This window comes from Myotis nattereri, assembly GCF_964212035.1.
Source record: "Myotis nattereri genome assembly, chromosome: 16".
Taxonomy (NCBI): Eukaryota; Metazoa; Chordata; class Mammalia; order Chiroptera; family Vespertilionidae; genus Myotis; species Myotis nattereri.
In genome coordinates this window covers 45,510,607-45,796,821 of record NC_138091.1, presented here as the reverse complement: position 1 = coordinate 45,796,821, position 286,215 = coordinate 45,510,607, and the positions used below count along the sequence as shown (strand labels likewise).

At 49.9% G+C, this 286,215-nt stretch overlaps 6 protein-coding genes across 11 annotated transcripts in view; 2 read left to right on the top strand and 4 right to left on the bottom strand.

Moving 5' to 3' along the window:
- Positions 1-3,337, bottom strand: part of PHB1 (prohibitin 1) — an 11,445-nt gene extending 8,108 nt beyond the window's left edge. Inside the window, exons 1-3 of one of the 4 annotated variants that reach the window (XM_081109720.1) lie at positions 3,254-3,299; positions 1,254-1,330; positions 1,057-1,171 (exon numbers count right to left, since the gene is read on the bottom strand). In XM_081109720.1, coding sequence (XP_080965846.1) covers positions 1,057-1,144 — 88 coding nt within the window. In that variant the 5' untranslated portion in view covers positions 1,145-1,171; positions 1,254-1,330; positions 3,254-3,299. Of the gene's footprint in view, positions 1-1,056; positions 1,172-1,253; positions 1,331-1,820; positions 1,962-3,086 lie in introns of all 4 variants that reach the window. The other 3 variants (XM_081109718.1, XM_081109717.1, XM_081109719.1) reach the window with 3 other exon arrangements.
- A 62,008-nt stretch (positions 3,338-65,345) lies between these two features.
- Positions 65,346-82,044, top strand: NGFR (nerve growth factor receptor; the record flags this gene model as incomplete). The annotated part of the gene is made up of 6 exons (XM_081109705.1): positions 65,346-65,408; positions 72,200-72,341; positions 75,899-76,258; positions 79,566-79,818; positions 81,035-81,195; positions 81,738-82,044. The coding sequence occupies 6 exons, from the start codon at positions 65,346-65,348 to the stop codon at positions 82,037-82,039; spliced, it is 1,281 nt and encodes a 426-aa protein (XP_080965831.1). The 3' UTR covers positions 82,040-82,044.
- A 32,798-nt stretch (positions 82,045-114,842) lies between these two features.
- NXPH3 (neurexophilin 3) lies at positions 114,843-119,084 on the top strand. Its single transcript, XM_081109721.1, has 2 exons — positions 114,843-115,013; positions 117,335-119,084. The coding sequence occupies exons 1-2, from the start codon at positions 114,960-114,962 to the stop codon at positions 118,037-118,039; spliced, it is 759 nt and encodes a 252-aa protein (XP_080965847.1). The 5' UTR covers positions 114,843-114,959; the 3' UTR covers positions 118,040-119,084.
- A 19,242-nt stretch (positions 119,085-138,326) lies between these two features.
- Positions 138,327-210,102, bottom strand: SPOP (speckle type BTB/POZ protein). 2 transcript variants are annotated; one of them, XM_081109713.1, is made up of 11 exons: positions 209,910-210,102; positions 170,431-170,482; positions 159,020-159,161; positions 158,060-158,181; positions 156,098-156,249; positions 155,848-155,975; positions 148,813-148,990; positions 145,984-146,039; positions 145,382-145,504; positions 141,211-141,353; positions 138,327-139,561 (listed from the first exon to the last, which is right to left on the bottom strand). In XM_081109713.1, exons 3-11 carry the CDS (start codon positions 159,095-159,097, stop codon positions 139,417-139,419), a joined length of 1,125 nt encoding a protein of 374 aa, XP_080965839.1. In that variant the 5' UTR covers positions 159,098-159,161; positions 170,431-170,482; positions 209,910-210,102; the 3' UTR covers positions 138,327-139,416. The 2 variants fall into 2 exon arrangements, with proteins under 2 accessions (XP_080965839.1, XP_080965840.1); XM_081109714.1 differs by lacking the exon at positions 170,431-170,482 and having other exon boundaries at positions 209,910-210,018.
- Positions 210,103-228,962: 18,860 nt separating this feature from the next.
- Positions 228,963-235,160, bottom strand: SLC35B1 (solute carrier family 35 member B1). 2 transcript variants are annotated; one of them, XM_081109716.1, is made up of 9 exons: positions 235,074-235,160; positions 234,151-234,254; positions 233,208-233,338; positions 232,908-232,938; positions 232,184-232,341; positions 231,543-231,669; positions 230,678-230,784; positions 230,365-230,518; positions 228,963-229,193 (listed from the first exon to the last, which is right to left on the bottom strand). In XM_081109716.1, exons 3-9 carry the CDS (start codon positions 233,253-233,255, stop codon positions 229,141-229,143), a joined length of 678 nt encoding a protein of 225 aa, XP_080965842.1. In that variant the 5' UTR covers positions 233,256-233,338; positions 234,151-234,254; positions 235,074-235,160; the 3' UTR covers positions 228,963-229,140. The 2 variants fall into 2 exon arrangements, with proteins under 2 accessions (XP_080965842.1, XP_080965841.1); XM_081109715.1 differs by lacking the exon at positions 235,074-235,160 and adding an exon at positions 234,745-234,964.
- A 2,352-nt stretch (positions 235,161-237,512) lies between these two features.
- Positions 237,513-278,363, bottom strand: FAM117A (family with sequence similarity 117 member A; the record flags this gene model as incomplete). The annotated part of the gene is made up of 8 exons (XM_081109704.1): positions 237,513-238,743; positions 241,326-241,476; positions 242,736-242,937; positions 244,050-244,184; positions 244,645-244,755; positions 246,196-246,291; positions 254,167-254,327; positions 278,168-278,363. The coding sequence occupies 8 exons, from the start codon at positions 278,361-278,363 to the stop codon at positions 238,443-238,445; spliced, it is 1,353 nt and encodes a 450-aa protein (XP_080965830.1). The 3' UTR covers positions 237,513-238,442.
- Between the last annotated feature and the right edge of the window lie 7,852 nt (positions 278,364-286,215).

Sequence of the window (286,215 nt, the reverse complement as noted above, 5' to 3'; positions counted from 1 at the left end):
TTGGTGATGGTGATTACTGTATAATTATGCAGGGATGCATGGCCACAAAGATCAGAGTGGCCCTAGCTGGTGGCTCAGTGGTTAGAGCATCAGGCCACGGACTGAATGGTTGTGGGTCCAATTCTGGTCAAGGGCACCTACCTCAGTTGCAGGATCAACCCCCAGTGCCCCCGGGGCACATGCAGGAGGCAACCAATCGATGTGTCTCTCTGTCTGTCTGCCTCCCTTCCACTCGCTCTAAAGATCAATGGAGAAAATATCCTCAGGGGAGGATTAATAAAACACGGACACTGCCCAAACAACACACCAAAAAGGTCAGAGTGTAAAGCTATGCCATGTAAGCCAAGCAGGCTTTTCTGATCTGCTGCTTTACGGACATTATCGTTGGTCCAAACAGCTCCACTCTGAAATGAATCCTCCTGTCGGACATCACCTATGTCACACACGAGGCGAGTCCATCTACTGCTGCTTGCCAACAGTGGAAGCTAGAGAATGTCACAGCTGGAGGGGGGCTTAGAGATAACTAGTTCAATCCCACCGCTGGACCAGGTCTCCCAGCAAAGTGGAAGAACAGCCAGCTCAACCCCCTGCCACCCTGTTCAAAGCCGGGCAGTGCACCTCAAAGGTATTTTCTCTGCAGTGACCCAGCTGCAGCAGAGCAAAGCCCCTGCTCAGCACAAGGTCACCGCGGGCCTACAGCTCCTGCTGAGTCTCCCCACGGGCAGAAGAGAACAAATGAGCTCTCCATTTCAGCGCGACAGCGATATCCTGGCCGCCCGCTGCAGCCTCCGGGGGTGCGGCGTCCCTTCAAATGAACCGGCGCAGCTGGAAACACCCAACCAGCAGCCAGACTGGGAGGCTCCCTGTGAAGAACGGCTCCGCTCCGAGAGAACCTCTGGCTAAAAGGACAGGGCTCTGGCGACAATGTCACCGTATGGTGTGGCACGGCAGCGAGCCGTCTCGGTCACAAACACATTCACCTTCGGCGGCGCTGCCGCCTGGGGCGTCCCATGGGCTGTGCCGACGAAGAGAAGCCCTCCAGCAAAGGAGCCTCACCGTTATACAAGGCCGAGTTCACCACGCCTCCCGCAACGGCTAAGGCCAGGCCAAACTTGCCGATGGATTCAAACACTTTGGCAGCCATGTCTCCTTCTGCGGGACCCACTCACACCTAAGAGGGTAAAAACAGAACAGATAAAACAACTTGCTCCCCAAATCCTCCGAGAGCGCGCTCTCTGCCACACAATATTCACTTCTCCAGCTGGCTGTTTCCTCCCCATTCCTGGAAAACTGCCGCTTCAACTCCTCGGCCTCTTTCTTTTTCCACCGCCTAAGAAGAGGGGTCGGGAGCACTTGGTTAACACACGGGACTGGGGCATGTGCTCGATACCCACAGGGAACTTAGCACCACAATAAACCACCCTCCCATCTTCTGGACAGACAGACCCCGAGAGAGGCTGTGAGGCTGGCTCTGTGCAATTTTGGTTTAGAAAATAACTCAAAGTGAGCCAGGCCAGTAAGCCAGGACAACTGAAATAGGGAAACTGAGGTAGGTAGCTAAACAAACTGACAGAGCAATTTGCAAGATATAGAAGGCCACCGTTCTAGAAATAACATCTAGGCCTCAGCTGTAGTTCGGCTCCAGACCCGGAAAAGCAGCAAAACCAGGTGGGTGATACCAAGACCAGCCGCACTGATTAAGGACCCCCTGCCTGGACACTGACCAATCAGTGAACACCACGACCCTGACGGAGCGCACCTAGAAAACTGGTGAATATTCCGTTAAAACCCTCCCCTGATACTTCCCCGAAGATACTTGCCTGCAAGAGAGAAATAAAAGCCTCAAGACGAAGGACCCAGCGCATGCTCTCCTTCTGGGGAGCAGCCCCACCATTCCCTATCTGCTCTTCTTCCCCCACAGGCACGCATCTTCTAAACCAGTGGTTCTCAACCTTCTGGCCCTTGAAATACAGTTCCTCATGCTGTGACCCAACCATAAAGTTATTTTCGTTGCTACTTCATAACTGTAATGTTGCTGCTGTTATGAATCGTCATGTAAATATCTGACATGCAGGATGGTCTTAGGCGACCCCTGTGAAAGGGTCGTTCAACCGCCAAAGGGGTCGCGACCCACAGGTTGAGAACCGCTGTAATCTAAACCCTAGAGGACCACAGGAGGCTTGCAACCAGGGGAGCAATGGGCAGCAGCCCCTCATCCCAGGATAAACCCTGAACCTGCTCCCCAGACCCCCTTTTCCCTGCCTTCCCAGAGAGCTAGGGCAGCCCAGCCTTGGCTCTCCTTTTGCTGCTTCTAAGCTCAGCCCTTTCTCGTTCTACTGTCCCCAGCTTTACTAAATGTTCCCTCACAGTCACCTGGACTCATGCTGGGGAATTTTTTCTGCACCAAGTCAAACCCACACAGTAGGGGCTGGTCCTAGGCAGACTGGCCCAGGGTCAGGTCCTCTTTCTGGTAACAAAAGTGTGTGCTCCACAGTGATTCCCACAGCAAAAACAGCGAATCGCTAACCTTTCTATCAGGTCTTCTAACGGCAATTTATTGAACCCTCACACCAGCCCCTATGCCGTAGATTACTACAGGTGAAGAAACCGAGGCACACCGTGAGGTTACATGAGCAGCCCAGGATCACACAGCTATTAGGTGGCAGAACCAGGATGAAGACCTACAGGTCGAATTCTAGGAGGCACAGCTTAGCTCCTCATCATACGGCTTCTCAACAGCAGGTATTAAGAATGACCTGGTATGGGAGCGACAGCTGGATGACATTCTGGAACCACATAACGAAGAGTACGTGGGCAGGCGGGCTGCGCGGGGTGGGCGGAGCGCGCCCGACCGAACAGAAGCCACTCCAGCACGTAACTTCTCACCGCTCCGCACCGTGGTCGCCATCCGCTTCAGCCTCAACGCCTCCCTCGTTCCCTCCGGGCCAGAGCTCCTGAGCCTACCCCGATCGCTCCTCGGGCATTGAAACATCCCTTTCCCAATGCCAGGACGCCCAGCCCTGACCACTGAGCCTTTCCACTGCTCACTGCTTCTGGATCATTCCTCACCCTGCCCCCATACACACCTCCCTTACTCTACGCAACTCCTGGCTCGTCCTGGGCTCGCCCCGTACCCGCTTCCCGCGAGGCGGACCCGCGCATACACGCCGCTCTCCCCAAGTGCAGATGGGAGTGCAGAGAGGGACTGCAGAGTTGCCCAAAGCGGACCACAGCCGTACCCCTCCATTCTCACCTGCTTCTACTCTGACCTCCACAAGGCTTCCCCAGCCACACGTACTGCGCAGGCGCCAGGCGGCTCCTCCTCTTCCCCGCCCTCTTTCCAAGATCCGCGCCTCCGATTGGTCGGGAATAGCGCTGTGCATTCTGGGAAGGGTGGCTTTCCGCCTTGTCCTGGTTTCAGGGCTCTTGGCAGATGAACTACAATTCCCAAAAAGCCATGCAACGGCTGACCCGCGCTGAAAAGCTTTTTCTCTTTCGTGTTTAACGCCATGAGGCTGCCGCTAAGCCTTTTGGGGGCTGTAGTTTCTTAGGGGATAAATGCACGTGCCTATTGATGCTAGAACCTCCTGGAAGATGAGCCTTGTAAAAAGTAGCTAGGTCTGCAGCTAGTGGCAGAGCTGGGCTGGGAAAATAGAAAGCTGATGGAAGCATGGGTGGGCACCTTGGAGAAACTTGTGGTGAAATAACTGTTGGGGTAAGAAACCCTGAAGGAAAACAAGAGGTGATCTTCATTCCACAGCCCTGCCTGGAAACGTCCTGAGAGTCCTGGAACATTGATTACCAGAACCATAAAGAACCTTAGGCCCTGACGGGTGTGGCTCAGTTGGTTGAGCATCATCTGGTGCACGAAAAGGTCCCCAGCTGGATTCCTAGTCAGGGCACATACCCAGGCTGCAGGCTCCATCCCCGGTCAGGGCACGTACAGGAGGCAACTGATAGATGTTTCTCTCTCTCTCTCTCTCTCTCTCTCTCTCTCTCTCTCTCTCTCTCTCCTGCTCCCCCTTCCTCTCTCTCTGAAGTCAATAAAAACATATTTAAAAGGCGCTCAGGAAGCATCTGGACTAGAAAAGGAGGCCCAGAGAGAGAGGAAGGGATATATTCAAGGTCAACCATGGATTTAGCAAAGGGGCTTGGCTTAGAGTCCAGATCTTCTCATGGACAGAATGTTTTTAAAACTCATTTGGAAAAGTTGCAAGAATAGTACAAAGAACTCATGTATCCTTTACTCAAAATCATCAACTGCTAAAAATCTGCTCCATTTGCTTTATCATCTGCTCCTTCCCTCCCTCCTCATCCTCTCTGTCTCTCTCTCATCTACCTTCTGCATTCTATTTTTGTCCATTGACCCAATAATGAACATGATAGTAACCCTCCCACACACAGGATACAATCTAAGATTAGGTACTGCATTCATTTCTCATGTCTCTTTAGTCTCCTTTAATGCAAAAAATTTCCTCAGTCTTCCTGTCTTTTATTACATTAAAAAGAAGAAGAAGAAGGATCTTGTTCATTTGGGGTTTGTCTGATGGTTCCTCATGATTAGACTCAGGTTTGGCATTCTTAGCTGGGATACTAACTGAGTGGTGTATGGATATTAAATTTTTATGAAACCTGGTCCATTTCTGGATTCTAGTAGGATTGGATTCTTTCAGCTTCTTTTTCCTGTATTTCTCTCCTCTTCTCTTTGTCCCCATTTGGCACAATCAAATAATCAGAGATATCAAAGGCAGCATTCTTCAGGTGATATGGGTTTGCCCTAACCACGTTTTTTCCTCTCACTACTAGAATGCAAACTGAGAGCTGGAAGTTTATTCTATTCTCAGAACATAGACTACTGCTCGACACACAGTGTCAAGTTTTGGGGTTTTGGTTAATTTAGTGTCTCAACAAGGCCATCAATGATGCAGAGTCTTTCCATCTTTAACTCTGCCATCTTCAGGTATTGACTTTTGTCCTCATAATTGTCCCCTAAAGGTCACAGGATGACTGCAGAAGGTCCAGGCTTCATGTTCTCACACCACATTAACCAAAGGCCAGAAGGCAGGAAAAGGGCACGTTACATTTTGGGTCCCCTTTTAAGAGCTATGTAAAGTTTCCCAGAAACACCCACCAGACATCCCCTTATGTGCTGTTGAGCAGGGTTTTATCATCTGCCCTCTTCTGACCACTGGCAAAAGAATGACGTTGCCTTGTTGGGACTTAACAAATCAAGAGTCAACCTTTGGGATTGGGGAAGGCTTAGCTTCTCCTAAACCACATGACTGCCCAAACCATAACAAATCAAAATGGTGTTTTGTTAGCAAGGGACAGGATGGAAAGAAGGGATGCTGGAATTGCAACCAACGACGTCTGCCACCAGGGCTCTATTTGGGACCAGCTGGTCAATGAGGCCTCTATGAGGAGATGATGTTTAAGGTAAGATCTAAAGAAGTGAGACATGGAAAAGTTTGGGTGGGGTGGGAGGAGAGCATTCAAGAGGGAACAGCACATGCATTTCTTTCTTTTTTTTGTCAAGTCAATCTTTTATTATCCCCCCCCCCCCCCCCACACACACACAGCTCACGAAGGCAGAGCCAGTAAAGGAGACTGAGATCTCGTCTTTGGGGCCAGGCTGACCACTGGGTGCTTCTCTTCCACAGCCGGTCTCACGTGAAGAAAGAGCAGATGCCCAAGCCGATAAATTAGGAGAGGGCTTGGTTTTTACGGGGAGACTTAAGGCAGCGCCACTCCCGCGAGGGGTGGGATTTGTGCAGGAGCACCCAGAAACCTCTCCGCCAGTCCCGGGGGCCGTTTGAAAAGCAGGAGGCAGGCAGAGACCAGATTTCCCTGGAGGCTGCTTTTCTTTCCCGGACGAGGAGAATGTTCTCCCAGGAGAATAGGCCGGAGAGAGAGGTCCGGGGCAGCTCGGGAGCCCAGGAGGGAGGAGAAGGCCCTCCGTGCCTGCCAGCCGGGCAGGGCTTTGGCACAGGAACACAGGTTCGGAAGTCTCTCCTGAGGTCACCCCTGGTGCAATGGTTACTACATTTTTTGATCTTAGGACTCCTTTATATTCTTAAAAGCTATTAAGTACCCCCAAAGAGCTTTTAAAACATGGAATATATATATATATATATACAGGTAAAGTGAGAAAGTTAAAATATTTAAAATATTTACTTACTCATTTAAAAATAACAATAAGAAACTCATTATGTGTTGATATAGTTTTATGAAAAAGAACTATGGCTTCCTCAACATAAATATTTAGTGAGAAGAGTGGCTTCGTTTCATGCCTTTGCAAATCTCGGGTTCGTCATTATCCTGTCACAGGGCTTGCAGCCTGTGGAGAACCCTACTGCACACTCAGGAGAGAATGAGAGTGAAAAACGAAAGTAACGGTTTAGTAGTACCATCAAAATAATTTCTTAAAATATATTTTTATTGATTTCATAGATGAAAGGGGAGGGAGAGGGAGAGAGAAACATCAGCGAATCATTGATTGGCTGCCTCCTGCACGCCCCACACTGGGGATCGAGCCCATAATTCGGGCATGTGCCCTAACCGGGAATCAGACTGTGACCTCCTGGTTCATAGGTCAATGCTCAACCACTGAGCCACACTGGCTGGGCCCATCAAAATAATGTTGACTTTCAATGGGGGGTGGGGGGGGGCGGGGAAAGGAGACATATGTACTACTGTCTGTAATGCTTTAAACAATAAAAAAATAATAATAATAATGTTGACTTTAAGTACCCCCTGGAAGGGTCTCAAGGACCCCCAGGGTTACCTGGACCACATGTGGAGAGCCATTACCTTAGAGTCAAAGCCACCCCAGGACAAGAACTCATGCACTCGCAAACTCAGAGCGCCCGGCCAGCTTCTCGGGGCTTGTATTGCTTGGGATGCTAATTAGAGCAAAGTTAAGCTGCGGTACCAAGATCCCAAGATACAGACAGAAATGACACGGGTCATTTATAGACCACTTTCCTTCCGTTTCATTGGCTTCCATCCCTTAAAAGATGGTCTTCGTCTACCCAGGGCCATCTGGGTTCCAGCTTGCAGGAAGGGAAAACGAAGGAAATCCAGGGCAGCGATTTTGTTTTAAGCAAACAAGGCAGAAGCAGCACATAAATTCCACTCGATTTTATTGGTTAAAACTTGGTTACATGACCTCATCTAATCACAGCAGAGGCTGGAGCATGTGTTCTTTAGCTGGGCAGCCACGTAGGCAGGAACAGAGGGCTTGGGGCTAAGCAGCCTGCAGCGATCACTCTCCATAAGGACAGCCAGCGGAGGGACAGGAGTCTGTGGTGTGCAACGGAACACTGTTCGGCAATGAGAAGAAATTGCTGCCACAAGTCGCACTATGAAGGCATCTCAAAACCATTCTTCTGAATGAAAGGAGCCAGACACAAAGAGGAAAAATTATATGGGTATATGATTATTTGATTTTATTTAAATGAAACCCAAGAAAAGACAAATTTAACCCATAGAGTCAGAAGGCAGATTGGTGGGTGCTTGGGACCAGCATAAGGTGGTGACTGATGGCAAAGGGGCTCAAAAAGGGTTTTTTTTTGAGGGGGTAAGAATTTTCTATACCTTGGCTATTGTGATTACACGGGTATAATGATTTATTAAGCTTTATCTAAATACACACCTAAGTAGGTTCATTTTACTGCATGTGAACTATACCTAAGTAACATGTAAAAAAAAACAAAACAAAACACGAAGTAGAGGAATAGCGCCTAAGAGCAGAGGTTATTGTCTTTATTCACTGCTATATCCCTATCACCTAGAACAGTGTGTGGCATACAGTAGAGTCTGCATAAATATCTGCTGAATGAATTGTTGAAAACATAAAAAAAAACACTCTTGGAGATTAAAATTGAGATAAACTTTAAAATAAAAATGCAACAGAGGGACTGGGAGATAAAGTTGCTCCCAGAAAAATAAAACAAAAGGGGAAAGAGATGGGGATCCCAGGAGAGAAAAGATTAGAGAATCAATTCAGTTCTGACATCCTGTGAATAGGAGTTGCAGAAAATAAGAACAGAAGAGGAAGATATGATCACATAGATAGCAAGGAACTGAAGGACCTGGCTTTCAAATGAAAAGATGGCCCCAAGTGGGACATAATGAATGAACAAGACTGACACCAAGAACCATCATCACGAACCTTCAGGACAGCGAGGACAAAAAGAAGATTCTAAACTCTCTAGAGAGAAAAGAACTGGGATCAGATGGCCTGGACATCTCACCAGCCCCACCTGCCACGTAGAATACAATGCGCCATCCTTGCAAATTCTTGGAGAAGCTGGTTTGCTACCTAGTATTCTGTACCCAGCCAATTGATCAAGTGAGATGCTAGAATAAAGACATTTAGCTACTTAAGGATAAGCTGCAGAAAAAAAAAAGGGGGGGGAAATTAAAGAGAAGACATAGTATTCAGGAAATAGAAGGTCCGACTGTGAGAGGCAAAAGGGATCTCTAGAATGATGGTCGAGGGAGCTTGTAGGAGCGCAGAAGGCACTCAGACCAGATGGGAGCAGGAGAAAGCAAGGACTCAGGAAGGATGTTGTAAAGGAAAAAAAAAAAAATTATGGTTCGAAAAGACTGAGAGAAGATTTTAATTTCTGTCAGAGATATGTGGAATTAATTAGCAATAAGTAGATAGAAGACTAAGCAAACTTTGAAAAGAGAGAGAGAGACAAGTTTAATTCCAGGGGAAATGATGTTATTCAAGATAGGAAATAGTATCATAGTGTACAATGTGGCTCAGCTGTGAACAATGGGTCCATAGGCATAATAATATAAGCGCTTAATGAGCTCATAAATATGTTCGCAGCTCTATTGGGCAGATGAGGGAAGAGAGCGATGATGTGTTTGTGTCTGAGCTAAATCTCCATCTTCCATAACAGGAAGAAAATAAATAATATTTACAGCTATTCGGTGTGAATAGTTGTAGAAGCATATGATTTAGAAACCTGATGGGAGATGCTGAAATAAATAGATAGAAGAACTGAAAGTGTTGGTCTCTGGGGCCAGGGATTGGAGTGAGGAGAGGTGGGGCAGGGACTTCAGTTTGTCTTTAAAGGCCTTCTGGAACTCTTCAAGGTCTTTATGTACATATATATTTTAGACAAAAATAAAAATTAACGGTGGAGAAAGGAGGGTACAAAGGAGAAGGCATACACAAGACTATTCGACAAAAGCTGTCTCCCCTCAGCCCACCACCCAACACACATGGAGTGGGGGAGGCACTGTTCTGAGCATCTCAGGGCCTCACGCCTGTGGTTAAGTCCCCAGGGGCCCTTGGCAGTGGCCTAGGTCGACTCATGTGTTGGCTCCCTTCCTTCAACACGGCTACTGCCGAGTTGCTCTGTGCCCAGCACGGTGCTGGTGAAATGCTCAGAGAGACGTGACAAAGGCATGGTTCTTGCTTCCAGGGTCTCCTGGACTTCAGGGTCGAATGGGTGACACATAGAGGGCAGGATCTGTTGGGAGGGAGGGGGGGAGGGAGGATGGATGTTGTGTCTGAGTCAGTCCCATGAATCCATTCTCTCAAGGTCACCAAGCCTGAGTCCTATCCAAACCTGTCTCTGAAATGTCACAGATGGTGTACAGGGGGCACCTCTGTGGTAGGGAAAACCCCCAAACCTGAGAGTCAGGAGGCCTGGGTGCAGCCCCAACGTTGTCATTCTTGCCAATTCTGTGACCTTGAGCGACGCCTTTATTTCAGTTTTCTCCGCTGCTCAGTGGGGGTGTGGGAACACACCTCTCCTGCTCAGGGTGATACACAAAAGCCCCTCCAGGCTCAGGCAAGCTTGGGTTGCTGTTATAAGACACCAGCCCCGCCCTGGCCCCAGGCAGGGTGCCTTCCTCACTCAGGAGCCTTGTCATCTTGCTTCCTCAGAAGTGCAGTACCAGCCAGGAGTGAGGGAGATATTTCAGCCTAATTGGATGCCACACACAACTAACTCTTCACACGGAAAAGAAAGGAAAGGGAGGAAAAGGCATGACCACCGCACCACCTCCCCCGCCCCAGGATTGATGAATAAGCAAAAATCTTCAGCTTCTAAAAGGCCACGTGGAAGAAGAAACAGATGGTGTCTGGGATGTGCTGAGGGAGCCCCGAGGAGGGCTCTGACTCACCTCTGCCCTCCAAGAAGGGGTGGAGGGGCAGAGAAGGGATGGGGAGGAGGCTGGGGGCAGGGGGGATGGGGGCTAGGTGGAGACCCCAATGGAAATCTGGTTCTGGGAGGTGCTTCTCCATCCCACCAGAAGCCTGGAAGCACCTGGCACTGGCCACACAGACTTCCTGATGAGCTGAAAGTGAGAGGTCCAAGGAGAATAGACTCCCTGTCCTGTGAGCGTGGGGGAGGGGGAGGGGATCATTAAGCTCCCAGGATGGCAGCGTGGTGATGGGCAGACATTTGTTGAGAACCCGGTACACACACGCCAGGCGCTGTACCAGACCCCGAGGAAACCAAGGTAAAGTTAGCATGGCTCCGGCCCTCAAGGAGCTCTCTGCTTGACAACCGAGCATTTGGAGGTAACGGGGTGGGATGTGGATCCCACCTCATCATAAGCCATGGAAACACATCAGTCGTGGCCCAGGAGTTGGGCCTGGAGAAGAGGGCGTCTTGCTGGGGTCAGGCTTCAGCGATGGTGAGAGCATGTACCTCCTACAGGTGGAGTTTCTGTCTGGGAGGCTCTCGGACTCACAGCTGACCTGGCAGCAAGAGTAATGCTCCTTCCGGCCGCTAGGAGGAGCTAGTGTCCTCGAGTGGACTGCAGGGTGGTGCTCTCTAGGGAGAGGCAGGGAGCATTCAGTAGGTGGGAAGGGTAAGTGTCAGAGGGCATCCGGGTCTCCTCCCCCGCCCCCCAACTACTCCCCTTTGACTCTGGCCTGTTCCTTTGTCACACACATGGTGGTGGTGGGGAGTGGGTTACAGGTTCCACGGAAATAGGCAGATGGTGCAGAAAACAAATGTATACTCACCTGCCCAGCCCAGAGCATGAGCAATGGAGGCAGGCAGTTGTGCCAGGTCATTCTACTCAGCTGCCCCTCCGTTTCCCCATCTGTACGATGATTTCCGAGGCCCTCTGCTACGGTTAAAGCAAGGATTCCACGACCATGAGGACCCTGCGATCCCCTGGTTCCCAGCACCGCCCTTTCCCCTCTGCCCTGGCTTTTCCTGCGGGTGCACTGCAGCCCCTACCCCCAATTCAGAAACATTCCTCTGGGATGGGGGAGGTTGTAAGAGGCAGATTCTCTGGGAGACCCAGGCCTCTCTCTCATTCCACAATTCATTCCCCAGCACAGACTGCGTGCGTTCCCAGCTCTCAACCAGACCTCTCCACCTGCACATCTCTAAGGCACCGCACCTCACCCCCCCCCCCCCGCCCCGCAACCCCCGACTCCAGGCTGCTCTTCTTCTTGGACTGCCCATCTGAGGGATGGCCCCACCACCCAAGCCTGAATCTAGGCATCAACATCAACCCCTCTCTTCTCACATGTCCCTTTTTCAAAAAGTCCAGACAGGCATACCTCTCCCTCTCCCTCCACCGCTGCCCTGGTTCAGGCCTGCGTTATTTCTTTCCGGAACCGGTTGGTCTCTCTGACTCCAGTCTGTCCTCTCTCTAATCTATCATCTATCTGTGCTGCTGCCAAAGAGCTCTTTCTAAAACACAAATCCGATTATGCACATCTCTGCTTTAAAATCTTGGCCGTAGCCTTGTGGCCTAAAGATAAATCCAAAGTCCTAATGAGGCTTCCAAGTCCATTCATGATCCAACCCTTGCTTCCTAGCCCAAGCTCATTTCCCAGCATGCTCCTTGATCCATCCATACCACACTTCTCCCGAACCCCTGATAAGCCCAGGTGCTTTGGGGGTTATTGCCTTTGCAAACATGGTCCCCTCAGCCAAGAATTTCCACCCTGACTTTTGGTTGGTGAACTTGGACTCTTCCTTGAGCTCAAAGCAGTGAAGCCTGTCCCAAGAGCCCCAGGCAGGGTTCCCATCCCACTTATGTTTCTGTTATCTGTCTGCCTCCCTCACTAGGCTGTAAGCCCCTCCATATCTCATCAATGCTTAATGTGTGCACGAATTCAGTACACAAATTTGAATGAATGAATGAATGAATGAATGAATATATGAATGGCCTGGGAAATTGCATGCTGCTTCCCTCTTTCTCTGCTGGAGCCCATTGAGCAAAGGAAAGACAAGCAAGAGTGGTAGGAGATCGGGCGGGGGAGGGCAGGTGGGGGAGGCCAGACCAGCCAGGGTCTTGAGGACCAAAATAAGAAATCTGGATTTTAATTTTCTTTTCCTGGATCTCATGTACAGCAGTTTAATCAATTAGCTCATACTCCTCAGAGAGTGATGCAGTATCATCATCCTTGTTGTCATCATCTGATTTGTTTTTGTGTCTTGGTTTTTTTTGTGTGTGTGTGTGTGTGTGTTTTTTTTTTTTTTTTTTGTCTCTCTCTTCACACGCAATGAGAACCCACAGATATTTATCTCATGTGAATCTTCTGCCCTCTCTGCTTTTACTTACAGAGAAGAACTTGAGTTTCCTTCTGAAAGCAACGAGACGTCTTCAGAGGCTTTTAAGCCGGGGAGTGACATGACGTGATTTTCATTTTATGAAGATTGCTGTGTCTTCTCAGTGGAGAATGCACTGTAGGGGACGAAGTCGAGTGGGGCGACCAGACAGAGGCTGCTGAAGTGGCACAAATGAGAGATGGCATCAGCTGGAGGGGTGGCCGTGGAGACAGAGAAAGTGGACAGGTGGGCCTCGTTTCGGAGGGAGAGCGGACCAGATTGGCTGGTGTCTACGAGGTGAGGAGCGAGAGAGAAAGAGACCTCAGTGTAAGGTTCGCGGCGCAGGAGACAAGGCCAGAGAGCCAGGCAAGTCAACAAGGAGGAGCTTTAATCTGCACTCCCGGGCGAGGTTCACGGGTCCAAGGGGGGGCCAGTGAAGTCACCCCGAAAGGGAGTGGAGGCACTTTTTTTATACAGCTGGTCAGTGAGGGCGGGGGGCAGGAGCTGTGGGAGTCTGTGACGGGCTCCAGGAAGGAACCAGTATCTGCGTCACCGTCTGCCTCCTGGACCTCCCTCCCACCTAACACTGATCAGCAGTGGCAGTTCCAGAATTTCTATGGAGAAGGGTTTGGGGGCGGTCATTTGATGGAAGTGGGGCCAGCGAACTTGCCTAAAAGCTGTGTGCATAGCAAGCACACTGTTATTTAGACTGTATTCCTCTTTTTGTTTTTTTAATGTTTTTTAAATTGATTTTTAGAGAAAGAGGAAGGGAGAGGAAGAGAGAGAGAGAAACATCAACAATGAGACACAATCATTGATCAGCTGCCTCCTGCAACCCCCCGCTGGGGATCGAGCCCACAACCCAGGCATGTGCCCTTGACCGGAATCAAACCCAGGGCCCTTCAGTCCCCAGGCCAACGCTCTATCCACTGAGCCAAACCGGCCAGGGCTCTGCCATACTCTTGCTTTCTTTGTGGCACTTATCAAAGCGTTGGCGAGGTTCTCTATGGGCTTTGGGTGCACTTCCCAGCTCTTCCCCAGCTCTCCTGCTTCCGGGGCCCTGGCAGGTTTTGAGGGAGAGAGAGGGTCTAAGAACTGCCCAGGGGCCCAGGCCTTTGTGAGAGGCTGGTGCCGGGGCTGCACCCCCGGGAGGAGGAGGGAAAAACGAATGCCCTGGACTTCCAGCTGGAAGAAGTCTCAGCCCCGAAGGTGGTCACTGTCCCCCAGCCCCCCTCTGACCCCTCCCCCAGCCCCGCCAGCTGCCGGAGAGGGAAGCCGGGAGGAGGAAGGCCGGGTGATTAAGAGCTGCGCTTGTCAGGGCCGGGGCCAAGGGGCGCGCCCCCTGGGTGACATTTTCTCGCATTGTGTCTTCAGAACAAAAACGAGTCTTATTTGAGGAGTTGGAGGGGGTGGGGGCTGGGGGCCGAGGCAGCCGCATGGAATCGTGGCTCCAGGGAACAGCGATTACTCATCAAAGGCCAGGGCAGCCCGCGTCTTTGTGTGCCCTCCACGGCCCGCCCGTGCCTGGCCACAGGCCCCGGCCCTAGAGCAGGGCTCCGACAGGGGAAGGGCAGGGGATCGTGTGTGGGCAGAGAGCGGCTGCAGGACCCTGCGGGGAGGGGTGACCAGGGCAGGCTTCCTGGAGGAAGGGAACGTGGAGAGGAGCTGGACAGAGGGGAGGCTGGAGGAGGAGAATGGCTTCGGGCTAAGCAAGGGGAGGGAAAATGGAGTGGGTCTCGGGAGACCAGGGGGTGAATGGGAGTGAGTGGGGGGAAGGGGAGAAGGGGAGGGGACAGAACCTAAGGTGTCAATTCAGCCCCAGGACGGAGAGCCCTGGAGGGGCTGGGGGAGGGGGCCGCTTCCTGCTACGAAGGCTATTTTGGGGCCAGAATCAAATCAAATCCGCTGCAGCCCCCAGAGCCCCCAGCAGCTGCGCAGAACAGCTGTCTGGGCCTGTGGGCCCAGGACGCTGAGTGCTGGAACCTCGCTTCCTGCCCCCTCACCCCCCACTAATCTCTCGGGGGCGCCCCGGGGAGTGGGCTGTAAGGGAAAGGGGAAGGGGATGTGAAAAGGCTTTGGGCCAGAGAGTCGGAAACTTGGGCTTCAACCTGTGCCTTCCCTCCTGCTGTGCTGTGCTCCTGGGAGCTGAGGCTGGCCTCTCTGTGCCAGTCTTTGGGGTGCTCCTGGTACCGGGAAGGGATCACCCCAGAAGCTCTTCCTTGCCTCCTCACCCTCCTTTGAGCCCCTACCAGGTATCTCAACAGGCCCAGACAGTCCCTGCTTGAGTTCCCTGCCCAGCTCCACGACCACCCCCACCCCCCGCCACACACACCTCTTCCAGGAAGCCCTCCGTGTCTTCTCTTGATGGGATGGGCCCTTTCCTCATGTGCCCTTCCTGCTCTCAAAGGCTCTTCATCCACACTTATCTCCTTAGGTTGCCTTTGTCAGTTCTGGGTGTGTGTGTGTGTGTGTGTGTGTGTGCGCATGCAAACTCCCCCATCAGACTGACCCTTGGCTCAGTGAGGGGTGGGGGGCTCTGAGAGCAGGAGGGGACTCAGCAGAGAGTGGGGGTGGGGGCTGAGTCTCTCATGAGATTAGCTGCCTGGCTGGGGTCACAACTCCTTTCTCTGGACTAGGGCTCCCTAAGGGCAGGGCAGCCTCTCTCCCACCAGGACTGGATTTGCGTCTTCCCTCTACTTGGTGCTGACTCACAGCACTTGTGTATTGGCCCTCGGAGACAGGTGCAGGCTCCTAATGGCACCGATGGGAGCCCCATGCATGCCCACCAGGACCCCAGACAGGGGTGTATCGGGGAGGTTGGAGGAGCACCGAGCCCTCCTCCAGGGAGCCTTCCCAAGACAGGCCAGAAGGAGGGCCTGTCCTCTTTGGTCTACCCTGGCTCAAGGCCAGATAATGTCCACCAGTGTGACCAAGGCTGGGATGCTCTCACCCCCCTCCCCCCCCCCCCCCGGCAGCCCTGTCCCTCAGGTCACAAGTCCATGACAGGGTCCCTCATGCCCATCGTGTGCAGAAAGGGCCCCATTGTCTGGGGGGCATAGCTGAGGGGTGAGTTCAGAGCCCAGAGATGTCGACCACTGGGCTGGACACCAGCTTTCTGACCACAGCAGCGGGGCCTCGGGGAAAATCGCCCGGCTGCTTGTGGGAGAACGGGGCTGGTGCACATAACAACACACAGAGCCACAGCCCAGACACAGCCACCCTCCTGGGGCCAGCCCTCCCAGTGCTCCCCAACACACCCCGCCTCAGGGCTGAGCACAGCCCCCTCCTCCTTCCGCATTCCTGCCGGCAGATGCTTCATTCTTTCCTTCCTGGAGCCCCTGAGGCAGAATCTCCCCACCTTCCTTCCGGGGGCTCCGGACATAGCGACAGCCAGCCAGGGAAGCGGGGATGTGGCACCTGTCCCCGGGCAGGGCCAGCCCCTGGAGCCCCGCCCACCCTGGGAAGAGAGCCCAGGGTGCTTTGATCTGAGCAGCCTGTGCTATGGCGGGGCTGCCAAGAGGGACGGAGATGTGCAAACCAGGTGTTTGGCCAGGTCTGCATTCCTAAGCTAGTTTCCAGACCTGGGCCCTCATCTTCCTCCAGCGCCCTCCCCCCTAATGAAATCCTCTCCCCCTCACTGAGCGCTTAGCCTGATGGCAATTCTCTTCTCACCGAATTCTCTTTCCTCCCCTCTTCCTCCCCTCTCCCACCCGCTCTCTGGGAGAACAGCATCCTTTCCTTCTCATCTCTTTGGGCCCAGAGGGTGTGCCCTACAACACAGACCCCCATAATGCTTGCTGAGACAGGTGGTATGGTCTCCCCACGCCCAGCTCCCAAGCACACATACATGCACACGGGCGTGCCCACGCACACACAGAGCACCCACCGCCACCTCAGGAGCCCAGCCTGGGAAGGCTCATCTGAGCAGACCAGGTGGGCAGGTTTGGTCACCAGCCATTTCAGCAGGTTGGCCGACAGCTCTTGGCCACAGCGTCTGCCAGGCTGCAGGCAGGCCACGGACTGGAGAGAAGGGAGGGAAGCAGATGGCCAGGAGGGGGTCTCGTAACCAAACTCTGGGTTGAACTTGGTTTGGGCCCCGAATCTGTATGATGTGGGGACAGCCTCCTTGCAGGACCAGTCGCACAAACCACTACTCCCAGGCCACCCCCCCCCCAAGCTGTGTAAAGTGAGAGGCCCAGTCCCCACCCCCACTCTCTCCCACCAGGGACAGCTCCCCCTGGAGTGGCCTGGCCTCGGTTGGCAGGAAGTCATTGTATCTGTCCCACCTCAATTCTTCCTGCGGGTGGTGGTGGCCCCACCTTCAGTGAAGCAGGGACTGTGATTGGCAGGGGGGTGGGGGGTGGTGCTCAGGGAGGGAGGGAGAGACCCTCAGACACAGAGACAGAGCAAGAAAGCCCAAGAGGTGGGCGATGGAGAGAGAGGGGGTGAGAGGGAGGGGGAAAGAAAGAAAAAGAGCAAATGAGCAAAGGGAGGGGGAGCGGGAGGGAGATAGAGGAGACAGAGAGTGAAGAACTGCTGAGCCAAGAGATGGGAGGAAGGAAGCTATCAGCCCCCTTCCCCGCCCTCCCTCCTTCAGCCGGGCCAGCCAGGCAAAGCTCCAGACACAAATGCATCCCATTGGGTGGAGGCTCCCAGGTCCTCTGGGCTCACCTGGCCAAGGGGGGCGAAGCACTCATCACCGGCCGCCCTGACACCACCTGGAAACCAGCCGGGAGCCCCTCTCTGAAGGTGATCCTGGGAATCAAAGAGAAGAAGGCAAACCTGCCCAAGTCCCCCTAGGACAGTGGTTCTCAACCTGCCTAATGCCGCGACCCTTTAATACAGCTCCTCCTGTTGTGGTGACCCCCAACCATAAAATTATTCTCGTTGCTACTTCATCACTGTAATTTTGCTGCTGTGATGAATCGTCATGTAAATATCTGATATGCAGGATGTATTTTTGTTGTTACAAATTGAACATAATTAAAGCATAGTGATTAATTACAAAAACAATATGTAATTATATATGTGTTTTCCCATGGTCTTAGGCTGGAGAGAGACCGGAACAGGGAGAATCCTTAGGAGGCTGCTGCTTTGGTGTTGGAGGTAGAGAGAGAGGAAGGGGTGGGGGGTGAATTGTTTTAGAAGAATCCACAGGATTTGTTGACTGATTAGGAGCCATCCATGGGGACCATGTGCTAAGGATGGAGTCCCTGTGAAAGGGTCGTTCGACCCCCAAAGGGGTCACGACCCACAGGTTGAGAACTGCTGCCCTAGGAGGTCAGCCCCTCCATTGCTGCCAAGCCGTTCCCCCTAACAGGACTGCGCTAACCATTAGGAGGCCAGGCCTCCCTCCCCCCCTTAGCCCCCACCTTCTACTTTGCCTAGCAAGTGACTATTTGCTGACTGTCTCTTTCATGTCGCTAATCGCCCAGCCCCATCTAATTGGTAATTAGCCCTGAGAGCCCAGCCTGTGCCTGGCTAATTGCTGTTTGTCTCACTCTCATCTCCGGCAGAGGAGCGGTGCCAACTCCGCCGCCTGGGCTCTATCCGGGCGCTGGCATCCATGCCAGGCTCTGTGGAGGTTTCTGGAGCCCCACCCTGCTTGTTTCCGGGGGCTGTGGGGCAGAGCCACTTTCGGCAGCAATCTCTGCCCCCCGGGTGGTCCTCAACCGTCTGAGGAGTGTGGCCCCGGCTTTCAACCCTGTTCCCACCAGTTATAGAAGGAGACAGCCACAAGCACGCCATGGTCCCTGATGGGGAATAGAGTCTGGGAGGGCTCCAGGGAGGAGATGTCTGAGCTGGACCTTGAAGCATGTCTAGGATTTAACATCAGAGAAGGGAGAAAGGATGTTCTAGGAAGAGGGAAAGGCAGGGCTGCTTGGAAAGAGAAGGCTCTGGGTCAGGGCTGTCTGTACAAAGCTGTCCAGGGACCTGGAGGGTTTGACACGTGCGTGATGGGAGAGGAGGCTGGAAAAGCAGGCGGGGGCTGGACTGTGGAGGACTGGCTATGGGTGCTGGGCTAAGGAGCTGGGCTTTGTTCTCTAGGCAGTGGGAGCCATGGAAGGTTATGGAGCTGGGAAGAGATATCATCTGATCTACTGTAGGGGCTGTGGGAGGATGAGGTTTGGTAAGCAGAGAGACTGGAACAGGGAGAATCTTTAGGAGGCTGCTGCTTTGGTGTTGGAGGTAGAGAGAGAGGAAGGGGTGAGGGGTGAATTGTTTTAGAAGAATCCATAGGATTTGTTGACTGATTAGGAGCCATCCATGGGGACCATGTGCTAAGGATGGAGTCCACACAGGCTCATCCCCTTTCTCAGGAGCCCTGTTGGGGGGCAGGGCAAGGAGCTTGTCACATGTTTCCCATGACTCACAGTAATTTGGGGACCCCTTTTGGAGAACGAATCCTTCTAGTCCCTTTAGGTGTCTCCTAAGAAGATGGTACTGTTGTCACAAGAACAGACAATAGTGGCTGGGCCCTTTCCATGGGCCAATCACGGAGTGCCTGCTCCTCAGAACTTAACTTGTTTCATGCTCGAATAATCTTAGGAAGAAGCCACTATTATTACCTTCATTTTTTCGATGACAAAGCAGAGGTTGGGGGAGATGCGGTCTCTTGCCCACGGTCACACAGCTAGTGAGTGACGGAGGCTGGATGCAAACTCAGGTCTAACTTCTCAGCCAGAGCTTTCAACGTAACTGTGGAGCACCTCCTACCTTCCTGTGACAATTATTCTAGGCTGGGGCTTGTTTTATTTTATTTATTTATATTACTTTTATTAATTTTTTTGTTTTATTTTAATCAAAACAGCACCAATGAGCTTGTCCCCTCTACTCGAAATCCCCTTCTTATTTAACTATTCAAATCCTATTCATTTTTAAAAATATATATATTTCTTTATTGATTTCAGAGAAGAAGGGAGAGGGAGAGAGATAGAAACATCAATGATAAGAGAGATTCATTGATTGGCTGCTTCCTGCACATCCCCGACTTCTACTGGGGATCGAGCCGCAACCCAGGCATGTGCCCTTGGCTGGAATCAAACCTGGGACCCTTCAGTCCACAGGCCAACGCTCTATCCACTGAGCCAAACCGGCTAGGGCCCTACTCACCTTTTTAAGCCCGGGCAAAGCGTGCCTGCTCCAGGAAGCCATCCTGTATTCTGTAAGGCCCTCCCCACTCCCTGGAGGTCATCTCTGGGGTGAACTTGATTTTGAACCTCATGGTTGTTCTTCTACTCTTCCTGTCCTAGAGCCCCCTAAACAGAGAAGGCCTGCCCTGCGGGAGGGCCCACATGTGTAGTCCACATGGCCCTGGACTCCTCAGGGATGGGTTTTTCCCTCCCCACCCATTGACGAGTGTCCTGGACCCCTTGTTCATCTTTGGGCCACCCCCACTGCCACCCAGCCTGGTACTGCACCCGGATAAATGCTTGCTCCACGGCTGTGTGCTGAGCGATGCTCGCCTGCCCAAAGGGAGGAGGCATCTCTCGCTCCCCACACACTCAGGTAGCTCCTGGCTGTCCCCTAAATGCAGGTTTGCCCCTCGCAGCAGGAGGCTTTGGCTTGGTCCAGGAGGGCTGAAGGCCTGAGCTGCTGGGTCTAAGGCAGGCCCATGGTAGGAGTTTCCCAAAATGTGTGTGTTGGGGGGGGGGGGGGGCGGCTCTTGGGAAGATCGCTTTGAAAAGGGCCACACATGGTTCCATGAGCAAGTCCTGGTGCTTTTATCAAAACCATCAGTGACATCTTGTGCTTTCTTTCAGGGCCTTTGTTTCCTCCGGCAGAGCTGGCTTCATGCCCCGGGGGAAGAATGCACCAGCACTTTGCACCCAGCTTGGAGGAGCCTTTGGGGGGAGCCAGCGGATGGGTGGGCAGATGACCCCATTGTCCTGTGACCCCAGTGGATCCCAGGCCAAAGCAATCGAAGCCATGGGTTGGAGACCCCACCGAGGGCAGGATCCCGGGAGCAGGTTTAAAACCGTGCTTTCAGCTGTGATGGGAAGACCTGTGGGGTCCTGGGAGGTGCTCTGGGTACCATGGGCGTCATCCACCTTCCCCTGTAAGTGTTCCTCCGACCCCGGTCCCCACAGCCATTGCAGACATGAGCTGGCTCTGCCCCTTCCTGCCTGTGCCACCTTGGGCAGGCCACCGAGCGTTTCTGCGCCTCACTGCCTCCGCCGTGGCGTAGGGACGATGCTAGCGATCACATCTACTTCAAGGTGGTGTGACGCTGGTAAAACCCACAGCACAATGGCTGCCCCTTGGTAAGGCTTTACAAAATTCACTTGTAGTATTTTATCCACCTGCTTGTTTAAAAAAGATATTTTTTATTGATTTCAGAGAGGAAGGGAGAGGGAGAGGGAGAGATAGAAACATCAGTGATGAGAGAGAATCATTGATCGGCTGCCTCCTGCATGCCCCCCCTACTGGGGTTCAAGCCTGCAACCTGGGCATGTGCCCTTGACCAGAAATGAACTCGGGACCCTCAGTCCGCAGGCCGACGCTCTATCCACTGAGCCACACCAGCTGGGGCTGTTTGCTGATTTTTATTCCTCTCTAGCCTATCTGCCGGGCGAAGGGAACAGTTCAGCACAAGGCGGGCAAATGCGGAAGGTGCCCTGATGACTGTCCCACTTCCTGGGCCTTGGGCAGGGAGGTAGAGGAGAGCCAGGTGTCCCCTGGCCTGGTCCTTCCGGCAGCCCCTCAGCCTCCCCACCTCTGAGAACATTAGGCCTTTGAGACATGCCCCCAGCCTGCCCCGACCCCCCACCCCCAGCCTGACAATGGGGGCTTCAGAGGGGATGGGTGGCAGGACACAGCCCCCTCTGTGAACAGAAGCCGATCACCAAGCTGGTGAGCCTCAGAGGACACATTCCTCATGGGGCAGGGAAGGACGAAGGGAGGGGGCTGTGCTCTGGCCCCTCGGCCTTGCCCTGACCCGAGGAGGTTGTCACTGGGGGCCTGGACAAAGGTCCCCTCTTCCCGCTCTCTGTCTTCTTGTCTCTCCCCCCAACCCCCCGCCCGGGGAATGGTGCCAACAAGGCTCTGTCCCAGGGCCAAGGAGGAAGGCATGAGGCTGAGATGTAGGGGTCTCCTCCAGGTTTTCATAGAGCACCCGTTGCATTGTGGGGGGTAGGTAGGGATCGGGGCAGGCAGCCATCCAGGGGAGAGTCTGCCGGAGCTTGTGAGGGTCCCACAGCCCCGGGGACCCTTGCTTCCTTCCTCAGCCCTCTGGACCATCTCTTGGGCACCATCTCCATGTTCTCCAAGTTCTCCTCTCCCCCTCAGGGGGTCTTCTCGGAGTAATCTGGGAGAGGGGAATCAGCTTGAGTGAAAGAATTCCACACTTTGTCACAACTCTCCCCTCCTCAAGGCCAGTGACCCAACAGTCATGGCTCTTGCTCTGGCAGGATGAAGAGAGGTCTGAATCAGGAGTCCACCTTCCCCTAATAACTCTCTCCCCTTGAGCTTGAGCTCACTAGCTAACGTGACCTGGGCTGTTACTGGGGGCCAGGTCTTTACACACAGACACCCCCCCCCCCCATTAAACCCTCCAACAGCCCTGGGCAGCAGGCACCATTCCCAGCCCCAATGTATAAACCCAAGGTGTAGAGAGATTAAACAACCGGCTTAAGACTCCCAGAGGTGAATGACATGGCCAAGGTGACACAGGCAGGAAGTGGCAGAGCCCGGATTGGACCCAGCATTTGACCCCAACATTCATTCAACTGAAGCAGAAGCCTGGGAATGGTGGCCTCATGCCTCTGTCAGGCCAACTGCGCCAGGACAATAGTCACTGGACTCCTGCAAAGGAGGCTGCGGATGAAGGTAACAAGGAGGATGGGAAGGTGAGGCTGACACCGAGGAAGAAGAAGGTGTTGATGAAGAGGTAGGCGATTCTAGGCAACTCCCACTGAGGACTCATTACGTCGTTCAGTCATTAATCCCACCATCCACCTAAGGGCTCTACCAAGGGCGGTGGTAAAGACCACGAGCTCTGGAGCCTGACAGAGTCCAAATCCCATCTGCCATGGTTCACTGAGAGGCCTTGAGCAAGTTGCTTCACCTCTCTGCGCCTGAGATTCCGCATCAATAAAATGGGGATGGCAAAAGTATCTGTCTCGTAGGGTTGTTGTGAATAATACACAGAAAGCGGTTTGTATGGTGCGTAACATGGAACGAACACTCAATAAATGTTAGCTATTGTTCTTCTACTCCTTGCCAGGGGCCGGGCTAAGGTGCCAGCGTGACAGACATGCATGGGACTGCCTCTCCCCTTGAGGGGACTAGTGGGGAAGATAGACATGGACAGGCAATGCAATAGGTGTTGGGAGAGGGGCCTGTATAAACAGCCACAGGAACACTTGCTCTGCCTGGAGGGTTAAGGAGGGCTTCCTGGAGGAGGTGATCTGATCTGGGACTTGAAGGATAAATAGGAGCCTGCCAGGGAGATGGGCAAAGAAGGGATGAAAGCCATTCCAGTTCGGGAACAGCATACGCAAAGTGCTGTACTGCAAAGGGAGAAATCCAGGGAGCAGTGTGCTCCCTGCGGCCAGCAGGAGCGGGGTGTGGCTCTAGTGTTGGGTGTGGAGTGGGGGACAGTGGCAAGAGGTGAGGCTCTGTACAGGTGAGGCCAAGGTTTTTGAGGTCCTGCAGGGCCCTGATGCTCCTCTAAGGACTTTATATTTTGTCTTATAGCCGAGGGGTGGGGGTGGGCAGTGAGGGGTTTTAAGTAAAGGCAAGACATGAATTACATATAAGACACTCAGTGAAATGGATTCTGAGAATTTGGGTTGGATGTGAGACAGAATTTTTGATGACTGGGGACCCTGGGGATTTCTTAGAGGGGAAAATGGGGAGCCTTTTGTTGATGTTGAAGGAGCAAGTGGACAGTTCTTTAGTGGATATGAGCGCTGAGCACGAAAAGTTGGGAGTTTAGTCATAGGACTCAAGACACATTCTTGAACCCCCCTTAGCATGGCCTGTGGGTAATGGAGAGCCTGCCTGCCTTGGGGTATGGGATGTGTGTGTACATGTGTGAGTGTGAAGACACATGGAGGAGAGAAGGAAGAACCTGTATACCACAGTGAGGCCATTGTGTGGACCTGGGAGTGGTGGACCCTCTCAAAAATCCTCTCCTAAGAAGAAAGCAGACAGGGAGGGTGAGCCTCTTGCTGCTCTAACCTGGCTGAAACCCTTTGCTACCCAGACAATTTGGAAGCACAGATCTGGAGTCTTAGCCAGTTCGGTGGAAGGTTCTAGAATAGTGACTCTCAAAGTTCAGCCTGATTTGGAACCCCCTGGGGATCTTGTTAAAAAAGCAGATTCTGACCAGCAGGCTGGGGCGGGGCCCAATACTTGGTATTTCTAACGGACCTTTCTTCCTCCTCCAAGGGGCTGGTGTAGGAACCACACTTTGAGTGACAAGGATCTAGAACAGTGGTTTGCCATCCTGGCTGCACATTACAGTCGCCTTGGGGAGGTTTTTAAAAGGAAATAAAGGATGCCAGGGGCTCACCCCAGACCAATGAAATCAGGGTGTTAGGATAGGGCCTGGGCATCCATGGTTTTAAAGCTCCCTAGATGATTCCGATGCATGAAAGAAAAACTGGTCCAGAATGTCCCCATTCAGGCTGGGGCAGGGGGCTCAGAACTCACTTCCCAGAGGATAACTTAGAAATAGACTTCCAGTCCCCCAGAGTCCTAGCCTATGGCCCTGTGAACAGTATTCCTGGTAACCCCAAAAGGGCAACTGAGGGGTATCCATATCAGGAAGAGGAAGGGGCAGGAAGGGCAGCCGCTTCTCAACTCCGTCCCCACCAGCTCCTTGCAAAGTGGCTTTGTCCAGTGTTTGAGGCACGAGGCTAAATATAGCCGGGGCTGGGGGCTGAATTCAGGCTATTGAGGGGCCAGGCTCTTGGCTGCTCTGCCCTAGGCCCCGGCCACAGGGAGGAGGAGGAGGAGGAGAGGAGGCTCAGAAAGAAGGCACTAGGGTAGGGATCAGGTGTGTGGGCCCTCGCTGGGTTGGGGAAGGCACAACCAAAAACCTGTATCCATAACCCATGGACACAGACAGTAGGGTGGTGAAGGCCTGGGGTGATGGGAGGGGGTGGGCCAGAGGAGGTCAATGGGGAGGGAAGGGGCCATATGTAATACTTTCAACAATAAAGATTTTTTTTAAAAAAGTGGGGGTGCAGCGTGGGGAAAAGGGAGAGATCATCCTTACTCTGTGCTATGGATTGAATTGCATCCCCTTGGAAATTCATATGTTGAAGCCCTAACCCCCGATGTGACTGTCTTTGGAGATACGTATATCGGCGTATAAAAAGGTCATCAAGGTGAAGTGAGGTCATCAGGGTGGGGTCCTTACCCTATAGGATTAGTGTCTTTATTTTAAAAAGGCACGAGACAGTGCATCCCCTCTCTGCCCCCCTGCACACACGCACCAAAGGAAAGGCCACCTGCAAGCCAGGAAGAGAGGTCTTGCCAGAAACCAAAATGGTTGTTGGAAACCTAATTTGGACGCCTGGTCCCCAGAACTGTGAGAAATAAATTTCTGCTGTTTAAGCCACCCAGTCTGTGCTGCCTTGTTATATCGGCAGCCCGAGCTGACTAAGGCATCTTGAAAGCATAACCCCACTGCTCATCCCCTCACTGTGCTTTCATCTACGTCTCCCAGAATTAACTTCTCTTCCAGCAATTTTCAAAGGATCGTCCTTCCCTTCCCTAAAGGACGCTCCCTCTGGTCTTCCATTCAATGCACATGAGGAAGTGCTTGCAATTTAGCCACCATCCCTAGAGCTGCAGCTAGAGACGTGGGGAAGCAGAGTGGTGCTCAGACCTCCAGCCCACAAAAACACAATTCTTCTCCTCTCATACAAAGCCACTCAGGCAGCCAGGCATCCCTGTAGCACACCCTGCATCGCCGGTGCTCAGCCTGCCGCGGTACCAAACCCCACCCCGAGGAGTGTGGGCTCTGTGGCTCGTCCCCACCGGCTTGGAGTGTTTAAGCGGTGAGTTTGCACAGCAGTGAGGCCAGAGACACATTAAGGATTAACTTCCTGGCTGCAGCCAGCCTGGCTCAGCCTTCCTGTTAGAAGATTCTGTGGGCAGCCTCTGCCCAGAGACACGGCTCTGCAAAACCACAGCCCCCTCCCCGGCCTGGCTGCCCCCGCCCTCGCCCCCCGAAGCCCCCTCTGGCGCCCAGGCAGGAGCTGTTCCTGCACCTCTTGCCAAGGCCCTTCCAGATGTCTTCAAACAGCTGGCCAGAGCCTAGAGGGGTCTCAGCTTGCGGGGAGGTCTCAGCTCTTAGCGCTGAGCTTAGCAAAGTCTATTGGCCTGATTATCTTCCAGAGAACACACCCCACCCTATGCAGTTTGCAGTCTGGATTTGGGGGTTTGGGGAGACAGCTCAGGATTTCCAGAGCCCCCAAGTCTAAAGAAGACTATCCCTACCACTCTGGGGCCCTAGGCTGATGGCGGAGACACAGCCCCCGCATTCAGGCCTCCCAATCTGACGAGGGAGTGTAGACACCCCAGAGATGGGTGAAGTGAAGGCAGACCTGAAGGCGGGTCGCCAGGGTTGGGAGAGACAGGCAGGGGGTTGCTCGGCTGGGCCGGGACAGGTGCTGTGGGGGTGCTGAGCGATCCCAGCGGAGGAGCGGGTGTGATGACAGGGTCACCGCTGTCTTTTAAGCCACCAGGAGAGCCCCGAGGCAGGAGCTGTGCTGTCCCCCTGGTCAAGGGCAGGGCCCTCTGCCTTCTGTGTGCCCGCCAGGGCCGCTCCTGTCCTCGCTACCCCCAACTGGCAGAGGGGCACCCAGGCCATCTTGGGGTCCAGCCTGCCTCCAAGTGGTGACCCCTCCGACTGGGCCCTGGCGGGTGCCTGTATCGCCTCACTCTGCTCTTCAGAAGCATCTGCCTCGCGGCCCCAAGTCCGCAAGAAAAGCAGCCCCGGGTGGGGTGGGGGTGGGCAGTCAGTGCGGGGCGGGGGGAGGGAGCCATTAGGGAGCTGAGTTGCTGCAGGACTAGAGGATTCTAATCGATGGGCTCATGTTATATTTATCAGCCACAGTACTTAGGCGCTGCCCTGAGCAGGACTAATGGCCTCCCCATTGGAGACGCCATTACAGGAAGTGGAGGGGGAGGGCCGGGTGCTGAGAGGAGATGGGGACCTGGCAAGATCTACCTCTCCTGGTGACTGCCTCCCCCAGTCCCTTCCACAGGCCCCTGTCCTGCAGGCTGCAGTCATGGAATGTGCTCCAGACTCCTGTCTTCCTCACTGAATGGGGGGATCACCCAGAATCCTCATCCAGATGTCACCCAGTCACCCCTCTGCCTCCCCTCCTCAGCAGTCCGCTCTTCTTGACTGCCACACCCTTCCCACCTTCTGCTGCCTGAATGACAGCCATGTGAGCCAACCAAGTGGCTCAGCCTTTCCAGAGCCAGCAGTGGTTGCCATGGTGATCTTTCAGGGTGGTGGGTGGAGGGGGGTCCGGATACATCCTGTAACAGCCTTAATTGCTCATTTATTTAGGGCAATTAGTCCCTGGTGACCCTCCATTCCTTGACCCCACCAATGACTATTCTCAGCTCACACAGCATTCCACCAAGATGGGGTTGGGGCTGGTCCAGAATTCATGGGGTTGGGGGAGGCAGGCTGCTCCCAAAGTCTGAGAAGCTCCCAAAGTCGGGGGATCCATATTTAGAGGTCGAGGATCCATTTTTAGAGTTTGGGTGTCCTGTCGCTGGCCCCTGCTCCCAGCATGCTCTGGGTGCTCTCTGGCTGTCCATTCATCCCTGCGGGTGAACACACCCCTCCTCTCTCCCAACGTTGGTGGCCTCTGGATAGCTGCACTCCACCAATGGCACCACTGTCCTCATCAGCCCGCATCATGGCTGGCTCCTGCATAGCTTTGCCCCCCCGCCCCCTCCCCACAGGCAGCTGCTCCCAGAGCTGAAGGTCTCAGGGGGGCCTTCCTGTCCTGCCATGTCCCACCCTGTCTCATCAGGGGACCACAAGGCCCCCTCACCCTGTGCCTCAGATCGTCCTCCTGCACCCTGCTGCCCAGGACTGCTCAGTCCAGACAACGGGAAGACTCTCATTGCACAGATGGAGGAAGCTGAGGCCCAGGGAGAGGAAAACAAGCCAGGGTTCCCAGGGGGGTAAGAGGCAGAGCCCCCAAGTCTAGAGAAGACTATCCCTAGCACCCTCATTCCAGCCCAGTGCTCAGTGACATCTCCTCCAAACTCCACAGAGACCACCCGCCCTGGCCTGCCCCTCCGGTCCCTCTTACCCACCTCAGTCCACTCTGCCTGCAGCGCCTCCTGAAGGCCTCCCGTCTCAGCTCCTCGGAAACTCTGGTTCAGACTCGGCTCTGTTGCTCTTCCAGGCCATGGCCACTGTCCCAGCTTTCCCTTTGTGCTCCAGATTCCCCTCTGAGGCGGGGGTGCTGCTGGGACCAGGTGAGTCCCTATGACTGTACCTGTGGGGACTTTCAGTTCACCCCTCTTTCCCAAAGGCTTCTTTAAAAAAAAAAAAAATATATATATATATATATATATATATATATATATATATATTATTGATTTCAAAGAGGTGCGGAGAGGGAGAGAAAGATAGAAACATCAATGATGAGAGAGAATCATTGATTGACTGCCTCCTGCACACCTCCCATTGGGGATGGAGCCTGCAACCCGGGCCTGTGCCCTTGACCGGGAATCGAACCATGACCTCCTGGTTCACAGGTCGATGCTCAACCACTGAGCCACACCAGTCGGGCTCTCGAAGGCTTCTTGGTTGAAAGTGGAGGCAAGCTTCTGGGGCCTCTAGGCTCAGACCCCTTAGTTTTTTTGGGGGGTTTGGAACCGTCTCCGTAGGCCGAGCCGCATAGAGCCTGGAGGTCCTTAGGAGGAAGGGTTGCCCTCTGAGCTGGGAACTTTTCTTCGGCCCCTTCCCCTGAGCGTACCCATCTGGAACCTTCCTCACCTCCATAAGTGCAGCTGCACCAGCCTCCATCCTGTCAGCACTCCTTCCTGGGGAAGTCTTTCATGGGGGAGGGGGTGTCCAGGGGTTTGTGGACAGGGGGTGGGGGGAGGGTGCCTAGGCTCAGCCTTGGTGTCTCCCTGGCTCTGGGACAAAGAGGGCCATGTTGGGGGTGACCTCACCCTTTGGGCATTCTCCTGCTGGACAAAGGTCCTAATTGTTTCCCAGCTTGGAAGCAGGAGGTGGGAGGATGACACTCCGATTCTGGGACCCTCTTTAGAGACCCTACGCTTGTGGCCGATGCAGCCTCGGTGTGAGGGTGGGTGAGGCAGGCCCCGCCGAGGGAGGCTGACCCAAGCCAGATGGCAAGGCAAAAGCTCGGAAAGTGCGTTAAGTCCTTCCTAGGGTCTGACCGCAGCCTGGGGGTGCGGAAGCCCACTGCTCTGCAGTGAAGGAGCAGGCGCTCTCTGCTTCTCCTGTTTCGAGGGCGGGCGGGCAAGGGGAGTACTGTCTTCTCGGCCTTAGGAAAGCGTGATTTTCAAATTTTGTTCCCAACAGTCAGGGAGCTTTCAAGTGAAATCGTCCTAGAAGTCCGATCAGTAAAGGTGGAAGCGGACTCGGTTGAGGTGGTAGGAATGGTGGGCTGGCAGGCAGAGACTTCCTCAAGCCCCTTTCCCCATCCCTCATCCCCACCCCGTGGCAGCATCGTTTGAAAACCACTGCTTTATGCTGTCCTCCAAGCATCCAGGGACCAGTCCCCTGTAGGTGCTTAAAATCTAGTTGGTGAATGAATGAATGAATGAATGAATGAATGTCTCCACCCCTCACTTCTGTGCTATGAGGTTCTCTCAAGGGCCTGGGCTGGGCCTTCTCCTACTCCCCCTCTAGACACAGTCAGGGTCCTGGGATGTCCATGCCCAGTTCAGGGGCTCCCTCTCAGTTATGCCAGAGCGACCCAATGTCCCCTGGTGGGAAGGGCCACAGCAAAGGACATCAGCGATGTGTGCTGACGTAGCAAGCAGAGTGGGGTCGTGCGTGCGGGGGGGGGGGGGGGCGGGGGCTGGACATTGGTTGTTTCATGTAATCTCCCAACAGCCCAGAAGGCATCGATTGAGTCCCCAAGGCAGAGCCTGGAGCAGTGCAGAGCAGTGAGGGCTCTCCACCCACCCCCACTTTCTCCTACGGGAGTCAGGGACCCCGGATTCTAGCCGTGGCTCTACCAGCGTGTGCTGCCCCTGGACCCGGGGGCAGGTCACTTCCCTTCTCTGGGCCTTTGCTTCCTCCCCTGTAACCCGATGGAGTGGGACTCATGAGGCATCCAGGCTCCCACGTTCTGTGCTGTGCTCCCTGGGTGGGCAGGGGCTGAAGGGGGAGCTACAGAGAAAGGAAGAGACAAAATCCCTGCCCAGGAAAAGGTTCATCAGGAAGTTATGGAAGAGAAGGATGGTGAGACGGAGCCTGGCCCATCCTGCCGTGTCCCCTCTCGTGTCCTTGGCTGCATAGTTGGGCTCTTGGTTTAGATTTTCTCCCGGGGCTAGGCAAAGCTTCAGTCCTCTCCGGCTCCCTGCTTCATGGTCCTGCATTACCCTGCCCATCAATGTTCCACACTCCTGCTTCTCCCTGAAACACACTCATTCTTTTCTCATCCATCACTCCCCGTGCTTTCAGAACCCCCTCCTCCTCCAGGAAGCCCTCCCTGATCTCCACTTCACGCCACTACCCCCTGGCCTGGGTGTGTAGCCCCCTGAGCTGACTTCAGTCAAGGTCCCCCTCAAGTGTGGTCATCATCCTCTCGCTTAGAAGCTCCTTGAAGATAGGGACACTGCCCTTGCACCCCAGAATGGCCACCACCTGGCTCATAGCAGGGTCTATGGAAGGGAGGATGCTGGCGACTCAGAGGGAAGCACTCCGTTTGGGACTGGGTGAGGCTGACCTTGTGTGCACTTGGCCAAGCAAACACTCCAGGCCGTCAGATTCCTCCCCAGGCACATGTGCATCTAGACAGCCGGGTGCAGACACATACACACACACACACACCACACGCCCGCCAGCCAGCACCCTCTCTCCCACTGCAAGCCCCTAAAGGGGTGGGATGGAATGTGGGGGAGGCGGTGGAGGCGACTGCCCTCCAGATGTTGTTGGAAATCCAACACGTCCCCTCCACCCCTCCCTCTCCCACTTCCTGCTCCATTTCCCCTAAATATTTACTGATTTTTATTTACATTCTTTGCCCGAGGTGCCCAGCCCCTGTCAGGTCCCATTTACTTGCCCCTGTTCCCTCCTGCCAGCTCCCCTCCTCCTCTCTCAAATCTGGAGCCAGGAGTTGTGTGTGGTTGGCAGCAACCTCCTCCAGGCCCATGGGGCGTTGGGGGCAGTGAAGCCAGTGGGCTGGTAGCTCTGGGCAGGGCTGCGGTGGGGGGGCTCGGGGACAGGGCAGCTTGCCCACACACTCCCGCCTGCCCCCAATCTGGGAACACTTTACCACCCCCCTCCTTGTTTCACAGGGACTTCTGGAAGGGACTGATGGATGCCAGATGCCAGGAGCACCATCACCCAGAGAGGACTCAAGAGGGAAGAAGGAGGGAGAGCTGGGACAGACTTGACAACAAGTGGGACACTTCTGTTCCTGGCTGCTGGGTTGCTACTCATGAGCTGGACGCCCCCACCTCCTCATCCACTTTACCCCCAGGTGCCAAGGAGCCTGGAAAAATGATTTTTCCACTCCATTCTCAGCCCCACTTACGCCCTCTACTGCTCTTAGTTGTTCAACCAGTGTTTATTGAGCACCTTCTATGTGCCAGACACTGTCCCTGGTGCTGCTGACATATCAGTAAACCAACAGACAAATTATTCTTGCCCTGTGGAGCTTGCGTTCTCATGAGAGAGAATAAGTACGTTTTGGAGTATATTAGAAATTTTTAAGAGCTATGGGGGGGGGGCGGGGTGGAGCAAGGTAGAGAATGGGGAGTGCCAAGGGTGGGGCTGAGGAAGGAGTGTGATTTTATTATTATTTGTTTAAATATTTTTATTGATTTCAGAGAGGAAGGGAGAGGGAGAGAGAGATAGAAACATCAGCTATGAGAGAGAATCATTGATTGGCTGCCTCCAGTACACCCCCCCATTGGGGATCGAGCCCACAACTGGGCATGTGCTCTGACTGGGAATCGAACCGTGACCTCCTGGTTCATAGGTTGATGCTCAACCGCTGAGCCACGCTGGCCAGGCATGAGATTTTAAATGACATCATCAGGGCAGGTTTCATTGACAAAGCGGCACTTGAGTGAAGCCGTGCAGAGGTGTGGGGTGAGCCGTGGGACCGTGTAAGGAAACGGTTCCAGGAGGGACCAGCCTCAGGAATGCATGTTCGAGGACCGGGGAGGAGGCAAGGGTGGCTGAACAGCGGGAGTCAGGGTGAGTGGAGATGGGAGAGGAGGGCAGGTCTCTGGATTTTCTCTGAGTGAGATGAGGAGCCTCTGGAAGGTTCTGAGTAGAGAGTGATGTGCAAACACGTTAATGCCCCAGGGTGAGTCCTGCCTCCCTCGCACTCTCCCTTCGCCTGGTCACACCACCTTTCTTTGCCTGCTGCCTCCTACTTCCCAGCTACCCTCCCGGCTGCTTGTGGCTTCTATGAAGCTCCTCTCCTCCAGGAAGCCCTCCAGGATTGCACAGAGGAGCCTGCCTGGCTCTGTCCGGACAGTAGACGTCCTTTGTTTTTTTTCTTCCCTTCCCCTGGGAGAGATGCTATAAAGGGGGCGACTGTATGCTTCCTGGGTCACCCCAAGGACCAGAGCGGGCGAATCACGTTTAGAGGGTGTCTCCCCAAACGGCCAGCATTCTGCCTACCACAGGCCTTTCTCCTGCCTCCCTGAGTGTTCCCTGGATGCTTGGTCTTCCCTTTCCTTCCTCTGCATCCTTCCCCTTCCTCCCAGGTCTCTCCGCTTGCAGGAATGACCGAAGCCTCCCGCGTCTCTGTTTGGGGATGGGGCTAGCGTGGTCCCTTTGAAAGGCAGAGATAGATATGCAGGCACTGGGCTCCCCCGGCCAAGAACTAGGCCGCTGAGAGGGAGCGGCAGAGGTGGGGGCTGTGCCGGGATTCAGCGCTCTAACTGGCATCCTCCCCGGCACCCGGTCCCTGGAGGGCCGCTTGTTATGCAGCTGACTCTGTTGTCAAGTAGCGAGTAATTGCTGGCCAAGGGGAGCGATGGAGGTGTCCTCACGCAGTAGGGCGTGGGATGGTGGTTCTCCCAACTGCCCTTGGGGGTTAACCCTAGGGCGCTAAGGCCCGGGTCCCGGCGTGGTTAAGGCCTCACGGGGTGACTTTCCCTCAGGGGCAGCGCTCCTTTGGGTCTCATTCATTCAAGCAGAGAGTGTTTATTGAGAGTGTACTATGTGCCAGGCACTGTGCTGGCCCTGGGCTACAGAGAGGGCAGAGCCGACGTGGCCCTGCCCGCAGGGAGCCTGCCGTCTGGTGGGGAGTAAACATCAGTTTAAGGTCCGCGGTCAGTGCAGAGAAAAGGTAGAACACGCTGCTCTGAGAGTCTACACGCAGCACCTCACCAGCCAGGGAAGCCGGGTGGCTTCCTTAGGAGGTGAGGCTCGAGCTGAAACCTGAGGAGGTGGAAGAACGTAACATGTGCAAAGGCCCCGCGGGAGCGTGTGCGAGGGGCTCCGAGGAGGCAGGTGTGGCTGGAGGGCAAAGAGCAAGGGGAACGAGTCGCGTGAGAGGTGGGCAGCGACTGGCCATAGGGGGTCCTCTAGGTCATTTTTATTTTTATTTATTTTTAATTATACTTTGATTGATCTCAGAGAGGAAGGGAGAGGGAGAGAGAGGGGGAGAGAGAAACATCAATGATGAGAGAGAATCGTTGATCGGCTGCCTCCTGCGCGCCCCCTACTGGGGATCGAGCCCACAACCCGGGCATGTGCCCTGACCAGGAATCGAACCTTAACCTCCTGGTGCACAGGTCAACGTTCAACCGCTGGGCCCCTCTGGCTGGGCTGGGTCATTTTAAAAACCCTGATGGAGGGGCAGAGGCAGAGTTAAGCGTTTTTGGGTTGTGCCGGGGTGGCGGTGACGTAATCATCTGAGGTTGGCTGCGGACCAGGGGTGACGAGAGGGGCGGTGGGAAACCTGTGGGGAGGTGATGGCAGGGGTCCAGGTGAAAGTGGATGCGGCCTTGAACTAGGACTTGGCAGGGGATTCGTAAGGGGAGGAGGATGGTGTCAAGGACGACGCCTGGATTCCTGCCTGCAGGGTTTCCCACCTGTAAAGAAGGAACAAGCAGCTCTCCTTTCCCTGGCAATAAGCTCCTGGAGACAGACATCCCCCTCCGGGGAGGGACTGGGGTGAACTGCGAGGAGAACGTAGAGCACTCCCGGCCGCATAGCTGCACCTCGGCCCTACCCCAAATCCTCGAGGCTGTCCGAACCCGCAAAGTAAGAATAGGCACCTGAAGCTGTGGTGCGCTCGCCGCCAACGGGGCTAGAGGGGTAACGGTAAGAAGCGGGGCCGGGGATGAAAGGGGAGACGGGGTCCAGGTGGAGGGCCATGTGCCACGAGCCGGGGAGAGAGGCCGTAAACACTGCGGAACAGCCAGGATCTGGCGGAGCCGAGGGGTGGTCTCTGGAGCTGGTGCTGGCCCGGAGGCAGGACAGCCCAGGTGGAGGGGGCTTCAAAGGAGATTCTGTGCTCCATACCTGCAGAGGGGATGCTTTCCAGAAACCTCCACCGTCTCCTGGGCATCGGCCCGTCTCCTGGAGCCCCTGTGTGTGAAGGAGATGGAGCATGCCCGGGACACGAAGACAGGGTGCAGGTACAGGAGCTGGGCAGACACCCAGGGAGCGTGCTGCTGGGTGCAGATGATCTGAGAAGTGTTTCTGGAGGAGGGGGGGTGGGGGGGGCAGAGGGAGGGGGAGGGGCGCCGGAGAAGAAGGAGGGGCAGGGGAGCATTCAGAAGGCGTTTGGGAACGGCGGGGTTTGTCGGTCCTCTTGCCGGCCCAGCTGGGATGTGCTCATTGAAGCTGACAGCCAGCTGGGTGTTGGGTGACATTTCCCACCCCCACCGCCCCGGGCAGCACCTCCCTCCAGCGGCCCATCTTGCCGTGAGTGTCTAGGCCCCCAGTCAATGATGGTGGGCTCAGCACTCTGCCCCTCACCACTCGTTCCTCTCCTCCCACTCCAGTTGCCAGCCCACTGGCTTCAGAAGATCTGCACGCTGGGCTCCTGCTCCTCCCCACCCCAGGGTGACCCCACCGTGAGCACCTACCAGGCCGGTGGTGCAGGGACTGCGGTGCCTTTGGCTCACTCGCTGGCCTTTGGGGAAGAACCAGATCACCCTGGCCTTCCCTGAGCATTGCTCCACCCAGAGGAGGCTCCCGGGAGGGACCACCCTTGGTTCATAAGGCGCGGAAGTTCAAGGGCAGGAAGGATTTCCCGGGCTGCAGAGGGGAACAGCCAAGAGGCTGGAATTCGAGGAGTCAGTTCACATGCACCCTGTCCCGTGGAACGTCCATGGACGAGAGCCTGGTGCGGGGAGGGTCCCAGCCTCAGAGAGGAGGAGGGACCACAGTGACATACAGGCAAACAAAGGCTGCCAGCGCCGCGCAGCCAGACGGACCTCTGCACCGCACCGCACCGCACCGCACCGCACCGCACCGCACCGCACCGCACCGCACCGCACCGCACCGCACCGCACCGCGAGAGCAGCCGCTGGCCCAGCACCGCACCGCACCGCACCGCACCGCACCGCACCGCACGGCGAGAGCAGCCGCTGGCCCAGGGCAGCCGTCCGTGAATTCCTGTGGAGAGGAGAGAGACTGTGGTTTCCAGCTCAGTTTTCCAATTGGTTTTCCTGAACGTCTAGTTCCCTGTCTACAAAATGGAGTCGTAACCTCTGTACTTCCTATCTTGTCAGACTGTCACAGGGAGCAAAGGGAAGGATGATGGCAAAAGTGCTCCGTAAACACAATACACAGGGCCTGAGCCCAGTACAGCGCCTGGCCCGCAGTGGTGGCTCAGAATTGAATAAATGAAGGAAGGAGTCAGTCCCGCCAGACTGTGCGCTCCATGCAGGCAGAGACCTGCTTGTGTTTTTTTGTGGGTTTTTTTCTTTTTGCGCCACTGTCTCCCCATTGCCGGCACACTGTAGGTGCCTGATAAATGTTTGAATTGAATGAAATGAATGAATGGAGAGACTTAACCATGCCATTGGAAACTTCTAGAACTTTGGAGGTGATGAAACTTAAACGTCAGGGCAACGGACCCACCTGGCTTGGGGGGCCATCAAGATCTCGGTTTGAATCCCAACTCCACGAACGAGCCTGAAAGCAGCTGCTCTTCTCCCACTTTACGGAGAGACTGAGTGACTTACCCGGGGCCTCACGGCTCCTAGTGAGGGAAGGGATCAGGACGGGGACCCAGGATCCACCTCCAAGGCTGGTGCTTTCCTACCCGAATAGGCTCCTGCTGTCCCCGATCCAAGGGAAAAGGCCCAGGCCTTTCTACTTGACAAGCTGGAATCTTGTGATCATTGCAGAGCATGTCAGTGACTCCCTACTTGGGAGCTGTTGCGTCCAATGAGAGGCCAAGATTCATTCAAGATGTGTGAGGTCCAGAAACATACACACTTGCCCAGGACATCCATGTTCAAGGGGAGAGCTGTTGCTGGAATCTCCCGACCCACAGTCTCACTCCCCTTTGGCACCCTCAGATCTCAGGCAGGGACTTGTTGTAGCTGTCCCTCTCCCCAAATGGACTTCAGGCTTTCCAGTTCAGTTCGCTTCTTTCCAAAGTATGTTCCATGGGGCTGTTTTGGGCTGTTTACTATATACATTTCTTGCTAAAACGCTTGTTATGTGATGGGATAAGTTTAGGAAAGCTGTGTCAAACATGCTAACCTGGCTGCACGCTAACCTTGCAGGACTTCTCAGAGCCTTCATTTTGCTCAAGTGGAATGTGAATCTCCAGGGGGTGGAAAGCTTCATTAAAAGAACATTTTTTCAAACGTATTTGGCCCCCAAATCATTTCTTCAGGAGCATCCCCTGGGGCTGATGTGCCCCAGGGCACACTTTGGGAATTATTGTGTAGCTATGGAGAGTCCCTGAAGGCATTTAAGCAGAGTCAGGGGATCTACTTGGTGTTTGGGAAGACTGTTGGGCGGACTGGAGGAGTCAAGACAGAGGCAGAGAAAGCACTGAATCGACTGTTGCAAAAGAGGAGCAGGTCCCCGTGCCAGCCAGGCCCCGTGCCAACCACCATCTCTGCCCTCAGTGAGCTTGCAGTCAGGAGGGAGGGCCCCCCGGGAACTCTCCTCCAAGGCTCATGATGCTAAGTGATGCAAACGGAACCGCATCTCAGATCCAAGAAGACTCGTGGTGACTTACTCAACTGGCAGCCCCTGGCTTTGGTTGGCTTCCTCTCCTTTCTCTTTTCAAGAATCAATAAATAATTTGAGGTTAAGTCAAGTGGTGCTTCATTGCTGTTTCACCCTTATGACCGTTCACCCCCAAAAGTAACATGGGGTCAGCCTGCCACCTCACTGGGGCATTGAAACTCCAGTCGGGAGACACGGTTCTGAGTGGCCATGCCTAGTGGAATTTTAATCTATTGTGCTGTCACCGGCCCAGGCCCTTGGCACTGAGGACAGCTTAGATTTGCCTAGCGTTGGGGGCAGGAAGCAGGAATATGGGCACCCCCCCCCGCCCCCCCCCCGCCTCTGCCCTGTCCCACGCCCGCTCTGTCGCTCTAGTTGGTGTCTTTGCCTTCCTCTCCTGGGGCAGGACAGAGGGCCTGAGGGTTCTGTGCCCCCACACGGCCCTGCGTCCTTGTCAGGTGCCTAAAAGAGGGCACTGCTTCTCACGCAAAGATATTTCAGGGGAAAGTTTGCCATTTTAATAGGAAGGTGCAGTATTTTCCCGTAGAACAACATGGGTGTGCTGCAGCGTAGAATACAAAACTGGCTACAGATTTAGAGACAAACCCGGAGAATCCATCGTGGGGCAGCCACTGAAGGGAGAGCTGGAGGAAGCAAAGCAGAGGCCTCTACTGGGGACCTGGAAGGGCCACGCTGAGGAGCTGAGAGAGAAAGCAGGTGTGTGCTGGGGGCAGCCAGGAGTGGGGGGACGTGCGGAGATTCAGGACGAAGCTGTATCGAATGAGGCCTGCGGGAGGTGGGGGCGAGGAAGATGCATCTCCTGCTCCTTCCGTCCGCTGCCCCCACCTCAGCCCTTCAGAGCGAGATCTGAAGCAGGAGAGGCAGATGTTTCCAGATGAGGCCAGGTGCTGAGCTCCGGGGAGGGGGCTGGCCCCTCAGGGCTTGGAGGGGTAGGGGGATAAAGGAAGGACAGGAAATGAGGGAGGAAGGAGTGTGATCTCTCGCCAGGGCCTCTACCGACAGGGTCTTGGCTGATTCTCACAGCCACTGGGGAGGCAGGCATCGGGCCCATTTTTACAGATGCGTCAACTGAGCCTCAGCACTGTCCTCTCGGCTTCGGAGACTGCCCACCTTCCTGCCTCACCTCCTTACCATCTCTTCCACATTCCCAGGCCTCCCCTGTAGGCTCCTCTTCCCTTTCCAGGTCGCTCCATAGACTTGTCCTCATTTTCCTTGGCCTTGCTCCTCTGGCCTCGCCTTGCCTCCTCCTCCAGGAAGCCCACCCAAGGCTCACTCAGCTCTCTCTTGCTGGACTGTCTGTCTCTTCAATCTGTCAGCGGAGGTGTGTGTTCCACCTGCCCCCCGTCAAACTGGGAGCCCCCTATGAGCTCAGACAGCTACTCCCCTGAGAGCACCTAACTACTGCTCACTTACAGATCCGCGGAGGAGGGCCGGGCTGGTCCCCAAGACAGGCGCCTGGCATGGGACAAAGTACAAAGGCAGCCGCCCAGGGCCCAGATGAGGTGTGAGTCTTGGCTGCCTCCCCAGCCCTATAAAGAAAGATGTTAACAACCTCTCAGGGAGCTGGTGAGGGGCGATCAAAGGGGTGGGCTGGGGGCTCACTGCCCAGGGAATGGCTCTTTCCAGGTTCAGGTTCAACACTAGCACCTCCTTTCTGCCCCACCAAATGGAGTACCGTTTCGTCCTGGAGGCTGCTGATTAAAGGAGAGTGGTTTACTGCGGCTCCCGGCTCCTCCTTCCTGCCCTCTCCCCAGCAGGGGTCTCCCCTACCCCCCCCCCCCCCCCCCGTCAGGATCCCCTTGGTCTCTGCCATCACCACCAGGGTCCTCCTCTCCCCCCTCCCCCAGGACACCCAGTGGCTGCTCTTTTTTTTTCTTCCGTTGGAGTGAGAGAGGATTGGGGTCCTATCGGCTGGGAAACGAGGAGGGGGAGAGGGTGGGAGGTCCAGATTACCCTACAACAACCTGTGCTCCCTCAGCCTAATGGCAAAAATCAAAATCAGTCGGCTCGGCCAGCTGGCTGGGTCAAAACCAGGATCTCGGAGAGGCTGGAGGGCCAGCCTGGAAGTGGGAAGTAGGGGAGCAGAGGGGGCTTTGAAGAGAAGCTGAGAAAAGCCAGCCTGACGTGGGCAGAACATGGGGCCTGCAGGAGATGCCTGGGTGGGTCAGAGGGTAAACATGTGGGGGTGGGCGCTGAGGCTGGCAGGACCCTGGGTGGGACCAGGTACTGGGCCAGGCCCATGGCCCTCAGAGATGGTCAAGAACAGCCATTATTTTATTTTATTTTTATTTATTTATTTATTTATTTATTTTATTGCTTAAAGTATTACAAAGGGTATTACATATGTGTCCTTCCTCCCCACCCCCCGCCCTTGACAGTCCCCTAGCCTCCCCTACCCCCCAGTGTCTTATGTCCATTGGTTATGCTTATATGCATGCATACAAGTCCTTAGGTTGATCTCTTACCCCCCTCCCTCCTGCCCCCCAATCCTCCCCGGCCTTCCCGCTGTAGTTTGACAATCAAGAACAGCCATTATTTTATAGACGGGGAAACAGCGGCTCAGAGACAAACAGGAATTTGCTCAAGGTCACACAACCACAAGTCAGTGGCAGAGCCAGGATTAGAACCCAGGTCTAGATTCAGGGTGGGAGGGGAGGCAGTGCAACAATGAGGTGCTCTTTAATTTGCATATGATGATTATTCTGTTGCACTCCAAATTCTCCCTATTTCTGCCCTCCCCCTCTCTACTACCCCCCACCCCACCCCTCCCCCAATTCTGATCGCAGGCTGCTCCCCTTGCCCTGCTCCTTCCCTGAGCTCTGGCCCTCCTGGACCCTGTTCTGTCCATAGAACCCCTGGACTAGCCCTGGAAGAGGTTGCAGAAAGGATACCAAGCCCCATCCCACTCATTCCTTGGGAGTCTCCACCCCCAGGCTTTCCCCTGGCTCCTGTCTCTGGCCAGACCATTGATTTTCACAATTAACTGAATTGCCAGAGCTAGAGCCATCAGTGTGTGCCCGCCCTGGTCCCGCATGCTCCCAGGAGCCACCTCCCAGACAGCTGCTTGTCTGCCCTGAGCAGCCCACCCCCCAAGATATAACTCTTGCTTTTCATTCACATAAAATGCCAACTGTCCAGGGCCCTCGACAAGCCTTGGAATCATAACTCAATGGATGCACACATCGGAGCTGGAAGGGACTTTAAAAGTGTCATCTGTCCTCTACTCACACCCCGGCTTAACAGGAGGACAGACACTGAGGCCACAGAAGGAAGTGACTTGTTCAAGGCCTCACACTTCCATTCAGAACCTGAAGTCCCTGACCCCAGTCTGTGCTTTCTGGTCCATGGGGCTCTGCAGATCCATGAGGTTGTGCAGAGCAGGTGCTTGCCTCTCCTCACCAGGTACAGAGACCAGGGCCCGCTCCCAGGATTGCCTCCCAGCACGACTCCTTTAATTGGATGGTTTCAACTTGGGAGGGCAGCCAGGAGAAAGGAAGCTGGAGAATAGAGAAAGAGGAGAGAGAGGGGGCAGGCTACCCATCTATCAAACCTTTATTGAACAGCTCTGACGTGCCAGACCCTGTCAGGGAAGCTGAATTGAGTAAGCCGTGACCCCGGCCTCTCAGGCAAGGGGGGCGGGCAGTCACCCACTCACTGCACTGCTGGGTGTGGAATTGCTAGGCCAGCAGTTTGAGCAAAGTGCTGTGGGAGCACAGAGGAGGGGCAATTCCTCCTTCCTGGGCAGGGCCGGGGACGTTTCATGGAGGAGGTGACATTGAACTGATCTTAGAAGGAGGAGCACCAGTTGACCAGGCAGAGATGGGAAAGGGGACATTGCTGGCCGAGGCACAGCAGGCTTGAAGGCTAAGAGGCAGGCACACCTTGGTACCTGCTGGGCCAGGTGAGCAATCCCAGGCGGCCAGTCGCTGGCTGGGTGTTCAGAGGGAAGTGGACAGAGGTGGCTTTAGAAAGGCATGCTGGGACCGCTGGCGGAGGCCTTTTGATGCTTTATCTTGAACGTGATGGGGGGCCGAGGGGAAGTGAAGGATTAGATTGTATTTGAGGAAGCACACTCCGGCGGCAACATGGAAGAAGGAGTTGGGGGGAGGGGGTCTTGGAGGACCACTGGGAGAGTCCTGGAGCCATCCAGGTGAAGAGTCCCCGGCCTGGGCCACACCACTGCTATGAAGCTGGGGAGTAGGGGTCCAACGAGGGGCCCATGTCACAGACAGGCTGGACCCGACTCCACACCCGCGTGTCTGGTGTGTGTGGAGGAAGAGAGAGAGCTGGCTCGGGCAGCCAGTGGCTAACGGTACCTTTTGCAGGAAAGAGGAGTGGGCTGGGCTGGAAGGGATGATGAGTTTAGACTTCAACACGTTGAGTCAGAGGCCCCTGTAGGACAAATAGGCAGCTGGACAAACGGGGCTAAGTTCGGGACAGAAGCAGAGTCATGGGCTCAGAGAGAAGCTGCTCAAGCGCTGAAGTCAGCCAGACCTGGGTTCAAATTTGATTCCCATGTTCTTGTTCCCGGACCTTGGACAAGGTGGTCCCTGACCCTCTCCAAACTGAACTAGTAACCTCACCTGTAAAGCGGAGAAAGTGACGGTGAGGGTCAACTGTTGCAGGAGACGGCTTTACCCCAGTCACCACTCACCACTGACGAGGCCACTGGCCAGCACTGGAGCTGTCCAGGTGAGAGAGGCCCAGGGCCACGCCACCGGCCAGCAGTTGTCACATGGCACACAGCGCTGGCTGCTCTGTGTCTCCCTCCACCTTCTCCCACTCCCTCGCTGCTGTCTCTGCTTCCCTTCCTCCCCTGCCATGGCTCCACAGGGACTCAGTCCTAACCACTGACCGGTCATGGGTCCAGCTTTGGGGCTTTCACCTGCCACAGATGACACCAACGCAGAGGCCCTCAAGGGCTCAGGGAGGTGGCTCTGGGCACTGGCTGGGCTGACAGGTGAGGTGGCTCACTACCTGGCTGAGCTGGGTCTTTGACAAGCCCCTGTGGGCTGCATCTTCCTCCTGTTGGAGGGGGGCTGGGTTTGGGAGGTAGGGGCTGACTTGGGTTGTCCCTGCAGCCGGGCTCAGGGCTCATCTTTCATACCCCTGCGAACCCAGGTCTAGCCCTCTGTCCCTGGAGGATGGAGGAAAGGGTGAGGCTACAGGTCACCTACCAGGTGCTTTCTCAGGTTAAACCAGGACCGCAGGGTAGGGTGGGGAGGCCTGCGGGGGGGGGGGGGGGGCTTCCAATGCCCTCACTCCATGCAAATGTATGCAAATAACTTGACTGTCATCCTGTCCACCCCAGCTGCCAAGGTGGGAGGGTCTTCTTAGCAGGTCTGAGGGTGAGGGGAAGAGGAGGCTGTCCGGAGGGAGGAAGGGAGGAAGGACCCCGGCCTTGCCCCCATCCCTGGCCAGGACCCCCCTTTGGGTGGGGGGAGCTGCGAGCCGGCCCGACTAATGGGCTCATGATTCATCGCTGGGCTCTTGTCTGCGCTAATTGGCTCTGCCGGCCGCTTGATTCATGGCAGGGAGCCGGGCTCTGGGGGACCCCCGTGTCCCTCCCCCGCCTCCCACCCAGGATGGCTCGGTGAGGCTTTTAGATCTAGGATCCGTTCCAAGGGACTGCTGCCCGGCATCCATCACTGCTGACAGACTGGGGCTCCGGGAGGGGCGGGGACGCTGCTCCGAGCTGCCATCTGAGGCTTCCGACCTTCCCTCCCCCCCACCCCCCACCCCCCCAGCCACGGAGGGGCATCCGAAGGCAGTGGGAGCCTTAGGTCTTAGGGAGCAACACCGGGGGCATCTAGGTAGGTGTGAGTGGTGAGGGGTGGTTTTCTAGAGAAAATGGACAGAGCAGTGGGGACCCGAGGAAAGGCGGGACCAAAGCTTGGAAGCAAATGAGGGCCTGGCTCCGGCTGGTGAGGGACAGAGCAGAGCGCTGCAGCAGGGCCCTCGGCAGTTCTGTCTCCAGCGTCACAGGACAAGACACAAGGACTGAGAACTGGCTGTGTGACCGTTGGGAAGTCACCTAACCAGTCTGAGCGTCCACATCGCAGGACCTTCGACAGAAGACAGTCACCCCCAGGTGGACACCCTTGGGGACCTTCCTCGGCTAGTGTCTTGTCCAGGCGTCCGAGACTCCCATGAGCCTGCCATTCATGACACTCCACGAGGTCAGAGCGTCTGCGTTGGCTGCACTCCCAGGCGCAGGGATTGGTGGGGGCTCCACTCGCTGGGCAGGGACAGTCCCTGCTCCTTCCGCCTCTAGAGCATCGCACCACCCAGAGAGATGGCCAAGCTCTCCACAGCCCCTGAAGTCTGCGCACCACACAGAGAGATGGCCAAGCTCTCCACAGCCCCTGAAGTCTGCGCACCACCCAGAAAGATGGCCAAACTCTCCACAGCCCCTGAAGTCTGCGCACCACACCTGGGCTGAAGCAGTGTATGAGGTCACCCCCCCCCCCCCTGGATGGAGGACAGCTGTCCACCCCGACTGTTGGAAACGGGGCAGAGACTTTTCAGGGCAGGACTGGAAGCTGGAAGGGGCCTGGTTGGAGCTCTAGAAATACCTCCTGTGGGAATCCATGAATGAACAACTGCCCGTGGCCTCTGCAGAGGGAAGCCTGGGCTTGTGGCAGGAGATGAATGGAGAAGAGTCCGCAACGGAGCACCACCAGCCTCTCCCAGCTGCTCGGTCATCTCCACTCCTCCCTCCGAGCCTCAGCCACATGCAGTTGTCGGCAGGGCCTGCTGGCTCTCATTCTAAACCAAACCTGCATCAGGCTCTCCTCTCCGCTCCGCTCCGTCTCCACTGCTGCCAGGGGCTGTCGGTCGGAAACGGCGCGAGCTTCCCTTCCCCGCCTGCACTCTGGCACCTATAATCCACTCTCCAGACAGCAGCCAGATCTTTAAAAACATAAATCCGACCTTGGCACGCCCCTATCTAAACCTTCTCGGGCTTTTCCCTCACATTCGGCAGAAAATTCAGCCTCCTTGCCTGACCTTACAAGGCCTCTCACTATCTCTCTGATCCCACCTCCAGCCACTCTCGTCCCCACTCTTCTCACTCTGGCTCAAACTCTTCCAAGCCTCAGGGCCTTTGCACCAGCTGTTCCTTGGTCTAGAATGCTTCCCCCTCCCCCCACCCCCCAGTTCTACACACAGCTGGCTCCTTCTTGGCCTTCAGGTGTCAGCTCAAGTGTCACCTCCTCCGAGAGGCCCTCCCTGACCACTCCATCTGTTGCAGCCCCAGGCACTCTCTATGACACCAATCTATTTTATTGTCTTCAAACCACCTGATAAATTCTCATTTATTTTAAAATTGTCCCCCCGCCCCCCCCCCCCCCCCCCCCGCCCTCATAGTCCTGTCCCCTGAGGCTTCCCTGCACTGGCTATTGTTTTTCAGGGGTGTCTGGTTCTGTCCCAGAATTCTGAGGGTTGAATCAAGGGCTCAAAAGGCCAGCTTTCATGGAGCACTTTTCTTCTTTTTGCTTGACATGTTTGTTTCTCCATGCCCTTTCCCCGCAGTTGGACACTGATCCTCTCCCATGGCCAGTCCAGCCTCTTCAGCTACCTTCTCTGGCCCTATTACCTCCTCCCCTAAGCAGGAAACAGGGCCAGAGCTGTGGTGGGGGGGATGGGGGAGTCATCAGAGGGTGGTTCCCCCACCTCCCTGCCTCAAAGTGGCTTTGTACTGAAACAGGTGGCTTGTGGGCGCCTGAAGCTGGTGGGGAGGGGCGTCCCAGCAGGGTCCAGGAATCTAGCACCTTCCATTCCACCTTCTCCTGTACCCAGGGAGGAGGAGCAAAAGCAGGCTGTGTCAGGAGAGAGGAGCTCCCTCCCGGCTGGGGGTGGCCACACCCTGCAGGGACACTGCCCACCAGGCCGGAAGTCCTTCTGACCTAGTATCCAGCCACACTGCTGCAATATGAGCTCTCAAGTGACCCCAGTGACCTCAGTCCTCCCAGAGGGTGTATTTTCCTTCCCCCACTCCACTACAGAGGAAACTGTGCATCGGGGCAGGAGAGAGGAGGCCAAGTTCATGTCCTCAGTGCTTAGAGGCCAGGGCTGACAGGGAAAGGCTCTGAACTACAATTAATCATCAGCCAGACTGGAGAAACAAATCCCCATTTTCCAGATGGAAAAAGCGAGGACTGCAGGTTTGGTTCTGCCTGTCTAAAGCCAGGTTACCCCTGCTGTTCCTTTCTGTCTCCTCCCCCTGGGGACTCTACACAACCGCTTCTCCCGCCGCCCCCCCCCCGTCCTCCCCGCCCGCCCCCCCCTCCCCCCGCACCCACACACATACCAAGAGGATTCCATAAAATTTCTGAGCATCCTCTGCTGCTTCTTCTTCTCCTTCTTCCCTTAGGAGGGCTGGGCTTCCTGAAGGCATGTGATGACCTTTGACCCTGATGGTGGCCACTGCCAGGTCTGCCCAGTGCCCACACCTGAGGGAGGCTGCTTGCCTTCTGTAGCCTATTCAGTGGGCACTTTGTTCCTTCTCCGAACCTCAGTTTCCCCATCTGCACAGTGAGCCCAGGGGTCTCTCCAGCTCTGCAGCTCTTTGTGCTGTGCAGTTCATCTCGCTGAGGAGCTGGGGGAGGGGGCCAGCACACAGATGGCAGGAGCCCGAGGACCGTTCGGAGACCTGTCACCTTGGCGTCTCTCTCAGCGCCCTCACTGTATTTCTTTGCTAACTCCCTTCTCCCCTGGGCCAAGGCTGCTAACCAGGAACAAGAAAACTGGGGAGAAGGCAATGGAGGAAAACAGCAGGGGGAGCGGGAGGACCCCCCTCATGGGACCTCTCCATCCCGCCTTAGCCACCTCTCCACCCACTGTCAGCGGAGGAACGAGATGCTGTCCACTGGGGGGCTGCCACTTCCTGGGAGACACGGGCCCTTAGGGTTAGAGTCTGAGCGGGGAGGCACACCCCCTGCACGCAGGCCCTTTTGAAACCCGAGGTCTCCCTGGGCTAAGGCAGCTCTTCCCCAAAATCTGTGACATCAAGATAGGAAGACTGATGTTGCTCCAAAACCAGGAGAGACTTGGCAGCCGCCCCAGCTCCTGGGGGCTCAGAGAGGGTGAGACAGGGGTCTGAGACCACCCTGGGAGCGAGCCACCAAGGCGGTGGGAGGTAGGATGAGCCCGTTTTTGGGGGCACTGAGAAAGGGGCAAGATCCCCAACAGGTTGGATTTCCGAAAAACACACCCAGATCAAGCATATTTTCCCAGCCACCCTGAGTGTGGTTTTAAATGGAAAACACCGCCCATGAGGCCAGAAGCATGTTTAGATGAAGAGAGCCCCTCCCTCCCACACTGCCCCTGGAAGCTTTCTTTCTGCTGAGCAAACATGTGATTATATTTACTTCTCAGGCCTGGGAGGCCCGATTGTCACCCCGCCCCTCCGCCCAGCTGGGGGCACACAGACCTAGGTTTCACCACCAGTGGGTTCATCTCCCAAAAGCTTGGTGTGTGTGTGTGTGTGTGTGTGTGTGTATGTCTGTGTGTGGCAAGTTGCTGGGCTCAGAGTGGGCAAATCAGGGGTCAAGCCTCTGCTTTGAGGGACTGGAGTAACACTGGGTGAGCCTCAGTTTCTCCATCCATGAAATGGAGGCCGCCAGTCTCCAATGGGGTGTCCATGGACCTCGTTTTCATGTTCTGTGTCCCCTCCCACTTGAACAGGGTCAAAGTCGTGTAACCAGCAGACTATTGTAGAAGTGACAGGGTGTGACTTTCAAGGTCAGGCCATGAAAAGGCAAGGCTTCCTCCTGTTCTCTCCTAGATGGCTTGCTTGAGGGGAAGCCAGCCGCCATGTTGTAAGGACGCTCAAGCAGCCCTCCGGAGAGGCCCAGGTGCTAAGGCCTCCAGCCAACAGCTGGCACAGCACCAGGTCAGGGTGCCATCTTGGCAGCGGCTCCTGCCGCTCTAGGAAAGCCTTCAGTGACTGCAGCTCCAAGTGACAGCTGACTGACCTCTCAAGAGACCTTCAGACAGAACTACTCAGCTAAGCTGCTCCCGAATTCCTAACCCACAGAAACTACATGAGATAATACATGGTTGAAATTGTCCTAGACCTCTAAGTTTTAGGGCACTCTGTATGCAATCATCTACACTAATAAAAGAGAAGCATGCAAATTGGTGTCACTCTGCTATGCCCACCAGCCAATCAGGATGAGTATGCAAATTAACCCAACGAAGATGGAGGATGAAGCCCAGAAATCAGAATTTTAAAAAGATTCCCAGGTGATTCTAATGTGCAGCCAAGGTTGAGAACCACTGCCCTAGAAGATCGAAGTCACCCCGGCGAGTCTTATGACCCAGCAAAATCTTGAAAACTCTAACCCAGGGGTCCTCAAACTACGGCCCGCGGGCCACATGCAAATACAAATATTATATTTGTTCCCGTTTTGTTTTTTTACTTCAAAATAAGATATGTGCAGTGTGCATAGGAATTTGTTCATAGTTTTTAAAAAACTATAGTCTGGCCCTCCAATGGTCTGAGGGACAGTGAACTGGCCCCCTGTTTAAAAAGTTTGAGGACCCCTGGTCTAACCCATGTGGAAGCTTCTTATTCAGCTCCTAGCACATGGTAGTCATTCAATACATGTTCATTCTTTCAGAAGTTCTGTTCCTGCCATTATCTTCTCAGGGGACACCCCACACATGCCCATAGCAGGTTCTGGGCTAAGCATTAGCCTATTTGATTCTCACGCCTCTGAGGTGGTCGGTGCTGGAAGCTGTGAAGATGGGATTTGAACCCAACTCCTTCCCACTCTGAAGCCCACGTTAAAGCCCGTGCTTCCCCCCTTCCCCACACTGTCCCCCACGTAAAGCCACCAGGACCCACTGTGTCCGGGCCCTCAGGACGGCCTTCCGACCGTCGCTCACTGTCATTCCAGCTCCTCCCACGTGGTTGCAGTTCAGGCCAGCACTCAGTTCTGCTTCGTCCCTTGGCCCGGTGAGCTCTCCCTGACTCCCAACCCCTGCCTTCACCAAACTTCACACCAGCTTCCCCTCCTTCGTATCCCAACCAAATTCTATAGCTCCCTCTGCCAGGAAGCCTGCCTGAGCTGCTCCCCTCACTCTCCCCCCCCCCACCCCGTTTCTCCATTCCTGGGTCTAAACTGGGGCTCGGGGTGCATCTATCTGGACACCCCCCTCACCTCCACCTTCCCCAGTCTAGAGGCCCCACAAGGGCCGGAGACTGCACAGGGCTTCCTCTGTTCAGGGCAGTTTGGGTCAATCCCTTGATTTCTCTGAGCTCCGGGTTCCTCATTCCTACGCTGGGCATCTAAAACCTGCCTCCCAGGGGTTGTGATGAAGGTTAGATAAGACTGTGACTTTGAAAAGCGCCTGACAATTGTAAGGTGCCATGTAGATGCGCAGGGTTAGTAGATATGAGCTTTTCCCAACACTGCCCCTGCCCACCCACCACATCCAGGCTCTCACACGCTTGCTGCAGTCCAGGGGTTTCATTCATTCTCCCTCAGTACCCCCAGACCTTGTCAGTGCTGCCACTACCTGGCAGGCTCCTCCCCTTCCTCCCTGCCTGCCTGGCTGGCTTCTGTTCACCCTTCTCAGCTCAGCTCCAGCATCACTGCCTCCATGAAGCCCTTTCAAGGTAGATATACTGCCTTCCACCCCCTCCACGGGTGCCTTTCTCATCCTTCTCACTGTACTTACGTCTGCTTACATAGCTGCCTCCCCCCGTGGGCCATCTTTTCACCTCTTTATGTATTATATGCATGTAGCAGGCACTCAACATATGCATAGTAGCTTTACATTCCAGTCCTACTTAACAGCAGTTTGCTGATCTTCCTTGCTATCCACAAACTTTCTCTCCCAAATAAGTCTTTTTTTTTTTTTTTTAATTCTCACCTGAGGAGTGAGGCTATTTTTTCCATTGATTTTTAGAGAGAGTGGAAGGGAGGGGGAGAGAGAGGGAGAGAGGAGAGAGAGAGAAAACATAGATGTTGTAACATTGATTGGTTGTCTCCCTTTCACACTATCCTGAAAGGGGGATGGGGACCAATTGGACCTGCAACCCAGGTACCTGCCCTGGACCCTGAATCAAACTGTGACCCTCCCATGAGCAGGCCGAGGTTCTAACCACTGAGCTAACCGGCCATGGCTCCCAAATAAGTCTTTAGGACTCACTCCCTGCCTCCCTAAAAAAAAAAAAAAAAAATTCTCCATTAATTACCTGCCCTCTGCAAAAAGAACCAAAATGAGGCGTGACTGTGGTCTGGCGCCCAGCCTCTCTCCTAGGGCCTGAGACAGACACAAAGGCATGGGGAGGGGTGCAGGCGGGTAGGAGGCCCTAGCACCCCACCCCCCACCAAGGGGAATTGGCTTTGGCTCCGCTGCTGTGGGAATGGGGTGTCGGGGGGGTCAGTGTTTGGTTTTCTGGCATTTCATTTATGCCTTGGAAGCTGGCGTGGACTGTCAGGGGATCAGGGGAGGGGAGCCAGGCTGGTGGCAGGGGGTGTCTCCGTGAGCAGTCGCTGCCATCCCATTGGCTTCCTCCCTGCGTTGAAGCCAAGATCAAACATCAAATACGGCCTGGCTGGTGCCTGGGCTAATGGAGCTGGGCAAGCATCTTCCAGATGTGTGCAGCTGTTTGCTCCCACTCCCCCTCCAGAGTCTTGAGCTGGGAGACTCATGTCAGCTGCTCTGGGGGTTTCAGGTCCCCAGGTTTCAGGGCTGAGGAGGCTGGTTTCCCCGGCTCCGGCCGTGACCACAGTTCTCCACTGATGGAGACTCGCCTTCCTTCCATCCTCTCCTTCTATGTAAGGATTATTTTCATGTACTACCAACTGGGAAGTCCTTCTTGCTGTACAGCCTGCATCCTCCCTACTGTAAGAGAATGTCTCCGGGAGCCCGAGGATGGCAGAGGAGGAGAAACTCAGGCAGAGAGGCAGGAAAGAGAAGAGCTGGGACGCTCCGACAGGGGGAAATGTGGGGAGCTAATGAAATACGTGAAGCTCAAGCTAATTTGAAAATGGGAGTGCTCCACTTCCAGGCACTCAGCCATCAGAGGGGATATCAGCCTCTTAGCCGCCCAAGTCCCTCTTCCCAAATGCTATCAGCTTCTAATAAGGAAGCGACACAATTGAATTTATCACAAACTTAATTGTTTACAGAAATTTAACCAGCTGCCTACATGGACTGGGAGGAATGGCCTAGTGGGTGTATGGGAAAGCTGGAGAAAGAGATGAGAAGGGAAAGAAATGGGGAACCAACGAGAGACGGGGAGAAGAGGAGAGAAAAGGGTAAGAGGGAAAGGAGGGGGAAGGTGTGTGGAGAAGGAGGGAGTCAGTCACGTGAGAGAGTGCTGTGTGGAGAATGAATGGATCCGCCCAGCCGCTGGAGATCCGTGGCTGAGTGTCAACCCATGAACCAGGAGGTCACGGTTCGATTTCCAGCCAGGCATATGTGCAGGTTGTGGGCTCAATCCCCAGTAGGGGGCGTGCAGGAGGCAGCCAGTCAATGATTCTCTCTCATCATTGATGTTTCTATTCTATCCCTCTCTCCCCTCCTTTCTTCTCTGAAATTATATATATATTTAAAGAATGAATGGATCCATTAGCCCCTGGAAGCACCCAGGCTTGAGCGGGAGGGGCTAAGATGACACCTTACTCAGCTCCAGGTAGAGGCAGGTGGAACAGTGGGCGGGGCTTGGGGAAGGCAGAATTTCCAGGCCTGGGCGGGGAGAGCGAAGCTTTCGGTGCCCATGTGTGGAAGGCTTCTGTCGGTGGCTTGTTGGGCTGATCGGAGCAGTGGGCTGGCTCCTGTGGCAGAGCCCCCGCTAGACCCAGAGGCCTGCAGGCCCCTCTGCTCTACGTCACGTCGTCCTTCTCCTTGGCTGTTCGCTGCCTCGCCCCAGCACACATGAACACACAGATATGCACTCACTCACAGCCATTCAACAAACATGAGCAAGTAGCAGGTGTCGGGCCCTGGGGAGTCACCGACATGGCACCCATCGTCAAAGACTGGCAGTCTAGGAGGCAGAGACAGGACCGATACAGACACAGTCTGGGACAATAGGAGGAACTGCAGAGCCGGGCGTGCTGTAGGCAGCGAATGACTATTTGTTGAAAGAATAATGTGAACAGACTGCCGGGGAGCAGAGCGGAGAACAGAGCTCACTGTCTGGGAGCTGGCCAGTGGCACGGAGGGGCAGCATTTGGACAAAGCTCAGGCAACTCAGCTCCTCGAAGGCAGGGGCTGTCTGTGCCTTAGTCATCCTTGGATTCCGCCACCCAGCTCCTGGCACAGAGCAGGGGCGCTGTAAGTGTGTGGTAAGTGGAATGATGCATTTGTCAGGGGCATTTAGGTTGTCAGTCCAGAAAACCATCTCAACTGGCTTAAGCAAAAAAAGAGAATTTATGGTTCCATATAACTGACGTTTCTTGGAGTAGGATTAGGGTCAAGGTCCAGGCAAAGCTAGACACAAGCGCTAAATATTGCCACTGAGCACCTCTCTTTTTTAAAAAAAAAAAATTTAAATTTATTTCAGAGAGGAAAGGAGAGAGAGGGAGAGAGAGTGGGAAAAAAACATCAATGATGAGAGAGAATCATTGATTGGCTGCCTCCTGCACCCCCCACAGTAGGGGTCGGGCATGTGGCCTGACCGGGAATCGAACTGTGACCTCCTGGTTCATAAGTCAATGCTTAACCACTGAGCCACACTAGCTAGGCACCACTGGTTCTGCCTTTCTTGATTCTGCCTTTCTTCTTGTGTTGGCTTTATTCTCAGCCAGGCTCTCCCCAAGGGATGGTAAGAGGGCTTACAATAGTCCAGCTTGGCACCCCAACATGAAGAAAGTGCTTCCCTCCTTATAGTGTCAAAGGAAGCCCAGCCCTAGCTCTCATTGGGCGGATTTAGCGATATGCCCATCCTGAGCCAATCACATGGCTTAGGGTACTGTATACACTAATTCACTCGGCTTTGGTCACATCATGACCATTCCTGGAGTGAAAGTAAGCTTCTCCCCACAAAAGAGTTGGGAAGAGGAAGTTTCACATGAGCTAAAAAGGGCAAAGTGATGCTGGGCAACAGATATTTATGACAAGTGAATACATGGACGATTGGACAAATGAATTGGGCCGTGAAGGGTGACTAGGAGTTCACCAGGTACAGGAAAAGAGAGTCACCTTATAGGTACGTGTACACACACAGAGTCTGATTTCACACTCTGTTTTATATGTGTTCCTGGCTGCCCATCCATGCCTGTCCCCATCTCTATGTCTGGATCATCCTGGAAACCCCAGAGGGCAGGGACAATGTCTGCCACACTCCGTCTGGGCACTGCCCAGGCCTGTCCATTTAGATATTCAATCAAGGCTGTTTAGGCCCTACAGCCGCCTTCCCCTGCAAGCAGGGTGCTCTCTCCTCCTCTGGCAGATCCGGGCGAGGCCAGGCCACTGTCCAGGCCTGGAGGAGGGGGTGGAGCAGTGAGGAGCCAGGGAAGGAGATGATGGGAACCCCCTGCCCACATTCTCTCTGTTCACGTGGGGATTCCTCCCTGCCCTTTGTAAGGCATCAGAAAGTCCTTAAAAAGCCATTTGTGAATTGTAAACATCATAACCCAACATTAAAGGAGGGTTTTAAAAAAAAACAACAACGTGCAATTGCTCCCTTCTGGTCCTTGAGCACATGGCATATTGAATTTAGATAGACTTGCAATTCCACTTTTTTCTACTTATTACTCTCCCCATGCTGCCCCTTGCTTCCTAATTATAGCTTTTAATGGCTACATAAAGTTCACAGAGGGGCACGCCTGCTTTGACGTCCCTAATCCTCTACAGGTGGAGTTTAGGCTGCTGTTGGTTCATTGCTCCTTCATTCATTCACTTCTTTATCCATGCACTCATCCCCCTCTCCCCCCAGGCCTGCAGGAGAAAGGAGGACCCCAGAGAGATAACAGACACAATCACTCCCCTCCCCAAGGGGCTGAGCACCCAGACAGAGAGCGAAGGCAATCACTGACCAAGCCACAGTGTCCTGTGACAGGGGGTAGCCGTGTGCCTGAGGTTCAAGGGGTCAACATGGAGGGCTTCCTGGAGGAGGTGATGATTCCTGTGCCAAGTTGTGACTGGCGAGTAGGAGGGAGTGAGGCAGTTCCAAGAGGAAACACAGTGGGTGATGAGGCTGGAGAAATAGGCTGGGGGGATGAGCATCCCCGGCTTCGGTTTTTCTCTTTGGCTGAGTTCTTGTCCCTCCCTGCTACCATGTCTTGTTTGTTTGTTTGAGCATTCATGCAGCACATTCATCCCTGCCTGCCTCCCTCAGTGCAGGCACAAAGCTGGGTGCCCGGGAGCCTGACAGGGCGGTCGACAGCCCTCTCTCCCAGACTCTGGTGGTATATGCTGCCAGTGGGGGAGGGGAGGTATAAGGAGCCCAGGGAGAAGGAGTGAGAGGGGAGATGCTTTTTATTTAGGAAGAAAGGTACCATCCTGCTCCCTGAGATCCAGAGTTGGGCTGAGATTGAGGGTCATGTCATAAGTCCCCCCCCCCATAAAGTTGGGCTCTACACCCCTGTTGCTGGCCCACAGGAGGAGGGGCCTTCAAGGAGGACTGGGATGGGAGAGGGACCTCAAAAGGCAGAGGAAGGAGAGAAAAGCCGCGGGGAAATTACACGTTTCCGAAGCCGAAGCCGCCTGGGCCCTGGTAATGAGAACCAGAGAAGGGGCTAATGGAGATCAGATTGCCTGGGGGCTGGCTCCCAGCAGCCCCCTCCCCAGCTCCCTGGAAAGGGAGGCCCAGGGACAGGATGTCAGTGGGAAAAGGCCACTCTCCCCACCTGGTCCATCCCTTCATCTCGGCTGGAGGAGGAGGACCAGGTGGACAGGTGGACGGTAACCAGAGGCCGGAGCCTCCCGAGGTGGTGAGAGAATGAGTCTGGCCCCGAGGCCATGAGTTCCAACAACCTGCCCCCTGCTGGGCCCCTCCGCCCACGAAAGGCCAGGGTGGGTGCTCAGAGGGAAGAGGACCTGGGCTGCCCCCGCCTCAGGGAGCTCCCAGCCTGATGGCAGAGACGGCTCAGGAAGCTCCCGGGATGGGGCGGAGGCCACAGCCCGGCTCTGGGGGACCCCAGTCTGGCTCTCACAAAGGGGTTAGGTGCGGAAGATGACACTAGCATTGCCACTAGGACTAGGACTCCTGCTAGTCCTGCTAGCAGTAGCGCCATCTCGAACGGAGCACTCCTTCCGTGCCAGACCCTGGTTAAGATTTCTGTATGCGTTTAACCCTGTTTAATCTTCACGATCACCTCCGGGGGATGAAAGGGCTGACGTCACAACCATTGTGCAGATGGGCAAGCGTTCGGAGGGCAGAAATCACCTGCCCAAGTTCACGGCACTCGAGGGAGCCCACCCAGCCCTGGCCTCCCAGGCCTCAACTCCAGCTGGCCCTGTGACCGGGACCCACTGAGTCAGAGCCACCTCTCTCGGCTCCCCTCCTGTCCATCTCTATGTTTGTCTCTACGTCTCTGCTTTTCTCTCCCTTTCTCCTCCTTCCTCTCTAGCTCAGCCCCTCTTTCTCCGTCTCTCTGTGCCTCTGCTTCCATCTCCTTTCTCCCTTTCTGTCTCTCCCTTCTCTCCTCTCTTCTCACTCAATCTCTGTCCCCTCCTCCCCTGTCCTCCACCCACGTCAAGCCGGGCACTTGGTCCAGAAAGACAATGAGCAGATCCCATGGGAGGCCTGCTCCCTCTTGGCCCGGGTCCCTTCCCCCAAGGGCAGGGAGCCAGGAGCCAGGGCCTGCCTGCTGGGGGCTGCTGGGCACTTGGGTGGGGCACACAGGCCACATGATTTCTCGAAGGATGTCAACAGCTCTGGGAGAGGAGACACGGGAGGATCTTGACTCGAGGCAGGTGGGCACAAGGCAGGATGGCGCTAGAGCAGCCGCTGGGTCTCTGGCAGGGGTCATGGTACAAGGTGGGGATGGACATGCCCCTCCCACCCCTTTTCCTCCCTGTCACTCTTTTCCCTTGCCACCCTTTTCCTTTCTCATCTGTCTCCCTCCTTCCTCCTCCCTCATTTTTCTCCTCTCCCCTTCTCTTTCTTTCTCCTCTCCCCTTCCCATTCTCTCCCCCTCCCTGCACTTATCTAGGGCTGGCATTTTCTCTTTCTCCCTCTCTTCCCCCTTCCCATCCCTCCTCCTCCTCCTCCTCCTCTATCGATCAGTCTCCCCAGCTCTAGCCAACATAGAGGCCTTGGATGGTGCTCACGGTCTTGCTTTAAATTTATTGCCCAGTAAAGGAGGAGGCAGATGGAAGTCTCCATCACCCCACCCCCCACCCTCCATGTCTCCTCATTACAAGAAAAGCCAATCGCCCATCAAATGCACCAATGTGGGGTTATTTATAGGCTACCTCCTTCCAAGAAAGCTGAGTGGTTTCTCTCTCTCTCTCTCTCTCTCCTCTTTGTGCATTCCCAGCTCATGAGCGAGGGGGACAGTCAAGTTCAATATTTGAAAAAGCTGCACAATGAGGTTCCCATCCCTCCGATTCTAGGGTAGGGGGGCGCAGAGGTGTCTTGATTGAAAATGAATTAATTAGAAGTGAGGCTCTTCAAGTCTCCGCGTTGGGTTATTTATAGAGTTCGGTTAATTTTGATAATTAACAGTGGGGAGGAAAAGAGAGTTCCGGGCAAGGCAGTGCCCGCCAACAGAGACACGCTACCGGCCCTGTCAGCTACCCTCCCCGTGCTGCTCCATTTGGATGATCAAAATAGGCTACTTACTCCCAGCCACGGAGTCCCTGGTTTTTCTAAAAGTAGAACGAAGGACGGAAGGCCAAAGGCACGGGGGCTGCTTGGGTGAGTAGCTGTTTCAGAGAAGTGGGGCTGTGGGAACCCAGGTGCCAGGTCTCCCATCCACCTAGAGTGAGGCCAGCACCCCTCTCCTCTCCTGGCAAATTTTCTTCCTGGACAAGCAGGTGCCAGGATGCTCGTCTAGGTGGGACGTGCAGTGCAGCCCATGAACTGGGGGAGTGGGAGAGGCGACACCCAAGGTCCAGGCAGACAGGCCCATCCCACGACAGCAGCCAGGGAGAGAGGCCAGCGGACCAGGCTGATGGGCGCCAGAGACAGCCAGACCGGGTCACTAAATTTGGAAGGAGAGAGGGTGGACCGGAGCCATTCTTGGAGAAGTAGGAGGTTTTGACTTGGAGCCTGCTGCCTGTGCCTGGGCAGGATGGGCATTTCAACTAGAGAGAGAGAGATCCATCACCAACAAGAAAAAAGAGGCCTTCGAGGTACCCCAAGATGCATAGCCAGCCCCATCTCCACCCATTTGCTTCCCGCATCCCTAATGCTGCCCCCAAACGGACCGCTCAGCATTTCCTTGCTTCCTTCCAGCCCGTGTGCTCAGATGTCCCTCCCCGCCCTGTCCCGGTGAGGTCCTCTCCTCTGGTCAAGGCCCAGCCCATGTGACCTCTCCCGAGAGCCGTGCTGAGTGGGTGGCTCCCCCTCCTCCTGTTCCCCTAACATTGTCCGGTGGAGCTCACAGTGGTGGTAGGAGAACGGGTGGTAAAGATGGGGCTGGAAAGACACGGGGCGGGCTTGGGGTGCTCTGAAGGGTCCCGGATGCCTCTCTGCCAGCCCCTTTCCCAAAGCTGATCGGAGCTGCTTGCTTCCTGGCCTGGGAGCTGGGTGGTGGGGTGGGCTCTGGGCTGCCCCCCAACACCAGGATGACTGACTCACTAGGAAGGGTGAATCTTCTTCCTGGGGTTCGGGGCCAACTCTGCTCCTGGGGGAAGGCAGACGGGACCACGCAGCACAGGTACAGGCAGTGGAAGGAGACCTTTCCCTCCGGCCCAGTCTGTTCTCCGCAGGGCACAGAGGTGGTGTGGACGGGGAATGTCAAATGCAACCGCCCTCTCTTACACTCTGCTCCAGGGCTTGCCCAGGGCTGGGGCCAGACCGGAAATGGGACCGGTGAGCAAGGGCTGTGGGTTCCTGTGGTTCCTGCAGCCTGTGCCAGCTCCCCCGCCGGCCCTCCCTCCCTCCTCCCCCTGCGGATGTTCTCAGGTGTCTCAACCAAATCCCTTCCCCTGCCACTCACTCCTCCTCTCGAATCCTGAGCTTTGGCAGAAGGAGGGGAGGAGAGAGGGTAGAGTCCTCCTGCTGGCTTCTTCCTCCTCCCCATCATCTTTCTGTTTATTCTCCAATAGATTTTTATTGATTTCAGAGAGGAAGGGAGAGGGAGAGAGAGAGAGAGATAGAAACATAATGATGAGAGAGAATCATGGACCGGCTGCCTCCTGCACGCCCCACTCTGGGGATCGAGCCCACAACCTGGGCATGTACCTTGACCGGGAATGGAACCTTGACCTCCTGGTTCATAAGTCGACCCTCAACCACCGAGCCACGCTGGCCAGGCCCATCTCCTCATCTTTGTAACAAGACGTACTGTCCCTGTCTCACCCCTTCCCATACCCTTCCCACCGCTGCCCTGCACGCAGCCTCCCAGCCACTGTCCGGCTCTGTGGTCCTCCTGCTGAAAGCCTGTGAGGCCACTGCTGGCTGCCCCTCTCACCACCTCGTTGCTCATGGCACCCTGGGCCACTCCAGTGTTTGCTTCCAGGTAGTTTGGGAGTCACGTGACCATTTCTCACTTACCCCAGCCCTTCTTGAGGACACTGACCTGTTCCCACTCCAGACCGGGGGCTCCCCAGCAGTGAGGGTCTATGAAGTGGAACTCCTTCTGCTCCCCACTCCACTCCCACCCCAGATCCAGGGTGCAGACCTGCTCACCCGCCCCCTGCCCCTGTTTTTGCTCTGTCTCCGGTGCCCAGAGGCCGTGGGGCTCCTGCTGCCCCCTGTGGACAGGGCCTGTGGGCACACGGGCACAGGACAGCTCCAGGCAGGCCCCCGACCCCAGGCCACCCAGGGCCAGCCCTCCGACATCTCGGAGTGTCCCCCCCCCCCCCCCCACACACACACGTTTCAGCCCAGGGGCCTTCGGGAGCTACGGTTCCGTCTCCAGCTTCCTCTGAACGAAGAGCACATTTTTAATTAAAGTAGAAAAAGAGCTAAAATCTGTTCGCATTTAATCATCTTGACGACCTTTTTGCTTAAGAGTTTCCAGCTGAGGGGGGTGTGGAGTGGGGGGAGGCAAAGGCATTTCTCGAGCCCGGGCCTGGGTCAGCGGCGGAGGGAGAGCCTCTTACAGGGATGAATAATGGAACAGGAGCGGAGGTGGCTGGGGCTCCGAGTGCCGACTCAGCGCTTTCCTCTCCCCACTGGCTTCTGCAGGAGGTGACCCCGGCAGCCTGCACCTGCCCCCCTCCCCGGGCCACCCGTGTCTGGGCCAGGCTGGGCTGGACTAGAACCTGGCCGGCCTCAAGCCTCCCCGGGAACAGGGGCAGGGGCAGTCTTGAAGGACAGGTTCACTGTGTCACAGGTGGAAACCGTCCTGAGAGGCCCAGCGAGTGGTGCCAGATCACGCAGGGAGCTGGGGCGATGCTGAAGAGAGAACCCCCCTCCCCAGCCTCCCCCCTCCCCAGGGCCTTCTTCAGGGCACCCTGCGGAAACTGATCCGAAATTCTCTTCTTTGCAGCAGACCCACCTAGTGGCTTAGAGCCAGTCAGGTACTTCTCTGGGCCTCCGTGTCCCCGACTGTGGTGGCTTCCGCTGCTGAAATCTGAGTCCTGGCCTTCCTGCCAGGGGTGTGAACCTCTCCTGTTTGACTGGGGAACCCCTTGGACTAGGAGACCCCCAAGGTCATGGCCTGTCTTCCACTCTCACTCCTTGAGCGTGTGGGAAGGGACAGTGGCTCTGAGGTTCCTCTCCGGGTCCCAGGCGCATCCCTGTGCTCCCCTGGGAGAGGCGCCGGCAGCCTGGAGACTGCGCCTCCCTCTTTAGAGTAGGGGGACTTCCAGGCAAGAGCTGTCTCCCCCGCAGACTGGGGTTTCCCCCAGGCCAGGGCTGTGTCTTCTCTCAGACAGGGGCATCCATCAGCAAGGGGAGTGGATGTGGCTGAGCCGCTGCAGGAGGAGTGGACCACCCAGGCCACTGTTCTTCAATGTCCAGCCCCGCCTCAGGGTTCCCCGCCCAACGGGTCCCCTTGGGATAGTGGGACTGGGAAGGGACCCTCCTCTTCTAGCTCCTCCCCCATCTGAGCCCTCTTGGGGGTCTTCTCTCGACTGGAAGACTTAACAGGCTGTACACCCATGCCCTTTACCCTCCCCTGCTGGAAACCAACCCAGACAATTGCACTTGACCCCACTTCCCAGACCAGCCAGAGTGAAGATAAGCTCGGCCTGGGATGTCTCCTCCCTCAGCGATTCCCGTGGGAATTGTGCTGAGCCCGAGAACTGTCACAGCTCTGGCTCTTATCTGCCGCAGGACGGCCCGAAGCCCGGGTCTCCAGTGCTGAATGTCATCTCACCCCCCATCCGGTCCCCAGCCTGCAGGCCACCACCACCACCAGCAGCAGCAGCAGCAGCACAGGCAACAGAATGAGAGTAACTGACAACTTTCCAGCTCCCTTGACTTACAAAGCACATTCATTCAATACCTTCCTGACTCCTTGAACTAAATGAGACTGGCATCTTATGCCCATTTTATTTATTTTTTATTGATTTCAGAGAGGAAGGGAGAGGGAGAGGGGGTGGGGAGAGAGAGAGAGAGAAACAGCAATGATGAGAGAGAGTCATTGATTGGATGCTTCCTGCACACTGGGGATGGAGCCCAAAACCCAGCATGTGCCCTGACTGGGAATCGAACGGTGACCTCCTGGTTCATAGGCCAACGCTCAACCACTGAACCGTGCCTGCGTAATGCCCATTTTACAAAGAAGGAAACTGAGGTAGGGGAAGGGATTGGCTTGAGGGCACATAGCAAATAAATGGTAGCCTGCCCCCGCCCTCCGCCCCCCCCCTCCCCCCGCCCCCGGCCCGCCCGGGTCTTCTGATGGCGCACCCTCTTATCTTCCCACCTGCTGACTTTATAGGGCTCTGGCCTTGGGGTAGCCCTCCTCAGTTTCTCTTTAGTATGGTCTTGAGTATCCTTGGCTGCAGGGTAGAAAGTGAGAGAGAAGACGGAATCCCTCAGAGCTGCCGGCAGCTCTGCAATCCTGCAGGGCTGGGAAGGATCAAAGTTGAGCGTCAGGAGGGATTTCCTAAAGGAAAGCTACTTGAGGGGATGTGTGCCACGGAGATGAGGGCAGAGGCTGGCTCAGAGGGCTGGGAGGGGTGGCCCCTTGGGTCAACAAGGAAGATGGCTGCCCTGAAGTAGGTGGTACCCTTACTCTCTCTCCATGTGCCCTTACCACAGGCCTGGTACGCACTCCCCATTCAAGCTCTTGGCTATAGCATTGCCGTCTCTGGACAGGCCTTCTCCAAGACACAACTTCTGGGGAAACTAAGCCCCTTCGGTCTACACGAATGAATGGATTGGATCCTGTGGCTCCTCGGCAAGAGATATGGGTACATAATGGGGCACAGGTAGGAGGGAGGTTGGCCTTTGAAGGAAAAGGCTGCACATGAGATGCTGGGAGACTGGCCTATTCTACTGTTAAGTCAAAGGAAGACTCAGGGGAGTGTAACCCACAGAAGGGCTTGGGGGTGGGAAGGCTGGCGAATGTGGGTCAGACAGGCCCCTTGCAGGACAGGGTGGAGGTAGGAAGGGAGCCCTGGCCTTAGGCGGGAGCAGACGGTGGGGGAGGGCACAGTGCAACTGGCCCACTTTGATGCTCCAGTTAATCTAACTGGGCTCCAAAACTGACTAATTCCTCCCACCCCTCTCACTACTCCTGCAGCTCCAGAATCAAACCACACTGACCCCAAACCAGTCCCTGGGCCCCACCCTGCCCCCCTCACTGGTCAAGACCCCCGCCCGCCCCCTGCGGCCCAGAAGGAGTCAGCTCCGATGTAATCACTGCATCACGCTTCAAAGCCACCGAGCCAGCTCCTAATGGGGGGCAGCAGGTTTCACTTACCTTGCCTGGCTGCCTGCCCAGGGCAGATGGGATGCAGCTGGGGAGGCCCAGCCCCTCCCCTCCCCTTCCTCCCCTTCGGAAATCGTTGTCTCCTTGTTCATCTCCCTTCACCCTTTCTCTGGTTGGACATTGAAACTGGGGGTAGGGGAAGTGATTCTCCCAAAGCAGGAAAAGTGAGCACTCGCTAACAGAGCTGAGAAATCACACCTTTGATCAAAAGGCAGAGGTCACCCCTGGCTTGCCTCTGCCCATCTGTGCTAGGCCCCCCAAGAACAGACTCTGCAGTGCATGTCTGGAGGGGCACCTGGGGGGTGCCATTGAAGGGCAGAGTGCTGCCCCTCTGACATGCAGGTTCTATCTCCCCAACTCATTGGGGTGAAGGTTAGGGGTGGGGGTGGCTGGGATGGAGAGGAGCAGTGAACAGACATGGGGGGTTAACACTGAAAAAATGTGGCTGTGGAGGGGCTCGTGCGATATAGTGGCCAGTTATGGTACCACTGCTTCCTTCTGGGGGTTCTTCAAGCCTCAGTCTTTCCATCTGTAAAATGGTGATCCCGGCACCTCCTTCCTGGAAGTGGGGATTAAAGGAGCTGATTGGGTGACTCTCCCAGCCCCTAGGACGTCTCAATAAATGTGTTTTCCTTTCTGCTGTCCCATTTCTGCTGGGAAGTGGGTTGGGCTGCAGGCTGGTTCCCTAGGGATGGGCAAGGGAGGTGTGAGCCATGCTCTGCAGAAGGCCGGCAGTGAGGGGTCCCAATGAGATGGGAGATCAGGGAGTGTGTGTTAGGAGCTTGTCTTCCTGGAAGTGTGTGACAGAGGGGTGGGGAGATGAACAGGGGAGTGGCAAAGCCATTTCAACTCCTGACAATGCAATGCGACTCACCACTCCCATTCCCAGCTCCATGTAGAACTGCAATGATTTCCTCCACCCTTTCCCTTTCGGGTTACTATCAGGTTCAGGAAACCTTGGCGTATGTGTTGGGGGTGCGGGTGGGGGGTCGGGGCCCTCTATATGTGCAACTCTGTCATGGGAGATGGTTCTGGGGGGCCCTCCCATGAAAGCAGCTGCCTCCTTGACGCTGCCTGTCTGATCCCACTTGCTGGTCAGCTCCCAAGCCCACTCCCATGCCCATCCTACAGTGACGGCTGCAAGTGCTCAGGATTAGGGGGCAAGGGGGCTGGGTCAGGGAGAAATTTATTTAAAAAAAATTTTTGTTAAAAAAACATATTTTTAATTGATTTCAGAGAGAGGATGGGTGAGGGAGATCAATGATGAGAATCATTGATCGGCTGCCTCCTGCACGCCCCCTCCTGGGGATAGAGCCTGCAACGCAGGCATGTGCCCTGACTGGAATGGAACCATGACCTCCCAGTTCATGGGTTGATGCTCAACTACTGAGCCACACTGGCCAGGCTGGGGAGAAATGTTTGAAGGACACTCATGTTTGAGGCCCGGAGTCATGACTCTTAGGGAATTAAGATCAGGCAGGCAGTGGCTCCATAGGGCCTCTGATATTGCTCCAAGGAAAAGGGACGGATCCATTAGGAGCAGGAATCCCTCTGCTTGTGATGGTGCAGATGAAGGAAGGCAGGTGGTGGTGGCCATGACCCTGGCAGCTGTGATGATGATGGGGATGGTGGTGCCGATGGTGTGGCAGTCATGGTAGCGATGGGGAAGATGGTGGGAGCGGAAGTGATGGCAGCGTAGCTGCGGTGTTACTGGTATTGATGCTGGTGTCATGATGATGGTGGTCATGGTGGTGCTGGTTTTGGTATAGGTGGCTGTGATGGTGGTGGTGGTCACGGTGGTGGTCCCAGCAAAGGAACATCCTGATCGCAGCTGTGCTATCTACAGAATGGTCAAGCCGAGGTGTCACATCCTAAAATAATGCGTCACATCACATACCTACACACACTAGAACCTCAGCTCCTTGAGAGCAGCTGCTATTGTTCTCTGCTGAGTTCCCAGTGCCTAGAACAGTGTGCGCCCTGTATTGCGTGCTCCATAAATATGCGTTGAGTGAGTAACAGGGGATGGAGCCTCTCTCTGTGATGAACACAGTTACCTCATTTGTTAGGATGTTCCTTTGCTGGGACCACCACCATGCCCATTCATGATAGGCTCTTTTTTAAAATTCCCATTTTATAGATGAGGAAACGGAGGCAGAAAGAGATGGCTTAACCTGCCTACAACCACCCAGGAGTAAGCCATGCGGGGTGGGGTGAGCTGTGTAGGCTTTTATAGCCAGGTTGGTCTGACTCTCAGTTTAGTGCTCCTTCCTCCATGTACTCTGCAGAGCCATTCTCCCCACCAGCACTCAGCATTTCATCGTGGTCGTGCGTGTGGGCTTACTCATAGGAACACTGCTAATAATAGTAACAATTGCTCCTTGTAATTGTTCGAGTAAGGCTTAAATGATCATGCCATGGAAATTATTAATAACCCCGGCTCAGCCATGGTTCTGTGGGTCATATTAAATTGTGTCGAGATGGATAACCTTGGCAATAATAATAACTGGGATCATAAATTAATAACAGGAGGATTTAAATTAATGCCACACCATGTATACCCTTGGTAGTAAGCAGCGCACTGCTGCTGTTAGTACTAATGTTGCCCCTTCCTGCCTTCCATGAATTCAGCTGAAAGGAAAGGATGGGCCGTAAAAGCCGAGGGAAAAGGAAACAGCTCAGAGGTAGGTCCCTGTCCCAGAGGAGGGACTCCTCAGGGATTTCTGAAGATGGGCTGGCTTCCTGGCCTCTTCTGCCAGCCAGCCAGGTGGTGGCTTGTCCACATTCGTGCACAATGATGCCTACCTGTCCTTCCTGGGTCTGCCCCCGGACTTAGTTGGTTGCCCAGGAAAGAAATTCACGGGGCAAAAATTTCCCTGCATGAATGAATGAATGAATGACCTCCAGCTGATCTAGGAAATCACCGACCAACTGCCAGCATGTCCTCTTCACAAGGGCACTGATCTCTCCTTCCGGTAACTTGGGAGATTAGCACTATTTTTTTTTTCAAAGTCAAAACTGAGGTACACACACACACACACACACACACACACACACACACTTACACCCATACACAAACACACATGTTCAAGATCAGGGGGCTGGGATGGACTTTGTAGACATGCCCCCCACATGTGCTACTGGGCCTTCATATCTGGGAACCAGGAAAGGGTGGGGCCAAGCCATGGCGAGCATCACGGTGGTGGTGGGAAGACGGCTGGCACATTCCCTGACTAGGACCTGTCAAGGCTTCTGGGACATGGTGAGTGTGGGATGATAGCACAGCACACGGATGTGTACTTGGATGTGAGTCCATCCAACCGCTTTCCCATTTGTTCTCTTCTACAGACCTTTACTGAGCACTTACTCGTCCTGTGCACCAGGCATTCCAATAAGAAATCATAGTCATACGCTAATGGAAACATCTGGCCTAGTAAAGGTATGCTGCTGAGGATACATCTGTGTGTTTGTGTGTGTGTGCACATGAATGTGTGTGCACTTGTACAAGCGACTATGCACATGGGGCTTGTGTGGTGACTGCATGCACACAGGCCTGTGTGAATGTGTAGGTGAGCATGCGTGTTTGTTATGACCACATGTGCAATGAGTGTGCGTGTGTGCTTGAGTGTGGAGGTGCACACACATATGTAGGACGTGCAGGTCTACATGAGTGCATGAGGATGGTGTGGGCATATGTGGTACATAAGTATGTGAGCTTGAGACTGTGTGTCTTCCTGTGTTATGTGTGCACACTTGTGATCCCTTCAAACTCATCATTTGAGAATGATGTAGGGATGGACTCCCCCTTGAGTGCCACCCGCCTCATTCAAATAGCCACCCGCTACTCTTCCCTTCCCCTCCTCCTAGGCCTTTGCACTGGGAAGGGGCAGAGGTAGGGTCTGGACCAGAGGAGGAAGGGCAGGGCAGGCAGTGGACATCTTGCCGATAAAGGCTGGGTAGAGAGCAGCACACCAGGAAGAAGCTGAGGCCAGACGCTGGGGATGGAGGGCAGAGGAAGATGGGTAAGAGCGTGAGTCCCGCGGGTGGGCGCAGCCGGAGGGGAATGGGAGCCGCCCTGGTCCAGGGCCCACAGTATCCGGGACAGACGTGCCCTGGGGCGGGCCTGGCACTCGGTACCGGGGCGAGGTGAGGGAGAGGCTCTGAGGGCTAGGGCGATGAGAAACGGCAGCGGGGCGCGCGGCCGCAGCTCGCCGCACACCCTCTCTTCCCTTCTCTCCCCTCCCGGAGGCAGCGGAGCAGGCGGGCAAGGTTCCGGGGGTGGGCGGGCTGGGCGGGGAGGAGGCGGGGCCGCCGCACTGGCTTCTCCCGGCCCCTCCCGCCCGCAGCCAGAGGGAGTGGAGCCTCCGCCAGCTCCGGGGGGCGGGTGCCGGAGCAGCGCAGCCCGATCGGTCCGCAGCGCGACTAACTGGAAGTCGGCGTGGCCGCGGGAGGCGGACGATGGGGGCAGGTGCCGCCGGCTGCGCCATGGACCCGCCGCGCCTGCTGCTGCTGCTGCTGGGGGTGAGTGCTAGCCGGAGGGGCGCCCGTTCTCTTTCCCTGGACCGGAACCCTAGGGGTCCAGGTTTCCCCGAGGGAAAACAGAACCAAGCGCTGGGCTCCCAGATGCTGGGGATGGATGGCGGGAGAGGAACTCCGATGCCAGGGTCCACGGAGGAGCGTCTAGGGTTCTCAGGGCGCAGAGGAGACCCTGAGATCCAGGGTAGAGATGCGGACCAGAGGTGCGCACGGATGCGGGCACTCCGGAACCTGGGTGTGTGGGTGTGGAGGTGCTGGGAGGGTCTCAGAGGAGGGGGTCCTGCGGTTCTTGGAACCTGGGTTCCTTGGAAGAGGGCGCTTGAATGCCAGGACCTCAAGGCGACCCCCCCCCCCCCAGCATCTTGATTTCTGGGGGGTCGTGGGACAGAACCCAGGCTAGAGAAGGATGAGGAATGCGACGGGGACTAGGGATGTGAGGGGCAAGTGGGGCTGGAGATGCGGGGCTGGAACAATGGGGAGGAGGTAGGAACGACCGAGGGGACCGGGCAGCGGACAATGGGGACTGGCCAGACAATGGGGGGAGGGGCGTGGGAGGCAGAGCCTCGGGGAGTGGGGGTCGTCGGGTGAAGAGAGAAAAGTGGGTTGGGTAGGGCAAAAGAGGAACGGCGGCGAGAGAGGTAGAGAGATGGAAGCAAATGAAGGAGGACGGAGAAGGAAGAGCGGCCCCTAAGGTGGTGGGGCCCCGCGGGTGTGCCGAGGGGCAGTGCGGGGCGAAGCGGAGCAGAGGAAGGGCCGTTTTCCGCTTTTCCGCTCCCGTCGTGCGCTCTTTCTGGCGGCCTCGCCCAGTCGGGGAATTGCGCGGGGGACGGGAGGCTGGGAAGGGAGCGCCCACTTCGCCGGGGCGAACCCTGTCCCCAACCCACGGGCTGCTCCGAAGCGCTTAGTCTCGCGTTTTGAAGAAGCGCGGCGGACAGGAGGGGAAGGAGTGGGCGTCGTCCGACCGGGTCTGGCGGCCGCCGGGTCTCGGGTGCAGAGCGCCCGGGACGCGCCGGGAGGGGAAAGTCCCGGCAGCGCGCAGCCCAGGGTCGCGGAGGCGGAGGCGGCCCCCAGGGGGCGCTGCGGTACGAGGGTTGCGCCCTCCGCAGCTGCGGGCGCCACTGGGGCTGCGCACCCGCCCCCCATTAAGTTAAGTGACCTGAGCGCCGCGCCCGCCGTTCCCTCGGTGGGGATTCCGCCCCTGCCCGGCCCAACTTTCGGATGCAGACGCTGAGCCCTGAATGAGACAGAGGTGCCCCGGACGCCCCGGTTCTGTCTGGGCGAAGGACTGCGGTCCTCTGAAGCATCTAAGTCCGCCCTGTAGTTCTGACAAGATATTCAGGATGGGTGACCTTGTGTGTGGCCACGAGCGGAGTGCCCCGGGGGTTTGGCATTGGAGGGGGTGTCCTCACTCTCCCTGACATCTTCACCCCTTATCGGAGCATCGCGCCCCCAGGCCCCCCTCTGACTGATACGGAGGCTGAGGCTCTGAGAGTTTAAACAACTTGGCTAGGATCCCACCGCCAGTTGTGCCAGAGTCCGGGCTGCACTGCCCCGCACCCGATTCCCAGCCCGGCACTGCCCATACCTTCGGAAGGGGCAGCCCGGCGTCCCAGCTCGGCGGCGGGGCGGGCTGGACACCATCCCGCGTCAGGCCAGCGGTGGGGTATGAAGGCTGGGGGGGACCGAGACCTTCTTCGAGCGCGGGCCCCCCTTTCCGCGGCTTAGCGGTGGATACCTGTGGCTTCGTCCGAGGGTTTGGGAGTGACGGCGGGCACCTCTGCTGGCAAACGCCGCGGGCGAGAGGCGCTTCTCCACCGGGAAGGGGCCGGGAGGTGGGACTGGGGTGGACAGTAGTCGTGTGGATCCCGGAGGGGCGGGCGGGTGTCCCCCGAGTGGAGGAGAGGCGAGGAAGGAGGAGAGCTGGGCGTGGAGGGCCTGGGGGAAGCGGACCCGCGCAGTCTGCCGCCTGCAGCCCCTGCGGCTCTCGCCTCCGCCTCGCGGCTCCCGGGCCGGCTGTGCGCACCGCGCGCTCCGAGTTCTGCCAGGGCCGGAGCGGAGCGAGCGCGCTGAAACCAGAGCGCGTCCCGGCGGGTCCGCGGGCGGGCGCGCCGGTAATGGAGGCACTTTGTCATTCAGACGTCTGTAACCGGAGCCGCCGGGCTGGCTAATGCGCCTAATAGGGATGCAGCGAGGGCAGCAAATAGGACGCGAGCGGCCGGGCGGGGAGGAGAGAAGGGGTTCCCAGCCGTCTGTACCATCCCGGTCCCACTCCCGTGCATAGATTCTTACCCGGGGGGGAGGGGGCGGGCGCGGGAATAAAATTGGCTGAGTGCCTACTATGTGCGGCTCATTGCCTGGGTAATTTCTCTTGCATTAGTGAACCCTCCTAAGGTGCCATCAGCGTAAATCTAGTTATTCCCGTTCTACAGTTGATGGAGCCGAACCTCCCAAACTTTCAGGCCCGAAACCAGGCTCCCGCAGTTAGGAAGCGGTGGAGGCTTTGGAACCGAGGAGGCGTGGCTTGGAGCTTACTCTGTCCGCCCTACGCCAGCCCCGCCCCTTTCTCGATCACGGAGGGCGTGACGGGCCCTGGAGGTTGCATCGGTGTCCTATGCCCACACATTTGGAACTGAGTCCCTTGGCCCCACGCAGCACAGCCCTCTCAGAGTCCCCATGCAGCATCCTCCTCCGTCATGAGCTCTTGTCCCCTACCCAGACTCAACCCCTGTCTGAAGGGGTGGGGAGCATGTGCCAGCGCCCCCCCCGCCCCCCCCCTCCCCCGCCCCGCGGGTTTGCAGCGACCTCAAAAGACCCTGCCCATATGTGAAAACTCTTCAACCCCATGGCGTGGCTGATGGCTCCATTCACCTAAAGAACCCTTTGCTGAAGCTGTTGTGAACAGTTAGGATTCAACACACTGAAGCATTCATATTCAATTCTTTCAACTATTTTTTGGTGTGTTTTCTATTTTGTCTAATTAAAAAAGCATTTTTTAGATTTTTAAATCAGTTTATCTAAGAGTACTTCCACCTTAGTTTCTTGAATGCCTTGAAATGGCAAAATAAATAAATAAAAAGATTGCATACATTTTCAAAACATGGGATGAAATCATTCAAACGGGAAATGAATAAATGTAATCATGTAAATCTCAGGCAATGCATCTATCATTTTGGTAAATTGGTCATTTTGGAACAATTAGCCTGGATCCTAGTCATCCCTCCCGGCTTCCCAGGATTGCCCTGGCGTGAACCAATAGAAGGTGTGGCCGGGGCCAAGCATCAGCCACGCAGCAGAGGGACCTCTGTGGTCCTCAGTTTCCCCATCCGTCAGAGAGGGGATGAAGGCAATCCCTCAAGTGTTTCCCCCTCAGCATCTTGGCTTCTAGAATGGCTGTTTGGGTGACATTTCCTTTCCCCCACGGGACTGTGGTTCCCCACAGAAATCAGGGACCATGTCGCATTGGAAACTCTTATTCCAATGCTCAGTAAATAGTTGTTGAATTACTTAACTTCAAGAAGAGCAACTACCCATCCTCCTTTGGGAAGCACTGAGGCTCAGAGAGATTGAGAATTTACCCCAAATAACGTACTATGAAGAAGCAGATCTAGGGTGTTTTGAAATAGGGAACATAAAACAAGCACAGGAAATACATGGTCAGTAATTACATGGACTCGATTCCAAATGCAAGAGTTGGGAGAGGAGAAAGGACACCAGCTGCAGCAGGAAGAGTAGGCCTGAAAGAAGATGGAGGAAGAGGAGCTTGTACAAGGCTGCCACCTCGATGACTATTATGCAATATACAGATTGCGTATCATAGAAATGTACACTTAAAACCTATATGATCTTACCCAGCTGGTATGGCTCAGTGATTGAGTGTCGACCTATGAATCAAGAGATCACAGTTCCAATCCTGGTACTGGCTCGATCCCCAGTCAGGGGTGTGCAGGGGGCAGCCAATCAATGATTCTCTTTAATCATTGATGTTTCTATCTCTCTCTCTCCTTCTCCCTTCCTCTCTGAAATCAATAAAAAAATTTTTTAAAGAAACCTATATGATCTTATTAACCAATGTCGCCCCAATAAATGTAATTAAAAAATAAATAAAATCACTTGCCAATTAGGAAATAGAGAAAATAAAGAAAGACCTCGGAAAAGAGAAAAGAGATTTCCCAAGCGTATGAACACCTTACTCATTCATGTAATGCTTACAGCAACCTTATGAGGCAGGTCCGGTCTTAATGACCTAATGCAGAAGATACTGAGGCACAGAGAAATTCAAGACTGGCCCCAGATCGCCTAGTGCAAAGCGATGAGCCAGGATACGGAGCCACAGAGGCCGCTGAGGACGAGAGCAGTGTAGCTAGCTCACACTTTCTACTCCAAGAATTGCCCTCCTGGTTCAAAGCCTCCTTGCACTCATTTCATACACCTTCCTACCGAGGCTAGTGCCATAGTTCCCAAAGATCCCCTGAGACCTAGAAGGTTAGAATGGTGCGAGAGGGGCCCTGCAGGTCACACTTTGGTAGCAGCAAGAGCTGCCCACTGATATCTCAGCAAGAAGGGAGGAGACAGAAAAAGTATTTTATTTTTTAAAATATATTTTATTGATTTTTTTTACAGAGAGGAAGGGAGAGGGATAGAGAGTTAGAAACATCAATGAGGGAGAAACATCGATCAGCTGCCTCCTGCACACCCCCTCCTGGGGATGTGCCTGCAACCAAGGTACGTGCCCTTGACCAGAATGGAACCTGGGACCCTTCAGTCCGCAGGCCGATGCTCTACCCACTGAGCCAAACCGGTCAGGGCAGAAGAAGCTGAAAGGAGAACTGAAGGAGACGATCGTGTGGTAGTAATTTGGGATAAAGAACATAAGGGCTTCACCGCACAGCAGCCCGGAGTAATCACGGGTGTGAATACTGAGTCCCTGAGTCACGGGGAAACCATGAAGCTATGTTCCAGTCGGGGAAAGGTGCAGCCACTCTGGTGAAAATGGAAAACAGGAGGTGACTAGAGCAGCAGCGCCTTAGCTCTCGGGAAGCTCGGCCATCCAGAAGTCATTCCGCCGAGTTCTAGTTAAGTGAGCTACCTGTTTAGTGCCAGGTACCCTGCCAGGCTCTGGGACAACAGCCTGGCCCTCAGGGAGTTGACAGTCCAGTGGGGGATCCTGTGAAGTGTCAGAGCAGACACGAATAGTCCACAGGGAGAACGCGTAACCGGGGCAGCCCGCCTGATCTGGGGTGGGGGTGGGGGTGGGGGGTGGGGAAGACATTGGCCCACTTCCTTGAGGAAGTGATACTTAAACGGAGCCCTAAAGGATGAAAAGAAATCCAAACAGACTCTTCTATAATCTCACGCGCCTCCTGGGGAAAGCCTGTATCTGGGACTCCGCCTACCCCCGAGACTTCTGGTCTGCAGATGTTCCCAGCACCATGTTCCTGCCACCTGGGAGGAGATGGTGGCAACGCCGAGGTCCCCCCTCCTGTGCTGCCTGCACCCTCCCTGCTGGTCTCTTGAGGACCAAAGGCTGCCTCGTAGACCCATCCAATCTGTCCACCCCCCTGCCTCCACCTAACCCTGGTGAGATCTCAGGATAGCTTAAAGGTCTGGAGCGAGGGGAGTGTTCTTGGCCATGACCTGGTCAGCGAGGAAGCGGAGGGATGTCCAAAAGGACCTTTAAGGCTCCCTCTGCTCCCACGACCTGAGAGCCCACACTTCCTGTCGATATCAAGTGGGAGCTGCGTGGTCTGGGGCCAGGGAAACGGGCTTGGGAGTTTTATTAGACATGAAGTATTTTTTTTTTTTTTTTAAGGAGCAGAAATATAAAGCAAGCTGCCAGCAGCCCCTTCCTCTAGGGAATCTGGTGCTAAATTGTTCCATCCATGAGCAAAGATGCCTCGGCGGCAGGAATCTGACTCCCCTTTCCCCTGGTTCCAGAGCTGTTCCCACTGGCTGCATGGGGGGCAGGGAGTGGGGAGGGCTGGTGACTGGAAATCAAACCCTCGTGGAGCTGGATGCCAGGTGATGACAGCCGCCACTTTCTCATCATCGATAACAGGCGACCCTTTCGCACATCTTGGCGCCACACTCTTGCCGATTGGCTGGTCTTTGCCCTGGCCCTGAGCTGCAGCCACCTCTATCTAGCTGGAGAGATGGAGGCAGAGAGGGAGAGCAGGGCAGGCCAGAGCTCCCAATGCAGAATCCGGATTTGAACCCCAGACGCCACCCCTCGGCCTCCTGCTCTAGGCTACAGTACCTCCTGCTGGATATATAATATGCGGAATGGTTTTCGAATGGAGGACCTGGAGTAGGGAGGGCCCTGCTGGCCTTTGTTAGAAAAAGGCTCCCCTCCGGGCAGATGCAGCCCTGCAGGTGTGAAGCTTAGGCAGTGGCATTTGGACTAAATTTCAGCTGCCAGTTGCCCCCTTGGCTGGAAGCCCTGTGCGAGCTGCAACCTGAAGGGCCTCCGCTGGGCCTCAAGCCTTCTTCTCCATGTGGTGTCTCCTTGAGGTTCCAAGAGCTGCTGTGACCCCGAAATGAGCTGTGCAGAGGGTCAGCCTGGGAGGCTCTGACCTCACACCCCCAGCAGCCTGCAGGGGTGCACTGCCCCCCACTGCCTTTCTTCTGGCCAGCTTTGATGTGCCTGATACCTCCCGGGTGAGCTCATCCGGGCCCAGGTGGTTCCAATAGGAGGCTTTGGGGAGGGGTGTTTGATTCCTCGGAAGATACCCCCTCCCCTCTCTCCTGCCAGTCTGACCTTCTGATCTCCCCCGACCCAGGTGTCCTTCGGAAGTGCCCAGGAGGCGTGCCTCACGGGCCTGTACACCCACAGCGGCGAGTGCTGCAAAGCCTGCTACCTTGGAGAGGGTGTGGCCCAGCCTTGTGGCGCCAACCAGACCGTGTGTGAGCCCTGCCTGGACAGTGAGTAAAGGGTGGCAGGTGGGGGAGAGGGGAGAGGAATGGAAGGGAGGGGCCGGGGCTGGGGAAGAGAGGCCTTACAAGTCCTCTGCCTCCTGGCAGGGTCTCCTGCCCACAGCTGCATGGGCACCGGACATGGGTCTGATGCAGGATAGGAGGCAGAAAGGGGAAGCTGAGAATGGATGAGAGAGGTATGCAGAGGAAGGAGGGGGCCTGATGGGGGACCCCAAGGGGGAGCCCCTTTCCAGCCCCCAAGCAGAGAAGCCGGCTAGAAGAGTGGCCAGGTGGGAGGAGTAGCTGACACTAAGATGAGCTAAAAATACCATCCGCACTGCAAAATCAATGGTGTTTTGGGGGGAGGGGAGGAGGATCAAATACTGGCTGCCCTGGAGACTGACCTTGGGGGATCCTGGGAGGGTGTGGCTACCCCTCCTCCCAGGCCAGCTGTTCTCCAGCTCTGACTAAGGACAAGAGCTTTCCCCAGGCAGCAGGGGTGGGGGTGGAGCACTATAGGGATGGCCTTCTAGTGGGGAGAGGGGCACTGTGGCCATTCCTACCTGAGATTTCCTTGGGGAGAGGAGAGAATCCTGTCTTCCTACTGGGTGAGGGAGGCTGCGAGGTGGTGCATCTGGAGTCTGTGTGCTGTGGAGTCAGGGGTCTCAGCTCTGCTGGCTGCCCCCAGCCTCAGTCGCTGTCTTCGGGCTATGGCAGGGGTGGGCAAACTTTTTGACTCGAGGGCCACAATGGGTTCTTAAACTGGACCGGAGGGCCGGAACAAAAGCATGGATGGAGTGTTTGTGTGAACTAATATAAATTCAAAGTAAACATCATTACATAAAAGGGTACGGTCTTTTTTTTTTTTTTAGTTTTATTCATTTCAAACGGGCCGGATCCGGCCCGCGGGCCATAGTTTGCCCAGGACTGGGCTATGGGCTCAGTTGCTCTGTTGCCTACCCTTCCCAGAAAGCTTTCCTCACCGTCAGATCAGATCTGCCTTCTCCCAGCCACTCACGGCCCATCCAAGGGCCTGTGGTAACCATATCCAGCTATTCTATAATCAGGCTGGGAACCCGGTACAGCAACTGGGGACTGAACCCACCTGCCAGCCTACTCTTACCTCTGGATGCCTCCCTACCACCTCTACCAACACCTGCGTGCCCAGCCGGCCTGGCTCAGTGGGTGAGCGTAGATCTATGAACCAGGAGGTTACTGTTTGATTCCCGGACAGGGCACATGCTTGGGTTGTGGGCTCGATCCCCAGTGTGGGGCGTGCAGGAGGCAGCCAGTCAATGATCCTTATCATTGATGTTGCTATTTCTCCCTCTCCCTTCCTTTCTGAAATCAATAAGAATATATTTAAAAACAAAACAGGAAAAACCCTGCACACCTCTCCATCCTTCAGACAAACACAACTCCTTGGTGTTTCCCAACATACTCTTTTCCTCTCTCTGTGCTTATGATTCCTACAACTCCACCCCCCAGCAGAGGGATGCTGGGACTGGGTGGGGAGGCTGGACATCCTGTAATGTTTCTGTCATCTGGCCACCTGCCCTGGCCCTAGCCTAACAGGGTTTCCATCCCAGGGACGGGTTGGCCAACTATTGCCTACCCCGGAAGCTCCCACGACTGCCTCTCTCACTTCCTAGACTCCATCCCAGGGCCTCTCCTCCCTGGACCCGAAGTCTCCCCGATGGGCCCCCACTCATCTTCCGTGAAAGCAAAGGGTGGGATAGAGGAGCCTGGGGGAGGGAGGTTCTGGGACCGGGAGGGGAGCAAGCTCAGAGGTGGTGGCAGGAATCCTCCTTCCCATTTCCTCCTGCCCCCCTCCTCTTCCCTCCTCCCCTCACTCCCCAGCAGCTGCGTTAACAGGCTGCCTTTACAAGCCCACTTTATGGAATAGAGACCCCAGTGGACTTTCTATCCTCAAACGTTTCCACAAGGAAACCCATTAAGCTCCTGCCTTCATTCTCTGCCAAAAAAGACCACATTTTCCCCACCCCTTAAAACCCTTTCCCAGGAGTTTTCTGCAAATTTTCTGTATTTTCCCATGAGCAAGGCCCTCCCTTCCCCTTCAGGGTGACTCTACCCCGCCCCCCTCGGCCCCCCACCACATGCCAACCAGATAGGAGCCTCTTGTTTATCTAAACTGGAAGTAAGTCCTGCCTCGGCTGATTGTGTGGGAAGTCCTTTCTGCTGTCTGACTGAAGTCCACCATACTTATCACTGCCCACCCCAGGGGCCCGACCTTTATAGATCCCTGTGTGTCAAGCGCTTTGCAGTGGAATTCCACTTATTCCTCACCACAACCCTGTGAGTGGAGATATTTTATTCCCTATTTTACAGAGAAAGAAAAAAGCTCAGAGAGGTTACGTAAAACACCCAGAGTCACACAGCCAATAAGTGACGGAAGCAGTTTTGAATCCAGATCTGCCTGATTCCTAGGAAGAAAAATACAGGGCTCCCTCTGCCAGAACGGACTCTGTTCTCTTCTCCCCCCAATTTATTCCCCTTTCACCTCTGTCTGGCTTTCTTCTTTGCTTCTTTACCCTCCATCCCCACCCCCCACCCCCCACCCACCCAGTGCTCCATGTTGTCTCTTGGGGCCTTTAGAGAGGGCTGTGATCAGACCCCACAACAGGCCTTGATTTCCCTAAAGTGGCGTCTGATACTTTCTCCACTTCTGCTTCCACATTCTGAGCAGACCTTCCCTGGTTCTCAGGTCGCTAAACCCCTGCTCTTCCTCCCCTGGGAGCAAGGATGCATCCTCCTGGATTCAGATTGGCACAAGTTCTCCAGCCTGGGCCTCCTCTTCTCTGGCACCCCTGGCACCCCTCCCCCCATTATTAAGAGAGCTGCCTTAGGAGTGAGCTTGGAAATCTCCCCTCTATGGCCTTTGAAAGGGCAGAGGACGATATATGCAAGTCCTTCTTTCTTTCTAGCTCCAGTCCCTCCTGCTGTACCTGAACTTGCTTGCCAGGATTCCCATCCTACCCTCCAGCCTTTCAGCAGCGTGGGGGAGCGCCATGGGTGGGAACTTAAGCTGTCCAACCCTAGTTACTCCCATTGGGGCCACACCTGAGCTTCCCCCCCCCCCCCACCACTACCTGTGGAAGGGCAGCTGGGGCAGGAGGCGCCATGCCTGGGCCGGGCTCACAATCCAGCTCTGGCCTGCGGGGAGGGCTGGGTGGGAACCACCTGTAGATTATTCCTTAATCTTGCTGGGAACTCTCTAAGAGAATTTGCCAAGTAATTTACCTGCCCCAGCCTCAGGGCCACGGCTTCCCCGCCTGGAGCAGGGGCTCCTGTCCCCTGCCTCCTTCCCAGTGGGTTGCCACCAGCTTTCCCAGACTTGGGAGCAGGGCCCCGAGGGGAGAGAGAGGGTGGGAATCCATGAGGGGGCCAGGCTGAACCAGGGAGTCAGCGCCCTGGCAGAGGCCCTGGCAGAGGTGGGCGAGGGAGGGAGGGCAGGAGAGCCTGCAGCCCTGGCGTTCCAGCTGCCCAACAGGCAGGCGACTGAAATCTGGGCCCACGAGCGCTCCCCCACATCCCTTCGCCCGCAGGCGTGACGTTCTCCGACGTGGTGAGCGCCACGGAGCCCTGCAAGCCGTGCACCGAGTGCGTGGGGCTGCAGAGCATGTCGGCGCCCTGCGTGGAGGCCGACGACGCCGTGTGCCGCTGCGCCTACGGCTACTACCAGAACGAGACCACGGGCCGCTGCGAGGCGTGCCGCGTGTGCGAGGCGGGCTCGGGCCTCGTGTACTCCTGCCAGGACAAGCAGAACACCGTGTGCGAGGAGTGCCCCGACGGCACGTACTCCGACGAGGCCAACCACGTGGACCCGTGCCTGCCGTGCACCGTGTGCGAGGACACCGAGCGCGAGCTGCGCGAGTGCACGCGCTGGGCCGACGCCGAGTGCGAGGGTGAGCGCGCCGCGGGCGCCCCCTGGGGGCCGGGGGGGGCCAGGCCTGGCTTGAGCGGGGGCCACCTTCCCTGAGGCCTGATGGAGGGGTGGCTCCCGATCCTTAAAGGCCCCCTCTCCCTCTTCCCTCCTTTGAGCTAAGCGTGTGGAAGGCCATCCTCCTCCTCCTCCCAGGCCCAGCTGCCACATCTGGCTGACCGCTGGCACTGGGCAGGTGGCAGATAAGCAGCTGGGCAGTGGCCACTGTGACCACAGCTCAGGGCGGCTTCCTGAACCGGAGAAGGGGCTCGAGGACCAGGAGCTGGGCCCCTTCGCAGGGAGGCCTGGTCTAGGTCCATGGCGGTCAGTGGCTCTGGGACCTAAGGCGGAATCCACCCTGTCACTTGCTCCCTGAGGGAGAGTCGTTGGAGGGGTCACTCCCATCGGGGACCCCAGTTTCCTCACTGGGCAGTGCTGTGGGTTAGAGAAGGCGGCCTGCCTGCTTCAACCTGTGGTATCTGGGAGGGGGTGTGTCTACAGTCATTTTCTGTTTAGCCGGGGATGAAGTTGGGCCCAGGGACACTAAGGAAGTGTGGGCGTGGGACTTTGGGGTGGAGGGGGAGTGGCAGGAGCCCCAGGATGAGAGGCGGGGTGCAGTGAGGCCTCAGCCCCCCCTCCAGCCCCCAGAGGAGGGTGGGAGGGAGTTGTGTGTGCCCCCCTGAGCCAGCCCCAGGCCCGAAGGAGGTGGGGTGGATCCTGGGATGGGAGGAGAGCACGTGGCAGTGAGAACAGACGGTGTGGGTCTCTGGTTGGTGCCCTGTCTCGGGGAGATGGGCGGGCTTTTCCGCTGCAGGGAGAGGCCGGCTATGCTTCACCCTGTGGCGGGGCCTCGTAGCTACTCCCCTAACCCTCAGGATACCCAGCAGGCAGTACAGCACCTCCTTGCATCACCCCAAGTGTGATGGGAGAGAGACAGCCTCGCCTTGGTCTGATGAGGGCGTCAAGGCCCCAGCACCCATTCCCAGGAGAGCCCTCATTCTGGTGGCGGCAGCACAGCCTCTGCCTTTAGTCGGTCCCCAGTCAGATGGGGGGGTCTCCCTTGTGGGGAGCCTGCAGTCTGACACTGGCTCCCACACAACCTTCCTCCATGATCTCTGGCTCAGGCCGAGGGGCTGTTCAGTTGGGCTGAGCCAGGTGTGTGCGTGACGCTTCCTTGTATTGGGCTGGGGGGTGGGAAGAGGATGGGGGTACAGAACATGATGGTTCCGGTGGTTCCGGTTGCCCTGGGCCAGGAGACAGGCAAGTGGCGCCAGGCACAGGGCAGGGAGGGAGTCTCAGCTGCTGGCAACAGGCAGGCACCAGCACAGCTCCCTGGGCAGGTCCAGACCGGCTGGTGGGGGGACTTAGTCAGCGGCGCGGTTAAAGCAAAGAAAGGTGGTGGCTGGGGGAGGGGTGGGCTCTGCCTCTTAGGGGCACTCATAGACCCCTCCCAGATCGCACCCCACTTTCCCAGCCACCCTGGAGGGGGAGGGTCCCCCTGAGAGCTGTGTTTACCCTCTGCCCCTCTACGCGAGCCTCTGAAGGGTTAAGTGTGGGCTGGGGGCAGAGGGACCCTTCAGGAAATGGAATTTGATTCACTCCCTGGGTTGCCCCTTCCCCTGCAGTGCATTGTACTTTCTCGCATATACATTTCAGGTGTCAACATGGTGACTCACTCACCCTTGGGGCAGGACCCCCCGCCCCCCAATTGCCTAACCTGGTCCCTCTTCCCACCCCCAGTCTGGCAGCTCCCATTCCGGAAACGGCTGTCAGGACCTGCCAAGGGCTTAGGGGCTGGAATGCTAGTGGACATGGCCACATCTGGATCTCATCCCCAGCCCCCACCGGGGGGATTGGAGCAATGTGGGGAAATGCCCGGGACAGCTCTGTCTTCAGCCCGGCCTGTCCCTTGCCACCCGCTCGCAGCCCTTCCCCACTGCGATGGTCCGGTTCACCGCCACACCTTCAGCTGATGAGTGGGGTCATCTGAGGGCTCAGGCTGCCCTCCCCAGTTCCCCAGCAGGACAAGAGGAGCCCCACCCCCCTCCTGGGTCAAATGCCCTCTTTGGGGCTATGAAAGACAGGGCTACGTCTCCTCCCTTTTCTGCCCCGCCCCCTCCCAGCACTGAGTTGGGGGAATGGGGCAGCAGATGGCAGTCCCCTTCCCAGTGCCAGCCAAATGGATTCCAGATTCACATCTGGGGGCCTCACCCCTCAGAAGGTGCTGAAAACAAGGCTCTTTGAAGCATCCTAGTCTGGAGCCAGGAGGCCCAGAGACCATTGGGCAGTTCTGACTCCAACTTGGGTGGGCAAACTGGGAGCTGGGTGAGGCTGAGCTGAAGGGCAGAGCGCCTTCCCCATCACCCCATCGGTATGTCCCGTCCGCTTTCCCCCCCTGCCCTAGGAGTGGGAAGTGAAGACGGATCCGGTAAGCAGCGTTGCCCAGACAGGCACCCCCAGGCAGACCAGAGCCCACACCCCAGGGAACTGCCCCCAGCTGGGTGACAGAGTGGAAAATCCCGCCCACTGGTGCCAGGAGATCCCTGGGTCCCCTGCCAGAGAGGCTGGCAATACCCAGCTGGCATGAGAAGGCCTAGGTGGGTGGCAAGGCACGGTCTCCATCCCCCGAGGTGCTGGGCAGTACCTGCTTCACCCGCCCTCTCTCCACCAACAGCCTGCCTCCGGCCCAGGGAGGGTTCCGGCTACTTGATACTCTTCCCTGGGTGGCACGATCAGAGGGTGCAAGGGCCACGCGGGGCAGGAAACGGCTAGCCGCTGTCCAAGGACTGGCTGGCTGGAAGCAAGCTCAAATGGCATCCCCGCCCTGCCCAAGCCTAGAGCTAAGACAACAGAGACTGGAAAGGAGGCTGAGTGCCAGCTCTGGGAGGGGATTGGGGGAGGGGAGTACCCGAGTACCCTCATCCTTCCTTAGGACAGGGGCGACTGAGGCCATTGGGGCAACCTAGGGCCAGAGAGGTCACAACATTTCCCAGAGTGACTCCAGCTAGAGGCTTCCCGGGGCTGACGCCCTCTTCTTTGTGTGCCAGGTTCTGGGCCCCCAATTTCTAGGACCACAGCTACCTCCGGGGTGGAAAGGAGCTTAGAGACCATCTCACTTAATATCCCCATTCTATGGGCGGGGAATGGAGGGGACCTAGGTCTCCTGCGTCCCAGGCTCTTGCTCTCCACGATATGGGTAACACCTGGAGTGGGCTGGGGACTCGGGACTCAGATCACCAAGGGAAGGGCTGAGGGGAATGGGCGCTCAATCCTGTCACCGTCCCTCCCAGAGCTCCCTGGCCGCTGGGCCACACGGGCCACACCCCCAGAGGGCTCGGACAGCACCGTCCCCAGCACCCAGGAGCCCGAGGTACCTCCAGACCCAGACCTCGTGGCCAGCACAGTGGCAGACGTGGTGACGACAGTGATGGGCAGCTCCCAGCCCGTGGTGACCCGAGGCTCCAACGACAACCTCATCCCCGTCTACTGCTCCATCCTGGCCGCGGTGGTTGTGGGCCTCGTGGCCTACATCGCCTTCAAGAGGTGAGGGGCGGGGCAGAGGAGGAGACCTTTGCTCTCAAGGTGGGCTTTACTGTGACCTTGACCTGAAAATGCAGACAGACACTCTTAACCCCAAAGCAAGCTCATCCTCACTCACCATCAGCTGCTCCACTCCCAGGCGTGGCAGTCAGCAGGCAGGGAGGGGGACTGCCCCTGTCCCTCCAGGTGTCAGCACCGCCCACTCTCTCCCGCCCTCCCCCACGCCCCCCACTGCTCTCCCCGCTATGACTCAGCCGAGAGCTGAGCTGCACACAGTAGGCTTGCTCTACCAACTGCCTCTGTCCTCATTCCCTGAACCCCATTGACCCACACAGGTACCTACACGTGCACGCGTCTTTTCCTTTCCAAGTCACACTTGGGGGGCTGTGGCATCCACATCCAGAAAACCAGGACTGCCAGAAAGCATTTTAAAGTGTTTAAGTGCATTTTTCATTCTTAAAAAGAAACAAAACATCAAAGTAATATAGGCTTGTTTGGGAAAATGCACACAAGAGTAATGTCTTGTGAAGCCAAAAGCAAAAGCTCCCTTTTATCTCCTCAAATCCTACCCCTCTCATCATCGGAATCTGTTTGAGTCCCTTCCAACCATGTTCTGTGCATTTATAAACACATGCACATAAAACTTTCTAGTTGCATGTAAACGCGCAGGTTTAGCACCACTGGGATCACACTTACATATTCTACAACTTACTTTTCACCAACCCCCCTCAGGCGAGCTTTCCTTGAGACATACAGATCATCCGGTCATTTCTAACCACTCACGCAATAATATGGGTGGGTCATAACGTATTTAACCAGTTCCCTGTGGATGGACATTTGGCTTGTTGGCCGCTTTTTCTTAGTGCTTGTAATAGCAGAGGAAGTCCTTGTACTCCATGTGTCCTGCCCACATGTGCGAGCATTTTACAAGAGTAGATTGGGCAAGTGGAATTCTGGGAAGTCATTTATTCATGCGTCATTCATCCCAGGAGCATGTATTGAACCCTTGCAGTGTGCACCGAGCACTGGGCGCCCCTCTGCCCTCACGATGCTTTCCGTGTAGGCCCGGGCCACTATGCAGAGAAAGGGGAACCTTAGGCACCGTGGCAGGGGTGATAGTTGGGTGCCCACTGAGCCCCTGGCTCACACATCAGATGCCTTAGCCAGTGCGCCCCCCACCCCCATCCCCCCTGAGGCTGGGCCTGTCCTCTGGCTCCAGGTGGAACAGCTGCAAGCAGAACAAGCAAGGAGCCAACAGCCGGCCGGTGAACCAGACACCCCCGCCCGAGGGAGAAAAACTCCACAGCGACAGCGGCATCTCTGTGGACAGCCAGAGCCTGCACGACCAGCAGCCCCACACGCAGACGGCCGCGGGCCAGGGTGAGCCGGGGACTGAAGCAGGGCCATTAGGGGTGATGGGTGGAAGGATGGGAGAGTCGGGGTGAGGGAAGTCCTTTTCCCAGAGCGACTTGAGAAATGGAGGCTTTGACAAACTGGAGCATCCAGACTCATCAAGCTAATTGTCCCCCCTAGGGCTAATTACTCCCCCAAGTGGCTGCAATTAGCCTCCTGCCCTGGACTTCTGGGGAACAAGTAGTTAATTATGTCCCCTAATTAGCGGCCCAGCTCCAGGACACTTGCTACAGCTGAGTCTGGGACTGAGCAGTCTTGTCTCCTCCTCTGTCTTGGTTAATTGCTGGGGGACGACGGAAGGGGTCAGGGGGTGGAGATAGTGCTGGACTCTGGGTGGGGAGGCTCATGAGTCAGCATCCCCCCAGACCTCCTCCACAGCTTGCACCCCCCACTCCCCCACCGATCCAGGATCCCATCTTGGCCATCCCTCTGCCTGTAGGCCCCGGGGAAGGGCAGAGGGGCGCCCAGGGCTTGGCGGGTAGTGTCTGACTCCCCCTGGTTCTTGGCAGCCCTCAAGGGGGATGGAGGCCTCTACAGCAGCCTGCCACCGGCCAAGCGGGAGGAGGTGGAGAAGCTGCTCAATGGCTCTGCGGGGGACACCTGGCGGCACCTGGCAGACGAGCTGGGCTACCAGCCTGAGCACATAGACTCCTTCACCCACGAGGCCTGCCCTGTCCGCGCCCTGCTCGCCAGCTGGGCCGCCCAGGACAGCGCCACGCTCGACGCCCTCCTGGCTGCCCTGCGCCGCATCCAGCGAGCCGACATCGTGGAGAGCCTGTGCAGCGAGTCTACCGCCACGTCCCCTGTGTGAGCTGACCCGGGAGCCCTGCCCTGCCCCACATTCCGATGACTGATGCTCCAGCCAACCCCCGGGGGTCAGCATCAGAGCTGAGCTCCTGTGGGCAGGGCTGTGGAGCCCGGGCCCCTAAACCACAGCCCTGCCATTGACCCCTTGTGGCCCCATCGCTTCGACCACACTCCCTCTGCAGCGCCAGAAGTGCCCCTGCCCACCCTGCCCCTGCCCCTCACCATCTCCAGCCTTCCGCTCCTTCTCCCCACACTCCTAGGCGGGCCAGCTCCTCCCACCATAGCAGGTGTCAGAGCTGGGGGGCTGACACCAGGGATGGTGTTGGGGTGATGACAAGGCCCCAGAGACTCAGAGAGAGACTGAGGAACCAGAGCCGTGGACTCTACACTGTGAACCTGGGGAAAGAGGGAGCATCATGTGGCCTAAACCCTCCCTCAGCCCCTCACCCCCACTCCCCACCCCCCCTCTGGCCAAAGATGAAGAGGCTCGAAGGCTTGTCGGAGCGGGAAGGGGGCACTGAAATCTAGTCCACCCGCTTTTTTACCTACAGGACAGCAAGGCCCAGAGAGAGGCAGTGACTGGCCCAAAGCCACCCAGCAACAGGGTGGCCAAGTGTGGGCTGGCCACCTCCTCTCTGAACGAGGGGTGCAAGCCTCAGCTTTGCTTAAAGGCTGGGAGAGAGGGGCCAGGCGACCCCCTGGGGAGTGTTGTACAGCCAGATCCAGTCCACCCTCCACCATCTCCAGGCCTGTTCAACCCTGGGGGACACAGGATGCTTTACCCAAGGCTTGGTCCATGGATCCATCATAACCTGAGTCAGCTTGGGGTTTGTGGGAAGGGGTGCCACTTCCCCCTTCCTGCCCCCCTCAGGCATGTCAGTGTGGCATCTTGGGTGTGGCCCAGTCTGTAGGTGCCTTCCATCCTGGCACAGACCCAGAGTCAACACAGGCAGTACTCGGGGTTAGGGGCTAAGGACCCCCCCCACATACAACACACACACACATACTCACACACAGCAGATGAGAAATCTTTTCTCCACGAGTTCTTTCTCTTGGGCTGGGACCGGATCCTGCCCCGGGGCAGCTGCCAGAGAAGCATCACAGGGAATTGAACTCTGCTCGGCCGTCTTCCCTCGCCCCCGGGTTTGGCGGGCCAAGGACGGCTGAGGCTCGAGCTGGCGCCTGCCTTCCAAGGGCCTGCACATGGAGGAATGCGGCCCCCGCCTCCCCTCCCCTGAAGCCACGGGTTTGGCGGGGCCCCGAAGGTTGCGATGAAGAAACTTGGACCAGTCTGGGAATGCAGCAAGAAGGAATGGAGTTAAACTGCGGGCCCTGGACGGTCTGTCCAAAGTCTCAAGGGCCCCACAAAGGACAGCTTTTTCCCTAGCTTGGTGCCAGGAAGGGGCCTGGAGGTCCCTCCTGGCCTGTTCTGTTTTGCTTGATGTTGGAATGAATGGCTCCCCCCTCTATTTAGCATGAAGGAGCCCAGAGCAGGGGGTGAGCGGACAGCCACCCCCTCCCCCGCCCAGGGTTCTCCCAACCCCCTGCCAGGGACCGGGAACATTGTATGTAGATGGCGTTCCTTGGACCTCAATCTGTGATGGGAGGGGGAAACTCACCCGCTGGCTCCTCGCCTGTGCGCCCGGGAGCGGGACAGAGTCTGAGTGTATTTATTTTCCGCCCCAGCGGTTGGGAGCGGTTGGAGGGAGGCAGGTATGTTTTAGCATGTGTTTGGGTCTGGGGCCCCTCCTACCTCCCTTTGGGCGGAGATGGAACCCTTTGGGCCCCCCAGCTGGGGGGCTGTGAGCTCCAGACTCCCGACACCTTCCCCTCGCACCCTGTGTAACCATTTCTTGGGCCTTCCTGAAACTTACACATAAAACATAAATGATGAACATTAAATAGCAAAGAAAGAAAATGGGTGCGGTGACTTTCCGGAAACGCATGTGTTTTGAGTTGGCGGAGGTTGGCTGTGTCATAAGGACCCAGGTGTCATTTCCAACTCTGGTCCCGTCCCGTTTCTCTGCCCCGTCTCCCTCCTGTACGCACACCACATGGAGAAGTTTTAACAGACATCCAGCAAATGCACTCGTATAGTAGCCACGGAGTTAACTTCCGTGGGGTAGGGAGGGAGTGGGAGCGCTTTGTTCCCTGATCTGGGAGAGGGAAAGTGAACATGGCCCTGCAGAAAGCCGGCCAGCTGCAAACTTGACCAGATGTCAGAAGTGAAAGTGACCACAGGGGAGCCAGGGGCTTGCTGGAACGGCCAGATCACAGCCCCGCGGCTCCCAGCCACCCACACGGCCTGGGAGACACTCCCCCCGCCTCCTCAAACACGCGCACAGGCTCTGGCTCCAGATGGCCGCGAGGAAGCCTGGCTGACCCGACCTGGAGTTAGGCAAGCCCTCCCTGTGGCTCTCCCAACGCTGGCTCCTGCCAGCCTGGCTTGGAGCCCTGCTTGGCCCGGGCCTGGGAGCTCCCTGAGCTGCGGGTTTCCGGGCCCCAGGCCTGTTCCCCTCTCCAAGGCCGGCCAGGCAGCTGGTCAGAGCCGCTCAGCCCCTGCTGGTCCCTCGGCCAGGTCCTCCGACCTCTGGCGGGGCTGGCTCACGGTTGTTGGGAAAAGCACGGGAGGCTTGGTCTTCCCAGAAAGAAAAACAAACAGCCTTCCCGACCTCAGATTCCCGGGAGGGGTCAGCGGGGCCCCAGCCAAGAGTGAGGCTGTCTTCCATCTTCCACCCCCAGATGGAGTTGTGAGGAAGGTGTGTTGGGGATGCGATAGGTGGGAGAAGTGACCCTGGTACTTGGGTAGCACCCAGGGTGCAGTGTGATGGGGAGATGGTCTCTGTCCTGAGTGAACCTCCCATCTGATGGGGAGGAGCCAGTCCCAGGCTTGAGGATACTTCTAATCTGACGAGGGAGGCACCATTCCTGTCCCAAGGGAGCCTCCGTTCTGACGGGGGAGACATGGCACCTGGGGAAGGAGAGCCCGACGCTGCCTGCGTGGATAAGGGAGACACCAGTCCCTGCCTGCAGCGACCTTGCAGTCTCAAGGGGGACACAGCAGCAGGCCCCATACGGTGCCCAGCGCCACGCGAGGGGTGCATGGGAGGTCCCAGCCCAGACCCACCCCTGCCAGGGACTAGGGAAGGTCTGTTAGAAAAGGGCCATTGAAGCTGAGTCCTTAGGGCTGAGTGGAATCAATGAGCTGGGGGAGGACAGTGTCCCTGGCAGAGGAGCCAGCTCAGCAAAGGCCCTAAGAGACAGAAGAGAGCCAGGGGCTGTAGCATGTGCTGTCCTTTCTGCCTGGGACACTCTCCCTTCTTTTCCAAGTTACCCCCCAGCTCGGTGCTTCGCTGGGGAAGCTCTCACCACACCCTGGGCCCAACGCAGGCTTCTTGATCCCAGGTTCAGAGAAGACCACGCTCCACTCTTTCTCTCTCGAGCACTTGTCTCTCTGCAATTAGGCACCCGTCTGAGTGATTATTTGATTACTGTAAACTCCAGGAAACCAGAGACAGGGTCTGGTTTTGCTCACTTTCTAATCCCCAGCACCTTGCCTGGCATAGAGCTAGCACCCAATAAAACCTTGTCGACCGAATGAGTGGCGTGCTCTGAAGCAGCCCCGGCTGATAGAAATAGGATGCAAGTGGCATATGTGATTCTCAATTTTTTAGTAGCCACCTTACAAAAGTAAAAAGCAGCAGAGGAGATTTACTTACCGTATTTTATTTAGCCCAATATGTCCAAAGCATCATTCAACATGTAATCGGTATTTTAAAATGACCAATGAAGTGTTTGTTACTTTTTTTCCCCTACTAAGCTTTCAAAATTCAGGATGTATTCTGCTCTTACAGTACATCTCAGTTGGTCTAGGCAGTGGTCGGCAAACCGTGGCTCGCGGCTCTTTGGCCCCTTGAGTGTGGCTCTTCCACAAAATACCGACTTCTGCGCATGGGCCACGAAGTTTCAACCGCACTGTACGTGCACGCCCGCACGTGGTATTTTGTGGAAGAGCCACGCTCAAGGGGCCAAAGAGCCACATGTGGCTCGCGAGCCGCGGTTTGCCGAGCCGCAGTTTGCCGACCACTGGGCTAGCCCGTTGCCAGTGCTCAGTAGCTCTACGTGGCTGTCACTCGGGCAGCTCCAGAGCTTCATCCTCCCAGAGGAGGACTCATTCTGGGTCCAGCCAGCTGTGAACTTGACCAGATGTGGGCTCAGAGGACAGATAGGTGCTCCCTTGCTTCTTCCTGTGTCAGTCTCCTTGGGTCTGAGGCCTATAGTTCTCCTTCCCACCTGACCGGCCACCCCCACCCGCTACCCCCACCCGCCACCCCCAAGGCCTCTCTCCTCTCGCCCAGGTTGGGGGAACATCTCTTTGTCTCTTTCGTCCTCTAGGCTAGAGGGTGAGACCTTTCACCTTGGCTGGCCCATTAGAGCCCCTTCTCTTCCCCTAGGGCCTCCCCCGCCTCTTTCATGCAGATCAGTGAGGCCCAGACGAGACTTGGAACGATGTGAAAAGCCTCTTCATCCACTGGGGCGGGGTGTGGTGGGGCCACTGAGCTCAGAGCCCCAGGCTCTAGGGCAGCGGTTCTCAACCTGTGGGTTGCGACCCCTTTGGCGGTGGAACCACCCTTTCACAGGGGTCGCCTAAGGCCATCCTGCACATCAGATATTTACATGACGATTCATAACAGTGGCAACATTACAGTTATGAAGTAGCAACGAAAATAACTTTATGGTTGGGTCACAACATGAGGAACTGTATTAAAGGGCCAGAAGGTTGAGAACCACTGCTCTAGGGGAAGAAGGGGCTGGGCCAGAGCTGGGGTCAGGAGAAGACATTTCCCATGATGCTCCTGGCTGGGGGGGTCTGCTGACCATATGCCGGGGGGGACGCGGCTCCTCTGATAATGCAAAGCAGATTCCTCCCTCACTCTGTGGCAGCTGGTGGGCAGAAGGCCAGGGGGGAAGACCAAGCTCTCAGGAATCTGGGTGTAGAAGAGCGGAAGCAAGGAGGGCTCCTTCAGCCTCATGCCCCCTTATCTCTGACTCCCCCAACACCCTTGCCTCATGCTGACCCCTCCCGGCTACACCAGGCTCCTCTTCAGCAAGCTGCCTGCCCTGAGCCCTGCCTCAGACCCCAGATCACTCTCCAGATTCATAAAAGACTCCCCAGTTCTCAGCACAAATCCTTGGGGGGCCTCTGATGCAGCACCTTCATTCAGACGGGCACCCAGTCGTCTTCCCAAGGCAGACCCTGAGCAGCCCTTCCATCCCCACATCTATGGTGATTCCTCCCAGGTTCAACGGGAAGTTAGGGCTCCCCACTTCCACACCTCAATCTACCTGTCCCAGCCCCCCACCATGTCAGAGGAGAGGCCGGGAGCATTTCCCTAAGGCTCCATCATGAAGGAACATTCAGGAACATTCTGCTCTCAACCCCCATCCCTCCCAGGGCACTCAGTCCTGCCCTCTTCCCACAGCATCCGGGCACGTCCCAGTCCCTGTGCTCCCTTCCCGGTAACCCCTGCTCCAGCTGTTTCCAGCTATATTCCCCAAGGGCTCCTGGGAAAGGTGGGATTGAGCCTCCTCCCATCCCCCTCCCATATTCTAATGACTCATAGCGTCTGGGGATCTTTTGTTTCAGGCAGCAGGAGCCTGATGCCCCCTCAACACTCTCCATCCTGAGCCTGGGCTCAGCATCCACATTCCGGAGACCCAGCCCTGCCTCGGGGCCTAAGGCTTCACTCCATGGTCCAGATGGTTCTCATCTACTCCTACGGACCTTGGGGTGCCAGCGGGTCAGGGCACAGGGCAGCCAGGGCACAGGGCAGCCAGGCTTCCATGGCTCAACCTTGGAACCAAGGGAGGTCACACCATGACCTCCTGGAAGATGCTGCTGAGATTCCCTCTTCTCACCCTGTGCACCAGCTCAGCGTCTTTGTAATGCAAGGAGGAGGAAACCAAACCCAGGGTGGGTCAAGGGAATGTACTCTCAGAAGTGATTGGGGGATGGGGGGTGGGTAGGGCTGACTCTAGGCACAGCTTGATTCAGAGGCTCAAACAACATCCCAGGACCCAGTGTCTCCCTCTCCATCGCTTGCCTCCATTTCCTCCCATAGACAAGTCCCTTGTGCTGATAAAAGGCTGCACAGCTTCAGGTTCAAGCTCCTGGGAAAGACAGCCTCAAGTCCTAGAACTCCTGCAGAAAGTCTCCAGGCGTCCTTGGTTCTGATTGGCCCATCCCCAGGAATGTCAATCACTGATGGCTAAGATGGAGGTCCCTTTCCAGGGCTCCATTTCCTGGGCAGGGGTTATGCCCTGCCTGCAGCATGGGGACTGAGAGTGGGAGAAGTTGAGGTACAATTATGAAAAGGGGGCCCCCCAAAAACAACAAATGTAGCTCCTTCCTCCTCACCAGGCAGTCTGAGTGACATCCCACCCCTAGACCCAGGTGTGTCTTTCTCGTAAGAATCATGAAACAGCACGGACATAGGGCACAGAGCACCCAGGAGGCACTGGGGATCTGAGGAGGAACTCCTCAAGGCTGCAGGGACCTAGGGAGGGTCTGGGAGGGGGAGGCCTTGATCTGAGTTTTGAGGTTCTGAAGGATGGACAGGATTTGGGTTGTGGGGATGGAAAATGGGTGGGGAGAATATCTCCAGCAAAGGAAACAGCTGGAGCAAAGGCACAAGAACGGGGAACGAGGACGGGTTAGCTTTGACCATACGTTATCATGGGAACAAGGTGACAATCAGGCAGATCTGGCAGGGACCAGAATGCCCGGCGGAGGAATTTGGACTGAACGGGCTGGTGCTGAGGTTGGTTGAGCAGCAAAGCATTGTGTAGGGAGGAAGGAACCAGAGGCAGGAGACCAGCCGGGAGGTTGGTGCTTCAGGCACAGAAACGAGCAGTGGGGAGGAAAAAGAGGGAAGCAATTCAGGAAACATTAAGAAGGAAGAATGAACTCCGCTTGGCACGAGATCAGATGGGAAGCAGGAAGGCGGAGGGGAGTCTCCGGGACTCCCAGCCTCCAGCGTTGGCAGCTGCGGGGAGACAGAGGCCTGGAGGAGAGGCGGGCTTTGGTGGAGGATCCAGAATTCCCTGCTGAGTTTGGGAAGTCGGTGGGACCTCCATGGAAAAAGGCAGGAGACACTTATACAAGTCAGGGGCTCCAGAAAATTCCAGGGCCACAGGAAATCCCAGGGAGTGCTTTGTGATCGTCTGCCAGGCACAGAGTGAGGACCCCTGGGACAGAGGGAGAGAGAGCCCTGCGGCTAGGCCTGCTGAGGTGACCCAGGAGGATGAGGAGGCAGAGATGGTCAAGAAGGGCCGGTCAGTGATCTGGGGCACCTGATCTTGCAGCATCAAGGAGGCCTAAGGAAGGAGCCAGTCTCCAGGAGGGAGCAGCAGGTGACCCCAGTGCAGGTGCTGCAGGGAGGTCTGGGAGGGAGAAGGCTGGGATGAGCCCCTGGATTGGACCGTGGGAGGTACAGAAACCAGTGAATGGTGGGAGGGGAGGTGGCAGGTGAGACAGTGGAGATACCGCTGTATAGAAACGTTTCTCCTTAAAGCTTTGCTGAGAGGGGGAGGAAATGGGGCATGTCCTAGGATGAGGAGGGACTTCTTTGTGGGGAAGAGGAGGAGGGTGTGACCTCCATGGTCAGGAGGCTTAAAGGTTTCAAGCTGGGTGGCTTGAGCCATCCCTCTCAACTTGGGCTCCCCAGCGTAGGTCCACCAGCCAGCCCCTCTGGGTGAGGGTCCAAGCCAGCTTAAAGGGGTCAGCTTTGGTCCTCAGGGTCCTACTCTCTGGTTGTCCCAACCATCTTGCTCTGTACCCCCCTCACATCCATCTCAGTGCCACTGGGGCAGGATTAATGAGCAAGAACCAGTGCCTTGGTCTCAAGGAGCTCAGTTAGAATGAAGAGGGAAATTGTCTGAAAATCTAAGTGGGATTGGATTCTGCCAGAAGAACCACAACCTAGAACCCCTGTCAAAATGCCACCTCACTGAGGCTCTACTCAGCAGCCACTAGGCCAGCTGTGGGCAAACTACGGCCTGCGGGCCAGATCCGGCCCATTTGAAATGAATAAAACTATTGGAAAAAAAAGACCATGCCCTTTTGTGTAATGATGTTTACTTTGAATTTATATTAGTTCACACAAACACTCCATCCATGCTTTTGTTCCGGCCCTCCGGTCCAGTTTAAGAACCCATTGTGGCCCTCGAGTCAAAAAGTTTGCCCACCCCTGCACTAGGCTCTGGGAGTGAGAGCCTCACTCCATCCCTTCCAGGGGAAAGGCTGAAGGCCGGGCAGGACCGAAGAAGCTGCCAGAGTCACAATAGGTTCATGCAGAAGCCACCTCGGCAGCTCTGCACGTCCAGCCCCGCCCCTTCCTGGGGTAACACATGGGCTGGGCACGTGCCCAGAGTGCCCCATGCCTGTCAGGCTGGAGCCTGTCTCATGCCTCTCCGGGGAGGCTGCCGGAAAAGCCCCAGAACAGTGACTCAGGTGAGGAGGGGGTGCTGGGAGGGAGGGCTGCAGGCCAGGCCAGCTTGTGTCACCCACCCCTCTCCCACCCGGTGTCTGGCTAGTCAAGGGACAGGGGAGGGAGCATGGGTGCCAGGAGCAGGGGCTTGGCTCCCCCATCTGGGAGCATGGCAATGCCTCTCTTGGCAAGAAAGAGGTCTGCTTGGCAGACTGGCATAGAGGCTGTCTTGGGCTGACCCAAACTCAGATTTGATGCCCAAATGCCAGGCAGCCCTCCATCAAGGAAGAATCTCCATTAAGGACACAGGGGCAGCCACAGTCCAGGCCTGGGAGGGTGTGCCCCTGAGCCCTGTTAAGGGTCAGGGTAGGAGTGTCAGTGGGAGCCATAGCCTGGGTCCTTAGACTCTGGCTCCTGGTTTGGCCTCAAAGTGAGGGAGAGGACCTGGAGACCTAGGGGACCCTGAGGGACCGAGGCTAACCACACCCACTGAAGTGGGTGAACCAGGCAGCACAGCAGCTGTAACCGGGCGTCTGGCGACACAGCTTAATGATGACAGAATACACTTTAACTTTATGAAGCCCTTTCACGGCTGTGGTTTCACACAGCTGTCTCCTTAGCCCTGTCAGAGAGCCACTATTGGACCCACTTTATAGATGAGACAACTGACACCCAAAGGCTTGCCCCAGGGCCCCTGCCAGTAAGTGGCAGAGCCAAGCCGGGAGCCATAGCTGCCCCCCTGGCACCCCATCTCCTGTTCTTCCCCCAAGGCAGGCCGAGTCTGCCACCATTGGGCTGAGGGTGAGGTGGGCATGAAGGGCGGGACAAGGGGCTGGTGTGGGGAGACTGGGAACCTGGGGTGGGGACTGGAAATACCCCGTTTGGGTATTTCCAAAGGTTCATTTCCCTTCCAGAATCCCCTGCCCCCTCCTGCAAAGAGTGGCAGGGACAGCTGGCACCCACAAGGGGAAGAAGAAAGGGGATCCCGATTCTGAGCCTGGTGTCTTAACCTTGGTGCCGCCACCAGCACCCCCACCCCTGCCCTGCGCCCAGCCCCCACCCAGGCTGCAGGAGGCTGGCGCCACTGGGAGCCTGGCACAGAGCCACACAGGCCCGGCCTGGTGGAGGGGGCAGGAGGCCAGCACGGCCACAGTGCAGCTCCGAGTCCCACCCCGGGGGGCCTGGCCGGATCCCTCTGCCTATTCCCAAATGCCCCCCATGCTGCCTGTCCACAGAGACTCCTCAGGGCTGAGCCCTCAGTCTGGGATTCAGACAAGCCTGCTTTCTCAAGACACCGCACCCCCGCCCTACTCTGGGCTCTGCTGGGCCCTGCCTGGGTCCCTGAAACAGAGGTGCGAGGCCCACCTGGGAGAAGACCCTTCCCACTTTGGCTGCTGGTTATTTTGGCCTCATCACCCAAGGACTCAGGTGGGAAGGATGTGAGCCTAAGAGTCACACAGTTCTGGGTGCAAACTGTGGCCTGGGGTCGAGGGGAAGGTAGTCCCATATGGTCATTTAGCCTTTGTTTCTCAGATGTACAATGGGAGGCTACAGCAGCTCCCTTGGAAATTGGCAGTAAAACTTAACGCTTTAAGGCTAGACCTAGCACAACTGTGGGCCACAGTGGATATCTGAGTCACTGTCATCCCATCCTGGCATTAGAGGCCCCCATGAGAGCCCCACCCTGCCCTTCCGGCCTATCTCCCAGTGGCAGTCTGACTGGGTGGCTTGTGTTCCCCAAATACAGCTCACGCTTCCCATTGGGGCCTTTATTGCTGCGCTGGCTGCCTGCAGAGCCCTCTCCCCAGCCCTACCTGTAGCCATGTCCCTTTCCCAGCTCCTCCCGGAAGCCCTCCGGGATCTCACTCTTACTTCCTCCAGAAGCTCCTCGGCACTTTGCATAGAAAGGGCTCGATTCTATACCGAGTCCTTGCCTGATATCTTTTATTAAATTATAAGCCGATTCATCTCTGCCACTGTCTCTATCCACACTGAACCCTTCCCCCAGGCCCTTGTGCATTGCAGCCTCCTTGCCCACAGAGCCCTCCCACCAGGCAGCCAGGACTGAGCCTGCTAATCAAGGCGAACTTGGAACCCAACTGTGCGCAGAGGGAAGGACGGAGAGTGGGAGAGTGCAGGGAGAGAAGTGTGTTAATGGGGGACCAGCCCTGGGACTTAATCCAGCTTGACACGGTTTGGCAAAGCCATTCACATCGTCCCTCTGACTCCAGCCAGACCAGCAGCTCGCGCCTTCCCCCACTCTTGGCCCACGAAGCAGAGAAGGAAAAGCCACCCACAGACACTAACTGTGAGACAGACATAACCGAGGCCTCCAGGCAGGAGCTGGAAGAAGGCTGGGGGCAGGGGGAGTAAGTCGAGGGACGATGGCTGAGCGTGGCTGCAGCTGACATGGAGCTGGAGACTAATGCATCAGACACCTGTCCGCCTTCTGGGCTGTGCTCCTCGTACACACCATCTCCACTCCAACCCCCTTTAGATTTCCACTCACGTCTCTTCTTCATTTCACCGGAACTGGAAGCTCCTTGAGAACTGGGGACTGGCTCTTACTAATGAATCCCCCACACCCCGTGCTGGGCTGAGGAACAATACTGTACTCATCCCATTGTACAGATGAGGAAACTGAGGCTCAGAGGGGTATATGGCTCTCCCAAGTTCACGCCATGGATGCACAGCGCACATGGGAACCCATTTGAGGCCTTGGACCCCAAATACCTGGACCCTTCTCACAATGCCCTGGAGATGGCGGATCTCAAGGGCAAGATAGTACTATCTGCAAATTCCCAAAACGCAGCAAATTCCAGAGGATTCAGGAGCATAAAGCAGGCTCCTTGCTCCCCACCCATGAACTCCCAGGTCTCTCCCAAAATGACCTCCTAGCTCCGAAGGCCCTGAGCAAGGTCATTGGCCACTGACCAAAGGAGCTTCTCTCCAGTTTTGCAAAAACAACAACACACAAACCCTACCACGACCCCCAGCCCCGGTTCCACCAGGGAGGACCCCAGGCCCCGGTTCCACCAGGGAGGACCCCGGGCCCCGGTTCCACCGGGGAGGACCCCGGGCCCTGGTGCAGCGAGGCAGCCAGTGATGCGTGTGGTCAGCAGCTCACGGGTGTGACTCCGGGTTCCAGCTTCCTGCAGCTCCGTGTACAAATAGCAAAGCTCTGCCCTCTCCCTCCCACCGCCCTAGGTCTGACCTCAGTGCCTTCTGCTCCTTAGCGCAGATAAAGGTTGCCTGGAGCAACCCTTCAGAAGCCCCAGACCAACGGAAACACATGGTTCTCTTGTCTCTTGTCAGCTCCCAATCGGATGGTGGGAACAGGTCACACTGGGAGGACAGCAGCCAGCCGAGGGGCAGTGGGCACCAGTGCAGGACATGTGGGGGAGGGCAGAGGGGAAGCGATGTTCCTGGCAGGGCAGGAGGGGGAGAAAGGCTGGGTTGGGGGAGAGCTCTTGGCCAGAGGAGAGGCCTTGGGGAGAAGGGGAAACTTGTGTGGGTGGCAGTGGAGGCCGCCTGCCAGGACTTGTAGAGGGAACCGAGGTGGCTGAACGGATGGGGTCGGGGGCAGGACCCCAGGAGGCCCCAGATCCTGGACTGGGCTCCAGCAGAGAAACCTAAGCCCGCGGCCCCTCCCCCTTCCCAATCCTCTGGTGCTAAAAAGCCCACGACATTTACGACTTCAGGAGGGTAAAGAGCCTGAGAAACAATCGTGGACCATATGGATTTGTTTCCTGGGTTTAAAAAAAAAAATCCCTCTAATTAGGCAGGGAAAAGCCATTGGCCTGTGTCTCAAGGCCCCTGGATTCAATTACCACCCAGCCCCCCATCAGCGCTGTGGCCCTTCCACCCCCTTCACGTGGGGTTCAGGGTGGTACCCTGCTAAGGGGTGGCCCGGGGAAGACAGCCGTTGGAGAGGGGACCTGGACCAGGAGCTGGTGAGGGAGGTGTGGGGGTGGGAGGTGGGGAGGGGGGCCAGGGCTCAATGTTTTTACTCAAATCTGATAGATTCGATGTGAAAGCCCCTGGCGGCTGTGTGAGTCCTCAGTGCCCAGCCCCTTTCTCATCCCTGGGGAGGATGAGGTCCTGGGACAGCACCTCCTGGAGTCCCTGCCTCTCTCTGCCAGGAAAAACTCGACATCGTTGAGTAAGGTGAGAGGTGGAATTATGAGTGTTTCCCCCCGCCCCCCCAAAAAATTTTTATTGGTGTAATAGTTTTTCTACAATAAATGGAAACAATCCATGACAAAGTCCCTACTCCTCCACCTGTGCTCTGGGTCCCCTCTGAGGGCTGTCCCCTCAGTCTATAAACAGTCTCCCACTTCCCTCATCCTATAAACACCTTCTCTGAACCCCCGACACCCTCAAACCCCCATCCTCTCACTTCCCTGCCAAACTACAGATTCAGGGAAAGAGAGGCTCACCCCTCCTCCCTTCCAGCCTCAACCAACAGCACCCAGCCGTCCTCCAGTCCCCCACCCGTCTCCTGCCCAAGCTGGCCTCCCTCCGGGTGGCACCCAACTCTGCACTCCCAGGCCTCACCCTCTCAGCCTTCTGAGATCAGAGGGAAAAACCTTCTGGGAACGGACACCCACCTTCCCAGAAACAGAACCCCTCTCTTCGCTGCGCTGCCCCTGCCCCTGCCCCGCTGCCCAGACACGGAACTGCCTCTCCACCAGCACCTCCGCTCACTGCAGCCACCCCAGAGCGTGTGGGTCCCCTTCTATGCCGTGTACCCTCTCCAGGCCGGGCTGCCTTCCTGTGTCACATGACCCACTGCCCGTGTGGGCCCCATCCCCACTCTAAATGGCCCGCGTGTGTTACCTCCACACCATCTCTCTCCAAACCCCATCTCCTGGTTGCCTGTCAGATGCTGCCTTTTGCATGTTCTCCCAACACCTCAATGTCAACGTGCTCAGCATGCAACAAGAATTCGCTTATCTTCACCACTCCTCCAAAACCAAATCAATAACAGAAGCTGCTCCTTCCTTGCTCTGTTCTTTTAAAAAAAATTAATAGACTTTATTGTGCAGAGCAACTTTAGGGTCCCAGCAAACGGAGCGGAAAGTACCGAGTTTCCCTAGGTCCCCTGTCTCTGTCCCGCAGCACAGCCCTCCCCACTGTCTCCATCCTACACTCCAGCGGTGCACGTGGGACACTGATGAAGCTACATGAAAACATTATCGTCACCTAAAGCCCGTATTTACATGAGCTCACTTTTAGGGTAGTACAGTCTATGGGTTTGGACAAACAAATAATGACATGTATCCACCGTGCTAGTATCATACAGAATAATTTCACTGCCCTAAAACTCGCTGTGCTCCCCCTTCCACTCCCCACCCCCTGGCCACCACGGGGGAGGGGGAGGGGGAAGGGTGTCGGGCACCTGTGCACTCAGCATGCTGCCAGGTGGACACTATAGGGTCTGCCTCGGGGGAGGAACAGGAGATGGGGTGCCAGGGGCACAGCTATGGCTCCTGGCTTGGCTCTGCCTCTTACTATCAGGGGCCCTGGGGCAAACCTTTGGGTGTCAGTCGTCTCATCTATAAAGTGGGTCCAATAATGGCTCTCTGCTAGGGCCAACGAGACAGCCGTGTGAAACCACAGCTGTGAAAGGGCTTCGTAAAGTCCTGATTCAGGCTTGCGGGCGAGGGGGACTGAGCACTGGCAGATGCACAGGGAGGGAGCCTAGCCGAGGCGAGCAGGCAGAGGTGAGCTGGGGCAGGGGCTGTCGGCACTCCTCTGAAGTCCCTGCGCCCTGGACTCCCTCCCATCCCAGATCTTATCTTTGGGTGCCTGTCCCTGGATGGAGCTTTGCCTGGGGCACCCCAGCACCCCCAGGGTGGGAGGAGGGGGCAGATCAAAGGGCAAGCTCCCCGACAAGGGAACCTGAGATGCCTTCTTTGTGTCCTGGAGAGGCCCAGCCTGAGACAGGATGGATGGGAGCCCTGGGCCAGTGGCTGGGCTGGGGGGAGGGTAGGGGGGTGGCGGGAGGAGTGTCAGTGGAGAAACCAAATCCTGCCGTATTCACTGTGGACAAAAGGAAGGACTTGAGAGGGGGTCCGGCTCCTCTCACCAGCTGCTCTGGCTGGAGGATTCTGGCAGGGTCTTGGGACATCCGAGTCAGGTTCTCTTCACGCGCAGGAAAGACTCCAAGCAGGTGGAGGCTTGTCCCCCTATTGGTTGGGGACCTGGGTCCATTCATCAAGCTCCCCCAGTTACCCACATCCAGGAAGGGGCCTAGCAGCAGAGCTGGGGGGAGGGGGAAGTAGGAATTAGCCCCTCCCCTGATTCTCCAATCCCAGACACCCCCCCCCCCTCGACATTCCCGTCCCTCCCGGGAAAGGAAACGGACCACTTGGGTGTAACCCTACCTCCAGGCTCCGGGCTCCCCCACATCTGGAGCCCCAGCTGCCAGCCTGCCATGGAGGCTGTGAACTCTTCCCCTGCAGCCCGCCTGGTCCCAACAGCAGGAGCGGAGCCCAGGGGAGCAGCAGCTGTCTGCGTGGGGCTGTCTGGGCCACAAGCAGGCGCCTGGGCTCTGGACGGGGGTGTTGCGGGGGGGGAGGATCCATGTTACACCTGCCTCTATGGTAATTTGGGGCCTTACAGTTGGTGTTAGGATGGGGGGGGGGGTGTTTGTGATACAGTTTCATCCCAAATTTGGTCTGAATTCAAAGACACTCAGAGACTAGAACCCCCAAACCAAGTCCCCCACGGAGACGAGTTGGATTCCACATAGACTCACAGGCAGGCCCAGGGTAGGAGAGGAGTGGGGGCGGGAGGAGGTAAACCCCGGCGGTGCGCATGTGAAGGCCCGAATTCCGCCTCCTGTTCCCAGGGTTCTCTCTCTCACACCCCATGACCCTCCCCTCAGTATTGCTCCTTATGGCTGGTTGTCTTGAGCCCGTCCATGCGGGTTAATTGCCCAGTAACAAATTAACACTAATTTAGTAACTTAAAATAGCACAATTTTTTTTAAAAAAACCTCAGTTTCCATGGGTCAGAGTCTGGGTCCGGCTTACCTGGCCCTGCTGCCGGGGTCTCACCAGGTGTAAGCCAGGCTGCACTGTCCCTGAGTTCAAGGTCCTCTCCAGCTCACACTGTTGTTGGCAGCGTTCCGTTCCTGCAGCCTCAGGACTGAGGTTCTGGTTTCCTTGCTGCCAGCCAGGGGCGCTCTCAGCTCCTAGAGCAGTGGCTCTCAACCTTCCTCATGCTGCGACCCTTTCATACAGTTCCTCATGTTGTGGTGACCCCCAACCATAAAATTATTTTCGTTGCTACTTCATCACTGTAATGTTGCTACTGTGATGAATCGGAATGTAAATATCTGATATGCAGGATGTATTTTCATTGTCACAAATTGAACATAATTAAAGCATAGTGATTAATCACAAAAACAGTATGTGATTATATATGTGTTTTCCGATGGCCTCAGGCGACCCCCAAAGGGGTCGCGACCCACAGGTTGAGAACCGCTGTCCTAGAGGCTGCCCACCGTCCTGGCCTCACAACCCTCTCCTAAGCCCCCTCCCTACAGGTTACTCCTCAAGCCCAGCAAGAGGATCTCATGCCCCTTTTAAGGGATTTCACCTGGTTCACCAGGCCCAACAGAATCATCTTCCGTTTGCTAACTCAGAATCAACTGATGTGGAATCTTAATGGCATCTGTCAGAGTCTATGCGCTAGGTGCCTCGGCCACACCAGACACTGAGGGTCTTGGTGCGGTCACTACGCCGCCTCCCACAGCCGTCTGCGGTCCCGACCCGTGAGGCAGTGAGCCCGCTGAGAGTCCGTGGGGGTGGCCGGGTGTGGGCCCTTTCTTTGTCAATTTCCACTCAACAAAGGGCTGTTGAGCCCAGCTGGCGTGGCTCAGTGGTTGAGCATCGACCTATGAACCAAGAGGTCAGTTTTATTCCCCGTCAGGTCACATGCCCTGGTTGTGGGCTCAATCCGCAGTAGGGGGCGTGCAGGAGGCAGTTGATCAATGATTCTCTCTCATCATTGATGTTTCTATCTCTCACTCCCTCTCCCTTCCTCTCTTAAATCAATACAAATATATATATTTTTAAAACCTCCCCCCCCCACACACACACAAAGGGCTGTTGAATGTGTGCAAGGCATGCTGGGAATATGCAGGTTGATGAGGCCATGACCTCGGCTGATCACTGGGACATCCATCCTCAAGAGAGAGGCCAACCCCACCTAAAGAAGCCAGTTCAGAGCTTCAGGGGAGACCAGGAAAGTGCGTCAGGGGAGGGATACTCTGAGCTGGTCCTGCTGGGATTTTGAAGACAACCAAAGTGGGGGGGCGGGCAGAAGAAAGGGCTGTTCCGGCTAAAGGAGAGCTTAAGGGAAGTGAATTTGGGGAACAATGTGGCTGTTGACTGCAGGCCTTTCAATTAGAAAGCCGATGAGGGAGGCCCAGGGAGCCGTGAATGTGAACTTGTGTGAGCAGGGGAAGGATATGATGATATCTTGTCATGGACACCTCTTGAGAGCCCGTCTCCCCGTCTATACTGAGCTCCCACTACAAGCCAGACACCGAGGCTGACGCTGGGAACGCAATATTAAATCAGCAGAGAGGGGACCTCAGGGATCTTAGAGAAGAGTCAGGGACAGACATTAACCAAATCATCAATTACATCTGGAATATGAGCTGGAAAGGAAGAACAGGGTATTGTAAGAGCAATGATCAGGGGCCCTGACCTAGTCTGGCGAGTCCACAGAGGCCTGGGGTGGGGTGGGGGTGGGCCATGGTGGTGGCTGGTATATCACAGCCCGCCTGCTCTCACACACCCTTCTTCAGTCTGAAAGCAGCCTCCCTCCCTGTCCTCCCTAATCCCCATCCTCTCTCATAGCAAGGACCACAAACACGCACTCCCTGTGCCTTCACACTCTGTGAAGGAAAAGAACCTTGACTTTGCTGCACAGACACAGAGACCCTCAGTCAGCCAGGGGCACAACCGCGTGTCCCCACACGAGGAGGACTCCCTTGGACCTTTGCCCCTCTGTGCTACCATGGCAGGCCCAGGGGACCCTACCCCACTGCCTGGCCGTTCGGCACACTCAGCCCCAGATGTTCTCACGCCCCATTGCCCCAGACACTGCCCCAGACAGCTGCACAGCTGGCCATCGGCTTGTGGGACAACGGGCCTGCCAATAGCCCTGGGAAGGAGGGCAAACAGGGGACACCTCAGACAAACAGCAGACTCCCCGAGCCAAAGCATACACTGGTCAGAGGCCCGAGCGGCAGGCTGTTGGTGGTAGTAAAGGGGCGGGGTGGGGGGGATGCTTAACTGCTTCTCTCCCAGCACAGCTCCCAGGAGTCCCCCCTGTACTCATCACTCCTATTCCCTTGCCCTCTAGCCCGATGTCCCACCTCTCAACCATCCCAGCAAACTCTTCTAGCTGAACAAGGGGACTCTCTCCTTGTTCCCAGGGGAAGTTTCATTCATTCATTCACTCATTCACTGTTACAGAAATAAGACACAGGTCTCGTCCCCAAGAAGACAGGGTTTGGAAGTTCTCCCGTTGGCCGACCTTGCTCCCACTCTCTGACTGGGTCACTGCTGTCCATCTGCTGTGGCAGCCGCTGACTGCCCCTCTCTGACCTCCACTGCCAAGCAGAGAAACGAGAAATGGGCCGTGGAATGGCAGGAGCAGGAGGAATGGCGGGGGCAGGGTCTGAAGGAGGCTCCAGCACCTTCCTGTCCCAAGGGTGTTGCTTTCCTGTGGAGGCAGCACCGTGCAGAGGGGGAAGCCTGGGTTCCCATCTCAACTCCTCACCCACTAACCTCGCATCCCTGGGCGAGTGACTGAGGTCTCTGCGAACCTGTCCCTAAGATGTCAGTGAGTGTCGGAGCTGCCTGAGCCGGGCTCAGGGGGTGAAAGGAGGTGACACGTGCAAAGGCCCAAGGCTGGTGCCGGCACACACACAACTGCTCAGCCAGTGCTACCTGGACAGGCTCGGTGCCGAGCAGCTCCAGGTGGGGACGGTGCCGGAGCCATCTTGAACTCACACTCTAGCGCAGCGGTCGCTAACCGGTGGTCCATGGACCACGGGTGGCCTGTGAGGTCCGAAAGGTTGGTGACCACTGCTCTAATGGCCCAGGCAGACACTGAGCAGGTGAACAACCAGCAAGTAACCTCATCCCAGGCTGTGACAGGTGACAGGAAAGAACTCAGGGCGGGTGGGCAGGAGTCTGGACAGATGGGTAGGAAGCAGTGTGGGAAGGGCGGGCTGTGTAGAGAGTGGCTGTTTGCCCGTCTCTCCAGACTGTGTCCTGGCGGGCAGATGGAGAGTCACAGGTGAGCAGCAGCCAGGCCCTGCCCGCAAGACCTTGCAGCCTGGCAAATGCTCAGGGGCACAGGGTGCCAGGAGCCCGGAGCAGGCATCCTCCATCCCTGGGCAGGCAGCGGGAGAAGCCAGCCGCGGGGCTATTGGAGAGGACGTTGGAGGCTGGGATGAGAGAGGGAAGCCCTGTGAGACCACGTGTGAAAGGAACGGGGATAGAGAGGTGGGACATTCTCCTGGGGCACTGGGCAGCCATGGAAGGTTTGAGGTCCAGAAGTGACTGTTCAGATGTGGGTTTGGGGAAGATCACTCTGGCTGCGGTGAGGAAGAGATTGGAAGGGCTGGCCCAGGGGAGGCAGGGAGCCCAGGCAGGGGCCAAGTCTGTGTTTAGGAGGAACATCAGGAGCTGCTGGGAGTGACTGAACCTGCGGAGGTGGCACTGGGTTCTCCGTGGGAGCTGGCCTGTGATGCGGCCTGTGCCATGCAATTCAACACATCAATGGCATCTGCTGGGCCAGGTGAGGCGTCTTAGGGAGATGCCAGCCAGTGGGCAAAACAGACATTAGACAAACTTCATTGGGAGGATGGCTTATGAATGACTAAGGGAAAGTGGGACAGACTGCCTGCGTTAGACCTGGACAGGTCAGTGTTTCCTCCATGAGGCTGGAGGCTCCCTAAGAGAGGCCCATTTTCCGTCCATCCACCGGGGTGGTGTCTGCCCCAGTCTGTCTAATGGGGCAGACACAGCCCCTGCCTTCCAGAAGCTCCCGGCAGAGGGACAGGCGCTGACCCGGGGGAATTCTAATCTCAGGGAGACACACAGCTCTTGTCTTCAGGGGCCCCGTTGGAACAGAGGAGCCACAGCCCTGCCTCAGGGAAAGGACAGTCACATGGAGAAATGACCCAGGAGTCAGGCAAACCCTAACCCTCCCCCCCCCCCCGCCCCCGCTCTGGAGGCAGCGCGCGCCCCCCCCCCCCCATGTGAATCTGAAACTGGACCAGGGAGGCAGAGATGGCCGCATGCCCCGCAGTATGTTGGAGAGCTCATGGGGGTGAGGAAACCACGCTCCCCCGCCCCCCCTCCGCCCCTGCCTGTCGTAGGCATGTGCACGGGTGTAAGGAAGAGGGGTGAGTCAGAGCCCAGCTGGAGGCTGTGTGCACATCTGTGGGCAGATGTCCTGTACCTGCGCTCGGGCTGGGGGATGGGTGTGCCCAGGTGCTAGCGAGCACGCTCCACGCAGAGTCTGTCAGCATGTGAGGTGCAGGTGTGTGTACTGCGCGTGCAGCACATGTGCATAAGTCAGGATGCCAACCTCTGGCAAAGTGGGAGGCCTGGGCCTGGTCTCTGTCTGGGTCTTGGCCCCACGAAGCCATGCTGGGTGATCTGCAAGCCCTCCCTGGGCCGCGGGTACCTTGCACACAGGGAGGGGCGAGGGCTATTGAGGTGTCCCCAGCTCCATCTCATCGGTCTGTGTTCTGAGCTCCAGGGAAACCCCAGGGGCCCTGCACACCCACCTCCAGGCCTTCTGTCTGCCCTTAATCCCTTGCCTTGGCGCCCAACAACTGTGCCTGACCAGTGCATGCAGCCTAGGCCAGCTGTCACTGTGACATCCATTCTCCATGGTGGGTCTGGGAGCTCCCACCCAGCTCCCCCAGCTCTCTCACCCTTCTCCCTCCCCATGGCACCCACAGCAGGGAACTAGGCAGGTGGCACCTGGAAGCTTCTGTGGCCATGGCCTTTCTCACGGGGTTTAGAGCCTTAGTCTACAAACTGGAAAGGACCAAAGTAGAAAGGAGCTCTGCTCCCAGCACCCCCAGAGTCCTACTTTCCACTTCCCCTGGCCCCAGGGCTTCAGGAGGACTCCCTGGGCCCCAGCACTGGCCAGGAAGAAGTGTGCTCGTTTGCATATGATTTACACATGATTTGCATGTGCCTCCTGGTTGGCCATTTCTAAGCAACCCTAGAATTCTGATCTCACGGGATGCTGAGCCTTTTCCCAGGTGTGTGCTCTTGACCAGGAATCCAACCCCTGACTCTTCAGTCCGAGGGCCGACACTCTCACCACTGAGCAAGACTGGCCAGGGCAAGGATTTGGCAGACTCTTAACCATATGTCAGGATGTGACAGTTCTAGGCAAACTGGTCAAATGGCAGGCCCAGGACTGCCTGATACCGCTGGTTTACACATGGCCACACCCCTCACCGTGTCCCTATAGCCCATAGGCCTGCGCTCCATCTGGTCTCAGAAACTGAAGACAGCATGGGCCACCCTGAAAAGGACTGCCCGTTGGCCTGACTCCCAAGGCCAACTGCGGTTCATCAGTACAACCCTGAGAACAGGATTCCACGTGGAGAGGAGGAATCAGGGTGAGGGCCTGGAGTTTGGGGTCTTTGTCCCCACTGGCCCAGGGTGCTGGTCAGCCGGACCCTGCCCACATGCCCATTCAGCACCCAGCCCAGAGCAGCCGGCTGGAGACACTCTCCACCTCTCACACAGTGGACCCGGGACCCTCCTCCTGGGAAGCTTGCCCTGGGGCGTGTTCCCTGCAGCCACACTGGCCAGGCCTCACTCACACCCACCCACTGCATACCCTGGGCCAACAGCCTACATGGGGCCCTCTGTCCAGCTGGGGACCCCTGGGGGCAGCGGAGGGACACGGAGGTAGGGGCACAAGGGTTTGCCCCGCAGCAGCTGGGCAGCAGCCAGGCCAGAGAGCGACTCCTTCCCATCATACAGCAAGTCTGGGCCTGCCCAGCTTCCGGAACCATGGGGGGGGGGGGGGGCCCTTTCCCTGGCCCTGCTGGCAGCTTGGCCAACAGGTAGCCAGAGTCCTCAAGGTCCTGCTGGGGGCCTGGGCCCGCTGTGTGCCCAGTCAGCTTCAGGGAGGGTGGCCAAATGGCCAGAACCCCAGGGGGCAAAAACTAGACCAGCTTCCTCTGATCCTGGGACAAGACACGCCCAAGAGCCTGCCAGGCCGGAGAGGGCAGAGTGAGGGGCATAAAACAGGGAAGGAGGAACTTTCCTGGGAGGAGATGAGGCGACACGCGGGAGTGAGGGGCGCGCAGCTCACAGCGGAGACTGCTCACCCATGTCCCGGGAGGGGCCCAGCAGGGGGAGGGCTGCAGGGAGGGAGGAGGGGCCCAGCAGGAGAGGGGGGCGGGGGGGGGGGCGCGCTGCAGGGCGGGAGCCGGGTGGTGGAGATTAGAGGCAGGGGCATGGAAGGAATGACTTCTTGAGCTTCTTCAAGTTCCAGACCCAGGGAAGCGGGCGCTCGAGTCCCGCGGACACTGGCGCGATGAGAGCTGTAGACAGAAGGATCCGGTGGGCAGGGAGGCACCCAGGACCGCAGCGGCAGCGAACCGCGCTGGAAGGCGCGCAGCCTGGCCCGATGAGCGCTACCGCAGCGCCCTCTATTGGCCGGAGGCGGGGGCCGCCCGCTCAAAGCTTCATGGTCGCGGGTGGGATGGGGCTGCCTGCCGGCGGGCCCAAAGCAAGTTCCCGCACCGGGAGTCAGCCCCGACGGAGCTGGGAGGACCTTGGAGACTTCTCGCCAACCCCTACGTTATTGCCGGGAACACTGAAGCCAAGGGGGGGAGATGGGTTAGGTCCCAGCAGCGATGCCATAGGATGTTGGGGGGTGGGGGGGATTCCATAGTCACCCCACCAGCCATGCTCCCCGCCAACCATCCCAAATCAACTCGTATCCAGCCAACTCCAGAGGTCTCCCAGCCCAGCCTTTATTTCCCACCCCTTCCACTCAGCCCCTCCTATAACAATTCCAGAACCTCCTGTCTCCCCACCACCCCCCTCCTCTGCCACCATCCCCTCAATCCTCTCCAGCCCAGCCCAATCTCCCAGCCTGCGCTCCCCAAAACACCAAACAATTTCCCACATCAAGCCTTGTGTTTTTTTTTCCTTATTCCCCCCACCCCCACCCCCTCAGGAAATGAAAACTTTAATTTCTTTCTTTTCTTTTTTAAATTAACTTTATTGGATTTCCCTTTTCATTACAAACCGTAGCACTACATGTTCTCTGTACAGCTTAAACTAGAGGTGTCTAAAGAAAAAATCGATCTTCTCCTCTCTCCCCTTCCAGCCCCACAACTCTGAGGTCACTAACGTGGCTAAGGAGTGTTGTCTTTCCCTATATTTCTCTAAGGAGGTTCGCTCAACAAGTAAGAAGTTGTGAGACCTACTATGCATCGGGCCCTGTACTAAGCCTGAGCTACTGGGGCAAATACGCAGCAGCTGTGGTGCCCGCTACCCCCATGGAGCTTACATTCTAGGGGTGAAGGGAGGTAATAGACAGAGAATTAGAATATTTCAAATAGCAATGAATTGGGGGCGGGGGGGGGGGGAAGCAACGGTACGGTGACCCGTGGGAGTGATGGGGCCTGGGGCAGGGACCAGGCTGCTGTCAATGGAATTGTCAGGGAAGGGCTCTCTGAAGTGGGGCATTTCAGTTGAGCTCCAATAGAGGGCTCTGTGAGGGGCAGTGGGGGGGGGGGGAAGGGAGGTTTGCGGGGGGCAGGTGGAAAGCCTCTGAGAACAGGGGGAGGTTGCACACGGACCCCCTGGGGTGTCCACTGGGTGCAGAATGGATTGAAGTGGGCCAGTGTGGCTGCCGGGAGACAAATGGGAATGATAGATCGATAGTCCTTCATTTTATATAAAAATGGGCTCAGACAAACACACCTGGCTCTGTCTCTGCTCCTTCTCCTTCAGCGTTTCCAGGGCTAACATGCAGCTCTGACTGCAGAGGCAGCAGCTCGCTGGGTGGCCAGCACCTGCTGCCTCGGCCCTGGTTGTTAATCTTTTCATTTTTCCAACCTGAAGGGTAAAAAAAAAAAAAAAATACATCACAACCAAACAAATAAAGTAGTATTGGATTATAACCTAAAGCAAAAAATAAATACTCATGAGCCCACGCTGATTTAAATATGTAAATGACCGAACACATTCATACATGGGGGAGAGAAGGGACAAATCTCCCTCACAAAAGAATTTCAGATAAATAATGTGGACACTTCACCCCAAAAGAGGGGGCACATACCCCTACTGCTGAGTCAGTCGTGGGCTGCACATCAGACCTTCCTTCTAAAGAGTGCAGTATAGAAAGAGTCGGCTGGGAGGGGAGGGGATCATTTCACAGTGAAGAAACCTGACAGACACTACGTCAGCCAGGTGATCAAGGTCAACTTCAATATCATAAACCACGTTGATGGGACGTAGCCTTGAGATGATGTGATAAAAGTGGAATCCCATCTCTGCGGTCACCTTCCCGGAAACCCATAGCCTGGGCACACCCAGACAGATTCCAGCAGAGGGGCATTTTACAAAGTACGTCACCAGTGCTCAACTTAGGAACGTCACCCAAAACAAGGCTCGTCTGAGAAAAAGTCACGGCCAAATGGAGCCTACAGAGTCACATGTCGTGATGGGGCCCGGCACAGAAAAAGGACATGGGGTAAAAACCGAGGACATCTGAATACACTGTGCACTTTAGCTAATAACATGCCCATCCTGGCTCTTTAACGGTAACAAAAGTACCATTTGTAAGTTGTTAATAGTTGGGGAGCAGACCGTGGGAACTCTCTGTACATTCTGCTCTGTTTTTCTGTTCGTCTAAAACCGTTCTGAAAACATAAAGTCTACTGATTAAAAAAATACACATCTCATTGTTCTTTTTATTTGTATTTCCCCGACTCCTGCGGAGGCCGTCTCTTTTCATGTATGTCCTGCCAACTGCTTTTTATTCTTCTGCACATTCTTTATTTTTATCTTTTTCTTACTGGTTTATAAAAAAGAAAAAAAAAGTGTTTCCCAGTAAGGATATTAATTAACTCTTTGTTATACATGTTGCAAATCTTTCCCCCCTAGTCTGTTGTTGTTTTCATTTTGTTTATGGAAACTTACATCAGTCAAAAACACTATTTTCCCCCATAACCAAATCTTTCCTTTTCTCTTTTTTAAAAATATTTTTTAATTAATTTCAGAAAGGAAGGGAGAGGGAGGGAGGGAGGGAGAGAGAGAGAGAAACATCAATGATGCGAGAGAATCATTGAGCAGCCGTTTCCTGCACGCCCCCTACTGGGGATCCAGCCCTCAACCAGGGCATGTGCCCTTGACCAGAATTGAACCTGGGACTCTTCAGTCTGCAGGCCAACCCTCTGCCCTGAGCCAAACCAGCTAGGGCTCTTTTTCTCTTTTTATGGCTTCTGGGTTTCCTATTCCTAACCCGTGACCCTTCTGTGTGTGGGCCAATGCTCTAACCATTGAGCAACCAGCCAGGGCTGCCTCTCCAAATCTCCCGCTGGGCTCTGGGCCTTTGTGGTTGCAGGTGCCTCCTCCTGGGCTCTGCCAGGACTGAGGACCCCTTCAGGCTATGACCATTCCCAGGCTCATGTCTCCCCATGCACTGCCCTACATTGCCCCCCATTGAAATCTTGGGGGGTGAGGGCTGGGGCTCCAAAGTCTAACAGTAATGACCCCAAATGGAGTGGAGGGAGAAAATTAGGGGGATGTTCCTCCTGAACTCCCTGGTCTGTCATCTGGCTACACCCCAACCGTGCCCCTTCCTCAGTGGGCCTTGACGACCACCCCCCCCCCCTCTCTGATCTGATTTGGATGTGACATCTCAGGTTCCATCTCCCCAGCAGAAGCCCAGGTCAGGGCTGCTCTGGGAATCCCTTCCACCCCCGGGGGCCCCCTGACCGTGCCTGCTCCCCTCTCCACCCCCGCGACACCCCTCCCCTCCCCCAGCCTGGCCTAGCTGTACGGGCGGTGAAGAGCTTCTGGGTAGGGGGCTCCTCGTGGGGTGGAGGTCGCGCTCGTGCTTCCCTCCGCCGCCAGGCGTCGCCAGCGGCCTGCGAATGGAAGGCCCCGGCGTCTGGACGCCCGCGGGGCATCCCCAGAGGGAAAGAAGCGCCCAGGCAGCCCCGTGCGGGCGGGAGGGGACACTCCGGGAGGGAAGCCTTGGCTGCCACTTGGTGCTCCAGCCCGCATGCCCCCCGGCTTCCAGAGGGGCGAGAGCCCCTGAACTCAGGCTGATGCGGCCGGGTTTCACGAGGTAAACCCGAGGGTCAGCGGTGCGGGCGCGCTTGGGGACCCTGGGGTGGCCGGCCTCTACCCCGTCCTGCGCCCCTCCAGTGCAGAGGAAGCGGGACTTCTCGCTGCAGAGGTTATATTGACCCACTTTGCAAATAAGGGACCAGAGGCTCCGTTTCCGAGCCGGTTCGCAGGAACCTCTCCCCCTCCCCGTGGAGGCGATTTGCACTACAGAGCTGCCTCCCCGCGAGCTGCCGGCATTTGAGAATCCGGTTGGACGGGTAACTGAACGCCAATGCAACAGTGGCCAGAGTTTACTGAGCACTTACTATGTGCAGGAGGCTGTTCTGACCGCCTTGCGTGGGGACCCTGTTATCATCCCCAAGAGGAAACGGAGGCACAGAGAGGGGAAGCCATCTGCCCAAGACACTGGCAAATCCGGGATTACGACCCGGGCGATCCGGCCCCAGAGCCATTCGCTGTGAGGAATCTTTACGAAGCGTCTCAGCGCGGAGAGCGCGGAGGACCTGAGCCCCAGCGGGCTCTTGGGGGCCGCGGGCTCTGGCGGTTCCGCCTCCTTCCTTGCTCCGCACAGCGCCCACAGGAGGCGCCCCAAGTGCTCACCAGGTGGCGCAGGAACCCCACCGGCCTCCGACGCGCCGCGCCCGCGCGCCTCTCCATCGCCCCCTGCGGGAGCTGGAGGTGACCGCAGCGACCTGGGTCCGGCCGACAGGTGGCGGACAGGGGCCCCGGCGCCAGGTGTCGGCTCCAGGCCAGGCGTCAGCGCCCCGCCAGGTCCCCTGCAGACTAGCGGCCCAGCTCAGGCCCTGTTTGGAGAAGCAACCCGAGATGTAGCAGGAAGGGGGATGACCAGAGTCCTTTCGTTCAAGGCGGCACTGTTTTCAAAACGCTTTCCCCAGCACAATCCAGACAGAAGGCCAGGGGGTACTGTGTGCCCAGCCAGATGCTCACACTCAGCGCGTCCTCACCCAATGAGGGGGACAGGCGGACCCCCCTTTACAGACAGGGAGGCTGAGGCGCCAAAGAAGATGAGAGACTCACCCAAGATCACCCAGGAAGCAGACGGCAGAGCCAGACTCCCAATCCAGGGCTGCTGGACGCCATGTCCGTGCCCTCCCCGCTCTACACCAGCACAGGTGGCAGCCTTTCCAGGCAGCAGGTCCCTCCAGGCCCTTGAGGCCTGTGAGAGGCAGGAGCACAGAGAAAATGACCTCTCAACGCCTGAGGCGGGCGGTTTGGGATTTAATGGGCAGCTTCCCTCTGGGTTTTCAGACCAGGGGTCTCTCACCTGCTTCCTCGGCTCCCTTGCCCCTCCCCCACCCTGGTGCCCCCTCTCTCCCCTCACTCCTACATGACTGGCCCTAGCAGCCCCATTTTGCACCTCGAAAGATGGGTCTTTCGCAAGCTCTTCACGCTTTCACCTGATGATTCTCGAGGCGCATACACACACCTGCAGTAGGAACTCCACTCTGCACCCAGCTATTCAGCTACACACCTGAGCTCCCTGGACCACTCCACGCCACCTGCCCAGGTCAGGGTGCTGCATCGCCCCCTGCAAACCTGCTCTGTGTCCTGTGTCCCCAGGCAGGAGGTCACTGGTGATTCCTCAAGACTGTATCCTGGAGTCTAACTCCTCTCATTCCACCCCTTAAACTTCCTTCAAGGTCATTGCCTCCTCCCATCCCAATGGTTCTGCCCTAATTCAGGCCACCATCACCTCCCAGCTTCCAGCTTCCCCCAGCCTCTCAAATCCACCCTCCACACTTGGTCAGTGATCTTTCTAGGGATTATTCTAAAGTGCAAACCTGACCCCTGTCTAAAACTTGAAATAAACAACAACAACAACACACCTTAATCACAGGATGAAACCCCAAACCTTGACTAGGTCCATAAAGCCCTAGACCCATTCCCCACCCACCCCTCTGGCTCCCCCTCCACTCCCACCCCCACCTCCTTTGCTACTCAATTCCTTCAGCTCCTCCGAAGCACTGAAGTCTCTTGTCTCCCGGGCTCAGCATGCACTGTTCCCTCTGCCTGCAGCCCCTCCCCAGCTCTGCGGCTGGCCAAGGCCTCCTCATCCTTAGATCTCAGGTGTCACATCTCTCAGACCCACCCCCCACCCCCCCCCCCCCCCCCGCGACTCCTTCCAGGGACCCTGCCTCCGTTTCTCTGGCTCAGAACTTGCAGTTCTTCCTCATGCCACTTGCCAGCCCCTCCGAGCTTGTGTTTTCTTGTGCTTAGCTGCTTAATCTGTCTCCCCCAAAGCCCGCATTCTCCATGGGAATAAGTACTGCAGCCTCTCTGTTCACAGGTGTACCCCACACCCAGCCCAGGACCGACATAAAAGTAGCCACTCTGATAACTATTTGTAGAACAAATGATTCTTTCATCTCGTCCTCATCAGAACTTCATTCCCGGGCTTGCTTTCATCGCTGGCTTTTGCATGAGTTGCTTCCTCTGCCTGGAAGGTTCTTTCCTTCCCCTCCCACCACGGCTGATCCATATATAACAAGATAATTTCTCCAGGATTCGTCCTTGGCCCCCTCATTTAGATGAGGGTTTCCCTCTGGGCGCCGGCACCCCCCTCTCCATAGCACTCTACGGTAACCCTTTAAAACTGCAGATTGTCAGGTAAACACAAATGATTATTAATGATAATGACCTACTCCCACCTCTCCCCCTGGACCTCTCTGCTCCAGCTGGCTCAAGGGCATCCACTCTCCACCTTTCAAACCATCAGGAACCCTCTTTTCCATTCATTCAATAAGCACTGATTAGGCCCCCACTGTGTTTTCTTTCCCGCAGCACCGGAGAGGCAGGGAGGGGAGGGAAGTAGGATTCTTCCAAGGCTGAGACTGAAGCAGGTGAAGGTATTGATGTGCTAAGCAAACAAATGCTCAGCCAACCCACAGCCAGGGTGCAAGTGGGCACTGAGGAGGCTGGGTGTGGGCTGAGGGGCACTGAGTCCTGTTCCTTGGGCATCGGCTGTCTGCAGGGCGGGGAGGGGAGGGGCGGGGAGCTGGGGGACACACAGCGGTGAGCCTGATGGCAGACCTGCCTGGGTCCCCTCCAGCACAGCTGTGCGCTGTTCTCCTACCCTGTGGGGACTGAGATTGGATGCAGTTGCCGGAGGAATCCCAGCCAAACGCGGTTTCCTCTGTTCTGTCTCTACCTGTGCAGCCACTCTGCTCTTTTGAGCTGCTTCTCATTCCCTCTTTCCCGTTGCTCCCCCCACACACCAGAGTTTATCGAAGTAAGACGCCCAGAGGCCACCTCCATCGCCATCAGCGGGGGTGGGACAAGGGCTTGAAAATACATGGTCCTGGGCTCCCACCTGGGATGGGCCCTGGAATCTGCGTGCAGAGACTCCCGCTCTGCTTGGTGCCCTCAAGTGGGAGAGCCCCATCAGCCCACCTTCCCTCCTTCCCCTGGCTGCCTGTTCCTGCCCTGGGCTGGTGGGAGCTGTTCTTCCTCAGCCCACCCCTTAAATGCCAGTGTCCATCCAAGCTTCTTGCTCCTCTTGTATTAGTATATCTTGGATATCCACATCCTCAGTACCCAAGGTTAGGCTTTCTTCTGCCCTGGAATGGCCAACAGCACCCAGACTTGACAGACCCGTGGCGGACGCTGCCACCCTCTCTCCCCAGAACCCATCTTCCTTCCCTCCCCTGTGTGCCCATCTCAGTAAGCATCCTGCCTGTTGCCCAGGCTAGAAACTTTGGCGGTGAAGGATTAAAGAAGACAGACAAGAGAATAAAGCTGGGGCTAGGTGAGATGCTGCCCTCTGGTTAAAGAAACAGTGCCACGGCCTGCAAGCTGAGTCTTTTATAGCCAGATTCCACGAGGCAGAGTAAGGGCGTGGTCAAGATGTTTACCACGTTCTCCTGGGTTTCGAATCCACTCAATTACAGGCACCTGGTCAAGCTTTGTTTCCTTGCTGCACCTCCCGCAGCCCATATCACTCAGCCACGTGGGGCCACAGGTTCGGACCATAAGGTCAAGCTTACTAGGTACAACCATAGCCTTTGGCTATAATTGCGCTGGGACTTGCACGTGGCTTTGCCACGAGAGGACCGTGCCCTCTCATTAGTCCGAGGCTTGAACCTGTCCAAACGCTGTAGCCGCTCTCCACAGGGTATCATACCTGACTCCCTTTCTCCCTTCCTCCCTCATCTCAGCAACAACCAGATCCCGATTATTTTACCTCCCAAATATGCTTTCGGCCTCGCCCTCTCTCTCACCCCAGACCATTGCATTTATCTCCGAACTGGTTGCCCCCTCTAGTTCCTCCTCTACTCTTTCCCGTGAATTCTCCACAAGCTTTCCAAAATGCAAATCTGACTATAATCACCTGCTCCTTATTAAAATCCTTTAAAGGATCCTCACAAACAAAAGTTCTAACCCCTTGACCTGACACATAAGACCCTGCATCAGCAGGTCCCCGCCCTCTGCTCCAGCGTCCTCTTATCCCCGCTGTGTGCCAGTAACAGCAAATGGCTTCCACTTCTGGCCTCCAGACCTTTGACCAGTCAGTGCCCCCTGCCAGGAATAGCCCTCGCCTGGCTTGTTCCTCCTCACAACTGCAGCATCACCTCTTCCAGGAAGCCATCCCTGACTCACCCTGCTCCCGTCTTTGCTGTCACTGGTGCATCCATAATGCCTGGTACAGTGATCTGTGATTCCACGCACCACACTGAGTTATAGTCATTGATTTCCATGTCTCAGCTCAGCACTAGCCAGTGAGATCCTTGAAGGCAGGGCTGGTGCCCCATTCATCTCTGTATCCCAGCCCTTGGCCTGGTGCCTGGCATGGAGGACAGGCTTGGTGAGTGGTTGATGGATGGATGCTGAGGGGAAACGTGAAGGAAGTGTGAGCCAGGAATGGCCAAGAGGGCAGTGAGGGCAAGCCTGTCAGGGGAAGCAGCCAGAGCAAATGTGTGGGAAGTAGAAAAGCGAGAACTTCCCTTTCTTGCACTCCCACGACTGCCTGCCAGCCATTGTGCCTGAGCGTTGCTGGTACATGTCGTCTCATTTAGTTCTCGCAACAACAGATCAGGAAACTGGCATCAGAGAACCAACGCCACCTGCCCAAGGTCACACAGCCGGGCCTGGAGTGGAATCCAGAGCTGCCTGGCCTGCAAAGCCGTACTCTTTCTTCTGGCCCACAGGGCTCTCCTGGGGGCAGGGCCTTCTGGAGACGTGCAAGGAGTGGGCCCGGCTATGCCTCTGCCTAGCTGAGCGCTGGAAACAGCTGCCCACGCTCAGGCCGACCGCTTCTTCCTCCCAGCCGGACCAGAGGCCAACAGGATTTAGCTGTCCCTTCCTCCCCTGGCCTTTGGGGTCTTTAACTAGACATGCACACTCCCACCACCTCCACCACCACCATCAGGGAAGGGCTGCTGCACCTGGCACCGCCCAGGGTGCCTGGGGAACGCAGGGGGCTCTGTGATGCTGTCTGGGTTCTGCAGAAGCTGTCTCCCTCATCGCGCTTGGCCCAGGCTGGTGTTAAGATTCATCTGCATTCCCAGCGCACTGCCTGGCAGATGGTGGGGGAGGAGGCTGGGTGCCTGCGGGGGGGCGGGGGGTGGATGCAGCCGGAGACCTGCTAGGACCACTGAGCAGAGTGCCCACCCAAATGCTGGGGTACGTCCTCACCCTCACAGCCTTCACAGGGTGCTAGACCTGGCCTTTGCTTTTTCTAAGGACTAAAGGGGCCCTACCTTCCAGGAAAGAGATGTGAAGATTAGTGGGGGGGTCCCACCTTTGAGTATCTCATATCGGGGTCCTGTTCTTCCTCCTTGCCCTGGAAGTTTACAGAAACGAGATAACCAGGGGCCTGGCATCTCTAGGAGCCCCACATCCCAGCCTAGTGACTGCCTGGGTCACAGGGTCCATCCATGCGAGTGAAGAACAGGAACAGCCCCCACGGAGCCCTTGCCCACTTCACTGCCCAGCTTCTCAGGAGGCTCACCCCTGACCAGCCCCAAACCCCGCTTAACCCCTAGCGGCCTTTTCAGCACAGGGCTTTAGCCGAGCGTGTGTGTGTTGGGGGCGGGGGCGGGAAGGAGAACAGTTACACCAAATAACTGTGTAAAGTAGGAAAGGAAAGGGACTGACATGATACCAACAGGAGTACAGGCTAGACACCCAGAAGAACTTCCCTCCGCACAGAAGCGCGTCTTGCAGAAGGAAAGTGGACTTTCGGCTGTGGGGAGCGGTGGCAATAAGGAAGTTGTTGTTGTTTTTCCAGATCCCAGGGCTTCTGGGGTTGAGGTTAGGGCAGCAGATGCGAAGCCCTGCTAGAGGGGTGGAGAAGGTAGGGTCCCCACCCCGGGTCACCACCCTCTCACTGTATTTCCAAGAATTTCTCCGCCCCCCGAGTCTTGCTCCCTTTGTCCTGGGTCCCCGAGCTGCGGGCCAGGCCGGCAGGGTAGGAGTTAACTCCGGAGGTACGAGGCGGGGAGGGCGGGGAGGGGGGGGGAGCTCACGGTACCTGCCGCCGCAGCCGCAGCCGCCGCCGCTTGTAGGAGGGACGAGGAAGCGGGAGTCGCTGGGCGCCCGGAGCGCTCCAGTCTGGCGGGTGCTGCGCCGCGAGCGGCGGCCGGGTTCGGCGCGGCCAGGGGCGTCCGCCAGGGGGCGCGCCACGACGGGGCGGGCGGGGCCGTCTGGTCTGGGGAATTGGCACTAGGGACGGGCGCGCGCGCGGGTCCCCAGCACATCTGGGCGAGAGCGGCGCCGCTGGAACCCAAGGGGCCGCCGAGCGCAGATCTGGAGCGGCAGAGCCGCCGTGCACCTGGGACCCCTCGAGGCGCACCGCTGGGACCCCCGGAGGGGGCCGCGCGGCGCTCGGCCGGACCGGGGGAAGGGGGCGGCGGCTGCACAGCTGGACCGAAGGGGGCGGGGTCGGTCCCAGGCGACGGGCAGGAGCCAGGGCCGCGAGTCGCCGGCGGCCGGAGCATGGGACGGCGCGCCTGAAACGCGCCGGGGTGCGGCAGGGCCCTGGGACCCCGAGAGGAAAAGAGGAGAGAAAGGGGCGCGAGAGCCAAGGAGGAGGATGCAACTGACTCGCTGCTGCTTCGTGTTCCTAGTGCAGGGCAGCCTCTATCTGGTGAGCGGTCCGCGGGGAGCTGTGCGGCGGGCTGGGGCTCGGAGGACGGGGGGAGAGCGCGGGAAGCTCCCGAGCCCGGAAACTTTCTCCCTTCCCCCCCACATCCCCTGGATGGAGGGAACGCCTGGAGGCTGGGGGAGAGGGCGGGTCCGAGGCCGAAGGAGGGACAGAACGGGTTAATAGGGGCGGGGAGCCGAGGCTTGGCTGGCCCACCCATTCGGCCGCTGGTGGCGGGAGGTGCGACCTGCAGCAGCGAAAAGGCCGGCCGCTAGGTCGCCGAGGGTCACCCGACCCCTTCCAGGAGCCCGGGCCGCTTGGAGGGGGAGAGGGGGTGAGTTGTGAGCTGGTGACCCGCCAGGTCCAGGGGCTGGGGCTTTTTCCTGATCTCGGGGCCCCGGAGGGCCCCGGGCGGTGGGTCCCCCAGCGCTCGGAGCCGGTCCCGGCGTGGTTGGCCCCCGCGTCCCTCGCTCCCGCGCCTCCCGCTCCCGCCCTCCCCGCCTGTTGTTTTCCTCTCTCCTCCCGGCTGCGCGCAGCCCGAGCCCCACAGGACCTGGGCAGGCGGCTCCCGCCCCGGGCGCTCGCGGCAGCGGAGCCGGGCGCCCAGAGCTGCTCCCCGTGCTGCCGCCCATGGCTGCCCGGGGACCCGGACACCGGGGAACCCCACCCCAGGCCCCAGCGTAGGGCTTAACTCCCGCCGACCCAGCGCCCGCCGTCCGCGCCCCACCCCCCATCCTGTCGTGGAGAAGCCTCAGCCCCACAGCTGGACCTGCCCCTTTCCTCAGAGCAATAATCCCCGTTGCCTCTCACTGTGTGCGGGAACCCTTCCCGCTCACACCCGACCTGCGGCCCTTCTCCCCATCCTCCACCCGTTCCGCTGTGACCCCTGGGGCCAAGCGCACAGCACACAGATCTGCAGCCTTTAGTCCAGCCCCCGGAGCCTCCCCTCCTGCGGCCCCACCCACCCCTGGGGCCTGGCGGCAGGGCCACGGCACACCTCCCCGGGCATGACCAGAGCCAGAACAGGGGGCATGAAGACCCCAAACCCCTTCGGAGCCCCCCAGACCCGAGCCCTCAGGCATCCCCCATCGTCACCCCAGGGACGCCAGCAAATCCAGATGCCACCCAGCTGTGCCCGGTGCCCCTGGTGCTGGTGACATAGGCACTTCGGGTGAGTGCTCTGGTCAAAAGCTGAGCAGACACGCCAGGCGGCTGCCCTCAGGAAACCTGGCCTCCTGGATGCCCTCCAGAGCTGTCCCGAGCAGCTCGGTCAGGCTGCCCTGCCGGCCCCCCCTTCTCTCCTCCCCCCCCCCCCCCCCCCCACCTCCCAGCTCCTCCAGGAAGCCACCCCGGTGTCCCCGGCTGCCAGAGCTGGTCCAGCAGAGCCTTGGCAGTTTTACAGGAGATTCGGGGTGGGGATGGGGCTCGGATCAAACCCCTATGGAAGGACACGTCTGGTCTGTGAGGCCGGGAGTGTGTGGTGAAGTGGGAGGGCTGAGCCCATGTGACTTCGCCTCCTGGTGATGTAACCTTTGAGTGCTGATGTCCTCATCTGTGGAATGGGAGTGATAACGCCTACCCCATCGTGCAAGCAAGGCCTGGCCTGTCCTCTTCAGGGTCCCCGTGGGAGGGTTGGGCTTTCCACGCCCTGGGCCATCCTCAGGGTGAAAGCCACTCCAGGTCTCCAGTCCTCCTGTATTTATACTTGAGAGAGAATGTCCCTGGGCTCCGTTTCCTGCTCCACTGTCTGCTGGTTCCCATGGCCTCTGGGGGTAGTAACCGTCCTAGGACAGGATGGTGTCCCATCTTCCCAGCAGACTAGGAAGTCCCAGGAGGCAAGGGCCGTACCTCTCTGTCCACCTGGGGGCTCCCCCAGCATAGGATGGAGCTCTTCCATCTGAGGTGGGGCTCTCTGAGGGCGGTGCCTCCCCCATCAGCCTGGGGTTTCACTCCACCGCTCCTACGCCCGGGGCCCTGTGAGCGCAGGAATGTGCTGCTGCCTCACACAGCACCTCTCCCAAGCGCAGGAGCTGGGGGACCCCGTATCCCTGGAGCCGTGGTCCACGGAGAGAATGCTCCTCCATCCTTTTAGACTTTAAATAATGGTCAGAGGCAAGAAAGTGGGGAGAGGAGTTGGCGGGGAGGAGATGGGACCGTGACACCGGTCAGAGGATACACCCAGCCCCCCGCACGAGTGGGCAGTGCAGGGGCCCCTCTGCCAGGTCAGTGGGAGAGACAGGGCGAGAGATGATCCTGGCAGTGGGAGCAATGGACCAGAACTCCTGGGGACAGAGCTCTCACACTCATCACAACTCCTCCCCCAGGTCATCTGTGGCCAGGATGAAGGTCCCCCCGGCTCCGAGGACCCTGAGCATGATGAACCCGAGAGCCAGCCGCGGCCCCGGATGCCTCGGAAGCGGGGCCACATCCCACCGAAGTCCCGCCCCATGACCAGCTCTACTCTCCTGGGGCTGCTGGCTCCACCTGGGGAAGCCTGGGGGTTCCTTGGGCAGCCCCCCAACCACCCGAAACATAGCCCCCCGCCGTCAGCCAAGGTGAAGAAAATCTTCGGCTGGGGCGACTTCTACTCCAACATCAAGACGGTCGCCCTGAACCTGCTCGTCACAGGGAAGATCGTGGACCACGGGAACGGGACCTTCAGCGTCCACTTCCGACACAACGCCACGGGCCAAGGCAACATCTCCATCAGCCTCGTGCCCCCCAGCAAAGCCGTGGAGTTCCACCAGGAGCAGCAGATCTACATCGAAGCCAAGGCCTCCAAAATCTTCAACTGCCGAATGGAGTGGGAGAAGGTGGAACGGGGTCGCCGGACCTCGCTCTGCACCCACGACCCAGCCAAGACCTGCTCCCGAGACCACGCTCAGAGCTCAGCCACCTGGAGCTGCTCGCAGCCCTTCAAAGTCGTCTGCGTCTACATCGCCTTCTACAGCACGGACTACAGGCTGGTCCAGAAGGTGTGCCCAGATTACAACTACCACAGCGATGCTCCCTACTACCCCTCGGGCTGACTCTGGGCGGCCACAGAGGCCAGGCCGGGGCTGGAAGGACAGGCCTGCCCACAGGCCAGGCCATCTGTCTGGACACTGGGCAGGGAAGGGGAGGAGCCTCAGGCAGGGAGTGGGTGGAGAGAAGGAGATGCCGGGTGGGGCCAGGGCCAAGTCTCACGTGGTGTTCGGGAAGGGGTCCCAAGTGCTGGCCTCTATCCTGAGGTCGTGGAGCGAGTCCCTAGGACGCAGGCGCACTGGAGGCTGAGCGGGTCTCCGAGCAGCCTCCCGGGTGTCCCCACTGAGCGACAGGCGGATGCTGTGTCCAGGAGGCCCCTGGGGCTGGCAGACCAGTGAGGCCCCAATCAAGTCATGGAGACGAGCCTAAAACCGTGGCTCCCTCCCTGCCATCCGGAGACCGGACAGCAACAAGGAGAGGGGATTTCGTCAGTGTGGACACCGAGGAGGTAGTGAAGCAGGGCGGACGTGGGGCCTCCTGGGAGCCAGTCCTGGGGGGCGGAGGCAGGAGGAACTCCCCGGGCCTCTCAGTGGGCAGCCCTGAGCCCCTTGTCCTGGACTGTGGACTGAGCTCGGCTTGAGGCTGAGGTGGTGACTTTGGAGTCTTTGATGTCGTGAAAAATAGATCCTCTGCCTCCAGCCAGGCCACCCCTTTCCAAAACCCCCTCTCCTGCCATCGCTCTTCCACCCCCCTCGCGCCCTTCCTGCAGCTGAGACAGAGGGTGACCCTGGCTCTCCCAGCACCAAGGCCATAGGCGGCAGCCCGCCTGTGCGCTGTGGCCCTCCTCCGCCCCACCCCCTGCTGGCTCCTCTGCGAGCATCTTGTCCGGTGAGCCACCCTTCAGTAGTCTTGCCTGGCGCACTGGGGCTGATGGAGATGTTGCCTCGCCCTTGGCTGTGGGGCTGGGGGAGGCCAGGCTATGGAGGGTGTGCTGGCCCTGTTCCGTGGTGTCTGTCTGTAGGGGGTGGGGGGCGGGGGTCTTGTGAAATCACCTGATTGTCAGCTTCTGTGTGCAGAGTCTTGTTCTTGGAGCAGGGAATAAAGCTTTCCCGGGCATTGGATCCTTGTCGGGAAAGGGCCCCGGGGTCCGGCCAGCATTTCTCAGATGGTGGCAGGCCATGTGCTGGGGCCCAGAGCTGCAGGGCTCGGACAGCTGTGGGAGCCGATGGGGTGGCATCTGCAAAAGCAGCTGAGGGGGAGCTGGTAGGTGGGATGGGCCATAGAAGGGTGTTCCTGGTGACCTCCCTGGATTGCCGTCTGGGTGGGCCCAGTTGGGGGTCCCAGATCCAGCAGTGTTTTGCCCTGTGGCCTTGGGCAAGTCCACTCTCATTTCTTTTCTATAAAATGAGGAGCTGGGCCAGCCCAGAGGGTCTCGAATATAGTAGATGGGCCTCTGAACCACCAAGACGGTTTGTTAAAACAGATTTCTGGGTTTCAATCCCACGGAGGTTTGGGTGGGGCCCAAGAATGTCCCCATCTAACCTGTGCCCAGGTGGAGGCCAGTGCTCCAGGCTCAGGGGTCACACTTGGAGGACCGCTCGGATGACCTCGAAGGTCCTTTCTGGCTCGGCTCCCTGGATGCGGCGACGCCTCTATGCCCTCTCCCGGCTGCGCCTTGCACCTGCTGCTTCTGGGAAGGGTCCTTTCAGAGAATGGGGGGGGGGGGGCGGGGGATGGGGGGGTTGGATTTTCAGTCTCATGACCGGCTGGTGAAGGAACAGGCCAGGATGGATCGGGGCACACGGGGCTTAAAAGCAGCCATGCCCCTGCCGCAGTCCACAGGAGACCCTCAGAATGACGGCTTCCCAGGGCACCTCACCTGGGAGGTGGCTGGGCTCTTCGGGGCTCAGGGAGGGGAAGGCTGGGCCCTCACTACCAAGATCACGTGTCCTCTCCGGAGGGCGTTCTAGCTCTGCCCTTTTGGGACATGGCACCCTGGGTCCCTTTTGGCCATGCAGCCCCGGTTAGGAGAGTCCTGGCGTGCGGGGCAGATGGTCTCGCCACCCCCAGCCTGTCTTCCCTGCCCAGCAGCGCTCAGCATGGACCAGTGCCCCTTACAGTGCAGAGCAGAGCTGGACGGGGCCTTAGAAGCTGCCTCATATGGCGTGACCCAGAAAGGGCACGTGATGAGCTCACACTCCTATCCCAGCCTCTTGGCCCTGCACCGGGTTTCCTGGGCCATCGCTCCTGGGCAGAGCCTGAGACACCCCCACTGCCCCACACCACTCTCTCCTTCCCGCCCTGGGGACGGGGACTTCGTGTTCAGAGAGGCCCAGGGCCCCGGGCCTGCCGCAGGGGACTTGGGGTCGTCTCACCTGCAGGTGCCCACCCACCGACGCCAGCCAGGACCCCCTCCCACGGCGCAGTGGGTGCTGGAGGACAAGAGCGGGGCAGCAGCAAGTGGTGGTCCTGGGCCCTCCTCCGAGGGGCCTGGCTGACCTACAGCAGGACCGGGGGCGCTCTGACCCCCAGCCCCTGGCTGCTTCCTCCCGTGGAGAGCCAGATGCTGCGGACAGCTGGAGGGCCGGCCTGCCTGGCACACAGTTCTGGCCGCGCAGGAGGTGGGTTCATTTTAATAACTTCATCTCACCGGCGCGCACACTCCGCCGTCTCGGCCTCCTTTCCTGCCTTCCGCGTCCCCGGGCGCTCTGCTCAGCTAGGTCTTGCTGACAGAATTCCTCCAAAATCGGAATTCTTTTGGAATCAGCCGCTGGGCCCCACTCCTCTTGCCATCATGATGCTTCTGCAGCCCGTCGGTCCTCACAGGGTGGTGAGCAGCGTCTACGGTGTCCCCCCGGGAGACGGTCCCCAGTCGCTGAGACGGACCCCTCTTACCAGTCAAGCTCGCACAGGGAGCAGGCCCCTCAGGAGGGAGCTCGGCTCCTCTCCCAGGAGAAGCTCTGGGCCCTGCCCTCACCCCCATCCTGCGTCCTCCCCCACCACGGCCCTGCAGTGACCAGGCTGCTGGCCCTGGCGCTGCCCCTACTGCTCAGACTAGCGGGGCCGCCCCAGGGCAGGTCCTCGCCTCCTCCATCCCAGGACAGGCCTCCCGGACGGGGCTCTTTGAGGTCATGGCTTGGTATCTCTGCATCAGACCGGGGGCCAGGGTCTGTGCTGTCCTCCTCAGAATGGAGTGTCTCTGAGGGCAGGAGCTGCAACGTGACAGTTCCTGTTCTTTTCCGGGCATCGGACACCTGGAGAGCGTCTCTGCCCTTGGGACTTGGCAAGGGCGCTGCTCGGGCCTCAGCGCTCCGATCCCTAACCGGGTGACTCTCCCCGGCAGTCTGTGAAGCCAATGGGAGGGAGTACACATCAGGTCACCGGCAGCAAGCTGAGTCTTCCTCCTGAGTCCCTCCTCCCTCCTGCCTCCTCCCTCCCCCTCTTTCTCCTTTCCTGGGATGAGCAAGCGGGAACTGAGTCACCCCCCACCCCACCCCTCCTTGGCAGGAATGCCGGTGACCTTGCATGTGGCACTCCTTTGTCAAGGCCCATTGCTCAGAGATGCACGAGGCAGTGGGTGGGTAGGGAAGCTCAGAGAAGGGTGTGTGTATGGGGGGGAGGGGGGGCGGGGTAGAGGCAGCCGAAGGTTGTGGGTAATCAGGGGCCTGGATTATCGAGTGATGTGTGTAAGGGGCTGTAGGGGACACAGAATCAGTTGCTCTGTGTTGGAAAGTGACCCAATGTCATGGCTGGGAGTGGGAGAGAGACGAGTCGTCTATGGTACTGTGGGGAGAACCGGGGGCTGGGGACGGGCGAGGGGAGGCACCACCAGCCCACAGGGCAGAGGCAAGATCAGGTGGGGGCGGCACCTGCCAGAGTCCTAGATCAAGCATGTCAAACTCAAAGGCTAACAGGCCAAATAAACGAGGCATGCGGCCCGCGGGACGCGAGTTTGACATGCTTGTGAAGCTGCCGCCCTGTCACTGAGGCGTGTGCCGCGCTCAGCACTGTCAGGGGTGAACCTTAGGGAGGGGGGCAGTGAAGGATTAAAGAGGACAGACAAGAGAATAAAACCGGGGCTGGGTGGGACGCTGCTCTCTGATGGAGAGACAGTACCACAGCCTGCAAGCCGAGTCTTTGTTTTATAGCAGATTCCAGGAGGCAAAGTAAGGGCGTGTTTACAATGTTCTCGCGGGTTTCGAATCTACTCAATTCCATGCACCTGAACTCTATCAAGCTTTGTTTGGGCAGCACTTGCTGCACCTCCCGCAGCCCACACCACTCAGCCACCTGGGCCCACAGGTTGGGACCATAAGGTCAAGCTTACAACCGTAGCCTTTGGCACCAACTACAGCACCGGTTCTCAACCTGGGGGTCGCGACCCCTTTGGGGGTCGAATGACCCTTTCACAGGGGTCGCCTAAGACCATTGGAAAACACATATATAATTACATATTGTTTTGTGATGAATCACTATGCTTTAATTATGTTCAATTTGTAACAATGAAAATACATCCTGCATATCAGATATTTACGTGACGATTCATAACAGTAGCAACATTACAGTGATGAAGTAGCAACGAAAATAATTTTATGGTTGGGGGTCGCCACAACATGAGGAACTGTATGAAAGGGTCTCGGCCTTAGGCAGGTTGAGAACCACTGAACTATAGGCTTTGCCACGAGAGGACCGTGCCCTCTCATTAGCCCGAGGCTTGAACCTGTCCAAACGCTGGAGCCGCTCTCCACAGAGGCACAAGTGCCAGAGGAGACCTCAGCAGTGGGGGGCTGGCTTCTGGTCCCACAGGGACCCTGGTTCCTGCTGGCCTGCCAAGGTCAAAGGCTGACCTGATAACAACCCAAGCGAAGGACGCCTGGCCGAGTCTCCCAGCTCATCGTCTCAGGGCCACCCCGCTGGACGGTCCCCAGGGACAAGCTGGCAGTTCCCGTGAGCTGGCCACCTGCGTGCTGTGGGAAGATATATCTGGGTCCCGCCCCTGGGTCTGTAGTTTGTAGCTGGGGGCGGGCGGGGGGGGGGGAGGGGGGCGCCTGGACAAATGATATAACCTCCCAGACCCGCCCTGTGTGAAAAACTGGCACCGCCCTCCCTTGCAGCATTGTTGGGAAAATTACCCGAGCTGCTGAACAAACGCTGCTTCCTCCTATTTGTTTTTGGAGATGAGTTGGTGCTAACTTCAGCCCCGCTCCCGGCGGGTGGGTGAAAGGGCTCGGGCCATCAGGCATGTGGCAGAGACAGCTCATTGTTCCCTAATATCCATTCCCCCCTTTTCCATGGTAACGACATCCTCAGTTTTTAGCTGGGCACGTGGCTGCCTGAAATAAACACATCTCTCTGCCTCCCTTGCACCAAGATGTGGCCATGGGACTAAGACATGAGCAGTAACATAGCAAAGGGGGCATTTGGCAACTTCCAGAAACCTTAATGCGGCCCTTCTTTGTTCCATCTTCCATCCGGCTGCCTGGAACATGGATGTGATCGCTGGAGCTCCAGCTGCCGCCTTGGGCCACGAGGACAAAAAGCATAGCCTAGAAATGACGGGCAACGTCTTGTTCCCTGAAAACTTGATGGGAGAGAACTATCACACCAGCCCGAGGCTGCCTGCTTCCAGACTGTTCCACTAGAGAAAACGCAAATTTCTATCTTCTTCCTACCAAGTTGCTATCTGATTGGCTCTCCATTTCTAGCAGTTAAGTCTCGTTCCACCTGATTGGGTGGGTGGGTCTGAGCGCCTCACTCCTGTGGACGCCCGTTTCCTCGCCTGTAGAATTGAGATCGTGCTCACATCTCTTGCCACACCTCAGAGGTTTTATAGACTCACAGGCAAGAACAAACAGGGGAAAGCGCTGGTCTTCGCCCTCTCTCCGCCATCAAGACGCGCGGCCTCCATTCCGGGAGGTGGAACAACTGGCTGCTGCCTGGCAGGGAGCCGCCAGGGGCTCAGAGGGATTCTTCACCCCCCCATCTGAAAGGCTTCCAGTCCCCCCATTCAGCCCCCACACGTCTGGGTCCCCATCCACATTCTGATGTTGCTGACACACAATCCTCGTTAAGGGCCTGACTGATCCCAGCCAGATGGGATCCTAATTTAATTAAAACCCTTTAATTAACTGCGACAACACAGCCTTGGAAGTCCGATGCAGGAGGGGGCCTGTGGTGGAGAGGAACGGTTGAGAGGGCAGAGTGCTGGCTGCCCTCCCATTGGCGGGGGGACCCGGGTCTGGTGGGCACAGACTGCCCGGGGCAGCCAGCGTGGCCCATGGGCGGCCTTGGTCCACAGCCAAGCGGAGGAGTGGGGCAAACTGGGCCTTTGGGAGCAGAGTACCAGGCTCTCGAGCCTGAAGCTGCCAATGTGGGTTTTGTGTTTACACGGAGACCAGCACCGGCTGTTTAAACGCGGAACTGAGCTCTCCCGAGACCCTGGCCGGGGTAGGACCCTGCATAGGAGCAGGCGTGGTTCTGATTCCTCCCCAATTGTCGTGGCTTAAGAAACGGGGGTGGAGGGGGGACCTCTGCACCCACGAAAGGAAAGCCAGGCCCCTGCACACAGGGACTGTCCTCAAGGTGTCATCCACCGGAGAGTGGGGACGAAAGGGAATGACTAGGTGGGCTTTTGAGGGGCCATGTAGTTTCTTGGGGGTTAGGAAGGACACCCCCTCTTTGCTCTGGGTTTCGACGGCTCCTCCTCCCTCAGAGGGCAGAAGGAAGGAGCCAGGCCAGCTCAGAGGCTGCCAATCTTAGCCGGGGCAGCTTCGGAAACCCAGGCTCTCGGGGCTGGGCTATTTTTAAGCCTGTGGCCATCACACATTAATCCCCTTCTGTCCTCTTACTGCTTTTCATTCAACAGCGACTGTTTCCTAAAGCCTCTGAGTTCCAGCTGGTCTCCCGGTGCCGGAGCCCCCGGGGGAGGGGCTGCGGTTCACATGTGAGCCGGTGCCTAAAAGGACATGTTCTGCTGGGGCCCGGGTGACGGCAGAGGCCGGAGTGGAAGGAGGAAGCCCCAACAGGAAGGAGAAACTCAGGGGGGAGGGGAGGAGTCCCGAGGCCCCGTCACTCCCAACGCAAAGGTTCTCCTCTGAAAGCTGAACCCCGGGGGGCTCCGCGGTTCGCTCTGTTGAACACGCCCGCCCCCCCCCCCGAGTCCCCAGCCGGTTCGCTCCCTGGTTCCCACCCCATCCTCTCTGCACCCTTCTTGTTAACTCTGTGGTCCCCTCACACCCACGGCCCCCTCTGAAGAGCCTGCCCCTCGCTCTGACTCAGGCTGAGTCTGGAGTGCCATGTACCTGCCAACGTGGGGCAGGAGATGTGGAGGTGTCCGCCCCCCATTGACTAACAAGAAGCTGGACACAGGAGCCGTCTGCCCCTCAGATTGGAGGCTCCTGAGGGGAGGGGCCACGTGGCCCAGTCCAGGGGGGCTGGAGGCTCCCCAGGGGCAGGAGGCCCTTCCCCTGAGGTGTATCCAGTGAGCTACCTGGGCCCAGCGTCCTGACTCCCCAATCGGCCTTGTTGGGCTGGGGTGTGAGCACAGCCTCCGCTCTGCCACCTTGGGAGAGGAGGTGACAACAGGGGGACAGGCTGCTGCACCATTCGCATCCCCGGTCCTCGAGCCAGAAGAGACCCCGGTTACCTCCGGGGGCACAGTGGGGGGCACTGGCTTCTCACCCACCAGCTGCTCTTCCCTTCATTCCTGGCCCCACGTCGCTTGCGGGGTGGCCCCACCTAGGGAAGAGGGGCCTGCTCGGTCCCAAGGCGCCTGGGCTCCCGCCTTGGGGTCGAAGCAAGACCACACCCAGCTGGGATGTGTTTCAAGGGAGCTGGGCTTGAGCCTGAGTTGTTATGGGATCTTGACTGGTCACCTCGCCCCTGGGTCTTGGATGGCAGAGCTCCCCGCACCTGCTCACGGGCGACTGTGAGGAGCAAACTGGTCTGCGAACGTGGCATCATGTCAGTGTGGGGCCAGTGCCATCAGCCCCCCCAATCACCCCCCTCCCCAATTTCCCGGGCTCCCAGCATGCCGTGGTCTCCCGGGAAGAGAGAGGCTGGTTTCTCTCCTTTCAGGGTCGGCTGTGAGCGCAGCGGCTGAGAACACGGGGTCCGCAGCCAGGTTGACCTTGGGCAAGTGACTGAACACCTGTGTGTCCCAGTTTCCCCATCTGTAAGGCGAGGACCATCCTTCCTGCCCGAGGGCCGGTGTGAGTGGGGCCGCGTGAAGCAGCTGGCACTGTGTGGCACCGCGGCGGGCAGCAGGGCCACTGGCCCCGGGCACTCAGTCCTGCTGCGGGAGGAATGTGCCGGGGAAAACCCACAGGGAAGGCTGGAACCTGTCAAGCCGACAGAAGATGACACCTACGGAAAGGCTTTCACTTTTGTTTCCCTTGATTCTGGCCAAGAACCCGGGCCCTGGGTCGCATTCCCGCTGCTGCTGGGGCCCAGAATCTCACTTCTGCACTCCGGAAGCCCCCGTGGCACGCTGGGGGTGCGTGTGAGCAGAACCCCGGGGACCTCTACCCGGACACATCACGGGACGATCGGAGAATGCAGCCATGTACCCAGGGCCTTCATGTAGAAGCACAGAGTTCAACACCCAGAGCAGCCAGCCACGCGCCCCTCCCCCCACCCCCCCCCCCCCCAGTCCTGGCCCATCGCCCCAGCCCACACACCTGATTTCTCCTCCTGCCCCATCTTCAGGTCACCTCCACCGACAGGTCAGTTTCTCATCAGCCTGGATGGCCTGCGGGCCTCGCTGGCACCCCTGGGAACTGGGCGTGTGAAAAGTGCCCGGCTTGGACTGGACCCGCGAGTGAGTCAGTCCCTGGGGCCGAGGCCCTGCGTGACCCATTTCTTCCTCGCACTTTGGGGAGGGCCGAGTGCAGGGGGTACACAGAGGGCCTGGCCAGTGAACCTGGACTCCCGGATGGACTCTGAATCCAACTGCATTCGTGGTGCCTTTCACAAGGACGGGGAAAGGGAGGACACACACAGGTGCAGAGCAGCTAAACCGTGCCGGGCGGCATCTGCAGTGGGTGAGAGGATGCTGGTTTGGGGAAACCGGGGCAGGTGAGGGATACAAGAGAGTGGAAAGGTGGATAAAGGCTCCGTTCCTAAGTCTTGGCAGCTCCCAGGCCGAGGAGAGGACGGGCCGCTGCTGCTCAGTCAGGCTCTGCCATCTGCCACATCTCAGCGGAGACCAGCACCGGAGGGCCCGTTGTAGGCACATTTTTTTTTTTTAATGCAGCGGGATCAGGCTCAAGATGTCACTCTGGTGAGCAGGACTGGAGGTGGGGGAGGGAAATGTCTAGGAAAACAGGAGAGGAATAAACGGAAGCTTCCGTGCGCCAGGAGGAGGGAAGATCAGGGGCAGAAGAGGAAGGGAAAAGAAGCTGAAGAAGGAAAGAGGTGCAGACAAGATGGGCTTGCAGGAGTAGGGAGGCATCACCCGTCTTTCCTGGTCCCCTGGAGGCAGCAGCAGCCCAAGAAACAGGGCTCCTGGGCCCCAAGTACTTCCATCCGCTCCCCAGGCCTGACTTTCTTTTTTTTTTAATATATATTTTATTGATTTTTTACAGAGAGGAAGGGAGAGGGATAGAGAGTCAGAAACATCGATGAGAGAGAAACATCGATCAGCTGCCTCCTGCACACCCCCGACTGGGGATGTGCCCGCAACCAAGGTACACGCCCCTGACCAGAATCGAACCTGGGACCCTTCAGTCCGCAGGCCGACGCTCTATCCACTGAGCCAAACCGGTTACGGCCCCAGGCCTGACTTTCACTCCTGCCAGCAGCTGTGCTGCTGCCGTGCCCTCTCTGAGAGCCTGGTGTCAAGCACTCCAAGCCTTCCGAGAAGATAACGGTGACAGTGATGATCATAAATGGAGAATGGAAGAGTTATCCCGGGTGGCGGAGAGATGTGGTGTAGGCTGGCACTTTCCCGAGACTTCTGTGGACTCCCCCTCACAGCTCCCAGGGTGCCTTCTCCACAGGTCATCCTGCTCCAGGATTCCCATGCTCCCCCAGGGGCCCATTTCAGTGTCTCCTCGAATGTTTAGATTCCGTTCCAAGAAATCCTAAAAGGAAATGGACCCAGAAGATTACATATGGCTTCGGTTCGGACCGACGAGAATGAAATAGCAATGACAATAACATTCGCATCCGTGCTGAGCATTTGGCATGCGCTGTCTCATTAATTTCCCAGAACTCCATAAAGCCCATTTGCAGATGAGAAAACGAAGGCTTACACAGGCAAGTGAGTACTTTGGTCAGGACCATGAATGTGGCGGAGGGTCAGAGCCAGGTACTTGGACTCCAGTGCTGTGCTCTGCAAACACCAACCTGGGCTGGTTGGTGTTAACCTTCCTACCAGCTTTGGACATGCTCACACCACTTTCATTCTACAGGAAAAAAGTAAAACACTTCCCTCTACTCATTTCCCTCCTCCAGTTACTGCCCCAACTTGGTCCCTCCCGCCACAGCCAAACTTCAAAGACTCTGAAGCCCGACTCCCTGCCTTCTTCCTCACCTCCCACTCACTCCTCCTCTCATCCCAGCAGGGTCCCTTCCCTGAACCGGCTCTGGCTAAAGTCACCAATGGCTTTCATGATGCTAGCTCCAAAGGGCTCTTTAAAATTCTTTTTTTTAATTCTACCCCATTTGATACTTTGAACAATCTTGTATTGGTTCTCTTCACTTACATGTTTTCTTCTGATCTTTGGCCACGTCTCCTCCTTTGTGGCTTATCTTCTTTTACTTTAAATGAAGAATTCCTTGCCCCAGCCAGTTCGGATCAGTGGATAGAGGGTCAGCCTGCGGACTGAAGGGTCCCAGGTTTGATTCCGGTCAAGGGCATATGCCCGGGGTTGCGGGCTTAATCCCATTGTGGGGCGTGCAGGAGGCAGCTGATCAATGACCTCTCTCATCGTTGATGTTTCTACCTCTCTCTCCCTTCCTCTCGGAAATCAATAAAAATAATATACTTTTAAAAAGTGAAATAAAAGGAAGGCTCTAATCTCCCTCAAGCCTGTTTATATTCCCATTGGTCTCTGCTTTGGTGAATCCATCCTAGTCAGCTCTTCATCCTTACTCTATCCATCATCAAGTTCTGCCAGATTTGCCCCCTAAATCTCTCAAATATACCTATGCGTTGCCGTCTCTGCCACCTCCCTCGTTCAAGTTGCATAATCTCTCACCTTCCTCCATTCCTGCTCCCAACATTGACTTTTATGTATTCTAGCTAAAGATCTTATTAAAATGAAATTCTTGTCACCCCTTCTTGCTTAAAACTCAACAATTTCCCACTGTTCTTAGTACAAGACCCATCAGGTCTAAGTAGGACCTAGGCCAGTGATGGCGAACCTTTTGAGTTCGGCGTGTCAGCATTTTGAAAAACCCTAACTTAACTCTGGTGCCATGTCACATATAGAAATTTTTTGATAGTTGCAACCATAGTAAAACAAAGACTTATATTTTTGATATTTATTTTATATATTTAAATGCCATTTAACAAAGAAAAAGCAACCAAAAAAATGAGTTCGCGTGTCATAGGTTCGCCATCACTGACGTCGGCGCAGGTCCTGCCGGGCTGGCTTCTAACTTGCTCTGAGGCCTCGCCGCGCTCGGGGCTCCCGAAACACACCGAGCTCCCTCCTGACTCAGGGCTTAATATATGCGATTTCTTCTGCGAGGAACGCGCCTCTCCAACATCACCAGGCTGACAGCTTCTCATCCTTCAGCTCTCACTTTCAAAGGCTGCTTTCTTTGGGAAGCCTTTCTGGATCTCCCCGTCGAGATGAATTCCCCTCTCACAGGCTCTCACCGTGCCCCATGCACTCGGCATGGTTGCACCTTATGTCTTTTGGGGACACTATCTCCCCATTAGATGCTAAGCTCCAATGAGGGCAGGGAGCAGTTTTACTCACCGGTTAGCCATAGAAACTAGCACAGCCCCTGGCACATCGCATGTCAAACGTGTAAAGGAAATACTAGCAAAGGAAACAAAAAAGTCCTAAAAATTCATCCTTAAAAGGCCAAACCAAGGCACAGTTATTAAAACTCTGGTGGGCATAGAAGACCCCAGGGACCACCCACTCGGATGCTGACCACTCTCACATGCCCGGATCTGTCTTTATCTTCCTCTTTAAATGTACAGAGGGAAAGGGGGCGGGAAGGCTGCACTACAGGACCACAACCCCTGCAATGACTGAGGATTACACTGGGTAATGTACCAGGGGATATGCCCATTTTTCATTAGTGTTTCAATAAAATACATACTTCCCATACTGGTAAGAGAGAGAAAAATGTTTAACTGGAGAGATTAAATCTGTGTAATATGACTATTGGTTCATGTATCAATGTCGATTTATCTATAGATCCTAAAAAGGCATGCAACCGGGTCAGTGCATTTTAAAAGTGCTGAGGGATGACAGAAAACGACGAGGTGCACAGAGGCGGGAGGGCAGACTGGATGCCCTGTCAGTGAGCGGGGTGTTGGAGCTGGTTCACACTGGCTCTCTAGAGCCAGTGGTTACATTTTCAGGAATTCCGAGAGCTGGTTATGGAGTGGCCCATTAAACACCAAGTTGTATTAACATACAATTAACAGCAAAGGCAATGCTCAACATGCATCTCTTCCTGATGGTTTTACACTTTACTATCATCTGTGCTCGTGACGTTATAGACATCAGTTTATCTGCGTGGTGGAAATATGAGATAATGGTGACCCCTTTCCAACACCGCGCCCAGTAATGTCACCGTGGGAGTTTGAAATGGGCCATGGAGACAGACAAATGCTACCAGTCAGGGCTTGGCACCAAACTGGGGAAACGAACGTTATGCCTTTACCACACACCCCTGAACCGAGCCACTGGCTCAGGAAAGCATGTTGTAAAGGGTTAATCGTAAGCACGGAGCAAACCTTTACTTGGAAGATGGCGAGGTTGAAGAAATAGAGGAACACGTGTCTGTCTTCAGGAAACCATTCTCAAAATTGTGTTGGGGTTGAAGGTGCTTGTTTTCGTTCTCGATTTAAAGCTATAATTATCCCGTAAACATGACTTTCATTACAAATACCAGTTATGAAAGTGTCTGTAACTTTACGGAACAACCTGCATGCCATGACTTCTAGACAAAAATAAATGTGTTGACTACATTGAGACATAAGTTCTTAAGAGTGGGCGGGAGAGATTCCCTCCCTCTCTCCCGGCCCGACGTCTGCAGAGGAGTTATACTCAGTCTGTTTGCTTACCTTCTCCTCAGCCTTGGCCTCTGCCTCCATCAGTGGCCAGAAACTTCTCTAAGGTAGCCACTGACCTCCTTACGGCCATGTCCTCAAGGCTATGACCCCCGCCCTGTCCCTGTGCCGTTCCCCTGCCTCTGCCACTAGAGCCAGTGGTTCTCAACCTTCTGGCCCTTTAATACAGTTCCTCCTGTTGTGACCCAACCATAACATTATTTTCGTTGCTACTTCATAACTGTCATGTTGCTACTGTTATGAATCGTCATGTAAATATCTGATATGCAGGATGGTCTTAGGAGGCCCCTGTGAAAGGGTCGTTTGACCGCCAAAGGGGTTGCGACCCACAGGTTGAGAACCGCTGCGACTAGACTGAATTAGAGCAGAAATCCTACCCTCCGCCTCAGCCCCCAGCCTCGCCCAACGTTGGGCACCTTCTGGTTTGCAGAACCAGTGGCCTGAGTTTTCATTTCTGTGACCTTGAGTCTGTCACCTCACTTTTCTGGATGTCTGTTTTCTCAGACAGTAAAGGAAGGTGAACTGTGTGGGGGCCCCTCTTTTCCCTTCGGTTTGTTAAGAGCTCACCTTCAAGGGTCTTGAGGGGGTCAAAACTCTCCCCACTTCACCTGGGCAAAAGGAGCAGGTATGTCCCCTTTACTGCCAGGCAAACTCTTGGATTTTCGCTTTCCCTTTGGCCCTTGGGCCCGTGCCCCAAAACTATTCCTTTGCCTTCTGTTGCTTCTTGGCTTACAGCCAGGTTGAGTGACCTTGAGGACATGGCATGATCACCTTCCCAAGCTATACGCCCGGGATGAAGGGGGCTGCACAAGACAAGCCCATGGGTGTTCCAAACTCCAGGGAGCTCTGTTCACTGTGGGCTGGGTGCTACATTCCCACACTTGAGTTACGCCTTCTATATTGTCACTAGAGGCCCGGTGCACGGATTCGTGCACTGGTGGGTCCCTCGGCCTGGCCTGCGCCCTCTCACAATTCGGGACCTCTTGGGGAGTGCTGGATAAGCCGGTTTGGGCTTGATCCCCACAGGCCTGATCCAGACAGGAGGGAGCCTGATCCTGTGCGTTGAGCATCTGTCCCCTAGTGGTCAGTGTGTGTCATAGCACTGGTTGTTTGGTAGCTTAGCTTTTATATATATAGATAATGTTTCTCCCCTAGAGTTGATCCCCTTCCACTTGTTAATCATTTCTGTTGCATGTATTGAATCCCCTCAAATCTAAACGTCTTTTTCCTTAGAGTTGCAGGAATCAGAACCAAACAGTGTCCCACAGGCCAGGTTCCACTCCAGCACTACGGGGTTTAGAGGGGAGGGATCATCTCGCTAATGGCTTGGTGGCACAAAGATCCCATCAGTCAACAACATTCAAGTTTCCACTCTCATCTGGAGGTCAAAGCTTCTGGTGCGCCCAGCTCATTATCCAAAACACTGACCATCCTGCTTTGGCTTTCTTGCTCTCTGTCTGCACGAGGTGTCTGCTTATTGGGTCAAAGGCCCCAGCGCACCGCAGTCACCTCTGAAATTAAAAGGGGAAAAACACATCCACCTTGGGCATCACACACATAAAGAGCAGTCCCGCCACACCCACCTGAATGTGAGATTAGTCAGCAAACCATCAGAAGTGAATCTAAATGATGTCGGGCAGAGTTCAGTGAGATGTCATGGGATAAGGAACACACTGGGTCCAGCTGATTAAAAAGATAATTAATTGTAAAAAATAAGATTGGACCTGGCTACCCTTTGGAAGGGCCTTCCAGGGACTGCACAGGCCCCTCTGGACCTCTTGCATGACTCTGGACGGGCCACTGCTCTCCAGTCTCTTTTACAGTCCCAGCTGCCACAGTCCCAGGAGGAAAGAGAGGGCACACACACACGATTTTCTGGAAGGACGTTGGAAAAGGGACTGGAGACTGGTGTGAGGCAGGAGCTGACAGCCAACCAGGGAGGGCGCACCCTGGAATAGAGACCATGCGAGGTCTCAAGGGGGCTCTGATCAACCAGGAGAGCACGTGAACAAGGGGGTGGGCCACATGTTCAAGCACGAGTAGTCACGTGAGGAGGGGCCACGTGAAGACTGAAGCGATGGGGCCAGGAGCCCCCACAAGCTGAAGGGGCAGGAAGAACCCTCCCCTGGAGCCCTTCGAAGGACCACAGCCCCAGGCACCCTGATTGCAGATTCTGGGCCCAGAACGGGGAGAGCACATGTTCCTGTCTGTTTAGGCCAGTCTGTAGTCATGGGAGCAGCAGCCTCAGGAAATGCACCCCTCCTTGCCCACCTTTTGGGGCTTTGGGTTCTGGGAACAGCTGAGCCCTGTGCCCCCTCACAGGAGACCCCCTAGACCTCTCACTGCGGGGGCTCACAGGGGGTTCATCCCTGTGTCTGTGCCTCGGTCCGGTCTCTCACTGCCCCAGGGGCTCCTTGGCAGGGACAGTGCAGTGGGCACACCAGGGCAGGCTGCTTGGTGGGAAGGGCAGGCTACGTGGCTCAGGGCCTCCTCCCCTTGCCGAGCCAGCCCCCAGCTGCCGGATGATGCAGGGTACTTCACAGCCCCACCCTTACTTCCCCAGTCCTCCCCCTAATGCAGTGGTTCTCCACCTTCCTAATGCCGTGACCCTTTAATACAGTTCCTCATGTTGAGGTGACCCCAATTTCATTGTTACAAATTGAACATAATTAAAGCATAGTGATTAACCATAAAACATGTAATTATGTATGTGTTTTCTGATGGTCTTAGGCGACCCCTGTGAAAGGGTCGTTCGACCCCCAAAGGGGTCGCGACCCACAGGTTGAGAACCGCTGCCCTAATGAGTCCAGCCTGGGGCTCTGCTTCCTGGAGCACCTGGGTTGACAGGAGCCAGCAACTGGGTTGTGGTGCCCATATTCCAGATGCCAACACTGAGGCTCAGGGAGGGGGAGCAGAGGTTCCTAGCCCCAGCCCACCTCCCCCTCAACTCAGCCCAGCTCACAGGGGGCTACCCCAGCTGATGCCTGGTTGCCATGGTATTAGAGGAGGAGGAGGAGATTTCTGAGAAACAATCCAAAACACACACCAACTTCCTCACTCCCTCTCTCCAGCTTCAAAGCCTCCTTTTGTGCAGGTAAGTGGGGACCTCTTCCTGGCCAGGCAGCCGGGAGCAAAGGTCAAGGAGGCAGAGGGTCCACGTAGTGGGTTCTGGGACCCCAACCTCACCCAGCATCTTTCCCGGACCTGGGCTCCACGCCCTCCCACAGTTCCCAGACCAGGCGGGCTCCTTCCTGCCTCCCTGCCTTGCACATGCAGTTCCCTCCACCTCCAATGCCCTTCCTCATCCTTCAAATCCTAGCTCAGCTTTAACTCCACTGGAGAACCTTCCCTGAGCCACTTGGGGCTCCCCCTGCATCCTGCACCCACCCCAGTCACAGCTGTTTTCTGGATGATGTTCTCACGGGGCGGGGAGGTCTTGGGGATCTAGCTTTGCCGTTGTGCCCCAGCCCCTGACACAGACAGGTGCTCAGTAATTCCAGAAGGAAGGGAAGGGAGCAGAGAAACACCTCTCAGAGGACTGGAGAGGATCTGGACCGTGAGCACCTGGCCCAGGGCTGGGCCCGGAGCAAAGCCCCCTCACTCCCTTCCTGCCGCCTCCACTTGAGCTTGGGCTCCAGCACCTTCTGCCTCACCTGGTTTGGAGCCGGCTCAGGGGTCATCTCCATACCTGCAGGCCTCTGTCTGTTGCCCATTTGGGTGCAAGGTAGTCACACCAGGATGCAGCCGTGCACTTGACTTCATAGGAGGCAGTGTGTTTGGGAGAAAGGCCTCCATTCTGGAAATCCCAGACTGTGCAAACTTGCAAGGGCCCGAGGGCTGACCTTGAGCAGGGTTTTCACAGGAATACTTTCTGCAAACAAAGCCTTACCTGAGGGCCATTATATAAAACAGATGGAAACTAAGCTGCTCGGGGCGAAGTGGTTAAGTGGTGGGTGTTGAAGGCGCCTGGGAGAGGGGACCAGGGTCCTCTTTCCCCTGTAACTCTGGGTCCCGGGGAGATGGGGGTTGGGGTTACTCCTGGCGGTGGGATGGGGCGGCCAGGAGAGAGGGAGTGAGTGCCCTGGGGAGAGTCCAGTGGCTGAAAGTTACTGGTACAGAAGGGCTTTAGTATTTTCAGAACTGCGTGTTCATGCCAGTGTGGCTGGGCCAACGAACTCTTTCACAGCAAGAAGTCAGTCTATACAAACAAAAATGAAAATATGTCCTTGGAAAAAATCATAATGACTTCAACCTTTAATGTTCTCACAGTTTCTTTATTTTTAATCTTGAAGGAATATTTTAGGGGAAGTATCTCTTGTCTAGAGGAAATATTTATATGAGTTCAGCAATTCTATCAACTTTTTTCTTTTGTGAAATTCAAGTAAAATTAAAATTGTATCCAAAATATGATTATGGTTTTTTGTTTTTTAAATATTTTTATTGATTCCAGAGAGGAAGGGAGAAGGAGAGATAGAATCGATGAGAACCATTGATCGGTGGCTGCCTCCTGTACGCCCCCTACTGGGGGATAGAGCCTGCAACCTGGGCATGTGCCCTTGACCGGAATCGAACCCTGGACCCTTCAGTCTGCAGGCCGATGCTCTATCCACTGAGCCAAACCGGCTAGGGTGATTGTTATGGTGTTATAAAAGTATCTCTAACCCCTCCTCCCCCCCAAAAAAAGATTAAAATAAGATTGGGCTCCAGCCCACTATTTGCGTTTGTGTGTGTGTGTTTTGAAGAATTTGCTTTTGACAAAGATAAACCGAAGGATTTAATACAGTCATGTTGGGGGAATTCAGTTGTTCTTTTATAGGCGTTGAAGAACCAGAACAAAGCAACAGTCAGTTTCAAAGTGCAGCTCAACTCCCCCTCTGTTTGTTGTTCTGTTCATAAACATACAAGCTATTTTTCTTTCATTTGCACAGGACTCATGCAATATGGAGAATCCATAATAGGTTTAAACCAGATTTATAAATAAATGCGCAGAGTGGTGGTCAAGCCAGAGATCTTTGGCCCTAAGAAAAGATCTCAATGTCCCCGGCTGGAATACTTTTTAAAAGAAGAATCTCTTCAAAGGCCTAAAAGCCAACTGACTTGCCAGCGATAAGGAAAAGCAGCATCTCTTCCCTAAATTGTTAAAACCCTTAAAGGCATCTGAGATGCCCAATTGTTGGACAACAGGGAGGTTTAATCTCCACATAGGGAATGGGAACGATTCTCCATGGATGGCTCACTGTCTCCATGTCCAGACACAGGGGGGCTGAACACAGGGGAGGAGGGGAGCTGGGAAGTGATGCCAGAAAACTCTTATTTGGACCGGAAACCGCGACGCCAAAGGTGCTGTGAAACCGCTTGCCTGAAATATTGTTTTGATAAATAAGCCATATCCTTGTGGAATTGAAATCTCCAACTGTTCCACTGGCACGGACATCTCTGCAGTGACAGCACATGCCCCAGATTGTGGAGTTAACTTGAATTAAATTTCAGACATGGGGGAGCTAAGGGAGGGGGTGGTGGCAGTGGGAGGGTTACGAACAGTATGCTGGGGCTCTGATGTTGTCACAACCAGATGGCTTCAACTGTATCATTTAAACAAAAACAAACACATCCAGAAATAATGTAATAATGACAGGAGAGGCACGGAGTGGCTTCACCAGGACCTGAAATCCTAACAGCTTTGTACCCTCAGTCAAGTCCACGTTAGAAATTCCATAAAGATTGAAAAATCCTACAAGGGATCTTCTCCTGCCAGAAGCGTGGTGCCAGGATGGCTATCCCCGCCCCTGAGGACATATCCTCGAACTCACCAGCCCCAGGCCCATTGCTCTCCGAGTGAGGAAGAAAGCAAATCTCCGGTCTGGTTTGTCTTCCGGGAGCCTCTGGAGAGCAAGCGGCAAAGGCACCTTCCCAGAGCTTTGCTCTTGCTGTTCCCACAGGAGGAAGCTTCACCTCAGATCCATAGACACTTCAGAGAAGAAACTTCTTACAGTGACTGACCATCTTTTCAGGGCTCTACATTAGAACTGTCACTCAACAGTTCTGTGATCTTAGCATGTCACGTGATTTCTCTGGGTTTCAACATCTCTCATCTATAAAATGGGAAGATGCTATTTATCACTTGTCTCACCAAACATCAAGCTGTTGGGACGTTCCGATGAGATACTGTGCATGGAACGTTCGCTGAAAACTTGAGAATTGCTGAGCAAATGCAGTCACCTGAGGGACAGTGTGGGTGCAGGAGACTGTGTATGCCCTGATCCCGGGAACTGTGTGCTGATCTGGGGAGTGAGGACCGAGGCGGCACAGGGACAGCAGCCAGAACTTGGAGAACTGGGCAGTTCCTCACACAGGTGATGCTTAGAAGAACACTGAAGAGTGCAATGGATTGGTCAGTTTCCAATAAGCAAATCCTGTCTCTGATTATATTGGTAACAGATCTTATTTACTTCATTCCAGGGGTGGCAAGATAAATGAAAATTGGAATATTTGCAAAGGCTAAAGTCACTGAAGGGAACTGGAAGATGAAATATGTCGAGTTTCCATCTAAGTCAAATAACACATACCTTGGCCACATGGCCAATGCATTTCCCACTGTATCCCACCTTCCGACCCGCACTGCTATGACCAATGCAGAAGAGGAGCCCAGAGCATTCCTGAGAGCTCGCTGGGAATTCAGTTATCACATCAAGTCGGTGACAGAATCAATCAGAGATAATAACTTCCCTTTATTTAATTCCACATTCATGTCCCCTTGATCTTTTTATATTTCACTGGGAGGACACTGGGAGTAGGTCTTAGAATGTGTAGGGTGCAGAAAGCCCACTTCCATTACCTGTCTTGGCAGAGGCAGGAGCCTGATCCCCAGTAGGAGGTGGATTGTGAGATCTTCAAGGACAAGAGACTGGCAGATGCTGGTAGCTCACCAAGGAACCTGAGATTAGGGAGATGTAATAAACCCCACCGCTCAGACCTTTCAAACATTATCTCTGCAAACTGCAGATCAAACTAGGCCTTCAAAATCCCTTAAGGAACTCAGACCCAAAACACCAATCAGAGGAGTGAAACAAAAGACCAGAAATACCACACAGTACAAAATAGTCATTATTTATATTTTCAAAAAGAAAAAAAATTAACATTTGGAAGTTCTCTCCTGTAGGAAGAGGAGTGAATTGGAAGGAACAGGACTGGCTCCTATGCAGGTGCAGGTACGAACAGCTGAGCAATCGGGGTTGGGATTTTTTTCACACAGCATTAATAATAAAATTTCCTTTTCTTTTCTCTTCTTTTTATGTTTTGTGTTTTTGTTGTGTGTTTTTTTAGAAAAGGGGGGAGGAAGGAGAAATAAAATCGGAGAAAAATGCCAAAAAAACATTTTCCACAATATCTAAAATCAGAGAGCTATAGTTCTTGTCAAGACAGTATGAATTCTGGGTGAATTATTTTTTTTCCAGTTTCCAACACCAATAAAGATTTTTTGCAAAAGCCACCACATCAGAACACTCATCTTCCAGATCAAATAACCTCCTTCCCCTTTCGCCTTCGCTTGTCGTTTTTCATAAAGGGATAAAAGAATGCATTCTGTTCTTACAAACAGTAAGTGCTAACAACCAGAGAGCTCTTCTGATACTTGCATGGTGGTGAGAAGTTTTCACAAATTCCAAGTTTTAGCACAGTTGGATGGACTGAAATTTCTCTCAATATAAATAGTACTGGAATCCACAAGCTGATCTTTGAGAAATTCTGCAAAAATCCTTTCTTGTTTCCTCTTCTTCCCCTTCTCTTAAAACTAACGGTCCTTCTTTTTTTTCCTTTTTGCTCCAGGCACCTGACGATCTGTTCTGCTCAGTTAGATGCAGACAGATTTCTCCAAGTACCGCTGCAGGGCTGTCCTCAGGGCCAGCGCCTAACCGGATCCCCACAGGATCAGACTCGGTCGGGCCAAAGGGAACACAGTGACGCAGCAACAGGGTTTCATTGGGTTGAACAGCCCGAGTCCCGGCCTTCCCTCCCCCCATCCCCAAGGTTACTGAGTGCTGTTTTAAAAGTCTGGGGCCGAGATGCAGTCTTCCCCCCACAGTAGAGTCAAAGCTCCACAGATTGCGCTGTCTACCTGGTGGTCAATGGCAGCCACAGTGGCTGCTGCTTCTGGAAAATAAACCGAGTCTCACAGGCAGGATCTTAGGACTGCTTCAGGCGCTTGCGTGGAGGTCCCAGAAAGGGGCACTGTGCCGAAGCCAGAGAGCGGTATGCCTCAGCCACCAAGTGGGGATGTGACACCACCATTGCCTTCCACCCCGAGGTCTCCAAGACATCCGAGGCATGACTAGGAGAAATATGAGAGATGAGTTACGAAACGAGGGAGTGAAGGGTGGGTTAAACAGCCGCCTAGACAGCCTAATTTCCCAGAGTTTGCTGTAAAGGGTATCAATGCAAGTAACACTCAGATAGAAAATCCTTGATATGCATGAGAATTTGCTTGTTAGAGGGTATGCAGATCGCTGACCAGATTGTGGCTGTTGTGACTCTGAAAACCAGGACTTAGAGCTACTATATTACTAACTACAAGGTGAAATGTCCCTCAGGCTAGTCTCTACACTATCAAAGCTCTTTACATTTTTAAAATCCTCACCCCAGGATATGATTTACTGATGTTAGTGAGAGGGGAAGGAGGTGGGCGAGAAACATCGGTGTATGAGAGAATAAATGATTGGTTGTCTCCCATCCACTCACACAGGGGCTGGAACCCGAAACCTTTAGGTGCAGGGGATGATGCTTCAACCAGCTGAGCCCACCTGCCAGGGCTGTCAATGCTCTTTATGTTGCTAATGAAGAGACAAGAGACAGCTCAGAGCTTCCACCTGGCTCTGCCATTTCCTAGTGCCCTAACCACAGAGCAGATCAGAGCTGGGGTCTATCTGAATGAAAAGGAGGGGATACTACCCCAGTAGGAGATGAGCAGGAGGCAGCTGATCGATGATTCTCTCTCATCGATGTTTCTAACTCTCTATCTCTCTCCCTTCCTCTCTGTAAAAAATCAATAAAATATATTAAAAAAAAAAAAAAAAAGGAGGGGATACTAACCACACTTCCTTGAATGGTTCGATCTACAAAGCACCAAGCAAGTGTCCACCACAGACTGAGCACTCACTAGGACCATCACTTGGTGGTCTCTTTTTCCTCAATCGGTAACTCCTTCGAAACAATCTTACAAACAGCCTTAGAGGGCATGGTTTCCTGATTTGGGGCGTTTTCTGTGATGAATCATGTTCACTATTTGCCTGGCCACCTCTGAGACCAGCGGTCGCCAACCTTTCGGGCCTCACGGGCCACCAGTGGTCTGCTGACCACTGGTTGGCAACTGCTGTCTTAGACCCATCTCTGAGGTTGTTGTGAGAACTGTTGTTGTGAGGGTTTTATGAAACCTGCTCTTTTTTGGGTTTTTTCCAAACGCTGTTCCCCATCAGGCAGGGGAGTAGAACATGCCCCACTGGGAATTATTTCAGAAAGGAATATGGCCAGGTCATTTGTCATTTAAGGTTGAAGGAACAGATCTACTGGAATGAACATTTCTTTCTCTACTGATGACCCCTTCTCTTTTCCCCATTCCACAATGGACCATTAGATATATTTTACTAACTCATAAAAACACACTCCGTTCACCCAGAGATCTGCATGCCTTTCATCAGGCCAGTGAATGTGAAGGAAAGATGCTATCATTTGGGGAACACAGCACATTATCATTTTCATCAATCTGATCACTACATGGAAGTAAAACACCTCACTCAGCAATCAAATTAGACCCGTGAAAGCAAAACCCTCTTCCACACTGTCAAGATGAAGGAAAGATGAAAACTGTATTTACTACTAGAAGTTAATGAAGCTCCTCGTTTATTTTGTTCACTAATGCAGTCTTTTCACTTCTCCAGCTGCCCCAACTACCCTGGAAGAAGGACTCTGAAGATGCCAACTCACTAGTTGATGAAGTCCACGGCCTGCGTTTTCAATTGATCTGCGCTGTGGAGGTCAGCCAAGATGAGAATCTCTGCGGCGTTCTCCACAGAGAGGTTGCTGCAGAGGGCGTCCTCACACATGACCTTTAAGCGCTCCAGGGCGTACTGTAACACAAGCACTGCCGTCAGAACAGAACAGCTCTGGGCTGACCGCTCCTGAAGCTGTACCATCATGTAACAGAGACATGAACAAATCGCGCATTCAGTGAGAAGGCTACGACTGTAATTGTAAAACATAACCATACTCCAAATGCTGAGATGAAGACAGCTAAAATAACGTGCATACCTACCACTCCAGTTCTACAGTGTACCTAGGAGAAAAAGGGCAATTATGAAATAGACCCACATCCTCACGTTTACCCTGTCCCGATATTATTCAAGTGTTTCTTAAACCATCACTCCCTACCCTCACAATGACAGATCACTCTGCTTCGGGTCACCAGGGACATGACATGTTCAGTGTCTGCAGTCCTTTCATTCGGAGCCGCAGTAGGGTGAAGCAGTCACCGGCCTGGCAGGATATCCTGACTGGCCCACTGGGCTGTGGAAAGGAGCCTGTGGTGCTTTCACCAGCATCTCTGCCACGAGCTGTTCCTGAATGAGGGTCAACCCCAGCCTCCTTTCAAACAGAGGGTAAATGGAGTCCTATTTCACTGGGGTTGAGGTTAAGATTCTCAGGGTAGAAAAACAAAGCAACAAAGACCCTGGGATCCAGTTTCAGTCTAAAACTTCTTCCAAGTAAAGGGTATAAATATTTTGTAAATGAAAGTCTAGGTTAATATTGGGCACATTTCATTTAGTTGATTTGTTTTGACGCAACTGTACTCCTTGCTCTCAAATATGAGATTATGAACTTACTAAGGAACTTCAAGGACAAGGAGGAGGAAGGCATAAAAAGGAGGCACAAAATATAATGTCATTCATCAGTTCACAGGAAAGGGGTTTGGTTGGGGGTCTCCAGTCTCCCTACAGGTCCCATCTTAAGGAGCCTCAGAACTCAGTGGCATAATATTCCTCTAAGCTGAATCATGGCCATCAAACCAGGCCAATTTTATTTTTATGAATTCTGGGTGAGGAGGCATATCTGCTGGCACTTTGATCTCCTGCAGCAAAAAGAGAATTTTATTGGTTTTGGTACAGCTTTAATTTTTACATTTGAGTAACTGGAAAACAGTTTCCATGGAAAACAGGAATGACACTAGACAAGCAAGAAATTAGGTTTTTGTTTTAAAAGGCTGGGAAAGGTTTGGTAAATGTTCAGTTTTTACACAGTGCTGCACAGAATATTCCTCTTATCCTTTCTCAATACTTTCTTTTAAAAGGACTTTTGCTGTGAATAGCTCTGATCCCTACTGCATAATTAGACAAAAGTAGCCACTGCTGTCCCTTGGGGGACCAAGTTTTTTTCTTAATTATACTTCTGAAAAACCTGCCTAATGGCAGTACTTACCCGAGAGATTGAAATTGTGTCTCCCGGCCTGGCCAACGTGTTTTGTTTTGTTTTTGGTCTAATTACACATGTCCCCAGGAGACTGGGAAAGCTCAGAAGAAGCTGTTGCAGTCTCTTGGGTAAATTCTAGAGGTCTAGATCCTTCCATGAAAGATTTCTTATTCTGTTTTCCTGACGCTTACAACGACGTAGAAAGGTAAGAATATTTTCCAATAAGCTTGAAGCAAGGAGTGTCTAATGGGAAATTCTGAATGGAATTTGAAAACACACCCTTCAGTTATTTCTCATTCATAAATTTAAAGTACTGTTGTGATTCAACTGCTTTAGCTTTTAAAATCCCAACTTAACACATTGTACGGAAAATACCATTCTTAGAATGTCACTTCAGGCTGATCCCTATGCTCTGAGCTCTTATAGTAGTAGGTGCCCAGTAAGTTCTCTGGTTGAGGAGCAGAAATGAAAACCCAGGGACACATATGTCTAACCCTGGCTCTAAGAATATACAACTCTGAGCCTTAGTATTTCTGTCTAAAAAGTGGGCCTTTCGCCGAAACCGGTTTGGCTCAGTGGATAGAGCGTCGGCCTGCGGACTAAAAGGTTCCAGGTTCGATTCCGGTCAAGGATATGTACCTGGGTTGCGGGCACATCCCCAGTGGGAGATGTGCAGGAGGCAGCTGATCAATGTTTCTCTCTCATCGATGTTTCTAACTATCTCTCTCCCTTACTCTCTGTAAAAAATCAATAAAAATATATATTTTTTTTAAAAAAGTGGGCCTTTCAATGCTACTCACCTTTATGGGAGCTAGAAGATGAGAGGAAGATAAACGCCTGTGTGTAAGCACCAAGTGACTGCTTCAGTGAAAATTAAAGGGCAGATGAGTCAGAATCACTATAAAATTCGTATTTATAAAAAGCAGATATTGGGCGGAAGCCAGTTTGGCTCAGTGGATAGAGTGTGGGCCCTCAGACTTAAGGATCAAAGGTTCGATTCCGGTCAAGGGCATGTACCTTAGTTGCAGGCTCAATCCCTGGCCTGGTGTGGGTGAGTGCAGGAGGCAACCAATCAATGTGTGAGACACATCAATTCTTCTTCTCTCTCTGTCTCTCCCCCTCTCTCCCACTCTCTCTAAATATCAATGGAAAAAATATCCTCGGGTGAGGATTAACAACCACCACAAAAGCAGCAGGTATTGGGCTGTGTGCCTTCAACTTCCTCAGAGCTCACAATGTGTATTTCCTTACTGTCTCCACTGGAAGCAAGTTTCCTCTGGTCAGAGCTGAGCTAGACTGAAAGGGAATGGGATGTTCGCACTGCTTAACGGTACTACTTCAGTCTTGAAAGGTAATATGCAGGATACAGTATTATTCAATCCTTTTCATCTGTAGCATCGATTGGGTTTACATGCCTTATCCTCTACTAACACTCCAAAACGCTGATCAATAAAGATAAAACCTCCACGTAAATACAGTACTTTCCTCTGTCCTCAGGGATGCAAAGGAAGGTGGAAGTCCCATGAGCAAATCCTGAAAAGGCGCTAGTGCCCTTTCCTTGGAGCCAGAGCCAGCTCTGCCTCACATGGGCACTGCAGCATCCTGGCAGAAAGAAGGGACACTTCCAGCAGAGAACCATCTTTCTCAGAGAGTCTACTATTGGATGGGTTTAAGTCCTTTGACATTCTTGCCGCAACCCCCCTTCCCAACACAAGAAAAGCTCCCACAGGATAAACAGTAATCACCCCACCCCCGTCATACTTCTTTGGACCACAGGGCTTGGAGGACAGACAGGTCACTGAGCTCTCTTCAATGTGTTTATACAATGAAAGTCAGTTTCCCAAAGTGTGCTTTGGGGAAGACTAATCCAGGGGTGATCTTTCAGGAAAAGAATTCCAGAGTTAACTAAATTGGAGAAATGCTATGATAGTGCACATGAACATACTAAAGGTTCTGAGAAATCCTGCAATAAAATAGCAACAATACACAAAACCTCGCATTTGACTTGGTTAAACTCAGTGTTTCATTGGGATTGAGCCTGCAACTGAGGCACATGCCTCCCCCCCCCCGCCCCAAGCTTATTTTGGGAATCACTGGTCTGTTGTTTTAGGTAATCGCATTTCCTTGCTAAGATCCCATTTTCACTTTCACACTTTAACATTTCTCAAATCAAAATGTATCTTACAATCAAAGTATACATTTACTGTAGTAGTAGCTCTTATTTCCCAAAGAGATATTAATCATCTTACAATTTTGAGTATTTCAAAAACTACTTAGGGGAAAGTTAAAAATGCTAACCAGGACACTGGGAAAAAGATTATTCTCTTATTGAAAAAGTTTAAATAAAAGTTAATGAACCCAACAACATTTTATACATTATAAAGCCAACTTATAAATCCAAATGTGAGTCTTAAATATCACTATGGTTAAATCTGAGAGGTAATTTAGCAGACTTCTTCTTTTCCATATGTAGAGTGGCCATATATAATTTACCATTCAAAGCAGGATGCTTTTGAAAATAAAAAGGGTGCTTTCAATAATTGGGCTGCAGCACAAGTATGAAACAGGACTGTCCAGCCAAACTAAGATATGTGCTCATCTTACTTACAATGCAGCATAGAAGCGCCGCCATGAAACTCAAGAAGTTACAGAAACTCCTAGTTTTGTGATTATTTTTCTATTCCTATCTCACCTTGTCAGCAGCTGCCAGCAAATCATCAGCCATTTTGTCCAGGTTTGGAGCCTTCCCCGTGTAAATGAAGCACATCATTTCCTTAAAAACTTCAGGCTCCACATCATTGATTTCAACCCGATTCTATGCCAGAAAAACTGGAAGTCAGAAACATTCCAGCAAAACAAATTCCCTAAACAATTTTCATGATTTTAAGCTCTAGTGAGGAGAGAAGCTTGTATCATTTAAAACCTAACATAAATGAAAAATTGCTCTTTGCCATATTTGATTATAATATTCTCCATCATATGTACCACCTTTGTTTTCAAAGACAACTATAGCTTTCATTTTTTTACCTTTCTTTTCTTGAGTAGAAACACATGTCTAATACCCTCACCCCAAACCCTTTGGATGATCTGCCTGGGAGAGAGTGAGTCTCCTTTACCTAGAATCCTTCTGGACTACCTCTCTCCACTCTCACAGTGTCCCTTCAGGGAATTCGTAATCCATTTTAGTAACACAGTAAGAAAAGATAATTAGGAAAATAAAACTGCTGCCAAATTGGAAAACTCATCTGAATCTAGTCACCTAGCTAGAAGACATATTTTTATCCTGATACATACCTTTTTGCTCTCCTCCATTTCATGTTCAAACATGGCACTAAAAACTGGAGAACGAGCTAGAAAGTGAAAGGCAACAGAGACAAATGTGGTTATCACGTTGTAAATCACTCAGTTCTTCTGTTATGTAGAAGAGGTCATTTTCTTTGCTGTCACACTGGTATAGGAAAGGGTCTTAGCCTCAAATTATATCAGAATTATAAAATTCATTTCTTTTCATATTATGCCAGTAAGTTAGTAATTACAATAGTCAAAAAAAGAAAATGCTACTTACAAAATAATTTATTAGCTAGATTCCAAACATTCATGTTTTAAGGAAATTACTCAAATTTATCTATATGTTGGATGACAATGATATTCTCTGGGTAGATTTTGGGGTTTAACTGGAAGGTCCTTTAGGGTTCTAAGCAGGATGTCTTGATACCTACATTTTTGCCTGGAAAAAAGACACCTACTTTCCCCACATCCAGGGACCACACAGCAAGGAGGCCCAGAACAAGGCTCAATGGCATCCACTAACTAGATGAAACGCATGCTCATTTACGGCAGGTTTTCTGGTCCTTCCAGCCTTGCATTCTCAACAGAGATGATAACTTCCCAAAGAGGCAAGAAAAAGAAATCTTAGGGATTACATCGTTTGTAGCCCTTCAAAGCTCAACCCTAATAAAAAATAAAAAAATGAAATAAAATTTAAAAAAAGCTCAATCCTACCTAACAAAATCTTATTCCTTAGTATTTAATGTCTCTCATTGGGGATAATTTAATTTTTCCCCGAGGGGTGGGAATAATGAAAAAAGGTTAAGAAGCAGTGTTCTAAGTCATGCCCAATTCTAGTCTAATGAACACTATAAATAATAAGTAAACTTAATTTCAACCATGAAAGTAATAAAATGGCTAAGAACTCAAATCTTATCATGTTGTCCGACAATCAGGGATTTGGTGAAAGTTAAGACTACCAATCTCTAACTGAGAGAGGAAGAACAGATGGAATATATACAGGACTTTGAGCTAACAGGTAACTGGAACTTTCACTTATAGTTTATGTTAGGAAGGACTCATTTTAGATCTGCCATTTTTTAACCACACATCTTGGGCAAATCACTAAACCCTCTGAGCCTCAATGCTTTAAACTATTCCAAAGGATATTAATTCTCCTTGTTCATATCTCAGAAGGGCTACAGACTAAAAGGCACTAAATAAACACATTACAGAAATTGAAGACTAAAGGGTTGGTGATTTTAATAAAGAGGGAAGTGTCCAAAGCAGTGATATGCTTAGAGGGTCATCATTGGATAGACAGAAACTGAGGTTATGAAATAAATAAAATCACCCAGGGAGAATAAGGACAATGAAAAGAGAACTGAGAGAACACCAATGTTTAAAAGGATGCGTGAAGAAGAGGGAGGCCACACATCAGAGGTAGCCAGAGAATCAGAAGAAAACTAGAATAAAGGAGCCAAATAATATATGAACGAGAGTCTCTCAAATGTAAGAAGTAGCCGGCCATATTACTTTGGAAAACTGCTTTCATTGCATGTAGATGAACTGAGGACAGTGAGAGGAGACAAGTTGAGACAGTAAATGTGCTAACTTAAGAAATTTAGCTCTGAGAGAGAGAGAGAGAGAGAGAGAGAGAGAGAGAGAGAGAATATGAATGAGAATGAATAACTAGGGGGAGTAGCCTGAGCCTGTTTATAGATTGAGGGTAAACAGGCAATAGGAGAAAGAGAGTTGATGAAGATGCCAGATAACAAGGGTATAAGTGGCAGAGTAAGAAGAAGAAGGAGGCAGCATGGGATATGAAACAGAAGTAGAAAGTACAGCACTCTGGACACAAGGAAGAACACCCCTTCCACCAAGAATGCAGGGAAAATGCAGGTAAGGTGAGAGGCAAGAGCTAAGGGACAGGGCCTCAATTTTCTCTTGGAAGAAGTAGCAAGGTCATCTTTTAGGAGTTGGAGATTAAAGGAGAGTAGTGAAGTTTTGAAGTAGCTATTGTTGAGAAAAAGAAAGGGAGCTGACTAACTGTAGGAAGAGTTCTTGGCAGTGCTGAGGGCCCAGCTGAGTATGGAGCGCTAACCTAAGAGTTGATGACTTTCTTTAGCAATACACGGTAACATCTAGTTCAGAGAGGGAACAGAAAGATGGTTAGATTGAGCCAGGTGTGTATTTTAGAACAGAGCTGAGAATCTTGGTAAGAAATTTGTTGCTGAAAGTTCATGCTATTTCCTTTTATGTCTTATGGCCTGAATAGAAGTCTGCGGCTGGCTGCTATGCTTTCACGTGAAGTCAAGTCAACCCTGCCTTGTCAGTTCCCCTCTGTGTCACTCTTTCTCGTCTCAAAGACAAAGGGCCTATTATTAGAATAAGACCTGATCCTCCGTGTCACTGGCAATATTCTTATCCTTCTGATATGTTTATATGGAAGAGAAGGCTAAGATCTCCAGGGCAGGGGACTTAACTGAACGTAGTTTATCCTGAGTCCAGAATCCTCTCTGTTATATCCTAAGTCCCTGTTTAGGAACTAATACTTGATCCTAAGCAGTGTTTTGACATCTGTTTTCTAGGTGCAAAGGCATTCAATACATATCATCATCCATTCCTTGAAAATGGTGGCCTAAGTCCACTACAGAGAGGAAGAATAGAAATACCATTTTTATGCAGAGTTGCCTTTTTGATTATGACAACTAATGTCACCACAATATAAAAATATATTTAGTTGCAATTTTTTTTCACTAGTTCAAAAGGCTGAAGTTATTCAACAGGTCATTATGCGGCCACTGGTTTGCCTTGTTTCACCAAAACGAACGCTCCCTACGAATAGATACTAACCTGCTAAGATAGCTTTGTGAGCCTGGAACTCCTGGCCAGCAACACACAAACAACAGTCTGTGAACCGGGAATTCTCCCAAAGTCCTCCTAACTCATCTGCCAACCGGCACTCGGGAACCTTCACCATATTCATGGTATTCTGGCCAGAAATGTTGACGGAATCTTGCACCACACTCACCTGTAAAGACAAGGAAACAGTCCAAAGCTTTTGTTATCAGGAATTTTCTTCCCAGCAGGAAGAGAGATGATTTATACCTCATTCAGATACTAGCGTTAGTCATATTCTCTTGAAACCATCTCCACAAATCAAGGCTTTATCCTCTGGATCACGTAATTTTCAATCTATCACAGTTATACTTGGTCTGCACCATCTCAGGAAAATAGGGAGAAAGCCCCACAAATCTCCTTCTCCTCCAACTTCTAATAAGCCTCACCTCCCCTTCCCTGAAAACCTGGGCAAAACCATCAGAGGGAAAAACTAAAAGAAACAAATGTTAAACCTCAAGTATTTACCTTATTCTGCCTTAAGGTTAAATACAAAGAACTCCTATAGAAACTACCATTTAAATTAAACTCTTCAGAGAGAAAAATCTAGTACACCTAAAAGCATTTCACTTACTTTAGTTAGGTCTGGAACATGAAAATAAAATGCAACTTCCATAGGGCCTGGTAAATAATTGGTACTTCCGTGCAAGTGTTAATTTAATGAACAGGACTAGGCTTGGAAGATCTTTCTGGCAGAGATAACTGTGTGGGTATCCCACACCATTTATGCCCTTACTCAGTCATTTGTGACAATGAAATACAAGACCGCTGGCTCCTGCTAGACTTGCACTCATAGCTTTGGAACAGAATGAGAAGAACAAGTTTAAAGAGGGATCCAACTTGCCACATGGCTTCAGCAGCAGGTTTTAACCAGTTGAATTAACAGTTCAGTTTAGATTTAAAACAAAACAAAACAAGGTAACTTCTAGATGGGTCAGTGAAAGGTAAATTTGTTAGTATACCAAATACAAGAATTTATAAATCATATAACATTACAAAATAAATGTAAGTTACCAAACTGAAGCAGATCAGTCTTCTGCCTAGCAATCACTGCTATGCTTCATCTCCTACATCATAATAGGTTAGAAATGTTAAAATCAAAGCAGAATTCATAAACCTTGAGAATCAGCTCCCCCATGTTGCTATTCTGATAAGTTAGTTGAGAAAGGCAGCTTAGGAACATCCTAAATGACCCAAATTTCTTTTAACCTTCAAGATAGAAGTCATCCCTTAAATGCAGTCATAAACCCCGAGGCAAAGTTAATGCCCCATCCAAATGACCCGCAGTCCCTTCTGTGCTGGAGTGAGATATTTATTACCAGGTCGAGAAATTTATTCATTTGTTTAAAACGAGCTGTTATAGTCTTGAGCAATGAAGCAGCCAAGTTAATCAATTATGAATGTGCTTAGCATTAGCAGCACATTTATCAGAGCCAGATTATAACATTATTTTAATAGCCTGAGACCCAGCACAAACTACTGCACAGATCCTCTCTTGTCCTGTGTAAGATCTCTAATTTGGGTCAGCCATTCTCTCATATTAACACTCTTATTTCTTTGATATAATATTAATATCAAAGTAGAAAATGCCTGTTTCCAGTGATAGCTTAAAAATACTGATGATTAATTTATTTTAAAAAAAGGAAAAGACCAAGTAAATCCAACTTCCTCATAAAGAAAGGCAGGACTCTCTTGGGATGACCAATGAAGGGAATGGAGAATGCTTTTGGCACTAGGTCCTAAGCGTGAATTAAACCAGGCTGACAGGAGCCCAAAGTCATTAACACTTGATGGCAATTTACTAGTCTGAGTAAAATGAATTGGCAAGAGATAAGGTGAATTTCAAACTATGGTTACCACAGACCCTCTGCTGGTTAGATGCATGCTTGGTAATAAGTGGGGCACCCAAAACTGTGACTCCTCTTGCAGGGACAATTCCTCTCTCTAGACACAAGTAGGAATGCACAAGAAGGAGAATGTACCTTTACTGTCTGAGCCAGACTTGTTCTGTAGATATATGGATGCCTGGAGTCTCCAGAGTTCTGAATGTCTGGCACCTCTTACCAACATTAAATACGCTTAATTAAAAATAAATTTTAAATGGCATTCACAAATGAGTCTTCAGAGCCCAAACTTTTAACTTAGAAAGGGATTGTTTTCCTCTGCAAATGATGCTGCTAAAATGAAACCATTTTGAGAAAAACTAAAGATTTTTTTAATGCCTATAAAGTTGACTATGGAGACTCATTCAGAATTACAGCTGCGAAGATGACGTGACTGTGACATTTATGCCGTCTTACAAATGACTGCATGAAAATGTCTCAGGAAGGCTGTATAACCCTCTAAATTTCAAGCTGTAAAAGGGCCTCACTTTTAAAGTCAATTACTTTTCTTAAAAAATAATATTTCATAAAAGACTAAAGATTGTGCCAATTCCTGAATATTTTACTTAAACATAAAAAATAAAACCAATGGAAATATTTTTTAACTTCCATATCATTAACACAATTGAGGGGGGGAAAGACTCTGCATATAGATTGTTTATAGCAGCAGCACTGTTTCTAATCAAAAGACTAGCAACAACCTAAATGTCCATCAACAAGAGAATAAACTGTTGCCTATTCACACAAATATTACACAGCAGTAAAAATGAATGAACAGTAGTTACATCCACAATATAAATTTTAGAAACATAATGTGAAAAGAACAAGTCCTAGATGACTACATACTTTCTGACACCAACTTTATAAAGCTCAAAACCAATCAAATGAAAACAACATATTATTCAGGCTACAAATAATATATGAGGAGATAACATATAATTCAAAATAGCTCTTTAGTATTTACTGAGGGGGGAAGACAACAGGTTTAAGGGTTAGGGGAGAAACATACAAGTTAATTCCAAGTTACTGCTGGGTTGGCTGAAGTTTACTACATTATTATATTTTATAACCTACTAGAGGCCCGGTGCATGAATTTGTGCACAGGTGTAGTCCCAGTGGCTGGGGGGGATGGGCCGCTGGTGGTTGGCGGTCTAGTCCCGCCCCTGATGGGGGTAGGGTTGACCAGCACCGCCCCCTAGTCGAACTCCCAGTTGAACTCCCAGTAGAATTCCCAGTTGAGGGGACAATTTGCATATTAGCCTTTTATTATATAGGATAATAATGTTACACATTAAATCACCATTTTCGTAGGACAAAAACAATCAAATATTGGCATTTTCACACAGTTCAACTAAAATATCCAAATAATTCATTAATAACAATAAAAAGAAAAAAATAAATAGATCCACACATTTAAAATTTGGCAAAAATCATATTCCGAGGCTATGAAGGGATATTCTATGTTTGAGAAGGAAAGAAATGTTTTAAGAGTTAAGTAGTATCTCCTGGCTTGCGTGGTTCAGTGGTTGAGCGTCAACCTATGAATCAGGAGGTCATGGTTTGATTCCCAGTCAGGGCACATGTCTGGGTTGTGGCTTGATCCCCAGTGGGGGGGCATGCAGGAGGCAGCTGATCAATGAATCTCATCACTGATGTTTCTCTCTCTCCCTCTTCTCCTTTCCTCTCTAAAATCAATTAAAAAATATATTTTTAAAAGAGTTTAGTAGCATCTAGATCAGGGGTGGGCAAACTTTTTGACTGGAGGGCCACAATGGGTTCTTAAACTGGACAGGAAGGCCGGAACAAAAGCATGGATGGAGTGTTTGTGTGAACTAATATAAATTCAAAGTAAACATCATTACATAAAAGGGTACGGTCTTTTTTTTCAATAGTTTTATTCATTTCAAAGGGACCGGATCCGGCCCGGGGGCCGTAGTTTGCCCACGGCTGATCTAGATATTTCCTATTTCAACTTTAATTGCAACATTACAAAGAAACTCTGAAATCTTCTACCTATCAAAGGCACATACAACGAAGGTGGAATATGTGCATCTTTATTGCTAACAGCTACTTGTTTTCAATATAAGAAATGGAGGGAAGGGTCAACAGAAGCTAAAAGTAGATTTTCAAGTAGATTTTTCAAGTAGATTTTCCGTGGTCCAAATTATTAAAAGTGTAAAGCTTTCATGATTCTGTTTCATTACCAAAATAAATACTCTCTGTTAAGAAAACCTGGTAGAGCCCATGTTTCCCTGGGTAAATAGCATTTAGCTCCACTTAGCGTGGCACAGCAGCCTAGAGAGAGAAAATGGAGAGCTGACACTAATTTGCTGCACAATGTTAGGAAAAAATTACCTGACCTCTCCAGGCACCGCTTCTCTCCCCAACAACATGAAATGAAGATAATAGAACTAACCTAGCTCAAAGGATTGTAAAAATAGACAATTCAAGGAATACTTTGAAAATGCTTCCAAATACATTAGCTAAGCAATATCATCTTGGAAGAATTGCCACATTTCCTAATAGTCAGACAAAAACATCACTGAAAATTGAATGTGAACCCAGCGTGGCACATAATAAACAAGACCATACATTTGGCATTTTCAGAGTTTGCAATCTAATTTCATTTAAATATTCATTAACAGTAACATTTCTAAAATAAAGCCCAAACATACAAATGTGCGATTCTTAGTCTTGCACCTTAGGATGAATTCCCTCCTGCAGCCTCTGGGAATATCAAAAAATATTTTAAAATTAATGAAACAACTATACTTATTGCATCATGACAGGACAGACATGTATCTGGGCCAAAGACTGATGAGGAATGGAACAGTGGAGTATTCATAATCTAAATTTGTACGAGGGCATCAACTTCACAAAGCCTCGAATAATAACAAAATACTATCTAAACCAATAATAAATAAAATATGAATATGAACTAAAATAAACATATATTTTCCCCCCATTGATAAAAGGAAGCAACAGGTCAAAGGGATAGGACTTACACCAAAGAATAATCTAGCTTTGTAAAGCGCTAAAAACTCAGATGAGCTGTATATATTTTTAAAACCCACACATCCAACACATACCCCCATGCAACTGTCTTGCAATGCTGAATGCTACTAAGTCCACAGAGAGCCTTGGAACAGAAACGAGTCTCACTAGGCACAAGCCCAAGTATGATAAGCAACACTCAGCACCTGTGGCCAACACTGAAGTGTGAGAAGAACAGATGGCATACCTGGTCCGATGGTAAGAAACTGATGGCATCAGCAGAACCCAGCAGACGTTTCCCTGTTCAACATCTCCTCACTTCCAAAGTGTCATCTCACTTCCCTTCTAAGTCAGTAAGGCAAATCTAAACTTAACCACAGCATTTCTCCTAAGAGAATTTTATATGGGGAAGCGAAGGGGGAGAGGGCGCCTCAGTCTTAACTACAGGATGAGAGATTGCCAAGTGAGGGCAAGACAACTGGTCTCCAAATCAACAATGTCCATATAAAAGGTGGAGCAGATATGGGGCGGCAGGGGGGAGACAGCATATGAGAAAAGGCTGGACCCACTGTGGACTTAAAAATAATGCAATAAAGGCACTGCCTAAAACACCAGATGCAATATTTAGAGGAGATATCTTTCTTCAGAGAACAGTTAAGATTGGCTTTCATTTCCAAGAGAAATTAGAATTTTCCACTACATTTAAATTTTTCTGAAATTTAGGTCTTTAAGATAGGTGAAGATTAAATTGATGGTCTGTTTATATAACATTTAACTTCATACAAAACCACCTAGTTGTATTCATTTCTTACTTGGGCAACTGAGTATGTAACTAGTTAGATTTACATGGAATTCAAATTTAACGTTCATCAGACAAAAAACAACTGCAACAATTTCTGTATTTACCTAGATGTCATCCTGTTAGTATTTCCTTCTTTTATTATAAGGCAGCTATTATGAAAACTGCATTTTACATATTCAGTGTAATATCTTAATAAATGATGCTTCCAAAATTTCCTAACCATGAGGTACTATTCTGTGGAAATAATTAAGCTGTGACTCAGAAAAAAAGCCAGCTACCACTGGCCAGTCCTCTTCTACAAAAGGGCATGATTCCTAAGGGACACCCTCCCCGGCTGCACAGGTGGTGACATGCTTTGGGACTGTCATTAACTCACAGTGCACGCCTATTACTTGACAGAACAACTGTAGGAACTTGCCTGCACCCTCCCCGGGAAAATACAGTGGTCATTCTCGTCAAGCGCTGCTGCTCAGGAAGTGGCTTCTTGACCATACAATGTATAGGAAACACTGCCATCTAAGTTGACTAGAGGTTTTATTCGTTTATTACACTGTGAGCTTATGAATATTTATAAATGTGTTGATAACAGCATGAAATGACTTCTTAGTAAATAGTCATTAAAGAAACCACTTTCCAACTCACTCTCAGTTTGGGAATTTTACTTCAAGACTTCTCTTGTAAACCTAAAAAAGGCTTTTAAGTTGTTGGTGAGAAGGACTTGCCTAACAGACTACAGATAACTCTCAGCTATTATGAGTTAGAGAGCTTTATATAACCTTCACTCTAGAATAGAGGACTCTCACCTTCCTATTTCACAATTACTCTAGCAAGACAATCCAGAGACATTCAACTCCTGATAAGTCATCCAGTTCAAAGAGCAGAAAAGAAAAGTGATCTACAGTCAAACATATGTGGACTTCATACTCAAGGAGAAGCCATAAAGTTTAAGGAACAAATATACACATATATTTGCTGGCCATTCTCCTCAGCTTGAAGTAACAGTCCTTCCAAATACTATCTGAAAAACCCCGCCAAGAAAAAGCCAGAATCCTGACCCAAGCAATTCAAAAATCATAAATACCAAGATTGTACACAATCTTTGTTTTGAAGAACAGTAACAAGTGGAAAGCTAGATGCCCAACAACCTTGAAATCACGGCAGTTTTCAACCAGTCACATCAATAACGTTTGTGCAACACCATTCCACCTGGGGGTTCTTCCCATTCTCTATTCCTGATACAATACGATTAAATCGGCCACTACTGACCAGGCCTGGGAACGGCTAGTCTCACAGTGGGGAAGAAGCACTCACCTCACAGAAGAGGGTAAGCTTGTCATCAGGGAGAAGCCCGTTGGCTTCATCCAAGAGAAAATCTCTACGGATGAATTTTTTGAATCCCCAGTCTTTGCCTTGCACAAACCTATATGCCCGTTGACTCTCTGAGGTGAAAAAAAAGTTATATTTAGGGTTACTCAAAAAACCAGATCAAATCTATAACTTGTCAGTGTATGAAGTTGCTGGATGTGAAAATAAAGAATCAAACAAAGAAGAGAACATTTACCCATAGCTTTGGTTTCTTCTCCCTTGGCATTCAGGATGGAGAATTTGAATTTTGCCCGAACTTCACTCTTTGGACAGCTAACCAGTAACAGGTAAAGTGACAGGTAATCTTTGCTTTCTTCATCTAACCCTTTTGGGTTTACTCTCAAACACCTGCCCAAAACAGATAGGGGGGGAAAATGTTGAAAACATCCATGCTTTATAGGCTGGTGAAGTGATAGGAGAGAATCAGAACATCAGAATCAAGAGAGGGAGATGTTTAAAATATAAACAAGCTCAGGCCCCATAACCAGAAAATTCTGATTTAGTAGAATGACTACTTCAGAGCCACTTTTTTAGAGCAACCTGAGTCAATTAGAATCTGACAACACATCCCTTACATCCCTGCCTCTTTCCCCATAATCTCCCAAATCACTTTTACCCCCTAAAATATTTTCAAAGTCAGGCTATTCTAATTCTCAATCTCAGGAGAAGCAGCCCCTAATTTTGTTGGGACTGTGGTGAAACCATGAAAAAAATGTCAACAAGCCCTTAAATATCACCTTGGGAAAGAAAAAAGTATTTGAGAGAAATATGTGAATAGTACCCAATCTTTTCCAGATACTTTATCAATCTGGTAATAATATTATAAGATTAAAATAAAGGCGACAGCACGGAAAAAGCACAGATAAAAGTAAACTCCCAGGGTATAGCTCCACGCTATATAGTCAGAGATGCCAATCTGTTACCAATGAATCAAAACAAAATTCAGACAGAATTTAATAGGTTCAACTGAGTTAAGTTGTAAATGTCAGTTGAACTGCATGTGGTTCAGATACAGCTTCTACCAGATAGGCCATATGCATCCCCAAGGCCTTGCCAGTGTTATGACACCTCTCACAAACAGGTGGCTCAATCCAATGCCTCTCTAGGGAGTGCATATGCCACTCATATCACTATACACTGTGTTGAAGATGTAGATTTAAATACGATGCCTATGAATAAGCATTCTCTCTCAACATTTAGTAGTACACTGCTTAATGTATATAGCCAACAAATCTAAATGGGGAGCTATTTAACTTTCAGTGGATTATCAGAAGTCAGAACTGGTGGTTCGCAGACATGTGTTCTGGTCTTTGCAGTGAGCACATGATAACACCCTTGATTGCCTGCTCCTCCTCAAGAGGACACATGGTTTAGATGGGACTGACCCCTTTGCCACAGGGAGTAATTGGTGGAACCCAGACCTAAACCAATCAGTATATACATGACCACAGTTACTTCAGAGGAAGTCCAAAGGCTTCTGTTGGGTGGTAGTGGGTTATGCCGTTACTAATGCAAGTCATCCTTCAAGCACAAGGGACGTTAGACTTGAGATCTCCAGCAGCATGGAGAGCAGGGCAGAGCAGAGAGAAATGGGGTCCTTAATCTAAACACTAGATGCTGGATTGAACTAAGCTTCAAAACCATCCTACACCCTGTGCATTGAGTTACATAAGCAAATAAATCTTTATTTTTTAAAAACAGTCATTTTAAAAGTCAAGAGACTGTATGTTAAAATCTAGATTTCTTGCTTTACTTAAAGAATCAGAAAATATGGCAATGATCAGCCCTTATTCACATACAGCTATAGTCAGCTGGATCTCAGTAACCACTGCCCCTTTTAGAAGGACACCAGCTGGTTTGCCTACTAGTCAACACTTACACCAGATATGGATTATCTTTTACAACACTGGCCCTCTTTACTCATTTACATTACCCTACGGCCATTTGAATTTGCAGATCCCTGATATACTCATTAGATTAATTCAACAATTACATAGCAAGCACCTATGTGTAGCAGGCACAGTCGTAGACGCTGGGGAATTTTAAGTACAAAGTCCCTATCTCCAAGTACCTTACATTCTAGTCAATCTCTCCATAAAACCAAGCAAAACAGGCAACTTTTAGAAATATTTTTACAGCTGGATGTGTTCTTCCTCACCATTTCAGTTTATCATTGGCTCCTGATGAAAAGGTTGAGCTTTTAATGACTTCACCCATTTCCTCCCGGCAAAAGCTAAAGTTATTGATGGTCCACATGTAGGAGAATTTCACTACCTTGATCTGTTGATAGAAAACCAGGAATTAAATAAGTGGGTGACCTAAAGAACAGGCTGAAGATCAGATCATTGTTTCTGCTCCCGCCCTCCACATGATCCCAGACGAAGATAGCACTCTTTGGCCAGCATGGAGGCTCAGCTTTTCCCTCACCGTAGGTCCCTCTTCCACATTTTAAAAATGTATGTTTTTATTGACTTTAAGAGAGAGAAAGGAAGGGAGAGAAATAGAAATAGAAACATCGATGAGAGAAAAATATCGATCAGCTGCCTCCTGTACACCCCCTATAGGAGACTGAGCCTGAAACCTGGGCATGTGCCACATGAGCCACACCGGCAGGGCCCTCATCCATGTTTTAAGAAATCTCACAGTGACCAACTGCTTTCATAGCTTTTCTCAGCTTCTGAGAAATAGTGAATGGAAAGTAGGAAAAACATGGACAGGGTTGGGAAAGCAGATGACAAAGCCATACCTATAATGAGCCTTTGTTCAGAGCAGTGTTTGACAATTGAGATGTTGATGCTACTACCTGGGGTTGAAAATCTCAAACCTAGTTTCCTTTTGAGTTGCCCAACACAGGAACACATTTCCATCAAGGAGGATGTAAGTGGATCTAATTTCAGAGTCCCCCCTTTTAATCTCCAGTGAAAAACCGTGGCCTAGGGTATTCAGATTCCACTTGGAAAACCAAGGAATGGAAAGCTGACAGATATATTACCTATCTACTATCTGGCAGTTATGTCTCTGAGAAAGCAGAAAACCCAGTGTAGAAAGAAATCGTATTCCTATTGCCCACCAAATCCTCCCAACATGCAAAGATTTACAGGGTGAAAACATAACTTACCTGTGTGTAGCACCAGCTCTCAGCTACAGGGCCACTCGACATTTCTGCCGGAGGTGGAGGACTTGGAACCCTTGACATCGCCAGTTTGAAGGTTAAACAAGATTTCCAAAGTCAGAGGACAAAGATTTGTTTTCTCTTCACCCTGGTTGACAGAAAAAGCAAAAGGATGTTTTAGATTAATGGCACATGATCCTACTATTTCTGTTTGACCTTCTAGTCTAGACAAAGACTAGAAACTGTCTCCTGCCTAGAATTCTCTACTCATATTATTCAAATAGCTACTTACAAGTCCAATCCCAAACTTAAGTGTTAACCTCGGAGAAGATCGCCTATTCTAATATAGTCTCCTAATAACAATTACATCACCCTATTTTAATCCTCTGCACAATACTTAACATTATCTTACCGAATGAATTTACTCAATGGGTATATGAAGTACATCTATGGAAAGGCTGCCTGAAGAGGAGATAGCACCACACACAACTATGCCACCAGCTCCTTCACCTAAGACACAAATACTCTACTCCTGAGGGGAAATGATCTTGTTACCTCTCTAACCACTGTCTCATCTTCTCTTATACTTCAGTACAAACTAATGAAGAGTAGGTTTCTATTCCTCAACCCATTGCTAGCTGCTCTCTTGAAGGGCAACATTGACCCCTTTCTTAGATGTGTTACTTTCTCTGCAGCAGAGATCCCTCCCCACTTATACCCCATCACTATTCAATTTTCCAGATTCTTCTCCTTGCTCTTGCCCTCTCTGTTCTATGATCATTCTTCAGTCTCTTTTGTTGGATGCTCTTCCTTCACTATTGCTCCCCATGGTTTAATCCTCAGTCATTTTCTCAATCAACATTCTCTTTCATGGCAATTTTATCCATCCCAACGGTGTCAAATTTCTGCCTTGATAAAAATATTTCCTAAATCTCTCTAACTTTGACTTCTCTCATAAGGCTCAGACCATTTCAAATAACTGCTATATATCTTAGCAAGGTGTCCCAGTAGTAAATCAAATTCAATTCAAAATTCTCCCCTCCAATGCCACTCAAAAAATTGGTGAATTAGGTTACAATTTTCTTAAGTATTATAAAAAAAGCCAAACTGAAAAAATAAAGCTCCTTGCAATGCATGACAAAAAAAAATTTCATTAATATATAAATTGGTATATAAATTGTTTCTATAAAATAATTAAGAAAAAGGCCAGCTACCTTACAAAAATATCATTCATAAAAAAAAGGAAGGAAGGAAGGAAGGAAGGAAGGAAGGAAGGAAGGAAGAAAGGAAGTTGCTCTAAAACATTTTACATCTATAAGACCTGCAGGAGGAAAGAAAAATCAACCAAACCGTGAAGGGGGATATGGGAACTTTCATACACTGTTGGTGGGAAAGTATATTTGGATGGGAATCTGGCCATATCTTGTGAAGTTGAGTATATGTGTACACTAAGGCTCAGCAATTCTACTTTTAACTATAATACTGCACCAGAATAGTGGTTCTCAAATTTTAGTGCGTGTCAGAATCACCTACAAAACTGGTTACTGAGCCTCACCCTCAGAGTTTCTGATTCAGAGGTTTGGAATGAGCCTCTAAATTTGCATTTCTAACAAAGTTCCCACATGATCCTGAAATGCTGGTCCTGGAACCATATTTTGAGAACCACTGCCCTAGAGAAACTGCACATGGGCACAAGAAGACATAGACAAGTGTGTTCAATGTAGCATTGTTTATAACAATGAAAAAGCTAGAAGCAAACTGAAAATCCATTCAAAGGAGAAGAGAAATAAATTGGGTTATCCATCCTATATAATAAAGAGGTAATATGCAAATTGACCCTCACACTATAACACATTACAAGATGGCGGTGTGCACAGTGTGGGGGAGGGGGGCGCTCTGCACGGCTTCCGCCAGGGTTCCTGCGGCCCTGCAGGGGCACGGGGGTCCTGGCGTCCACTTCGTGCATCTTCTGGTGGGGTTTCCGCAGCGCCACAAGTGTGCTGTGGGGGCAGGGCCTGGCGACCATTCCACGCAACCCGGAGGCGGGACATTGGGGCAGCACTCCAGGACTCGGGGCCAACCTACAGCGAACTGGCCACACGGGGTGGGACTCTGGGACTCGGGGAGGTCCCATGATCTTTTGAAACTATAGGTTATTTTATATGCTATATTTTATACAGATTCAAATGCTCATTCTATAATAGCTTTATTATTTACTTAACATTGTTATTCCCTTTACTGTAATTCCTTCAACTGATTATTCTTTTCTATTAAGTGTTTTTGGAAACTGCCTCAAAGCATTTGGAGAAATAGGTATAAATGAATTACAGAAAAAAAAAAATCACTCAACTCATACACAGTCACTGACACTTATGTAATAACTAGAGGCCCAATGCACAAAAATTCATGCAAAAGTAGGCCTTCCTTCCCCCAGCTGTCGGCATTGGCTTCCCTCCGGCACCTGGGACCCGGGCTGCTTCCCTCCTCCGGCCACCTGCAGGTACCCGGGACCCGGGCTGGCTTCCCTCCAGCCCCGGCTTTGTCAGGAAGGACATCCAGAATGATGCCTGGAAGACATCTGGTCTAATTAGCATATTGCCCTTTTATTACTATAGATCATGGAGGGGGAGTTATTACCCTCACAGAGTAATACCATTGGTCTGACCAGAGTCCCCACTGGTTTTAAACACTATTCTATAGGCATTTACAACTAAAGCATCCCATATAATCAGAGATGGAGTTAACAATCTTAAACATGATGTACTATTTCACTTAAGCTAGCAGACTAAGCATTGCATTGGCATTTGAGCCTCCGTGGTTGGTGCAATTCCTGATTCCACGAAAACATCAAGAAAAGAGACCAAATGCTATACTGGATCACCTATGATCACAAGTAGGCTTGCACTTGAGGGAAAACACATTGTCACAGAACTGTTTGTCTAGCAATGAGTAAATCACCATAAAGCAGTTTTACAAATCCCAGTTACCATTACTGCCAGTAATGGTAGACCATTCTGCTAGAGGCCAGAATGAAATTTCAAAATCTTAAAAGATGTAAAATTTACATGTTAGTTAAGAGCATAAAATGTGGCTCTAGAGGTGTGGGGTGCAGGCTCAGCTCTATCCTGAACAATTATAACATACTAATTTGAGTTTATCTTGAAGTTTTAAAAATAGTTCCAATTTATTTAATAATTAACAACTTAAGAATTCTCTAAGTCTCAGAAAAGTACAAATTTTAAAACCTGTTTATTTTAATGGCTTAATTATTGCTATTGAACCATGGTCCATTATTACAACCAGAAAAAAAATACTTTAGTCTTGGCCATTTTTTTTCTTTTTTGCTTCTAACTCATTTTGTAGCCACGTCTTTTATTGTTGTTGTGTGTTTTTTAATAATATCACCTTTCTTCCAATTTTTAAAAAATGTCCAACCTGGTAGCTAGAAGAAGTGCAGAATCAGCCTTAGACTCTGAGGAGCTCTAACCACACAACCTGCTGAGAGGGAAATTGACTAGGATAGCACAAGTCTAATTAATTTCACTCATAGCAGGCACCATGGGCGAAGTGTTGATCAGCAAAGCAGCCTGGTGTTACATGAACTCTCTAGCACTTTACGCCAACTACTGCAGATACCCAGCAGAAAAACAATTTTAGAAAAGAGGTCTATTTGAGGGTCATGGTTTGAGAACCTTTGTAGGAGACAACTAGCACCAAAATATATTGTTCCCGACTTCAAACAAGTTAGGACAAACTGTCAAGTTCTCAAATGAGAAATTTGTTCTCCAAAGCTTAGCAAAACTTCCCAGTGTATTGACAGCTCTGAGGCTGAACACATCTGTTATATACCACCACTTATTTTTCTGTTCACTCTATTAAATCCTGACCTGTGAGGTTACACCTCTTCTGAGTAGACCAAGAAATATACTTAAAATGCCTGTCAACTGTAATACTGCTCAAATTCCAATGAAGGTAATAATCAGATAGCGACTAATAACAATCCCTAACAGAATGTTTCCTAGCAGGCATTATGATGCAGACACTTTCATTGAACCTACACAGAGCACTTCTTTTCTGCCTTCTTTAACACTTATGAACACTTCTGTTGCCTCTAGCAAACTTTAAGTTCCTTAAAAGGAACTTGCAACTATTCCTTATACCCGCTTCACCACCTAACAGCCTGCCTAGAACAAGGCATTCAGCAAAAATACTTTGATGGCTGAAACATTTATCCAATTGCATTCAAGTCCATTAACTTTTCTGTTTGTTTCTTTCACATATCTCTAAAAGAGCGCTTTGAACAGTGCTGAGTATATTAGATTTGCAATGTAATGAAAATCATTAATTTGTTCTTTTGAATGAGTTATAAACAAAGCCAAAAACTCCTAGCCTGGCACTCTCAAGTTTCAGCCCTGGTAAAGTGAATTTTTCATACAGTATTAAGTCTATCTTCATTCTACATGGAGAAAAGGATTGGCTATCATTTCGTTCATTCTGAAGACAAAAATCAGTAATCTGAATTAAACTCTTACATAACCAGGATTCTTTCAGGATACAACAGGGGAAAGTGTTGCAACAGTTTAACCTGCAGTATACACAGAGCTAGGCTAGCACACTCTGATAAGTGTTAGACAATTTATACAGTTATTTTTATCTTTCTTTTATTCTCTACAAACATTCGTCCATCTTCAATCTAATCTAATCATTCAGATAATTTTTTTTAACAAACAACTAAAACAGGCATAATCCACACATAATATCTATGCATTAGCCTTCTACCCATCGGCCTTTAAATTACAGAAATAGATTGTGGATATATCAGATTGATCCATGTAATTGTTCAGTAGGCTGAAAATAGCCAAATATGGGCAATTTCATGTGGTTCAACATAATACACAAACATGCACAAGTTCGATGGCTGGGAACATAGCTTCTTGTCAAAGAATGGTTTGTTAGGGACTTTTTAAAAGCCTGTCACTGTTTTCTTCTTTTGGTTTAAAGACTTGTACAGTTTCCAAGTAAGGAAAAACCCCAATGTCATAACTATTTTAAACCTGAGAGACCTTTGCATTTTCAAAACAGAAGAAGCCAAAAAGATTGTTGACAATTAAGGGAAGGAGAGAGGAAGAAAGGGAGGGGGAGAGAGAGAAGAAACGAAACTATAGACAGACTTGAGTATACTCATTTTTGCAAAACTGATGTGACTTCAAAGGAGGGTTTGTGTTTCTTCTGTTATAGTGTCTTCAATCATATATAGCCCAGGAAGTAATAACTTCTTTCTCATAACCCCAAGGACAGATTATTATAGGTCATACTGACTTTCTCTATTGCAACATTTGAATGACTTTTGAATATTTATTATAGGTAAACTTTTTTTTAGTTCAATCTAGTATAACCAAATACTAAATGCACTTTTTTAAAATTTAGAGATACTTCTTAAAATAAAACTAAGAGTCATCAAAGAGAGGCCTCAATCAGCAAAGGAAAGATTTGGTTTCTCTTATGTCCCTTATCATGTTCTTTATAAAATCTATAAGTTAGCCCTGGCTGGTGTGCTCAGTGGTTAGAACATTGGACCGTGCATGGAAGGGTCATGGGTTCAATTCCCAGTCAAGGGCATGTACCTGGATTGCAGGTTCAATCCCTGCCTTGGTCCCGGCACATTCAGGAGGCAACCAATCAATGTGTCTCTCTCACATTGATGTTTCTTTCTTTCTCCTTCTCCCCTTCCTCCTTCCCTCTTCCACTCTATCTAAAACTCAATGGAAAAAACATCCTAAAGTGAGGATTAATAACAACACAATTTATAAGTTAAAGATAGCTGCTTTTTAAAAAAATTAAGATATAAGCTGATATATAATACTGTTTGTTTTTGAAATCTTTAAGAGGTATTTAGTATTAAGTGAATCTAAAGATCAATGCGAAAAAAGTCAACAGCCTAAAAGAAAAATGGGCAAAGAACAGCCAATAGTTTACAGGAATGTTAATACCAATGGTTCTTAAGTATGTGAAAATATGTTCAACTTTCACTCATAATAAGACAAATGCAAATTAAGCTGCACATTGATTCACCCAGTGAGTTGGCAAAGATCAAAATGTCTGATAATACTTGTCCAGGATAAGAAGAACATTTCTGATTAGAGCATAAATTGTTACACTCTCCATCAAGAGAAATGTATATCAGAATGAATAAAAAAATGCATATATTCTTTGATTCAGCAATTCCACTTCTAGAAATTTAACCTACTATATGATATGATAAATATAAAATTTTTCTCACTATAACACTATTTGTAATCACAAAATAATAGACATAACCTAAAAATCTATGAAGAGGGGATTAAATTATGATACAGACAATGTAATAAGCATCTGTTTTTAATAAAAAGGAATGAGAGCCCGAGCTGGTTTGGCTCAGTGGATAGAGCATTGGCCCTGAGACTGAAGGGTTCGGGTTTGATTCCACTCAAGAGCATGTACCTTGGTTTCAAGCTTGATCCCCGGGCCTGGATGGGGTGTGTGTAGGAGGCAACTCATTGATGTTTCTCTTTCTGTCTCTCCCCTTCCCTTCCACTCTCTCTAAAAATCAATGGAAAAATATCCTCAGGTAAGGATTAACAAAAAAATAAAAAAAATTTTAAAAAGGAAGGAGAAAGCTCTTTCTATTTAAAGGGGCAAAGCTATTTGTTTTAACATATTTTTAAAAGATATATATATGTAAAGCTAGAGACATTGGTTACTTTCAAGGAAAGAAACTGGGTACCTGGTTGGGAAGAATTTCCATTGTATTCCCTTTTGTACTTTCTGAATTTTTAACTATGTGACTATATTACCTTTTCAAATAATAAGTAAAAAATTTTAAAGGAATAAGCAGCATTTACAAATAATTTTTTTAAGTTATGAGATGGCTTCTAAATCTGACGCTTATGAGAGATAAGACAGGAATTCTTCAGTGGCTTCCCCTGCTATCCTGTACCTTCTGTCATCACAGCCAAGGCCTCATTGCACCTCCCTGACCTCATCTAACACTTAGGCTTCTCAAGCACCATGCCAGCCACTCGGGCCATTAATTCTATTTGGTGAACACACCAGACTCTTTCCTCTACCTGAAAAGCTCTTTCTTCCCTCGGTTCTTTTCATAGCTGGCTCCCTCTTGTCTTTTAGATAGTCTATCAAATGTAATATCATGAGAGGTCTTCTCTGACCATCTGATCTAAAGCCCACTTCTAGTCCATCCCTTTCTTCATATTACCCTATTTTATTTTCTTCTTTATTACCACCACCTGAAATTATTGTTTTAATTTTTTTTACTTGTCTATGGTCTTCCCCACTAGAAGTTAAGCTCAATGAGAGAAGAGCATCCCCCGTGTGCCTAATGGTATAGTAGGCACTCAATAAATATTTGTTCCTGGCAAGTGTGGCTCAATGGTTGAGCATCAACCCATGCACTGAGAGGTCCTCGGTTTGATTCCCATTCAGGCACACGCCCGGGTTGCAGGCTCTATCCCGGGTGGGGGTTATGCAGAAGGCAGCCGATCATCACTTTCATCAATGTTTCTATCTCTCTCTCCGTTTCCCTTCCTCTCTCTCTAAAATCAATAGAAACATATTAAAAAGTAAATATTTGTTAATAAAATTGTTGCTGAATAACTAGACTCTGTCTTGAAATCCTAGCTTTTCCTTAACAAGCTCTAGTTAAAATGTTAAAGTTTGGGAGTTGCTGAATGAATAACAGCATAGGAACCCAGGCATACTTTTAAAACAACAGAACATTAAACAAAGAAAATTACCAGTTGATCTCACACCAATTTTAAAGAAGTAATACATTCCAAAAACTACTCTTCTTTGATTAAAAAAAAATCTAAGATTTTTATTTATTATGTAAATATATAAAAAATATATGTACGTACACACACACACACACACAAATACATACCTTAAAACATATCTAGATATGTAACTAAGTTTTTCCTATACCAAACTAAGATGTAGAACATACTTTCTGCCACTGCCAAATATTTATCTAATTAAGAGTTGAATTGCTCTTGCAACTGTTGTATATAAGAAAAACTCAGAAACAAGCATTGTATTATGTATGCATGTCAATACCTTTAAGATCTTCCCAGTTTACAGATATCTTTTAGACAAGCATAGAATCTAAAATGATTGTGAGGATTAGATACGCTTTTGTACCTGAAATGGTTATTTTTCCTTCTTCTCCTCAATCTAAGTGTTATAAGATAGAGTTTTATGGACTAGCCTGGCTAGTAAGGCTCATCCAGACAAAGTCAGAATGAACAAGAAGGTGCATGAATTTCAACTCATAGAAAGTAGTGAGATAACCAACAAATGCTTCCACTGACTCGCAAGCCTCAGTTTGTGCTGGCTGTTTACAGTCACACTGCCCTTTTCTAAGGTTATAAATAACTACAAAGTGTCCCTGTCCCCAAGGAGACCTTAGCAGCCAGCTCAAAGGTTAAAATATGGAATAATTTTCACTCTGGATGCAACTTTTCCAGGTAGCAAAATAATCAAAGAGCAGAAAAATGTATTGCCAATTTAAGTTAAGGTCTGGGGAATCATTCCCTTCCACTGAAAACTATCCATTATGTGAAAGTTGTTGACATAGACATATTAGCCTAATTCTCTACCCCCAAAATATGCCCAGGGGCAATGCAATGCATGCTCTGCTCCACATGGAGAGGCCTCTCCTGGAAAGAGAAAGGCAGATGCCACTCAACAGTCTTGTAGAATTATGTCTCCTTAGACCTTAAAAAGACTTTTTGAGTTTTGTTTTTGCTTTTAATTTAAATACAAATTACTATTGAGCTAAATACATCTACAAAACAACAATGGAAGAAAAATATCCTGTCTCCACTTGGATGGAGGACACAGCAGAATAAACCATGGCTACAATAACCACAAATTTCACAAGACCTGGCTTAACACCATCAGGTGCTGCTCTTAATTAGAACCCTGCTAGGAAAAAGAAAAACTCCTCCAACTGCTTTTTAAAAAAGGCAGATGAGGGTTCATCAGATTAAGCTTCTCCACACATTACTTTCAAAATCCATCATTTGGGAGATGTCTGAAATGGAACGACATGAATCCAAATCAGCAAACAAATCTGATTATAACGGGGCTATTTCACTTCAAAGTGGATCTCAGTTCCAAAGGAAAACACCTTTAGAAATGAAGTTGGGTAGGCAAAACTAAACAATCAGCAATTCCAATCTTTTCACAAATTATAACAACATGTTAATTCAACAGAATGGCCTGGGCGAAAATCTCTAAGGCCACAAAGAGCAAAGTTAGAAAAGATGAAGATTTTAACACATCCCACATGTTATCAAAGATTTCTCCTCTAGGTTGAGAAAATTTATTCTAAAACAAGAGCTGGAACAGAATTATTAAAATTAAAGAAGCGGTGGGAAGGGGGAAGGAGGGAGAGGAGGGGGAGAAGTGAGAGGGAGAAAGAAAACCTTATGGCTAAGAAGATTCTATTTATATATAATTATATTCCCAAAGCTTGTTTTGAGATTTGAAAGGTTTTTCACTCTTTCCCTTCCACTACAACTATGAGGAACCTTATAAAATCCAAATAGTAAACAGATGAAAGGCTTGGCCCTAATACAGTTCAAGTGTGTCCAATCTACAAGGACCTCAAAAACTAAAGAGTCATTTTATGAAACAAACAGGGAGAGGTTGCATAACCCACAGGGTCCTCTAGCCTTTATAGAAGCCAAATTCAACATGTGGTTCTCTTTGCCATCTATACTTTAACCAAGCCATTTAAAAATATTTCTTGCTAACACAATTTGGCTATAGTATGGGCCCAAAGAATGCATATCAAAGAAGAAAGGCTAAGTTAGTCTTAAGGTATGCAATTTGGAATAAGTTCATTAACTTAGAAGCTGAAAAGGCTCACAATGCTCCAGAGATTTGGTATATTTACTACATGGGCAATCAATTTCCTTCAGCATTAACTAATGTAATACTATCTAGTTTAAAAAAGACTTATTTTTAATGGAATTCAGTATTTTCTGGAGCTACCTCTTTATGAGAGACACCTAGACCTCCCTCTAACTATAAGAGACTGAGGTATACATATGCTTTCATCTTCTCCTTTAACTATGGCCTTAACTAAAGAAATCTGATGACTGTTTACATGAACCCATGCTCCTTGCATAGCAAATATTGGCAGAAAATAAATCCTCTCTTATTCTAAAGTTATGAAAATAAGTCCATTTCTATGTAAATGCTAAGGTTCTAACTAAACTAAATGGAACAAAGGATGGGCAGGAAGTTCTCAGCTTTAAATGTTCATTCCAAAATTCATAACACAAGGAAAAAGTGAAACCACACAGGCAGACAAAACAAGGGAAAGTTAGACAGAATGTCTGCTTTAACAGAATTTCCTGCCTCCCAATGATTTGTGTCAGAATTTAGATTAACAAGCAATAACACCTGTTTTACCCACTAAAACACTGTAAAAACATACTTAAGCATTTGAGGCAAGAATCTCATACCACAAAGTAAAAGTTTTAAGATGCTAGCCAGAATAATAGAATTATTTTTTTAAAGTTACTCACAAAGAGATGGGTTCTAAGGGTACATACAACAAAGGCAATCTGCTCAACATCAAACTCCTTTTATAGAGTAAAATGAAACCCATGAATTGCTTTAAGGTACCTCCTTTTCTAAACTGCAATTCTAGCCCTAACCGGTTTGGCTCCGCGGATAGTGTCGGCCTGTGGACTGAAGAGTCCCAGGTTCAATTCTGGTCAAGGGCATGTACCTGGTTTTCGGGCACATCCCCAATAGGGGGCGTGCCAGAGGCAGCTGAATCAATGTTTCTTTCTCATGGATGTTTCTAACTCTGTATCTCTCTCCCTCTCCCTTCCTCTCTATAAAAAATCAATAAAATATCTTTTAAAAAAACCAAACTGCAATTCTAATTTCCTTGAAGATCTTTTCTAGGGAGAAACAATCTTACCCTAAGGTTTCAAAATCATGCATTATCAACTGTTGATTAAAATTTTAAATCCAAACATCTTTTCTCTTCTCCACCATCATTATATAGCCTAATCCTATCTGTATAAAATAGTCACCAGAAGAATAACTCTAGTTTACTCCAGGAATGAATATTTAGAATAAAACTTATTTTGAGGGTACTTATTAAAAGGGTTTCTTTCACAGTTTGTTATGCTCGTGTTTTGTTTTTTTTAAATATCACCCTACCTGCTTACTTTCTATGACTTCCAACTTTACATACCATTGGCACTGAAATGAAACAGTAGATTGATTGCACTCAAGATGTGCATTTTTTAAAGTCATGGTAAATATTTATATGCATTTCATTCCACTTTTTTCTTCATCTTAAACTATATTTAAAATAAAACTATATGAAAACTCACCAAGTTAAGTCAGTAGTAGGAAGACCAATCTGTCTTGTCTAACAGGAAATCTCTGTTGGAAATAGAGATGATGAATCAGACTTAACTAGATTCTGAATCTCACACAAATGCTTACTTTGGCTATTTTGCAATGGGGAAATCTTACAAAAGGATGTGTACAGTTGCTAGGATTTACAAGTCAAATTACCATTCTTATATCTGTAGTCCTGAGTGCTCTATTTTTTTTTTAGTGATCTTTCAAAAAGATAATACTTAGAAATTAAAGTCAGGAAAATCCAAAGCTAATTATTCTAATGAACTGGCCTATGAATGTAGCAAAATGAAATAAGTGGCTTGCCCCACAGTAACATGAGAGGAGTGATCACTTTTGCCAGCTCCCTCACAAAATATTGAAAGAATTACTATGAAGTTTTTATGTAAAATACCCCTTTAAAAAAGTGTTCTGTGGGTCAATTACACCAAAACAAGATGCATTTAAACAAAGCCGTGTTTCCTATAGTTTTGATAAACGGTTGTAACATTAGGTTCCTGTTGAAGACTGGTGAGATAACTTGGCTAAACACCATCATTGCACTACCTAATAATCTATCATATCCCACAAAGTGACTCAAAATAGAAACAGGAATAAGAGTGGGTGCAAAGCTTCAGAAGCCTCATGCAGTCATAAAATTCTGGTGCTCTCTTCCTTTTTGCAGGAAAAGAAGTACTGCATATATTGGGGATAATTCCTTAAAAACGGCATCTTTTCCTGAAAATGTAAACATTATCTTTAACTGTTACACTGGTACAAATGAATTTCTCTTATTTTGGTAAACCAAATCTGGTTACTATCAGTAATGGAATGAGCCCTCACCAAAAATTGTCTTAAACTACTGATGTTAAAATAGGACAGTCATGATCAGAAGATTTAAGAGTAGCAAGAGTCAGGCTGAATTCATTTAATTAATATTTACTGAACACCAACTGTGTAAGGCATTATTTGAGATGTAGTGGTTCCAAAACACACACACATCCCCCCAAAAACACAGAAAAGTTCCTGATCTTCTGAGGGTATAGACAGATAACATGCCTTTAAGACTTTGTAAGTAACTACTCCTTAGGCAGAAGTTATCACCGAACTTAAATAAAAATGTTCTGAATATCTATGTTTCTTAAAGTCAAAACCTTTAGTCCTTTGCATGCGCATTCTCTCTCCTCTCTCTCTCTCTCTCTCTCTCTCTCTCTCTCTCTCTCTCTCTCTCAAGTTTAAGGTTTTGGTTTCTCAGTTAATTTGCTAGAATGAACAGTTTAGGCCCAAAGGATTAGCAAAATTTAAAGAGTCTGACAATACTGGTAAGGATTAGGAGGAACAGGGACACTCTTCACACTCCTGGTAGGACAAATTAGTACAACCACTTTCGAAAAACGGTTTGTTATCTAATAAAACTAAAGATCCAGCAATTTCACTCTCAAATATGGCCCAGAGAAACTCCTCTTGCACATTTCCATCAGCACACATGAAAAAAAAAAAAAGTTCATAGTAGTAGTATTCATAACGGCCAAAAACATCATCAACCCTAGAATGGCTACATAAGTTGGGGTATGTTCAAATAATATGATGCTATATGGCAATGAAATTAAACTACAGTTCTACATAATGACATGGATGAAAGTTACAAACATACTATTTGGTCTGAAAGAAGACACAAAAGAACACTTACAGTATTATTCCATGTATATAAAGTTCAAAAACAGACAAAATTAAGCTATATGGTTTGCAATGAAACCTAGATAGTAACATCACAAAGTAAGGATATCCTATATTATAAAGAGGTAATATGCAAATTGACTCTCATGCTGTAACGCTGTCACAAGATGGCGGCACACATAGCGGGGGCGGGGCAGCGGTGGTAGGGCTGGCAGGTCCTGGCGGCCACTTTTCGCTGCTTCTGCCAGGGTTTCCACAGCCCCGCAGCCACTGCATGCGGACCGGAGGCAGGGCACTCCAGGACTCGGGGCGTCCCATGGCATGGGGGTGAGGGGGGTGGATATCCCAGGTATTGCACGATTTCGCCTAACAGGTCACTAGTAATTATCATAAATGTCAGACTAGTCATACCTCTGAGCAAAAGTATGGTTTATAAGCTAGGAGAGGCACATACAGCAAGCTTCTTCAGGGTGTAGCAATGATTATTTCTAGGTCCTATTGCTGGTTATATAGGTACTTTTTTTTGTCATTAATCTTTATATAGTTGTTTTGTTATTTCTCTATTATGTTCCATAATTAAAATGTTCAAAACATATGTTAAAACAATCCAAGAGTGTACATACAGTTGACCCTTGAACAACACGGTTTTGAATTGCATGGGTCCACTTATGAACAGAGTTTTTTCAAAAATACTACAGTATTTTTTCCCTCTGTGATTTTCTTAACATTTTTTCTCTTGCTTACTATAGTGTAATACAGTATACACACACATAACATGCAACATATGTATCCACTGACTATTATCGGTAAGGCCTCCAGTCAATAGTAGCCTATTAGTTTAATTTGGGGGAGTCAAAGGTATACATGGATTTTCAACTGCATGGGGGAATTGGTGCCCCTAAACCCTGCATTGTTTAAGGGTCAACTATGTGTGTGTTTAAATTTTATTTACATATTTACTTACTAAATATATTTATTTAATACTTATTATAAATAATACCTATTTATTTCTTCCAATGTCTAAGAGTAAATAAATGTCTTGCACAATACACCCTTGATTCCCCACCCCCCAAGACAATTTAGGATGAGAACTGGGTAACAGAGCAGGGCCACCCAGAAATGAATACCTACAAACAGGCTTTCTTACTATACTTGCTTTCTTTGAGTTTATATGTAATAACACCTAAGATCTGTATGTCAAGAAAATTTTCAATACAGACACAAACATTTAAATCTATGTATGTATGGCTACCTACCAGGAGCCATTACTGAATACCCAAAGTGTTATAAGAAATAAACAAAAGCCTCTGAAAAAGCAAAGCCAGGATACAAGTATATTTTGGTTTTACCGTTTTAGTTTAATTGTGGCCTGAAACCTCCAATGACTTCCCATCTCATTCCAAGTAAGAGCCAAAATCCTGACAATGGCTTAAAGCCCCAGCACAGTCTGGACATCATTTCCTCTCCTGCCTCATCTCCAATTACATTCTCCTGAGCTCAACAATGTTTCAGCCACACTGCCCTTCTTTGCTCTTGTTCCTCAAACAGAATAGGCTCGTTCCTGTGTCAGGGCTTTGTACTTGGCCTTTCTCTACGACTCTTCCCTGAGATATTCTCTTGGCACACACCCTCACCATTGTTGGGTCTTTCTGTAATTGTCACCATCTCTGTGAGGCCTACCCTGACACACTTAAAAATGTAATCCTTACCCCTATAGCCCCAATAGTATGCCTCCATTATTTTTTTCTATAGCACTTGAAGTCATCTACCTTATTGTAGTTGGAATGTAAGACGGTAGACTCTTGTCTATTTTGCTGCTGCACCCGTCGGTGTCTGGCACATGGAAGACCAAAAATAAATACTTACTTAATAAATGATTGAATTAATTTCCTTTTCTTTTGGATTTCTATCCTTGAAAGATTAAACAATAATTCCATACACTCCAAAAAACAAGTTTCCTCTTTCTATATGTCAAAATTAATAATAGCCCTAGCTAGTCTGGCTCAGTGGATAGCGCATCGGCCTGTGAACTGAAAGGTCCCAGGTTCGCTTCTGGTCAAGGGCACATGCTCGGGTTGTGGGCTCGATCCCCAGCGGGGGACTTGCAGGAGGCAGCCGATCCATGATTCTCTCTCATCATGGATGTTTCTATCTACCTCTTCCTTCCTTTCTGAAATCAATAAAAATATATTTTTTAAAATAAAGAATAAAGTTTGTTTTACTAACAAGTTTCAGATTTGTGTTCTTATTAATATTAATGAGTCATAGGTAAGATTTATATAAAGTTGATAGAAATGAAATTATATTTCCCCTAACAAATGTGCAGTGCCTGTTTTAATAGCAATGCTGGGAGAGCCCAAAGACACAAGGACTCCCCTGAATTGCTGGTGCAGGTACACAATGGCATAATCACTGTGGGAACTGCCTGACGAGATACAGCATGAAGACTGAGTGATTGCTTCTTTTACCTATTCTTTTTGTTGTTTTCTGTTCTTTTTTTTTTAATCTTTAAATTCTTTATTAGTTAAGGTATTACAAATGTGTCCTCATCCTGCCCATTAGTCCCCATCCTCCATACCCCCCCACCCCCCGCCCCACTCATGCTCTCATCCCCCTGTTGTCCATGACCATTGGTTTGGCTTATATGCATGCATACAAGTCCTTTCGTTGATCTCTTCCCCTTACCCCCATCCTCCCCTACTTTTCCTCTGGGGATTAATAGTCTGATCGCTGTTTCTCTGTCTTTGGATCTGTCCCTGTTCATCAGTCTATGTTGTTCTCTATATTCCACAAATAAAAAAAAATAAATTAAAAAAAAAAGCATGTTTGACTTTTATAGTCAGAAAAAAAAGGTTTTTTAAAAATTTTGCAAATAAAATATAATTTCAAGAAATTCTTTACATTATATTTTTACTAACACAGAAACAATATTCAGTGTATGTGTATAGAGGTATCTTTTTTTTTTAAGATTCTTAATTAAATCTTTATTGTTCAGATTAAAAAAAAAAAGAAAGAAACAATAAAGGCTCTTGTTGTATATCTAGATGAAACAGCCCAAGAAGGAAATTATAGTTTGAAAAAAAATTATTTTTTACTTAGGACCTAAATTTTTATGAGTTTCCAGAGTAGAAGGGAAAACAAAACTCCATGGTGTTAGTATTCCATACAAGAATATAATTTTTTTCTACAGAAATATTTAACATAGGAACATTTCTACACAGCATAAAATGTGGGACTGATGTGATAAAGTGCAGGTAAGGGACTCCATTCAAACAGTAATTACAATGGCATAAGGAGGACAATTCACTAAAGAAAGTCTACAGGGTGACAAGTTAAATTCGGAGTAAGCCTAGATCCAAAGGTTACTTTCCAACCAGAATAACCTGTGACCTGAACCATCTCCTAAGATAACACATCTTAGAAAAAATACACAGCCATCTCATTTTGTACAATTATATTTATTACTAAGATTTCCATTTTAAGTTTTATCAATTGTTTTTAAAAATACGTAGCACATAAATTCTTCTCAAATTCTTAAGATTGTTGATATATTCATGAGGTGAATCTACCATTAATATATATTCATATATGAGGTGGCTGCCCAAACTAGTTAAGGAATTCCTACTCAAATACTTGCAGCTGGCAGAGTGTATTATTAGAGAAGAGTAACAGTTTTCATTTGTAACACTTCAGCATTCCAACTGCTCAAAGCTCTGAATAGAATCCACCTTTAAGTGGGAGGGGAAATGTGGAATATAAAAATTAAAAATATATTCAGCCTCACAATAATGAATAAAAGTATAGTGGATTAAAGACTCCAGAAAAAAATTATAAATGAAAAACACTGGTCATTGAAACATATGGTCCCAGATTAAAATTTACCTGTAATAATTCTAATCTAAGGTGAAGGTTTATATTTTTAAAATGCTTAATTTGGCTAAGAACACTCCAAGAACTCTTCATAAATATCGGCTATGTTTGGATCATGCTGAACTTATAAGGTGACAAAAGAATTGCATGAGCTTGCCCAAGCTGGTCTGGCTCAGTGGATAGAATGTCAGCCTGCAGACTGAAGGGTCCCAGGTTTGATTCCAGTCAAGGGCACATACCCGGGTTGCGGGCTTGATCTCCAGTAAGGGGGCATGCAGGAGGCAGCCAATCAATGATTCTTTCTCATCACTGATGTTTCTATCTCTCTCCCTCTCCCTTCCTCTCTGAAATCAATAAAAATATATCTTTTAAAAAAGAATTGCATGAACTGGATTGGAGCTAGGCCTACATTTAGTGGGCAGGGAATATTATAGGAGTTAAAAAAAAAAAGCAGTAAAAGAAAACATAGGGGAGAAGGGGAAGCGGTAATTATAGACATCTATGAAAAACAGCTATTGGATATGAGACAATAAAATCACAAAATATTAACATGCAAGGGTTGCCAAATTTATCATATTCCAAAATGAATCCATAGGAAGAGAAATTTTCAGAGCCTCTGGCCCTAGTAACAGAAGACTGTTGGGTGGTGGGCACACAGTGCAATATGCAGATCTTGTAACATAGAAATCCACACCTGAAACCTGTATGATCCTATTAACCAATGTCACCCCAATAAATTTAATTAAAAAAAAAGATTTGCATTCCAAGTTGTGGAAGATTCTCCTCATTACTCCCTCTCCTCAAATGATCCCTCCTTCTCTTCAAAGTGCTAGACCAAGTGGAAGAATTCACATAAAAAGATACTTAGAAGAGAATCAAAACACCAAAGCAACAACCAAAAGAAGGAGAAAAAGGAGGAGTGAGAGGAGGAGAAAACCATAAGGGATATGTATGAGGTTTTTGTTCACTGGAGTTTTGTTTTTAAAGGCATAAAAAAAGGAAAACAATTTAAATATCTATCAAAGGGATTTGGGGAAACTGTGAAACAGTCTTACAGTGAAATAAAAATAAAACAGCTAAAATGAGGGACCTGGATCTGTATGTATTCAGATGAACAGATGTTGAAAAATAAGAATAAATGAAAAAAATGACTTCCATAGAATTATTTATATATTTATACATACATTCATATATTTCACACACACTGCGCTGGAGGGATGCACACTGAATTTATGGTAACAGGTTGTCTCTGGGGAGCAAGGGTGGGAAAAAGAACTGAGCAAGTGGAAAAAAAAGGGGGGGCTGAAGGTGTTTGTCACAATCTCTCTACTTGTTTGGTTTTTTGAAAAAACTTCAAAACCAATGAATTCAGAGGAAAAAGTAAATTAGAAAAGTTTTGAAAAATCAACATCAGAGCAATATTTCAGACAGACAATACTGCAATTGGAATCAAACAAACAAAATAAGCCAATGAATTCAGTTCCTATCTTCTCAGTAATGAAAAGTCCAGCTTTTGTTGGTAAAATATTTTTCCTGGTTGATGGGAATTACATAGCACTAGGGTTACTTGAAAAGGGAGAGAGTAAACAGACTGACTTCATATACTTCAGTAAAAAATTACATTTTAAATAAAAATAATACTACCATAGTAATCCAGCACATCTTCAGAGAGGCCTAACCCTCATAAGGAACCATGTTTCCACAGAGTACCTTCCCGTTCCTTTCTAACCTTCTAACCTTCTAACCGCTCTAGAACCTCTGCTCTGTTCTACCTTCTAAACCTTCTGTAGACTTGTCCTCCATCTTTCCCTCATTTTACTTAAGCCCCTCTCTAAGGACCAATCCCTTCTTCTTGAATCACTTCAAATTTTAATACCTATTTTTAAAAAACTTGAGACTTTCTGAAATGATTTAAGCTTTTTCTCTTCTTTCAAATATGTTTTTCCTCCCTATTCCTTTACTTTTTCCACCCCAACCTGTCTTTCCCCTTCCCATTCTCTTGCTGACCAACAGTTGCCTTCAACTGCTAGCAAGCCTCTGGCATGTTTATAAATTTCACTTCTTAAGGAAAAGATATTTCCAAGTAAACCAAACAAAATCCCACTCCATAGCCCAAAGGTCAAGTAAAGGGGGAAAAATTAAAGTAAAAAATACTAACCATATTTTCCTGCCTTTCATGTTGACATTATGGCTAGGGATAAAGTTCTAACTACCTAATGGAAGAGCAAAACCAAACTTGCTTGTACATTTTATCATTTTTATAGCATTTAAATGTATCTGGAATCCTCTGTTTCACAAGGCACCTGGGTTAATAATAATGAAGCCACTTAGAATAGATATGTACAGTTGAGTACTATAGACAAGTAGAAAGATAACCTCAAGATTCACAGTAGAGGTACAACCCATACACTCCCATCACATCCTCCTGGTCCTCTTAAAAAAAAGTCCAAGGTCCTTTTTGTTAAAAGCTTTAGGCTATATAAGCAGTCTCTCACAAGCAAGCAGTGCTTCAGTCTTCACAGTACTTTGACATTCATGATCTTATTTGGGATTTTAAACAGCTCTGTGAGGCGTGCAGGGCAAGTATTTTACAAATAAGGAAACAGAAGCTCAGAGGTTACAATCTGTCACGGTCACACAGCTATTAAGGGGTTTGAGTTCAGAACTTCCAATACTTTGTAATTCATGTGACTAGGTGATTCTTAGATCAGATAGTCTTTTACTCAACATACAGAATTTGAAAAATATCTGATACGAAGACATTCATATACCCCAGCTTCCAATTCCAATTTCATTTTCAAGTGGCAACTCTGTCAAAAAGTATGCTCTTTGTCCTAGTGAATTCTAAGCACCGTTACTAATGGGAGACCTGGGCAAATTGTTGATAGGCTCATGCCTATCTGCTTGCAAGACTGGGCCCCGGGTACAAATCATATGTCCTAATACTTTTAGAATGCCTTTCCATGCTTTCATCCCCAATCATTAATTTAAAAAATTAAAATGTCTACTGTTCTTACATGCCAGAGTAATTTTCTAGTCTGAGTTTCTGAGAATCAAGTGTCTTTTTCTTCTCTAGAGATCTCTCTCTTTTACCATAAGATTACAAAATTTAAAAATACAATTTCTATCATTACTTAACTATACTCATTTCAGATATCTAACATGACTAAAATACTGAGTGACACCATCTTCTATCCATTTGCTCAACCCAAAACCTTTTTTATTTAAAATCCTCATCCGAGGATATGGTTTTTTATTGTTGTTGTCGTTGTTTTTTAGAGAGAAAGGAAGCAGGGATGTGTATGGGACAAAGCTCCAACTAACTGAGCCCCCAGCCAGGGCCCAAAACCTATCTTTTCATATCCGATCTATGAGCAAGTCCTGTCAGCTGTCCTGCTCCCTAATATATTCCACACATCTACCCATTTTAATTTTATCCATTTCTGTCCATTTTCTCTTACCTAAACCACTGTTAACTGGTTTCTTGTTGGGGTCCAACCCCAGCAGGTCCAGGGGTCCCCAAAGATGTGGACGGAGTCGGCGAAGAAGGAATGACACGGAGACAGCGTTCAGTTGATCAGCAGCCTAGCCAGGATATCTAGCGAGGATCTCCAGCCAGGTTCAATCTTTTATTGTCTTGTTACATCTGTATTTATACCAGTTGATTTTTAACCCTGTCAATTTCTATTCCAAAGGTTAGGGCATTTCTTATCTCCATTCCACGGAGTAAAGATTATGTAGCTTAAGGGTGATTGTTTGTAGTTAAAGTGATTAACTACCTGCCTGGCATTTAGTTAAGGGGTTTTATTCCCTCCCTAACTTCAGGGAAAAATTCCTACCTGGGGAAACAACCTTTCTTGGAGAGGTGACCTTGGTTAAAACACATAGCGCCAAGAAGGTGAGCAAACATATTAAGAACAGTATGCCATATACGCCAGGTCCCTTGAAACATATGCTGTGCAGATGTTTCTTCCCTGCAGCGACTGTGTCAAGCAGCAAGGATGGACCGGCTTCTGGCAGTTTCTAATTGATCTCCCAGCTTCCTCTATAGCAGTCTATTCTCCACATAGCAGCCACAATGAACTTTTACAAAGTAAATCAGATCATGTCTCTCTTCCATTTAACCACAGTTAGAATAAAATTCAATATCTTTACCTGAACCTATAAGTCAGCGGTTCTCAACCTGTGGGTCAAGACCCCTTTGGGGGTCGAACGATCCTTTCACAGGGGTTGCCTAAGACCATCGGAAAACACATATATAATTACATATTGTTTTTGTGATGAATCACTATGCTTTAATTATGTTCAATTTGTAACAATGAAAATACATCCTGCATATCAGATATTTACATTACGATTCATAACAGTAGCAAAATTACAGTTATGAAGTAGCAACGAAAATAATTTTATGGTTGGGGTCAGCACAACATGAGGAACTGTATTAAGGGGTCGCGGCATGAGGAAGGTTGAGAACCACTGCTGTAAGTGCTGGCCCACTATACCAAATTCATCACCTACCCTTCTACATCACTATCTTCACTCCAAACACACTGGCCTTCTTTCTATAAATAAGCCACACCTGTTTCCATAACAGGGTCTTTGTATTGTTTTCCCTCAGCCTAGAAAACCCTAGATATTCACTTTTCTTGCTTCTTGTTATTTTGGTCTTAGCTCAAAAGTCACCTAGCATACTCTGACTACAGTCAAAAGTAGCAGTCCTACTCACACCTTCTATGAATTTGTTTTATGTGAATTTTTATGCAAATTAATCCACTACACTGTTTACAGTCCAGAGCCTGATCATCTCTTCTGAGAGCACTTATAATACTGACATTCTGGTCCTGGAAAGCTGAAAACCAGGATGTAGACCAGCCGTGGGCAAACTACGGCCCGCAGGCCGGATCCGGCCCTTTTGAAATGAATAAAACTATTGAAAAAAAAGACCGTACCCTTTTTTTTTTCCTTTTTTTTTTATTATTATTAGTTAAGGTATTACAAATGTGTCCTCATCCAGACCGTACCCTTTTATGTAATGATGTTTACTTTGAATTAATATTAGTTCACACAAACACTCCATCCATGCTTTTGTTCCAGCCCTCCGGTCCAGTTTAAGAACCCATTGTGGCCCTCGAGTCAAAAAGTTTGCCCACCCCGATCTAGACAGTGGGGGGGCTCTGAGAAAATATAATACTCAGTTCAAAGTCAGAAGCTGCACACTCATCTTTTTCTTTTTAGCATCCAACAGAAATTTTCTTTTCTCTTTTAGGTATAAAAATTTTTAAACAAAGCCATCGTTAATCTTTTTGAAATTTTTTCTAATATATCCATTTATGCTTCTATTTTAAAAACAATATCAAGCCTCTAGACCAGTGATGGCGAACCTATGACACATGTGTCAGAGGTGACACGCGAACTCATTTTTTTGGTTGATTTTTCTTTGTTAAATGGCATTTAAATATATAAAATAAATATCAGAAATATAAATCTTTGTTTTACTATGGTTGCAAATATCAAAAAATTTCTATATGTGACACGGCACCAGAGTTAAGTTAGGGTTTTTCAAAATGCTGACACGCCGAGCTCAAAAGGTTCGCCATCACTGGTCTAGACTCTGTCATTACTTTTTATTTGTCTTAAAGAAATCACCAGTTTTTTTTACCACCAAGCCTTACTCTATAATACATGACTTACTGTCTATCAAGTAAAGAAAACATCTAATCATAATGGGACTGGGGATCCAAGATCTGTTTTCCAAGATGAGAAACTGGCTTACAAGTAGAAAAATAAAGGTAGATATAAGGGCATTTTTGGAGATGGAGATGTCTATAATACCAACAATTTCAACAAATACCTTACTGAATGATAATAAAAAATCAAGAAAACTTGCTAATACTACTTAATTCTTCAAAAGTAAAAGACTGAAGTGATAAGAATGAAGTGAAGGGAGTTCTTTGTTATTAGTCTGAATACTCTTTGAGGGCAAGGGACTTGCACCCAGAGCATCCTGTGTTGTGCCTGGCACATAGAAGGTGTTCATAAATATCTGGCAAATAAAGAAATTAGTAAAATAATTCTAGAGATATAAAAGGACTTAATGAACATCCAAATGATTTTGTTTTACAGATTAGGAAAACGAACCCCAAAGCAGCTTAGTGGCTTGTGCAATGTAATATAGTATACACAGGAGGCCAGGAGCAGAGCTTAGACCAAAACCCAAGCTATTCTACTATCTGCCTATAGTTACATTGAAAAATGCAGGTGCTGGGCTCAAGAATTTCAACGTGGGTAAATGAAAGATAATGCATTAGTGAAAAATAGTCAAACTATAATTAAGGACATTTGAGTTCAATAATGATTTGAAATGTAAAAAGAAAAGAAATTGATGAGGCACAATAGTTACCCAATTTGAAGAGTCCAAATGGACCAAACAAATTCTTTTCTCCATTATCAGAAAGGATACTGAAAACAAACCAGAAAACACATGTAACACTGACATCCTCCAACGTAGCTTTAAAGTCTTACCTAACCAAATTAAGTCAACTGTCAAACTACCTAATTCCAACAGAAGTAAAGTAGTTATACAAACTGGATTCACCCCTAAGTACACAGGGTTACAAAGACAAATTTGGAACTCTATTTGTTCTTGGCCCTCTATAACCTTTACTTCCTTTCAATTCAATCAAAACTTTACTGATTAAAACTGTACAGACATGATTTACTCTGATCCTTAAGATGAAAAAAGGTTTCTTTATTTCCTAAAAACCCTTTCCTTCAAAAAACAAAGATTCATCTTATCAGCCTAATCAAATTATTATCAAACTAGAGGCCCAATGCACGAAATTCGTGCAAGGGGCTCGGCCCTCGCAGCTGCAGTGGGTTTGCCTCGGTCCTCACAGCCCTGGCTTCATCCAGAAGGTCATCTGAAGGTCATCCAGAAGGATGTCCAGAAGGTCATTCAGTTATCCAATCTAATTAGCACATTACGCTTTTATTATTATAGAAGATAAAGTATCCATTTTGAGAGAGGCCTATAGATTATTTAAATTTTATTCCCCACCTATAAAGTAGTAGACTCACAAGCAAAGATACTTTTTTAAACTTTTTAAAAAACTGATTTGAGAGAGAGGGAGAAAAAGTCAATCAACCATAAAAAATATTCTTTGAATGCAATTTGGATATCCAGTCCCATGTTGAACTACCAGCCTCACTACTACAGATTTCTTTTGAATGACTTTCCAATCATTTGATTTGAATAGAGAGAAAATGTTTCTGGCCTTAAAGAGCCAGGAAAAGACTCGACTTATAATTAAAAGAAAAACTGCTCATATTTTCAAGAACTGAGAAATTCTCAATATATAAATTTTCCTCCTTTAAAAAATGTACTACCATCTTTTACAGAAGATATTGATAGAAAATATATTTTGCCTTTAATAGCAAGTCACTTTGAAGTCACAAAAATTAGATGAGTATTAGATGAACAAAAACTCAGTAAAGTCAATTTTACAAATCTAGAATAGTCAGGTATTCAAACAAAAAAGGGAAGCTTTGGACTCTAAACACAAATTCACTTCAAATACTAAATACTTACAGAACTCATAAATAAATTCACTGTTAGCGGATTGAGTCTTCCAAGTTCCAAAATGTGGGTAAGAGTTACCACTACCACTTTATCTTTATTGCCAGAGATAGTGACTTGAAGAAATGTTAAAAAAAAAAAAAAAAAAAAGAACTTAGAAAGGTCAACATTTTATTGGGTCTTCCAAAATCAATTCTTTGCAGCAAGAGAGGACATCATTTAAATAAACTGTTAGACTAAGAATAGAACAAATCAATATATTCTTAAGCTTTTGTAGTCCTCAGGACCTGAACTCTAGCGCAAGCTTTGTAGATACTTTCCGAAATCTGAGCTTGCCTTATTTCTTTCCTTCCATCCCTCCCTTCCTTTCTTTCCTCACCTGAGGAAAGATCTTTAGAGAGAGAGGAAGGGACAGAGAGACAAACATTGATGTGATAGAGAAATATCAATCCCTTGCCTCCTGTACATGCCCCAACTGCACAGGATCGAACTTTCAACCTAGGTATGTGCCCTAACAGGGAATCAAACCCTCAACATTTTGGTGCACAGGATGACGCTCCAACCAACTGAGCAACCTGGCCAGGGCTGAGTTTTCTCATCTGTAAATTGAGGGCAACTGTCCAAGAATCTCTAAGGTCCCTTCCAGAGCTACAGTTTTATGCCCCCTTGGAAATACTGTTAAAATTATACCTGCCTCTCTTCATGTATGCTTTTTAAAAACTAAAAACAATACTATAGCATACATAATTCAAAATTATAGACACCCAAATCCAGACATCAAATCCTAAAGATAACCACTATTTTCCTTTCTAGTCTCAGAAACATACAAAAACCACAGAAAACCAAAAAGGGGGGCACATACCAGCAAACTATCTCTTATATTTCCTTGTAGGCACACATACACCTTATTTTTTCTAAAGTTCGCAAAGAATTCTAGTGTACACTAATGTGTGGTTTTCAGGATTTTCCTACTGCAAGCAATGTAGCAAACAGGTACATCTATAGTAATAAAAGAGTAATACGCTAATTAGACCAGGAGACCTTCTGGAGACCTTCAAGACAAAGCCAGGGGCGTGGCCAGCCTGCAAATGGCCCTCAGCCCCTCACCCAGGCTGGCCACACCCCCTAGCAGGGACCCCCACACCAATGGGGGCGTGGCTGGCCTGCAAACCACCCCAGGCCCCTTGCCCAGGCCGGCCCCGCCCCCGCAATGGGACCCCCACCCTGATCCAGAACTCCCTTCAAGAGCAGACCAACTGGCCCCCACCCATGCACCAGGCCTCTATCTATACTAATATAAGGGCAATATGCTAATTAGAACAGGAGACCTTCTGGATGTCCTTCCAGACAAAGCCAGGGTGGCAAGGCCGAGGCAGAGGTGGTTAGGGCTGATCAGGCCAGTAGGGGAGGGCAGTTAGGGGCAAGTAGGCCAATGGGGGGGCAGTTGGGGGTGAGCAGGCCGGCAGTGGGGGGCAGTTGGGGTGATCAGACCAGCAGGGGGGGCAATTGGGTTGAGCAGGCCAGCGGGGGGGGGGGGCAGTTGAGGGTGAGAAGGCTGGCAGGCAGAGTGGTTAGGGGCGAGAAGGCAGGTAAGCAGGTCCCCCAAGGGGTCCCAGATTGGAGAGGGTGCAGGCTGGGCTAAGGGACACCCCCCACCCCCGCACGAATTTTGTGCACCTGGCCACTAGTCTAAAAATAAGTGCAAGCAAGACCAAGAACCTGTGCATTATTTATTTTGATAGATATTAGCAAAATGCCCTACAAAATGTTGTTCCAATGATACATATTCCCCACATAAGTGCCTGATTTCCCACACTTGAGCATCTACTATCTTTATACATGCTTTTCATCCCCTGTGACTAGAGAGACATAAACAAATCTTTACGCAGAAGAGCCAGTAAGACTAGGCAAAAAAGGAGAAAAAAAGGCCAGAAATTTGTCTTTCATTAATTAACTGGAAAAACTCCAGTCAAAAATATACCAGAAATGTTATGTGGTACTTGTCTGTGTACAAGATTTACATATAGTTGTTTCCTTCAGATGTTTGTAAAAGAAGATATTGATAGAAAATAATTCTGGGGGTGTGGAGAGGAAACACAAGGAGAGTAGGTGAGCAACTTGTATTGCAGATTTTATAATTCCAAGGAGACTCAGTTCTGTCTTAGATCAAGATATGTATTAATGCCGGGACCGGTTTGGCTCAGTGGATAGAGCGTCGGCCTGCGGACTGAGGGGTCCTGGGTTCGATTCCGGTCAAGGGCGTGTACCTGGGTTGCGGGCATATCCCCAGTGGGGGATGTGCAGGAGGCAGCTGGTCGATGTTTCTCTCTCATCGATGTTTCTAACTCTCTGTCTCTCTCCCTTCCTCTCTGTAAAAAAATCATTAAAATATATTTTTAAAAAAAGATATGTATTAATAACATGTATGAATAAATTCCTCTACATATAATCTGGCCACTTTTATCCAGAGATGATTATCAGCACAGTAAAAAGTCAACTCAGTTCCTTATCTTATCACTGACAAAGGATTCCTATTCAGCTTTTTACCCCAAAATTAATTGGAATAGTGCATGATTCCAGAGGTTATAAAAGTGTTAATAAAGCACATAGGAAGCAACTCTTGCTATATTTTAAAAGTGTTTTTTATTTAACAACTGGAATAATGCCTAGCAAGCTGTACTCAATAAGTAACTGTTAATTAAGTTGCTCACACTATCCACTTTGAAAATTACCATATTCATTTAACAGTATTTGCAAAGGACATCAGGCAACTCTAGGAATATATGTGTCTGTATGTGTATGAGCATGAGTATGTATGTGTGTATGTATGGGAGACTACATTAAGTTTCTAAAAATAAAATAAATATAGACAAACGTTCTCTTTTTACTGTCCTACAATTTGCTATTACAGCTGACCCTTGCACAACATGGCTTTGAATCTCATGGGTCCACTTATAAGCAGAACGTTTTCAATAACTATACAGTTGGCCCTCTGTATCCCCAGGTTTCACATCCCTAGATTCTGTGGATGCAGAGAGCCAAGTCTATGTACTGCTCTACACCATTTTATGTAAGGAATTTGAGCATCCTGAGATTTTGGTTTCTACCCACGAGGGTCCTGGAACTAATCCCCCACAGATACTGAGGGATGACTGTAGTTAAGTTTTTGGGGAGTCAAACTTATATATGGATTTTTGACTATGCGGGGATCAGTGCCAATGCATTCATTGACTCTTGTATGTGCCCTAACACCACATTGTTCAATGGTCAATTGTATAAGTATTTACTATATCTTCAGTTGTAGTATGTTATATATGTGGAAAAAAATTTTAATTTATAATCAGGGAAATGTAGTATATTTAATGCAGTATGTTTGTTTCCAGCAAAAGCTCCGTCTAATTTTATAAGAAACGTGGGGAAATACAATTTAGGAACACTCAATATGAGATTATTCCTAATACATTATTTCTTCTCCTCATCCAAGTAAACCAACCAACCATATCCAGCACTAATTCTCTTAAGAAAACTGCCCCCAATTTCTTCTATTATCAGGGGATCAATTTAAGAAACTCACAATTTTAAGCATCTATAGGAAGCACTCAGAATCAAGGCAATCCTTATATATACCTACACATAAAACTAACCAACCACAGAAAGTCCTATGTTGAGGGCCAGGAGCATCTCTTTTATTGATTTTTTTTTTTGAGAGAGAGAGATAGAGATAGAGAGATACAGAGATATAGAGAGAAATAGAGATAGATACACTGATTTGTTGTTCCATTTATTTATGCATTCATTGACTCTTGTATGTGCCCTGACTGTAGGTCATACCCACAACCTTGGTGTAATGGGATGACGCTCTAACCAACTTAGCTACTGGCCAGGGCTAGAAGCATCTCTTTTAAAATGAATTGCCCTTGCCCTAGCCGGTTTTGCTCAGTGGATAGACAGTTGGCCTGGGGACTGAAGGGTCCTGGATTCAATTCCGGTCAAGGGCACATGCCCGGCTTGTGGACTCCATCCCCAGTAGAGGCGTGCAGGAGGCAGCCAATCAATTATTCTTTTTCATCATTGATGTTTCTCTCCCTCTCCCTTCCTCTCTAAAACCAATAAAAATATATTTTTAAAATTTTTAAAAAATAAAATGAGTGGTCTTCTCAACCCTTGTTCTGATTACATAACAAATGATCAATGGGACCCAATGCCAAACACTGGACTCAGAGCACATAATTCCAACAAGGCATCAACTGGGAAAGGGAGTGGGGAATGGGACTAAATGGGACACAAAGTTAGATAAACGAGTTATTTGGCAAGGGTCCAGCCTATGACATTATCAAAAAGTCATGTGGGAGGTCCCTAAATTCTAATACTAATAAAGAAACCCTTACCTGTAGGCATATGATTTGAATAGGCCCTTTAAGATTGATTGATTGCAGCTGAAGAAAAAGTCGTCTAAGGTGCTAGCAAATTCTACTGAATGGAGTTCAATGTCCTGTCTACCAGACTGAATTCCACATATTTGTAGATCAAAATTTTAGGTTAGGAATTTTCAAATAAAAATTATAAACCAAAGAAAAACAAATATTCCAATCACATAAAGTGGTGGGCCTCAAACTAAAATGAAATAATTACGTCCTTCAATACAATCCACTGTTTCCAAGACACACAATCTGTTTCTTGGACTTGAGACTGGTATTAGGTGGCAGTGGATGAAGAAGAAAATAACGACTACTTGAAATTAATCCAAAAATCAAATCTAAAAACATCCAATTAAACACTGAGCTAGCACAAAAACAAACTAAAACAGTATTTGGTTGGGTTCCCATGTTACATGGCAAGCTACTATGACATAAAAGAAAATAATGGTTCATGATTGGCTATAGACAGTCTGGTAACCAAGGTGCATATTTATGGTTTATAGCCCATACTTGCCACAACAGTTTATCCAATCCAATCATGTAATGCAAATAACTTCCAAAAATAAGTACTTGGGGGGGGGGGGGTTCCATTGTATGAGTTTTGTGGGGAGGTTTTGGTATGAGTTTTTAATGAGCATGTACTCCATACAAGACATAGTAGTCAAGGCACAGTCCAGAGGAATGGATGTGTCTTAGTCTAATGCTGCATAAAACTACTAAAACTTAATGTCCAATGTCCTTGAGAATTCCACATAATTAACCCAATCACTTCTATAAATATTGCACACCTATAAACTTTGACTTTATAACTGATGTTAAATTTAGCCAATTCAAAGCCTATATTATAAAAGGCCTGTGGCCATAACGCTGCAACGACCAGCGACCAGACTCGCCAGGAGGTGCAATGACGGGTCCCACAGCGCCGCAGGACACTGGGTCTCGCGCGATTTCGCGTGCTGGGCCTCTAGTATCTTTATATTATGTTGGCAATAAAGATGATAGTTATCCTCCTTAGTCTAGAGTGAAAGTATGATCTTTATTTCAATTCCTACCATAATTGAAGATGAAAACTTATTTAAAAAGAAAATTTTAAAATACTGTATATATCTACAGTGAAGTCATTCACAATTTATTACAGGGAAAAAAACTAGTGTTCACTATCCAATTTGTAAATTCTTCAGATCCTATGTTGCCTCTCTGTCTTCAAATAGTGATAACCAAGTAGAAAGAGAATAAAGTTAAACCCACCCATTCTCTTATTTGTAAGCTTGGTCAAAGAATTGGTGATAAAGTTGAGAAGAATTTCTTAAAATGAGGTTTTAGCATTATGAAAAGTTTTAATCATAATGTTAAAAGACTATAGGAGAAAAGCACCCACAAAACTCCCAGATAAACTTTGAATGCATTTTTTAAACAATTTTTATGTATTGTAAAATTTCTTTTGTATGAAATTAGAGTCTATGAATTTTGACAAAATTCACATGTAACCACCACCACAATCAAAATAATAAAAGTTTTTGTGTGAATTTTAGGACAATAACCACAAATAAGAGTTATCTACAGGGCTTACATCAAGCCCTGGCCTGTTTGCTCAGTGGTTAGAATGTTGACCCAAGACAGAAGGGTCTCAGGTTCAAGTCCCAATCAAGGGCACATACCTCGGTTGCAAGTCTGCTCCTGCCCCGGATCAGTGCCAGTGCAGGAGGCAACCAGTCAATGTGTCTTTCTCACATTGATGTTTCTCTCTCTCTCCTCTCCTCCCTCCTTTTCACTCTCTCTAAAAATCAGTGGAAAAAATATCCTCCAGTGAGGATTTAAAATAAATAAATAAATAAATATCTTACATTAAAAAATTTCTACCAAATACAAGCAGATAACACAGGACCTAAAAATTTAAACAAGGATTTACTGAAAATAGAGAAATACTGGACTCTACTTTAACTCCTGCCTTCTAGCCAATCCAAATCACTACAATCACCCCCATTCCTTTAACTCCCATGGCAACAGTTACTATGTACAAGCGTTTCTCTTCTGTACCACAGACTAACTTCCTACTACGAGATATTTCATGGCTATCAAAGGCATATCAAACTCATCAAGTCCAAAATGGAAGCCCATCTCTCTCCACCCCCAAAACTTGTCTTCCATAAACCTACCATTCACCCAAGTACTCAAACTAGAAACCTTAGTGTTAGCCTTAACTCCCCACTCTCCCTCACTGCCCCACACCTCTACTTCCTACCCCCCAATTTAGTCAATCATGTCTTGTCAATTTTACCTCAGAAATACATCCCAATAAACCATTCCTCTTGATCCCCACAATCAACAATCAACTTAATCAGTTCAGGACATTAGTACACTGCAGTATTACCTTAATTAATGCAAAACTTTCTTGTTTTATTCCTACAGAGTAAGCTGGTTGTTTTTTTTTTTCACTGCAGCATCTTTGCATACAGTGTTTCCTCTACCCAGAATGCCTTTTCTTCATCTTTGTAAACATCTACTCTAATCACTCCAAGTAAAATTAAATGCTTCCTCATCGCTTTCAATGTGTAAATCTCTTGCTTTTGTAATTATTGTCTTATTGAGTGTCCTAGGAGGGCCCTTACCTGTGTTATATTCACCTTGTAAGCCTGGTGTCTAGGCAGTGTCCAGCAAATAGTAGATTACCCGTACTTAATAAATGTGTAAAAAATGAGTAAGTGAATGTATCATGACCCAGATAAAATGATTTCCCTTTGCTAAGATTCTATGCTTACCAAGTGATCTTTTGCTTAGTCCAACACAGTAGTGTATAATTGCAGGCAAGTTACTAAAAACCTCTCTGTGCCTCAAACTCATTACCTGTAAAATACAGGTAAGAATACCTCTCCCATAAGGTTACTGTGAGGAATAAATGAGTTAAATACATGCAAAATGCTTAGAGCAGTAAGTGCTCAGTAAACATTACCTATTGTTATTAGTTTTTTAATAATATCCAGTGCTAGGAGGGGAATGTACTGAGCAGACACATGTTTTCTTGGTCATGGAAAAGACCATCCCTCAACATATATGAATAAAGTGATATTCTGGTTTATCTGTCAGCCCCTTGCAGTTTGGTTAGCTACCTTTCCACAAGACCAATCAACTCTGGTGACGATGAAGAAATGGAGTGGATCCTGTATCTTGAAGACCACATTCATCAAATTGACAGCATCCTGAGAGGGCTTGTAAGAAGAGCTAGCTGGTCACCTATGACACCTTAGCTAATGTTTTCTCTAAAAGGCAACATTTGGTCAAATATAGTACAGCCCTAACCGGTTTGGCTCAGTGGATAGAGCGTCGGCCTGAGGACTGAAAGGTCCCAGGTTCGATTCCGGTCAAGGGCATGTACCTTGGTTGCGGGCACATCCCCAGTAGGGGGTGTGCAGGAGGCAGCTAGTCAATGTTTCTCTCTCATGGATGTTTCTAACTCTCTATCCCTCTCCCTCCTCTCTGTAAAAAATCAATAAAATATATTTTTAAAAAATATATAGTACAATTTAGTGAAAAGAATGTGATGCTATAAGGGAGATGCTTAAAGTATGCCACTAATTAGCTTTGAATATGATTGTGTGCTTTAAAGAGAAAGTCTCTGAGTTTTAAAAAGTACTAGCCAGCTCTCAATTATCCACACTAAAGGAGGTGAAAAATGGCATAATTCAAATTGTATCTGGGCTGAACTAATAATAAAATGTATTTACATAGCTTGACCATACATTGACAACATCATGGGAGTGAATTAAACATAAAAGAAGGAAGCCAGCATGAGATAAATTCCTACAGATAATTTACATGATGATAATTTAAAACTGAGTATTATTATATAATTCCTCTCAACCTCACAGCATCCTCTTGAGGCTCAATCTTAGCTATGAAATTCTTTCAAACGAAAATCTCTAAATGTCACTTCGAAATAAAGGATGAGAAGTGAGTTTTTAAAGGTGAATCAATCTAGACCTCAGAAGCCATGAGAGAATCATCCACTTGAGGACTTTTGCTCCCACAAATGTGGAAATGCATTATTGTGCCTAACGAGCCAGAAGTGAGTATCAGCCTAACTACAGGCCAATTTATTTCATAAAATCAAGGTATTTTTGAAAGGTTATGTAACAATTTCAGTGCCAGAAAGTATTTCGGTGACCACCTTGTCTAAACCCTTTAATTTTATAGAAGAAATTGAGATCCACAAAAGTTGCAACATGTCTGTCAAACTACAAAGTAAAATAAATATTTAAGTATTAGGAAGTTCCTATAATTGACATACAGCACTGTTTTAGTTTTAGGTGTAAAATAGATGATTTGATATATGTATATAAATTGCAAAATAATTACCACAATAGGTTCAGTTAACATCCATTACCACACATAATTATAAAAAAACATTTTTTCCTTGTGATAAGAAATTTTAAGGGCTACAGGAAGCTCATTATTTAAATAATTCACTTAAATAAACAAGCTATATTTCATGTAAATAGACACTTTAATGTATTCAATTTAATTAAACTGGGCCACATCTATATATCTGCTTTATTTTATAGATCCATACTGTACAACTTCAGATGTCCTAATAATAAAATTGGTTCTCTGGGATATCACTTCAATCCTGTACATTCTCTCCACCACACCATAACAACCATCATCTTTTCCCATTAGTCTACTACTTGTGAGCTCATATGTACAACCATGTGTCTTTTATTTTTTCCATGTGTCTTCCTCAAATTTGTTCATACCATTCCTAAAGCCAGGAATGTTCTCCTACCTCCTATTTGAATATCAAGGTCAAGTTGCACCTTGCCCTTGAAGCTTTTCCTAATCACCCCAGTTCACTCTGAATTCCTATAGTACTTATTGTTACTTTCTTGGCAGTTAGTAAATGTTACTTAGAATACCTTACCTGATAATTAACATAGGATGCCCAGTGTATATGTCTTTGTCTATCCCCCAAATTTTCTTTTGGTAGGTCTAATGAGACCTAGGAATAGGTACTTAAAAATCAAAACAAAACAGCTGATAGAAGAATAAAATTTCTTTTTCCCTTTATTAAAATATCCTTTAATGCTATTTAAATTGCCTTTTAACTATAAAAATACTTAAAGTTGGGAAAACATAGAACATTGCATACCCTTTAACAAAGAAATTCCTGATCAGTATATAATAACTTATTTATAAGGATGTTCATCATAGCATAATTTATACGAAAAACTGGAGAAAAGGAAGTTCATTAGTAGAGAACTGGCCAAATAAAATATGATGCATCTATACAACAGAATTCTACATAGTTACTTTAAAATATTATTTTTTAGTAACATGAAAGATTTTTATATTTTAACTAGAGGCCCGATGCACGAAATTCGTGCAAGGATAGGGTCCCTAGGCCTGGCCAGTGATCTGGGCTGATCTGTTGGGTCCCTTGGCTGGCCTGGAACCTGCAGGCTGGGGGCAGCTCCTGCATTGAGCATCTGCCCCTGGTGGTCAGTGTGTGTCATAGCAACCAGCTGTTCCACTGGTCGTTCTGCCATTCACTCAATTTGCCTATTAGGCTTTTATTATATAGAACTTTTTTCTTTATTTTCTTCTATTTTTTCATTACAGAATAAAAACAATCTTTTATTCTGAAAAAAAAGTGTAGATTTTGAAATTACACACAACTCTTTTTAAGAATTTGTGTGTAGCCCTGACTGGTTTGGCTCAGTGTATAGAGCATCAGCCTGCAGACTCAAGGGTCCCAGGTTCGATTCCAGTCAAGGGCATGTACCTTGGTTGTGGGCACATACCCAGTGGGGAGTGTGCAGGAGGCAGCTGATAGATGTTTCTCTCTCATCGATGTTTCTAACTCTCTATCTCTATCCCTTCCTCTCTGTGAAAAAGCAATAAAATATATATTTAAAAAAAGAATTTGTGTGTATTGTGTGCATTACTCACATTTACTATTATCACCACCACTTAAGAAGTGACACACTAGCTCATGAAGAGCAGTAGTCCCTAATGAAGTATCAAAGTATACATGCAATTAACTTCCCTGCTGTTTTCATGCTGTTTCTTCAAGGAAGAAGTTTCTCAAATAACTGACCAAAAACTTTCACTGAAGGAAGTTTCTCATCCTATATAATAAAAGGGTAATATGCAAATCGACCAAACAGTGGAACGACCCGTCACCATGATGCGCACTGACCACCAGGGGGCAGACACTCAATGCAGGAGCTGTCCCCTGGTGGTCAATGCGCTCCCACAGGGGGAGCACCACTCAGCCAGAAGCTGGGCTGATGGCTGGCAAGTGCAGCGGCCCGCCTCCACGGCAGCGCTAAGGATGTCTGACTGACAGCTCCCTTGTAGGGAGCAGGCGTAAGCCGTCAGTCAAACATCCCTCAAGGGCTCCAGGACTGCAAAAGGGTGCAAGCCAGGCTGAGGTACCCCTCAACCCCCAAGTGCACGAATATTGTGCACCGGGTCTCTAGTCTATATAGAATAGGTTTCCATAAGTGGTGACAGATGGCAGTAAGTCAAATCATCAAGACAAGTTATATTTCAAAGGTCAACCATCACCACTACCACCACATCATCAGGCCACCAAGGTATACAGGACAACCACTGTTTGATTTAATATCTCTGGTCAACAGATTTGAGTACTGGGGTAAACTAAGTGTCAATACATGCAAAGTCTAACACTAAGGCCCTGTGTGTCTTTGTGTTGACAGGATTTCAACTTCAATGCTCCCACAGACATTCCACTTCAGTTACTCATCCACACTCATACCTTAGCAAGGATCTCTTGGAATTTACTTTACAGATATCAACTTCTGAATTTTTCCCTCTGAACTCCTATTCCTTCTACCAAAAGGAAGGGAAGAAGGAAAGAGTCAAGATGAAAAAACATCAAGTGCAAAAGCCCAGAAAGGACCTAGTTGGGTATATTGGAAGAACAGAGGGAAAGCCAGTGCAGCTTTACATGGTGAACAAAGAAAACACTGTACAAGAACAGGCAAGGATCATATATATTTCAGAGGATCTAACAGGTCATGATAAAGATTTTGGATGTTGTTATTTTCATAAATTTGTCATTCCTATGATTAATAAATTTTATATAAATGAAACCTAAATCTATGTTTCAAACCTCATCTGCTCTTCCAAAACCCAGTGCAATAGATTCAAATTCCTGCCTGCTAGCCAGCCTCTCCTAAGTGTCAATACACGCAAAGTCTAACGTTATCTTTTTTCCAAAACCAGTTCCTCCTGTCTATTTTATATCTGCTAATAGACTGATAATTCGTTCAGACTTGATATCACAAAGCTAACTTTCATTACTTCCTAATGTCCACTGCCACTAGATATGGGCTCCACAGGTCCTCAAATCTCCAACCCACCCTTTTCTATTTTAGTCCCCTTGCCACTATCCTTGTTCACACTATCACCAATTCATGTTTAAATTACTGGAATAGGCTAACCAGTCATTTCCCCATCAAATTTACCCAATATGATGTCATTTAGTTACTTTTAAGACCACCAATAAGCAGGTAACATATAAATTTATTAACTCAAGTTCTGACTTCAAGCTCCACTCATATCATACTTAACATATTTATACTTAGCTTCATTCACATCTGAAATTTCACATGTCTAAAATTGAACTCCTAATTTCCGATCTTCCCTCCAAATCCCACACCTACTCCTCCTATTCCTCTATCCCCACCCCTATCTTAGTAAGTGGCACCTCTACCCATCCAATTGCTTGAGCCAGAAACCTGGGAATCATCCTTGACACCTTCTTCTCTCTCAACTCCCACATTCAATCTATAATTAAATGAATTATTTCTTTAACACACTTCTCAAATCCATCTACTTCTCTCCATCGCCTATGCCACTGAATCCCACCTGCACCGATTCTTTTTTTTTTTTCTTTTAAATATATCTGTATTGATTTTAGAGAGGAAGGGAGAGGGAGAGAGACATAGAAACCTCAATGATGCGAGAGAATCATTGATTCGCTGCCTCCTGCCACTGGGGATTGAGTCTGCAACCCTGGTATGTGCCCCTGACCAGAATCGACCCTGGGACCCTTCAGCAGGCTGACACTCTATCCACTGAGCCCAACCAGCTAGGGCTGCACAGATTCTTATTTAAGAAACAGCAGCCTAGGCATCAAAAATTTTAAAAGCTCCCCAGGTGATTTTAACATGCAGTTAAGGGTGAGAACCACTGCTCTACAGGTTCTGGATTCTCACTAACCTCTCTGACCTAATTTCTACCACTTTCTCCAGCCAACCTGGCCCTCCTCCTGGTCTCTTGAACTTGCAAGACACATACCGACATTCCTCATGGCTTTTGCCCTTGCTATACCCTCTGTATGGAGTTCTAATTCACTCCTTCACCTCCTATAGATATTTACTCAAATATTACAGTGATTTAGTGAGATGGTCCCTGGCCATTGTATCTAAAGCTGCAACCCCATCACCATCCCAACATTCCCTATCTCTCTCTCCAGCTTTATTTTTCTCCTTGGGACTTACCACTTTTTAATGTACCATATATTTTATTTATTTTGTTTATATACTTCATGAGAGCAGGTATTTTTATGTTTTGATCCTTAACTATATCCCTAGCACCCAGAATAGCATCTGACATGAGGTAATTAACATTTAACTCCACAGCAAGGCCTTCTCAGATTCCCCCAACTAAATTTAATTTCCCTATTATTCCCCTAATACTAACTTATTCTTTTCCTTCATAACATTTACAGTAATTTGTAATTATGTTTATTTGTTGAAGCTCCTTTCCTAGCCTGTAAATTCTATGAGAATAAGGATATTTGGTTTGGTTCACCATTATATGTATACACCATTCCTTATGATTACGTGGCACAGAGTAACTATTTTAAAAAGTAATCAATGGCCCTAGCTAGTCTGGCTCAGTGGATAGAGCATAGGCCTGAGGACTAAAGGGTCCTGGGTTTGATTCCAATCAAGGGCACATGCCTGGGTTGCGGGCCCAATTCCAGTAGAGGGTGTGCAGGAGGCAGCCGGTCAATGATTCTCTCTTATCATTGATGTTTCTCTCTCTCTTTCCCTCTCCCTTCCCCTCTGAAATCAATAAAAATATATTATTTTAAAAAGTAGTCAATGAATGAATTAATAAATGAATGAGGTCCAACACATTTTCTGAAAGACATCTGATCATGTTATTTTTGTCAACCAAAAACTTTCAAAGTCTCTCCATCACTTACCTTGGTAGAAAACCTTACATGTTCTGGGCCAATTTACTTTCTTGCCTTATTTCCCATTATCCCATATGTCTTTCTGCTTCAGCTATTCTACCCTGTTCATTATTTCTGGTGCACACCCAATACTAACAAGCACTGCATTTCCCCACCTCCACATTTTTGTTCAGGACATTCCTTCTGCCTGAAATCCCTTCCCATCTCTGCCAATTAAAATTCCAGCTTTCAAAATACCTATCCTTCAAAACCCAGCTCAAATGCAACCTTCAGAAAGACAGCCCTGACTCCCACCCCAACTCTCCCAACTGAATTATCTCTTCCTCTTCTAAATACCAAAATATAATACTGGTTTAAACCCCCTACTCTTTTCAGAACATATCCCTCCCCACCTTTCACAAAATCTTTTCTTTATAGTCACTTAAGAGATTTTTCTTGAAATGAAGTCAGATAACGTCATTACTCCCATCTCTGTCATAAACATATATAAATTAGGAAGGAGGGTTCTCTGTAACGACTAAAAGATACAAAGCTGGAATGGTCTGCCCTCCAATGCCTTTTCTGAAAAGGCAATATCTTTCCAAATGCAATTTTTGGAGCTCAGATTTCAACTGCTTACAAAAAATGTTATGCTGCCATGTGCCACTATGATGACATAAATTTCATAAGCTATATTAAAATGGTTAACCTCAGATTATCACATACTTGAAAGAATAGCTGGCTGAAAACCTGAATACCTTAAACTCTGCTGTCTGAAAACAATAATTACTAGAAGAACATATCTGTTCAATAAGAAATCTGCAACATTTTATGGTATTTTTAAAAATCCCATTCATTTATACATCATGTTAAGTGACGTTTAGTAACATCCTATTAACCCAGTAGAATTCTACCATGAAACACTTGTTATACCTCAAGTAACATATCTTTGTTTCTCTACCCACACCCCCCCATAAGGTTGTAGTCCCTAAAGTGCAGTCTGCATATCCCTGGTTGGAGGTCCCTTTCAAGAAGTTGGTGAAGTCAAAACTATTTTCATAATACTAAGACATTGCTTGCCTTTTCATTATATTGACATTTCCACTGGTGGTATAAAATCAATAATGGGTAAAACTGCTGATGCCTTAGCATAAATCAAGGTAATGGCATCAAACTGTACTAAAGTCATGTGTCTTTTACCACTACTTAACAAGTCAATTTCAGCCCTAGCTGGTTTGGCTCAGTGGATAGAACGTTCCCTGTGCACTGAAGGGTCCTGGGTTTGATTCCAGTTCGGGACGCATGCCCAGGTTGCAGGCTCAATCCCCAGTAGGGAGCGTGCAAGAAGCAGCCGATCAATGATTCTCTCTGATCATTGATGTTTCTATCTCTCTCTCTCTCTCCCTCTCCCTTCCTCTCTGAAATCAATAAAAATGTATTTAACAAAAAAAAAAAAATAAGTAAAAAGTCTATTTCACTTAAGAATGTTCCTGATGAAGCAATAAAAATTATTAATTTAATAATTCTAAAACCTTGAGTATGGGTCTTTATGGGGAGCCAATACAGGGTTAAGCCTCGGACTGACCTGTTGGCAAAGTCACAAACAAGTCTTCTTCCAAGTCTTAAAACAACCCAATTCAAGAGGTGGCCATGCGCTGTCATTTAAAAAATAAAAATGGGGGAATTTGCCGGAAGCCAGTCCACCCTTGCAGCTTGACACAGTCACTGCAGGGAAGAAACACCTGCACAGCTTACATTTCAAAGGACCTGGCATATATGGCATATGTTTGCTCCCCCTCTTAGTGCTATGTGTTTTAAACAGGACCACCTCCCCGAGAAAGGTTGTTTCCCCAGGTTAGGGATTAACAGGACTAAGGAAGAGAATAAATCAGTAAATCCCCCTAGTGTTGCAGAAATACCATGTACTACTTATGAAGAACTTGGACTAAGACTGTTGGCAATAAATTTGGGACTTGTTGGGCCCACATCCCCAGGGGGCTGCCCACCAGGGAAAGCACCAAAGCCTATACCCCTGGAGACCCACTGACACAGGGCAGTCCCAGGGAAGGCAAGCAGCGAGGCTGGGAGGACATAACCTTTACTGGGTAGGATAATCTCCTTCAGTCACTTCCTTGTAGCCTATCAGTAGAGCAGTGACCTTGGAATAGCCCTTGTAATGGAACACAGAGATTAACCTAGACAAGATTAAAATCAACAGAACTAGCCCTAACCGGTTTGGTTCAGGGGATAGAGCCTCGGCCTGCGGACTGAAGGGTCCCAGGTTCGATTCCGGTCAAGGGCATGTACCTTGGTTGTGGGCACATCCCCAGTAGGAGGTGTGCAGGAGGCAGTTGATCGATGTTTCTCTCTCATCAATGTTTCTAACTCTCTATTCCTCTCTGTAAAAAAATCAATTTTTAAAAATCAACAGAACTAGATAAAGGATTTTTGGCAAAGGTCAGATAAGAAACAAGGAACTGTAGAACGTTACCCAAAACATACCATGATGTGATTATAGAGGCATGCTTATAGGATCAAATAGTATAAATAGATGTAATAGGAGAATAAAAAAAGAACCTCGCTATGCTGATCAACTGAATGCTGTCTCCATGTCATTCCTTCTTCGCCGACTCCGTCCACACCTTTGGGAACCCCTGGACCTGCTGGGGCTGGACCCCAACAGGTCTTTTAAAAAGTGTGTGATGAAATGAGTATGCAGAAAGCACTTCTACAGGATACTCAAGTATAATGGTTGTCTCAAGGAAAAGCACTTGTGACTCTGAGTTTTAAGTTGAACTAACTGCTTTTTTCACAGAGCACTACTTTTACTTGGAACAAAGCACAAACTGTGGTTATTCAGACATGACTATGTAGCAGACATTTTCTTGAAAATGAAGCGAGTCTGTCACTTCAAGAAAAACTGACAGTACTTGTTGCCAATGATAAAATCAGAACTTTTAATCAAGAATTAGAATTTTGGAAATCGTGTAGCTGCTTGACAGATTCCAGTAACTTTCCTGATGAGAAGGATGATGATATTAACTAATGTGGTTTTTAAATATGGCACTATAAAATGTGTCATTTGAAAGATCTGCTTAACTCAATGAACCAGTATTTCCCAAACAACCAATGCATGATAATATAAAATCATGTATAGGTAAAAGAGCCATTCAAAGTGCAAGACAGACCAATGGATTTTAATATAACAGTAACATCAATATTAGTTCAGATTCCACACTACAACGTTTAAGAAATTACCAACTGTAAAATTTGGTGTAGTACATAGAAGAACATGCACAATTGTCTAAAAATACTCCTTTTTCCAACTACCTCTTTCATTCTTTTTTTTTTAACTCTCACCTGAGGATATTTTTCCCATTGATTTTTAGACAGAGTGGAGCAGGAGGGAGGAGGGGAAGAGAGAGAGAAAGAGTCATTGATTGGTTGCCTCCCACATGCACACCGGGGGCCAGGGAAGGCCAGGGCTGGGGATCCAACCTGAGACTGAGGTACTGTCCTTGACTGGGAATCAAACCCACTACCCTTCCATCCATAGGCTGACACTCTAATCATTGAGCAAAACTGGCCAGGGCTTTTTTTTTTAATCCTCACCCAAAGATATATTTTTATTAAAAGAGAGAAAGGATGGGAGAGCAGGGGAGGGCAGGGAGGGAGGACAAGGGGAAGAAAGAGAGAGAAAACATAGATGTGAGAAACATGGATGCATCACCTCCCATATGCTACCTGACTGGGGATCAAACGCGCAGTGTAGGTATGCACCCTGACCAGGAATCCAACCCACAACCCTTTGATGTATGGAATGACGCTCCAACTAACAAAGCCACCCGGCCAGGGTCCAACTACATCTTTTGAGGCCATATTTTCTTCATATACTTTAACCAAAACAATCTATTATATCAGATTGAATATAGAAGTAGATATGAGAATTTAGTTGTCTTCTATTAAGTGGATATTTAGATTTGCAAAAATGTTTTTTAAAATGCCACTCTTCTCACTAATTTTTAAAAATATATATTTTATTGATTTTTTTACAGAGAGGAAGGGAGAGGGAAATCGAACCTGGGACCCTTCAGTCCGCAGACCGACGCTCTATCCACTGAGCCAAACCAGTTAGGGCCTCACTAATTTTTTTAAAGTTACTTTATAAAAATAGATTATTTATGTTAACATGATATAGGTGTGTTTTTTAAAGCAATCATATTTCTAAAAATGTTTTCCCATTCTGTTTTCTAATTTGGTCAATATCAACAGATATACACTATACAAACAAAAGTTCTTTGGGGTCCTCAGTAATTTTCAGAGTATACCTGGTAAAGAGTCCTGAGATCAAAAAGTTTGAGAACCACTGCTTTAAAATAATTTTCCTTTTATTCAAGCCACTTCCAACATTGCTGTTTATACTAAATCTCCCTTCCCCCGTCCTCAATCACAGTTGAACCTGGGAAAGATATCTGGCCCAAGGGAAATCAAGCCTTAGACTGACCAAATCAGATATCACTCAGGAATCTGAATTAAGCCTCATGGATACTGAGATCTATTTATGGTGGAACACTAGACTGCTAAAGTCCATGGAATTGTTTTTGTTCCAGCCCTTGCTGAAGTCTGGTTGTTCAGCTTTTCCTTAAGTTCTATGACAGCTACTTCCTTTTGATACATCTTTTATATGAGCTATTTTAAATAAATTTCTTTTCCTCCATTTGAAAGATCAGATGCCCTCAAATGAAAATCATTCCCCCAAAAAAACCTAAAAATTAAATGGAAATTATAGGCTCATTCACAAGAGACAAACTTAATGATCAGCTGCTAGATAAGGGAGGTTTGATTTCTTTTCTTTATTGAAGGAAGCCATTCTCTATATCACGATACTCTAGACAGCATATGGCTTCATTAAAATATACCAATCCGACAGGGTTTTTCAGGGAGGTTGATAAACAGAAAAAGAACAAGGTTAGTGAGACTTGTCCTACCCAATATGAACAATTATTACAAAGCTATGATAATTAAGACATGCAAACAGACTTATGGTACAGGGTAGAGAATGCAGGTACAAACACTCATGTTTTGTGGAAACATAAAATGGTAAGGGACAGACATGAATATTTAATAAATGATGCTGGGGCAGCAGGTTATCCTTATGGAAAGAAAACTAAATTCCGACTTCAGGCTTATTCTTATGGGGGAAAAATTAGATCCCTATTTGACACCAAATATCAAAATAAATTCTAGGTAGAATAGAGACCTAAATGTGAAAAGCAAAACTTTAAAGCTTTTAGAAGAAAATATGGTATGTAACTATTACCTCAGTATAGAGGAGGAGTCCTTCATTCAGATAAAAAAAAACACCACACTACAAAAGAGGAACATAATAAATCTAACTCTGTTAAAGATTTTAGTTTCATTAAAAGAATGAAGTTAAAAAAAAAAGTAAAACACACCCATTAGGATGACCACTATTAAAAAACAACAACACAGAAAATAACATGTTGGGGAGGATGTAGAGAAATTGGAATCCTTGTGTATTATTGGTAGGGATGTGAAATAGAGCAGCCACTACATTAAACAGCATGGCAGTTCCTCAAAAAAATTTAAAAAGAGAATTACCATATGATTCAGCACTTCCACTTCTGAGTATACTAGTATATCCAAAAGAACTGAGAGCAGGGTCTCAAAGACATATGTTTACACCTTTATTATTCACAACAGCCAAAAGGTGGAAGCCATCCAAGTGTCCATTGACATATAAATAAACAAAATGTGGTATACACATACAATGAAATATTATTCAGCTTTAAAGAGGAAGGAAATTCTAACACATGCTACAACATGGATATTGTGCTAAGTGAAAGAAGCCATATACAATCGGGCAAATACTGCATGATTCCACTCATATATGACATAACTAAAGTAGTCAAAATCACAGAAACAGTAAGTAGTACCTGTTTCTAAACACCAACTAAAAATTACATAAATCTCAAATTAAGGAGATGAATGATTACATATACATTTTTTCTTACAAATAAATAATTAAGACAGACAGATGGAAGGAATCAGAGGCTTTCAGAAAAGTACTGCAAGTCCTTCTTTGATGTAGCTGGTGCCACAGCAAGAAGATTTATGACAACAGCTTCTTAGAAAGAAACAAACAAGAAAAAAGGTCCTCATGTTAAATAAGGGCTAATGACTGAATGTTTCATTCCCCCTCTGAGGTCTGCATCTAGCTCTCTCAAAGTGGCATGACCAGCTTTGCCACACAGAGGAGGTAGGCAACTCCTGCTCTATTAAAACACGACCATAGCTGTAGGAATGAAGGCCTAAGCAATTCCTAAAGAGGCTATACTCTAGAATATTTTTACCTATAATGTGAGCTTATCGAAAACAAAAGTAAAAGAAGCCAGTGGATCTTAGCAAATGTGTCAGCATAGCCTTTCAGAGTGATTCACCATGCCCGAAAACAAACAAAGGAAACAGGTGTGCTTCCCTGAATACACGGCCAGAATTTAATATGGGGCCAGTATTGTTTTATAAAACCAGGTTGAGACTAAGCTTATAAAATCTGAAAGTAAATATGACAAGATGGTGAAAAGAAAAATGGACTTCAGATAAATATCAGAATACTGTTACTGTCATTTGAGTAATTTGAAATCAGTTTACTCAAATAAGATTACTCAAAATACCACTACATCGTAAGAGTCCAATAAAACATTTTCTGCTAAGGCAGGAATTAGTCCAGCCCTTAAAACCAGCTTTAGAATGCAGTTCCACTGTGTCTTTGTGTCTTTCGTTTGTATTAACCTTCATTAGTGTGATGGAGTTCCAGAAAACACTGAATGCACCATTTCTCCTGAGTCCACGGTACACAATAGAAATCCATAGGATTCAGCACTGTTCCAGAGCCTGAGTTAAGACAGCTAGATATTATAGTTCATGGCCTATCTGAAAATTTACCCTAATTAAGAACAATTTGTCTCACTCCTTTTTTATTATGAAAATCTAGTAATAATGAAAAAAATATGCTACTACAGCATAATCTTACATAACACTCCAACTGTGTGGAGAAATGCACGTAAACAAAGAAAAAAGAGGAAAGACAAATATATACTTGTGCACACACACACAAAGATGTTTTTATATAACAATCAAATATCCACATCTCTCGGAAAGCTTATAAACACAATTTCAGTCTCTAAATTTCATTTTGTGTACCTTTCATCTCAGAAAAGACGCAAGGCTACTCATGAGAGAAGAAATTCCCCAGTCTCTTCTACAGCTAGCCTTATATTAAGGGCAGGAGTGGGGAGTGGGGTAGGTATGGGGAGTGGGGGAGTGTAAGGAAGCAATACTCTATTCTGCTGGAGATACTACCTGTCTTTCACAGAGTATTCAAGACAAGGAATCTGTGAGGTCTAAGATCCAGAATCCAGCAATGCCAGTGGCACTGAAATGAGTCAAACACTAGGTGCATTGTATTAAAATAAAGACATTTCTATTTTTTAGAATTTGGTTCCAGAAGCTCCATAGGGAGATGAACAACGTAATTTATTAAAAGGAAAGAAAATGTGACACATACACACATATACACACACATACACACACACAGGCAAAGGTTCCACATCTGGGACAGGAAAATACAGAGTGAGCCAGGAACTTCTTGTACTAGAAGGCAAGGAAGTGCTCATAAACCAAGCTTAAAGGGCTCCCACTGGCCAAATATGGGACATCTTGAACATCCAAGAAAAGTGATTTTTGGTAAAACATAGAGTAAATTAAAATTCATAAGTTTACAATAATACTAAAACAAAAAGCAAGAAAAAGAAATAATTCGCCACCATTAGCGGTGGTTATTATATCGTCTCCTTACTCAAAAAAATTGTTAAAGGGAAAATTAAGAATTCACCTGAACTTTTAGGTAGAAATTATAATCTATTCCTGATTAGGGAAAGTTACAAAATATTGGGGGAATGAGAATTAGAAAATTACCATTTTGCAACAAACCAATAACTGGCAAGGATCATCATTAGATGAAAGGATGCTGGAGAAATATAATAATATGGTGCCAGAGTGTCACCACTCTACAGATTACTTGCTAATTACGAAGAAAAAAAGTCTTTACAATGGAAACACAAGGTATTTATCATCTTTAAAAATGATCAAACTCAGCATCATTACTCCAGTGCAGTGATGGCGAACCTTTTGAGCTCGGCGTGTCAGCATTTTGAAAAACCCTAACTTAACTCTGGTGCCGTGTCACATATAGAAATTTTTTGATATTTGCAACCATAGTAAAACAAAGACATATTTTTGATATTTATTTTATATATTTAAATGCCATTTAACAAAGAAAAATCAACCAAAAAAATGAGTTCGCGTGTCACCTCTGACACGCGTATCATAGGGTCACCATCACTGCAGTGGGACATTACAACATTACGTTTCTCTTATTGTGATGCAAAATGAAGTACAGAGCAACACCTATGAAGTAATTCTTCTCATGGCTTCTATAGGATGTCCCCAAAAAATGTATAAACACTTTGAATAATTATAAAGGCAGTGTTTATTAAAATACATTTCATTTTCAAAACTGAACAAACAGCTGTTAAAGGGTGTATACATTTTTGGGGGACACCCTGTATATAAACTGTTCTAAATTTTAAAAGAGACTAAAGACATGTTTGCAGGAAAAATAATACAAATAATTAAAAGGTTCATCTTCAAGATAACTAGGAAAAATCTGAATATGAACTGAATATTAGATGGTATTAGGAAATTACCATTAATTGCCTAAGCTGTGGCAATTGGCAATGTATTGTAAGAACAATTAAGTAAAACAATGTATTTTAAGAAGCATCTCACATATTTAAAGTATTAAGGTGTTAAGTCTGCAATATAACAATGTGTATATATATAAACATATATGCACATATATAAAGCAAATACAGCAAAAGGTGAACAACTGTGGAATCTAGGAGATAACTGTACTAGTCTTTCAATTTTTCTGTATGTTTACATTTTTCACTTAAACAGTTGTAAAAAGGCAGGGGGTAGGGACTCAAAATGCACTTCTTCCAGGAAGGCACCTCAAATAAACTCTTCTTAAACCCTTAATCCCTTATTTACAAAGTCCTCTCAGCATAAAACGCAATATATTAATGTTCCCTTATTATTTCATATGTTCAGTAGATTTAGTTTTCCAACAAGACTGTAAGCTCCTTCAGGAACAGATCTTTTCATTCTTTTCTATTTCCTCACAGCTCATAGTCAAGTATTCTGCAATCAACAGGCTTTTAAAAAGTGCTAGTGCCAATATTCTGCATAGGTGCTCAGTAAAGCACCTGAAGTGAGTTAGCATTTCAATTCCTCAACAGAATGGCAATTCACTTGTATAAACTGTTTTTGAATCACAGCTATCAAAAGATTTTAAAACCTCACTTATGGGCTTATAGAACTTCACCTAGAAAAACTGGTATCTAAAAGTTAAAGAAACTAGAATACAGGTTTTACATGTCTTCCTAACACTGTCATGGGTTTGCTGTGTTATCCAGGCATATGACTTTATTCCCATGACATTATTCTTCAGTTGAACAATATATTCTACCACCACCCCCATCTGCAAAGCAGAGACAGTATTTATCCACAACTCCTGGGTGTAATGAAGCTTAACAAGCTACATAATTAATTTTAAAATCTTAAATAAAAGACTGCACATAGATTTTTACAAATAATTTTAAATCCTCACCCGAGCACATGCTTATTGATTTGAGAGAGAGAGAGAGAGAGAGAGAGAGAGAGAGAGAGAGAGAGAGAGAGAGAGAAGAGAGCGAAACATCAAAAGGCTGCCTTCCTGCAGGCACCCCAACCGGGGCTGGACCCACAACCTAGGTATGTGACAGGGAATCAAACCCACAACCCACAACCTTTCCAAGTACAGGATGACACTCCAACCAACTGAGCCACATGCCAGGGCTAGATAAAAATTCTGACAATACAGTGTTGATGAGGAAAGAGGCAGACTCATACTCTGCTAGAAGGAATATAAATCCATACAACCTTTATGGAAAGCACTTCCACTATGAATTTACCCAAGACCCCCATGTACATAAAATCTACATGTAAGAAATTAATTGAAGCTCTGGAAATAACCTAAGTATCCAATAAAAACAGCTGGATGAATTATGGTACATCTATACAATGGAATATCTACCAGCTTTCAAAAAGAGGTACTCTATGTACTGTATTAACTGATGGCCAAGATATATTAAATGAAAACGCAAATTACAGAATAATGGGTATAGTTTCTTACCCTGTGCATAAAACAACAATTAACAAAAGCACCAAAGAATATGTAGTTGTATACGCTTGTAAAAGCACTGACTATCTCTGAAAGGGTAAATAAGATACAGGTTACAACAATTTCCTTTGGGGAGGGTAACTAGATGGATGAAAGGAGGATAGTACAAAAGAGATTTTTCACTCTCTCTGTGTACCTTTTAAATTTTGTTTTATAAGTATGTACATGTTACCCGTTTTAAAGAGTTATTTTTTAAAACATGGCTCTGCACCAGTAAGAATTATCTAATGATACTCATCTTAATCCTAAAAGCATATCATGCCTTAGTATCATAACAATTTTAAATGAGGCTTCAAATTGAACCAGGTGAAATGTTTCCACATAAAAACAAAGCATTCTACAAGACAGAGGCCTGCAGAGAAAAGACATGGACAGTGATTACCTCAATAGTTTCACTTCAAGGTTTTAGCCCAGAACCTGATCAAAGTCTGGACAGAGATAGCATTAATCATCTTCAAGTACCAAACTAACCACTATAAAGAGCTCTAAAAGGAGAAGTCACCAAAGTACCAAGTGGACACCCACCTCCCCCACCCCAGGCGGGGGTTGTCACAATAATTTAGCACTCCTCATATTCACATAAGGGGGAAAAAAGGTGAGTTTCCACCTCTTTCCCAGGGCAAGGATAACATATGCCCCCAAATTCCTATGCTTCTCCTGTGTCATCTCTTGGCTCCACTGCAACCACATGGCAACAGAAAACAGCACAAAAGACTGCTGAACCATGCAAAGGCCAGAGTTAAATGAGGAAGTGAAAAAAGAATGTATACTTTAAAGCCCAAGAACATAAGGTCCTACATTTAAAAATGGCAGCCGAAGAAGCCTTGAGCAAAGAATACCAAAGAAAGAACACAAAGGAAAAAGAACAGAAAAGAAGGCTTACTAATATATCCCATTCCCAATTATTCACACAGGTGACATGGTTGGCAAAGATAACTGAAACACACAAAAAATACGCCCTGCCCCGCCCCCCCCCCCCCAAGCCCCGTGCCCAACAATTTAGTTATTCATTTCAGTGCTTTTCAGCACACCTTCAACTTGTAAGAGTTTATCATTCCCTCACCCTGTTCTGATGGCAGAGGTAAGAAACAGCAAAGTATGCAAACGAGTGGCAACACGGGAAGAAATTCCAGGACCATGGATAATCGGCCAACTGAAAACCCAGGGCCTAGATCACTGAAATATCCCTGTACTTTGAAGTTCCTAGTTTTAAATTGCTGTTTGTTACGTGCACTCTCGTTACTTAGAGTTAAAACCTGCCCTGGGTAAGATACCATCCACCAGTGGTTTCAGATTGCTTTTGTTTTCATGTGACCTTCCCAGAGCATCAATAATGTACAGCTAAAACGAAAGTGCTAAGGAAGATCTTCTTTTACAAAGAAAGAGGTAAATAGGTCACACAAATAAGAAGGCTGGAGAGGAGAGAACCTTGATATCTTGATTTACAACTACTCCTCTAAGCCTTACATTGTGTGTTCTTTATCTACACCTTAACTAGTTCTGTGAAGATAACTAGGAATTTTGCTAAAAGGAAACCCCCTCTTGCTTTCTTTTTTATGACCCTTAGTCCTCCTCTGAAAGCCTTCCAAAATCCCCTGCCATAATAACTGAGTGGGTTTGGGCACCTACTTATTCCAAAATTCGGGGGATGTTTGCGTTAAAGGTACAGCAAGGGAGTCAAGTATGGGAGTAAAGAAAAGCAATGCTAGAACCAGAAGTTGTAGTCACAGTTTCAAAAGAAGGGTCAGCGCGGGGCACGTTGGCTCTGGGAAGCGTTTGTAGCCTGTGAGTCACTTAGGCAACCCCGGATGCAAACAGTGCTTTGTCAATACGCCCCTCGGATCACGGAAATTCTCCCTCTGGGACAGGAGCAACAGGCTGGCTATCTGGCAGCAAGTCTCGCCCGCAGCCTGGGAAGAAGGCGGGCGCGTGGTCAAGGGGCTCTTTTATTCCGCAGGTCCCTGCAACACAGTGGTGCGCATGCGCCCGGAGGGCAGCGAACAAGCACCCCGAGCTCCTTCGCGCTCGCGCATGCGCAGTCACCCATCTCGCCGCAGGCGACAGCTCTGTATTTGGCAAGGGGGATGGGACTGGGAAAATTATGTGGGGGGGCTGAAGGCAGGGGGCGCGTTTGTGTCTCCTGAATGCTTCGAATTGGGAGAAGGAACGGTTGATGAGGCTCTGGCATTTACAAGCCACGTAACCCGGGATGTGGGATATGGGGCAGCGAAGAGTATATGTGTGGCGGGAGGAGGGGGGTGGCGTGGGGAGTAGGGGTCAGTCACCTCTTAAGGGAGGCGCCCCCCACTCCGACAGGACAACCCTCTCCCTCGACTCTCCTCCCCCCCACTCACCTCAGAGCGGCGGCGACAGCTGCTGGTCCCCGTCCCCCTGCGCTCGCCTCATACTGTCCGCAACATCCGGGACCTGCGGGACCGCCGATACACAAATACACACACACTCGGAACGCGCACACTCACACACTCACACACACACACCCGGACACACACCGGCCGGGGCGTCGTGGCGTCAGCACGTCAACGCAGCGAGCGCGCACCCGCCGAGCCCCACCCCGCGCGGCCTCTCCACGCTACTCCCCTCCCTGGGTTCTCCGGTCCCGCCTCCCTCTCCCTCAAGGCTCCGCCTACTTGCTCCTGCGCGCATGCGTCCCGGGGGTCTCCGGGCCGGGGATCCGAAGAGAAGTAGGGGCCTCAGAAGAAAGAGGCGGGAACTGAAGGGGGTCGCGTGCAGGGCCCCCGCGGGCTACGCCGAGGTGCGAGGACCAACTGGGGGCGCACCGAGGGGAGGGCGGGGTGGGCCGCGTAACAATAACGGCATTTCACAGCAGCATCTTATATTTGCGAGTCATTTATGAATTACCAATGGCTTTTACTTGCATTGCCTGTTTTTGTTCCTACCCAGCTGTCAGAATGTTTTTCAGACTTTAAGATAATGCTGGAGGCCCTTGTCAGTAACTTCACATTGAGCATTTGGAAGCAAAAACTTAGAAGGACCACTTTGGGGGACGGCGGGGGAGCCTGTCGCTGGCTTCCCTGGAAGGAGCTGACCCGGCGACACGCTGCTGCCGCGGGTCCTGGGTCCCAGGGATCAATGGCTCCTGCGTGTGTGAAAGAAAAAAGTCAGTGTCTGGGTCCTGCAAGGAAAAAAAAAGAAGAAGTCACCTCCCGGTTACAGTCCTGGCGTCCGTGATGGGATAGCCGTCATTGCTACAATTCTTTAAACTTTAAAAATTATTCTTACCGAATCGAATCGAGCCAAACAACCCAGAGCAGGCACCGGCTCCTTCACATACACGCAGATGAGACCGTCATGCACACCCGCACGCAGAGCCGGGGAGGCACGGACCTGTGGATCCGGGGTGACGGCGTGTGGGTCCCGGGGGACGGCGTGTGGATCTGGGGTGACGGCTTCGGGAAGCCCTGTGGCCGGGGGACCCAGGTGGCGGGCGGGGTTCGGGGTTCGGGGAGAAACCCCTGACAGCCCCAGGCTGCCTTCCACCTTCCAGAACGCACGCAGTCCCTGTCCCCCCGCAGCTCAGCGTGTTCCAGGAGCCACGGACGCAGCAGCCGGACGCCTCGAGCTCGCCCGGGCGAGTTGCAGCGACCCTGGTCAAGAGGTGGGACTCCTCCTCCGACAAGGGTGTGGCATTACCGTGCGGGCCCCTCCTGACACAGAAAGAGCTTTGTCACCTCTCAGGCTGGTGCCGGGAAACTTTCCCCTTCGATTTCACTCCACGTCATCACCAACATTCGTCCCTTTGGCTGGAGCCAGCCCGGGTTCCAGTCCTTGCGACAGTTCACAGGGCCCCACAGGTCGCCCGGGAACCGGGATCAGTGACGGTTCAGTCTCCACTTGAGATGGCACAGGACGGCAGAGGCCTGCGCTCATTCCTCGGAGGGAGGAGCGCGGAGGTGGGGAAGGGGTGCAAGAAGAGGAAACTGGAGCCGTTGGCAATATACGCCCCACTTGGGCTAATCATGACAGTTTGGTTTTATTCTGCCTGGGGCCTGGAAGGGGGCGCCTGGGTGCTAGTGAGTCCGCCAGCAGCTGTCCAGGCTGGGTCTGAGTCCCCAGAGACCTGGAAGGACATGAGCGTCCTGGCCCCATCTGCAGCCTGGTGCCACGAGGCTCCCATTCCACTGTGGGGACCATACCGCCCGCCTGAGATGTGCTACCACCAGCCTCTGCACAAAGGACTTTGATTTGGTGTGGATCTGATTAAATGACTGTAGATGTCCTTGGAAGCCCTGGGTGGAAGAATTTTAAACAGCTTCTCCTTTTTAATATGCACTTCCTCTTCGGTTTTAATTATTTTGTTCCTACATTTTCTCTTTCAATTTACTAAAATCTAGAAATGTAATTAGAGCAGGGGCCGGGCTCAGAGAAAGCTGCCAGGATTTCTACAGCATGATTAAATGTACTAGGCATCCCTTTAGTGGGGGACTGAAAAAATAGGATTCTCATTATTATCTTTCCTTATCCAGGGAAAATCGGCACCACGTACAGATACGGATTTATTGAAAATGCAGCATTAATTAAAAACTCACCCAGCCGCTTGACGAGTTTTGCGGGGGGGCAGGGGGGATGTGCAGGTATTTAATTATTTCCTCCATTTACTGTTTTGTTGTTGCAACCATGACAAGCAAGAAGCCCCCCACCCCCCACCCCTCTCAAAACTCTGTCCTCAGAATAAGATTCTTCTTCTCTCCTCAGGAGGGACTTAATGAGGCTTTTATCTATGCAACAACAATCAAGCTCACAATGGCACCAATTCAATGCACTGCTCCTTGTGGTGGTAGGAAACATGCAGAACTCGTTTTCTTAATTCCAAAACACAAAAGACAAAGTGTTCATGGGCTATCAGGAGCCAGGTCTGGGCAAGGACTGTGTCCCAAATGACCCTGAGAAGTCTGATATTTATTCTGCCAATGAGGACCTTTGGCTCCATTTCACAGTCCAGTAAGCAAAAGCAGGCTGGAGGTATAGGGGAGGTGGAGACAGGATGGAACAGAAGATGAGTACAAACTCCCATTTTGGTTGTAAGCACTGTTGGAAAATGAAGTCCTCTCCTCTCTGTACAGTTATTCGGTTGACCAGTCACTGAACGCCCAGCCCAGTGGCCTGCCCTGGCGGAGCCCCGCGTGGACATTAGGGATGGATCTAGTAGAGGCACGGTCCTGTGCTCTGGGGGTCTCCAGTCTAAAGAAACAAAGACACAATGATATTCAGGAGAACCAAGATGGCGGCATAGGTTAACGCTGGAGTTTGCTGCCTCGAACAACCACTTCACAAATACAACTAAAAGACGGAACGGACATCACCCAGAACCACAGGAACGCTGGCTGAGTGGAAGTCCTACAACTAGGAGGAAAGAGAAACGCATACCAACACTCAGAGGAGGCGCAGTGCTGAAGTCAAATTCTGAGGTGCGGAGTGCGCGGAGCGGGCTGGCGGCGGAGGGCGTGGTTGGTGTTTTCAATCGGGAGGGAGTCGCAGACTCTGAGCTCCAGATTCGGGCGAGTCTTTAGGGACCCTGACTCAAACGGGAGAAGCGGGACTGTCTGGCTTCGGTCGGAGCGAGTGCAGCTTTCTCTCTGAGGTTTGCAGCGGTTGCTGGGACTCAGAGAGGCAGAGCCCCTGGGGACAGGACTGAGAACAGCCATAACTGCTCTCTCTGGCCCACCCTGTTGATCCCGTGCAACCCACCCACCCCGCCCAAGCCCTGCACAGAGGCATTTGCCAGATAGCCTCAGGCAAACGCCAGATTAGCACCTTCCTAGAGGACAGAAGTTCTCTCACTGCAGACACAGCTGACTCTCACAGCCACTTGGCCTGGAGGTCAAATCCCCCCCTAGTATTAGCTACAACAATCAAGGCTTAACTACAAGACTGCGCACAAAGACCACTAGGGGGTGCACCAAGAAAGCATAACAAAATGCGGAGACAAAGAAACAGGACAAAATTGTCAATGGAAGATATAGAGTTCAGAACCACACTTTTAAGGTCTCTCAAGAACTGTCTAGAAGCCGCTGATAAACTTAATGAGATCCTCGAGAAATCTAATGAGACCCTCGATGTTGTGATAAAGAACCAACTAGAAATTAAGCATACACCGACTGAAATAAAGAATACTATACAGATTCCCAACAGCAGACCAGAGGAGCGCAAGAATCAAGTCAAAGATTTGAAATGCGAAGAAGCAAAAAACATCCAACCAGAAAAGCAAAATGAAAAAAAGAATCCGAAAATACGAAGATAGTGTAAGGAGCCTCTGGGACAGCTTCAAGCGTACCAACATCAGAATTATAGGGGTGCCAGAAGATGAGAGAGAGCAAGATATTGAAAACCTATTTGAAGAAATAATGACAGAAAACTTCCCCCACCTGGTGAAAGAAATAGACTTACAGGTCCAAGAAGCGCAGAGAACCCCAAACAAAAGGAATCCAAAGAGGACCACACCAAGACACATCATAATTAAAATGCCAAGAGCAAAAGACAAAGAGAGAATCTTAAAAGCAGCAAGAGAAAGAAACTCAGTTACCTACAAGGGAATACCCATACGACTGTCAGCTGATTTCTCAACAGAAACTTTGCAGGCCAGAAGGGAGTGGCAAGAAATATTCAAAGTGATGAATACCAAGAACCTACAACCAAGATTACTTTATCCAGCAAAGCTATCATTCAGAATTGAAGGTCAGATAAAGAGCTTCACAGATAAGGAAAAGCTAAAGGAGTTCATCACCACCAAACCAGGATTATATGAAATGCTGAAAGGTATCCTTTAAGAAGAGGAAGAGGAAGAAAAAGGTAAAGATACAAATTATGAACAACAAATATGCATCTATCAACAAGTGAATCTAAGAATCAAGTGAATAAATAATCTGATGAACAGAATGAACTGGTGATTATAATAGAATCAGGGACATAGAAAGGGAATGGACTGACTATTCTTGTGGGGAAAGGGGTGTGGGAGATGCGGGAAGAGACTGGACAAAAATCGTGCACCTATGGATGAGGACAGTGGGTGGGGAGTGAGGTCCGAGGGTGGGGTGGGAACTGGGAGGAGGGGAGTTATGGGGGGGAAAAAGAGGAACAAATGTAATAATCTGAACAATAAAGATTTAATTAAAAAAAACAAACAAAGACAGATGACACACCCTTGGAGCCAGGTGTAAGACCACACACAAGGAAACATGACGACAAGAACACACTGCTAAGGCTGTTCTGGAACCAGCATGGGGTTCCTAGAAATTAGCAGTGGAAAAATATTGATTGATTAAATTTCATAGTGAGGCAGGTGTGGCTTAATGAATGAGATCCAGCCTCCTTATCTGGAGACATATGTTCAAACCCAGCACTGGCACTTACTATAATCTAAACTTGGACAAATATCTCTGAGCCTCACTTTTTCCATCAAAACAATGGAGAAAACAATGCCCAACCTATCCTATTGTTGTGAAGATTAACTGAGATACTACTTGAACATAGCACAGTCCCTAGTAAAGAGTAGACCGCGCTGATGTATAGATATGTTACTGAATGTGCTTTTTTGTTGTTGTTTTTTAGGGTAAGTGTTCATAAAGTACCTTCTGGTCTTCAAGCCCCACTTTCATCTGTGCACCATGCTCATTCCTTTTCTCTGTGGGAAACATGAAATCAAGGAAACAACATAAGACTACTCAGCCAGAGCACTGCCACTTGCTAGCCGGCTTCCCGAGCCAGCTCCTTGACTGAGGAGTCTGTTTCCTCACGGATCAGTCAGGGCTGCTGGTTGCAAGAATCGCACCGACTCTGGCTCTACCGACCCAAACTGGAATTTACTGAGCAAATATTTCTGGCTCCCAGAATTGATAGCTGAAGAATCAGACTTGGAAATTTGGCTGAAAACCAAAGTCTAGTAGAGGAAGAACAATCTTTAGCAGGACATTCTGGCCAGGAATTTCAACTGCTGGGCACTGCCCCAAAGTGCCACCATCAGACTCATGGCCACAACTCCTGCCACAGGAAAGGATGTCTAATTTTCCTGCCATCTTTGTGCCCCATGTTGCAAACCCAGAACCCTGTTGGACAAGACCTGATCACCATGGTGGGAAACAAAGAAAGGTCTCGCTGCCACGGTGGCCACGGAGTAATATCCAGTATTCCTTTTCACTGACATTAAGTACAGCAGCAGATTCGTCCCAAACAGGAAGTGGGTCAGATGCTGGACTGCCAATCCTCCCATCTCATCTGTGAAATGGGACATTCATCACAGGGTCGTAAGCAGCATGGACTAGCATGACATTTGTCCAAAAGTGCTTGGCATATAAAAGGCATCCTGTTACTTTACTTCCCTCTTTAATAAAACAAAAGGCTTGGAATGGTGTCTTTATCTGAGGATTTGATCAGTGTGCTTAGAGATAATGACATTCTGAGTTTTCAAACTGGAAAGATGGCTAGGAAACAGGATACTGAAGAGTGGAGTGCCAGGCAAAGAAACAGCAGTGGGAAAGAGCGAAGAGAAAATGGTAAGCTTGAGTTTAGCTTTCCTTTGATTTTTGGTTTTGGACTGAGAACACAGCTCCATCTCTGTCTCATTCATTTTAAAACAGGTCTAAAAATTGCCTGAAGTCATTGCTTCAAAATAAATCTTTAGTGAATTAGTATTTGTTTTCAACAAAGAATATATTACCAAAAGTATAGTTATAGTCACTGTTATGAATTCTTTTCAGTGGGTTTTTTTGTCCTGTTCTGAGAGGGTTTGATCCACCACTTGTTGGCATTTGCCCTAAAATAACCTTTACCTAAGTGTAGACAATTAGTTTAGCAGAAACACATTTTTTTTCCCTCTGACTCAACTCAAATAGAAATTACTTTAGATTTTATAATTTGGATTATCTTTTGCCATGGCTCTGCTTTATCAAAGTGAATTGATTTCAATTGAAAGTTTACTCTACGTTAGAATCCTATTTTAAAAAGGAAATTTAATCTAAAATTCAATTATAGAAGGTCTGTGCCAAAGTGAACAGTCAACTAGCACTTACTGAATGCTCCCTGGGTACAGAGCTCTACCTAGGTAACTACAGCAGTCAAAAGAAATGGAAATATTATCCCTTTTCACAGAGAGTTTTCAGTTTCAAATAAAAAATAAAATTCAAAACTGGAAGGAACCATAAAGATTCCCCATCCCAATGGTTTTCAAATGATTCTTGCTTCTCAAGCTCTGGGCTAGTGTAGATTTGTCCCAGGGACTCCAAGAGGGGTCAAATGGGGCTGGGGCAGATCAAGCCATGGCAGTCTGGGCCTGTATACACTCATTCAGTCCAGAAATTCGGCATGATCCTTGCCTCCTCTTTTCCCCTGATACCTCATATCTAATCCAGTAGGTGTTCCCATAAATTCTAGTTTTAAATCCACCCACTTCCTCCATCTCCCCAGTCCTATCCAACTTCTAGCCATGATCCTTTTTCACCTGAACCACAATAAGAGGGTCCTAATTAGTCTTCTTATTTCTTTGTTTAACCCTCAATCCCTTCTTCACTCAGCACCCAGGCCAATCGAACTAAAACTTAAGTCACATCATGCTGCCCCCCTGCTTAAGACCTTTGAATGTCTTCTCATTGTACCAAGAATAAAATCCAAACTTTGTACCACTGCCCACAAGAGCCTCATATTCAACCACATCTTGTGTCACTTTCTTCATCTTCACTTTAGCCGTGCTAGGCATCTATCAATTTCTAGAACTGCTAGAACCCATCAAGCTCTTTCCCTCCATAGGCCTTCGTATTCACTGTTCCCTTTTCCTGGAACACTCTCCCTAGCTCTTCACATGGCTGGTTCTGCCTTTGCTCTCAGATCTCAGTTTAATTTTCACACCTGCAGAGAGCCTTCTCTGACCATCCTCCCAATCCAAAATAAGGACTTTCTGTTATTTTCTATCAAGGTACTCTGTTTACTTCCTTTACAAAACTAACAATGATTTGTAATTGTTTTGAGTATTTACTTATTTATTATTGATCTCCCTTACTCATTTGTCAGCCTCATAGGGACCTGTCTATTTTGTTCTCCATAATGTCCCAGCATTCAGCACAGTGCTAACACATGGACAGAGGTGCTTAGTACAGACGAATGAATGAATGTCCTGGTCTTATCTGGAATGTTAGAAAGGCTTGAGCAGAGGTCTGAAGCCTGAAGGAAAGGTTAATAGACAAAGGGCGTAGAGAAGGGGAATGAGGAAGGAAAGCAGTCCAGAGAGATAAAGATCCGAAGGTCAAAGAGCATGGTTTTTAAAAAACTCAAGGAATATTCATGTTGCTGGAACAGAGAACAAGTGGGAGGCTGTAGGAAGTGAGTCAGGAGGGTCAGGCAGAACCAGCCAGCGTCTCTCCCCTGGGATCCAAACCACAGGACTGAGAATAGGGGAGGAGTGAAGTCCCCAAAGGAAGGTCAGAGCGCTCTTGGCAGAAAAAGGGGGACATGAATGCGCAAGGCCAGCAACAGAAGACCATTGCTCCTGGTTTTCCTCCTGCCTCTTTGGCTGCTTCCTTGGGCCATCCTTTGAATATCGGCTTTCCTTGGACTCTGTTCATTTCCTCTCCTCGTCACACTGTCCTCACGTTGCCTTGAGATGGCTCATTCACTCTCACAGCTCCACTGCCATCCATCTGCCGAGGAATATTCCATTCCAAATCTATCTTGAGCCAGGTCTTTTCTAGAGCTCTAGATTTACACATCCAACTACCAACCTCATATCTTCAGCTGGCTGTTCCGTAGACACAAAGAGTCAGCAGATCCAAAACTGGTTTCCCCTCCAGTTGTTCTCCGTCTCACCAAGTAGCTCCAGCCTGGGAACTGGGAATTATTCCTGACGTCTCAAGCCCACTTCTAATTCCACACCAAGTTCAGACAATTCCATACTTTAGTTGCCTCCCAGTTCTGTCTGCTGCCTTCCATCTTCCTGACACTTCTTCCATTCTTCCTCGGATCACAGAAGCCTCCTCACCTGCCTTCCCCCTTCTAGCTCACTCTCTGCTCTGCAGCTAGAGTGAGCTTTCTAAAATGCCCATCTGGCCGAGTCATTTCTTTGCATACAACCCTTCACTGGCTCCCATTGTCCTCCAGATAAAGTCCATTCTCCTTAACAGGGGTGAAAGGCTCTTTACCAGTGGCCATGCCTTTGTCTCTAGGGGCTCTCTTACCCTCCCAACACCGCTTAGCAATATGGTTTCCAGTCATACGCAGAGCTACTTTCAATTCCTTGAGTAAACCAAGTTCTCCCTTTTTGCACATGCTGTTACCTCTTCCCAGAACAGTCATCTCCATACCTTCCCCTGCTCCCATCTCCCCCAGGTTAATTCTTTCCTGATTCTGCAGGCTTTGATGTATCCATCTGTTCCTCCAGGAAGCTGTGCATGCCCCCTAACTCTGAGCTATGTCTCACCATATTTCTCCTCCCATGGCAATACCTCCTGATACTTGGCTGCCTGATACCCTCTCTGCCCTTCACTAGACAGTGAGTTCCTTGGAGACAGGAATTCTTTTTTCTGTTTGTCTATGGTATTTCCAGCACCAAGCAGCATTCCTGGCACATAATAAATATTCAGAGAGATGCTTGTGTGATGAATAAATGGATGAATGAGTAAAATAAACATTCCTTTCAGGAACTTGGTTACTGTAGTTTCAGGCACAGAAGTCTCCAGCGGCTTCCTCTTCCTGCATCTCCTGTTTGGCCACAGGCTGGTCAGCAGCCTGGTCAGCAGCCCGTGAGAACGCTGAACACTGGCTCAAGAGACTCCTTGACTCACACCCAGTGCTGGGAGCCCAGTCTTCCCTTAAAAGGCCACCTTATTGAAAAGTGCCTATGATGGCGGTTATGAGCCCTATTTTTATCTATGTTGGAAAAGTTTCAAAGTTAATTCCCAAGCCAAAGACATTAAACTCAGGAACGTGGATGAGCGAGGAAGCATCTACATGATGCCTTTGAGTCACAGCTTTGTTTTCCATGGCAAGGGACTCCATTCCTTCCCGTCACTGGGCCCTTGCTTTTAAGGACTGGCTGACTGTAAAAAGGCTTTTGCTCCCGTGTTCTTCCTTAACACTAGATCCTGCAGCCTTTAATGGTCTATGAAACGGTGTCGTCTTCCCTAAGATTCTCTTAACTGTGCTGGGGCCCTCAGAGCAGAACACAGAACAAATTGCCAAACGTCTCCCAGTTTAGTCAAACCAGCTTTCCACCCACTTCCCCAAAGGGATTTGAATCCTGGGTGATAGCATTGCTAGCAGCAGAAAGGAAGGAGGCAGGGTTGCCAGAGGAGAGGGCTCCCAATGAGCCTGGCTAAAGAAATAATTGGACAGAAGCTACAGAAATGAGGAAAGCAACCCAGCAGGGTTGGCGAACAAGTGGAGGGCTGTGCCAGGGAAAGAATTCACCATCAGAGTTGGGGGGGCTGAGGGGGGGGAGAGAGAAATTGTGGAGAAAAGGAAAATGTCAGTGAAGGTTAGAAGGAAGGAAGGGAAGGCAGGAGGGAAGCAGGAAGCAGCAGTGCAGATGGAAGGAATCAGGTAGTTTGTGGAGAAAGTAAGGAGGAGTGGAGTCATTTGGGGAGAGAGGAGGTTGGAGAGTCAGGGGCAGGCCCCAGAGAGATAGTCATCTCCTCCCCCACAGCAGATTAGAAATGAGAGCCAGGGAATAGATCAAAGAATGTTCTCACTCCCAGATTCAAGGTACTGAATTTGCTACCATCCCTGACTCTGGGAATTTAGGAAAAATAGATTTCATCCAAGGGTGCTGGATTCAAGCCCACTGTTTGTTTTTTTGTGTATGTTTGTTTTTGTTAGTCCTCACTGGAGGACATTCTTTCCATTGATTTTAGAGAGAGTGGAAGGAAGGGGGGGGGGGGGGAGAGAGAGAGAGAGAGAGAGAGAGAGAGACATCAAGAGACATCAATCAGTTGCCTCCCACACTAGCCCCAACTGGGGCGGGGAACCTGCAGCCCAGGTATGTGCCCTTGACCAGAAATGAACCCAAGACCCTTCAGTTCTCAGGCTAATAGTATGCTGCCCATTTTTTGTTTGTTTTTTAAATCCTCACTCGAGGACAATTTTTTTTTTTTGCATTGATTCCAGAAAGAGAGAGAGAAAGAGAAAGAAAAATCAATCTATTGCCTCATGCAGGTATTCTGACCCCCACCCAGGATCAAACCCGCAACCTGGGTATGTTCCAATCACAGAGCTACATCAGCCAGGGCTCAAGCTACTATTGGGCCTCCCTCCCCTTTCCCTTAGCAAAAGCCTAAACAATTCAGGATCCATGCCCCATTCTCTCTGCCCCACCTACCCCCCTTTTCCCAGCAGCACACACACAGCCCAGGGTCACAGCCCCTATGTGCCACTGCCCCTTCCTGCTTCTCTGGGACAGGGACCAGGCTGAGAGTTTGGAGTCTGGGCTGAGTCAGCAGTGCCCGGAGAAGAGATTGCTTCCTGGAAAGTCTTGCTTCAAAGCTCCTGGCTGGCCAAGTGCTGGTAGGAAGCAAGAGGCACGCTGGAGGCTGGAGGTAGCGTTAGCTTTCAAGATACCTCTCACCAGAGAGAGCATCATGGGATAGGAATTTCCATAGTCTAGCTTAATGAGTGCTTCCAGTGTACCTCAAGCTGGCCAATAACCTCCATCCTCCCCGATTCAGAAAATTGCATTTTCCAGGCCTCACATGAGAGTTCGGAGTCAAGATGGAGGCTCTGATTCCTAAATGATCTAGTTACTTCTCCTGAAAATTAGACAAAGTATAGTTTCTAAATCTCAGATGTTTATTTTCCAAAGATATGTCCATATTCATTGGGGTAGCAAGAATACATACAGGATGCTCTGTGTGGGCTCAAGGCAGCATCCTCTCTTCACACACACACACACACACACACACACACACACACACACACATACACACACACACAGAGCCAGCATAGCCCTGGCCAGTGTTGCTCAGTATTTAGATCATCATCCTGTGCACTGGAGGGTCTCGGGTTCAATTAATTCCCAGTCAGGACACATACCCAGGTTGTGGGTTTGATCCTGGGTGGGGGTCAGTATACCTGCATGAGGCAACAGATTGATTTATCTTTCTCTTTCTGGAATCAATGCAAAAGAAAAAGAAAAAAGTCCTCGGGTGAGGATTTAAAAAACAAACAAAAAATGGACAGCATACAATTAGCAACAATCAGCAGCCTGCTCCAGGGGCCACGCCCCTGCTCTGTCTCGGGCTGTGATGGGCCGTCTAAGCCACCCCACCTTCTCTTTATTCTGGGAGTGTTGACCCCACTGCAGGGTGAAGGGTCATTTCGACAATCTCACTTTGGACAAGTGAGAAGAGAAAGCATTCTACTTTGATCCCCACAACTGCTTGCTATGCAGTGGGCATTCTACTGGGTAGGCAGTGGGTGGCAACAGCTGCCAGACACCTTCCCCCAAGGATGTCTCAGTTGGTGCCAAAAGCCCATATAAGCTCTTTCTGATCTCTGTGCCAGTGACTACGGGTCCTGGAAGGAAGCCAGGAGGCCACCAAGAGCCTTGCATTCTTCTCCTCCCCCTCATCCGCCAAGAATGGGGAGGGATGGCTTGGGAGCCCATCAAGAAAGGAGCTAGTGGTTCTTAGACACATTTTCCAGCTGTCACACCTGCTCACATGGGAACTCACACTCATGTAGACACACGCACACTCAGAAATAAATAGTTTCAGGTTTTCTTGTTCCATGTGCCCCACACCCAAAGCAGCTGTAATAAAAACTCCCATCAATAAAACTGTTGTTCCCAGTTTGTCTCCTTCCTCCCTCCCTTCTTTCAGCCCTTCCACTGACATGTATTGATGTTTGACTGGCACCTACCATGTGCCAGCCACTGTGGTAAGAGCCAAAGACACAAGGACACAGTCTCGGGGGAGAAAGTATATATGAATACTAATCAGATGCAAGACAATAATAGAGTGTTACATGATGGTGGCCACAGGCCAAATCCGACCTGTAGGCATGTGTAGTGTAGCTGGCAAAGAATTTTTAAAAATTGGAAAAGTTCATGTGGAAGTCAGTATTTCCATCTTCTTTTGAAATAACAAGTCTGGGCCTGGCCGGCGTGGCTCAGTAGTTGAGCATCGACCCATGAGCCAAGAGGTCAGAGTTCGATTCCTTGTCAGGGTACATGCCCTGGTTGTGGGCTCAATGCCCAGTGTAGGGCATGCAGGAGGCAGCCAATCAATGATTCTCTCTCATCGTTGATGTTTCTCTCTCTCTCTCTCTCTCTCTCTCTCCCCTCTTCTCTGAAATCAATAAAAATGTATTTAAAGAAACCAAAACACATCTAGCAACAACTGCAAAGACGTGGAAGTGTCCCCTTTAAGAGGGGAAAGGCATTCTCGGTTTGTCACAGGCTACACACTCCCATCTCCCACCCACACTCTTCACCGTTAATTCAACTGGCTCTTCATTCATCCACGTTCCCTGCAATGATTGTGCAGGTGTGAGAACATGGGGTCCTTAAAATGAAAAGACATCAAAGGATCCAAAGTCGAGAACCATTAACTCTGCTTCAGAAAGTCAGATGAGTTTGCCCTTGAACTAAGTCGAAATACTTCATTGATTTAATTAGTTGTTGTTTCCCTCCTCCCCCTGGAGAAGACAGCATAAGGGAAGGCTGTCTTCTCCACAGAATCTACAGCGAGTAGCAGAGCCTGGTCCTCAGCTGGTCCCAATGCATACTTGTGAGATGTGTTGAATGAATGGAGTCACTAGAAGCACCAGGTGGGAAAGGCAGTTCCAAGCAGAGAGAACTGTGGGACAAAGGCAGGATAGTAAATAGTGTACAGGGAAACTGCAAATACTGCGTGTGAATGGGAGTGCCGGAAGTGTGAGGTGGGAGGGATCACGAAGGGTAGAAGCAGCAGCCGTTGAGCAGAGAAAATAACACCAGTGGGATCACGAAGCACTTTTGATGCCACAGTAAGAAGGTACCCAGGGAACCTTGGAAGTGATTTACGGAGTGAAGTGACAGGATCCGATTCTTGGTTCACAGAGAAAACTCTGGCAGAGTGTTGGGTGGGGAGAAGTGAGCTCCAGAGAAAGGCAGAAGCAGCAAATAGAATTCAAGTCAAAGCTCCCCATTACTAGTACCTTTCTGAGGCCCCTACACTCCACTGGGATCTACTTTAAGAAAATGGTGCCCCCTGCTGACTAAGTCTGGGCTTGCACCTCCCCGGACCAAGAGGGAAATTATGTTTGGCCCTGAATCAGTGTCTGGAAGCCCTGCGCACAGAATTGCGAGTGTTGTGGAGATGTATCTAGAGGGCCTTCCTTCTAGGAAAAGAGAGGCCCATGAGAATGTATGTGACAATGGCTAAAGCCAGGTATGCCAGATAAATACAGAATGCTGACTAAATTTGAATTTTCAGATCAACAACACAAAAATGTTTGGTATAAGTATGTCTCTAATAATGCATGAACAATTTATAGTAGAAGTATGTCTAACAAATTGTGTTTATCTAAAATTCAAATTTAGCTGGGCATCCTTTATTTTTATTCACTAACGCTGACAATCCTTGATAAAATGTGTGTAGGAGGAGCTGGGAGGCAAGCAGACATGAAATTGGCTGGATTATGCTCTTTGGGTATCTCTGCAACCTCAACCCCACCCCTCCATGTAGGCAGTGCGGGAGATGCTGCTTTCTTATTATTTTGCGGTGGTGCCCAGTTGTTCACCTCTATTTGGGAAAAATCTTTTAATGAAATGAGTCCCATTAATACGGGACCCTGTATATTTGAGAATCTGAAGAGAGCTTCTGAGAAACTGAAAAGAGTCATGGATTCTTTTTTTACAGAGAAATGAACCTATCAGCTTGACACGTGTGAGCACTTGTGCCATTGCTCATACACACACACTTTTACGTGAAATTTCAGGGCGTTCCCAGCCTTCATGTAAGAGTGATGCATTCCTTCTAGGGATGTGGTATGAATGTGGCAGTTCTAGATCCTGAGGGGGAAATGGTGCTCGTCAGAACCTAAGCTGAAACATGGAGCTTCCTCTAGCTCAGGCCACCCACATACCATGACGAAACACAGAAGAAAGTCCGTTTCTGTCCTTGGCAAATGCCTTGAACCTCCTCCCTCTCCCACCTCTGCCAGAACTAACAGGGCAGGCACATTGGGACAGAAAACCCACCAGCCCTCATGGACTTGCGCCTCAGCCAAGTGGAAGGCCCTGAATGAAATAACCTGTCCTTCCAAGACCCTCTTGGTTTCCCTTCCCATCCTTCTTGCCACGGCAGGCATAGCCCACCGGTTGCCGGTCTGAGGGCTGTGCCTGTCAGAAATTGGCTTTCACTAGGTGAAACCTGCCAGAATCAGTGCTGGATACCCTCAGCTGGGTGAGCAAAACCATGGCCTGAACATTCGGGGATGGGGGGGGGGGGTAGATTTTGGAGCAGAGGAGCGGAGTCTCCCCCTCACACCCCTAACTGGGAAGCCCCCTGGCCCCCACAGCCTGCTCCTGGCACTACAGAGGGAGGGCAGGAGTGGCCTGGGTCAGGGTGCTGTTTTCACTCTCTCAGTATGTGCTAAATGATGTAAAACCTCTTTGCAGGTTGCTTCCATCTTTGTCAGCATGATTACGGGACATTCCAGTTCCAGTGCCCCCAATTGACCTAGTTGCATCAACAATCATAATGAAATGCCTAACCATGTGTTACCGTAGGATGTTTTACGTTGAACATTTTCTGCAATTAAAAAATTAATTTACCTTTTTTTCTATATGGTGGTGTGATTTCCAACCATCATTTCTTTGGAAGAAAGGTCTGTTCTTCTGATATGGGTAGCTTTTCCTAATTTAAATATATAAATGTGTGTATGTGTGAGAAACATCGATCTATACGCAACCTGACTGGGGATCTAACCCACAACCTGGGTACGAGCCCTGACCAGGAACCAAACCAGCAACCTTTTGGTGCACAGAATGACACTGAACTGAGCCACATGGGCCAGGGCTACAATTTATGAGTTAAAATGTCCTTTTCTAAGCCATAATGGTGATATTAGATTTTTAAAATATTCTTACTTGGAAAGATTTTTTTAAAAAGCAGCATACCTGTCAGCCCTCCAAATTATTTGGAAATTCTCCTGGACCAGGAAATCCAAACAGCGGGGCTTAGCTCGCTGACCTGGCCTGTGGTGCGTGGACTCGCTCTGGGGCCCTGCCCTCCCACCGAGGCGTGTGACCTTCAGTTAATGCAGTTTCCAATGTGGGGAGACTTGTTTCTGGCCCGCGCTCTCCCCAGGAGTGTTGTAAGGATAAAATGTCACGGACTAAAAAGCTCTGGGAAAGGAGGAGCTCAATAAATACACGAGATTGCTGCTCCTCAGGACAGCTGGTGCGTGCTCAGTGGGAAGGGCCGGATGGTCCCACGGAGACCCAGGGCAATTTCTCCGCAGGGCGTCTGGGGGAAGTGACCAGCTCCGCTCATAAAATGTGCAAACGGTTCCGCTGCCAGTGGAACCGGACCGGCTGCAGAGGCAATGGGTCTCCAGAGGGGCTTTGCTCCTCTCGCTCTAAGGGCACAGGTCCAAGATACTAGGACTCCGAGTCTTGGGTTCTAGCTAATCTCTCAGGGACATACCCAGGGACCTCCCGCAGGTCACCCAAGCTCCCCTGACTTGTTTTCTCATTTCTACTAGGTGCAGATGCTTGCTCAGTCCTCTTCATGAGGGTGTCACAGGGCTATGAGAAAGCACACCATCCATTCCCTAAATACCTCACTTTAAAGATTAGCCAGTGTTTAAATCCTGCCCCTTTAAGTCCTCTGGAAAACAATGTATAATTTTTATTTCTTCTAATGTTTAATTCTAGAACAGCTTTCTCAATGGTTTTATCCCAAATCACATTTGTGGGTCACTCCCCTTGCCGTAGGCTAAGTGGTGTACAGGACATGGAAAAACTGCTTGCCCTGGCTGGTTTGGCTCAATGGATAGAGCATTGGCCTGCAGACCAAAAAGTCCTGGGTTCAATTCGAGTCAAGGGCACATACCTTGGTTGCAGGCTCCTCCCCGGTCCGGGCCTTGGTCGGGACTTGCAGGAGGCAACCACTCGATGTGTTTCTCTCACATGGATGTTTCTGTCTTTCCCTCTCTTCCACTCTCCCTAAAAGTCAATAGAAAAATATCCTCAGGTGAGGATTAACAAAAACAAACAGCTGAGGAGGTGGGTCTGATGTTTGACCAAAATAGACACAGTACAATACACTTCAAACTCAGAGAACAGTGTCTGGGGAAAGCTGTGCTGGTTCCCTCCCTTTCACACATAGCTGAGAATTAACTGCACATGAAAGTCCTTTGATCTTTAGAAACACGAGGCATCGGGCTGCCCAAGGTTAGGGATCAACATACTTTTGTTTGAACTTGTCTGGCATTTCACATGTATCAGCCCTAAAAACCTAACAGTGTTACTCACTGTCTAACCTGGCACTCAGTTCCTGTGATCCCGGAGGTAAGGATGCCGCCCCCCCCCCCCGCCCCCCGAACAAGCTGGCAGCTCACACATTTTCAAATATCTCCCAACTCAATTGGAAGTTGTCTCACTGCAGAGCCACCCTTCTGCCTGAGCTCTCACTTCAAGTGATTGGAGGGAGAAGCCAGGCAGTTTAAAGCCCCATTCTCTGCTTGGCAGTGGGCCCAAAGCTCACTACCTCCTCCTTCAGCCTCCCACACTCCCTCCAGCTCAAGCCTCACCGTGCCCAGACATCTTCCTTCCTTGCTACCCCTGAACATTTGAGATGCAACGATTTGTTTACCCATCTCCCTATTAGACTATAAACCCCTTAAAGGTAAGTACTGGCTCTACTCAGCTTTGAGCTCCCGGCATTTCACAGTACGTGGCACACAAAAGGGAGTGCTAGGTGGACAGGGGGCTGGATGAACACACCAGAACGGGGCTCCCAGCCCACTGTTGGTAGGACATGCCTGCTTTAGGAACAGGTGAGAGCCGTGCTGAGTTGTTGAGAACTGTCTTGTTCTTGGTGACTAGCGTTAGGCATGTCTGGTAACATACTACCTAACTGATCCACAGAAGACAGTTTGGAAGAACAATCAGCTAATTATGCAACTTTCAGGATGAAAAAGAGTGGGGCCCTAACTGGTTTGGCTCAGTGGATAGAGCATTGGCCTGCAGAATGAAGGGTCCCAGGTTCGATACTGGTCAAGGGCACATGCCTGGGTTGCGGGCTCGATCCCCAGTAGCGGTCATGCAGGAGGCAGCCAATCGATGATTCTCTCATCATTGATGTTTCTCTCTGTCCCTCTCTCTGATATCAATAAAAATATATTTTTGAAAAAAGGAAAGGAGTGGGGTAAGGGGTGAAGGAATTTCAGTAGATGTACCCAAAACCTCTTCTCTCAAGTTCAAAATGAGAGGGGGCCTTAGGGCCAGAGCTGCAGCGACACCCAGGCCCCTAGAGGGAGATGAGTGCGAGTGAGGCAGGGCTTGAAAGTCTGGGCGGGGGGTGGCAAGGCAGGGCTCAGGAAGGAGGCTGGGCTCCCATCTGGAGAGCCCAGGGCCGGGGCTGCTGAACAGATGGAGTGAAAGTTGCAGCTGGTGGAAATGCACTTTCATGTGTAAAGTGTGGTCCCTGGAGGATTGCGATTTCCAACTCTGAAGGCAGCAGTAGGCAGGTGGCTCTGGTCCATGCTCCGCCTTCTCCCCCCAATGCCACCCAGAAAACTCAGCAGCGGCTCTGTGCCAGGACTCAGCCACCCTGCCTTCCGCCAGCAACAGACAGAAGCTGGCATGGTGACACCTGGGCTCAGCCAGGACGGCGGAGGACTGCAGTGCTTTAGCAGCTGAAGGGGGCAGGAGGACAGGAAGGATTAATCCAGCCCCCCCAGGAGGGGACCAGGTGGACTCAGACAGAGATGGAGAGGGAATCGGACCTTCCAGGCTGTTCATGACACACATTTGGGGCTCTCTTTTGGGTGAGCTTTGGCTGAAGGGGAGGCAGTGGGGAAATGTGAAAACAGCAGACTCTGAGGCTCGGGGCTCAGTGTACCCCAACCTCGAGAGAAATTTCCTCAGGCGAGAATATATATAGTTTTTTAAAGAAATATTTGCCCACCAGAGCTTGGAGAAAGTGGGTTTTTTTACATTCTAAGGCTCTAACCCAGCCACCTCTCCTGGCACATTTAGACTCTCACCTGTGGGATGGAAGATGCAATCTATTACAGTTCCTCCCTATAATGGTTAGGCTCTTGAAGGAATTAGCCACCCAACCAGGTGACCACACCTGAGAGGAAGCAGCTTGGGGAATGGGCATCAAGGTCTGCCTCTTCCCTCTTTCTCTGTGTGAGGCTGTGCTCCAGGTCATCAAGAACACACACTGCCAACTCTGTTTTGTTAAAATCCAAGTGCTTTTTTTCCCAGAATATGTGATTTTGCTTCCTTTAAAAAAAAACCCACAAAAAAACAGACAAACCCAGTCGTTTATCCCTATTGTGTCCATTTTCCTAAGAGATATCAATATTTGAATAATAACTTAAATATTCCTGCGGTGGAGGTAGTCTCTCTTCCTAGTGGGACGTCTTCTTGGCTCCTTTCCCAAACTTGGCATCGAGACCCAGACCTATGGGAAGGGAGAAGATGGGCTGAAAATTATGGGGAAAAATAAAACCTACCAGTGACTTGGGGGGAAAAGGAAAGTTCAGCCTTGATGCGTCAAAACTGGGGCTTTAAATAAAACTAGTTTCCAAACATGGGTTTTATAAAGCTCCCTCGGAGAAAAGAGAATGGCATCAAATGAAAAAAAAATCACCAAGACACAGGTAATTATGTGTGTGTGTGTGTGTGTGTCTGTGTGTATTACAGCAAGACTGAAACAGTCCAATTTCTAAGCTCATTCTCTCAACTCATAGAAAGCATAAAGTAGAGAATAAATATAATAATTTTACCCTGTTCAGTTTCTGGGGAAACCTGAGTCACTGGAAGGAAATCACTAACATGAAATGATTAGAAAGGTTGGATTTAAAAAAAGTTTCCTTACAAACCAGGAATTCTACTTCTGGATATTTATCCAAAGAAAATGAGAACACTAATTCAAAAAAATGTATGTTCGTTGCAAGGTTATTTACAATAGCCAAGACATGGAAGTAATGTAGGTGTCCATCAGTAGATGAATGGATAAAAAAAAATGTGATACACACACACACACACACACACACACACAATGGAATATTAGTAGTAAAAAAGGAACGAAATCTTGCTATTTGCAACAACATGGATGGACCTAGAGGGTGTTATCCTAAGTGAAATACGTCGGACAGAGAAAGACAAATACTGAATGATTTCACTTATATGTGAAATCTAAAACAAACAAACAAACAAACAAAAACAGACTCACAGAACCAAAGAATAAACTGATGGTAAACAAAAGGGGAGGGGGGCAGAGGATGAGTGAAAAAAGTAAAGGGGAATAAGATGTACAAACTTCCAGTTATAAAATAAGCCACAGAGATGTGGTGGACAGCACAGGAAATATAGGCAATAATATTATAATAAGTTGGCATGATGACAGACAGTTATTAGACTTATTGTGATGATCACATCAAGTATAAAAATGTCGAACCACTATGTTGTACAACTGAAATGAATACACTATTGTACGCCAACGATAATTATTTTTTAAGTTTTCTATAAAATAACTAATTTCATAATTATACAGTAAATTTTAGAGAGGAAAAATAAAGCTCTCTCACTCTCTGGATGGCCCAGAGATGCCTGCTCTGCATGGAACTTACCCAAGAACACAAGCACAGTGCCCACCCACTGCATGGAGCTGATGGGGTTGGCGAAGAGGATCACAGAGGCCAAAATGGTGAAGAACTTCCGAGTCGTAGTGATGATAGAGCAGGTCAAGGGGCCGAAATACACAACCGTCATGAAGATGAAGCTCTAGAGAAAGACAGAAACAGGCGGGCTCAGGTTGGTTCTTGGGTATCTGCCACGAGGTCTAAAGTCTGAACAGGATATCAGAGTTAATCCTGCCACCCCACCTCTCCCAGCCAGGCCAGTCTCCCAGGGAAGCCACGCCACCCGTCTCAAAGCACTCACCTGGCCCAGGGCACTGGTCAGGCCGAACAGCAGGATGTTATAGATGATGGCAGGGTACCTTTCGGCAAAGCTCAGGAACTCCCAGAGCTCGCCAGTGAACAGGATCGCTGGGAAGAAATGTCAAAAGGTGAAGGGTGCATCTGTGTGCCCATGCCCTTGCACACACCCGCACGCGGCCCACTGAAGTACGCTGAAAGGGGATAGGATGTGGGAAATGCATGGAGTGAGCTTTTATCTTCCCCTCAGGCATCCTTTTTCTATTTTCCTGACTAGAGAAACTAACTAAAGGCTCTTCCTAAAAAGGCTTGATAACTAACTAGTTACTTCTGCCAAAAGTGACTGAAAGCAGAGATCCTCAGATGTTGTGGAAATACTGATCCACACGTCCCGAGTTCCAGGCAGCCCCAAGCACTGGTCACTTCCAGCCATCAGCAGCCCCTCTGTTATATTGTAAAAAAATATATACTTTCTACACGTGCCCAGATTTGGAAAAGATTATGAAGGTCTGATCTAAAAGCAAATACATCCATTTTCAAGCTACATTCAACATACACCACATACCAATGTCTCACCTGCCTCAGAGGAGGACGAGTTCCCAAGGCACCCTGGTTCTACCGCTGTGTGTCCCCCCCATGTTGCTTAGCACAGTATGCCACGACTGAGCCAGGGGCGAGTCGCAAGCCGAGCCTGCCGGTGCAGGTTTACCCAGGACAATTCTCGGGGCTTGGACACAGGGCGTCTCAGAGTCAAGGTAGGACTCGGGCCTGGGCAAAGTGAGCAACTGCCACTGGAGCTGGAGATCAACTGAGTGAGGGCAGTCTGCCCTCTGGTGACACACGGAAAGAACAGCAGAACGGCTCCTTACCAGCTCCCAGCAGCAGCGTCGACCAGAGGTTAATGTTCAACATCATGTGGTTGGAGCCTGTTTGGTAATGAGCCCGCATGTGGTCCTGGGAAACACCTGTCAGTCCATCCAGGGTCAGAGATAATAACTGGAAAAGAAAGGTTGTACCCTGCGGTGAGACGGCCAACAGGGCGGCTCCCTGACCCAGGACACGGGACTCTCACCTCTCTGAGATTCCTCAGAAAGCTGTAGCCTTAAGACAGAGTCCTCAGAACAAAATGCGGCCATTTGGTCACGGGTGGAGGATGGGGAGAGACCATGCCAGCTCCCTCGTCCCCCAGGCACTGGAAAGCCACGGTGAGAGGCATACTACTCCTCACTCTTTGCTCTCAGATCCCTGTGCTGCCACACGAGCATTTAGACATAAGCCTCAGCGTCAGCCCTTTCCCAGGAGAGCTGAGCTGCAGTTAATATTTCAGGCTTCCGACCACGGCCTTAGCAGAGCCAGGGGTTGTGTAGCAAGAGACAAAGACCAAAAATGGGGGCAAGGAACACCACAATCTCTCTCAAGACATAAAAGTGGCCTTTTTGTCTGCCTCGGTGGGGTTTTTCCCTGGTTAAGATGACTGAAAAAGGCTGCCTTCCCCGCCAGGAACGCATACCAGGAGCAGCTCTCCATAGCCAAGTGTGTGTTCTTCCATCCCAACCACTTTCTTGGGTTTGTACATGAAAAGGGCCACTCCAGCCACAATGAGCAGCACACACAGGTACTTGGCCATTGGGTACTTCTTCTTCAAGAGGGTCACTCCCAGGAGCATGACTACAGGGAAGAAAGAGAATGGAAAATTCAGGAACCCGTCGACATTGATAAGCCCAACACCCTCCTCCTAGGAGCCAAGAAAAGACTCATGGGAGAAAAGTATGTCCGTGAAGGAAGGCCTATAGAGGATAAGAGGAGGGTGTGGTATGAGGTTGGCACCTAGAGAGAGACGACTGAGCAACAGGGCTGAACAGAGTATAAGGCAGGGAAAGGGAGATAACCAAGGTGAAAGGTCCAGGAAGAAACAGGGCAAAGGTGGGTACCGCGAGGAAGAGTGAAAGGTTGAGAGAAAGTAACTGATGGTCAAAATGGAAGGTAGGGTGACAATGTAAACACATGGGCCACCAATGTGACTGACCACGTGAAGCCTCTAGCTCCCAGCTCACGTATACCCAACACCAAAGGTACTGGCACAGATGAGGGTGGCAGGGGGAGGATGGAGGGAGTCCTGGAGGCAGCTACAATGGGATGATGAGGCCTGCAGGGACTCAGAGCTCCAGCAGAGAGGGGAGGGGTTATGATAGGAAGAGAGGATGGAAGATGGGAGACCATCTTCTTCTCCTTACCCGGAATTGGTTTGCAGGATTTACCAAGGACCTGAAATTAAATTCAGCAAATAATTTCTGAGCATTTGTGATTTGCCAGGTACTATGCTAAGTGCTGCATTAAGATGAGTACGTGTGGGCCTACATCAGAGACGGCAGCCTCACAAAAGCAGCCCTATCGTGGCCAACCCTCCACCGCTAAATCTCAGACCCATGGCTCTCTGCACTCTACATTCCCCAAACATACTTTCTGAGATGAAAAACCCTTAGTCCTTTTCAAATAACTTCTGATCCAACCCTCATCCCACCCTGAGGCTTCACCTGAGTTGGGTAGTTGACAAACTGTAGTGCTGAGTTGCTGGAGACCATGGCCCCCAGATAGGAGATGGAACAGGCAGCATAGAGCCAACTCCGAGTACGATCCACCCTGGCAGTGTCAAAAAACTGGATCACTGGGGAAGACAAAAAAAAAAAACAGGCAAGAAAAACCTGGAATGGACCACTGAGCAAAAGTTGAAGCCACATGAAAAAAAAACAAAACTTGTCAAATAAGATAAGTACAAGCTATTTCTGTCCTCTCACACTGGGAAATATCTGTAGATTATTCAACCCAGCGGTTCTCAACCTGTGGGTCGCGACCCCTCTGGCGGTTGAACAGCCCTTTCACAGGGGTCGCCTAAGACTGTCCTGCATATCAGATATTTACATGACGATTCATAACAGTAGCAACATGACAGCTATCAAGTAGCAACGAAAATAATTCTATGGTTGGGTCACAACATGAGGAGCTGTATTTAAAGGGCCAGAAGGTGGAGAACCACTGATTCAGCGCTCCAATCCCACCGAAGCCTAACACAAGACCACAAGCAGGGCAGAGGTGGGGCACAGAATCATTCCCTTCCAGGGACTAGTTAGCGTGCTGTTAGTCCCCAGGGAGCAGGGAGAACACTCAAAACATGCCTGCAGTTGACACCTAAAGGAAAACCAAAGGGACAGAGAAAAATTAAGTATTCTCAAGGGGCAGCTGTAAGACGGAGGACCCATTCTCTGCACATCTGACCCAGGTGGTCTAATTTCAGGGAACAGGGCTTCACTCCATTCCAGAGCCACGCGTTTGAGAGACTCCGCAGAAAGGCCATGCACGGGCGAAAGGGGGCGGGAGACCTTGGGAGTGAGACCTTAAGGCTGGGTCCCTGCCTACCGTCCAGGATAGAGGGGGGGGGGGGGGGGGGCGCACCTCGCAGAACACTAGCTCGGTACTCACAGATTTTGGCAAACACGGCGTTGATCACACATTGGATGAAGACCAAAGTTAAGGCAAAAGTGAACGTCTCCTGCTTGGCTCCCTCCCCATACTTTCCTCTTGTTCTAGGAACGAAACGCATGAAAAAGACGGGGAGGAATCAGTGTGTTTCCTTCAGCGTCAGCCAGTGTGTCCAGCGGCGCTTGGCACTTTGAAGTGATCCTGCCTCGCTGGAGGCAGGGGGAGCCTGGCAAGGACCACTGGGCTCATCTGGCAATTCCAAAGAGGACCGCGCAGGTCACGGAACCTGCTGGGGGTGTAAGCAAGTCCCAGCCCGTAAAACCCAAGCCCTTAGGACCAAAAGGGGGGGGGGGGAGGAATCAAGGGAAGAGAAATCACCAGGTCCCGAGAATCCAAAGACCAACTTTCGCATTTTGGACATCTGGGGAGGCGGAGCGGCGCTGCAAAGGTGTTGGGGTGCAGGAAGGGCGGGAGGGCAAGAGGGAACACCTCGGGCAGGGGCGTGAAGACCGCGAACCCCGCCGCAGGCTGCGGGGTGGGGCAGGATGGCGGGGGGCGGGGGGTGTCTGCCTCCCCACCCGGGGACCCGCTCACATCTTCTCCTGCAGGATCCCATAGTAGAAGTAGCAGACAAAGACGCCGAGGAAGCAGAGCGGGAGCCGCAGCCGGTCGGGCACCAGGGAGTTGCTAGCGGCCATGAGACGCCCAGGAGACCCCACTGGAGACCCGCTCACAGCCGGCAGCGGCAGCGGCGGCGACAGCTCCAGCCGGACATCGCCGACCGGCGACAGGGGCCTCATAGGAGCTGCATGCGACCGCCGCTCAGCAGGGCCCCACAGCCACCGCCACAACTGCCAGCTCAGGGCTGCCGAGGGGGAAACGCCTCGGAACCCAGAAACCGCTTCCAAGAAAAGGAAAAGTACCTTGGGATCTTTGTTTCGTCTCTACGGCCAGGGGGGGGCAGCTGCCCCGAGGTGAATGCCTTGCCCTCGAGATTTTTCCAATCAGGCAACTCCGAGGACAACTACAACTCCGAGCTCCACAGGAAGACCTACAAGCTATGCGGGCGTGGAGTGATGATGTAGAAGGATGTGGAGGTCACCGATTGGCTGCGCCGTGTAAAGACTGACAGGTGGGCGGGGAGAAGGCGTGGCGGCCGGCTGGGCAAATCGAGTGGTCTTTTTCCCCGTCGGCCGGCCGGCTTCTGCTGGGTCCTAACGCCAAGAACTGCTTAGTGGAGCGTTAGCGCCCCCTAGCGCTGCCCAGCGCCTACCCGCCTCTACCAGAGGATGTGCAAGGCCCGGCTTCGGACAGCGGTCCTCCTGCGGCAAACCAAGCGGGGCAGGCCTTCTGCCCCCTCTCCTTCACCCACAGGCAGGGCCACCTGCGTCTGTCACCCAATTTCGTGCCACAGTTTTCTGTCTGTAAACGGGGTAATTCCTAAAAGCGCCCTGTCACCGCTCGACTGTGGTGAGGATCAAAGGAGCTGCGGTTTGTGAAAGCGTTTTATAAATTGTAAAGCGTGCTGTGCGAAGGTATTCATTACTCTTTGAACGACCCTTTCACAGGGGTCGCCTAAGACCATCGGAAAACAGATATATAATGACATATTGTTTTTGTGATTGATCACTATGCTTTAATGATGTTCAATTTGTAACAATGGAATTGGGGGTCACCACAACATGAGGAGCTGAATGAAAGGGCCGCGGCATTAGGAAGGTTGAGAACCACTGCTCTAGGGTCTCACAATTACCAACAATGGAGCAAACCCTCCTGATTCTTCCCGATCAGTGAGCTCCGTGTTGGACCCCTCCCTTATCCAAGTGTGGGGCACCCACCTGCTGGCACCAAGAACCAGGGCAAGACGGACCCCGGTCTTTCCACTCCCGCCCCCAACCCCCACTTCGTGGCATCTGGGCTCCCTGGGGAGCGGCGCCTGCTCCCCTCCTAGCAGCCGGCTCCTTTGGCACAGCCTGGGGCAAAGGAAGGAAACTCGGGCAGCACCACACCCATCACTCCAGGCCTGGCTGACTAATGGGGCGTTAGGGGACAGGCCAAATACCTTTCAGCGGGAGGGGAAGGAGAGAGGAGATGGGGTCTGTCCTCGGTCCTTCGTGTTCGTGGGGGAGGAGAGACCGCCATGCACGAGCCCTCGCACTGTCTGTCCACTGAATGGGTCAGTGATGGCAGGGCACCGAGCAGCAGCTGGGAGAGGCCTGGGTTCCCGTTCCCTTCTCCGCCTCTTCACCAGCTGGGATTTCAAATGATCCCCTTGACCCCCTCCTCTGAAATGAATGGGGACGTAACAAGTGGGACTGAGCTGTGGTTAGAAGCATGGGCCCTGGGTTCAAATGACCTGGTTCCCAATCCCAGCCATTGCATCTTTCTTTGTCTTTGGGGTGAGCGTCGTCAGTCTTTTCTGTCCTTCCCTCAGGAGTACAGTGGGATTGATCACATTTCTCTCATTGAGTTGTTTTAATCTTGAAATGATATCTTATGCAAGCACATCAATGACATTTTATGCAAGCGTTCTCTGATGTTTACCACGTTGGGGTAGGAGTTTGTCTTGAGGTCTTTCAGACAGATATAATTGTAGTTATTACAAGTGCCCTTAGGGTAGCCAACTTTTCATCCATACCTTGGGGATTAGTGTCTTTTGTGAAAATGCTTTGTAAACTGCAAAACACCATCGGAATGTTGGGATGGTTGTTTCCATTTCCCCAAAAAGCCCAAGAGTTCTTATAGGTGTGGCACTATTAATAGCTGAGAGGCAGCAGCAGGACAAGAAATTTCTTCTCCTAGTCAAGGAGCGCGCACAACGTCAGACTGTCTTCCACTGGTCGCCCTAATTTCCTCTCTGACACCCACTGCCCTGAGCTGAGGTAGCGTTCCAGACTCATTCCAGAAAAGGATGACTCCCTCACCAAACCTCCACCACACTCTTCATTCTGGACGGTCTTTCCGTGGATCCACTGTTTACTCATCCATGTGAAGAATCCACGCCTGGTGGCTTGAGGACAGGGACTCTGTTCATTGACCTCTTAAACCAGCGGTTCTCAACCGGTGGATCGCGACCCCTTCGGGGGTCGAATGACCCTTTCACAGGGTCGCCTAAGACCATCAGAAAACACATATATAATTACATATTGTTTTTGCGATGAATCACTATGCTTTAATTATGTTCAATTTGTAACAATGAAATTGGGGGTCACCACAACATGAGGAACTGTATTAAAGGGTCGCGGCATTAGGAAGGTTGAGAACCACTGTCTTAAAGACAAGGATGAAGTAATCAATATAATACCCTCAATTTCCATCTTCCCCCCACTCCCCACCCCAAATATTGAACAGAACCTCAAACTGCTGGGAATATTTATTTATTTGGTCTATTAACACCAAGATCTGCAAAAAAACAACTTCTAAACACAGGATAAGAAAACTTGAACATTAACATTCTTCTTCAATTTTGTGAAGCTCTGCGGCACGGAAAATATACAAACTTCAAACAGCTGCAAAAATAGTGTCTTTGGGAGAAAATAGAGTTTCTACATCGATACAAGAAAAATAGGCATTTTTCTAATCCAACCCAGTCCTGGGGCAGGTGGAGGGTACAGAGTCCCCACCTGCCACCTGGCGGAATGCCAGCTCTTCCTTCCTCCCCTACCCACCTGGGGCTGGGCAGGCTGAGCTGCTGCTTAAGACAATCTTAGTCAGGATGAAAGCGAGATGAAAATGCCACTTGGGAAAACGCTAGGGTCCCCTCTCTGCCAGCAGCTGGACTGGTCAAGTGTTATGGCCCGTTAGGGCTGCTTTGGTCTGCTCCTCCAATGAGAGGGAAGCACGGGATGGAGGCTGGGAAGATGTGGGGATCGATCTTCCGGTCTCCTCTTCTACGTCTGCGGAGGAGAGGGGAGGAAATCTGTGGTGTCCCCTCTACCCCGATCAAGGCCAGCTTGCTCCATGACAAGGACAAGGGCCCCAAATACAGTCCTTTGGACTCACACCCAAGGGCAGGGGACCCAAGACCCTCTGAGTGAGTTTTCCACCGAGTAAGGGAGGTGGCAAGAACACAGGTATGATTTGTGAGCTGCCCAGCGGCTAGTGGAGAAGGCAGGTCCCCTCCCACTAGGAGGAGCAGCGTCCATCAGAGAGGGGACCCAAGGCTTTGACACAATAAGTGAAAGTGCTCGAAGGCGGAGAGGGAAGGGCGCCTTTATCCCCCACCTCAGTGGAGCTAGGGAGGGGCCTGCCACCAAGGCACTGGTCTCCGTGGTAAAGTGGTGGGGGTGCCCTCAGACCACCAGGGAGCTGTGGAAGAGCACGGGCTCCTCTGAGGGCGGGCTGTGCTGCCACGGCTCGAACGGCAGCGAGGAGGCCTTGGCGGCCTCTGGATCCTTCCGAGGCGGTGGCCTGGGGCTGGCGGGAGGGAGAGGGGACCCTGGGCTGGCGGGGCAGTTTCGGAAGATGAAGCTCATGCTGGGGAAGAGGGGCTTCATCAGGCTGACGGGGCAGAAGGCCGAGCCGGTCGGGTTGAAATGGACTTTGTTCTTGTCAGGACAGGAAGTCAGGAAGGCCACGTCAGGACCTGGAGATCTGGAGGATGGAGAAAGAAACGCACAGATATACACGTGTGTACGCATGCACGCACACACGTGCATGCACACTCAGAGCAAAAGAGAAACCACCAGCGTCCAGGGAGTAGAGAAGCTGGGTCTCTGTTAAAACAGGATGGTAACTTGACCCAAAAAACGAAAGGGTACTGAGCAACAACCAGCCTTTCGGCTCCTTGGCTCTTGTGTTTTAGAAATATGGCTGAACAACAGGAAATCTACTTTAATTGAAACAGGAGGGATTGAAGCTAGACAGAGAGGAGAACTTCTTGACAATCTGATTCTAGAAGAGACTAAGGGATCTTTTAACTTGGGAGATTTCATCAATAAACAGTGTTTTGGGGGCAGGCCTCTTGCCTGAAAGCAGAGATCCATGCAAATGACTTTCTAAGACTTTTACAGTTTAAAGCAGGGTTTCTTGGCCTCAGCACTGACATTTTGGGCTGGATAGTCCCTGGTTGTGGGGGCTGTCCCGTGCATTATAGGATGTTAATGGCATCCCTGGACCCTACCCACTAGGTGTGCCAGTAGCACCTGACCCCCTCCCTCCAGGCTGTGACAACCAAAAATGTCTCCTGACATTGCCAAATGTCCCGTGGGAGTAAAAACTGTCCTCCATTGAAATCTCCTGGCCTAAAGAATCTCATTCTTGAGCACATTGGAAAGGTGTGATTTTTAAAATATGTGCTAGGAGGGAAAGATAGCAACCATTGTGGGAAAGGCAGCCCGACCTCATCAGGAGCTCTAAGTTCTAACTTACCATGTGGTCGTGGCCTGAACTGTCCCACCTTTAACGAGGGAAGAGTCATCCAGACCCTTCTGAGAATGTTGGGGAAATGGAAGGGTAAAAGGAGGTTAGGTCAGACAGTCCTAGAATAAGGAATCCTTCTGATAAGAAAAGGAAGTGGATAACCATGTTGTGAGGTTTAAACAGCCTGAGAAGCTGCTGGTTGTGAGGATCCTGAGTGAAGATGAATGTGTAGGAAGATGGGGGAAGCTCTGTCGCCAGTGGTTCCTAGCAACCACCTTTTCCTTGAAGTATAATATGTCCAGAAAAAGGCACTGAGTGTACAGCCTGATAAGCTGGTTACTACTTTAGGTGTAAATTCTAAGAATTCCAACCCTGGGAGAAGAGTGGAATGGGCAGGAGAGGGAATGTTCTCGGGGTGCGCGGACGCACGTGAGGAAGGTGACCCAGAGACCAAGCAACGTGTGAGGGACATGAGGGCAACCAGCACGACCCTGAACAGCTTGATTCCCCGCTGGGAAATCCAGGCCATCTCACGGGTCAGCAGCTGGAGAGGAGGGGAAAATGTGGCAAAAGAACCACGAAATACAAGAACTTCCGGTAGGAACGTTGACACAATGAAGAGACCCCGGTGAGCTGAGCATTTCCATCCCGGGATATCTTAGAAAGGAAGGGATGGATTAGCACCTTTCTTCAAGGGCTGACTGGGGCAGGAATCTAGATGAGATGACTTTAAGACCTCTTCCAACATGGAGTCTACAAAAGACTCAAGACAAGCAACTGCCTAATTTCCACAAGCAATTCGATGTTGTAATTCCTCAGCTATAACGTGGACTAGGGAAGGGCACACAAGTCCAGAGCCTGCTACACAATCTGGCCTCTTCCCTCCAATTCACCCAGAGGACTCAGGGTTCCGGAGAGGTACCAGGCAACAGTGATGATGCGAGAAATCCCCAGTTGGCTATGGTTTTCTCCTTAACTCCTACTCTGGGTTATATATGTACCTCCTGCCACTATCCAGGGCCGGTCTCTCCCTTACCTGAGATACAAATGGAGCCCTCACGGCCACAAACCTGTCCCAGCTAAATGTCCACTCACACACTGCGACCAAGCTTCCTGGCTGCCATGGAAACCAACATCCACGGTGAATCTGCCTTGATGAATATTAAAGCTGGTGGGGGTGGGGGGGGTGAAATGAGTTCTTAGGGTGCCTATCACAGGGGGCTGGCTGTGTGGGCCAGCTCTCAATGTTCTCTGCTCATGGAAGAACGGCCTCTGAGTTGCCCAATCAGGTTTGGGAATGTTCCATAGTCCTTACTTGCAAGGACGGGAAATTTCTGTCTGGACATTCTTGACACTTGAATCACTGCAGCCGCAGGGTGAAGACCTGACTCGGAAGCAAGTAGAAAGCCTCAGTGGGGACGAGACCCTTCCCATCTCTGCCTGAAGAGAACTGCTAACATATCCGCTCTCTCTCTGGTTATGGTCTAGCAAATTCTCACACCGCCCCCAGGGATGGGAAAAAACAGAAGAAGCCAAGGGTTTAGCTTCAGAACTCTTTCCTTTCCAGCTCCTGCTGCGCTTGCGGCTGGCATGTGGGCAGCGAGCAGGTTTCTATGGAGATAATGATAAGCAAAAATTTGGTGCTCAGAGTAGGTAATGTCAACAAGTTTGATCATGGAAAATCTGCAGCACCAATAATCTAAAGTTGACGGCACCTCTGGGATGAGGGAGAGTCCAAGATGGAAGCAGGGCCTATCCGGTGGGACAACACAGGGCTGGCCCCCCAACCCTGTCCCTCCCGCTGATGTACTCACGTGGCCTCTTCAAACACACGCACTCTCTCACAGCCTTCCGGAGGCTCCCGTTTGAAGACGTAGCTGTGATTGGGCCGAGGGGAGGAGGCAAACGCAAGGACTGGAGATGGGCTGCCGTCTTCAAGGAAGGCCGGGCGGCCTGGAGGGGAGGCTGCAAACAGAGCAAGGCTGAGTCCAGTGGAGCTGAAAGAAGGATCTCCACCACCCTCCGCTCAGGCCCTGGCGTAAAGGGAAGAGGCTGATGCAGGAAGGTGGGGGCAGGCGTCATGCTCATCCAGGCTGTTTTTCTATACTCGACCTTAAAAGATCTTTGAGGCAGCTTACAAAAATACGTATCTTGTTACACAGGATAAAAAAAAATGCAGCTGAATTGACAGAAAAGTCAGGTCTAATACCAACTGTATATTCCAGGAGATGAACGGCAATGGGAACTCCAAGCCTCGGACTTAAAGGAATCCTAATTTCTGTCTCTCTCTCTTCCTTCTTTCAAGGCTGCACTGCCCTGGCTGCCAACATACCATAGCTTCTTCCTCTCCACAGCCTTGAAAATCTATCCCTTCTTCCAGGAAGAGCTCTTGTACTGACTCAGAGAAGCAATCTTTACTCAACCCCACTCGTGGGATAAAATTCCTCTTGCTTCTCACGCAGCGAATGTACATTCCCTAGGTTGCAAATATTGACTTTATCTGTATTTATCTCACATTTATTCCTTCTTACTCTATGCTCTGTTTACCTCTGTGTATTGTTAGGTCCTGCCCTTGGCCAGCCTACCTCATGGGGCTGCTGTGAGAATCAAATGAGGCGATGCAGGCAACGGTGCTTTATAAAGTAAGGATCATTACTATCGGGAGGAAGGACTCGGATCTTGTCCTGTTTGTGATGCGGCCAGGGCACAGCAGAAAGTAGAGATTTGGAGTCAGAAAGTTTGGGTTTCCATCTGGGTCAAACCAGGGCACATTCTCTTATTTTATATCATTTACAACCACCTTGGGTTATATATGTAGCTCCTGCCACTATCCAGGGCCTGTCTCTTCCTTACCCGAGATACAAATGGAGCCCTCAAGGCCATTTGTAGTGCTGGTAATGGGTACAGTGGACACCTGAACAGACTTGAGGGCCTTCAAGCCAAATATGGGATGAAGGGAGGGCTTCTTTGGATTCCAGTGAGGATTAAATAAAAGTATAGGTGCAGGGACTTTATGTAAATTACAAATCAGAATCGATATCAAGGACCATTGTTATGACTAGTATAATGTATGGAATAAAGACGACTCACAAAGATATACTAGTTGCCTGGCAAATAAAGATGCCAGGCCTGCCATTGACTAGAGGCAGAAAAGGGAGTGGAGATGGCTCTGCACCCCGAGTGGGCCCTGCTGCCTCGGCCGCCTCAGGGCCTCCTCAGCTTACCTTTGTCATTGGGGATGGATGCCAGCTCCTCGACGGCACCCCGATGTTCCTCGCGGCTGGTCTGGCCAGAAGGCTGGGGGGATGCCAGGGGCATGGAGGGAGAGCTGGAGAGGTTGCCAGGCTCCAGGAGCAGGAGGGGGAGATCGCAGCTGCCACTCTGGGGGGGAGCTGGGGCGCGGTGCCCATCAGGAATATCAAGGATCTGCCGGGGAAAGGGTGGGTGATGACTCTGTCCTGGCTCTTCAGGACAACAGAGCTGTGGGGACCCTTGGGGTCCTCCCTTTGCTCTTGTTTCCATCCTCCATTCATAACGCACAGCGACAGCAGGACACCATTTCCTCAAGTCACTGATTTCCCGACTCCCCAGCCCCATCTAAGGGAAAACCCCTGCTATTTCTCCCCTAGCATTTCGGTCTTCTCCCTGGTAGCACTCGCAGCCGATCTATAATTGCATATTTATTTGAATGGTTTCTCAGTGTGTCACCCCTATCGGGCTGTGAGCCTCATGAGGGCAGGGACCTCCTGTGTGCCAGCCACCAGGACACCGTTCCGCTGTAGGCCATGATGGGACCAGTACGCAAACACCACGCACTGAACACCCTGCCCCCTTCACATTCGGTGGCACTTGTACCTACAGCTCACCAAATTGTGCGCGTGTGTTTGGGTGGGTATAAAATTCTACATACATGCCAACTTAAAATCAGTCAGCAAGTAAATGTAAACGGAGGAGTGTGCCCACTAGAATTATATTCATACTGCCCAAATGGCACTCCCCAATTGTACCGTGTCAGTATACAAATGTGCCCGAGACTTCAGAAGAGGTAGCAAATAATTCTGCCTGGGAGTGGGTGGGGAAGGCCACATGGGGGCACTGGGCAGGAAGGATGCATATCTGTCATCAGGTGGAGATGGGGGAAGGGCAGTGGTAACACAGGCAATGGGTGGCTTTCACTGGGCGCAGGGGTGACGGCAGCGGTGCCAAGTATGCGGGAAGTGAGCTGGTGCTTGGCTGAAGAACAACGTCTCGCTCATTCCTCCCTCTGGGACCTGCCTCTCTGCCAGCCCCTGCTCCTCCTCTGTCGACCTACCACCACAAAGCCTTCCCCAGTTACACCCACGCAGCTCTGCTGTCCCTGTGGGGAAGTCCATTTGAGTCTAATCAACTCAATTCGTGTTCCTTCCGCAGGCTGGTGTCTGCCTGTTACTCTGCTGCTGCGGCCATCGCCTGTGAGCCCCAACGAGCAAGAGTCCCAGCCCCCGTCCACACTCAGCCAGACGCCACCTGTCAGTGCGTCCAGGCTGCAGCCCACTCACCCGCAGCAGCTCCTCTTCACCCTGCTCCTTCACGAACACCTCCTCCAGCTCCTGGTTGAGCCCCTCGAGGCTCCTGTGCAGGCAGGGGCTGAGTCGAAGGACAGGGGACCCTGCCGGGAAGCTGGGAGGGGACGCCTGAGGAGGAACACATGAAGCACTCACTGAAACCCACCAAGCTCGGTAGCTATCAGTTCCGGCCGGGGGTAATGGTCATGTCTACACGGCAACACCAAGTGAGTAAAGGAGGAACTGGGCACAGGGACTGGTTGCAATAGGTCCAGTCAGTGGGGTTTTCTCCAGAGGTTGGCGCTTTGAGAGGTCGGGGGTACACTTTTAACGGCTGCAGGAGCATCACGGCCTCAATCGTACAGGGGATGAGGGTGGGGGAGAGAGAAACTCAGAACAGTAGGAAGCTCTTCCAATGTCATTCACCAAGTCCAAGTTTGCACTAAAGCTTTACCTGGGCACCCACGGGGCCACAGGACATATGGTGTGGTAGGGCTCAGGTGCTGCTCAACCCGAGAGGCTCTGCCCACATGGTGGGGGGAGTGTGCCCGGGAGGATGACAAAGGGGAGAGGCTGGGTGGTGACATACCTTCAGTGTTCCCCGCACAGCATGGTCTCCTTGGAGGGGGGAGCCCCGCTCCTTCTCTTTCCCACTGCGGCTCAGCTTTGTCCTCTGCAGCTGTTGCTTCAGCTTGGTAATCTGGGGGCCCAGAGAGAGGGAGAGGGGAGGCAGGTGAAGCACAGCAAATGTGCACTGGGTCCCTCCTCCCAGCACGGCTCCTGCCAGAGGCCCATGGAAATGCCTAAAAGGGAGATGGCAGTTCATCTTCCATCTCAAGCCACCTCCGTGGTGTTCCGAACTCTGATGATGGGTTCATCGGGCAAGCTGGGAACCTTATCAACTGGGTGACTTGATAGTTTGAATTACCATGTATTGCACAGATGGATCAGCTTCCAACAAATTTAAAAATACACAACACTCAAACCGTTTTTGTCTTTCACAGATTCCGAAGGCATGGAATACTACTCTATGAATAGAAATGGGAAATGATGTTTTTGAATTCACTCCCCAAAGTACATTCACAGCTATCTCAAAGGCCCGGGACCAGGAAGGATGGAAGGATTTCCCCCCATTTTAGAGCAGACTGCGCTGAGCGAGGAGCAAGCTCTCCAGAGGGAATATCAGATTTTGTCCCGACTTCCATTTCCTGTAACAATTATGGATTATCATCGACAATTTTGAATATTATCCCTGTCACATTTGGGATTCTAGACCTACTTGCCTCAGCTGGCAAATGCTCAGAAGCCGAGCTATTTAAATATGGGCCTAAATTAAATGGAATTCGGAGGGTAGATTTGCTGCCCACAGCCACGCAATATGACCACTGCCAAAAAGAAAGTGCTTTCAGATTTGCTATTGGGGATCATTCAACCATGACTCCATGCTTAGTGTAAATAACTTGCTTACTCTGATAATTACAAATGTTAAATACTCTGCATTTTCCACTAGCCTTAAAGACTTCATATTTTTTCTGTTTTTGCAACCAAGAAGGCAGAAGTGACTCCCCCACAAAAGAGTCCAGGGTGACCCCTGGCAAGCTGGGCGGTGGCAGACAGAACTGAGTTGGGAGCCCTGGAATTCCGGTCTATGGCTTTCTCTAGTCAACCTTGATGACTGGAACCCTCCTGAGAGAAAAGGAGGGCCAGGAAAAAGTGCTTGGAAACAATAACTATTTTTTTCTTCTTTTAAAACGAAGGCTGGATGAATAGTAAGTACTATATGGGGCTGGGGCTTTTCAGTTCCCAGGAAGGCACTCCCTATCTTCCTCCAGCCTCTGAACCGCTTATCTGGATCCAACCTCAAAGCACAGTGAGAACAATGGTGGCTCCCACCCTGTGCCCGGCTGCTGAAGGGCACCAGCGGCCACTGGCCAAGCCCCTGCTGGCAGGACGGTCTTGGCTCCAAAGGCCTGGCCACCAGGCGGCTGGGAGGCAGCTGCAAGGAGCCATCACATTAGGGAAAGACCAGGTCAAGGCAAGGGAGATGGAAGTGCGGGCCCACTTGGGAGCAGGTGCACCCGCGGTGCTGGGGGTGGACAAGAGCAGCTACTCCGGCCAGGAGGTCAAAGGGGACGGTTACCTCTTTGCGGTGGTCTGTGCTACCCCAGGACGCTGAGCGCTTGTGCGCACAGGAGCTGCTCCGCTCTCCTTCAAGCTCTTGCCAGGACAGGGGGGTCTGCGGGGAGAAGAACCGTGAAATGGAGCAGCTTCTCAGGCGGGCTCAGGGGAAGCAGACACACAGTTACCGGACAGAGGCAGTGGCCTCTGCCCTCTCATCTGCTCCACAGCCTCCTCAACGCTGTCAGCCGCTGTTATTCTTCCAGGCTTCTCCACTGACTCCCTCTTTCCCCATCACCTTCCTCCTGACGAGCCAGCAAGGCCGGCCTGCTCTCTGTTCTCTACGACTTCTACACATGGCTGACAGGCCCAGTTCTCAGTGCTCCCCAACAGTGAGCTCAAGGATTGCCCACCCTGTCCCCACCAGCTCCAAAGAGCATGGGCTCAGGGGCCCACTGGCCTCCTTTATTCTCGAACCCTCCATGTGCCCTGTACAGGCCCAGGTTCCTGGGAACCTAACGAGAGCAAGTTATTAGACAGGAAGCATGAGTTGGAAAAGCAGAAAAAAGGTCAACAGAGATCCCCTCCCTCCATCCCTGTCTGTGTGGTGCGGTGCCTCAAGCTGGTTCCGCGAGTTTCCCCTGCACACAGAGTAAGTGCTAGGAGGCCTCCTGAATACCCAGGGGTGGGACATTTTCAGGATGAAGGGAGCCAGAATTCTGAATTCAGCCCTGACTCCTGATCGCTCTTGGCTTTGTCACAGCTCCTTCTCCTGGGCCCTGCGCTGCTCCTCGTGAGAACAGGGCTGTCAGTCTGCTGGCCGCCCTCCTCTGCTGCACAGAAGACAGAGTTGGCCCAAGTTGGAGGCAGGGGGAGTGTGTAGACCCACTTCCTGAGCCTCAGACCGAGGGAGGAAGCTGTTGGCTCTAAGCACAAGGCAGGAGGACAAGATTCCGCCCCACCACCAACATCCCTAGTTCCATTCCAAGGGAGGGGCCCAAGGGGGAATGCGCCAGTGGAACCAGTTCCTCTCTAAGTTCTTTGCATGAGCTGCCAAAACCATGAGGGCCTGGGAACAGTCTCCTACAACAGATCTGCTGACCTCCCCGGAGAGGTTGCAGCAAACAGAAGGGGGAGGAAAAGAGAGAGAAACCCAACAACTCAACACCCAACAGCTGCTAAGAAGAGCTCAGCAGGGACAGGCTGAGCAGGGCTGTGGGAGCAGCCTGTCCTGTGACAGCTGCCGGGGAGGGGCCCTGGGCAGGGGCTCCTTGGTTCTACCTTCTCCCAGCTGCCCACCCATCAGAACCTCGGCTGGACTGAAACAACAGCCAGGGTGAGACAACTGCCTACTTCCCTTCCCTGAGGCTGGCACCACGGGAGACTATCAGAGATCCATCCCCCCACAGTCCCCTCCTTTAGGAAAAAGGCAGGCAGCACATCCTCTGGCCCAGACCCCAAAGCCCTAGAGGTGAAGCTGCCTGACAGTCTATGGAAAGCAAGCAGCTGTCTGCTCCCAGATGCCTACATCCCTCTAAACCAGAGCTGGCAGACGGACCTCAGTAATGGCTGCTGCATAGATTGAAAAGTGAGGAGGAAGTCCACCTCCCCCTCAGCCCCCTAGGTTCAGCGGGTGCCTGAACTCTCCTCCATTCGGGGCTCCAAAGCCAACCCCACAGGTGACTAGCTCTGCTAATCAAAGTGCTGAGTCTCACACTAGCCTGTGGTCCCTGGAAAGGTGGCAGCGGCTATGGAGGAGGGATGACAAAGGCTAAGGTGATGAGCCTGCTTCCCCTCCTCCAGGAAGATGCTGTATTCACAGGTGGGTGGTGAGAGGTAAAAGCAGCCACATTCAGGCTGCCACCGGTTCCACTAACATCTCTGGCAAACTCTTCAACTGCCTTCTCTCTTCTGAAACATGTGAGGGGGTGGAAGGAGAAATGTAGGCTCGCGCTGGAGTTTAGAAAGGATGTGAAAATTCACGGCAGCGAGGATCATCTCCTCTCTCAATCTGCTTTACTTCCCTGCGCTCTGTTCTGCAATGTCTTCCAGCAACTACTGCCTACTCTGTGTAAACTGTGCTACCAAGGCCACCGCTTTGCCTCAACACTCCACCCCGGCCGTAGATATCACCGTCTCACCCTCCATCCCATGGGCTCTCCTCTCCATATTTGGCTCTGCCTTACCCAGGCAAACCAATCCCAGCTCCTCCTTCTTATTCACGCATTCAACAAATAGCTCCTCAATGCAAACTGTGTCAGGCAGTGTTCCAGGTGCTGGGGACACTACGATGCACAAACCAACAGAAATCCTCTTCCCCCTCGAGTTTATGTTCTAGTTGGGGGACACAGTCTCAACAATGACAAGTACTAAAGAGAAAAGTACACCAAAGAAAGGAGCTGGGAATGCTGGGATGTGTGGGGGGGGGGGGGGGCGATGGGGAGACCGACTTGATTTTAAATGTCCAGAAGTCTCCAATGAAAAGGTAATGCCTGAAGAAAAACCTGAAGGAGATGAGGGAGTGAGCCCCGTAAGAGTGATCCAGGCGGCGGGAACAGCAGGTGCAAAGGCCCTGGAGCAGGAGCGAGCCTGATGTGTGGAGAACAATGAGGAAGTCAGTGCAGCTGAAGCGGAGTGAGCCGGGGGCACAGCAGTGGGAGGTCAATAGATGTGACAGATTGAAAAATGGTCCCCCACAGTATCAGGTCCTAATCCCTGGAACCTGTAAATGTTACTTAGGCAGTCACGTTCTTGCAGAGATGATTAAGTCAAGGTAGAAATATTATCTTGGGCTATCTGGGTGGGCCTTAAATGCCATTACAAGTGTCCTTAGGAGAGACAGCAGGAGATTAGACAGACACAGAAGAAAAGACGATGTGACATGGAGGCAGAAATGGGAGTGATGTGGCCACAAGCCAAAAAATGCTGGCAGCCACCAGAAGCTGGAAGATGCAAGGAATGGATCTCCCAGAGAGCCTTGAGAGAAAGTGCAGCCCTGCCAACACCTTGATCTTGGCCCAGTGAAATGGAATTTGGACTTCTGGCCTCCAGAATTGTGAGAGAATAAATTTTTGTTGTTTTAAGTCACTAAGTTTGAAGTAATTTGTTATAGCAGCTTTGGGTACCTATACATAGATTATGCTGTCTCTGAAGCTGTTTACATGCTGGCCTTGAGAGTTCTCATGGCAGGCATGTGCACAAGTGTGGTCTTTGGTGCCTCCTACTGAACCGGGAGCATCAGGAGCGGGGGCCCTGCCCTGCCCCTTATTTTCAGTGCCCCTGGGTGGACAAGCCCCTCCTCCTCTGGTCTCACCACAGTGGTCTCCTTGGAGCATAGAGAAGTCATGGCTATTGAAGGCTACCCGTCAAAAAGCAACCCTCTAGGGCACAACAGGAGCCAAGCCATGCTGCGTGACAGCACGGTAAGGAGTCATTCCAGATGACCCTTTGGAAGCAGGGTGGAGCCTGTGCTCAGCAGGCCAAAGTCACGTTGGTCAACGGGACTCATGCACTGGAACAGATTTGTGTGAACACCCTGGCCCGGGGGGAGCAGCTGGAGGAAAAGCAGGGCTATTTACCAGCCAACTGTGCAGATGATGCTCGGATTATGCAAAACTGATGTGGGTTAGAGCAAGGAAGCCTTGCCTGGGGTTCTGGGGTCCCAGAGCACCATGTGGAAGGATAACTGGGCACGGGGACGGAGGAGAGATTTCCAAAGACCAGCCTGATAGAACAAGGCAGGGGCCAAATGGAGCTGAAAGGCCTCCCAACTATAATCTGTTTCTCTGCCACCAACCCAACTACGTTTCTGCCTGGACTCTGTGGCAGGAAGAGTCTAGTTGTGTTGTCTCCAGTGACGTTGGCAGAGCCCAGCTGGGTCCTAGCAGCATCACCCAGTATACCTGTGTGGAGGCACCGGACAGCATGGTGCCTGGCTTCGTCCAGATGGTCAGCAATTACGTGTTGAAATGAAATCCAGCAGGGAATCGGCTCCCTGGGACTCTGGCCAGACAGAGACAGGAAAGGCTCTGAGGGGGGTCTGCCGGCCAGTTCTGAGAACTCCGGCTGCAGGTGGCCAAGGCCACCATCTCTGGCCCTACAGTGACCATGCAACGCTCACATTTTCCATCATGAACCCATCTTCAAACATTCTGTGCTGTTGTCACACCACATGCTGAACAACTGGTCCTGCTCACCATTTGGGGAAGTGGGCACTGTGCCCGGGCCCCCACACCCACAAAGGCAGGCCCATGATGGGCAAACTGAATTGTGTGTCACCACTAAATGTTAAGGCACTGGCTTGGGAGAAGGAGGACGACATGACACAGGTAGGGCAAGTCACAGAAAGGGAAGTCTTCCCAAACAAAGATGCCACCCTGCCTCCTGCCTTCAGGACACTCCATGATATTTATCAAGGACTTAAGCCATCTTTTTTCTTAAAGGATAAGTCAGGCCTAAAGAACAAGTCTGTCATGGAGGCTTCCCCATCTCCCCTGGAACAAGTGAGGCTGGGGATGAACAGAAGAGGGGACGGTGGGTGGGGGTGGTGGGTGGAGGGAGGCAGAGCAGGTACCCAGGTCCCATCTGTCTGCAGATGAGAACACCAGCAGGGGAATTTTGCTCAAACAGCCATGCCAGCTGTGGTGAGACCACTTCCTCCCTCCAGAAGAGTGCAGAAGACTCCAGTGCTTTGCACAGCAAGGAGAGAGAGGGGTGACCGCAACCGGCATGTGGGGCCACCACCACCCTGGCCCAGGTCCAGCCGCTTAGGAGAGGCCACTTGGCAGCCAGCTCTAGTTTACCAGCTGAGTTGGGGGAAGAGTGGTCCGGAGAGGGGAGCACATATTCATGTTGATCTGGAGAATCCTGACAAGCCCTCCAGATTAAGGTGACTGCCCAGAAGCCCTCCTCCTCCTCCCTGGCTGGCCACTGTGCGTCCAGCTCCTGCTGCACCTGAGCGCTTCCTTGGTCTCACCAAGCTGGTCTCTGGGAGACCTGCTCATCCCTCTCCCATTGCTCGTCCTGCCTCAGAACATGCAGCATCTCCAAAGCACTCCTTCCCCGAGCACCACATTCAGACCTCTCTCCTTCCCAGAACCACCAGCTTCCCAACGGGGCCCATCCACTTCTCTTCCTCCCCTGCCCCAAGCAGCGGGGTAACTCGGCCCTCCATGTCAGACTCTAAATTGTCTGGACTCTACCTGTGCCTGCCTAAGGGCTTAAAACACAGCTAGGCCCAGGGAGGGCTACTGGGGCTGCTGTCAACCTGCTATATTCGACAGCGGAGGGCTTTTCGCTCCACCTTCTGCCTGTGAGGAAGCCTTGAGGATGCAGCCCGACTGGCTACCTAAATAGCCTGGCAGGTGACTTGTGCTTGCTGCCCAGGTCTGAAACTTGCCTGGAACGGGCAGGGCTCCTGCTTGCTCTATGGGGTTCAGAAAAGGGAGTTGCACAGTGGTTCCCTGTCTTTACTGCAAGGCAGGCCCCCGGGAATGCCAGGGCTGATGAGGTCTCCAAACACACACTCTGGCTGCTGGCTCTGGGTCGGGGGGGAAGAGGGGGTGGGGGGTGAAGAGAGGTGCAGGCGGTGCGGGGAGGAAGAGTGCAGAAGTGAAGGCCAGCCAGATACAGTGGATACTATATTGGTGTGGCTCGAAGAGAAAGGACAGAATGTGGGGTAGGGGTGGGAACAGGCCCCCTCAAGCTCAGAAAAATTAGGGTAAGAGAGGGCGCCAATTTATTTTTAACAGTTTAAAAGCTTTCAAAGACTTTGGTAGATCCCACCTCCCTACCTTTCCCCTTACTCCCTAGTATCTCCCCAATAAAAACTCATCTCCAGTCCATTCTGGGTGATATACCCATGCTCAGTAGGGAGATGCCAGGAGAGCCTCAGGTCATCATGGTGTAATACCAGTGTGGAAGGTAGCTTGTGCCAGGCCAAGGACCCAAGCAGGAATTTGAATGGTGGCCAAAACCTAGAAGCAGAAAATTCCCAGAAGGCCAGGAATGAAAGATGGGCAGAGCGCAAACTTGGTTTGGATGCCTACGTTGATCAGAATTCTCCCACCTCCTGACTGCAGCCACAATATTGACAGGTTGCTAAGAGTTCCTCGAGGGCTGGAGCCCATCCCAGGGAAAGAGGAAAGCTGCACAGCTCGGCCTTGCCAGACCCATGGAGGCGCATCGCTGACCTCTGTCTTACTGTGGCAGGAAGCCCAGACTTGTTATATAAAAGATCTGGCCTGCAGTTGGAGCCTGAGCAGCAACACACAGCCTAGAGTCCATGCCTCTAAATCCGGCAGGGAAACATCCGAGGCCAACCCTGCCTGGAGTTGACACAGAGAATGCTATGTGAAGAGTGGGATGGAGGCTTCCTAGAAGTCTGGCAGCAGGAAATGACAGAGACAGGCTACATGGCAGCCTGCCATCTGACAAAGAGGGATGCATTCATGAGCTTACACACGTGAAGTAACCTCAAGTCCTGTTCCTCCGGGAAGCCCTCCGTGACTACATACATTATTTGGGCTAAACACTACTCTCAAAAGAGAAAGGGGTGTGTGCTCCAGGTCGGTGACGGGGAAGCATGACCTATCCTACTTGCCCTTTTCTAAGGGTACAGGGAGCAACAGTTCCCAGGGCTCCCAGGAAGTAGACCTGCTCTGTCCGCTACCTGGAGTGTGTTCTCCCTTCACTTTCTGTTCATAGATCTAAAGGGAGCCATCGATTTCAACAGCAGTAAATTCTTGTAGGGCCAAGGTAGGGTATTCCCATGAGAATTCCCCTCCTCTGAAATGTGCCAGATACTTGGCCCCACGCATCCCTTGGCTGTTTGTTCACTGGTCTTCATGGAACTGGCACCCAGACTCACAGCGGCCAAATCTTGTTCTCATTTCCTTATTCTTCACTCCAACATGCCAAGAACAGTGCTGGGCATTCAGACTCTCACTAACACCATTGGAAAACGGACCTCATTAAAAAATAAATAAATAAAAGAAAGGGACTGACGTGATGTGCTCAGAAGAGGAGGCAGGGTAAAGTGAGTGCACGAAACACTTCCACATTTGGCCACCACCCACCCCATCTACAGCCAGGCAGAGCGGGCACCGCCCCCCCCCCCCACCCCCCAAGCTGCAAAGGAAGAGCTGACTTGCCCCGTCTCCCCAGGATGCTGCTTTGCCTCTGAGCCCGTATCTTCCTTCCTGAGGACAACTCATTTGTTCTGAGGTTGAACAGGAATAGGTTTAAACTACATCAGAAGGGAAAATGTTTGACTCTTAACAACATGACGGCTAAGATTGCTGAAGTCTTGAATCAGATGAAGAAATACCTTTGTATAATTTCACAGATGACTTCTTGCTCAGGCTAACACTATTTATTCAAAAGCTGACAAATGGGCTGGATGATCTGCGGCGATTCCTTCCAAGCTCACGATGCTTAGTGAAAAGGCTGTCGGGAAGAAAGGGGACCTGGGCTCCTCAGGACTCCAATGAGTCCATTGAAATCCCAGACTGAGCTGCTGGCTAGGGATCAACTCTCCATTATCTGAGAGCCTTCTACTCCTATTGCTCCAGTGAGATCTATCCTGGCTCAACACACTCTTTGGCCACCTCTTCCAGTTGTCTGGGGAATGCAAACTCAACTGGATGTTGGCCCCGGTTTAATTTTAGCAAGGTAAATCTCATTTTTTAAAACCTAGAATAAATTCCAAAATCAGCTCTTGCTTACCCACACATCAATACTCAAGCCAAACTGAAAAACCCAGATTGACTTCTCTCCCATCAGTCAGGTGCAGTGCATACTCATTTTCACAGAAGTTTACAAAGAAAACTGAGCTGGTAAACATGAGGTGACAAAACGCTACATGGTGAATATGTACAGCCGAAACCCAAGACAAGTAATTTCAAGGACTGAGGGTTGGAAAGTAGACCAAAGGCTTCCTCAGCCAGCCCCTGCCCCCATCCTTATTCCTTTTCCAGTTAGGAGAGAGCATTACCTGGGTGGCCTTGTCATTGGTACAGCAGGTGAAGGCCCCATCGGCATCTCGTGGCCACTGGCCCAGGAGGTACGAGCTGAGGATGGTGTCCAGGGAGAATGTGCGTCGGACCTGAGGTGGCTGAGGCCTGCACACGGGCTTTTCTGCACACGGGCCGCTGGCTGGAAGAGAGCACAGCACGCCCCTTGACATCAGCATGGTGGGAAGAGGCATGGAAACCAACCTTCTCTCTCCTCCGAAGCCTCACCTGACTGCCACCTCGTCACGTGCATCCGCCCCCTCCTAAAGGAATCTGAAGCTGCCCATAAAAGCACACGCAGAGAGCTCTCCCAATTAACCAGCTGGCTGCTATCGCTGGAAACAATTTGCACATTTTACTTTGGACTGGGATGACCTTATATACATGTCCTCCATCTTTTTCCTGTTCCTAATGGGCTAGGAACTGTGAAGTCTGAGGCCTCCATATGGAGTTTCCTGAGAGCAGGATTGTTTCCCATCATTAGAGAGAGAACGCTAAGTAGACAAAAACCAAATTTTCTTCCATTTTTTACCTCCCGCCCTTCTCCTTCCCTTCAGCACTCACTGCAGGGCTCCTAAGCACTACACAAATTCAACCAACTACCTGAAGGACTCTTTTTTTTTTTAATACTAGTATATGTTTTTATTCATTTCAGAGAGAGGAAGGGAGAGGGAGAGAGAGATAGAAACATCAATAATGAGAGAATCACCTACTGGGGATTGAGCCTGCAACCCCGGAATGTGCCCTGACCAGGAATAAAACCGTGACCTCCTGGTTCATGGATTGACGCTCAACCACTGAGCCAGCCACACTGGCCGGGTTGGAAGACTCTTTATACTTCCTTCAGGATTGGTCAGCCCCAGGGAACCTAAATTCCTGAGACAAAGAAAATGATATAATATTGACTTTCAACTATTGAGCCTGAGGAGTCAGCTTAGGGAAATATCCACGTTTTGGTTCTCTCCTCTATCTCAGATTTCTGGCTACATGGGACAAAAATGAAGCAATCATAAATGCATTCACTTTAATTTTACCTGGATCACAGCTTTCTGGGAGAAAGTAAAAGTTGAGACTGTTGATAACATGTAAGGGTTCCAGAATCATCTATAAGTTTCAATCATCTGGGTGGACCATGTTTTCCACGGCCACATTCAAAACACTACTAACTTAAGATCTGTAAGGCTCTTTCCTTTAAACAGAGCAAGATGCTTTCACATCTGTATTAATCCCTTAATAATTCATCTGTGCATTAAGCACAGCAAAAGGAACTGGGGATTGTGGGTATCAATAAACTTGAAGAGCTTGACATTTAAAAAGACACTAACAGCCCTAGCTGATTTGGCTCAGTGGATAGAGCTTTGGCCTGCGGACTGAGGGGTCCCGGGTTTGATTCCGGTCAAGGGCACGTACTTTGGTTGCAGGTTCCCTGGCCCTGGTCGGGGTGTGTGCAGGAGGCAACCAATCGATGTGTCTCTCTCACAGTGATGTTTCTCTCTCTCTGTCCCCCTCCCTCCCTTCCATTCTCTCTAAAAAAAGTCAATGGAAAAAATATCCTCGGGTGAGGATTAGCAACAACAAAAAAAGAAATCATACTGTACATATTTTGCAATGTGCTTTTGCCTTATATCATAAACACCTTTCCAAATCAATATGCACTGATTTAAACACAACACATTCCTTTAATAAAGTTTAAATGATCTCAACGTTTCTGTTAAAACTCTTCAAAGGCCCTCTTTTCAAGATGGTAATCAAAGGCCTCATGTTTTGGCCCCACTTACCTGCCCTTACATTTCACTCCTTTTCAAAGCCTCCGTCCTGCACAAACTACCCTACAGCTTCCTACCCAGGTCCCGGGCCTTCCCTCCTCCGAGGTTTGCACATGTGTCCAAGGTTGAAATCTTATCAGTCCACCAAGGCCTGCCTCCACCTCCAAGAGCCTTCTGGATCCCCTGGAACAATCTCTCCGGATTTTCTCATTTCCTCCAGCACGTTGTACCCTTCCAGTACTTACCATCTTCTCTTCTGGATTATGGGTATGTGTGACTCCTAGATAATAAACAACCTGTGGCCAAGGACGGTCCCTAGTTTATCTTTGTAGCCCTCCCAGTGCCCAGAGCACAGGGCTGGTGATGGGCAGGTGCCTAAGTATTTGCATAAAATAAACTCTTACTGTAAGGGTAAACTTGCTTTATACCATGGATTCCAAGTTTGCCTGCACATCCATGCTCAACCCACTCCCCAGGGGTAAAGCCACCCGAGGTGCCTGTCTCTTTTCCTCCGAGGCTCAGAAAGGCCCAACCTCTTTCTTCCCCATCCTGCGCCTTGTCGCCCTCCCTGTAAGTCAATGACAGGCACGCTGGGTTCAAGTTCCAACTTCATCTCCTACACTAGCTTTTCAATCACTCATCTTCCTATCACTCACCTTCCTATTCTGCACTTAAGATAAAAAAGCAGCAATCAGATAGTTCTGGGAGCTTCTAACCTATGTCAGCAGCCAAGTCAGACACCAAAATGCTGTGACCCCCCTACAATGTCTTTAAGAGCCCAGCGGTGAGGTGGGGGCTCTGGAAAAGCAAGTTTACATGACAGAGAAGCAAAGAAACAAGGAAACAGGTGGGTAGCAGATGAGCAAGAAACTGGTATAAAGGCCAGAACGCCACAATCCTCATGGCTGTGTCATCCCTGTGTGAAGGGAGTGGGCTGTGGCTCCAGGGCTGAGAAAGAAGCGATGGGGAGAAAGATATCTTGGAGACGCCTCTCCCAGTCCCTTGGCAGAAGTTGCTGCCTTTGCTCTACTGTGTTTATATAGTCCTCAAGTTTTGCCCCATCCCACAAAGTTTGTTAATGAATTGAATCTTCTATTTTCCCAGCAGCTTTCAAAGGTGCTAGGGAAAGACTGGTAAGGAAACCAACACGTAGGGAAGCCCAGTCTCAGATTGGATTCAGTCACCCTGCAAGTCAGAGACAGTCCCAGATCTAAATCTAAGCTTCCTCCCTCCTATCTCAGTTCACCGGGGCTCCGGGCCCTCTTGCATGAGGACATGCTCTGAGGCTGCTGGAACATCTGCCTGGACACCTGGAGGAAGGATTGTCTCGTTAGCTACTTTTCAGGGAAGGAGATAATAGGCCTGACCTGAAGGTCAACAATGACCTTTTTCATTTTATGCGTTTCTTTGGGGGGTGGTGGGGGATGGTTATGAAGTCTTTGAAATGTGGTGTTAAAGCATTCTGCTATCTTCTGGGGACAATTTACACCCCACCCATGTTAAATCATTCCATTACCCTTCATATCCCATCCATTCATGAGCTTTAGCAGAACTTCAATCTCAAGGGCAGCAGTCAATGTGGTACTTTACTCCCGGTGCTCCCTGGGCTAGGGAGGGCTCAGAGTCCTGGAATTTGACATGAGACTCCAACCACCACTCATTATGGTCAACTCTACATGCTTTCTGGCCATCTCTGACCAAAGTTATTTACAAAGACTCTGAGGACTTCATGGGTACTGACTTATTCCTCCATATACCAGAAACAAAACAAAACAAACAAAAAGCAAAACAAAACATACCCCATACATACAAAAGAAAGAGGGGGGGAGGGAGGGAGACAGGGAGGAAGCGGGTAAGAGAGAGGGAAGGGAATGGGGGAAAATCAAGCACCTAATCCAGACCCAGCTGCCTTGGACACCTTCTTCTCTGCTAGATCTGCAAGGGTCTCACCACAGCTCAGTCGAACTAGAGGACTTGCCTCAGTTTCTTTTCCTCAAATGAGACAGCTGGGCCTCGCCCTATTTCTATAGTGACCACATCCTAGTGCAATGTGTTGGCACAGCTCCTAGGAAGCCACAAAATGACTGAGTTACCTTCTGTCTCAGAGCCCTCAGCAAGGATCTCTTCCCTCCCAAACCCCCAAATTCTTAGCATGTCCTGGCCCCTTGGAAGAGTCCATAAAATGCCATGCTTCCTTCATGTCCAAAATATAGGGGAGGGGGAGGCATTTAAAAATTAGATTTTTATTTCAAAAATCTCATCCCAAATGGTTTGGGGAACACCTGCTAATGAGGGCACCAAAACTGATTAAGGGCTAAAGCAAGGTGTCAAGTTCTCCCCAAATGCAACCCCAACTAAAGCCAAAATCAGACACATTTTGTTCCATCCTGGAAGGGGCCACAGGGTGAAGCAGTGTTCCCCCACCCAAATATGTGGGGGCTCAGACCGGAGGGATCTAGTCCTGACTGCGGCTCTGCCTTCACTGTACTGCGGTATGACTGTAGCCAACACCAGGCAGCCTCCCTGGGCCTGCCCTCCCATCTGGCAAGCAGGAGCAGGACTCCGCCTGCATTCCCTCTTAGGGATGCTGTAAAAAACAGATGAGATACAAATGCACTTGAAAGTCTTCATTAGCTAGATTAGGTCAAACCCATTGTCATAATCCCTCCCCATACCACAGTCCTTTAGGATTAAAGGTGGGGGTGAGGGAGCCTAGAAAGAGGCTGCCACACAAGACAGCAGCGCGAGTTCCAGCCACCACTATCCCTTGGGAAGGTACACATCTGCAGTGTCAAAGCCCTGCCCTTCACTGGGAAGTCGAACGCGGCATGGACACCCCCCTGAGTAAACGGCGCAGGGGCGGAAATAAAACTGCCTGGAGACGTGGGCATCAGCAGCCGCGGGGCAGCACTCAAGTTGTGCTACCCACTGAGACCCACCTCCATGAGGAACACCCCCTAAGAGATCTCACGGGCTTGTCCCTCATGGGCCTACCGGAAGGATCTAGGGAGTGGGCTCTGCCCTGCCACTGTGCGATGATGGTTAACGGAGGAGCTCCGAAAAGCAACAACGGTTGCTTGTGGTCAGAAGATGAACTGGTTTCATTTCTGGAAAGTACCCCTCTCAGATTTGGGAAATGGGGAGGATTATAAGACAATCGGCTCTCCTATCTGAGGAGAGACGCCCGTGTCATGACAGGCCATGACAAAGCAGCAGGCCGCCGGGGCCCTGGCTGGGTGGCTGCGGGAGGGTGGAGTGTCCTGTTTACAGCGCTGTGGGGTATTATCGGCCCATCGCATTCGGCAGCCTCCGCGGCCCAGCCACCTGGCGGGGCGCTTGGCACCGGGCCAGGCCATTTCACCCTGTAGCTGATCAGTGGCGGATGCTTTGGTTCTTGGGCAACGGCAAATGGAAAAAACAAAACAAACCGGCACACACCGGAGATAAGAAGCCTTCGTGCTATCTTCCAGAGCCACTTGGCCCTGGCTCCCAACTGCTGCATTTTTATGGCTGTGGGAGAGGGGGCTCTGGGTGCAGAGGACCAGCAGTCAAGTGTCTGCGCACGGGGGACAGTCAATAGGGAGGAGAGCACACAAAGGGCAGATAAGACACGGAACCAAGAGTGCTAGCAGGGGCCTGGCACGCCACCGGGGACCGACTGATTGCTCCAGCAAGCAGATTTTGCAGCCCACCACAGGCCAGCTCTGTGATAAGCGCTGTGATACAGGAGAAGTGGGAGAAGAAGCTGCTAACAAGGTTACAACCCCTAAGCACCTGAGGGACCCCAGCCAGCGCCTCTTCAGAAGGATCACCCAATGGTCTCTCTGCTCTCTCCTATCCCCTGGCTGGAAATCAGCTCAGGTCTGACCACACCCGCAAACGCCCATCCTTGGTACCCAAAGGAGAAAGGTGACAGCTCTTAGAAGGGCAAGACAGGGTCAGGGGAAGGGGGAAGGCAGCAGATGGCGCAGGAAGTGAGGCGTTTGTGGCTGCCCTTCTCAACTTGGCCAGAGATGGACTGTGGGGCAGAGGCTTAGCAGCTTATGAGGAGAAATCAGGCCCTGACCAAAGGGTCCTGGCTGAGCATCTAGGGGCGCTACCTCACTTATTTTACTCTCATGTAGGAGACAGAGGCCTGGGAAATAAGACAAGGCTACCCTCCTCCCATCCTCCATCAGCCTGAAACCTAGTGATCCCAAAATACCCAAGCGCAGAAAGAAGAAGAGAAAGGCAGCCAATGAGACCTCACACGTGGCAAGAACTCAACAACCAGCAGGTCCAACAAACAAGTTATGAGTCACTTTCTCATGTTGTTGGGCTTTGAAGCATTATTAGCTCGAGTTGTCTCGCCTCCCCTCTTAAAGAGAAAATAGCTCTTGTTTAGAACAAAAACTGTACATATGTTGAGGGAAATAAGAAAATGCAGATGAACAAAAAATGAAAACTAAAAACTATGCATGCCCCCACTCAAAGATCACTACGGTGCATATCTTCCCTGGCCTCTCTTCATGCACATATGGGTGCATACATATTTTTTATAAAATGAGATCACATCATACACATTTTTCTACAATCTGCTTTTTTCAGTCACCGATCTTCAGTTAGGAAGGACAAGCAGGCCCAGGGCTGAGGCGGGTCACGTGGCTTGCACATGGAGGGAGCAGGCGCGACCCTGTCCCATCTCCTAGCAGTGATGCAGAGATTCTTTTTGCAGGGGGGGAGGGGGGGGGATGTTAATCTGGAGATGAGCAAAGTAAAATAGGGATTCAGAACTCTACACATTTCCCCAATAACAGAGTTGCAGTAAGTAGGGGAAGTCCCTCCTACAGCTTCACAGGGATTACTGTTCCATTTCGGTACACGTGCTGGGATTACGCAGGGCAGGCAGTCTTCTGAGCTCCCAGTGCTCCAGCACCGCTTAACTGCTTAACTCGGGGACGTGTGGGTTTTGGAGGGAAGTTGCGGTCAAACCGAAATCCCCAATCTGACTGTACATGAGTTAGAACCCTCCTTGGAAAGCCCAAGGAGACCCCATCCATCCCAGCTGGGAAAATTAAACTTGGGCCTTTGAATACTTCTTTCAACACCAGGCAATAGCTCATTTCAACCATAACCGGGAGAAGAAACCAAAGAAACTAGATTAAAAAGGAAGAAGAAATCAATAGTAACATCACATTTCCCTTACCAAGAAGGCTTACCTACCTAACGAGAAAAGAGCAATGAGATTTGTATATGCGTGGAAAACTTCTCAGACAGGCCCTCACTTAAGTACTGACTCCATATTTAAGTGTGTAGCTCAAATGAAAGCGTTTCTGGCTACAAGTCTGACTCTCCAGGGTGCAGACCACAGCTATAGGCAGCTGGAGAGAAGGGCCAGGACAAACCCATCTGGAGATGTCATTGTGGGGGAAAATAAGGAGTGTACTAGTACTAGTACTAACTATTCACCATCAGCAAAGAGGACAAGGACGACCCCAGTGTGTGTGTGTGTGTGTGTGTGTGTGTGTGTGTGTGTGTGGAAAGAGTAGACAGCAGTTAGACATTTTGTTCAATTCTCAAGAAGCTGCAGTTAGAAAAGGAAGTGGGGTGAACTTTTCACCTTTTATCTCAATTCTCTAAAGAGTTCTGTAAGATTTTGACATTCTTAAAACAAAATACTAGCAATTACTGATTGGAGCTACTTGGCCTTTGCAAAAATAGCAAAAATAGTGCAGAGACTAGCCCTGTCTCCCTAAAATTAAAAAAAAAAAAAATCCTCACCCCTGCAGTTATTTGGGAATGATGAATTTCTCACAAGACAGACATAAACCCTTCCGTATCTTCACTTCCCACAATGATCTGATTCCTATCAAGTAGATGAGAAATCACAACTTCCAGTCAGCTCTTAGGTAGTCTTTTAAGATAAAGGAGGTAAAGAACCAGAGATTGAGGAGGTTCATCTGCAGCACACACCCTGTGAGAGGACAGTTGTGATTGAAACTGCACCCTGATTTCTGTTCTGAGTGTGTGCACATCCTCATGTAGAGAGGTGAACTGACTTCTCTAATGCCACCGAGCAAATTGAGACACGGGCCTTTTTTCCCAATAAAGAATTTTTGAAACTACATTTCCTACACTTGCTTTTCATTGTCAGACTCAACTGTCATATGCCTGCCTTGGTCCAGGGGCCACTCCATGGATCCAAAGGGTCCTAATCCTTCCCCTTGCTAGGAACCAGGATGATCATACATACCTGGGTCTCAGGAACATTGCTTTACCAACTGGCATGTTGGGCGAGGGAAGGAAGACAATTAAGATGTGAGGGATCCCTTTTCTAGCGAGCAAAGTGGAAAACAAGTGAGAGAACAAAAGGAAATAATAGAATTACTTTCAAATAGCCAAAGTAATTTTTCCTTTGTGAACCAACCACGACTTATTTTTAGCTCTAGTCAGCCTGCTTTCTTCCTGACCTCAAGCAAACTTCTGGATGGCAATGTATGTGTAAATAACTGCTACAATTCGTATCAACCCACGTCACACAAAATACTTGAGACTTGGACAGAATGTGATGGCTCCACTTTGTTGCTTCCCTACAATGATTCAAACCCCCTCCCCCAATTTTTTAATTCTTCTTTTGAATGGCTTATGTCAATACTTACATCCATTAGTGTTAATTCAGAACTGGCTTTATACAACTCCCAATAATATCCCAATCAGGAAGTGCCATCAATGGATACCAGAACTACTGGGGGAACAGAATATTTACATAATGCCAAAGTATCACCACATAAGCCACTTATTAAGAGAATTTTTTTTGTTAATCCTCACCCAAGGACATTTTTCCCATTAATATTTTTTTTGAGAGTGGAAGGGAGGGAAGAGAAAGGGGGGGAAGAGAAAGAGAAAAACATCAAGGTCAGAGAAACACATCGATTAGTTCAGGGATCGAACCTGCAACCCAGGTACATGTCTTTGGGAATCAAAGCCACAACCCTTCGGTACATGGGCCAGTGTTCTAACCACTGAACACACTGGCCAGGGCAAGAGACTTTTTTTTTTTTGCAAGAGGCTTTTTAAAAAGACACAACCAAACAAGAACCTTGACATTGGATCCTGGATCAAAAACAACACAAAAAAGTTGTCAAAGGGGAAATTGAAAATGGACTGGATATAAGATGATATGGACTTATAATTTACTTAGTGTAATGATACTGTGATTATGTAGAAGAATGCCCTTATTCTCAGGAGTGGCCACTGAAGTAAAGGGCAAAGTACTATGATATTTGCAACTTATTTTCAAATGGTTCACCAAAAAAGCACACAGGGATGCACAGATGTATGTTCGTCTAGACCAGGGGTGGGCAAACTTTTTGACTCGAGGGCCACAATGGGTTCTTAAACTGGACCGGAGGGCCGGAACAAAAGCATGGATGGAGTGTTTGTGTGAACTAATATAAATTCAAAGTAAACATCATTACATAAAAGGGTACGGTCTTTTTTTTGTTTTGTTTTATTCATTTCAAACGGGCCGGATACAGCCCGCGGGCCGTAGTTTGCCCACCCCTGGTCTAGACACACATATACATAATACACAAAAGGAAAGAAGAGAGATTAGATGATTGTGACTAAAAGTTATCAGTGAGTCTAGGTGAAGAATAAATGGGTATGCATTGTCCTTACAACTTTTCTGAAGGTTTGAAATTTTTCCAAAATAAAGTTGTGAGAGGTAATAATGTAAAACTGGCTTAATTTGGGAAGACGGCAATTCAGTTCACTCCCCTGCAAGGATGGGAACCCTTGAGCATTTCACACCTGGCAGGTCACTGGGGTCACTGCTCTGGATTTCTAATTTGGGGAAAGAGAAGATGGGCGAGAAGAAATGAAACAGTGACTGAGGCTTAATCTGAGGCAAGGAATTGAAAGATGTAAATCAGTACAACGTAGAATAAAAATACTATGTGAAGACTTTAAACCATATTAAGAAGTGTCACGTCATCCCAAGACGAGCAAGACTGGGGGTAGAACTAAGGGGTTCCTATAGGTCCAGAAACACAGTTGAAGCTGGATATAAGCTCATATAGGCCCAACCAAGTTACCCCTGGGGATTCATTTGCCATTATTGCTCTTCAAAAGGAATGTAGAAACCAGATAGATCCGAGGGAAGATGGATAAGGATGACTCAAGGGACGATAGGTAGATTCCAGGAGGAAGGTGAAATTAATTAGAATTTATCAGTCTTCTGTGTGGGTGCAAAAATAAAGTGTAGTAAAAAGACTTTAATTAGGAGACTCTAGCGAGGTAAAAGGAAGAAGTTGCTCATCAGAGCTGAATGAGGGCGATTGCAGCATCTACTAAAGAACTCCAGGAAGAGATAATTATATGCTTCCAGATGTCTCAGTGTTCACCCCGGAAGGCAGTATGTTACATCAGAACAGTCTGAGGCTCCACTAGTTCTAGAATTCCCCAACCATGAAAGGGTGAATAAGAGAGGCTTCTTGACCAAATCAGCTCAATTGAAAGCTCAGAGGTCATGTTACTACCTGGGGCAAAATAAGTTAAAGAGAGAAAAAAGGCACAAAGTCAAAGGGAGACTTGCCTTACCTAGGCTGGTCAGACAGCTGTGTTGTGGGCTCCCAGATGATCTCTCCCACCTCCTCCCCCCAGCAGAAGATTATAAATAGCACGCAATTTACCTATGGCAAGCCACAAGCAGGTCTGGTCACATGACTGGATGAGCTGGCGTAAACACCCCGTAGACATCAGCGCTCAGAGGGCAGGTTTGCTCACTGGCTACACCTCATTAGTCTGGAATCTGTCAGGACCTCTGCTTTTATCCCTGGTTCATTTTGCTGGGGTGGGGCAGCGGGGAGCAGGGCTATAGGGAGCAATTGCTCAGTTATGTTCCTCAGGGCCAGGAAGGTACAGTCACAGAATTTGCTTTGCCTAAAGGGTCTAAAATCCTCTTAGTCATTCTGCTCAACCCTCACAGCCTTGAAAAGCTATGTGGGCCTGAGTCCCACCAGTAGAAAGTCTTCTCTGGTGATCTCCATCTCCTTACTCAAGTTCTAGTCTGTGTGCCCAGCTTCAGCGAGGAGATACCCGAGACCACGACACCCCATCTAGTGGTTCCCCAACTGGCCTTGGACATTCTGGAACTGACCCAGCCTAACCTCAACTCAGTGGCAAACTCCCAGACTGTGTCTACAGGTGGAAAACCCCCAAAGTGTGCTGGGCAACCTTCCAGGTCAGCCCCTGCTCTGACGCCCCGGTTTTGCCAGTTGCTCAGATCTCCTAAGGGAGGCTCAAAGGTTGCGTAGAGCCTCCAGGGTAACCCTAGCCTGAAAAGCAAGATTAGATGGCCCTCCAGAAAGAACCCTGACAGGTCTGCCACTGGCAAAATCTATCCTAATATCAGCACATGCCTGACCACTGATGACTTCATAGCAGAAGGATGCTGGTCAGCTCACCTCACCCCGTGGGCTTCCAGTCACTGAAGGTAAGTGACACCATCTTCCCTGTAAAAGATGGGCTTTGTATCTGGTTAAGCCACGAGCTGCTTAACAGTAATGCCATTTTCTTTTATGAGTCTTATCCTCCTGATGCAAAAGGGAAGCAGTTAGGAATGTTAATTACCAAGGCGTCCTATCCATGTCTCTAAGAACTGAAAGGAAAAGGCTCAGTTGTCCCGGTCCCTTCTAAGCAGGCAGCTGTGGCCATTCGCGCAGCTGCTCCAACGCAGACTTCTAAGCTGCAGACAACCCACTGGGTGGTTCTTTTTTGCATCGTGCCCTCATTCTGGATGCCCATCCACCCAGCACTGATTTTGGGTAGACAGAGCCAAGAAGAATCAGAGAATAATGGGGAGCAGATAGAACTTAGTAACTGCCTAAGTATGTAAGCTGGGTAATAATACAGTAAATGCTCATGGGTCTATTTTACATAACTGGCTGGAGCCCATGAAAAAAAAACCCTTTGATGCCAACTGAACCACAGTCTCACGGCTCTAGGGTAGCTGCAGGGAGACATTCCAGATAAAGGACACACATGAACGCTAGAGACTTTTTAAAACCTGTTTTTTCTACATAGGACTCATTTACTTACCCCAATTCTGGAAAACTAGGGGAAGTATCAGCAAGTAAAAATGTCAGGGATAATGCAAGTGCCTTCATGGAGCACTGATGGACGTATACACTGTGGTTTGGTGTCAGAGTAGCGGGGCGGGAAATAAAGATCAGTGTCTGAACTCTAACTCCTTCTGCTTAGCAGTAATCATCAGATCCACCCCTCCTTAGGTCAGGTGGTATGTGGAAGGTTTCACTGACCAAGAGCGAAACCTCCCTTTGTGTTTGAAGTTGTAACTCCTGTCCACTTGGTAAGGCATTCTGTGGTAAGCCATACAGATGCGCTCTCTCAGGTTCCTGTACATTCAGAAGACAGTTGGTACAATAAACCGACTGGTACACAGCTGAGGAAGCTATCTGGCTCAGGCCCATAACCTGGCATCGCTTTCTAAACCAAATTCAACTCTTTCCCCCTCAGAACCTTACTATAAAAATGCAAAGTGGTGCCCTAGGTCATTTGGCTCAGTGGATAGAGCAGGGGTGGGCAAACTTTTTGACTCGAGGGCCACAATGGGTTCTCAAACTGGACCGGAGGGCCGGAACAAAAGCATGGATGGAGTGTTTGTGTGAACTAATATAAATTCAAAGTAAACATCATTACATAAAAGGGTACGGTCTTTTTTTTTTTTTAGTTTTATTCATTTCAAACGGGCCGGATCCGGCCCGCGGGCCGTAGTTTGCCGATGGCTGTGATAGAGCATTGGCCTGCAGACTGCAGGGTCCCGGGTTTGATTCCCAGTCAAGGGCACATGCCCGAGTTGCAGGCTCGATCCCCAGTAGGGGGCATGCAGGAGGCAGCCGATCAATGATTCTCTCTCATCACTGATGTTTCTATATCTCTCTCCCTCTCCCTTCCTCTCTGAAATCAATAAAATTTAAAAAAAAAAAAAAGCGAAGTGGTATACTCCGTGGCTCTGGTGCAAGAGGGCCTTCTGATTTCATGTATTTTATTTAAAAAGTAGAGTGAGGAGCACAATAAGAGTGTTTCTTAGAGTAAGAAAAGTTTCCTCGTAGAAAGTCCTGGACACCCTGAATATGCTCCGTGAGTGTCCGCAGACTGCTGTGACCCTAGCGATCCCTCTGCTGGGTCAACGTGGGGAATGGACTGGGCTCGGACACACAGCAGCAGGCACCCAACCCTGTTCAGCTTGATTATTAAGAAAAAGATGAAATCTCCTGAGAGGTGACCTACTATAACTGTCAATTCATGGGCCCAAATCTGCCTCTGCCCCAATGGGCTACATGAACTTAGATGAGTCACTGATTTCCGTCTGTTAAATGGGAAGAACAGGAGATGGCATGAGGATGGTAGAAGAAAGCTTCTCCCAGGGTACAAATTGGTCTGGTATATATTCATTTTTTACTTGGAAATGATTTCAAAATTATAGATGCAAGAACAAGAATACACAGAACACCCATATAACCTTTACCCAGATCCGCCTATTGTTAAATATTTGCCCCACTTGCTTTATCATGTGCTTTCTTTCACGTGTACTTTTTCTCACATACGTATATACTCTTCCACATTCACACTCGACACACACACATTTACACCCAAAATACATTCAGATAAACACATGCCACCCTTTGTTGGGGTTCTGTGTGGTGTTTTATTTGAAAACAACAAGGAAGTATCAGAGGGTCTGGAGGTTCAAGATGAAGAGAAAGCAAAAGAGGCCTTGCTATCTGATGCTTCCACAGCTCTGCTCCTTCTCCCTCCCTCCAATGCAAACAGCAAGCTCTCAAGTGTTCTGCTTAGAGATGAACTATGAGTGGACTGGGACCAGAAAAAGTACTTGTTACAGAAGATAGTTGGTTACTCTTATCTTTTTCTTTAAACAACAAAAACCACAAAAAACAACCACAAAACATTTATATAAACCATGAAAATAGCTTTATTATATAAAATAATATTTATAATGTTTGTTTACAATGGGATTTTATTTTATAAAGTTGGGAAGTAACTGGGAAAGAAAGGTTCCACATAAGCATATGGTTATTAGAACATTCAAGAATTCTACATAGAATCTGGTTTTGTAAGAGAAGTAAGGAGGTAAGACCGCCCATAACCCTGTCGGGAGGGCTAGGTAACCTCTATGAAGCAGGCCAGGCAATTCTCCATGAGACCAAGCCCCTAGACCGGCAGTTCTCAACCTGTGGGTCACGACTCCTTTGAGGGTCGAACGACCCTTTCATTGGGGTCGCTTAAGACCATCGGAAAACACATGTATAATTACATATTGTTTTTGTAATGAATCACTATGCTTTAATTATGTTCAGTTTGTAACAATGAAACTGGGGGTCACCACAACATGAGGAACTGTATTAAAGGGTCGCGGCATGAGGAAGGTTGAGAACCACTGCCCTAGATGGACTTCCTCCCGAATTCAAGTCCCCAATGTTCCCCTTACTGGGCACATGCTTGTCTCAGAAAGGCAGTCATGTATCACAATGACTCCAGTCCAGTTAACCTAAAGCTAGGAGAGGGAGGCCTGCTGAGGTGGAGCACAGCAGGGGCGTTGGGGGAAGGTGTGCACCAGGGTTTTCCTACACAGAGGACTAAGTTGTCATCATGAGGGAATGTCACCTGCACCTACCCTCAACCATAGGAATGCACCACCCACATTTATCCCTAGTTGTTTTTATGGGTTCCATATAGTCACAGATAAGAAAATCTCCATATGACCCCAAGCTTTGGAACAATGATCATGACCCCTTAGACCAGTGGTTCTCAACCTTCTGGCCCTTTAAAAACAGTTCCTCATGTTGTGACCGCCAACCATAAAATGATTTTCGTTGCTACTTCATCACTGTCATGTTGCTACTGTTATGAATCATAATGTAAATATCTGATATGCAGGATGGTCTTAGGCGACCCCTGTGAAAGGGTCGTTCGACTGCCAAAGGGGTCTCGACCCACAGGTTGAGAACCGCTGCCTTAGACGCTTAGAGGCAGGAAAACCCCGCCTGTCTCCTGGGCCCTGCCTGTCTCTGGTGAGCTTCTGATTCAACATGGAAATTGCCTATCTCCAACCAGTTGGAAACACTCAAAAGCCACCACCATATCACACACATAATGGAATAATCACCACCTTCCAATTAGCCACACCAAGTAGTCAGTCACTTAGGGGGTGTTAAAGGAACAAACTTCTCTACAGCCGGTTTTCCTTCCCAATGCCTTTTAGCTTCTGGAACACAGGTATACAAGCAGAAGGGAATAAAGACTGGGCATGTGCCGGCAGACAGCAGAGCATGCCAGCTGGCGTGGAAACTGATAACAGGCTGTTCAGACTTTGTAGGAAGAGCCCTGGGATCAGGAGCAAAAGGGCTTTCTTAGTCCCATGGCGGGCAAGTCACTTCCTTTCTGGGCCTCAGTTTCCTTATCGGCAAACACAACTAAATGCCACCTGCACCCGAAGGATTGTCGTGTGGATGGCTGAGTGAGAAGCATTCCAGAGCACCGAGTATGAGCAACAAAGAGCTCAGCAAATGGTCCACATTGTCAAAACTAACGATCTATACTCTCCAGTTCCCTGAAAATATAGATGCATTTGGGCGCCTACCAGAGTTGGGATTCCAAACTCTTCCTGTCCACAAGGCACCTGTTTTAGTCTTCTTCTGTGAACACAGAGCTACCCAGGAATTCGATTCTAATAAGGAACAGTCCAGGTGCTGCTCTCAGCATAAAGATGTGCACGTACGCATGGATGTGACTCATATCGCCCTCCTCTCCCCAATCTCTCAATCCAGACTACGTAATTCTGTGAGAGCTCTCTGGCTGCATCCCCTCTGTCATGCCAAATGCGACTCCACCCTCCACCCCACTGTGTATGTCCTATCTGATGGGCAAGAATTACAAAGACAATCCCAAGCAGGGGCCATGCGGCAGGTTTTCAGCCAGCTTGCAGGTGTGGGGCAGGGAGCGCACGTGTTATCAACGGAGGTTCTCTCAAAGCTGTGTGGGCGATCAAACATGCACAGAGCACAGAAAACCCTTAAAGGGGAGGCAGTGTGTGGGGAAGAGGAGGTTAAGGGAAGCTGCCTTTGTTTCTCCCCAATCACATTTTCACTCTTTTCGGTTACCCCCCATGGAGCAGGTTTAGACCATTTTGACTGCACCCCAGGCCCGTGGTCTACAACTTTAAAGGCAGGGGAACACAGACTCCACGGATGACAGTGTTTGTGCCCAGGGGTTGGGGAATGATAATGAGCATCTCTTTCCAGCATTTCCCCTCATGGCTAGGGAAGAAAAGGAGAAACAGCAGTGCTTTGTATCACAGGATGGCACCTGGCCCGGGAGAGGGGGCTTCCAGCCTGATCACACCTCGGAAGACACCCTAGGAGCCAAGAGACAACTCCGCTCCCTGGCCTCTCACCCATATCCACATCTAAGCCTAAAGCCAGGTAGTCTGGCTTTTTTACAAAATCCTAAACATTGGCTGTTTCCATGGATCAACCTGGTAACTAACTACCCAAGTCACCCTCTGGCTTTAAGTGTGTGGGGAAGAGAGTCTACAGGCCTAGCAATGACATCCATGGAAATGCCACATCTTTGCCACCAGCTGGACTTCAAGCCCAATGACCAGGATGAATAGGAGAACAGTGATTGAGAGATTGAGAGAGAGAGAGAGAGAGAGAGAGAGAGAGAGAGAGAGAACTAACACTTGGGGGTTGGGGAGCTTATAAGTAGCTGAAGAGAGGTGTTATAAAGGGGCATAGTGTATGGGGACCAGAAGTGGGAAAAACCACTTCAAGTGAGCCTGGGGGAAGTGTGGCTCACTCTCCCCACCCCTGTTGCCTTTCCAGCAACTCAATCCAACAAGTATTTATTGAGCACGGCACTCCCCATCTGCCCTCACCCTCCCTCTGCAAAAACACTCAAATCTGTTCAAGCTGCAGGGTGAGTTCCATTGCACTTGAACTTGAAACATGAGGTGCCTACCTTTTAAAAAGGCAGGCACACAATTTCTAGCACGAGGCAGAAAGGACTAAAGTGATTTGGGAAAGTTAAGGAATACAGCTGATCAGACAAGGCCACATCAATGCCACTTCTGAAAGGAAAGGGAGAATAAAAACTTAACCCTGGAGAGAACAATATGATGTCCAATAAAAATAAAAAAAAGCCTACTCAAACCCTAGTAATTCCCTAATTAAGCCCACCTAACACTGAATACGGTATTCCTTCATCCTATGTGACCTCCAGCTTGAATTTATACTTTATTCACCTGTGGACATGTCAGTTATTTGCTTTTAGAATTGTATATTTAATGCTACCATTGCCTCTCAAGGAGGTTAGACCTCAAGGCTCTCCTGCATGTTTCCATTTAGGATCAGATGATAGGTTATTCAGGTGGCAGAACTAGTAGTAGACTAGACTATACTTGTTAACATAGTCCCCCCTCCAAAAACCACCCACCACTCACAAAATAGGGAGCACAAGGTCAAAGAAGAGGCATCCCAAACTTACAACTCTGCATTGCCAAACACTGTGCATTCTCTAAGAAGTCATAGTCAGTCACCCCTGAGAGGAATCTCTCCCCCCCCCCCCCGGCCCCCCACCCAATCATAGGCCTGCTGCTTCAGATCAACCAAAACCTCCTGAGGAGTCTTCCCAGGCCTCCCCCAACCTCCACCCCTTTTATTAGGGAGCTGGAAAACTGCTAACGTGCAGGCAGGGCTGAGCCCACGGCACTCTATCCACCCCCAGTGTCAGCTGTCTGTGGCTCGTGAGCAGGGCAGCGTGAATGTCTGTACACAGCCCCGACTGCAGCTCCAGGTTCCCCAGGGGCTGGAGTTAAAAGTTTTCCTATTATGAAATACTTTGATAGCATTCTTTTAGTCTGTTAAAGCTACCCTTGATTGGCTGTGGTGCTCCCACACAGCAAAAGTCAATTGAGGCTTATTCAAGCCTGAGGATAAACATTTAAATGACTCCAAGCTGGGCATTCAGCTTTGTAGTGACCCCAGCAACAGTGTGGAGGAGAAAGCAAAGTGCCAGTTTTCAAAACCAGGAGGTTTGGTGGGGACCAGGAGCTGGAGGCCTGAGAATGAACAGCTAGCTGTACAGAACTCCCACCTTACAGCTATTCCCACCAACAGCCCCTTCCCAAGTTCCCCACGACTGGAGAGGACCTGGAGGTCAGCGTTTGTTTTTGGCCTGACAGTGTGAATAGATCTGGCTAATGTTTGGTTAATTCATAACCCTGCAAACCAAATAACGGGAGCCCTCTGTGAAGATTCCGTTCAGGCAGACGTAGGAAGTTATCAGCGTTCCCACCCATCTTTCCTCCACCCCCACCCTTCCCTGCGCCCTCTTCTATTCACTCAGAGGGAAGTAAAACTCACTCACCCACGAAGAGATTGTCCACTCTCACTAAACTAACTTGCTGGTGGTCACCCACCTTGACTCTGAACTGGGAAGGAAACACAAAGATTTTCCCTTCCAGCCCCTTAAGAAGGCTCCAAACTGCCTGTGGAATAAGAGTAAGCCCAGGTAAGTCTAGTAAAGCATGTGAGCTAGTGTCAAATAGCATCTCTATATATAAAAGCCTAAGCGACCAAACCACTGGTTGACCGGTTGCTATGACGTGCAATGACCACCAGGGGACAGACGCTCAACACACATGATCGGGCTTCTCCTGTCTGGATTGGGCCTGCAGGGATCAGGCCAAAACAGGCTATCCGACATCCCCCAAGGGGTCTTGGATTGCGAGAGGGCACAGGCTAGGCCAAGGGTCGCCACTGGTGTACGAATTCGTTCACCAGGCATCTAGTTTGATATATAGTGTCAATAAGAACTCAAAACCAGACCTGTCCGTGGAACATGTCACACCCTAAAGTTGAATCCTTTGGCACAAAGGCTCTCCCTGAGAGCTCTAAGAATCCAGGGGAGGAAGCTCAATTTCTAACATTTCAATTAAAATCAAGAGATAGTGTGGCCTTGGTGCCCATCATACTATTCAGTATAAAATAGCAGAAAATGCAGGGTAAGTGATTGCCCACCAATCACTTTGGCAATACTCATTTTTTGCAATCCTGCTTCAAATGTTCTGGAGATCTATCTATATCTGGAACCAGAGAGAATGATATCTTCTTACCACACCCCACTGTTGTTTTCACCTATCCTCCACAGACCTCAAATGGTTGAAATATCCTAGTTCTACATTACATAAGTGGAGAACTTCCATCCTATACAATAAAGGCCTAATATGCAAATTGTCCCCTCGGGTGGTCGTTCAATAGGGAGACAGGGAGTTTGACCACTCGCTATGACATGTGCTGACCACCAGGGGGCAGCGGAGAACATGGTGGGCATTGGCAACACAGTGCTGGCAGCGGTCGGCAGTGAAGGCACTGCTGGCCCTGATGAGAGCGGGACCACAGTGGGATGGTGGAGCAGGTGAGTGGGTGGCGCCAGGCTAAGACGGGTGCGAGCAGGGGCCCAGGTGCTGCCCAGGGCCCAGAGATCAGCTGGGACTTTCCCTTCCACACCAGACGCTTGCGCTTTGATTGCTGGCCAGGCCTAGGGACCTGATGTGCACGAATTTCATGTATATAATTTTCTTTCTAAAATACTGAAGAACACATGGACCCAGTCCTTTAGGTACCAAGGGATAAAGCAGATAGGTACTGTGGCCCCCAATTTCAAGAATGCCCTTGCTGATAATATTTAAGAGTCAGATTATTTCAGTAGTGCATTTTGCTGACCAGGTGCCTGGTACCAGCAAAACCGTCAAAAGCAAGTTCGCAGTATCAGGCTGGGAAGTGCCTGGTGGTTAATACTTCCCAAACAGAAGGTACTTCACTCACAGGGTTTTAAAGAATAATTGCAGCTCTTAAAAGAGGTAAAGAAACTGCACCCCCAAGCTTCATTACAGCAAGATGGCTCTTTGGCATAGAAGAGTTGCATTCTATTCTAATCTCCAGGCTGTTTCTGGCATCAGGGTCCAAAAGGACCATGGTTTGATGAGGGCTTCCATCCAGGCTCTACCATAAGCAACCTCCTTTATGAGGTTCCACACCTATCTAAACACCCATCCCCCAAAAACTAAGTTTTCAAAGCATTTCAAGGAAAAACGTTTAATAATTACCAACAGCATTGCTGATAACAATGCTGCCTTATATTCATTGAAACGGCCATCTTGGAAAACCTTTAAAATAAACCCTTCCTATGTCCCTGTGGGGAAGCCAGTATTTTAGGGCAGCCGTTGACTACTGCCAGCTCACAATGATCTGTTCAGAAAAATAAAAGGTAACAAGAAAAATCCAAAACAGGAGATAAGCTTAAAGTAATTTCCATCTGATTTTAAAATGTGCTCACTGCAGTTGTGAGTTGTTAGGTTTGCAGGGCGGGTAAGTGGGAAGGGGCACACATTTGCCTAACAGTTAAGCTTTTATGTAAATCCAGATTAGTTTATGTCTATTGAACATATGCCACCTGAAAACAGTGGGGGTGGGCAGCCTGGATTCACATGTGCTGATCTTCCACAAAGATGGAGGACTGGAAGCTGATAACCCCTTTTGCTTTACCCCTAAAATACGTGTGGGGACACAGGCTTGTTAAGGAGGTGGGTATCACACACGTTTGAAACTGATCTTTATACAGGAATAATGGTGAGGAACACTGTTTAAGACAAAGATAGGCTCACTTTTTCTATTAGAGTGCCAAGTGGTAGTAAATATTTTTGTCTTGCAGGCCAAATGGTCTATATCACAACTACTCAACGCTGTCATGGTTGTGCAAAAGCAGCCACAGACAATACCTAACTGAAGGAGCATGACTGTATTCTGTAAAACATTATTTACAAAAGCAGGCAGAGACCTGGACTTAGCCTGTAGGCCCTGATTGCCAACCTCTGGTTTAAGAAGGTCTGGTGGGCAGAGGAGGTACAGAGGCAGCATTTGGCTTCTCCAGCACCCGCCTGGGGCTAGCCCATTGGAGAAGAGTTTGCAAGGCTGGATTAAACATTAGCTTCATTCTAAGGCTATGGAGACAGACACATAACAGGATAAGACTGCAACCCCAAACAATTTTACCTCTTAGTGCCATTTTGTCCATCATCATTGGTCCTGGAAGAACATAAACATTAACAGCTTCCAAGAGACATACGGCACAGAGGATAATTTAATTAAAGGAGGAATTTCAGTAAGAAATTTATCCTGGGTTTCTATTACCCACTAGTGGCTCTTAGCTTTCTTAGAGTTGACCTTTATTGTTCCCTCTACTCTCTTCTGCCTTCCACATCCCTAGCCCAGGCTCATAAAATGAAGCCATTCCTTACTTTATGAAGACATCCCTTGTGGATGAATGGTCACAGAAGGTAAATCCTGCTCTTTACATCATAACTTTTTTACAAGGTCTAATATATCTTGTCAAGAACACAACAGGGTGTGCGGTGGAGAGATAACTGCAGGGTGCCGAGCACTACATCCCTCCGAGATGGGAAACAGAAACGGTGACGACACTTAATTGTTCCTGAAACCCAGTCCCCGCTCACCTGCCTTTTTAAACAGCTGGGTTTCAGAGCCGCTTTAAAAAGCTCATTTTAAAAGATGAGGGAATGGAAGTGCAAAGGGAGGCCCTGAAATTCTGAAACCTGCAGTACTGGTTTCAGACCAATATGGGTTTGCTCTTTGAAGCCTGAAAAGGCAATGGGGCTCTGGCCAACAGTGCTCTCACCTTGGCTAGGTGGAAAGAATAACAATATAAGTAGCAGTAAACACTGTTATAGCACCTTCTATGGGACAAGCACTGTTCTAAGCACTTTGTACCTATTACCTCATATGATTCTCAGGATGCTGATAGTATTATTCACATTTTGCAGATGTGGAAATTGAGGCACAACAGTTAAGTAACTCCCTCTAAACCACACAGCGAGTAAGTAGCAGAACCTGGATTCAAAACCCAGGCATTCTGGCACCCAAAGCCGTTCTCTTAAGGGTTTATGACTGCAAGATGTTTCCTTCTAGCACATATGGCCTACAGAAAACCACTTCTACCACTTCTCAAGGCCAAAGAATGGAAACAATCTGAACACACATAAAGGTTAAATTTAACATGCAAAAAACCTGATGTACTCCCAAACCAAAGGCCAGGTACATTCCCTTAATGTCTGGCCACAAAGGAGTCCTCAGACTCAGGCCGCTCTTTCCCTCTTCTATCTTTCCTCTCTCCTACCTCACTGAAAACCTACAAATAATCCTACTGCACACTAAGTAAGCACTTTATTAATGCCTCTGGGATATCAATAGGTGAAGAAATAATCCATCAGCCCAATCCCCATGCAAAAGACCACCCACCTTGTCCTAAATAATTTGACAGGTAATGCAGAATCTAGTTCCCTATGTTTTTACCAGTGTCTTCGAGCCCCCGGCCCTATAAAAGGTACAGGTCATGTAAAGAACCCAGTCATCCAAACCTACACTCATCTCCTTTCCACAGCATTCGCCAGTGTTTGTCTTTTTAATATAAGGCTATGGTAGACACAGAATAACTGCTCTTAAAGTATTACTGCTAATCAATTTCTAGCTAGTACACAGGCAGGCTTTCTATTGATTTCTACTAAAAGTGACTAAGGTTCTGGTGCTGGCTGTTACACCAAGTTCCCTGGACTCCAAGGAAGCCTAAACAAAACCAACAGGTTTGTAGTCTTGTGGTTTACTTTACAGCTCATGATAGGCATGAGTTTGTCTGAGCATTGCTTTGCTCTACACCACCAGATTCTAGGCATACTTTTACTAGTTGGTCACCATCTTGCTACCAGATTTGACCAAGTTTCTGCATTCCAAGATGCAATGCTAACATTTACAGTGAGGTCCGGATAGACTTGGCTTTCTACTTCAGAGACCTCTTAATCTCATTCTTACCTAGAAGGCAGGGTAGCAGCTATGCTTTCAGGAGGGGGATGTGTAGGTATTAAGCTCAAGAAACTCTGGTTAGAGAATGTCATTAACAGTTAGATGGCAGAGACCATGACTTTTGTACATTTGGTACACTCTGGGGCTTTGGAAGTGTGCAGTGATCTCTTCACATATGGTGTGAATCACATGCAAGCCTCACTTTCAACTTATTGCCAACTTCTTCATGCAAGTAGGTGCCTTTTCCTATTCCTAACTGACTGCATTGGGGGGAAGGGGGGGGGCCATCACAGCTTGAGTGTCAAAGTCAGGTAAGCTTACCCCCGCTAGTTTCCCCACACCAACATCAAGCTGCTAGTAAGACACCGGTTCAGTGCTGCTCAGAAAGTGGGGTATTTGCCACAGTGTACTTGATTGTAGCCCTCACCCCACTGCCACGTTGGCTGACAATGCCCAGGACAAAACGGCCTTAGTGGGGGGAGGGGGAAAAGACCGGGGGGAGGGGGCGGGCGGCACGGCGGGACTGCCCAGGTCTCTCCACACACACACACACACACACACACACACACACACACACGATGGCTGGGATGAGACAGCCATACGAAGCAGGTCTATGATCTGGGGACATACAACTTGTGGGACGACAGGAATTTGGGGAATCGGAGCGGAGCGTTTGCACTGTAGTCAAAGCCATAAAACTAACTTACTCCAACGACTCAGATGAAATCAGCTCCAGGAGGTGGCCGACAGGGAAACGCACGAGAAGCGGGAGGAAAGGAACCAGAGCTGTAGAGCGGGACCAAACTCAAGTCGAAGTAACACATGGCTCCAAAAGGACTCTCCTCCATGCCCTTCCCCCTCCGCGTGCACACGTCCAGCGCCCACCCTGCCCAGGGCGCCCCCATCAGGCGCCACTCACTCCTTCCTCACGCCTCGCTGCTACCCCGGCATCTTCCACTCACCCCCACACGACACTTCTGCCACTTTTCGGTTACGCCCCCAAAGCCAGCCTCCATCTGCCAGGTCCCTCCCCTCAGCTCCCGGCCCCGACACCCGGCACACTGTCCCAGCGGTGCACCCCGAGTTCACGACTCCCCGCGCTCGCTCCCGCCGCCCTCTGAGACTTTGCACGACCCCGTTTCTCTCCCCTCGCCCCTGGCCACTTTTTCCTCACACTTCTTCCCACACCCCCTCCCCCCACCACGCGCCCCCCTCCCCCAACGGCTCCTCCCCCGGCACCCGCTCCAGGCCCAGCTCACCTGCGGGGCCACCCCCGTCCCGGCGCTGGTGCGGCTGCTGCAGCTGGAAGGGGACCGTGGCCCTGAGCGGCTGCAGCCCAGCCCGGGGGGAGCCGGCGGGGGCTGGGGGAGAGCAGCCCCGCCGGAGTCCTCCCGACCCTCCGCGCCCCGGCCCCCAGGCACCTCCGCCTCTGCCGCCCGCTGCGGCCCCCGCCATTGCCCGCCCGCCCGCCTGCCTCGGCCCCACAGCGAGCCCCACACAGCCCCCAACCCCCGTTGCGGCTGCTTATCTGCCCTACGAGGCAGAGACCGGCCCCTTCAACCCAGAGCTCTCATTGGCCTACGGATTCCCAGGCCTCTCCTCCCAACCAATCCTCGGCTTGATCATCCCTTCCCAGAGGGTAATTGGTTAATATGCCTAGCGATCCGACCCCAAACCCCACCCCCATCCCACCCCCGCCTGCTTTCGCATGTCCGAAGGACCACTGATTGGCCTACGCAGAAGAGGGCTGGTTCTCCAGCGCCCCCAATGAGAAGACGCAGAAAAGGGGAGCGTCACACCCAGTCCCAGGTAGTATGCAAATACGGTGTCACGTGACGTCAGACTGAGCGGGGCGGGGCCAGGCGTAAGATGGAATCAGGCATTGAAATCATCACGGGGGGTAGGGAAGAGTGTCAAACTTTCAGCAGTTGAGTGAGTCCTGGCAAGCATCAAGAAAGCGATACCTTAAAAGAGCATTACTTTTAGTTTAATCTAAAAACATTAGTTTTGAGCCCTCAGGATCTCAGTGGTGTTTTCAACTCCAAAGTCTACAAATTAATGCAAAGTTTGCATACATTTGCATGCGATTTGCGTTATATTCGTGCACTTAATGGCTACCGTGCCTCATGTGACACCCACATTTGTCTTTCTCCACGTTTCCAAGTTCGTACTTGGTGTTGGTCCTACCTAAACACACACACACACACACACACACACACACACACACACAAACTGCTAGCCTGTAAATTAAATTGAGACTATAAAGAAGCAGGAATTTCTCTTTAGAGTCGTCCATTTCAAATCTAGCTCAGCTGAGTGGAAGGAACAAAGTGACTGAAAAACTTGCCCAAATTTGCACAGCGACTCCATTCTAAATCCTGGTCTTCTCATTTTAAAGCTCTCTGACCTACAAGTCAAAATGAGAATAGATAGTCCTCAAAGAGAATAAATGCCGTTGTAAAAATCACATGTTAGGCTATATATGAAGACATTTGAGAAAGAAAACAGCATTTGAGTCACTATTAAAATTACTCTTCAAAAGAAAAAAATTATTACCCTTGATATTTATTAACCATGTTCTATATATAGAAAAAGCAAAAGACAATCAACCCTGGATTGTCTGCGGTAAGGGACCATCCAAGTAATTGGACAATTCCCTCCAGATTTATATTTAGCTATGAACTCTAATTTTGATCTTGCTACAAATTTATCTTTCTATTTTTGTTTTTGCCCAGTTTAATGTTAAAATAAAGATATTCCCTGAAGCTATACTAACTAATCAAGGAAGAGGAGGTAATCTGGGAGCATGCTGCAAGGCAAGAAGAGGTCACTCTGGGATTAAATATTAAAACAGATAATACCCAAAGTGGAAATTCAAGAGTTGGTTGAATATTAAAATCAGTCTACATACTGAGGCAATGGAACATCCTGAAGGAAGGTTTTCTTTGCAGAGTGTACTCTTGTAGGTTTGAAGGACTTACTTCAAGATCTGACATGTGAAATCTTTCTATATTGACTGGGAAATGTTGTATTCCTTTTCCATGAAGAAGACAACTTTACCAAAGGCAGATAGGAAAGAACACAAACTGATGAACTGTTAGGGCATTCTTTTGCCCTAACTGGTTTGGCTCAGTGGATGGAGCGTCAGCCTGCGGACTGAAGGGTCCCGGGTTCGATTCCGGTCAAGGGCATGTACCTTGGTTGCGGGCACATCCCCATTGGGGGGTGTGCAGGAGGCAGCTGATTGATGTTTCTCTCTCATCAATGTTTCTAACTGTCTATCCCTCTCCCTTCCTCTCTGTAAAAAATCAATAATATATATATATTTTTAAAAACTCATTCTTTATAAATTTAACTCAGTTTTTTAGAAAATCTTCCAATTTAGCCCAGCCAGTGTGGGTCAGTGGTTGAGTGTCAGCCCATGAACTAGGAGGTCAGGGTTCAATTCCAGGTCAGGGCACATGTCCAGGGTTTTGGGCTCAATCCCCAGTGGGGGATGTGCAGGAGGCAGCCATTGATGTTTCTCACAGATGTTTCTCTCTATCCCTCTCCCTTCCTCTCTCTAAAATCAATTTAAACAATTTTTAAATTTTCCAATTTATAACATTCCTCAATTCTAATTAGCTCAAAGTTTATATATATCCTCATGACAATCTGGAAAAAGAAAAGCATGGATTCTTATTATGGTGCAAGTAAGAACCCTGGGGCCCAAAACGGTTAAGTACTTTTGATTCTTAGTTCATGTCTCTATGAGACTTGTTTGACCACCCTGCCTCACATCTTCATTAATCACAGTAATGGTGGCATCTAACATTCATTGAGTCCCTTTTTCCATGCCAGGTACATGTTAAGCACTGTGCATACTTTATATCATTTAACACTCATGACCACACCTATGAGTATTATTTCCTCTTCACTGAGGCTTCGGAAAGAAATAACATGCCCAAGCCTGGCTGGGTAAGAGCATCGTCCTGATATGCCAAGGTGAGGGGTTCAATTGATGCCCAGCCAGGGCACGTTCAAGAATCAACCAATAAATGCATAAATAAGTGGAACAACAAATATCTCTCTATCTCTCTTTACCTCTCTCTCTCCACTTCCTCCCCCCCTCCTCTCCTTCCCCCCCCTCTCTCTAAAATCAATATTTTTTTAAAGAAAAGAAATAATATGCCCAAGGTTACTCCAACATCCTGACTCCAGAGCTGAACTCCTTTATCTCTATTCTTGTAAAACTTTATGAATATAGAAGGCCTACTATTTATATTTTACATAAAGAATGTCCAAAGCTGCACACGTGGCTGATATGTTAAAATTACAGTTGTCTAGTATTTTACAGCTCTTACATATATAATCTCATTGAGTTTTCACAATAGGCATACAAGATAGAAAATGCAGATATTGTCTCTATTTTTCAGAAAGCTAAGTCACAGAGGCTGAATAACTTGCCTAATATCATCCACTTAGTAAATGACAAATTCAGGACTTACATCCAAGGTCTTTCGACTCAGATTCAAGTACTTTCCCAACCAATACTCAACTTCTAAACCATTGGCCTGCCTGACAGGATAGGCTAGTTGGTCTCTTGAAATGTTCTTGCCTCACAACTTATTCCATTTTAGGAGCCCTCAACATGTAAATTCTCAGGTAGTCTTAGAAGATGCTGAGTGATTTTAAAAAATGTATTCTAGAGAGAGGAAGAAACATTAATGTGAGAGAGAAATATTGATTGATTGGCTGCCTCCCACACACACCTCGACTGGAGATTGAACCCGCAACATGGGTATGTGCCCTGACTGGGAATCGAACCCACCACCTTTTGGTGAATGGGATAACACTCACCAACTGAGCCACACTGGCCAGGGCTGATTTATTATTATTATTATTATTATTATTATTATTGTTGTTTGAGCCATACAGTGTATGTTAGAGGTAAAGGCCCTGGAATTAAGAACCATGAAATACTTTGGGCAAGTGGTATCCTTTCTTTATACCAAATAAAGATAAAATGGCATATTACTGGATAGCTGCATTCTTCCCTTGGGGAGAAGGGCAATGTGGGTAGTCTCAAGGACGTGGGATTTAAATTTTGTTCCAAAGCCAAGTTACGAGGAATTTAGGACCTGGACAGTGGAAGAAGAGCCAGTGGAGGCGGCACAGCTGAAGAATTGGATCTTCTGAGTCCAGAGAGTCCTGGTTCTTCCTGATAAGTTGCTGGCAAAAGACACTAAAGCTGACCTAGCTGAGGGAGTGAGAAGGCAGGAGGCATAGGAGATCCCTGTCCTCTCACTAACCAGGTATCATGTCCAACCAGCTGTCTCTTATTGCTTTCTCTATCACTGATAGCTTCTCCTGGCATGGGCATGATGGGAGGATAAAGACTTCATTCTGAAGATCAACGCCTGCCTGTTTCCTCCAATAAAAGAAGCCATAGCTTTGGGAAGGATGTGTACTGCTAAGGGGTGATGCCTTGCCTTCAAAAGCATCTTTTAGCTTATAAGAAACCTTTGTCACCATCCCGTCATCCTTATCAACACAACTATCATTAATTTACTCATCACAAATTTAGTGAAATGACCAGTATGTGCCAGACACAGAATGAGGTGCTAGTTAATAATGTTCAGAGGCATGCTCTCCACCCTGGAGTTCACAGCCCAGCAAGCCTTGAAGCCTGTTTGCAGAAGTGGTACCGGGCTAGAGGCTATTCCGGTTGAGACATGATTGAGCCAGTCCCTGGTTCCTGCTTTCAGGGACTTTGGGTCACAGGCAGGCACCCATAAACATCGGAAGTGGAGAATTGCATATACCACTAAATTATTTTTCATCTATAGGAGAATTACTTGCCTCAGAGGGTACCGATAGCAAATGCTTACTTAGTCCCTTGATCCCGGCCTGCTCTTGGGATGTCCACAGATGTCACAATACATGAGGATTCAAGGAATTGGAGTTATTTTCTCTACAGGTGTGTATCAGGGGTATAGCCACTCCCCAAAAAGTACCTATAAGCTCCAAGGGTCTTAAAAGCTGTAGGAGTCTGGCGGACTACCAAGGATGAAAGGCTGTAGGGAGTGCTGGGCAGATCAGAGGATCGGCAGGGAAGCCTTATCCTGCTGGCCACTGAATTAAAAGAAGTCTAGGGTTGTCACAGCCAAGAGAAGTTTTCCAGGTCTGAAGGAACTGGTCCTACTTTCAGGGCACCTTGACCCTCACTCTGTGCATTTATGGCACAATAACCAACAAGAATGGCAATTCCAAATCATCATTTTGCCCCCCCCCCCCAAATCTGATACTCAGTAGCAACTGTTCAGCAGAGAATAAAGAAGTTCTGATATTCCTTGATACCTGGGGGACTGGACTTCTCGGTAAATGTCTAAGTGCTTACGTCTTTGGCCCCCAGGGTTCCAGAATAATAAAACAGAAAATAAGATGACGCAGACACACAGTGTCTCTTTCCGACCTACCTCCTTTCTTCAGCTTCTGTCTGAAATGTCAGGCCTCGATCCTCAGGGAATGAGATCCTAAGGAAATGGGGTCAGAGCTGAAGGAGCAGAGCAGCCTGAGAGGGATTGGGAAGGAGGGCTGAGGGAATGAATGAGGTTATGGGAACAGAGTAGGGAGGGGGGCCTAGGCCTCAACAACTCTCCCACTCTGGTGGCCTCCCTCTCTCTCTATCCCTTCCCTCTTACTCCCAAGGTAACCAGATGGCCTGGATTTTGACCTTCGGGACCCAGTCTGACACATTTTTCCCTTCCTGCGGCCCACCACCACCAGTTTCTGGCTTAGTTATCTCACTGGTTCATTTTCCTTCATTCTGACTGCATGGCATTTACTCCTTAACTCTTCTTTTCCTCTCTCTTGGTGGGAATCGAATTTTCTTGCTAAACTGTAGCCTTTTCAAAATTAAGATTCCCCATCCTTGCCAATAAAGGAGCTGGCAGAAGTCTTAAAACAGGTAAAGAGTAATCGTGGAATCTGAGATACCAGCATGTTGGAATACTGGACCTAGTGGTGCGTTCTGTGAAAAATACGGAAGTAGCTTGTAGTTTTTATAAGCATTGGAATTTTCAGTGGAGACTCTATGTGATCTAGTCCCCGCATTTTACAGCTAGAGAAGTGGATGCCCAGACAAGGCAAGGACTTGCCAGAGGTCACTCGGCAAATCAGAGGCAGGGCAGGGGCCAGGGTTCTTCCATCCCATTCGGTGTTGCCTCAAAACATAAATAATTTTGAAAGAATTTAGATGGAATACTATTCAACAATAAAAGGAGACAAACTACTGATATATGCTACAATGGGGACGGACCTTTAAAATACTACGCTAAGTGAAAGAGGCCGGATGCAAAAGACCACCAATTGTGTGATTCCGTTTATAGGAAATGTCCAGAAACGTCAAATTTAGAGACAGAAAGTAAATCAATCGTTATCCAGGGTTGGGAGTGGGAGCAGGGATTACCTGCAAAGAAGCACAATGAAACTTTTGGGGGTGATAGAAATGATTTAAAACTGGAATGTGGTGATGATCACACAACTCTATAAATGTACTAAAAACCATGTGTAATTATTAATTTTATGGTATGTAACTTATACCTCATTAAGGTGTCCCCTCCCCCAAAAAAAAAAAAAACGATTTAGATATGCTTATGAATGAGAGATCTATGGCAGATGGCAAACCCTGCTAATCTTTTAAGGAAATGTCTCAGGAAACAAATGTACCCATGACATGCCTAAAAGGTCACTGTACAAGATGTAAGATTTGGCTCTTTGGCCTATGGAATATCAGGCTGGCATTTTTCAGTGTTTAAAACTATCCTCCTCTCTAAAATATGTTTCCTGAGGAGAACAGGTGTCTTGGTCATCACTTTAATTACTACACCTAGCTCACTGTGACCAGCATGCAGGTGTTGCTTCACAAAAAAATTCATTAAACTCAAATTCTGCTGCATCATGTGACTAGGGGACCATCTGGTTTCTAGAACAGTGCCTTGATGGGAACAGTTTGCATCCCCTACTCCCGACTTTCCCAGGCCCATTGAGAGATCAAACTCTTTGGAGAGGAGAGTTGGTTTATGTACATTCCCAGGAGACTGGGTATAAACCAAAAGGCCCATTTGTCTCAGCCCCTGTTAGACTTCCCTCTTCCCCACCACTGTTCCCATTCACCTTCTTCAAGTTGGCCTCAACAATGTAATTACCCCTAAGGCAAATAACCTTCAATATTCTAAACTACTCCATCTGATTCCAGTCCCTCTCCCTTCCTCTCACACTGTGCACCAAATCAGACATCAAGTATCATTCCAATTCCAAAAATATTACAAATATAACAGAAGGGACAAGCGGCTTGAAAATTGGTCTGTAGTCTGATTTCCTTTAGATCCAGGACACAGACTCCAGAGCTATTTTCAGAGCCAAAAATATTATCTCTAAAGGGCTTTCGTAATAATAGATAACTGCAAAATATCACCACAGGTTCTTCCACTGTTTTATTTCTGTTCCTTGGTTTATGAACATTCCTTCTCCCTGCAATTCCATCTTCCACCATCTGCTTCCATTTCCAATTAGATCTCACTTCCTCCAAACGTTCCTCACTTGACCTTATGAGATGCTGATGAGTCCCTAGGGACTCAGGTGTTCAGTTTGTAGCACAATATATGAGTACTAGCTTACGGGTAGCTTTATCATTTCTGCTAAGTCATTTTATATCTGTTGGTCTTTTCTTCCCAATTCTGAGCAAAGGAATCCATTTATTCTGGTATTTCTTATCAGCAACTACTGCAAACCACTGCATCCGGCAATGTGGAATCAATGTTGGTTAAATATTTGACTGTTTCTCCAACTAATGTTTCTGACCACTCCTAAAAGTTGAGGCTAAAAGTCCTGCAGACTGAAAGCAGGGAAGGCTCCAGGTTTTGTGAGTAAAAAATTATAGTTAGGTACGAGGGTTTGGAAGGGTTCTGTGCAAGTAAGAGGCTCTGACACTTAAGTTTCATTAACTTCAATGTAAATCTGGTTCTAACTGAAAGAATGAAGCCTGGTTACATCCCATCCAACTCTTCGACCCTGATTGAATTATCTATTCCTGGTTTCTCTAGTGGATATCCTGTACTCAACACATCTATTCAATGGCTCTGGCTTGACAAAATGGCCTCGGTAGCCAAGTCTCTTTATCTAATGAAAAAGTCTCAAAGGGCTAGACCAGCCATGGGCAAACTACGGCCCGCGGGCCGGATCCAGCCCGTTTGAAATGAATAAAACTAAAAAAAAAAGACAGTACCCTTTTATGTAATGATATTTACTTTGAATTTATATTAGT

Excerpts from the sequence above, each read along its gene's own strand:
- NXPH3 (XM_081109721.1), top strand. The coding sequence starts at position 114,960 with ATGCAACTGACTCGCTGCTGCTTCGTGTTCCTAGTGCAGGGCAGCCTC. Across the intron at positions 115,014-117,334 it reads TGCAGGGCAGCCTCTATCTG|GTCATCTGTGGCCAGGATGA; the intron begins GTGAGCGGTCCG and ends CTCCTCCCCCAG.
- SPOP (XM_081109713.1), bottom strand. The coding sequence starts at position 159,097 with ATGTCAAGGGTTCCAAGTCCTCCACCTCCGGCAGAAATGTCGAGTGGC. Across the intron at positions 145,505-145,983 it reads AAATGGAGGAGAGCAAAAAG|AATCGGGTTGAAATCAATGA; the intron begins GTATGTATCAGG and ends TTTCTGGCATAG. Across the intron at positions 139,562-141,210 it reads GCCGTGGACTTCATCAACTA|TCATGCCTCGGATGTCTTGG; the intron begins GTGAGTTGGCAT and ends TATTTCTCCTAG.
- SLC35B1 (XM_081109715.1), bottom strand. The coding sequence starts at position 234,950 with ATGAGGCCCCTGTCGCCGGTCGGCGATGTCCGGCTGGAGCTGTCGCCG. Across the intron at positions 233,339-234,150 it reads CGCCGTGTTTGCCAAAATCT|TGATCCAGTTTTTTGACACT; the intron begins GTGAGTACCGAG and ends TGTCTTCCCCAG. Across the intron at positions 232,342-232,907 it reads ATCCTGCAAACCAATTCCGG|TCATGCTCCTGGGAGTGACC; the intron begins GTAAGGAGAAGA and ends TCTTCCCTGTAG.